A 288358-nucleotide genomic window follows, 5' to 3' on the forward strand; every position below is an offset into this window, starting at 1 on the left:
AAATTCTTCCTCATCTCTGTTTTAAATGATTTGCCCGCTATTTTTAGACTGTGGCCCCTGGTTCTGTGCTCCCCTGCCATTGGAAACATTCTCTCTGAATTCAGCCTGTCCAGGCCTGCCATAATTTTATATGTTTCGATGAGATCCCCTCTCAACCTTCTAAACTCCAGTGAGTACAAGCCCAAACTATTCAATCTCTCCTCGTAGGTCATTCCCGCCATTCCAGGTATCAGCCTGGTGAATCGCCGCTGCACTCTTTCCATGGCAAGAACATCCTTCCGCAGATGGGGCGACCAAAACTGTACACAATACTCCAGATGCGGTCTCACCAGCACCTTGTACAGCTGTAGTAAGGTATCCCTATTCCTATACTCGAACCCCCTTGATATGAAGGCCAACATACCATTTGCCTTCTTAATCGCCTGTTGCACCTGCATGCTCTCCTTCAGTGACTGGTGCACAAGAACACCCAGGTCCCTCTGCACCTCCCCATCTCCCAATCTATTGCCATTTAGATAATAATCCACCCTCCTGTTTTTACCCCCAAAGTGGATAACCTCGCATTTATCCACATTATAGTGCATCTGCCACGTATCCGCCCATTCCCCCAACCTGTCCAAATCGCACTGTAGCCTCCTGACATCCTCATCAGAGCCCACCCCTCCTCCTAGTTTAGTGTCGTCAGCGAATTTGGAAATATTGCATCCAATTCCCTGATCCAGATCATTTATATATATTGTGAACAGCTGGGGTCCCAGGACAGATCCTTGCGGCACCCCGCTGGTCACTGCCTGCCACTCCGAAAACGAGCCGTTTATTCCAACTCTCTGTTTTCTATCCGCCAGCCAGTTCTCTATCCACGTTAATACTTTGCCCCCAATCCCATGAGCCTTAATTTTGCATGATAATCTTTTGTGTGGAACCTTATCGAAGGCTTTCTGGAAGTCAAGGTACACCACATCCACTGGCTCTCCCCCATCTATTTTACCAGTTACTTCCTCAAAAAATTCCAGCAGATTAGTCAAACACGATTTACCCTTTGTAAATCCATGTTGACTCTGTCCGATCCTTTCCCCATTTGTCAAGTGCTCCGGCCAATGCCCAGTCTGGATAGGAGTGAGGGGCAATGCCCAATCCGGGTAGGAGTGAGGGGCAATGCCCAATCTGGATAGGAGTGAGGGGCAATGCCCAATCCGGATAGGAGTGAGGGGCAATGCCCAATCCGGGTAGGAGTGAGGGGCAATGCCCAATCTGGATAGGAGTGAGGGGCAATGCCCAATCTGGATAGGAGTGAGGGGCAATGCCCAATCTGGATAGGAGTGAGGGGCAATGCCCAATCCGGATAGGAGTGAGGGGCAATGCCCAATCTGGATAGGAGTGAGGGGCAATGCCCAGTCTGCATCAGAGTGAGGGGCAATGCCCAATCCGGATAGGAGTGAGGGGCAATGCCCAGTCTGCATAGGAGTGAGGGGCAATGCCCAATCTGGATAGGAGTGAGGGGCAATGCCCAATCCGGATAGGAGTCAGGGGCAATGCCCAATCTGGATAGGAGTGAGGGGCAATGCCCAATCCGGATAGGAGTCAGGGGCAATGCCCAATCCGGATAGGAGTGAGGGGCAATGCCCAATCTGGATAGGAGTGAGGGGCAATGCCCAATCCGGATAGGAGTGAGGGGCAATGCCCAATCCGGATAGGAGTGAGGGGCAATGCCCAATCTGGATAGGAGTCAGGGGCAATGCCCAATCCGGATAGGAGTGAGGGGCAATGCCCAATCCGGATAGGAGTTAGGGGCAATGCCCAATCTGGATAGGAGTCAGGGGCAATGCCCAATCCGGATAGGAGTCAGGGGCAATGCCCAATCTGGATAGGAGTCAGGGGCAATGCCCAATCCGGATAGGAGTGAGGGGCAATGCCCAATCTGGATAGGAGTCAGGGGCAATGCCCAATCCGGATAGGAGTGAGGGGCAATGCCCAATCCGGATAGGAGTGAGGGGCAATGCCCAATCTGGTTAGGAGTGAGGGGCAATGCCCAATCTGGTTAGGAGTGAGGGGCAATGCCCAATCTGGTTAGGAGTGAGGGGCAATGCCCAATCTGGTTAGGAGTGAGGGGCAATGCCCAATCTGGTTAGGAGTGAGGGGCAATGCCCAATCCGGATAGGAGTGAGGGGCAATGCCCAATCTGGTTAGGAGTGAGGGGCAATGCCCAATCTGGTTAGGAGTGAGGGGCAATGCCCAATCCGGATAGGAGTGAGGGGCAATGCCCAATCCGGATAGGAGTGAGGGGCAATGCCCAATCCGGATAGGAGTGAGGGGCAATGCCCAATCCGGATAGGAGTCAGGTGCGATGCCCAGTCTGGATAGGAGTGAGGGGCAATGCCCAATCCGGGTAGGAGTGAGGGGCAATGCCAATCCGGATAGGAGTGGGGGGCAATGCCAATCCGGATAGGAGTGAGGGGCAATGCCAATCCGGATAGGAGTGGGGGGCAATGCCAATCCGGATAGGAGTGGGGGGCAATGCCAATCCCGATTGGAGTGGGGGGCAATGCCAATCCGGATAGGAGTGGGGGGCAATGCCAATCCGGATAGGAGTTAGGGGCAATGCCCAGTCTGGATAGGAGTCAGGGGCAATGCCCAATCCAGATAGGAGTGAGGGGCAATGCCAATCCGGATAGGAGTGGGGGGCAATGCCAATCCGGATAGGAGTGAGGGGCAATGCCAATCCGGATAGGAGTGGGGGGCAATGCCAATCCGGATAGGAGTCAGGGGCAATGCCCAATCCGGATAGGAGTGAGGGGCAATGCCCAATCCAGATAGGAGTGAGGGGCAATGCCAATCCGGATAGGAGTGGGGGGCAATGCCAATCCGGATAGGAGTGAGGGGCAATGCCCAATCTGGATAGGAGTGAGGGGCAATGCCCAATCTGGATAGGAGTGAGGGGCAATGCCCAATCTGGATAGGAGTGAGGGGCAATGCCCAATCCGGATAGGAGTGAGGGGCAATGCCCAATCTGGATAGGAGTGAGGGGCAATGCCAATCCGGATAGGAGTGGGGGGCAATGCCCAATCTGGATAGGAGTGAGGGGCAATGCCAATCCGGATAGGAGTGAGGGGCAATGCCCAATCCGGAGAGGAGTGAGGGGCAATGCCCAATCTGGATAGGAGTGAGGGGCAATGCCCAGTCTGCATAGGAGTGAGGGGCAATGCCCAATTCGGATAGGAGTGAGGGGCAATGCCCAATCTGGAAAGGAGTGAGGGGCGATGCCCAATCTGGATAGGAGTGAGGGGCAATGCCCAATCTGGAAAGGAGTGAGGGGCGATGCCCAATCCGGATAGGAGTCAGGGGCAATGCCCAATCCGGATAGGAGTGAGGGGTAATGCCCAATCCGGATAGGAGTCAGGGGCAATGCCAATCCGGATAGGAGTCAGGGGCAATGCCCAATCTGCATAGATGTGAGCGGCAATGCCCAATCCGGATAGGAGTCAGGGGCAATGCCCAATCCGGATAGGAGTGAGGGGCAATGCCCAATCCGGATAGGAGTCAGGGGCAATGCCCAATCTGCATAGATGTGAGCGGCAATGCCCAATCCGGATAGGAGTCAGGGGCAATGCCCAATCCGGATAGGAGTGAGGGGCAATGCCCAATATCGAGCGTGTATTAACCCAATATCGAGCGTGTATTAACTCAATATCGAGTGTGCATTAACGCAATATCGAGTGTGTATTAACCCAATATCGAGTGTGTATTAACCCAATATCGAGTGTGTATTAACCCAATATCGAGTGTGTATTAACCCAATATCGAGTGTGTAGTAACCCAATATCGAGTGTGTATTAACCCAATATCGAGCGTGTATTAACCCAATATCGAGTGTGTATTAACCCAATATCGAGCGTGTAGTAACCCAATATCGAGCGTGTATTAACCCAATATCGAGCGTGTATTAACCCAATATCGAGCGTGTATTAACCCAATATCGAGCGTGTATTAACCCAATATCGAGCGTGTATTAACCCAATATCGAGCGTGTATTAACCCAATATCGAGCGTGTATTAACCCAATATCGAGCGTGTAGTAACCCAATATCGAGCGTGTATGAATCCAATATCGAGCATGTATTAACCCAAGATCGAGCGTGTATTAACCCAATATCGAGTGTGTATTAACCCAATTTCAAGCGTGTATTAACCCAATATCGAGTGTGTATTAACCCAATATCGAGTGTGTAGTAACCCAATATCGAGTGTGTATTAACCCAATATCAAGCGTGTATTAACCCAATATCGAGCGTGTATTAACCCAATATCGAGCGTGTATTAACCCAATATCGAATGTGTATTAACCCAATATCGAGCGTGTATTAACCCAATATCGAGCGTGTATTAACCCAATATCGAATGTGTATTAACCTAATATCGAGCATGTATTAACCCAATATCGAGTGTATTAACCCAATATCGAGCATGTATTAACCCAATATCGAGCGTGTATTAACCCAATATCGAGCGTGTATTAACCCAATATCGAGCGTGTATTAACCCAATATCGAGCGTGTATTAACCCAATATCGAGCGTGTATTAACCCAATATCGAGCGTGTATTAACCCAATATCGAGTGTGTATTAACCCAATATCGAGCGTGTATTAACCCAATATCGAGCGTGTATTAGCCAAATATCGAGCGTGTATTAACCCAATATCGAGTGTATTAACCCAATATCGAGCGTGTATTAACCCAATATCGAGCGTGTATTAACCCAATATCGAGCGTGTATTAACCCAATATCGAGTGTGTATTAACCCAATATCTAGCGTGTATTAACCCAATATCGAGTGTGTATTAACCCAATATCTAGCGTGTATTAACCCAATATCGAGCGTGTATTTACCCAATATCGAGCATGTATTAACCCAATATCGAGTGTATTAACCCAATATCGAGCGTGTATTAACCCAATATCGAGCGTGTATTAACCCAATATCGAGCGTGTATTAACCCAATATCGAGCGTGTATTAACCCAATATCGAGCGTGTATCAACCCAATATCGGGTGTGCATTAATCCAATATCGAGCGTGTATTAACCCAATATCGAGTGTGTATTAACCCAATATAGAGCGTGTATTAACCCAATATCGAGTGTGTATTAACCCAATATCGAGCGTGTATTAACCCAATATTACAGGTTATCAAACGACATGGAGCAGTAATGTTGTCAGTCTATTTGTGTTCACCTGTGATGTTGGCTGTCACTGAGAGGATTATAATTTCCAGTAACGTGTCATGTGACAAGGCCAGAAGATTTTGCAGAAACATAATACATTGTGTCTTTCTATGTCTGGTTTCGATCACAAAGAGAATAATGAGTTCTTCGGAATTATTACGTAAGCAGTTCTCAATATATACTTTCAAATTCTTTCATTTGATAATGGGGAGTTGTTGAATGGTAGTGTAGGGGTCAATGCTGGGATCATTGTTGTTTCTGAGTTAAATGAAACCTAGAAGTAGAATTAATTGCCAGCTTTTAAAATATTCTGACAGCATTAAAATAGGGAGCACTGTAGACATGAAGGATGCAGTTAAAGTTTCGCACAATGAATCTGTTATGCAATTGGGCAGATAGATGACAACTTAGATATAGTACTAACAAATGTAAGGTACTAACAAAAGTAAGAATGAATGAACAATATATATCTGTATACACATATAATAGAACAAAGGGAATTGAATTCGCATACACAATTTTAGAAGAGGACCTGGGAATGACAGTAGGCTCTCGTTGTCAGTGCCAGGACACTGGGGAGAATCAATTCAATTGGGTTACAAAAAGGAACATAAGGAACATAAGAAGTAGGAGCAGGAGTAGGCCATACGGCCCCTCGGGCCTGCTCCGCCATTCAATAGGATCATGGCTGATCTGAATCTAGACTCACGTCCACTTCCCTGCCCTCTCCCCGTAACCCCTAATTCCCTTATCTGCTAGGAAAATGTCTATCTCCATTTTAAATTTATTTAATGTTGCAGCTTCCACAGCTCTCTGGGGTAGCAAATTCCATAGATTTACCACCCTCTGAGTGAAGAAGTTTCTCCTCATCTCAGTTTTGAAAGGGCAGCCCCTTATTCTAAGATTATGTCCCCTAGCTCTAGTCTCGCCCATCAGTGGAAACATCCTCACCGCATCCACCCGATCAATCCCCCTCACAATCTTATATGTTTCGATAAGATCGCCTCTCATTCTTCTGAACTCCAATGAGTAGAGTCCCAACCTACTCAACCTTTCCTCATACGTCAACCCCCTCATCTCCGGAATCAACCGAGTGAACCTTCTCTGAACCGCCTCGAGAGCAAGTATATCTTTTCTTAAATATGGAAACCAAAACTGCACGCAGTATTCCAGGTGTGGCCTCACCAGTACCCTGTATAACTGCAGCAAGACTTCCCTGTTTTTATACTATATCCCCCTTGCAATAAAAGCCAAGATTCCATTGGCCTTCCTGATCACCTGCTGCACCTGTATACTAACTTTTTGTGTTTCATGCTCAGTGGAGTACAAGTCTGCCGAGGTTATATTGAGTCTTTAGCATGCACTGGTCAGGCCTCACCTGGAATATGTGTATAATTCGCGTTGCCACACTTCAAAGGGACATTAATGTACTGGGGAGAGTGCAGAGATGAGCGCCGAGGAAAGATTACAGAAGCGTAAGTTCTACAGTTTAGTCAGTTAAGGGCAAATCTCAGTGAGATACAAAATATTAAATGGGATGGATGAGGGGAATCCAAAAGGTCAGTAGTCCAAGGGAATAAAGAGTATACTTAAAACAGATCCTGGAAAAAAATTCTTTACTCAACGTGTCAGAAGTGTTTGTTCGTGGAATCAAAGCTGTTGGGGGAGTTCAGGATGGCGTTGGATGTTGGGATGGGCGGTTGGAGTCCGAGAGGGTTGAGCTCAATGGGCCGAATGGTCTATTCTCATCCGTGACAATTTTCTTCTGTTCACGTGACATCGTAATGCAGGAGTGTCCAAACGATGGCCCGCAGACCAATTCCAGCCTCGGAGCCATGGCAGTCTGGGTTGGAAAGGCCAGCCTTAGTGCTGGTGCCTCATTGATAGATAAATCCCAAATCAGAACGCCAAGATCTTTAGTAGCAGTAGCTTGAGATATAAGCAAATTATTGGGACAATTCATTTAAATTGGCCCCATGGTATTCACAGAACTGGTCCATGAAGACAAGAAGTGTGGGTATTCCTACTATAGCACAAAGCAGGACCATGCGAACACACATATAATAAAACTAGGACCAAAAGACATTCCTATTGTATTAGCTTGAACATACAGGAGTTGGTATAAAGTCACCTGGAGGGTGTTTCGTTTCAAGGACATGTTATGGTTTCTTGGCATGATGTGCTTTCGCTGGGAGCAAGGCATGTTAAAGACCGAAGCGATTTGGTTCTTAGCCTGAGCAGCTCAGATAGCTTGGAGAACGAGAGGTCCTGTCTCCTAGTGCTCCTGTTGGTTGGACTTGCTATTTCGGAATGGGCCACTGTGATCGTTCTGCATCCTCCTCCTGGGAGGTGGCCCGAGAGGATCTCCAGGAACAGGGCCAAAAGGGATTGGTAGTTCTTCAATTCCAGGCAGAGGGTAAGCATCACTTGTTCGGAAGTGAATACATCTCAAGGTGGTTGTGGGGAGTGCTGAACTTTGCCCCATTGGGGAGGGGCAACACAGCTAGTAGCAAGAGTCCCAAGCCCCAGGGAGGGGCAACACAGCTAATAGCAAGAGTCTCAAGTCCCAGGGAGGGGCAACACAGCTAGTAGCAAGAGTCCCAAGTCCCAGGGAGGGGCAACACAGCTAGTAGCAAGAGCCCCAAGCCCCAGGGAGGGGCAACACAGCTAGTAGCAAGAGTCCCAAGCCCCAGGGAGGGGCAACACAGCTAGTAGCAAGAGTCCCAAGCCCCAGGGAGGGGCAACACAGCTAGTAGCAAGAGTCCCAAGCCCCAGGGAGGGGCAACACAGCTAGTAGCAAGAGTCCCAAGTCCCAGGGAGGGGCGACACAGCTATTAGCAAGAGTCCCAAGTCCCAGGGAGGGGCAACACAGCTAGTAGCAAGAGGTTTGAGCCCCAGGGAGGGGCAACACAGCTAGTAGCAAGAGGTCTGAGCCCCAAGGAGGGGCAACACAGCTAGTAGCAAGAGTCCTGAGCCTAACAATGGTGGGTGGAACTTCACTCTTCAATGAATAAAGTCAGCATGCCATGGACTGGTACCTCCAGAATTGGGAATGCAGTCATAGTCCTCATGGTTGTATTGATTTCTTTGTGGGTTCAATGATGAGACATTTATGAAAGAGAATGAGTTTTAATCTAAAGTCTGTTCAACTCTTTTATACAGCTTTTACAGGAGACACGATGCTGTGATGCATCTAGAACAAAACCGAAACTAAACTAACTGCCTTGCTTCTCTCGGTCACATGCCCTCTGCTGGTCAGGCACAAGCAATCAATACATGCAATCATGCTATTAAGGCATCATAATCGAACAGGCAAATACCATCTCTATTTGCTGATATCATTACATCTCCTTTTCTTAAAACAAAAGTATTTTACTTTTAACTAACAACATGTTTTCTTTGTATTAATCTGCATTTTAACTGTAACACTTAATGAACTTACATCATCATTATCATGATCAAGGTTTTTTAACCTTGCATTGTGTGTTCACATGAAATATGTCAATACACTAGAACTTGAAGAAAGAATAAGATAACATTACTTCCTTCTATAACAATATTCCTTAAATTTGCTCAATGAGTCTCTCAGGATGCTTCACGTGTCTTGAGGATTTTCTGATTGATTGTCCTTGAATCTGAGTTGTTGCCTCAGATGATGTGTTCTCAGCTGTGTGATCAGGTTGTTCAACAGTATCAGTCTCTTGACCTGCTGTGGCTGGTCCCATGAGAAGATCTCGACGATTTCTTCTCAGAACAGCACCCTCATCTGTCTGAATGGTGTATGATCTTGGTTGAACTTCACTCAGGACAGCTCCCTTCTGAGTCCATGTGTTTGTTTTGTCTTTCAACCTTACTTGGTCACCAGTGTGGAGTTCAGGTAGGTTTTGTGTTCCTCTGTCATAGTAGTACTTTTGCTTTCCTTTCTGTTGTTCTTTGAACGTCCTCACTTTCTCCCCCTCTTTTGTTTCCAGGAGGTTCTCCGGGATGGGTAGGTTTGACCTTAGCCGACGTCCCATCAGGAGTTGGGCTGGTGACATACCACACTCGAGCGGCGTTGTGCGGTATACAAGCATGCTCTGGTAGAAGTCAGTTCCACTGCCTTTTGCCTTGTACATCAGTCTTTTCACTGTCTGGACCGATGTTTCCACTAGTCCATTGGACTGTGGAAAGTGAGGACTTGACGTTGTGTGGACAAAGTCCCACTCTTTGGCAAAGTGTCGGAAACTTGCATTGTAAAACTGAGGTCCGTTGTCTGTGAAGACCTCGCTTGCCACGCCATGTCTGGAGAATATGGCTTTCATACATGTTATCACAGCATCTGCAGTGGTGGTGTGCAGTCTACAAACCTCTGGATACAGGGAGTAGTAGTCTGTGACTACAAGATAGTCCTTCCCTTGACATACGAATAGGTCAGCGCCTACCTTCTGGTAAGGTCTGTTTGGTGCTGGGTGTAGCTTTAGTGGTTCTACCGGATTGCTTGCTCGATATTTCAGGCATATTGTGCAGTTTGACACCTCATTTGTCACATCTTGGTTGATTCGTGGCCAGTACATCACCTCTCGTGCTCTTTTCTTACACTTTTCGATTCCCAGATGTCCTCCATGGATCTTTTTTAGCATCTCTCTTCTCAGACTCTTTGGGATAACTATTTTACTTCCTTTGTAGATGATGTCTTCGACCACTGATAGTTCCGCCCTGCAGTTCCAGTACTCTGCTATATCAGGTGAGCAGTCTTGCTTCATGTTGGGCCATCCATCCAAGATGCTTTTTCTCAGTCGTCTCATTGTTTCATCTTTGTTTGTCTCAGTCTTTATGAGCTCCATTTTTGCATCTGCTATGGGCAGTGCACTTGTGATCATGTCCACATAGGCGTTCACTTTGTCATCCATTGTGGTGTTTGCGGGCTCACTTGGGTCTACAGCTCTGGACAACGTGTCTGCTGTATACATCAGCTTGCCCGGTGTGTACGCAACATTCAGTGTATAGCGTTGCAGCCTGATCATCATTCTTTGTATTCTAAGCGGACAGCTATTTAGTGGCTTTTGGAACAATGCAATCAAGGGCTTATGGTCAGTCTCTACACTGATTGCTTGTCCTGCCACAAACTGGTGAAATCTTTCACAGGCGTATGTGATGCTGAGCAGCTCCTTTTCTATTTGAGCATATCGCGTCTCCGCGTCTGTCATTGAGCGCGATGCATATGCAATAGGTTGCCAGTAGTCATATTGTTGCAGAAGAACGGCACCGAGCCCACTCTGTGATGCATCTGATGATATCTTGATGGGTCTCGCTGGGTCATAAAACCTCAGAACTGGTTCCTCCATGAGCAGTTTCTTTAGATCGCTCCATGACTTCTCACGCTCATGATTCCATTCCCATTCTATGTTCTTTTCAGTTAGTCTTCTCAGTGGCGCCATCTTTTCTGAGAGGTTAGATAGGAATTTCCCCATGTAGTTGATCATTCCATTAAACCTCTGCACGTCCTTTTTGCATTGTGGCTTTGGCATATTCTCAATGGCGGACACCTTTCTGGGATCTGGTCTGATGCCCTCACTGCTAAGGATATCTCCCACGAATGTCAGTTCTGTCACCCCGAGCTGGCATTTCTCTCTATTCAGCTTCAGGTTTGTTTTCCTTGTTGCTTCCAGCACTTTTTTCAGTCTCTCGTCATGCTCAGTTCTCGTGGTTCCCCATACTATGATGTCATCCATTGATGTATCAACTCCCTCCAGGTGCTCATAGATCATATGGATAGTCTTGTGATACACTTCAGAAGCTGAGGCAATGCCAAATGGTAACCTTAGGAATCTGTATCTGCCAAATGGACTGTTGAACGTGCACAGTCTTGAACTTGCTTCGTCCAGCTTCACCTGCCAAAATCCTGATGATGCATCCAACTTGCTGAAATATTTTGCATTTGCAAACTGTGCCATGATTTCCTCACGTGTAGGAAGCTTGAAGTGCTCTCTCTTTATTGCTCTGTTTAGATCTCTTGGATCCAGGCAAATTCTGAGCTTTCCATTCTTTTTGTCCACTACGACGAGGGAACTCACCCACTCAGTTGGCTCATCTATCTTCTGAATCATGTTCAGGCTTTCCACCCTGTCCAACTCTGCCTTCAGTTGCTTTTGAAGAGCAAACGGAACTTTTCTGCATGGATGTATGACCGGTGTCATACTTTTATCCACTCTGATCGTGTGTTCTCCTGGAATGCAGCCTAGACCCTTAAATAGGTCGTTGTACTCTTTCATGAGTTCATCATAGACTGTCTCTCCTTCGCTTTCCACAACGAGGACTCTCTTTACCAGGTTTAGTCTCTCACAGGCTTTTAAACCTAGTATGGCTTGCACATCCTTTGGCACCACGATTAATGCTAACGTGTGCTCTCTGTCCTTGTGTGTTACTTTGACAATGCATCTTCCTTTCACTGGTATATCAGTACCTGAGTATCTTGTCAATTTCACTTTGATTCCATGTATCTTTGGTCTGGGTCTAATTTTCTTAAAATCAGTCTCTGATATCACATTAACTTGTGCTCCAGTATCCAATTTAAATGGAATGTATATGTCATTCACTTTTAGTGTCAACATCCAGTCTCTTTCTTCTTTTTTGTTTTCAGACACAACATCTACATAGAACTCCTCTATCTCGCTCTCATCTACTGTATGGACCTTGCTTTGTTGCGCTTGGTTCTTGCAGCAACGGGCATAATGGTTGTTTTTGTTGCAACTATTGCATTTTTTACCATATGCTGGACACTTTTTTGGTGGATGCTGTGTACCGCATCGACTACATGACTTTCGATTGTCCCTTTCATTTACGTTCGCTGGCCACGCCTCTTTTTTCACATTGGCGCTCTTTTTGTTAAACGGTTTGTATCCGTTCTTTCTCACTGCATCCACGTTGCAGCTTTTGTCACTGAACAGCTCCTTTGCCTGCAACTTCACAGTCTCTGTAGCCCTACACAGTGCTATGGCTTTTCCCAGGTCTAGATCTTGCTCTCTTAGCAGTCTTTCCCTTGGACCATTATCTGGAATACCACACACCAGTCTGTCTTTTATCAGCGAGTCTGTCAGTCCCCCAAATTCACATGATTTGCTTCTGTTTCTCAGTTCAGTCACATACTGATCAATAGTCTCACCCGTTTTCTGAACACATGTGAAAAATCTGTGCCTCTCAAACGTCACGTTACATTTAGGTATGCAGTAGGCCTCAAACTGTTCCATTATTTTATCTAGCTTCATTTTGACTCCATTAGCAGCGAATGTGAAGTTATTATACACCTCCAGCGCTTCATCACCCACAACATGTAAGAACAGTGACGATTTATTTTTATTACTTTTCTCGTCAGCTCCGATTGCCGCTAAATACAACCCCACACGTTGTTTGAACCTCCTCCAATTTTCAGCCACATTACCTGTCAACTGAAGCGTCGCCGGTGGGTGTAAACCTTCCATTTTTTCACTTCGTTAGCTATTCTCCAATGGTAAGCAACGATGTTCTCTTTTGGCTTGCTAATTTGTGGAGAGCTGATTTAACTTCAGATGTTTGCTCTTCATCTCTTTCAATCACTTCTGACACCATGTATTGATTTCTTTGTGGGTTCAATGATGAGACATTTATGAAAGAGAATGAGTTTTAATCTAAAGTCTGTTCAACTCTTTTATACAGCTTTTACAGGAGACATGATGCTGTGATGCATCTAGAACGAAACCGAAACTAAACTAACTGCCTTGCTTCTCTCGGTCACATGCCCTCTGCTGGTCAGGCACAAGCAATCAATACATGCAATCATGCTATTAAGGCATCATAATCGAACAGGCAAATACCATCTCTATTTGCTGATATCATTACAATGGTCTCCTGGGTTGCAGTCCACAGTGGCTGAGTGTGGGGGGTGCAGCCCCTGCATCAATCAGTTGATATGAAGGTTGGAGATTCTGTGGGTGTTGTACATACGGTGGGTGATGGTGTTAAAGATTGTTAAATGTGGAATCAGACCGGTGGTGCCCTCCAGCGTTAACCCCACCGGAGTTTAGGGCTCAGTAGGAGGGCACCTGATTTGCACGAGGACAAAGGACACATCACCCAAGCACCTGCAAATGGGCCAATGAAGAATGTTCTTCCCTCCCAGGTCTGGTGCAGCATCCGGGCCATGCTACCCATGCAATTGCTCGGGCCTCCCAGCCAGTCAGGGGCCCCGAGCGGATCCAGGGCGATTTCATTGAATAACAAGTAGCCAATATATGAATGTAATCTATAGCAAGCTGTAAACATAGAAACATAGAAACATAGAAGATAGGAGCAGGAGTAGGCCATTCGGCCCTTCGAGCCTGCTCCGCCATTCAATGAGATCATGGCTGATCATCCAAATTCAGTACCCTGTCCCTGCCTTCTCCCCATATCCTTTGATCCCTTTAGCCTCAAGAAATATATCCAATTCTTTCTTGAATATATTTAATGAACTGGCCTCCACCGCCCTCTGTGGCAGAGAATTCCACAGGTTCACCACTCTCTGGGTGAAGAAATTCCTCCTCATTTCAGTCCTAAATGGCTTACCCCTTATCCTTAGACTATGACCCCTGGTTCTGGACTCCCCGCCCATCAGAAACATCCTTCCTGCATCTAGTCTGTCCAGACCTGACAGAATTTTATAGGTTTCGATGAGATCCCCTCTCAATCTTCTAAACTCCAGTGAGTATAAGCCCAATCGACACAATCTCTCCTCATACGTCATTCCTGCCATCCCAGGTATCAGCCTGGTGAATCTTCGTTGCACTCCTTCCATGGCAAGAACGTCCTTCCTCAGGTAAGGCGACCAAAACTGCACACAATACTCAAGGTGTGGTCTCACCAAGGCCCTGTAGTGGATGATTTACTGATTTTTAAAAGGAGTCAATTCTGCAGCTAAATGATAAATAAATGGCACTCATTACACATCACAATAACTGCAAACGTAAAGTAAGATCATTGCAGAAAGCCAAACTGGAGGAGACTCAGTCAGGAGGAATCGGGCAGCCAGCGGCCACCTGCACATATCTCCTCCTTGTGAGTGCAGGGACCTCGCTCTGCCCCAGTCCACACAACACTCAGCGGCTCGACCCGCTTTGACGCCATCTCAATTTCTTTGCTCCCCTCACTCACTCCAACCTACCTCCTTCTGAACTTGCAGCACTCCGTTCTCTCCGATCCAACCCTAACATTATCATTAAACCTGCTGACAAGGGTGGTGCTGTTGTTGTTTGGCGAACTGACCTCTACCATGCAGAGGCTGAACGCCAACTCTCCGACACCTCCTCCTACCTCCCCCTGGACCATGACCCCACTACCGAACATCTAGCCATTGTTTCCAAGACTGTCACTGACCTCATCTCCTCTGGAGATCTTCCCTCCATGTCTGTCAACCTCATAGACCCCAATCCTGCAAAGCCCGCTTCTACCTCCTTCCCAAGATCCACAAAACAGGGTTTCCCTGGCAGACATATCGGCCCAGAAATTCCAGAACGGGGCTTGCAGCGCGTGCAAGCCCCGTATTTGCACTTACCCCGCGCTCGTGCCGATCAGCTTCTGGGACGCCTGAAAGCACATTCCCGGGCAGCGTATGACGTCACGCCGCCCAGGAGTGCAGCCAGCGCGAAGCCAGGAGCGTGCAGTGTAAGTGAGACACGCCCCTTGAGGTCTCAGTTTCACTGGACACACCCCCAATGTTTCTGTCAAGCTGCTAAGGATTTTTACATGCAAAGCAGCAGTTTAAATAGGTTTTTGGAAGTTTTTTGAAGATTTTGGTAACTTTTATAAACTTTTTAAAATGTTTACATTATTTTGAGTAATCTGAAGTAGTTTTAAAGAGAATTAAAGCAATTTAAAGACTTTTAAAAGCCCTAAAAGAATTTTTTTAATTCCATTTATTTATTTAGCAATGTCGTCGTCATACGTGTCTTCACACTGTTCCCTTTGGGGAACTGTATGAAGTCGTGGAAGGATTTATGGCCATGATTAACGCTCATTCCGTGACCGTAACCATCTTTGAACCAGCCATTAGGGCGGTTAGTCCTATGGCGGGAGGGTTTTACGGGCTCCCACAAGCTATACAAGGAGGGGGGGCCACCCACACCCACGGACGCAAATATCCCACTGGATGTCAACCCAGAATTTAGAGCCGGAGCTCCGACTCCACTTGCCGGGACTGTCTGGAGCGGGGTTCGAAACCCTACCCTGATCTGGCCCAGCGGCGGGGATCCTACCGCTATGACAAAGGCCCAATCCAATTAGCAACGTGAAATGGCAGCATAGGGCTCCAGTCACGGGGAGGGAAAAGGCGCAGGAAACGTATGGGTGTCACCTTTTGTGCGGAGTGGGCCTTTTGCGTAGCAGTAAGCATCCCCGCCGCTGGGCCAGAAGGAGTAGGGTTTTGAACCCCACTCCAGACAGTCCCGGCAAGTGGAGTCGGAGCTCCAACTTTAAATTCTGGGTGGACATCCAGCGGGATACTTGCGTCCGTGGGTGTTGGTGGCCCCCCCCCCTCAGATGGGTTGTGGGAGCCCGTAAAACCCTCCCGCCATAGGACTAACCACCCTAATGGCTGGTTCAAAGATGGTTACGGTCACGGAATGAGCGTTAATCACGGCCATAAATCCTTCCACCACTTCATACAGTTCCCCAAAGGGAACAGTGTGAGGATACGTACGATGATGACCTCTTGCGCAATGCACCTCCTTGGGCCCTCAGTCGCAGATGCGAGGGGGCAAGTCGTGCAATTGTTAAATTTTTTATTTTATTGACATGTAAAATGTTGGCCCAGTAATTCCCTTCCAAATGCGCTAGTACGGTCGGGGTACTTACGCATCTGGCCGGATGAAATGCCGGTTTTCAGCATTCACAGTGCATGTGGGGAAAACCGGCATTTCCTGTCCTCTGAACGAAGGGGTTCAGAGGCAGAACGCGTGCGACTGCACAGGCAGCGCGTGCGCAGTATAATTCGCCGCTTTCATTAATGATTTCAGTGAGGTCCAGTCGTTACAACTTACACATGAAAAAAGCATGGGTACAGTTGCTCCACAGGCTGCGGAGGAAGATATTTCTTATTGTGCAGCTTCTGAAAGTATGTATGTCTGTATATATTCCTTTGCGTGTTATGTATATATTCCTTTATTTATGTGTATGAATGTATTATTTAATTATGACTTTCAGAGAAAGTAACTTATTGGAAAATCATAATTAAAAACATACATTCATACACATTAGTAAAGGAATATAAAACATACATACATATACGTAAAGGAATATATGTGGACATACATACATAACTCATTCTCACATTCCATTCACACAGCCACAATTGCTCCTTCTACCTACCGTTCTGAAAACCCTTTTAAAAAAAAAATTTAAACTTTAAAACTTACTTAAAATTTCTTAAAATAACTTCCCTCCCTTTCCCAAACAAAAATATTGCATTTCAAAAGCTCCACGATAAAATATATCTTCCTCCGCAGCCAATGAACAACTTTACACTTGCTTTTTTCACGTGTAACTTCTAAGGACTTACCCTCACGGATTTCATGAATGAAATCCACGAAGTTCACTGCGCAAGCGCTGCCTGTGCAGTCGCACGAGCTCGAGGTCTGGAAATGCCGGCGTTCCCCGCATGCGCTGTTCATGCTGAACGCTGGCATTTCCAACGGCCAGAAGCGTGAGTAAGCCAACCGCACTCACGCTTCTGGCCTGGAATTTCTGGCCCATCATTTCAGCCTGTTCTTGCCCCACGCAACTGATATCTTCCTAGCTCGATGCTATTTCTTCTCCCCTTGTCAAGTCTCTTCCCACCTACATTTGTGACTCTTCCGCCGCCCTCCGCCACTTTAACAGTTTTCAATTTCCTGGCCCCAACCGTCTCCTTTTCACCATGGACGTATAATCCCTCTACACCTCCGTCCCCCACCAGGATGGCCTGAGGGCGCTCCGCTTCTTCCTTGAACAGAGGCCCAACCAGTCCCCATCCACCACCACCCTCCTCCACCTGGCTGAACTTGTTCTCACATTGAACAACTTCTCCTTTGACTCCACTCACTTCCTCCAAATTAAAGGTGTTGCCATGGGAACCTGCATGGGCCCTAGCTATGCCTGCCTTTTCGTGCGATATGTGGAACACTCTTTGTTCCAGTCCTACTCATGTCTCCTCCCTCACCTCTTTTTCCGATACATTGCTGACTTTAATGCTGACGTTTCCTGCTCTCGCCCTGAATGAGAAAATTTCATTCACTTTGCTTCCAATTTCCACCCTTCCCTCACCTTCACATGGTCCATCTCCGACTGTTCCCTTCCCTTCCTCGACTTCTCTGTCTCCATCTCTGGGGATAGGCTATCAACAAACATCCACTACAAGCCCACTGACTCCCACAGCTACCTGGACTACACTTCCTCCCACCCCGCTTCCTGTAAGGACTGTATTGCATTCTCCCAGTTTCTCCATCGCCGCCGCATCTGTTCTGACAATGCCACCTTCCATACCAGTGCTTCCGACATGTCTTCCTTTTTCCTCAACCGAGGATTCCCCTCTACCGTTGTTGACATGGCCCTCAACCTTGTCCATTCCATTTCCCACACTTCTGCCCTCACCCCTTCCCCTCCCTCCCAGAACCATGATAGGGTTCCCCTTGTCCTCACCTTTCACCCCACCAGCCTCCACATTCAACGGATCATCCTCCACCATTTCCACCACCTCCAGCGTGATCCCACCGCCAAACACGTTTTCCCCTCCCCTCCACTTTCAGCATTCCGAAGGGACCGCTCCCTCCACGACACCCTGGTCCACTCCTCTATCACCCCCAACGCACCTTCCCCTTCCCACGGCACCTTCCCGTGCAAGCACAGGAGATGCCCTTGTAACACCTCCCTTCCCACTGTCCAGGGCCCCAAACACTCCTTCCAGGTGAAACAGCGATTCACTTGTACTTCTAGCAATTTAGTATACTGTATTCGCTGCTCACGATGTGGTCTCCTCTACAACTGGGGAGACCAAACACAGTGTGGGTGATCACTTTGCGGAACACCTCCGTTCAGTCCGTAAGCGTTACCCCGAGCTTCCGGTCGCCTGTCACTTTAATTCACTGCTCCACTCCCACTCTGATCTCTCTGTCCTCGGCCTCTTACACTGTTCCAACGAAGCTCAACATAAGCTCGAGGAAAAGCACCTCATCTTTCGATTAGGCACTTTACAGCCTTCTGGACTCAACATCGAGTTCAACAATTTCAGACCATAACCTCGGCCCCTATGTTTTCTTTTTACACTCACCTGTTGATGATTCTGCCATTTCCATTTACACCCCACCTAGACTCATCTTTTGTTTCTTAACTTGTCCCATTACCATCGCCTTTTGCCTTGCACCATCATCCCTTTTGTCATTCAATCTCTCCTGCCTTCCATCCTATCACAGACCTTCCCTTTTGTTATTTCCTCCCCTCCCCCCTCCCCCTGCCCCACACTTGCTTAAATATCTGTTACATCTCTAACTTTTTCCATTTCTGATGAAGGGTCATCGACCTGAAACGTTAACTCTGTTTCTCTCTCCACAATGCTGCCTGACCTGCTGAGTGTTTCCAGCATTTTCTGTTGTTGTTTTGATGCTTCTCTTGGCTTTCATTGAGAGCTGTGAGGCTGCAAACGGCACGGAGCCCCGGGGTCCTCAGTCCTGCAGTGTTTAGTAAAACATTCAATGCTCGACTGAGCAATCACAAGGGGGCTGTCGATGGGGTCCACCCTGTACAATGAGACAGCCCCTAATATAACCTGTCAGCCCTGGCTCAGTGGGCAGCACTCTCACCACTGAGTCAGAAGGTTGTGGGTTCAAGTCCCACTCCAGAGACTTGAGCAGAAAATCTAGGCTAACACTCCAGTGCAGTTATGAGGGAGAGCTTTGAAGAAGAGCTGGGGAGTTCTCCCAGGTGTCCTGGCCAATATTTATCTCTCAGTTAACATCACTAAAAAGCAGATTATCTGGTCATTATCACATTGCTGTTTGTGAGAGCTTGCTGTGTGCAAATTTGCTGCCACATTTCCTACATTACAACAGTGACTACACTTCAAAAGTATTTAATTGGCTGTAAAGCGTTTGGGATGCCCTGAGGTTGTGACAAAACGCAAGTCTTTCTTCTATCTATAAGAATGGCACAGAATGAATTTTGTTTGGCCCAGTGGAGAAGAATAGCAGATGTAGGTTTGCTGCTCAGAAGGAATTTAAGGCTGTTTTCAAACTGCGATCAAAAGTTGATTCTCCAGCGCCTGGACTTTCATTCTGACCTGTTGGTCAAGTTTTGAAAAATATGCAATGGTATTGCAACTAAAATAATAAATCCTATGAAAAGCATTTCACAGAATCTTTGTAAATTGCAAGTGAGTTAATGGGCCGGATTTTCCGACCGGAGGCCTCCGATCTGGAAAAATCTACGAACTTACCTGAGAGCTCCCGAGGCACCTATACTTCCGTTCCTGGGCCTCTCCAAACTCCAAGTGCGCAGGGCCCAAGTATCCCAGGGGCGCAAGCAGTTCGCAAGCGTCCCTGGGATCACGTGGACCATGGGGAGCCAATAGAAGAAGGGAATCTCCCTTCATACACTTGACAGATAGACCTGTCAAATATAGGAATGGAGATCACCCCAATACATAGTAAAACTTTAAATACATTAAAAAAAAATCACCTTTTTAAAATTAGTTGAAATTACAATAAATTAAATATTTTAAACAAAAATTTAATTTTTTGAAAAAAATAATTAAAGTTTTTTACAGGGCTAAAAATAAACTTACCTTTGTTAAATGATAAATGAGTGAAAAAATGTTTTAAAAACTTTTTACAACTCTTATCCTGGTAAAAGCAGGCCTTACGCATGCTTTTACCAGGCGTAATAATTCTAAGGGTTTTCTGCGGGCGGTGGTGCTCCAGAAAGCGGAACTCTCTGCCCGCGGAGGTCCTTCTCCAGGGCAGGTGTTCGATCTATCAAGAGCATTCTTGATAGATCGGAGATGCCGGTTTTCAGCGCAAGCGCTGTGCATGCCTGAAACCGGCATTTCCGATGTCCCTACGGGTGTGTACACAGCTCGTACACACCCGTAGGCATCGGAATATACAGCCCATTTTATATTTGTGGTGCATACGTGAGTGGATTTGACACCAGATTGAGCAGGTGGGATTTGGTATCATTGTCTGGTAAAATGGAGTGGCCTCAAACCTGAACCTTTGCATGCCTTCGGCCCCCCCCACCCCCCGACCCGACCCCCCCACTCCACCATCCCCTCCCGCAGGGCAAATAGTGCCAGTCTGGCTCAGTGGCAGCATGCTTGCCTCTGAGTTAGGAGGCGGTGGGTTCAAGCCCCACTCCAGGGTTTGAGCCCATAATCTGGATTGACGCTGCAGTATTGAGGGAGTGCTGCAGTGCTGGATGTGCTGTTTATCGGATGAGAAGTTAAACTGCGGCCCCCGACTGCCTATTCAGTGGACATAAACGATCCTCTGGCTCTATCCAAAGAGTAGAGGGCAGAGAGGCCAACGTTTACCCCTCAACCACCACCTACAAATCAGATTAACGGGTTGTTTATCTCATTTGCTGTTTGTGGGCCCTTGGGAAGTATGAATTGGCTGCTGCAGTCGGCTTACAACAAAGTCACTGCACTTCAGAAGTAATTCATTGGTTGTGAGCCACTGTAAGAGGTCCCGATGGTGAGCTGAATACAAGTTGTTACTTTCCTAAATAGTAAGAACATAAGAAATAGGAGCAGGAGTCGGCCATACAGCCCCTCGAGCCTGCTGTGCCATTCAATAGGATCATGGCTGATCTTTGACCTCAAATCCACTTTTCCGCCTGATCCCCATATCCCTTGATTCCCTTAGTATCCAAAAATCTATCGATTTCTGTCTTGAATATACTCAACGACTGAGCCTCCACAGCCCTCTGGGGTAGAGAATTCCAAAGATTCACAACCCTCTGAGTGAAGAAATTTCTCCTCATCTCAGTCCTAAATGGCCGACCCCTTATTCTGAGACTGTGACCCCCCTAGTTCTAGACTCTCCAGCCAGGGGAAACATCCTCCTAGCATCTATTAAAACATAAGGTTCTCCGCACAGCAGATCTGCTCAGCTTTTCAAATAGCCTATTTTATTTAATCCGCTCCGTCTGGCCCCAATAAGGCTCAGACTTCTCTCCACTGCATTTTATTAACCAACTCTTACACCGATTGCCTCTTTGTTGCTGTAATTGGAAACATAAATAATTTATCAGGATCAATTAGACATTTTGGGTTTGTAAAGTTCCTGCATTGTCTGGGAATCAAAGCCAGGTCTCCCACACAGTAGACACACCTGGGCCAGAAATTCGGGTCCCCACAGGTGGGTACGCGCTGTGTACTCACGCGTAGGGCCAACGAAAGTGCCAGTTTCGTGCATGCACTGTGCATGTGCGGGAAACCGGAACTTCCGTTCCCTTGAAGGAAGGGGTTCACAGGTCGAATGCGTGCGCCGGAGAGGCAGCGCGTACGCCTGGAACTTCCGATTTTTTTACAGGTTTCTCCGGGAGGGTAAGTCTCCAGCAGCTAGTCGCAAGGCCTGCTTTTAACAAAGTAAGTGGTGAATTAAGTAAAATTAAAGCATTTTTTCCACAGGTTTATTATTTTTAAATACTTTAAAGAAAGGTAAAATATTTTTAGCCCCATTAAAAACTGTAATTAATTTTTCAAAAATTTAAATTATTGTTTAAAATAGTTATTTTATGTAATTTATAGTTATTTTAAAAATGTGATTTAAAAAAAAAAATTATTTTAAGTTTTAGTTAGGTTTTGGGGCCGATCTCCATTCATAGATTTGACAGCTCTTCCTGTCAAATCTATGAATAGAGATTCCCTGCTACGATTGGCTCTCCATGGCCCATGTGATCCCAGGGGACGCATCGAACTAACTGCGCCCCTGGGATACGCAAGCACTGTGCGCCGGCAGTTGGAGGAGGCCCAGGATCGGAATCCCACGGGGGCCCACAGCACAACGGCCGGCGCGCTAGGTAAGTGCAGGTCGGGGGCTTGCACCCGCGGGAAGCCTCCGACCCGAATTTCTGGCCCAGGAAGTCTACCACTGATCCACCAATACTCACTTTAAAGAGCAGCACAAAATCAGCATCACACCCAGATTTGGACTCAGATCATTGGCTTCAGAGTCCAGAGTGCTCAACATTACACCATGGAATAGTATTTGGGGAAAATTATTTTTTAAAAGAAAATGGTGGTTACCTCACATCATCACTATCAAATAATTCTCCAAAATTCCATGAAAATGGCATTCGACTGGCAGTGGTATCAATTGACTGTCAGAATGATACCGGGGCTTAGAGGGTTAGATTATGAGGACAGGTTGCATTAACTTGGCTTGTATCCCCTTGAGTAGAGGAGATTGAGGGGTGATCTGATCGAGGTGTTTAAAATTTTAAAAGGGTTTGATAAGGTCGATGCAGAGAAGCTATTTCCTCTGATGGGGCAATCCAGAACTAGGGGGCATAATCTTAAAATTGGAGCCAGGCCTTTCAGGAGTGATGTCAGGAAGCACTTTTTCACACAAAGGGTAGTGGAAATCTGAAACTCTCTCCCCCAAAAGGCTGGGGGTCAATTGGAGCGTTCAAGACTGAGATGGATAGCTGTTTGTTGGGTACGGGTATCATGGGACATGGAGCTAAGGCAGGTAATGGAGCTGAGGTACAGATCAGCCATGATCTCATTGAATGGTGGAGCAGGCCCAAGGGGCTGAATGTCCTGATGTGCCTCAATGAATCCGAGACTCGACGTTAATGGAGCAAAGCAAGGCTTTTATTAACTCGGAAAGTAATACACATTGGAGAAGTGTCTCTCATCCAGAGATCTGCTGTACTGCTGTGAGACACGCTGGGGCTTGCTTAAGTAGGGGCCAGGTATGGGCGGAGCCCTACACACAATACAATACAGGTAAGGAAATGAAACTGAAACTAAACTAAACACAGGGAATACAGTGCCTGATGAATGGCATATTTCATCACATGTCCTCCTGCTGTTCGTTTTGTTCCCATGACTGTGAGACACTTGGAAGTGTGGGGAATGAATCTGTCCATAAAAGGCGGCCTCTTCCAGAACAGCACTGCCCGGTGGCCACCATGATCCTGGACAATCCGAGTCAGGGTCCCAACATGGGTCTAACCAAACCGAACTGGATTTAAAACTAGAAACAAATTCTGAATTGAAATATTGTAACTTTCTTCTAGATGGTTATCCCAGATGGAATCCTATCTTTGGGAATGTTAATTACTGTGGGTTTGAAAGATGTAAATTGGATTGGGGTGGGGGGTGAGGGGGGTGTTGTGGTATTAATTCTTGTGAATGAGACAGATGTGTCTATATCTTGTGATCTGGGGCACAAATCACATGCAGGGGCTGTAGTGTATGTAACCTGTACTACCTTAAGAGGATACCTTAAGGTGATGGACTACTTTTTAACGGCTCCTGTACATTGTAGTACCGGTGGTGACCACACCGGTATATAAACCCTGCGGAGCAAAGTGTACCTCAGTTCAGCCCTGACCCTCAATCACTAAAGACCTGTTTACAAACTTCTGTTGTCTGTGTCCTGTTATTCATTATAACTGCACTTGTAAACACAGACTCAACAGTGGCGACGAGTCTGATCGTACCTAGCGGCAGTTTTGCATCACCTCCCCCAGTACTGATTCTGGGGCCCATTCCAAGGAAGCTTCGTCCTCAGAAACGGGCGTCGGAAAAGGGCATCCGCCCTCAACATCCTGCTGAGCACTGCATCGCACGGGAGGCCATCGGGAACCCAGGTTGGTTTTCTGGCCACGAAGTCCAACATCAGCAACAGGCAGTGATCATCCCTTCTACGACAGCGGCGGGTAAGCCCGATCGAGCGGCACGGGGGGGGGAAGTCGGCCGAGTTGTCAGTGGGAGAAGGGGAGGGAAAACGAAGAAAAAGGGCGGAGAACACGACCGCAGCCGGTGTCAGGGGCCGGACTGCAATCGGGGCAGAGACGCGCAGCAGCCAGAAAAGCGCTTTATTGCCACAAGGACCACGGGAGCGGCGGGGCAACAAGAGCAGCAGCGCAAGGAAGCGTATACACGGGAAAATAAAGGCAGGAAGGACCGCTGGGAGGCGTGGACAGCAACAGCGTGGGAATCGCCATCTTGAGTCGGCGGGGGAAGAAGACAAGCGCGGGAAAAGCCGCCAAGCGCGGGAAAAGCCGCCATCTTAAACAAAAAAAAAGTCATCATATTAAATAATATCCGAAGGGAAAGGAGAAACTCAGCAAGGATGCCGAAAATGGGTAACATCACTGCCTTCGACAACGATGTGGAAGATTGGGCCACTTATGTGGAACGCATCAAAGTTTACTGTAGAACGAATGATGTACCGGATGATAAGAAAGCACTAACCCTATTAAACTCGATGGGTGCGAAGACGTACGGGTTATTAAGGAACCTGGTAACCCCAGACAAACCGGTAGGGAAGAGTTTCGTGGATATTGTTACTATCCTGCAAGAGCATTTAAACCCCACACCGCTGCTGATAGCGGAACGATTTAAATTCTACAAAAGAATTCAACTTAAAGAAGAAAGCAACGCTGAATTCCTAACAGAACTGCACAAGTTATCAAAGTACTGCCAGTTCGGAACAGGACTAGCAGACGCACTGAGAGATAAGTTTGTGTGTGGGCTCCTAAGGGAAGGAACCCAGAAGCGACTGCTAGAGGAAAAGGACCTTACGCTGGACAAAGCTTTCAGCATTGCAGCATCCCACGAGGCAGCAGCACGGGGCGCTGCAGAGATACAGCAAAGGCCACTGGAATTCAGCACCAATGAAATGGCATTGGGCGCAGTAAAGTGTTATCGTTGCGGAAGGACAACGCATGACCAGAACCAGTGCTGGTTCAAAGACAAAGAATGCAGGCAATGTGGCAAACTTGGTCACATAGCGAGAGTATGCCGGTCAGGAAAGAAGACCAGCAGCAAAAAGTTACCGCAGGAGAAGTACAAAAAAGTACACAAGGTGACAGAGAACAGTTCGGATGAACAGAAGATGGATTCAGACTCCAGCAGTAAGGAACTGGGTTGTCTGAAAATACATAATGTGGGTAACACAGCAGACCACCAAACTATCTGGGTCATGCTCCGGATAGCAGGAGTCCAAGTGAAGATGGAATTGGACACAGGGTCGGCATTAACGGTCATGAATAAGCAAGATTACAAAAGGTTATTCTCGCACATTCCCCTGAGGGATACGGAGATTGTATTGAAAACATACACGGGGCAAATAGTATACCCCAAAGGAAAGATAAAAGTAAATGTGGTCTACAATGGTAAAGAAAGTCAGAAAATGGACTTGTACGTGTTACCTGATGGAGGTCCGCCACTACTGGGACGGGAATGGATCCGGAGAATAAATTTGGACTGGCATTCCATACAAGCACTGACTGTGGATGCCTGTAAGGAGGACAACGTCAAACCTAAATGACTGTCCAAAATCTTAGACGATGCTAAGGAGGTGTTCCAACAGGGACTTGGAACACTGAAAGGAATTACGCCAACCATCAAGGTTGAAGAACATGCAAACCCAACATTTTTCAAAGCCAGACCAGTGCCTTATGCGATACGACCTGCTGTGGAAGCAGAGCTGGAAGGGCTAGAAAGTTCAGGGGTACTGTCCAAGGTGGACTGGAGCGAATGGGCTACACCCATTGTTCCTGTCATGAAGCGTTCGTTGAGCAACAAGCCGGGGGAACCTGGGAAGGTTCGCATCTGTGGCGATTTCAAGATCACTGTTAATCCAGTTCTTCACACGGTGCAATATCCGCTTCCGCGGATTGAAGATATCTTCGCTTTGCTGTCTGGCGGAAAGCACTTCACCAAGATAGACCTGGCGCAGGCGTACCTACAGATGGAAGTTGATGAAGCGTCACGACAGTATCTCACGATCAACACACATAAGGGCTTATATCGGTATAATAGGCTGGTTTTTGGAGTGGCATCGGCTCCAGCGATTTGGCAAAGGGCCATGGAGCAGGTATTGCAGGGAATCCCAGGCACACAATGCTACCTGGATGACATCCTGATTACAGGAGATAACGATAATGATCACCTCGCGAATTTGGAGCAGGTGCTCATCAGATTGAAAGAATATGGGCTAAGAGCTAATCGCCAGAAATGCGAGTTCTTTCAAAAGCGAATCTCGTACTGCGGCCACGCCATTGACCAGGAGGGGCTCCATAAGTCACCTGACAAGATCGAAGCTGTTGTCAAAGCTCCAGCACCGGAAAATGTATCCCAGTTGAGGTCGTTCCTCGGGTTGGTTAACTACTACCACAAGTTTCTTCCAAATTTATCCACGGTGTTACACCCGCTAAACACTCTTTTGCAAACGGGAATACCATGGAAGTGGAGCGATGATTGTAAGCGGGCTTTTCAAAAGAGCAAGGCACTGATCACCTCTAAGGAAGTGTTGGCTCACTTTAACCCAACGCTGCCTATTCGCTTAGCTTGTGATGCTTCTCCATATGGTATCGGGGCAGTGCTCTCACATAAGTTTCCAGATGGCTCGGAAAGGCCAGTCGCTTTCGCATCCAGATCATTGACCTCCGCTGAGCGCAACTATGCTCAGATAGATAGGGAGGCTCTCAGCCTCGTGTGGGGAGTTCAGAAATTTAACCATTACCTGCAAGGCCAAAAGTTTACGCTGCTGACAGATCACCAGCCGTTGGTTTCCATTTTCAACCCTAAGAAGGGTGTTCCGGTAATGACGGCGCAGAGGCTTCAGAGATGGTCCCTTTTCCTAGGGGCACATCAATATGATATTGAGTTCAAAGGTACAAAGCAACATGGTAATGCTGATGGGCTGTCGCGCCTGCCACTACCTACAGCGGAAGAGGCACCGGCAGTTGACTCTGTCGAGATATTTCACTCGACCATCATCGAATGCTTACCAGTCACCAATGCAGGTATTGAGAGAGAGACCCGAAATGACCCGACACTGTCTCGGGTCTACGACTTGACAGTGAAGGGATGGCCAGCACATGGCGAACCACTGTTACCAGCATTCTCAGCCAGACGAGAACAGCTGTCCGTATGTCAAGGAACATTGATGTATGGAACAAGGGTGATTATTCCTCCTAAATTAAGGGAAAGAGTTCTAAAAGAATTGCACGAAGGTCATCTGGGGGGAGTCAAGACGAAAAGCCTTGCTAGGGCTTATGTGTGGTGGCCAGGTATCGACAAACAAATAGAGGATCTGACTAAAAGCTGCTCAGGGTGCCAAAAAGTTCAGAACGCACCTTCAATTGCACCGCTGCATCCGTGGGAATGGCCTTCAGCCCCATGGCAACGTGTGCATATCAACTTTGCAGGTCCATTCATGGATTCCATGTTTTTGATAGCAGTAGACGCACATTCTAAATGGCCAGAAGTGATTAAGATGTCGACCACTACCTCTGAGAAGACGATTGCAGTTCTAAGAACCATATTTGCAAGGAATGGATTGCCGGAACAAATATGTTCAGACAACGGACCACAGTTCGTGTCAGAAGAATTCCAGAAATTCATGAAAAAGAATGGGGTGAAACACTATGGCCTAGGAATTCGGTGGGGTTAGCGCCCAATTAGAGGCGTTAGAGGGCCTTGCGCCGGAATTATAGCCACGATCGAAATTGCGTTGGGCCCTACCATCGGCGTTAGCCGGTAGCGCTGCGCCGGCACCGATGACATCATCGGTGTGCGCAGCGTCCCGGTTGCTGTGGTAACGCGGCCGGACGCCCAAATTCAGTTGCGGCCGCCTCGCCCGTGGCAGCCGCAACCAACGATTGTTCAACAGGATGTTGCAGCACGTAGCGCCGGCGCATTAAGGTGGAGCGGCGGCCGGCCGCTTTCCCGGCGGCCGCCTGCCCGCACCTCCCTCCCCGGACTCCTCCACCACCCCCCCGCGGCACTGATGTGTGTGGCCCGCGAGCCCGGCACTTCTCCGAGGTGCCGGGCTCATTTGTCGGGTGAATCGACCGGTCAGCGGTCGGCTGCAGGCAGCTCCTCCTTAACAGAAGGAGGAGGCCTGCAGTACCCCAGCCTGCCGCACCGCATCGGGTGCCGCAGCAGGGGATTAGCGCCGCAAACCTGCATTCAGCGCCCATAGCGAGGCGCTGAAACCCTCCATTAGTGCCCGCAGCCGTCTGGGCGCGGGGCAGCTGAATTTTTGGCGGGCGCAGCAATTATCGCGGGCGCAAAATTTCGGGCGCAAAAGCCCTGGCGGAGGCAAACCTAATTTCTAGGCCTATACACCTGCCCCATATCATCCGGCTACAAATGGGTTGGCCGAGAGATTTGTACAAACGTTCAAAAAGGCAATAAAGGCCATGAGTGAAGATCATATTCCACTACAACACAAGGTGGACAATTTCCTAATGGCGTATCGAAACGCCACGCATGCAGTGACAAATCAAAGCCCTGCCATAATGTTCTATAACAGAAGGTTGCGGTCCCGGTTGGATTTGTTAAAACCCAATGTGCGACGGGAAGTCGAACACAAGCAATTCCAGCAGGTAAATAAAAAGGCCACTCGTAGTTTTGAAATAGGACAACCAGTGTTGGCCAGGGACTATAGGGATGATAAATGGCAACCTGGGACAATTTGTGCATGACAGGGACCCTTGATGTACACGGTAGACGTTGGAGAGAACGTAATACGACGTCATGCTGACCAACTTGTGGAATCGAGAACAAGGGTCGACCCCATGTCTACGGCAAAGACACCAGTTGAAGAACTTATTGAGCCTGTAGCATCTACCTCAGACTCGAACGTATTGGATGATGTTGAATCCATAGGAGATCAAGTGGATGAGTCACCTCAGCAACGGGAACCAGAGATCCCTGAAAGGTGTTATCCGGGCTGGATCAGGAGGCCTCCTCAGAGACTGAATCTTTGAACAGTTCTTGTGTGTAAATTGTATATATATTATCCATGTAGTGTATTAATTGGGGGTGTCCACTGTTAAGCTAAAAGGGGAGGAATTGTAGCGTATGTAACCTGTACTGCCTTAAGAGGATACCTTAAGGTGATGGACTACTTTTTAACGGCTCCTGTACATTGTAGTACCGGTGGTGACCACACCAGTATATAAACCCTGCGGAGCAAAGTGTACCTCAGTTCCGCCCTGACCCTCAATCACTAAAGACCTGTTTACTTACTTCTGTTGTCTGTGTCCTGTTATTCATTATAACTGCACTTGTAAACACAGACTCAACAGGGGCGTTGTACACCATCGAAAGATTGTTGGCAAACAGCTTCCGATCGGAGCGAAAGCTCACTCAACATACTTGGAATAACAGGGAGACACACCTCTCTCTGCAGAGCAGTTACTGCATTATCTTGAAACACAGTCCACTCCACATCACTCAAAGTCGTTTCTCTGCACTAAAAAAAGTTGAAATTGCCCATAATTTGAATTAAGAAATATAAATAACACAAAAAAGTGGCGTTAGTGCAAAAAAAATTGAATTATCAGATTATTTGCAGAAGAGGAGGGGAGTTCTCCCCAGTGTCCTGGCCAGTATTTATCCCTTAATTCAACATCACGAAAACAGATTATCTGGTCATTTATCACATTGCTGCTTGTGGTTGCTGCATTTCCTACATTACAAAAGTAATTACTTTCAAAAATACTTCACTCCTGTGAGGCATTTGAGATGTCCTCAGGTTGTGAAAAGCAATTCTACATTTTTTATAATTTGAAGTTTGATTGATTTAAGAGCCTCCTGCAGGCTAAGGAGACCTTGTTCAAATCTAAGTGTGTCAGCAAGTTACAGGACTAGTTACAGAGCATGTCAGTGAGTTACAGGACTAGTTACAGGGATGGTCAGTGAGTTGCATGACTAGTTACAGAGCATGTCAGTGAGTTACAGGACTAGTTACAGGGATGGTCAGTGAGTTACAGGACTACTTACAGAGCATATCAGTGAGTTACAGGGCTAGTTACAGAGCATGTCAGTGAGTTACAGGACTAGTTACAGAGCCTGTCAATGAGTTACAGGACTAGTTACAGAGCCTGTCAGTGAGTTACAGGACTAGTTACAAAGCCTGTCAGTGAGTTACAGGACTAGTTACAGAGCCTGTCAGTGAGTTACAGGACTAGTTACAAAGCCAGTCAGTGAGTTACAGGACTAGTTACAGAGCCTGTCAGTGAGTGACAGGACTAATTACAGAGCCTGTCAATGAGTTACAGGACTAGTTACTGAGCATGTCAGTGAGTTACAGGACTAGTTACAAAGCCAGTCAGCGAGTTACAGGACTAGTTACAGAGCCTGTCAGTGAGTGACAGGACTAGTTACAGAGCCTGTCAGTGAGTGACAGGACTAATTACAGAATGTCAGTGAGTTACAGGACTAGTTACTGAGCATGTCAGTGAGTTACAGGACTAGTTACAGAGCCAGTCAGTGAGTTACAGGACTAGTTACAGAGCCTGTCAGTGAGTGACAGGACTAATTACAGAATGTCAGTGAGTTACAGGACTAGTTACTGAGCATGTCAGTGAGTTACAGGACTAGTTACAGAGCCTGTCAGTGAGTTACAGGACTAGTTATAGAACATGTCAGTGAGTTACAGGACTAGTTACAAAGCATATCAGTGAGTTACAGGACTAGTTACAGGGACGGTCAGTAAGTTACAGGACTAGTTACAAAGCATATCAGTGAGTTACAGGTCTAGTTACAGAGCAGGTCGGTGAGTTACAGGACTAGTTACAGAGCATGTCAGTGAGTTACAGGACTAGTTACAGAGCCTGTCAGTGAGTTACAGGACTAGTTACAGAGCCTGTCAGTGAGCTACAGGACTAGTTACAAAACCTGTCAGTGAGTTACAGGACTAGTTACAGAGCATGTCAGTGAGTTAAAGGACTAGTTACAGAGCCTGTCAGTGAGTTACTGGACTAGTTATAGAGCATGTCAGTGAGTTACAGGAATGGTTACAGAGCCTGCCAGTGAGTTACAGGACTAGTTATAAAGCATGTGAGTGAGTTACAGGACTAGTTACAGAGCCTGTCAGTGAGTTACAGGACTAGCTACAGAGCCTGTCAGTGAGTTACAAGATTAGTTACAGAGACTGTCAATAACTTACTGGACTAGTTACAGAAACTGTCAGTAAATTACTGATCTAGATACAGAGACTGTCAGTAAGTTGCAGCACTAGTTACAGAGACTGTCAGTAAGTTACAGGACTAGTTACAGAGACTGTCAACAAGTTACAGGACTAGTTACAGAGCCTGTCAGTAAGTTACAGGACTAGATACAGAGCCTGTCAGTGAGTTACAGGACTAGCTACATAGCCTGTCAGTGAGTTACAAGATTAGTTACAGAGACTGTCAATAACTTACTGGACTAGTTACAGAAACTGTCAGTAAATTACTGATCTAGATACAGAGACTGTCAGTAAGTTGCAGCACTAGTTACAGAGACTGTCAGTAAGTTACAGGACTAGTTACAGAGACTGTCAGTAAGTTACAGGACTAGTTACAGAGACTGTCAACAAGTTACAGGACTAGATACAGAGCCTGTCAGTGAGTTACAGGACTAGTTACAGAGCCTGTCAGTGAGTTACAGGACTAGTTACAGCGCCTGTCAGTGAGTTACAGGACTAGTTACAGAGCCTGTCACTAAGTTACAGGACTAGATACAGAGACTGTCAGTAAGTTACAGGACTAGATACAGAGCCTGTCAGTGAGTTACAGGACTAGTTACAGAGCCTGTCACTAAGTTACAGGACTAGATACAGAGCCTGTCAGTAAGTTACAGGACTAGATACAGAGCCTGTCAGTGAGTTACAGGACTAGTTACAGAGCCTGTCACTAAGTTACAGGACTAGATACAGAGCCTGTCACTAAGTTACAGGACTAGATACAGAGCCTGTCAGTAAGTTACAGGACTAGATACAGAGCCTGTCAGTAAGTTACAGGACTAGATACAGAGCCTGTCAGTGAGTTACAGGACTAGTTACAGAGCCTGTCACTAAGTTACAGGACTAGATACAGAGCCTGTCAGTAAGTTACAGGACTAGATACAGAGCCTGTCAGTGAGTTACAGGACTAGTTACAGAGCCTGTCACTAAGTTACAGGACTAGATACAGAGCCTGTCAGTAAGTTACAGGACTAGATACAGAGCCTGTCAGTGAGTTACAGGACTAGTTACAGAGCCTGTCACTAAGTTACAGGACTAGATACAGAGCCTGTCAGTAAGTTACAGGACTAGATACAGAGCCTGTCAGTGAGTTACAGGACTAGTTACAGAGCCTGTCAGTGAGTTACAGGACTAGTTACAGAGACTGTCAGTGAGTTACCGGACTAGTTACAGACAGGAATACAGGGCTATCAGCAAAGTCTGGAAGATATGTGATTTGAGTGAAGCCCTATCCATTCGGTCTCTTGGCCAGTCTTAGGTGAAGGGAATAGTTGAGCCCAGATCCTGCGTGGCCCCAGTATGACTATCGCAGAGAGATACAATTACTGATGTCAGCTGCAACGGCCATTCAGGTGAGCAGATGCACTATGGTTGGCTGTCACTGCGAAGCTCACACACGTTGGTAGTAGATTCCACCATTGTCTCTGACCTTGTAGAAAGTTTCTGACAGGGAGTCAAATGCACAAGCAATTGCTCGTGCACAGAAAGCACCTCTTTTTTTAAATGCTGGGTCTTTGAAGTCTGCATCTCTGTCCTGTTCTTCAGAGCTAGGACATCAGCCAGCCCTCTGTAAAACTCTTTGCTGCACCTTTCTTTCCACCTCTACCTACTCCTGTTCTCTTGTGCTTGGCGAATTCCCCAGTGCAGTTCCCTCAAACTCACTACCTAAATCATGCAGGTTGCCGATTTCTGTCCTGGTGCCTAGCAGGGTAAGAACAAGTGATGGTGCACCGTCCTCTGGGTTGTCCTCATCAATCTGCTTGACAGCAGTGACTGAGTTTTCTGACTGACCTAGAAAAAAAGGAAAATGGACAAGGGTTGGGATGTAGTGGCAGGGGTAAGCAAGAGCAGATGCTGCCTGACCTGCTGAGTATCTCCAGCATTTTCTGTTTTTATTGCAGATCAGTAGCAGCACAATTCATTACCAGTTTCTCATTCTCAGTGTGTGACTGTGTGAATGCAGGACTGAAAGAGTTAAATAAAGAATGGGAAGGGACGAGGCCAACTCTCTCTTCTAATAGCCAGCTCTCCAGCCTCGCTATCTCTGAGGCTGACTGCTGTGCAACTTCCAGTGATGTTGCTGTGGCCGCTTTCACTTGTGTCAGTATTTGATGGCTGGCTGATTCTCTCCCTCCTGTTGTGCGTTTGCTTCTTCTACAAGAAGAGTGAAAGTGGGTTATTATGTGCTTCTGGGCAAGGATTTTCACCATGTCACGCGCCAGCTTACCATTGGAAGGAGCAGCGAGTGAGGGCAAGAGGGGGCAGAAGTTACTGCGAGGGCAGTAGCAGGTTTCGAGGGTGTGAGTAAATGCAGAAAGGAGGGCCAGTGAAGTATTCTCTACTGACTTCTAGCGAGCCACAGGAAGGAGGGAATGGAAGAATTGAGAGTGCTGAGTGCATTGAGCCTGGGGTTCCCACTCATCGTCCATCAAAGTCATGCCGGCCGATTGGGAGGGAATTCCCGGTGTAAGATTGCAACACCCAAAGTAGCAGCAGAGATTTTTTTAAACAGAGGAAAAGGCTGGATCCATTTGAACAGCAAGGGGATGGGGAGAAGGAAGGTAGGAGTCTCTTGGAAAGATAGGCCAGTCATCCAGACTGTTATCGAATCAAGACAAACAGGTGAGCTGTTAACACAGTCAGGCCATTCCAACATGGTGTGCTGTAAACTCTGGGCTGTCAGGTAGAAGTTGAATCTGGAGTGGGCAGTGCCACTTTAATTGGCAGCCCCACTGACCAATCACTGAACAAGGGAGGGGTCAGTAAGACACGTTTCCCCTCCCCAATTTCCTGTGGACACAGGAGCAAATGAAAACAAGAAATTCATAGATCAGTCAGTACAGTTAACATAGAAACATAGAAAAATAGGAGCAGGAGTAGGCCATTCGGCCCTTCGAGCCTGCTCCGCCATTCAATATGATCATGGCTGATCCTCTATCTCAATACTATATTCCCACTCTCTCCCCATACCCCTTGATGCCTTTTATGTTTAGAAATCTATCTATCTCCTTCTTAAATATATTCAGTGACTTGTCCTCCACAGCCTTCTGTGGTAGAGAATTCCACAGGTTCACCACCCTCTGAGTGAAGAAATTTCTCCTCATCTCATTCCTAAATGTCCTACCCCATATCCTGAGACTGCGACCCCTCGTTCTCGACCCCCCAGCCAGGGGAAACATCCTCCCTGCATCCAGTCTGTCGAGCCCTGTCTGAATTTTATATGTTTCAATGAGATCCCTTCTCATTCTTCTAAACTCCAGTGAATACAGGCCTAGTCGACCCAATCTCTCCTCATATGACAGTCCTGCCATCCCAGGAATCAGTCTGGTGAACCTTCGCTGCACTCCCTCTATGGCAAGTATATCCTTTCTTAGGTAAGGAGACCAAAACTGCACACAGTACTACAGGTGTGGCCTCACCAAGGCCCTGTACAACTGTAGTAAGACACCCTTGCTCCTGTACTCAAATCCTCTTGCAATGAAGGCCAACATACCATTTGCCTTCCTAACTGCTTGCTGCACCTGCATGTTTGCTTTCAGTGACTGGTGTACAAGGACACCCAGGTCCCTTTGTACATCAGCATTTCCCAATCTATCACCATTTAAATAATACTCTACCTTTCTGTTTTTCCTACCGAAGTGGATAACTTCACATTTATCCATGTTATATTGCATCTGCCATGTATTTGCCCACTCACTCAACTTGTCTAAATCGCCTTGAAGCCTCTTTGCGTTCTCCTCACAACTCACAATCCCACCTAGTTTTGTGTCATCAGCAAACTTGGAAATATTACATTTGGTTCCCTCATCCAAATCATTGATACATATTGTGAATAGCTGGGGCCCAAGCACTGATCCCTGCGGTACCCCACTAGTCACCGCCTGCCACCCTGAAAAAGACCCACCATTTATTCCTACTCTCTGTTTCCTGTCTGTTAACCAATTTTCAATCCATGCCAGAATATTACCCCCAATCCCATGTGCTTTAATTTTGTACACTAACCTCTTATGTAGGACTTTATCAAAGGGCTTCTGAAAATCTAAATACACCACATCCACTGGTTCTCCCTTATCTATTCTACCAGTTACATCCTCAAAAAACTCCAGTAGGTTTGTCAAACACGATTTCCCTTTCATAAATCCATGTTGACTTTGTCTAATCCCGTTGATATTTTCTAAGTGTCCTGTTATCACATCCTTTATAATAGACCTTAACAATGGTTTTAAGTGAGGGAAGGGAGCCTGGTCTAGCAAGGGAGCCTCTCTCAACATTAACTCAGAGTGAATTTGATTATTACTGGCACTCTGTACATTCACACAATGTCCACCAATACACCGTGATTCAAGAAAGGAGTGAGAGGGAAAACAGGGAACTACAGTCCAGTTAGCCTGACATCAGTAGTAGGGAAAATGCTGGAATCCATTGTTAAGGACGTGGTATCAGGGCACTTAGAAAATCATAACATGGTTAGGCAGAGTCAACATGGTTTTATGAAAAGGAAATCGTGTTGGACAAATTTATTAGAGTTTTTTGAGGATGCAACTAGCAGGGTAGATAACGGCGAACCAGTGGATGTAGTATATTTGGATTTCCAAAAGGCATTTGATAAACTGCCACATAAAAGGTTATTACACAAGATAAGGGCTGATGGGGCTGGGGGTAATATAGTAGCGTGGATAGAGGATTGGTTAATGGACAGAAAACAGAGGGTAGGAATAAACAGGTCATTTTCAGGTTGACAGGCTATAACTAGTGGGATGCCGCAAGGATCAGTGCTTGGATCTCAGCTATTTACAATCTATATTAATGACTTGGATGAGTGCATGTATCCAAGTTTGCTGATGATACAAAGCTAGGTGGAACAGTAAGCTGTGAGGAGAACACAAAGGGCTGGATTTTGTCATGGGGCGGGCTGGGGTTGTGTCAACTGCTTTTCGTGTTATCCACCCGATTCCAAATCAATGTGGGAGACTGATGCGATTTTCACACAATTGGGCAATTGAGTCCCAGCGTGTGGGAACCCATGGCCCAATTAGTTTTTTCAGTCTGAAACTCGCCTCCGATGACATCATCATTGCTGCTGCATTTAAGGTCTGCAAGAAGCCTTGCTTCTTCTGCAGACTGCCAACCTTTTTCGCCTTTGCTGCAAGAGGGACCTGGAGGCAGAATGAGCAGCAGGAGACTTAAGTCTGCTCCCAGATTTGATGACGTCGCCCTGCAAGCTATGGTGGAGGGAGTAAGAGCTCGTAAGGAGGTGCTGTTCCCTTCTTCAGGGAGGAAGAAGCCTCCCCAGCAGACAAAGGCTGTGTGAATCCAGGTGGCCCAGGAGGTCACCTCGTTGTCGATGATCTGCAGAACCTGGTTTCAGTGCAGGAAGAGGTTTCATGACCTTCTGCGCACTGGAAAAGTGAGTATGACTTTCCCATCACCCTCAATCTGATCCCCATTGCCTCTCCTCACCAGCACTCAGCTTTAGCAATCTCTTCCTCCACATCCCACTTGACACTGACATCCCTGCACCCTTACCCATTCCCTCTCTCTGTATGGTCACATTCACTATTCGACTATGCAGCCCTCACACTCCCTATCACTGTGATGCTATGAAAACAACTTACAAAACACAGGGAGGGCCCTTGGTCTTGCCAACTCACTCCATCTTTGTCTCCTTCCAACCATCAATGATATGGATTCTCTACACTCACGCCTTCATTCTCACTCAAACTTCACTTGTCTCCCTCATTGCAGGAAAAGAGAGCTCACAATAAGAGGGAAAGAGCGAGGACAGGAGGAGGGCCACCCTCAGTAGCCCACCTCGCCCCTTGGGAGGAGGCGATCCTGGAGATCGTGGGACTCGAGGATAACGCGCAAGTGGGGGACGGACAGACGGGTGCATCAGAGAAAGCTGGTGACAGAATAGTTTTTCATCTCTCTCATTGACATTGCATGAGTCGCTGATAATGATTCTGAAGCTCTAACAGATGGACTTTTGATCATCTGCAATATGCAATGTGTATGTAACCTTGGCCTCACATCTCTGACTCTTTCCTTTACTCCCCCACAGGACCATCGGGAGCCCCCGTCCCCACTGTCCAGGAGGAACAGCCTGAGCCTCAAGACTCCTCAGAGGAAGCTGCATCTCTGAGGACGCAGCGTCAGCAGAATTCAGCGCACCCAGCACCAGCGCAGACACTCACACCTCGGTGGGACCTTCGGGACATAGAGTAGTGTTGGCACCTGGTGTATCACAGCTCACAAGTGAGCATCAGCAGATTGTGGAGACAGGGACAGCAGTGGAGAGCCCTAGTTGGAGGGCGCAGGACTCTGCCAGCTCGGCTCAGCTGCATGTCGACCCTCTGCCTCTGGGTCCATCCAGAAGAACAGCGGTGCTGGAACTCCAGGAACAGGTGCAGGAGTCTCTGGCAGGTTTTGTCTCCAGGGTCGCTGCGAGTGTGGAGCGAATGGAGGAGTCCATCGTGAACATGAGCAGAGCCTTTGTGGAGTCATTGGCACACGAACGCAGCACCATGGAAAGGATGGCAACCTCCGTGGAAAGGATGGCTACAGTATACAAGAGGATGGCTACGACCATGGAGGAGCTAAGTCGCCAGAGTGTAGAAAACATCGTGAATGTTCAGAATAGACTGACATCTCTGGAGGAGCGATGGTCAGCTATTGAACAGAGAAACCAGACCTTTATGGAAGTCCTTCTGAGTAGGACTGCCAGTGCAGATACGGGTCCTCATGGCCCCCCAGATGTACAGCAAGGTGCTCTCAAGCCACTTGCAAGCGCTGAGGTGGACCTGACCCATGAGAGGGATGTTGGTGGCAGAGAACAAGGCAGTGGGGGCTTCTCTCCAAGCTCACACTTCCATGCCACTGCCAAGTCCTCGTTCAGAGCCCCACCAGAGTCCCCACCCAACTGAGATCGGCATCTCAGCCCCTGCACAGCCATAGGAGCAGTAGACTGTTGCCGAGCCCTCACAGGTTCGCAACCCCAGAGGACGCCCGCCAAAGGTGTCGAGATAGGAGCAGCAAGAAAGTGAGCAAGGGGCCTCCACATCTGCTGAAGCCACAGGGGAAGCACCACATAGGAGCATGCGTAAGAGAAAGATACTGCACAAATAGTCACAAGGGTAGTCACTTGTCTGTGTGGAGTTTGCACATTCTCCCCGTGTTTGCGTGGGTTTTCTCCGGGTGCTCCGGTTTCCTCCCACAGTCCAAAGATGTGTGGGTTAGGTTGATTGGCTATGATAAATTGACCCTTAGTGTTAGGGGGATTAAATACGTGGGGTTACGGGGATAGGGTGGGATATGTGTTGGTGTAGGGGTTGCGGGGATCGGGTGGGATATGTGTCGGTGCAGGCTCAATGGGCCGAAATGGCCTCTATCTGCACTGTGGGGTTTCTGTGATTTCTGTGATTTCTGTGTGATTTCTGTGACTTGGGTGAAATGTTGTGTTTATTTTTCAATCAGTTGGTTACTGTAAATAAAAATTCTGATGGCAATTGTCAGTATGGTGGTCAGAATGCTAAGAATCCACTGGTTCTTGGCCATTGTTGATGCTCTGGTAAGAAGCTGCGAGGCAAAAGTGCTTGTTTGGCTAGGCTAAGCAAATCTGGCCAAGATGAGTGCGTTCCTTGCATCCCGGGCAGCAATGTTCTCGCGTACTGCTGCCGCTGGTTGATGGGCCTTTGCAGGATGTTCGTTTTCGCACTCCTCCTCCTCCTCCTCCTTTTCATCTGAGGAGGATATGTGAGGAGCCACTTGGTCCTCAGGAATCTGCAAGCCACGATGCTGTGCCATGTTGTGAAGTGCACAGCAAACCACGACGATTCTGGAGACCCTGGCTGCTGAGTACTGCAGGGCTCCACCTGATCTATCCAGGCATAGAAACATAGAAACATAGAAGATAGGAGCAGGAGTAGGCCATTCGGCCCTTCGAGCCTGCTCCGCCATTCAATGAGATCATGGCTGATCATCCAAATTCAGTACCCTGTCCCTGCCTTCTCCCCATATCCCTTGATCCCTTTAGCCTTAAGAAATATATCCAACTCCTCCGTGAATATATTTAATGAACTGGCCTCCACCGCCCTCTGTGGCAGAGAATTCCACAGGTTCACCACTCTCTGGGTGAAGAAATTCCTCCTCATTTCAGTCCTAAATGGCTTACCCCTTATCCTTAGACTATGACCCCTGGTTCTGGACTCCCCGGCCATCATAAACATCCTTCCTGCATCTAGTCTGTCTAGGCCTGACAGAATTTTATAGGTTTCAATGAGATCCCCTCTCAATCTTCTAAACTCCAGTGAGTATAATCCCAATCGACACAATCTCTCCTTATACGTCATTCCGGCCATCCCAGGTGTCAGCCTGGTGAATCTTCGCTGCACTCCTTCCATGGCAAGAACGTCCTTCCTCAGGTAAGGCGACCAAAACTGCACACAATACTCAAGGTGCGGTCTCACCAAGGCCCTGTACAACTGTAGCAAGACATCCTTGTTCCTGTACTCGAACTCTCTTGCTATGAAGGCCAACAAACCATTTGCCTTCTTAACCGCCTGCTGCACCTGCATGCTTACCTTCAGCGACTGTTGCACAAGAACACCCAGGTCTCTTTGCACTTCCCATTCTCCCAATCTATTGCCATTCAAGTAATAATCTGCCTTCCTCTTTTTGCCACCAAAGTGGATAACCTCACATTTATCCACATTATAGTGCATTTGCCATGTTTCTGCCCAATCACCCAATCTGTCCAAATCATACTGGAGGTTCACGACACCCTCCTCACAGCTTACCCTCCCACCCAGCTTTGTGTCGTCTGCAAATTTGGAGATATTACATCCAATTCCCTCGTCCAGATCATTAATATATATTGTGAACAGCTGGGGTCCTAGGACTGATCCTTGCGGTACCCCACTAGTCACTGCCTGCCACTCAGAAAATGACCCGTTTATTCCAACTCTTTGCTTTCTGTCCGCCAACCAGTTCTCTATCCAAGTCAATACCTTGCCCCCAATCCCATGTGCCTTAATTTTGCACGCTAATCTCTTATGTGGGACCTTATCGAAAGCCTTCTGAAAGTCCAAATACACCACATCCACTGGTTCTCCCTTATCTATTTTACCAGTTACATCCTCAAAAAATTCCAGTAGATTAGTCAAGCATGAATTACCTTTTGTAAATCCATGTTGACTTTGTCCGATCCTGTCACTGCTTTCCAAGTGCTCTGCTATTACATCTTTTATAATAGATTCTAGCATTTTCCCCACTACCGATGTCAGGCTTACCGGTCTATAATTCCCCGCTTTTTCTCAACCACCTTTTTTGAATAGTGGGGTAACATTAGCTACCCTCCAATCCATGGGTACTGTTCCAGAGTCTATCGAGTTCTGGAAGATGACCAGCAATGCATCTACTATTTCTGGGGCCACTTCCTTAAGTACCCTGGGATGTAGATTATCAGGCCCTGGGGATTTATCGGCCTTTAGTCCCATCAATTTTCCTAACACCATTTCCCTACAAATACTGATTTCTTTCAGTTCCACCCTTTCATCAGGCCCTATGTTCCCCGGCATCTCTGGGAGGTTATTTGTGTCCTCCTTTGTGAAGACAGAACCAAAGTATGAATTTAGTTGGTCTGCCATTTCTTTGTTTCCCATTATAAATTCCCCTGATTCTGACTGTAAGGGACCTATGCTTGACTTCGCCAATCTTTTTCTCTTCACATATCTATAAAAGCTTTTACAGTCAGTTTTTATTTTACCTGCTAGCTTACTCTCATATTCTATTTTCCCTTTCTTAATTAATCCCTTTGTCCTCCTTTGTTGAATCCTAAACTGCTCCCAATCCTCAGGATTATTGCTTTTTCTGGCCAATTTATATGTCGTCTCCTTGGATCTTATGCTATCCCTAATTTCCCTTGTTAGCCACGGTTGAGTCACCTTTTTTCTTTTATTTTTATGCCAAACTGGGATGAACAAATTCTGTAGCTCATCCATTCGGTCTTTGAATGTTTGCCATTGCCTATCCACCGTCAACCCTTTGAGTGCCATTCCCCAATCAATCCTACCCAACTCGCTCCTCAGACCATCGTAGTTTCCTTTATTGAAATTGAGGACCCTAGTCTCTGAGTTAACTACTTCATTCTCCATCTTAATGAAGAATTCTACCATATTATGATCGCTCAGACCCAAGGGGCCTCGTACAACAAGATTGCTAATTAATCCTTTCTCGTTACATAATACCCAGTCTAAGATGGCCTGATCTCTGGTTGGTTCCTCGACATATTGGTCCAGGAAACCATCCCGTACACACTCCAGGAATTCCTCCTCCACAGTGTTGTTACTAATTTGGTTGGCCCAATCTATATGTAGATTAAAGTCACCCATGATGACTGCTGTGCCCTTATTGCACGCTTCTTTAATTTCCCTTTTAATGCCATCCCCAACCTCCGCCTTACTGTTGGGAGGTCTATATACCACTCCCACTAATGTTTTTTTCCCCTTAGTCTTCCTCAATTCTACCCATACAGATTCCACATCATCAGAGCTAATATCCTTCATTACAATTGTATTAATCCCTTCTGTAATGTATGTACCTTTAAGGGGGGAACTACTTTCTACAGCTCATGTATACTCTAGTACCGGCAGTGACCACACCTGTATATAATGCTGAGTGGTAATCTGTTGTTTCAGTTGCAGTCTGAGCCACGTTGAGTAAACACCGTTGTACCGTTCTCCGCAGTCTGTGTCTGATTATTACACGGACGTAACATTGGCGACGAGGCAGGTTCAAACCTACCTGCAACTCTGCATCACCTCCCGGGGATTCGTTCCTGGAGGTCAGTGGATTGGAGGGCAAGGCCAGAGACTCGGGCGTCGACCATGGGCAACCGCCCAGTCATCCAGCAAAGACTCGAGAATTGCGGGGGAGGCTGTCGAGAGCCAGGCTTGGCTTTCCAGTCGAGGTGGTCCAGTGAAACGGGCTGACAACAGGTAGTGTGCAGACCCTTCCCGGACAGTGGCGGGCTAGAGCCCGACCGAGCGGCACAGCAAAGGGCCGAGCAGCGTCGACGGGGGAGAGAGAGAGAGAGGGCAGAGCGCACAGGGCGCAGCCGGTGTTCAGGGGCCAAGCAGCGTCGGAGAGAGGGAGAGAGAGAAGCGCGCGAAACCTACAGGGCGCCGCCATTGCCACGAGAACCGCCGGGAGCGGCGTCAGCAGCAGCGGGGGAGGAAGAAACGCGCGGGAGACGCCATTTTAAGCCATTGGGAGATGCCATTTTAAACCACACCCAAAATGCCGAAGAGTGGCAGTATCACCGCATTTGACAATGAAGTCGAAGATTGGACTACATATGTCGAACGAATAGAGGTGTACTGCAAGGCAAATGGGGTGTCAAATGACAAGAAAGCGTCGGTATTGTTAAATTTAATGGGTGCAAAGACGTATGGTTTATTACGAAATCTAGTAACCCCAACGAAGCCAATGGAAAAGAGTTTTGAAGACATAGTAACGATACAAAAGGAACATTTAAACCCCACACCGCTGCTGATAGCAGAAAGATTCAAGTTTCACAAACGGAACCAGCATAAGGATGAAAGCAATGCTGATTATTTAACAGAACTGCGCAAACTATCGAAACACTGCCAGTTTGGAGCGGGCCTGACAGATGCCTTAAGGGACAAGTTTGTGTGTGGGCTTCAAAGTGAAGGAACCCAGAAACGGCTTTTATCTGAAAAGGACCTTATGCTAGAAAAGGCTTTCAGCATTGCGGTATCATATGAAGCAGCAGCACGGGGCGCTGCAGAGATACAACAGAGACCGCAAGAATATGGCACAAACGAAATGTCATATGGAACAGAGAAGTGCTATCGCTGCGGCAGAACAACACACGACCAGAATGATTGCTGGTTCAAAGACAAAGTGTGCAGACAGTGTGGAAAAGTAGGACACATAGCACGAGTCTGCAGGTCGGGAAAGAAAACCAGCAATAAGAAACCTACCAAAGGAAAGTACCAGAAGGTACATAAGATGACGGAGAATAGTTCAGACGAACAAAAGAGTGATAACGACTCCGAAAGCAGGGAACTGAGTTGTCTGAAACTACATAATGTGATCACAACGGAGGATCACCGAACCATTTGGGTCACTCTCAAGATAGCCGGAGTCCAGGTAAAGATGGAATTGGACACAGGATCAGCCCTAACAGTCATAAACCGACGGGACTACGAGCGGCTATTCTCACACATACCCTTGAGAGACACAAAAATTATTTTGAAGACGTACACGGGGCAAAAAGTCTACCCCAAAGGAAAAATAAGGGTGACCGTTATATATAACGGTAAGGAAACACCAAAACTGGACCTGTATGTATTGCAAGATGGAGGACCACCATTACTGGGACGTGAATGGATCCGGAAAATACAACTGGATTGGCATTCCATACAGACACTGACTGTGGCTGACAAAAAGGATGACGACGTCACACCTGGGCGACTGTCAAAGATCCTAACTGACGCGAAAGAAGTGTTCCAGCAAGGACTCGGAACACTAAAAGGCATGACAGCGACGATTAAAATTGAAGAAAACGCAAGCCCAAAATGTTTTAAGGCCAGACTGGTACCTTATGCGATCTGCCCAGCCGTCGAAGCAGAGCTGGAGAGTCTGGAATGTTCAGGTGTACTGTCCAAGGTAGACTGGAGCGAGTGGGCTACACCCATCATCCCTGTGATGAAAAAGTCGTTGAGCAGCACGCCTGGGGAACCAAAGAAGGTTTGCATCTGTGGGGACTTTAAGGTAACAGTGAACCCGATCCTTCACACCGTACAATATCCACTTCCGCGGATTGAAGATATTTTCGCCTCGCTATCTGGAGGGAAACGCTTCACTAAGATTGATCTGGCCCAGGCGTATCTGCAAATGGAGGTAGAAGAAGCATCAAAAAAATACCTCACAATCAACACCCACAAAGGTCTCTACCAATACAACCGGCTGGTATTCGGGGTAGCATCAGCTCCGGCTATTTGGCAGAGGGCAATGGAACAAGTCCTGCAAGGGATCCCAGGGACCCAGTGTTATTTGGACGACATCCTGGTCACGGGCGAAAATGACAGTGATCACCTTGCCAACCTGGAGCAGGTTATCACTAGATTGCAGGAATATGGGCTCCGAGCTAACCGCCCCAAATGCGAGTTTTTTAGAAAACAAATCTCGTATTGTGGCCTCGTTATCGATAAAGAGGGGTTACATAAGTCCCCAGAGAAGATTGAGGCAGTAGTCAAGGCTCCAGCACCGGAAAATGTGTCACAACTGAGGTCGTTCCTCGGGCTGGTAAACTACTACCATAAGTTCTTGCCAAATTTGTCTACAATACTACACCCACTGAACACCCTACTGCAAACTGGGGTGCCATGGAAGTGGAGTGACGAATGTAGACGAGCTTTCCAGAAGAGCAAAACACTAATCACATCGAAAGAGGTATTGGCCCATTACAACCCAGCATTACCAATTCGGTTGGCATGTGATGCGTCACCCTACGGCATTGGAGCAGTGCTGTCGCACAAATTCTCAGACGGCTCAGAGAGGCCAATAGCCTTTGCGCCACGATCACTAACCTCAGCCGAGCGTAACTACGCCCAGATTGACAGGGAGGCCCTCAGCCTAGTGTGGGGAGTGAAAAAGTTCAATCACTATCTGCACGGGCAGAAATTCACCTTGCTGACTGATCACCAGCCTCTTGTCTCCATTTTTAATCCGAAGAAGGGCGTTCCGGTGATGACTGCGCAACGACTACAAAGATGGTCACTTTTTCTAGGGGCGCACCACTATGAGATTGAATATAAGGGCACGAAACAGCATGGAAATGCTGATGGGCTATCACGCCTGCCACTGCCTACTGCGGAGGAAGCACCAGCAGTGGATCCTGTCGAAATATTCCATTCGACTATAGTTGAATACCTACCGGTAACTAACGCTTGTATCGAAAAGGAAACCCGAAATGACCCGACACTGTCTCGGGTATATGATTTGACGGTGAAGGGATGGCCAGCACATGGCGACTCACTGTTGCCAGCATTCTCGACAAGGAGAGAACAGCTGTCAGTGTGCCGGGTGACCTTGATGTGTGGATCCCGAGTGGTAATTCCACCCAAGTTAAGGGTTAGAGTGCTCAATGAACTTCATGAGGGTCATCTGGGAGGGGTAAAAATGAAAAGCCTAGCCAGGGCTTATGTGTGGTGGCCGGGAATCGATAAACAAATCGAGGACCTGACCAAGAGCTGCTCAGGATGCCAGAAAGTCCAAAATGCACCACCACAGGCCCCTCTACACCCATGGGAGTGGCCCTCATCTCCATGGCAACGGGTGCCTATTGATTTTGCTGGTCCATTCATGGACTCAATGTTTTTAATAGCCGTGGATGCGCACTCGAAATGGCCTGAGGTCATCAAAATGTCCTCCACCACCACGGAGAAAACTATTGCAGTCCTACGGACCATTTTTGCCAGGAATGGCTTGCCAGAACAGATTTGCTCCGACAACGGACCACAGTTTGTGTCCGAAGAGTTCCGGAGGTTCTTGAAAAAGAATGGGGTAAGGCATTACACATCTGCCCCGTATCATCCAGCCACAAATGGATTGGCTGAGAGGTTCGTACAAACCTTTAAGAAGGCAATAAAGGCTATGTACAATGACAACATTCCGCTGCAGCACAAGGTGGACAATTTCCTGTTCGCCTACCGGAATGCGACACATGCAGTCACCAGCCAGGCCCCAGCCATGATGTTCTTTAACCGAAGGTTAAGATCTTGCCTGGATTTGCTCAGACCAAACGTACGAAGAGATGTTGAGAGTAAGCAATTCCAGCACATCAATGAGAAGCCAACAAGGAGCTTCAATGTAGGGCAACCAGTCTTGGCCCGCGACTACCGAACAGAAAAATGGCAGCCAGGAACGATATGCACACGGCAGGGCCCACTAATGTACACAGTGGACGTTGGGGAGAGCATCGTGAGACGCCATGCTGACCAGATCCTAGAGTCACAGGAACAAGTCAACCCCATGCCTCGCCCATACGTACCTGGTGATGAACCCGACATACAGGTAGCATCTACCCCAGAAACAGTAGCATCGGAAGCTGATGAACCAACCGACAACAGGGGGCCAGAATCGCCTCCGCACCAAGAGCAAGACAGTCGGGAAAGGTGCTATCCAGAAAGGATCAGGAAGCCTCCCCAAAGACTGAATATATAAATAGACTATTTTCAGCTAATGTTGCATGTTAAAAGTATTAATTGTAATTAGTTTGATATTTAATTGTTAAATGAGTGTTATGGTACTGTTAATCTAAAAGGGGAGGAATTGTAATGTATGTACCTTTAAGGGGGGAACTACTTTCTACAGCTCATGTATACTGTAGTACCAGCAGTGACCACACCTGTATATAACGCTGAGTAGTAATCTGTTGTTTCAGTTGCAGTCTGAGCCATGTTGAGTAAACACCGTTGTACCGTTCTCCGCAGTCTGTGTCTGATTATTACACGGACGTAACACCTTCTTTAACCAGTAATGCTACCCCACCTCCCTTTCCTTTTTGCCTATCTTTCCTGAATATCGAATACCCCTGGATGTTGAGTTCCTAGTCTTGGCCATCCTTGAGCCACGTTTCCGTAATCCCAACCAAATCATATTTGTTTACCTCTATTTGCGCAGCCAATTTGTCCACCTTATTACAAATGCTCCTCGCATTAAGACACAATTTAAAGCCTTCAGGCTTGTTTTTTTAACGCTCTTAGACCTATTAGAATTATTATTTACTGTGGCCACGTTTGATTTAAACCGTTGATTTCTCTGACTGCCACTTTTGTTTTTCTCCTTCCTATCTTTTGCTTTTATCCCTGTTTCCCTTTCCTCTGTCTCCCTACTCAGGTTCCCAAACCCCTGCCATTTTAGTTTAAACCCCCCCGAACAGTGCTAGCAAACCTCCCTGCAAGGATATTTGTCCCGCTCTGGTTCAGGTGCAACCCGTCCGACTTGTACAACTCCCACCTTCCCCAGAAGCAGGCCCAGTGATCCAGGAAACTAAAGCCCTCCCTCCTGCACCAACTCTTTAGCCACGCATTCATCTGCTCTATCCTCCTATTCCTATATTCACTAGCACGTAGCACCGGGAGTAATCCAGAGATTACAACCTTTGAAGTCCTGCTGTTTAATCTGCTACCTAGCTCCCTAAATTCTTGCTGCAGCACCTCATCCCTCTTCCTACCCATGTCATTGGTCCTAATGTGAACCACGACCTCTGACTGTTCACCCTCCCCCTTCAGAATGCCCTGCAGCCGTTCAGTGACGTCCTTGACCCTGGCACCAGGGAGGCAACAAACCATCCTGGAGTCACATCTATGGCCACAGAAACACCTGTCTGTTCCCCTTACGATAGAATCCCCTACCACTATTGCTCTCCTACTCTTTTTCCTCCCTTCCTGAGCAGCAGAAGCACCCCTGGTGCCGGGAAGTTGGCTGCTGCTGCCTTCCTCTGGTAAGTCATCCCCCTCAACAGTATCCAAATCGGTATACCTGTTTGAGAGGGGGATGACCACAGGGGTCCCCTGCACTACCTGCCTGCCTCTACTGCTCTGCCTGATGGTCACCCATTTCCCTTCTGCCTGTGCAGCCCTTACCTGCGGTGTGACCACCTCATCAAACGTGTTATCCACGACCCTCTCAGCATCGTGAATGCTCCAAAGCCCATCCATCCGCAGCTCCAGCACCGCAATGCGGTCTGCTAGTAGCCGCAGCTGAAAGCATTTCTGGCACACGTGGTCATCAGGGACACCGGCAGTGTCCCTGAATTCCCACATAGAGCAAGAGGAGCATAACACAGGGCTGGGCTCTCCTGGCATGACTTACCCTTTAATTAATTTAAATTAATTCACTATTACCAATTAAAGATAAACTCTAAGGCGCTTGTATGGTTTACCAACAGTCCCCGCTACACCAGAAAGACCTTAGCAACTATAAACCACAGAGTTAAAGTTTAAGAAAGAGAAATACTCACCAACCAATCACTTACCTGCTCCCTGGTGACGTCACACTCTGATTACTTTTTACCTCTCTCCCCGCTGCTGAGTTGGTAAGCCTCGCTGCTCCCTGGAACTGGTTGGGCCTCAGTGCTTGCACCGGTTTTTATACTGGGCTCCGCCTCACCTCGCTCCCTGGTCTGAACTGGTCGGGCCTCGGTGCTCGCGTCGGTTTTTATACCGGGCTCCGCCTCACCTCACTCCCTGGTCCGAACTGGTCGAGCCTCGGTGCTCGCACCGGTTTTTATACCAGGCTCCGCCTCACCTCGCTCCCTGGTCCGAACTGGTCGGGCCTCGGTGCTTGCGCCGGTTTTTATACCGGGCTCCGCCTCGCTGCTCCCTGGAACTGGTCGGGCCTCAGTGCTCGCGCCGGTTTTTATACCGGGCTCCGCCTCACCTCGCTCCCTGGTCCGAACTGGTCGGGCCTCGGTGCTCGCGCCGGTTTTTATACCGGGCTCCGCCTCACCTCGCTCCCTGGTCCGAACTGGTCGGGCCTCGGTGCTCGCGCCGGTTTTTATACCGGGCTCCGCCTCACCTCGCTCCCTGGTCCGAACTGGTCGGGCCTCGGTGCTCGCGCCGGTTTTTATACCGGGCTCCGCCTCACCTCGCTCCCTGGTCCGAACTGGTCGGGCCTCGGTGCTCGCGCCGGTTTTTATACCGGGCTCCGCCTCACCTCGCTCCCTGGAACTGGTCGGGCCTCAGTGCTCGCGCCGGTTTTTATACCGGGCTCCGCCTCACCTCGCTCCCTGGTCCGAACTGGTCAGGCCTCGGTGCTCGCGCCAGTTTTTATACCGGGCTCCGCCTCACCTTGCTCCCTGGTCCGAACGCATCTTCAGCATGCCGATGGTTTGCTTGATTATGGATCTGGTGGAAATGTGGCTGTAGTTGTAGCTCTCCTCAGCTTCGTTGGATGGGCTCCTCAACGGTATCATTAGCCACGTCCTCAGGGGATAGCCCTTGTCTCCAAGTAGCCATCCGTTAAGTTGGTCTGGTGGACTGAACAGCGGAGGCGCACTAAACTGGCGCAGCATGAAGGAGTCATGGCAACTGCCAGGGTACTTGGCACAAACATGCAAAATTTCCTTCTTCTGGTCACACACCAGCTGCACGTTGAGGGAGTGGAAGCCCTTGCGGTTGACAAAAATACCTGGATTATGATGGGGTGCCTTAAGGGCCACATGTGTGCAGTCAACGACGCCCTGCACCCTTGGAAAGACTGCCAGATTAGCTAATCCAACCGCATGCGCCGTGACACTTGCTTGATCCTTGGAGAAATGGATGTGATTGTGCGCGATGGCAAAGAGGGCATCGGTTACCTGCGTGATGCAAGTGTGATGGCCGCCTGGGAGATGCCGCTGATGTCTGCTGCTGATCCCTGGAATGAGCCTGAAGCAAAAAAGTTGAGTGCGGTGGTGACTTTGACGGCCACTGGTAAGGGGTGTCCACCTGCTCCTCTGGGCTCCAGGTCTTGCTGTACCATTGCGCAGATGTCACCCACTACCTCTCGCGAAAGTCAGAGCCGCCTTTGGCACTGCTGCTCACTCATGTTGAGGTAGCTGATCCTCTGTCTGTAGACCCTGTTTGGGGGTATCTCCTGCGCCAACGGGCTTCCATGGGCTGGCACCTTCTGGCCTGTGCAGCTTCGGCTGGGTGAGCAGCAACTTGGCGCTCCTGTTGTTGCTGCTGCTGTTGGTGCTGCTGTTGTTCATGGTTCTGCTGCTGCCACGGCTGGTCTTTGTCCTCATCTGATGTCCAGGAGGAAAGGAAATAAATGGTTCCCATGCTTCTGGTAGATGCCTCAGTCGATGAAGTGCTCAGTCAAGGTGGCGAGAGGGGTTTCCCAGTAGGTCACACTGGAGATGGGTGTCAGGCTCCAAACTTCCACAGCTGTGGTTATGCCTTCTAAAAGTTCCCCAGACCTCAGACAACAAAGTCCTGCCACCTGCAAATGATGACTGATCAAATCTCCTATTTAATGGTTGAACGTCAGCAATCCAATTGTGCTACCGCCAGGTTTCACCGTCGTGTTTCAGAGGAGACGGGAATCATGTGGGAAACATGTTAAAATCGGAAAGGCCTCTCAAAATGGGATTATAGAGGCAATTTAGTGGTTGTTAAGGGCCTTGAGGGCCTAGCCTGTCTCTTGGAGGCGGGACGGAGACGGGATCAGAAACCACGCATTTGGGAAAATTGCTTGGAGGCGGGGTCGGGCCCGCCCGCTACTTTTTGCAATTTTAACACCCCACACGCCTCCATTCCCGCCTCCTCGGGCCTGGCAAAATCCAGCCCAAAGAGTCTGCAATGGGATATAGATAGACTGAGTGAGTGGGCAGTAAGGTGGCAGATGGAGTATAATGTAGGGAAATGTGAGGTTACTCACTTTGGTAGGAAGAATAGAAAAACAGAATATTTTTTAAATGGTGAGAAACTTTCAAATGATTGTGTACAGAGAGATTTGGGTGTCCTCGTGCAAGGAACACAGAAAGCTAGCATGCAGGTACAGCAAGCAATAAGGGAGGCAAATGGCATGTTGGCCTTTATTGCAAGGGGGTTGGAGTTTAAGAGTAAGGAAGTCTTACTACAATTGTACAGGGCCTTGGTGAGACCACACCTGGGCCTAGAAATTCACTAGCCTTAGCGCCGCTTTTGAGGCGCTAGAGGGACTAGCGCCAGAGTTATGGCCAGTTGAAAAATTCCCTGGGGCCCTAAAGCGGCGTTGCACCGGTAGCGCTGCGCCGGCACCGATGACGTCATCGGTGTGCGCAGCGTCCCGGTTGCCATGCCGACGGGCCCCAGCGCCGAAATTCAGTTGCGGCCGCCTCGCCCGTGGCAGCCGCAACTAAGACTCTGGCAACCGAGTCTTACACAAGTTAGCGCCGGCGCATTAAGGTCGCGCGGCGGCCGGCCGCTTTCCCGCCGGCCGCCTGCCCGCACCTCCCTCCCCGGACTCCTCCACCCCCCCCCATGGAACAGATGCGTCTGGCCTGCAAGCCCGGCACTTGTCCGAGGTGCCGGGCTCATTTTTGAAAAAATCAAACGGCCAGCGATCGGGTGAAGGCAGCGCCTCCTTAACGGGAGGAGGAGGCCTGCACTTCCCCAGCCTGCCGCACCGCATCGGGTGCCGCAGCGCCGGATTAGCACCGCAATTCGGCACTCAGCGCCCATTGGGAGGCACTCACGCCCGCCAGTAGCGCCGGCAGCCGTCTGGGCGCGGCGCTACTGAATTTTTGGCGCGCGCAAGGGAATTAGCGCCGGCGCTAAATTTCCGGCGCTAAAGCCCTGGCGCGGCGTCAACTCAATTTCTGGGCCATGGAGTACTGTGCACAGTTCTGGTCTCCTTATCTGAGGAAGGATATACTTGCCTTGGAGGCGGTGCAACAAACGTTCACTAGATTTTTTAAAATTTGTTTATGGGATGTGGGCGTCACTAGCAAGGCTGTGGCAAAGCCACCAAGAGACTCTTGCAGTAATGTATATAATTGCCTTTAACAGGGGCTTGTTACCTTTAAGTGTTTGCTCTGTATAAACAGCGCGGGTTCGGTAAAATGGCGATCCAGCGCGATGACGTCATCACGCAGGTCACATGACGTTCCCAACGGTGGGAAACGTGATGACGTCATGACGTCAGAGGGGAGAGGCGTTCCCCCTCAGTCCTCGTGGAAACAGTTGGTGTACAGACCTGTATAGAGTTTCTCCTGCGTTTTTGTTTGTAACTTTTACTAGTGCATTAAACAACGTTTGGTTAACTGCTAGTTTCAGTCTCAGTACTTCCGTTAGGAGTTCAAGCACTCCTACATTGGTGACCCCGAATCCTCGCGGACGTTCTTCGCGGCCGAAACGGAACGCAGGGCCATGATGGAAGCCAACGCAGTGGCTTTGAAGCTCCCCCAATTTTGGGAACAACAGGCGGCCTCCTGGTTCGTACAAGCGGAGGTGCAGTTCGAGCTCCGCAATATCGTACAGGATCAGACCTGTTATCTTTACGTGGTCTCCGCACTCGACGGCGTCGAGGATCATCAGCCTACTGGAGAACCACCCGGCCACCGACAAGTATGTCGCCATTAAGGCACAGCTAATGCAGGTATTCGGCCTTACGCAGGTATTCGGCCTTACGCGCACGCCGCCTACTCACGCTGCCCGGGTTAGGAGACTCCAAACCTTCGGAGTTGATGAGCCAGATGCTCACACTCCTAGGGTCTGAACTGCAATGTTTCCTGTTCTGCGAACTGTTCCTCAGTCAACTGCCCGAACAGGTGCAGGCGGCCCTCGCCAGATCGGACGCCGGGGATTGCATAGCGCTCGCCGAAGAGGTGGATAAAATATACACGGTCCGACAACAAACTGCGCCGTCGCGAGATGCCCCGCACCAAAGGGCCCTGCCTCGACGCCTCCAACAACCGGTTTCTGTTATTACCACGCTCGGTTTGGCATGAAGGCCAGAAGCTGCCGTCCGCCTTGCAGTTTTGTGCCCAAAACACCGAACAAGCAACTGTGCGTCAAGAACACCGACTCCGGGGCGTGTCCCGCGGCCACGATGGCGATCGGCGATTCCGGGAATTTAGGAGTCGTTCAAACAGGCTTGTCCGACCTCCTCTGCGATTGACTTTCCTTATTAAAGACAATTCTGGGGGGGCGTATGTGGCAAAGCCACCAAGAGACTCTTGCAGTAATGTATATAATTGCCTTTAACAGGGGCTTGTTACCTTTAAGTGTTTGCTCTGTATAAACAGCGCGGGTTCGGTAAAATGGCGATCCAGCGCGATGATGTCATCACGCAGGTCACGTGATGTTCCCAACGGTGGGAAACATGATGACGTCATGACGTCAGAGGGGAGAGGCGTTCCCCCTCTGTCCTCATAGAACCAGTTGGTGTACAGACCTGTATAGAGTTTCTCCTGCGGTTTTGTTTGTAACGTTTACTAGTGCATTAAACCACGTTTGGTTAACTGCTAGTTTCAGTCTCAATACTTTCGTTAGGAGTTCAAGCACTCCTACAAGGCCAGCATTTATTGCCCATCCCTAATTGCCATTGAGAAGGTGGTGGTGAGCCGCCTTCTTGAACCGCTGCAGTCTGTGTGGTGAAGGTACTCCCACAGTGCTGTTGGGCAGGGAGTTCCAGGATTTTGACCCAGAGACGATGAAGGATCGGCGATATAATTCAAAGTCACCTGGTCCAAATGGCTTGCATCCTAGGTTGCTAAGGGAATTGGGAGAGGAGATAGCTGAAGGGCTTGCCATAACTTTCCAATCTTCCCTAGATGCGGGGGAGGTGTCTGAGGATTGGAAAGTGGGAACTGTGACACCATTATTCAAGAAAGGGTGTAAGGACAATCCTAGTAACTACAGGCTGGTCAGTTTAATATCAGTGGTGGGTAAAATTTTAGAAATAATAATCAAGGAAAAAATTAACGGGCACTTGGAGGTTTTAGCTAATTAAAGAGAGCCAACACGGATTTCTAAAAGGCAGATCGTGTTTGACTAATCTAATTGAATTTTTTGATGAAGTAACAGAGAGGATTGATGAAGGGAATGCAATGGATGTTGTCTACATGGATTTTCGGAAGGCAAAGTACCACATAGAAGGCTGGTTAACAAAATTGAGGCTCATGGAATAGGTGGGTCAGTGGCAACTTGGATAAGGAATTGGATTAAGGACAGAAAACAGCGAGTTGTGGTAAATGGTTGTTTTTCAGACTGGAGGATGGTAGACAGTGGTGTTCCCCAAGGGTCAGTGCTGGGGCCACTGCTTTTTTGATATATATAAATGACATGGACATTGGAATGCAGAGTAGAATTTCTAAATTTGCCGATGACACCAAACTTGGGGGTGTGGCAAACAGTGGTGATGATATCAGTCGACTGCAACAGGACATAGAAAGGCTAGCAGAATGGGCAGACAAGTGGCAGATGGAATTTAATACAGAGAAGTGTGAGGTGATGCATTTTGGCAGAAGGAACAGGGAGAGGCAATATACACTTAATGGCACAGTTTTAAAGAGTGTGCAGACACAGAGGGACCTGGGAGTTAACGTGCATAGGTCCCTGAAGGTGGCAGGACATATTGAGAAAGTGGTTAACAAAGCATATGGGATCTTGGGCTTCATAAATAGAGGTATTGAGTACAAAAGTAGAGAAGTTATGCTGAACCTTTATAAAGTGCTGGTTAGGCCACAACTGGAGTATTGCGTCCAGTTCTGGTCACCACACTTTAGGAAGGATGTGAAGGCCCTTGAGAGGGTGCGGAGGAGATTTACCAGAATGGTTCTGGGAATGGGGGATCTTAGCTACAAGGACAGGTTGGAGAAGCTGGATTTGTTTTCATTAGAGCAAAGGAGGTTGAGGGGTGATTTGATAGAGGTGTACAAGATTATGACGGGTTTTGATAGGCTAAACGGGGAAAGGCTATTCCCACTAGTTCATGGTACAAGGACTAGGGGACACAGACTTAAGGTTTTGGGCAAGAGATACAGGGGGGGCATGAGAAAAAACTTTTTACGCAGTAAGTGGTGAGAACCTGGATCTCGCTGCCAATGGAAGTGGTGGAAGTGGAGACACTCAATGTTTTCAAGGGGAGACTGGATAGGCACTTGAGGGAAATAACCTTGCAGGGCTACGGGGATAGAGTGGGGGAATGGGACTGACTCGATTGCTCTACAGAGAGCCGGCACGGACTCGATGGGCCGAATGGACTCCTCCTGTGCTGTTATAATTCTATAACTCTATGACTAAGCGAGAATGTTGTGTGACTTGGAGGGGAACTTGGAAGTGGTGGTGTTCCCATGCGCCTGCTGCCCTTGTCCTTCTAGGTGGAAGAGGTCGTGGGTTTGGGAGGTGCTGCCGAAGAAGCCTTGGCAAGTTGCTGCAGTGCATCTTGTAGATGGTACACATTATAGCCACTGTATGCCGGTGGTGAAGGGAGTTAATATTGGCCCAGAAATTCGGGTCAGAGGCTTCCCGCGGGTGCAAGCCCCCGACCTGCACTTACCTAGCGCGCCTGCTGTTGTGTTGTGGGTCCGCATGGGAGTCCGATTCTGCGCCTCCTCCAACTGCCGGCGTGTAGTGCTCGTGTATCCCAGGGGCACAGTTAGTTCAAAGCATCCCCTGGGATCACGTGGGCCATGGAGAGCCAATCGTAGCAGGGAATCTCCATTCATAAATTTGACAGGAAGGCCTGTCAAATCTATGAATAGAGATCGGGCCCAAAATCTAACTAAAACTTCAAATAATTTTTTTTTTAAATCACATTTTTAAAATAACTATAAATTACATAAAATAACTATTTTAAACATTAATTTAAATTTTTGAAAAAATTAAATACAGTTTTCAACGGGGCTAAAAATAAACTTACCTTTCTTTAAAGTATTTAAAAATAATAAACCTGTGGAAAAAATGTTTTAATTTTACTTAATTCACCACTTACCTTGTTAAAAGCAGGCCTTGCCCCTGCTTTTTTAATGCGCAGCTCCTGGAGACTTACCCTCCCAGAGAAACCTGTAAAAAAAACGGAAGTTCCAGGTCTACGCGCTGCCTCTCCGGCGCACGCGTTTGACCTGTGAACCCCTTCCTTCAAGGGAATGGAAGTTCCGGTTTCCAGCGCATGCGCAATGCGTGTACGAAACCGGCACTTTCGTTGGCCCTACACGCGTACTCAGCGTAGGGCCAATGAAAGTGCCGGTTTCGTGTACGCGCGTACTCAGCCGTGGGGACCCGAATTTCTGTTTAGGGTGGCGGATGTGGCGCAAATCAAGTGGTCAGGTTTGTCCTAGATGGTGTTGAGCTTTTTGAGTGTTGTTGGAGCTGCGTGGAGAGTATTCCATCACACTCCTTATTTATGCCTTGTAGATGATGGAAAGGCTTTGGGGAGTCAGGAGGTGAGACACTCACCACAGAATACCTAGCCTGTGACCTGCTCTTGTAGCCACGGTATTTATGTGGCTGGTCCAGTTAAGTTTCTGGTCAATGGTGACCCCCAGGATGTTGATGGTGGGGGATTCGGTGATGTTAATGCCGTTGAATGTCAAGGGGAGGTGGTTAGACTCTCGCTTGTTGGAGATAGTCATTGCCTGGCACTTCTGTGGCGCGAATGTTACCTGCCACTTATCAGCCCAAGCCTGAACGTCGTCCAGGTCTTGTTGCATGCGGGCATGGACTGCTTCATTATCTGAGGAGTTGTGAATGGCACTGAATATTGTGCAGTCATCAGTGAACATGCCCATTTCTGACCTTATGTTGGAGGGAAGGTCATTGATGATGCAGCTGCAGATGGTTGGGCCTAGGACTCTGCCCTGAGGAATTCCAGCAGCAATGTCCTGGGGCTTTGATGATTGACCTTCAACCACCACAACCATCTTCCTTTGTGCCAGGTATGACTCCAGCCAGTGGGGAGTTTTCCCCCCGATTCCCATTCACTTCAGTTTTACTAGGGCTCCTTGATGCCACACTCAGTCAAATGCTGTCTTGATGTCAAGCACAGTCACTCTCACCTCAACCCTGGAATTCAGCTCCTTTGTCCATGTTTGGACCAAGGCTGTAATGAGGTCGGGAGCTGAGTGGTCTTGGCAGTACCCAAACTGGGCATCAGTGAGCAGGTTATTGGTGAGTAAGTGCTGCTTCCTAGTACTGTTGATGACGCCATCCACCACTTTGCTGATGATTGAGAGTAGACTGATGGGGCGGTAATTGGTCGGATTGGATTTGTCCTGCTTTTTGTGGACAGGACATGCCTGGGCAGTTTGCCACATTGTTGGATAGATGTCAGTGTTGTAGCTGTACTAGAATAGCTTGGCTAGAGGCGCGGCTAGTTCTGGAGTGCATGTCTTCAGCACGATAGCCGGGATGTTTCAGGGCCCATAGCCTTTGCTGTATCCAGTGCGCTCAGCCGTTTCTTGATATCACATGGAGTGAATCGAATTGGCTGAAGACTGGCTTCTGCGATGGTGGGGACCTCAGGAGGAGGCCGATATGAATCATTCACTCGGCACTTCTGGCTGAAGATAGTTGCAAACGCTTCAGCCTTGTCTTTTGCACTCATGTGCTGGATTCCACCGTCATTGAGGATGGGGATATTCATGGAGGCCCCTCCTCCCGTTAGTTGTTTAATGGTCAACCACTATTCACGACTGAATGTGGTAGGACTGCAGAGCTTTGATCTGATTCATTGATTGTGGGTTTGCTTAGCCCTGTCTATAGCATGCTGCTTCCACTTTTTAGAATGCATGTAGTCCTATGCTGCAGCTTCCCCAGGTTGGCACCTCAGTTTTAGGTATGCCTGGTGCTGCTCTTGGCATGCTCTTCTACACTCCTTATTGAACCAGGGTTGGTCCCCTGGCTTGATGGTAATGGTAGAGTGAGGGATATGCCAGGCCATGAGGTTACAGATTGTGGTGGAATACAATTCTGCTGCTGCTGATGGCCCACAGCGCCTCATGGATGCCCAGTTTTGAGCTGCTAAATTTGTTCTGAATCTATCCCATTTAGCACGGTGGTAGTGCCACACCACACAATGGAGGGTGTCGTCAGTGTGAAGATGGGACTTCGCCTCCACAAAGACTTTGCGGTGGTCACTACTGCCAATACTGTCATGGACAGATGCATCTGCCACAGGTAGATTGGTAAGGACGAGGTCAAGTAGATTTTTCCCTTGTGTTGGTTCTCTCACCACCTGGCCCAGACTGGCAGATATGTCCTTCAGGACTTGGCCAGCTTGGTCAGTAGTGGTGCTGTAAAGGAATAGCCATATTTCAGAAAGATACACCATCCTATGAATGGAATTTTTGACTTTATTAAAACATGAAAATTGGGTTTAAAAATCTAAAAAGTTTCAAAGACACAGGCTGTAAACAGAATACAGGCTTCTGAGATAAGATGAAGGGTTGTTGACACAAAGCTGTAAACACCATACAAGCTTTTGAAATGGGAATTGATTGTTGACACTGAGACAATGGCCCTATTGAAGCAAAGGGTTGGCGTTTCCAAGAAGTCTGCAGTTTGGAAAAAACACAATACCAATACCCAGTTTAAAGTGTTAAAAACTAACACTTCGAACAGAAACACAGAACATTAAAAAACCATGTGCCTTTGATAAATATCACATTAAATGAAACAAGCAGACATGACGTCTGTGATATAACCATTGAAGTAGCTAAGAAATGCATAGAACACCCTAGTTGAAGTGTTTTTGATTTACATATTGTAAAAGGTACAAACAGAAGACTTTGTAAATATGACTTCAATAGATGCACCAAGCAATCACATTGTGTTTGTGTTGAAAATGGAACAGTTAGGAGACACGATGTCTGCTTATAAACAGCTAAGGTGATTAAAAAATTGAATAGAAGTCCTTCGTAAGAATGGCATCAAATAGATACATGAGTCATAACCATTTTTTATGATAAAATTTGAACACCTAAAGGTAGAGACAGGATTCTGCAAGTTAACAGCTGAACTGACCATAAGATTAGAAAGAAGTCAACAGAACGACTGACTAGAGATAATTAGCTTACATCAGCAGAAAACTTCAAAGGATATACCATCGCATAAAGGGTATAAAATATGGAACTTTCAGATAGAAAGTCAGAAGTCACTGGAAGGGGCAAGCGATTCTCAACTTCAGAGGCAGGCTCTGTAAGTTTTTAACTCTTTGGGGGAAAAATTCAGTTGTTTGCGCCTCCCATTAGTGCCTTAAGAGGGTGCTAATGGGGCGCAAAGCAACTAGCACCTGGGCGCGGCGACATTTGCGCCGCTCACGAAATTAACTAGACATTTTGCGGCGGCGCTAAACACTACCACCACGATCTCCTGCGCCGGCAGATCGTGACGTCAGTCGAGTGCGCAATGCCCCGGTAGCGCCTGGGACCGGATATTGAGTGGCGCCCCCTACCTTACCGCCTGCCGCTAGCAACAACAGGTTGAGGGGAGCGTTTTGCTGTCAGAAAGGGACCGGGGGAGCGCTATTTAAAGGTGACCACTTCCTGCCTTTTTTTTGTTGGTGCCACATTTTGAGAGAGAGAGAGAGAGAGAGACTTCTGGAGAGAATCAATGCTGTGTGAAGGAGTTTTGGGTACTAAGCAGCACTTTGCAGGTTCATTTTGATTTGCCCTTTCTTGCTTCGCCAGCGCTCTGAGTTAGCGCCTCGCTGCTCGGCCTTTGCGCCTTAAGACAGGTGTGAAGCATCTGATTTAGTGCTCCAATCACCTCCAGGGGCGATAAAAGCAAAGTTTGCAGTCAGAGGCGATAATTAGCGCCAGGCACTAAACTTTGCGCATGGCCGATAATGGCGCCCCAAACGGGGCGATACTGAATTTTTCCCCCTTTGAGTCTCGGGGATCAAAAAGGTGCTTTTATTTGATTTTGGTGGATATCCTGGATTAGAAATAATAAGAAATGTAAAAATGTAACAAAGTTAAGATTTGAGAATAAGGATCTCTGAGAATAAGAAATGTAAGCTATTTGTATTTTGAACTGTTAATGTTGTGATTGAAATCACCAGCTGTTAACTACATGTCAGTTCTTTAATAAATCTATATATTTTTAGAATTGTCTCACAGGGTACTTCTGTATCAAACTCGCAAACTCAATCTCTGTACACTCTTTGGTGAGGAGTTGCAGAGTTCTGGGAGGGGGGGTTTCTGGACCCTCATAATATCCAGAAGGTTACAGTCTAGTTAAACTTATTAAAAGTGCTATGTGGAGGATGGTAGCATCTTCAAGTCGTTCCTTTCCTTTAGGGAGAGATAGCCTGGACCTTTAGACCCAATTAAGCGTCTTATAGAATTCGGCTATCTCTAACTTTAGTTGAAGGTGAACGTCTGGGGAATACGCCTGATCTGGGGTAGCCCGAAAAGGGCTAGGACTGGTAATTATCCCTTCAGTGCTACCAAGCCACTCTTGGTAATGGACAGTTAAGTCCCCCACCCAGAGTACATTCGGTGCCCTTGCTACTCTCAATGCTTCTTCCAAGTGGTGTTCAACATGGAGGAGTACAGATTCATCAGCTGAGGAAGGGCAATAGGTGGTAATCCGCAGGAGGTTTCCTTGCCCATGCTTGGCCTGAAGCCATGAGATATCTTGGGTCCGGAGTCAATGTTGAGGACTCCCAGGTCCTCTCCTTCCCGACTGTATACCACTGTGCCGCCAAGCTGGTGGGTCTGTCCTGCCAGTGGGACAGGACATACCCAGGGATGGTGATGGAGGGGTTTGGGACATTGGCTGAAAGGTATGATTCTGTGAGTTTGACTATGTCAGGCTGTTGCTAGGCTAGTCTGTGGGACAGCTCTCCCAATTTTGGCACAATTCCCCAGATGTTGGTGAGGAGGACTTTGCAGGATCGACTGGGCTGGGTGTGCCGTTGCCATGCCCGTAACCGGTGCCGAGGTCGATGCCAGGTGGTCCGTCTGGTTTCATTCTTATTATTGTGTTTTGTAGCAGTTTGTTACACCTGAGTGGCTCGCTCGGCCATTTCAGAGGGAAGTTAAGGGTCAACCACATTGCTGTGGGTCTGGAGTCACATATAGGCCAGACCAGGTAAGGGCGGCAGATTTCCTTCCCTAAAGGACATTAGTGAACCAGATGGGATTGTTTTCTTGAATGAGAGGGCTGTCCTATGATGGGAGATTGTGTAGAATGGGCCTATACTCTCTGGAGTTTAGAAGAATGAGAGGTGATCTCATTGAAACATACCAGATTCTGAAAGGGATTAACAGGGTAGATGCTGAGAGGTTGTTTCCCCTGGCTGGAGAGTCTAGAACTAAGGAGCATAGTCTCAGGATAAGGGATCGGCCATTTAAGACTGAGATCACAGAAATCACAGAAATCACAGAAACCCCACAGTGCAGATAAAGGCCATTTCGGCCCATCGAGCCTGCACCGACACATATCCCACCCGATCCCCGTAACCCCTGCACCAACACATATCCCACCCTATCCCCGTAACCCCACGTATTTAATCCCCCTAACACTAAGGGTCAATTTATCATAGCCAATCAACCTAACCCGCACATCTTTGGACTGTGGGAGGAAACCGGAGCACCCGGAGGAAACCCACGCAAACACGGGGAGAATGTGCAAACTCCACACAGACAGTCGCCCGAGGCCGGATTCGAACCCGGGTCCCTGGTGCTGTGAGGCAACAGTGCTAACCACGATGCCACCATGATGAGGAGGAATTTCTTCACTCTGAGGGTTGTGAATTTTTGGAATTCTCTGCCCCCAAGGGCTGTGAATGCTGAGTCTTTGAGCATATTCAGGGCTGAGATCGATAGATTTTTGGACTCCAGGGGAATCAAAGGATACGGGCATCGGGGTGGGGGGGAAAGTGGAGTTGTGGTAGAAGATGAACCATGATCTTATTGAATGGCGAAGCAGGCTCAAGGGACTGTATGGTCTACTCCTGCTCCTATTTCTTATGTTCTTATATCTTAATAAAGCAGCTTAAAAATCCATATCTGGCTTTATCTCACAAATGTGTTTTCAGTCCATCTTTGGGAGGATTGTTGATGTGCATGTGGGGGCGCGTGTGAAAGACACGATATCCAGTGCCGATCACAAGGGGGTACATTTGTTACACCCCAGGTATTGTATAATATATTGTGAAGTAATGGCACACTCCTGAACATAAGACACCAAGACCACTTATGGGAATGACCAGCGCCGCACAACCCAAGAAAATATCTACCCCAAAATTTGTAACAGTGAGAAATCACTAATGTGAAAAAATTCATGCTAACACTAGGGGTGTGTTACAGACCACCAGGCCGACATAAGGAAGAGCAGTTGTTCAATGAAGAGATAAGGAGGTATGTAAGAACCAATGTTCCCGCTAAGGTGCGCGCGCGCCGTGACTGCGCAATAATCTGAAAGCTCCCACACAGGCTGCTCACTCAGTTCATTTAAATAATAAACTGAGTAATTGCCTTGGGCCTTGCAACAAAAGTGTAATCCGTTGGGGTAAGTGTACTAATAGTGAACTGTGCACTAGCAAAGATGTACGATGTCTTGCAACAGGAAGATTAACAAGCAGGAAAAGCCTTGGAGGTAATTGGAGTCACAACCTCCGTATTCTAGTCATAAACTAGCACTAGTAAAAACGTAGTGTACCACCAGACATTCATCCAATTAACTGACGTCTGGTAAACTTATAAAGTGTATTACAGCTATTAGTTAATAGTTTATGTCTCTGAATCAAGATGCAGTAACAGTGTACAGTAAAGCACGATAGCAGCCTGCCTACTCAAAGGAAGAGCTTGTGTGCTTTATATTCCTATTCTCAAGCAATAGCTGGTATTGAATTTGTCGGTGACACATTCACCACTAACTGTTAAACCTAACAGCAGTCCTGCACATTGATTATTGCATAGAAATACATGGAATGTACAGCTCAGAAACAGGCCATTCAGCCCAACAGGTCTGTGCCAGTGTTTATGCTCCCACCAGCCTCCTCCCACCTTACTTAATCTCACCCTATTCATTTATCCTAATAGATTATAACTCTGTAATTCTTAGCTGCAAAACCAGCAAAGGCTGAGGTACACTTACAGTTGAGGGACATTTAAGAAACAAGTGCTCATTGTAAATCTCAATGCTGAACCCTGTATTAGTTGTGTTCAAAGAGATGTTAAATCAAGCAGTGCTAGTTGATGTGTCGCTGCTTCCCCCTATATCTGGGAGGCCTGATGATTCGAGGTAATGCACTCAGTGCTGTACCGTGCCCCGGTTGTGATTGGTTTGGCTTGTGTAACATAGAAACATAGAAGATAGGAGCAGGAGTAGGCCATTAGGCCCTTCGAGCCTGCTCCGCCATTCAATGAGATCATGGCTGATCATCCAAATTCAGTACCCTGTTCCTGCTTTCTCTCCATATCCCTTGATCCCTTTAGCCTTAAGAAATATATCTAACTCCTTCTTGAATATATTTAATGAACTGGCCTCCACCGCCCTCTGTGGCAGAGAATACCACAGGTTCACCACTCTCTGGGTGAAGAAATTCCACCTCATTTCAGTCCTAAATGGCTTACCCCTTATCCTTAGACTATGACCCCTGGTTCTGGACTCCCCGGCCATCAGAAACATCCTTCCTGCATCTAGTCTGTCCAGGCCTGACAGAATTTTATAGGTTTCAATGAGGCCCCTCTCAATCTTCTAAACTCCAGTGAGTATAAGCCCAATCGACACAATCTCTCCTCATATGTCATTCCTGCCATCCCAGGTATCAGCCTGGTGAATCTTCGCTGAACTCCTTCCATGGCAAGAACGTCCTTCCTCAGATAAGGCGACCAAAACTGCACACAATACTCAAGGTGCGGTCTCACCAAGGCCCTGTACAACTGCAGCAAGACATCCTTGCTCCTGTACTCGAACCCTCTTGCTACGAAGGCCAACATACCATTTGCCTTCTTAACCGCCTGCTGCACCTGCATGCTTACCTTAAGCGACTGGTGTACAAGAACACCCAGGTCTCTTTGCACTTCCCCTTCTCCCAATCTATTGCCATTCAAAAATTAATCTGCCTTCCTGTTTTGCCACCAAAGTGGATAACCTCACATTTATCCACATTATAGTGCATTTGCCATGTTTCTGCTCAATCACCCAACCTGTCCAAATCGTACTGGAGTTTCACGACATCCTCCTCACAGCATACCCTCCCACCCAGCTTTGTGTCGTCTGCAAATTTGGAGATATTACATCCAATTCCCTCGTCCAGATCATTAATATATATTGTGAACAGCTGGGATCCTAGAACCGATCCTTGCGGTACCCCACTAGTCACTGCCTGCCACTCGGAAAACGATCCGTTTATTCCAACTCTTTGCTTTCTGTCCGCCAACCAGTTCTCTATCCAAGTCAATACCTTGCCCCCAATCCCATGTGCCTTAATTTTGCACGCTAATCTCTTATGCGGGACCTTATCGAAAGCCTTCTGAATGTCCAAATACACCACATCCACTGGTTCTCCCTTATCTATTTTACCAGTTACATCCTCAAAAAATTCCAGTAGATTAGTCAAGCATGATTTACCTTTTGTAAATCCATGTTGACTTTGTCCTATCCTGTCACTGCTTTCCAAGTGCTCTGCTATTACATCTTTTATAATGGACTCTAGCATTTTCCCCACTACCGATGTCAGGCTTACCGGTCTATAATTCCCCGCTTTTTCTCTACCACCTTTTTTGAACAGTGGGGTAACATTAGCTACCCTCCATCCATGGGTACTGTTCCAGAGTCTATTGAGTTCTGGAAGATGACCAGAATTGCATCTACTATTTCTACGGCCACTTCCTTAAGTACCCTAGGATGTAGATTATCAGGCCCTGGGGATTTATCGGCCTTCAGTCCCATCAATTTTCCTAACACCATTTCCCTACAAATACTGATTTCTTTCAGTTCCACCCTTTCATTAGACCCTATGTTCCCCAGCATCTCTGGGAGGTTATTTGTGTCCTCCTTTGTGAAGACAGAACCAAAATATGTATTTAGTTGGTCTGCCATTTCTTTGTTCCTCATTATAAATTCCCCTGATTCTGACTGCAAGGGACCTATGCTTGACTTCACCAATCTTTTTCTCTTCACATATCTATAAAAGCTTTTACAGCCAGTTTTTATGTTCCCTGCAAGCTTACTCTCATAATTTATTTTCCCTTTCTTAATTAATCCCTTTGTCCTCCTTTGTTGAATCCTAAACTGCTCCCAATCCTCAGGATTATTGCTTTTTCTGGCCAATTTATATGTCCTCTCCTTGGATCTTATGCTATCCCTAATTTCCCTTGTTAGCCACGGTTGAGTCACCTTTTTTGTTTTATTTTTATGCCAAACTGGGATGAACAAATTCTGTAGTTCATCCATTCGGTCTTTGAATGTTTGCCATTGCCTATCCACCAACAACCCTTTGAGTGACATTCCCCAATCAATCCTACCCAACTCGCGCCTCAGACCATCGTAGTTTCCTTTATTTATGAGGACCCTAGTCTCTGAGTCAACTACTTCATTCTCCATCTTAATGAAGAATTCAATCATATTATGATCACTCTGACCCAAGGGGCCTCGTACAACAAGATTGCTAATTAACTATTAATACAGTTTGGACTGGGTCGTATCCGATGATCCAAAGCTGGCAACTTAAAATCTTAGAAATTAGTGGGAAATCTCCAGCCTAATTCACTGATGTGAAAATATAGAAAAGGGGAAAAGACACGTCAAAGAGTGTCAACTTTGGTTCAGTGGTCCCCACTCAAGGGGTTAATTTTAACTTTAGGCGATAGTATAAAATGGGCGATATCGAATGAGCCGTCCACTATACAACATGCCTGATTTTCCATTCTATAGAAGTCAACAGAAGGGAAAGTCAGGCAGGATGTGTAATTGGCAGTCAATTCGATATTGCCCATTTTACACCATCACCCATTTTAAAATTAGCCCCATGCACTTAATCTAGCTGAAACTTTAGTGCAGTATTGATAGAAAACTGTATTGTTGGAGATACTGTCTTGTGGATGAGATGTTAGACCAAAGCCCTGTCTACCTGTTCAGATGGATGTAATGGATCATGGTCAGATACTGTTAAATCATCACTGTACTCCAACACAGCACTATCACATTACAGTTACTGTTAAATCAGCACCATACCCCAACAACAACAACTTGCATTCATATAGCGCATTTAGTTAAACATCCCAAGGCACTTCACAGGAGTGTTATTAAACAAAATTTGACACCGAGACACTGAGCCACAGAAGGAGATATTAGGGCAGATGGCCAAAAGCTTGGTCAAAGAGGTCGGTTTTAAGGAAAGTCTTAAAGGAGGAGAGAGAGGTAGAGAGGCGGAGAGATTTTGGGAGGGAATTCCAGAACTTCGGGCCTAGGCAGCTGAAGGCATGGTCGCCAAAGGTGGAGCGATTAAAATCAGGGATGCACAAGAGGGCAGAATTGGAGGAGCGCAGAGATCTCGGAGGATTGTAGGGCTGGAGGAAGTTACAGAGAAAGTGAGGGGCAAGTCCATGGAGCGATTTGAAAACGAGGATGAGAATTTTGAAACTGAGGCATTGCTGGACCGGGAGCCAGTGTAGGTCAGTGAGCAGAGGGGTGATGGGTGGATGGGACTAGGTGCGAGTTAGGACACGGGCAGCAGAGTTCTGGATGAATTCAAGTTTATGGAGGGTGGAAGATGAGAGGCCGGCCCGGAGAGCATTGCAATAGTCAAATCTAGAGGTAACAAAGGCGGGGATGAGGGTTTCAGCAGCAGATGAGCTGAGGCAGGGGCAGAGATGGGCAATGTTACGGAGGTGGAAGTAGGCGGTCTCTGTGATGGAGCGGTTATGTAGTCGGAAGCTCATCTCGTCGTCAAATATGACACCTAGATTGCGAACGGTCTGGTTCAGCCTCAGACAGTTGCCAGGGAGAGGGATGGAGTCGGTGGCTAGGGAGCGGAGTTTGTGGTGGGGACCGAAGACAATGGCTTCGATCTTCCTAATACTTAGTTGGAGGAAATTTCAACTCATTCAGCATGAACCTCGGACAAGCAGTCGGATAATTTAGGGACAGTGGAGGGGTTGAGAGAGGTGGTGCTGAGGTATCGCTGGGTGTCATCGGAGGAAATGTGGATCCTGATGCTTTTCAGATGATGTTGCCGAGGGGCAGCATGTAGATGAGAAATAGGAGGGGGCTAAGGATAGGTCCTTGGGGGACACCAGAAGTAACGATCCGGGAGCGGGAAGAGAAGCCGTTGTAGGTGATTCTCTAGCTACGACTGGATGGATAAGAATGGAGCCAGGCGAGGGCAGTCCCACCCAGCTGGACGATGGAGGAGAGGCGTTGGAGGAGGATGGTGTGGTCAACTGTGTCAAAGGTTGCAGACAGGCCGAGAAGGATGAGGAGGCATAGTTTATCACGGTCACAGTTACTTAGGATGTCATTTGTGACTTTGATAAGGGCCGTTTCAGTCCTGTGGCGGGGCGGAACCTGATTGGAGGGTATCAAGCATGGAGTTGTGGGAAAGATGGGCACAGACTCGGGAGGTGACAACACCTTCAAGGACTTTGGAGGGGAAAGGGAGGTTGGAGTCGGGGCAGTAGTTTGCAAGGGCTATTACCTCATCACCGTATTCTAACACAATAATGTGACATTAGAGCATCACACTATTACAGGATAACTGCATGACGTTGCACTCCGGGTACCATTGTGGGATGGATTAGCCATAGCAACCAGCCATGAAGGGGTGAGATTGGAGATTGGGAAGCCGGGACCAATAATACAGGGGGCGGATCGGGGGCTGCAAGTTTTAGAGCCAATGATAACACAGGCACTGCAACATCAGCACCAATCATACGGGAGCTGGATACAGCATTGCAGCAAGCTTGGGAGCCAGGGATAAAGGGAGCATCCATCCTTCAGCCGGCAACCGGGGCAAGCAGACAACTACAGCGGTCCGAGCCAAGGGCGGGGGGGGGCACGGAGCATCGCTGACAGACCGAGGCTCGGAGCCTGTTTCCCGGTGCGGGGAGCGGAGCGGAGCGAGGGTGGGAGGAAGCCCGGCTCCGGGAACCCCGGACAGCCGCAGGATGCAGCGCCTCTTCCCGTTGCTTTTGGCCGTCGCCCTCCTCCCGGTGGAATCCGACACGGTTCCCAAAGTGGTGAACATCGGCGCGGTCCTGAGCACCAAGAAGACGGAGAATACCTTCAGGGAGGCGGTGGCCCAGGCTAACCGTAAACACGGCACCTTCAAAATCCAACTCAATGCCACGGCTGTCACTCACAAACCCAACGCCATCCAAATGGCCCTGGCAGTGTGCGAGGACCTGATCAGCAACCAGGTAAACCTGCAATGTGCTGTCATGCTATTAACTCCTAACACTGAGTACTAACCGGGACCATTAACTAGCATTAACCAGCAGCATTTACTAATCTTGAGTACTGACAACAACAGCAACTTGCATTTATGTAGCGCCTTTAATGTCGCATAACGTCACAAGGCGCTTCGCACGAGTGTTATCAGACAAAATTTGACACCGAGCCACATAAGGAGACATTAGGGCAGGTGCTTGGTCAGAGAGGTAGGCTGTAAGGAGCATCTTAAAGGAGGGGCGAGTGGCAGAGAGGTTTAGGGAAGGAATTCCAGAGCTTGGGGCCTAGGCAGCTGAAGGGACGGCTGCCAATGGTAGGCGAAGGGAGTGGGGATACACTTCTTTCCACCTTCACAACATTGCCCACTTCCACCCACTCAGCCACTGAAACTCTCATCCTAGAGGCCAGAATTGGAGGAGCGCAGAGATCTCGGAGGGTTGCAGGGCTGGAGGAGGTTACAGAGACAGGTGAGGCCATGGAGGGATTTGAACACAAGGATGAGAATTTTAAAAATCGAGGCGTTGCTGGGACGGAAGCCAATGTAGGCCAGCGAGCACAGGGGTGACGGGCGAAGTGGTTTGAAAATGAGGTTACAGCTGACGTGGGACATTACTGGGTTGCAGAGTGGCGAGAGTGTGATGCAGCTAGACCCTGGCGGGACACTGTGTGTGGGTAAAACACCATAGAATAGAATCGCCAGTCAGTCAGCACAGTGCAGGGGTCAGTAAACCACATGTCTAGCTGGCAATGCACAAAGTATCATACCTTTTCAGGGTTTACACCTTAAACCTACAGCAGGCGCTCAGACAGAGGATCAGGGATCTGCACACATCTAAAAATTATGGGCTGGAATTTGCGATGGGTAATAACGGCAAACTAACAGTGCTCGCCATTATTACCCCCATTTGAAACTGACCGCAACCTCAGGATGCAGCGCATGCACATCTAAACGTGGAAACCCTGAAGGAGTGGCCAGTCATTCACTGCTCCGACACTGGCTGCGCTGTGATCCCCACCCATAGCCGACAATCAGTGTAATCAGTGAAATCAGTGAAACTGATGAAAACTCGGGCTTTTCTGCAGTAATATCGCTGTTAAATACCCCATTAAATGTTAAGCTGTGTTGGATTAACTGGGGTTTTAACAGCGTAGTGACTGCTAAACAAATGTTATGGCCCTGAAAAATTGATTTTAATTTTGTGGAGTGTCAAATTTTTCCATTATGATAAAAATTATAATTTTTAAGAAACTTAAAATATTTTTTATATATTTTTAAAAGTTTGTTCATGATTATTTTAGGTTCTACCTTATCCCCATGTGAGAGCCCCAATCTATGCTTTGCCCTCTGTAGCATTTTTATAAAGTTGGGATAAAAGCAGGTTCTCATTTCCTGCTTCCCTGTCTGTGAAAATTCTGCATTGTGATTGGCTGCTTAGACAGCTTGTTGATGTCACAGCAGCTCGCAGTAGGAAATCCCCACTATAGAGCGCTGCAATCTCTTACACCTCGAAAAAGGCAAACTTCTCACCACAGAGGTCTCTGCGGGCAGCTTTCTTTGGGGCCAGTGACGAGCGCCTTTGCTTCGCCGCTGGCCGCAAATTCTGGGCCTATATGTTTTATTTCCCTTCCCTGTGGCTGTGCCAGCCCTGGCTCAGTGGGCAGCACCCTCGCCCCTGGGTCAGACAGTTGTGGGTTCGACTCAAACTCCAGGAACTTGAGCACAAAAATCTGGGCTGACACTCCAGTGTACTGAGGGAGTGCTGCACTGTCGGAGGTGCCATCTTTCGGATGAGACATTAAACCGAGGCTCCGTCTGCTCTCTCAGGTGGACATAAAAGATCCCACAGCACTATTTCAAAGGAGGGTAGGGGAGTTATCCCCGGTGTCCTGGCCAATATTTATTCCTCAATCAACATCACTAAAACAGATTATCTGGTCATTATCACATTGCTGTTTGTTGGGAGCTTGCTGTGCGCAATTTGGCTACTGCGTTTCCTACATTACAACAGTGACTGCTCTTCAAGAAATACTTCATTGGCTGTAAATCGCTTTGGGACATCAGGTCTTTCTTTCATGCTTTCTTTCCCACTTTCGTGATGTGGATATTTTGGGTAGGTGTTGTTCATTTTTCATAATTGTATCCCGTGTAACCAGGTGTCAGGCAGCAGCCAGGCAGGACTCTCCCCTCTGACCTTCCCTTCCCGTGCCGGGTGAGTCTCTGCAGCTACAGCCCGGCACCTCACTGCTCAGTGTGGCTTAGTCAGGTACCGAGCGAATCAGATGCAGCCCTGGGTCCACCCGCACTCTGTCGCACGGAGCACTGGTGCTGTGTGCAGTCAGACACTCATTGCCAAGCCCCTCTCTAACCGCCAAACCCCAGCTCTCTGTGCTGTTGGATGTTAAAGATTTCGTGGTACAAAGGAGGGCAGGGATGTCCTCCCAGTGTCTCGGCCAACATTTCAATGACTGGGTCAATAAATAATAATAATAATAATAATTCAACTTTATTGTCATTGTACAATGCACAAGTACATGAATAACGAAATGTGATCTTGCAAGCTCCCATGAGTCCAGTACAAATAACATTAACATTAAACGTAAATAGCACCGTCCTGGGAGAAGCAAAGCCGCTGCGTCTGTGCGCGCCGCCATTCCATTTCCACCATTCCTCCTGTCCGACAATCTTCAGCCCAACGCCCAGGCCTGCTCACCAGCCGCCCCTCCCGGGGCTCCTTCCGTGACCTTCTCACCAACCGCCCCTCCTCGGGGCTCCTTCCATGACCTTCTGCACCTGGTCTTCCCTGATGGTCACCCCTCCAGGTACTAACCAGGCCTGGCTCTGCTTAGCTTCCAAGCCTTGCCAGTAGTCCCAGGAACAGGGGGCATAGATTTAAAGTAATTGGTTGGAGGTTTGGAGGGGATTTGAGCAGAAATGTTTTCACCCAGAGGGTGGTGGGGGTCTGGAACTCACTGCCTGAAAGGGTGGTAGAGGCAGAAACCCTCATCACATTTTAAAAGTACTTGGATGTGCACTTCAAGTGCCGTAACCTACAGGGCTACGGACCAAGTGCTGGAGAGTGGGATTAGGGTGGAGAGCTCTTTGTCGGTCGGCACGGACAAGATGGGCTGAATGGCCTCCTTCTGTGCTGTAAATTTCTATGATTCTATGATTTCTCCCACAAACAGCACCACCATAAGAGAGAGCCTGCATTCATATAGCGCTTCTCACCATCTCAGGGCGCAGTAAAGTGCTTGACAGCTAATGACGTACTATTGAAGAGTGGTCACTGTTATAATGTAGGCAATGCAGCAGCCAATTTGCACACAGCAAGGTCTCACAAACAGCAATGTGATAACGACCAGTTAATCTGTTTTAGGGATGGTGTTTGAGGGATAAATATTGGCCAGGACACCGGGGAGAACTCCCCTGCACTTTCAATCGTGTCATGGGATATTTTACGTCCATCTGAGAGGGCAGACGGGGCCTCGGTTTAATGTCTCGTCCGAAAGACGGCACCTCCGACAGTGCAGCACTCCCTCTGCACTGGGAGTGTCAGCCTGGAGTTTGTGCTCAGGCCTCTGGAGTTGGGGTTGAACCCAGAACCTTCTGACTGAGAGGCGAGTGTGCTACCACTGCTGACACGGACAAGAGAGAGAGAGAGAGAGAACTTGCATTTCCATAGCGCCGTTCACGATCTTAGAACGTCCCAAAAACTTTATGGCATTGATAAACGGTTTCTTTGTTAATAGTTTAATTTGTGCTTGTGGTACTGGGCTCCTTGGTAGGAGAGAGAGGAAAGGAGTCTTGTTTTCTTCCAGGACATTGTCAGGCTTGGCTATAAATAACCGTAGAGCTGCACTATCGCTCTGAGAGATGGCAGGAGGTAATTAGTGTCAGTATGTGTGTTGTGTGAGGGGAGGGCGTCAGGACAGCTTCCACGCCTGCTTCACGTAGATACAGATGGGAAGTGTGTGCCCTTCCTGGAGCCAAACTGTCCTTCCACTTGGACACAGGGCCACAAGCTGTCATTAATCTCAGTGCGTATAGAATCAGTACTGCAGAGTGATCCTCTTTTGACCCCCCATGTCCCATGTTTTACACCAGACCCTTCCAGCTCGGTCCATACCTGAAGGTCCCACTCCACAGTTTATAGCAGACCTGGCTAGCTCAGTTCAGTTGTTGATGGTATTTCCGGATTATCCCCCACACACTCGGATCTGCTCATGTTCTGTGGAATCTTCGTTGAGTAAATGCCCTTCCAGAGTCTGACACAGTTGCTATGTGATGAGTTTGATCTAATGATATATTATCAGCTATTACACACACACAGACTGAACACAATCACCTGCTACCTTCTACAGGCACTCACACATGTACATGCATTCTTATGCACCAACACATGTGTACATATACACAGATAGCGCAGTCAATGCACACACAAGAGTGTAACTGCAGGATGTGTGATCTGATCCCCTATCACCAGCGAGGGTTAAATCCTACAATGATTATTGACACACTTTATCCGTGTAGTCATAACTGTGTCAGTTACTGACTGATGAACTCCGATAAAACGAATATTGTGAAAAATGAAATAAAAACAGGAAATGCTGGAAATACCCCAGCAATCCAGCCAGCAGCTGAGAGAGAAATGGCTGGGTAAGGTTACCGCTCGGACTTTTCAGATTCTGACAGACCAGCTGTTCATTTCCAGCTGTTTCTGTGTTACTTGAGATGCGCTGGTTCACTCTTTGAACTTGCCCCCTCCCTCTGAGACAACCTAATGAGGCTCTGAGTGGAATAACCACCCGATATTAAACGCTGCTTTAAGCAAATCATATTACAAAGCGTTTTAATGCAATCTTCTAAAACGTATGAAATCTGAGCCATATTATCACGGTATAACTTAGTTAGTGCTGCTGATACAGAGCAGACCTCCCCATCCAGATTTATGGATCTACAGGAACACAGACACGAACACAAGGAAAGTCAAGGCCAAGAAAAGGCCATTTCGACTCATTGGAAATCACCTCTGGTATCCTAACTCTCCCATCACAGCCCATCCCTCTGGTACCCTAACTCCCCCATCACAACCCATCCCTCTGGTACCCTAACTCTCCCATCACACCCCATCCCTCTGGTACCCTAACTCCCCCATCACAACCCATCCCTCTGGTACCCTAACTCTCCCATCACACCCCATCCCTCTGGTACCCTAACTCCCCCATGACAGCCCATCCCTCTGGTACCCTAACTCCCCCATCACAGCCCATCCCTCTGGTACCCAAACTCTCCCATCACAGCCCATCCCTCTGGTACCCTAACTCTCACATCACAGCCCATCCCTCTGGTACCCTAACTCTCCCATCACAACCCATCCCTCTGGTACCCTAACTCTCCCATCACAGCCCATTCCTCTGGTACCCTAACTCTCCCATCACAGCCCATCCCTCTGGTACCCTAACTCTCCCATCACAGCCCATCCCTCTGGTACCCTAACTCTCCCATCACAACCCATCCCTCTGGTACCCTAACTCTCCCATCACAGCCCATCCCTCTGGTACCCTAACTCTCCCATCACAGCCCATCCCTCTGGTACCCTAACTCTCCCATCACAACCCATCCCTCTGGTACCCTAACTCTCCCATCACAGCCCATCCCTCTGTTACCCTAACTCTCTCATCACAGCCCATCCCTCTGGTATCCTAACTCTCCCATCACAGCCCATCCCTCTGGTATCCTAACTCTCCCATCACAGCCCATCCCTCTGGTACCCTAACTCTCTCATCACAGCCCATCCCTCTGGTACCCTAACTCCCCATCACAGCCCATCCCTCTGGTACCCTAACTCTCCCATCACAACCCATCCCTCTGGTACCCTAACTCTCTCATCACAGCCCATTCCTCTGGTACCCTAACTCTCCCATCACAGCCCATCCCTCTGGTACCCTAACTCTCTCATCACAGCCCATCCCTCTGGTACCCTAACTCCCCATCACAGCCCATCCCTCTGGTACCCTAACTCTCCCATCACAGCCCATCCCTCTGGTACCCTAACTCTCTCATCACAGCCCATTCCTCTGGTACCCTAACTCTCCCATCACAGCCCATCCCTCTGGTACCCTAACTCTCTCATCACAGCCCATCCCTCTGGTACCCTAACTCCCCATCACAGCCCATCCCTCTGGTACCCTAACTCTCCCATCACAGCCCATTCCTCTGGTACCCTAACTCCCCCATCACAGCCCATCCCTCTGGTACCCAAACTCTCCCATCACAACCCATCCCCCTGGTACCCTAACTCTCCCATCACAGCCCATCCCTCTGGTACCCAAACTCTCCCATCACACCCCATCCCTCTGGTACCCTAACTCTCCCATCACAACCCATCCCTCTGGTACCCTAACTCCCCCATCACAGCCCATCCCTCTGTTACCCTAACTCTCCCATCACAGCCCATTCCTCTGGTACCCTAACTCTCCCATCACAACCCATCCCTCTGGTACCCTAACTCTCCCATCACAGCCCATCCCTCTGGTACCCTAACTCTCCCATCACAGCCCATCCCTCTGGTACCCTAACTCTCCCATCACAGCCCATCCCTCTGGTACCCTAACTCTCCCATCACAGCCCATTCCTCTGGTACCCAAACTCTCCCATCACAGCCCATCCCTCTGTTACCCTAACTCTCCCATCACAGCCCATTCCTCTGGTACCCTAACTCTCCCATCACAGCCCATCCCTCTGTTACCCTAACTCTCCCATCACAGCCCATTCCTCTGGTACCCTAACTCCCCCATCACAGCCCATCCCTCTGTTACCCTAACTCTCCCATCACAGCCCATCCCTCTGGTACCCAAACTCTCCCATCACACCCCATCCCTCTGGTACCCTAACTCTCCCATCACAACCCATCCCTCTGGTACCCTAACTCTCCCATCACAGCCCATCCCTCTGGTACCCTAACTCTCCCATCACAGCCCATTCCTCTGGTACCCTAACTCTCCCATCACAACCCATCCCTCTGGTACCCTAACTCTCTCATCACAGCCCATCCCTCTGGTATCCTAACTCTCCCATCACAGCCCATCCCTCTGGTACCCTAACTCTCTCATCACAGCCCATCCCTCTGGTACCCTAACTCTCCCATTAAAAACCATTTCAAACATAGAATTACACTGAAGTTATGAGGAGTTTCTCCAATAAAAGTTGTTGCCCTTTTGGCACTCAAGTACTGGGTTTGCTGTTTCCAGTCCAACCGAACCTTTGCAGCACCCAATGACACCACCTTAACAACAGTCCGTGTTGGCACTTATGCTCCACGTGAGCAAACAGTCCCGCTCACATTCACCCTGTTGCCAGATCCCTTCATCCTCCTGTCCAGTCTGATCTTCAATGTTGACGCCGTTTCTGCCTCAACCACTAACCCTGGAAGTGAATTCCACAACTTCACTACTCTCTGTGTGAAGTTTCTCCTGCTCTCTGTTCTAAATCTCTTACATTTAATCTTGTATCTATGGCCCCTCGTTCTTAACCCCTCAACTACTGGGCACAATCTGCTTCTATCTGTTCCAGCCTTTCATAATTTTAAACACTTCCAGCAAAGCACCCTGTAATCTGCGTTTTTTTGAAGAAAAACGATGCAATGTTTTGAGTCTTTCATTGTATTTGTATTTCCTCATACCAGGTAGCATTCTGGTGAATCTGTGTTGTACCCTCTCTAATCCCTCAATGTCTTGTTATAGTGTGGTGCCCAATACTGCACACATTATTCGAAGAGTTGTTTATTAAGGTTTAACACCGGCTCATCATTACCTCGTCTTTTCTATTCTATACCGCGTGTGATGAAACCTAGAATTTCATTAGCTTTTTTACAACCTTATCAACGTATTTAATGTCCTGTGAACCTGTCCCCCCAATCCCTCTGCTCTCCCACAGCCCCGAGCCTACTTCCCCAACTCCCTCTGCTCCCCACAGCCCCGAGTCTACTTCCCCAAATCCCTCTGCTCCCACAGCCCCGAGCCTACTTCCCCAAATCCCTCTGCTCTCCACAGCCCCGAGCCTACTTCCCCAAATCCCTCTGCTCTCCCCCACAGCCCCGAGCCTACTTCCCCAAATCCGTCTGATCCCCACAGCCCCGAGCCTACTTCCCCAAATCCCTCTGCTCCCCACAGCCCCGAGCCTACTTCCCCAAATCCCTCTGCTCCCACAGCCCCGAGTCTACTTCCCCAAATCCCTCTGCTCCCCACAGCCCCGAACCTACTTCCCCAAATCCCTCTGATCCCCACAGCCCCGAGCCCACTTCCCCAACTCCCTCTGCTCCCCCACAGCCCCGAGCCTACTTCCCCAAATCCCTCTGCTCCCCACAGCCCCGAGCCTACTTCCCCAACTCCCTCTGCTCCCCCACAGCCCCGAGCCTACTTCCCCAACTCCCTCTGCTCTCCCCCACAGCCCCGAGCCTACTTCCCCAAATCCGTCTGATCCCCACAGCCCCGAGCCTACTTCCCCAAATCCCTCTGCTCCCCACAGCCCCGAGCCTACTTCCCCAAATCCCTCTGATCCCCACAGCCCCGAGCCTACTTCCCCAACTCCCTCTGCTCCCCCACAGCCCCGAGCCTACTTCCCCAAATCCCTCTGATCCCCACAGCCCCGAGCCTACTTCCCCAACTCCCTCTGCTCCCCCACAGCCCCGAGCCTACTTCCCCAAATCCCTCTGCTCCCCCACAGCCCCGAGCCTACTTCCCCAACTCCCTCTGCTCCCCCACAGCCCCGAGCCTACTTCCCCAAATCCCTCTGCTCCCCCACAGCCCCGAGCCTACTTCCCCAAATCCCTCTGCTCCCCCACAGCCCCGAGCCTACTTCCCCAAATCCCTCTGCTCCCCCACAGCCCCGAGCCTACTTCCCCAACTCCCTCTGCTCCCCCACAGCCCCGAGCCTACTTCCCCAACTCCCTCTGCTCCCCCACAGCCCCGAGCCTACTTCCCCAAATCCCTCTGCTCCCCACAGCCCCGAGCCTACTTCCCCAAATCCGTCTGATCCCCACAGCCCCGAGCCTACTTCCCCAAATCCCTCTGCTCCCCCACAGCCCCGAGCCTACTTCCCCAAATCCCTCTGATCCCCACAGCCCCGAGCCTACTTCCCCAACTCCCTCTGCTCCCCCACAGCCCCGAGCCTACTTCCCCAAATCCCTCTGCTCTCCCACAGCCCCGAGCCTACTTCCCCAAATCCCTCTGCTCCCCCACAGCCCCGAGCCTACTTCCCCAAATCCCTCTGCTCCCCCACAGCCCCGAGCCTACTTCCCCAAATCCCTCTGCTCTCCACAGCCCCGAGCCTACTTCCCCAAATCCCTCTGCTCCCCCACAGCCCCGAGCCTACTTCCCCAAATCCCTCTGCTCTCCACAGCCCCGAGCCTACTTCCCCAAATCCCTCTGCTCCCCCACAGCCCCGAGCCTACTTCCCCAAATCCCTCTGCTCGCCACAGCCCCGAGCCTACTTCCCCAAATCCCCCTGCTCTCCCACAGCCCCGAGCCTACTTCCCCAAATCCCTCTGCTCTCCACAGCCCCGAGCCTACTTCCCCAAATCCCTCTGCTCCCCACAGCCCCGAGCCTACTTCCCCAAATCCCTCTGCTCTCCACAGCCCCGAGCCTACTTCCCCAAATCCCTCTGCTCTCCCACAGCCCCGAGCCCACTTCCCCAACTCCCTCTGATCCCACAGCCCCGAGCCTACTTCCCCAAATCCCTGTGCTTCCCACAGCCCCGAGCCTACTTCCCCAAATCCCTCTGCTCCCCCACAGCCCCGAGCCTACTTCCCCAAATCCCTGTGCTTCCCACAGCCCCGAGCCTACTTCCCCAAATCCCTCTGCTCCCACAGCCCCGAGCCTACTTCCCCAAATCCCTCTGCTCCCCCACAGCCCCGAGCCGACTTCCCCAAATCCCTCTGCTCCCCCACAGCCCCGAGCCTACTTCCCCAAATCCCTCTGCTCCCCCACAGCCCCGAGCCTACTTCCCCAAATCCCTCTGCTCCCACAGCCCCGAGCCTACTTCCCCAAATCCCTCTGCTCCCCCACAGCCCCGAGCCTACTTCCCCAAATCCCTCTGCTCTCCACAGCCCCGAGCCTACTTCCCCAAATCCCTCTGCTCCCCCACAGCCCCGAGCCTACTTCCCCAAATCCCTCTGCTCCCCCACAGCCCCGAGCCAACTTCCCCAAATCCCTGTGCTTCCCACAGCCCCGAGCCTACTTCCCCAAATCCCTCTGCTCCCACAGCCCCGAGCCTACTTCCCCAAATCCCTCTGCTCCCCCACAGCCCCGAGCCTACTTCCCCAAATCCCTCTGCTCCCCCACAGCCCCGAGCCTACTTCCCCAAATCCCTCTGCTCTCCACAGCCCCGAGCCTACTTCCCCAAATCCCTCTGCTCCCCCACAGCCCCGCGCCTACTTCCCCAAATCCCTCTGCTCCCCCACAGCCCCGAGCCTACTTCCCCAAATCCCTCTGCTCCCCCACAGCCCCGCGCCTACTTCCCCAACTCCCTCTGCTCCCCCACAGCCCCGAGCCTACTTCCCCAAATCCCTCTGCTCTCCCACAGCCCCGAGCCTACTTCCCCAAATCCCTCTGCTCTCCCACAGCCCCGAGCCCACTTCCCCAAATCCCTCTGCTCCCCCACAGCCCCGAGCCTACTTCCCCAAATCCCTCTGCTCCCCCACAGCCCCGAGCCAACTTCCCCAAATCCCTGTGCTTCCCACAGCCCCGAGCCTACTTCCCCAAATCCCTCTGCTCCCACAGCCCCGAGCCTACTTCCCCAAATCCCTCTGCTCCCCCACAGCCCCGAGCCTACTTCCCCAAATCCCTCTGCTCCCCCACAGCCCCGAGCCTACTTCCCCAAATCCCTCTGCTCTCCACAGCCCCGAGCCTACTTCCCCAAATCCCTCTGCTCCCCCACAGCCCCGCGCCTACTTCCCCAAATCCCTCTGCTCCCCCACAGCCCCGCGCCTACTTCCCCAACTCCCTCTGCTCCCCCACAGCCCCGAGCCTACTTCCCCAAATCCCTCTGCTCTCCCACAGCCCCGAGCCTACTTCCCCAAATCCCTCTGCTCCCCCACAGCCCCGAGCCTACTTCCCCAACTCCCTCTGCTCCCCCACAGCCCCGCGCCTACTTCCCCAAATCCCTCTGCTCCCCCACAGCCCCGCGCCTACTTCCCCAACTCCCTCTGCTCCCCCACAGCCCCGAGCCTACTTCCCCAAATCCCTCTGCTCTCCCACAGCCCCGAGCCTACTTCCCCAAATCCCTCTGCTCCCCCACAGCCCCGCGCCTACTTCCCCAAATCCCTCTGCTCCCCCACAGCCCCGAGCCTACTTCCCCAAATCCCTCTGCTCCCCCACAGCCCCGCGCCTACTTCCCCAACTCCCTCTGCTCCCCCACAGCCCCGAGCCTACTTCCCCAAATCCCTCTGCTCCCCCACAGCCCCGAGCCTACTTCCCCAAATCCCTGTGCTTCCCACAGCCCCGAGCCTACTTCCCCAAATCCCTCTGCTCCCACAGCCCCGAGCCTACTTCCCCAAATCCCTCTGCTCCCCCACAGCCCCAAGCCGACTTCCCCAAATCCCTCTGCTCCCCCACAGCCCCGAGCCTACTTCCCCAAATCCCTCTGCTCCCCCACAGCCCCGAGCCTACTTCCCCAAATCCCTCTGCTCCCACAGCCCCGAGCCTACTTCCCCAAATCCCTCTGCTCCCCCACAGCCCCGAGCCTACTTCCCCAACTCCCTCTGCTCCCCCACAGCCCCGAGCCTACTTCCCCAAATCCCTCTGCTCCCCCACAGCCCCGAGCCTACTTCCCCAAATCCCTCTGCTCTCCACAGCCCCGAGCCTACTTCCCCAAATCCCTCTGCTCTCCACAGCCCCGAGCCTACTTCCCCAAATCCCTGTGCTTCCCACAGCCCCGAGCCTACTTCCCCAAATCCCTCTGCTCCCACAGCCCCGAGCCTACTTCCCCAAATCCCTCTGCTCCCCCACAGCCCCGAGCCTACTTCCAGTCACAGTATAATTACTGCTGGTATTTTTTTAACCAAAATACATCACCTCACAATTACTGATATTGAATTCCATCTCCACTTTTTTGCACATTTCCCATCTTATCAACAGCCTCTGAGACTTCTTTTGGTCTTCTAAAGAATTAACTATTCCTCCTATTTTGGTATCATCTGCAAATTTTGAAACCACTCCCTCTATTACATGGAATTACAGCACAGAAACAGGCCATTCGGCCCAACCAGTCTGTTGAGTCTGTGTTTCCAAATGTAGTTATGCTGAATAACTGGACACAGACTACAGAAATAATTAAACAGGTCTTTAGTAATTGAGGGTCAGGGCTGAACTGGAATACCCTTTGCTCCACAGGGTTTATATACCGGTGTGGTCACCACCGGTACTACAATGTACAGGAGCCATCAAAAAGTAGTCCATCACCTTAAGGTATCCTATTAAGGTGGTACAGGTTACATACACTACAATTCCTCCCCTTTTAGCTTAGCAGTGTACACCCCAATTTAAACATTACATGGATACCATATATACAACTTTCACACAAAACTGTTCAAAGATTCAGTCTCTGAGGAGGCCTCCTGATCCGGGCCGGATAACGCCTTTCAGGGGTCTCTGGTTCTCGTTGCTGGGGTGACTCATCCATTTGATCTCCTATGGATTGAACATCATCATGTACGTTTGAGTCTGAGGTAGATGCTACAGGCTCAATAACTTCTTCAACTGGTGTCTCTGCCGTAGACATGGGGTCGACCCTTGTTCTCGATTCCACAAGTTGGTCAGCATGACGTCGTATTACGTTCTCTCCAACGTCTACCGTGTATATCAAGGGTCCTTGTCGGGCACGAATTGTTCTGGATTGCCATTTATCATTCCTAGAGTCCCTGGCCAACACTGGTTGTCCTATTTCGAAACTCCGAGTGGCCTTGTTATTTACGTGCTGGAATTGCTTGTTTTCGACTTCCCTACGCACATTGGGTTTTAACAAATCCAACCGGGACCGCAACCTCCTGTTATAGAACATTATGGCAGGGCTTTGATTTGTCACTGCATGCGTGGCGTTTCGATATGCCATCAGGAAATTGTCCACCTTGTGTTGTAGTGGAATATGGTCTTCGCTCATGGCCTTTATCGCCTTTTTGAACGTTTGTACAAATCTCTCGGCCAACCCATTTGTAGCCGGATGATATGGGGCAGATGTATAGTGTTTCACCCCATTCTTTTTCATGAATTTCTGGAATTCTTCTGACACAAACTGTGGTCCGTTGTCTGAACATATTTGTTCCGGCAACCCATTCCTTGCAAATATGGTTCTTAGAACTGCGATCGTCTTTTCAGAGGTAGTGGTCGACATCTTAATCACTTCTGGCCATTTAGAATGTGCGTCTACTGCTATCAAAAACATGGAATCCATGAATGGACCTGCAAAGTCGATATGCACACGTTGCCATGGGGTTGAAGGCCATTCCCACGGATGAGGCGGTGCAATTGGAGGTGCGTTTTGAACTTTTTGGCACCCTGAGCAGCTTTTAGTCAGATCCTCTATTTGTTTGTCGATACCTGGCCACCACACATAAGCCCTAGCAAGGCTTTTCATCTTGACTCCCCCCAGATGACCTTCATGCAATTCCTTCAGAACTCTCTCCCTTAATTTAGGAGGAATAATCACCCTTGTTCCATACATCAATGTTCCTTGACAGACAGACAGCTGTTCTCGTCTGGCTGAGAATGCTGGTAACAGTGGGTCGCCATGTGCTGGCTATCCCTTCACTGTCAAATCGTAGACCCGAGACAGTGTCGGGTCGTTTCGGGTCTCTCTCTCAATACCCGCATTGGTGACTGGTAAGCATTAGATGATGGTCGAGTGAAATATCTCGACAGGGTCAACTGCCGGTGCCTCTTCCGCTGTAGGTAGTGGCAGGCGCGACAGCCCATCAGCATTACCATGTTGCTTTGTACCTTTGAATTCGATATCATATTGATGTGCCCCCAGGAAAAGGGACCATCTCTGAAGCCTCTGCGCCGTCATAACCGGAGCATCCTTCTTAGGGCTAAAAATGGAAACCAACGGCTGGTGATCTGTCAGCAGCGTAAACTTTTGGCCTTGCAGGTAATGGTTAAATTTCTTAACTCCCCACACGAGGCTGAGAGCCTCCCTATCTATCTGAGCATAGTTGCGCTCTGCGGAGGTCAATGATCTGGATGCGTTCGCAACTGGTCTTTCCGAGCCATTTGGAAACTTATGCGAGAGCACTGCCCCGATACCATATGGAGAAGCATCACAAGCTAAGCGAATAGGCAGCGTTGGGTTAAAGTGAGCCAACACTTCCTTAGAGGTGATCAGTGCCTTGCTTTTTTGAAAAGCCCGCTTACAATCATCGCCCCACTTCCATGGTATTCCCATTTGCAAAAGAGTGTTCAGCGGGTGTAACACCGTGGATAAATTTGGAAGAAACTTGTGGTAATAGTTAACCAACCCAAGGAACGACCTCAACTGGGATACATTTTCCGGAGCGGGAGCTTTCACAACAGCTTCGATCTTGTCAGGTGACTTATGGAGCCCCTCCTGGTCAATGACGTGGCCGCAGTACGAGATTCGCTTTTGAAAGAATTCACATTTCTGGCGATTAACTCTGAGCCCATATTCTTTCAATCTGGTGAGCACCTGCTCCAAATTCGCGAGGTGATCCTTATCATCATCTCCTGTAATCAGAATGTCGTCCAGGTAGCATTGTGTGCCTGGAATTCCCTGCAATACCTGCTCCATGGCCCTTTGCCAAATCGCTGGAGCCGATGCCACTCCAAAAACCAGTCTATTATACCGATATAAGCCCTTATGTGTGTTGATCGTGAGATACTGGCGTGACGCTTCATCAACTTCCATCTGTAGGTACGCCTGCGCCAGGTCTATCTTGGTGAAGTGTTTCCCGCCAGACAGCGAAGCGAAGATATCTTCAATCCGCGGAAGTGGATATTGCACCATGTGAAGAACCGGATTAACAGTAATCTTGAAATCGCCACAGATGCGAACCTTCCCAGGTTCCCCCGGCTTGTTGCTCAACGAACGCTTCATGACAGGAACAATGGGTGTGGCCCATTTGCTCCAGTCCACCTTTGACAGTACTCCTGAACGTTCTAGCCCTTCCAGCTCTGCTTCCACAGCAGGTCGTATCGCATTGAAAAATTTCTCCGGATCCATTCCCGTCCCAGTAGTGGCGGACCTCCATCAGGTAACACGTACAAGTCCATTTCCTGACTTTCTTTACCATTGTAGACCACATTTACTTTTATCTTTCCGATGGGGTATACTATTTGCCCCGTGTATGTTTTCAATACAATCTCCGTATCCCTCAGGGGAATGTGCGAGAATAACCTTTTGTAATCTTGCTTATTCATGACCGTCAATGCCGATCCAGTGTCCAATTCCATCTTCACTTGGACTCCTGCTATCCGAAGCATGACCCAGATAGTTTGGTGGTCTGCTGTGTTACCCACATTATGTATTTTTAGACAACCCAGTTCCTTACTGCTGGAGTCTGAATCCATCTTCTGTTCATCCGAACTGTTCTCTGTCACCTTGTGTACTTTTTTGTACTTCTCCTGCGGCGACTTTTTGCTGCTGGTCTTCTTTCCTGACCGGCATACTCTCGCTATGTGACCAAGTTTGCCACATTGCCTGCATTCTTTATCTTTGAACCAGCACTGGTTCTGGTCATGCGTTGTCCTTCCGCAACGATAGCACTTTACTGCGCCCAATGCCATTTCATTGGTGCTGAATTCCAATGGCCTTTGCTGTATCTCTGCAGCGCCTCGTGCTGCTGCCTCGTGCGATGCTGCAATGCTGAAAGCTTTGTCCAGCGTAAGATCCTTTTCCTCTAGCAGTCGCTTCTGGGTTCGATTGAGAATTCAGCGTTGCTTTCCTCTTTAAGTTGAATTCTTTTGTAGAATTTAAATCGTTCCGCTATCAGCAGCGGCGTGGGGTTTAAATGCTCTTGCAGGATAGTAACAATATCCGCGAAACTCTTTCCTACCGGTTTATCTGGTGTTACAAGGTTCCTTAATAACCCGTACGTCTTCGCACCCATCGAGTTTAATAGGGTTAGTGCTTTCTTATCCTCCGGTACCTCATTCGTTGTACAGTAAACTTCGACGCGTTCCACATAAGTAGCCCAATCTTCCACATCGCTATCAAAAGCAGTGATGTTACCCGTTTTTGGCATCCTTGTTGAGTTTCCTTTCCTTCGGATATGATTATTATTTTATTTTATTTTTTTCAAAATGGCGGCTTCCCGCGCTTGGCGGCTTTTCCCGCGCTTGTCTTCTTCCCCCGCCGACTCAAAATGGCGATTACCGCGCTGTTGCCGTTCTCGCCTCCCAGCGGTCCTTTATTTTCCCCTACGCTGCTGCTCTTGTTTTCCGCCGCTCCCGCGGTCCTTGTGGACATAAACGCTTTTCTGGCTGCTGCGCGTCTCTGCCCCGATTGCAGTCCGGCCCCTGACACCGGCTGCGGTCGTGTTCTCCGCCCTTTTCGTCGTTTCCCTCCCCTTCTCTCACTGGCAACTCGGCCGACTTCCCCCCCGTGCCGCTCGATCGGGCTTACCCGCCGCTGTCGTCGAAGGGATGTTCACTGATGTTTGACTTCGTGGCCAGAAACCAACCCGGGTTCCCGATTGCCTCCCGTGCTATGCAGTGCCCAGCAGGATGTTGAGGGTGGATGTCCTTGATCGACGCCCGTTTCAGAGGCGAAGCTTCCTTTGATGCAACTGCCGCTAGGTAAGATCAGACTCGTCGCCACTGTTGAGTCTGTGTTTCCAAATGTAGTTATGCTGAATAACTGGACACAGACTACAGAAATAATTAAACAGGCCTTTAGTAATTGAGGGTCAGGGCTGAACTGGAATACACTTTGCTCCACAGGGTTTATATACCCGTGTGGTCACCACCGGTACTACAATGTACAGGAGCCATCAAAAAGTAGTCCATCACCTTAAGGTATCCTCTTAAGGTGGTACAGGTTACATACACTACACAGTCCATGCCGGCATTTATGCTCCACTCGATTTAGATTCTTCATCTAAATCTATCAGCATAAGCCTCTATTCCCTCCTCCCTCATTTGGACTGTCTGTTTAATAGTTCGAAGCTGACTCTATATTGGTAACAGTTATGATTTTATTTAGCAAGAAAAAGCAAGACTTGCATTTCTATAGCGCCTTTCATGACCACCGGATGTCCCAAAGCGCTTTACAGCCAATGAAGTACTTTTTTTTGAAGTGTAGTCACTGTTGTAATGTAGGAAACGCGGCAGCCAATTTGCGCACAAAATCCCCTAGATTCTAGAATGTTCCCAGCAGATTGGAGGGTAGCAAATGTAACCCAGCTATTCAAGAAAGGAGGGAGAGAGAAAACCGGGAACGACAGGTCAGTGAGCCTGACATCAGTCGTCGGGAAAATGCTGGAATCCATTGTTCAGGAAGTGGTAACAGGGCACTTAGAAAATCATAACATGATTAGGCAGAGTCAACATGGTTTTATGAAAGGGGAATCGTGTTTAACAAATTTATTAGAGTTTTTGAGGATGTAACTAGCAGGGGGAACCAGTGGATGCAGCATAATTGATTTCCAAAAGGCATTCGATAAGGTGCCACAAAAAAGGTTGTTATGCAAGATAAGGGCTCATAGAGTTGCGGCTAATATATTAGAATGGATAGAACAGAAGAACAGAAGAATTAGGAGCAGGAGTGGGCCATACGGCCCCTCGAGCCTGCTCCGCCATTCAGTAAGATCATGGCTGATCATCGACCTCAACTCAACTTTCCCGCCCGATCTCTATATCTCTTGATTCCCCACGAGTCCAAAAATCTATCGATCTCAGCCCTGAATCTACTCAACGATTCAGCATCCACAGCCCTTTGGGGTAGAGAATTCCAAAAATTCATAACCCTCCGAGTGAAGAAACTCTTCCTCATCTCAGTCTTAAATGGCCGACCCCTTATGTGAGCAGGGCACAAAGAGCCTCCAAAGGGATATAGACATGTTAAGTGAATAGGCAATAATGTGGCAGATGGGGTATAATGTGGAAAAATGTGAGGTTATTCACTTTGGTAGGAAGAATAGAAAAACAGAATTTTTTTAAATGGTAAGAAACTATTGTTGGTGTTCAGAGAGATTTAGGTGTCCTCGAACAGGAAACACAGAGTGTTAGCATGCAGGTACAGCAAGCAATTAGGAAGGCAAATGGCATGTTGGCCTTTATTGCAAGGGGTTGGAGTATAAGAGTAAGGAAGTCTTGCTACCATTGTACAGGGCCTTGGTGAGACCACATCGGGAGTACTGTGCACAGTTTTGGTCTCCTTATCTGAGGAAGGATGTACTTGCCTTAGATGCGGTGCAGCGAAGGGTCACTAGATTGATTCCTGGGATGAGAGAGTTGTCCTATGAGGAGAGATTGACTAGATTGGGCATATACTCTTTGGAGGTTAGAAGAATGAGAGGTGATCTCATTGAAACATACAAGATTCTGAGGGGGATTGACAGGGTAGATGCTGAGAGGTTGTTTCCCCTGGCTGGAGAGTCTAGAACTAGGGGGCATAGTCTCAGGATAAGGGGTCGGTCATTTAAGACTGAGATGAGGAGGAGTTTTTTCACCCAGAAGGTTGTAAATCTTTGGAATTCTCCACCCCAAAGGGCTGTGGATGCTGAATCATTGAGTATAGATAGATTTTTGGACTCTAGGGAAATCAAGGGATATGGGGATCAGGCGGGAAATTGGAGTTGAGGTCAAAGATCAGCCATGATCTTATTGAATCTCGGAGCAGGCTCGAGGGGCCGTATGGCCTCCTACTGTTCTTAATTCTTATGTTCTTATACATGTCCACACCTGTCTGGTGCCCTTCCTGGCCCTTCTACACTGAGAATGTCCCAAACCTACTAGGATGTATCCCAAAAAATGGAACTTTGGAAAAGTCCATCCAATCATAGGCACCACAAGTTCTGTGTTCAGGCACAAGCCTTGGGCCCGCCTTGTCTGCTTCACAGCCTTAGCACAAGCTTTCCTTGTGCCTGTTGTTTGTCGATGATGCAACCTTGAGGACAACAAGAGTTCTAACTGCAAATACATACTTTCCCCTAATTCTAACAGATGAGAAATAAATCTAAACTAATAAACCTATGGATTAGCAACCTTAATGTGAAACTGCAATCTAGCAAAGCTGTATGCTGAAAAATAGTAAAAAGGGAATTATGTTTGAATTATATTTCAACAACTTACAAAAGTTTGTGCATTCCCACAGACATAGAAAGAGATAAGGCTGTAGACAGCTCGAAGTCTCACCCTGTTCTTTTCCTCTCTCTTGTAGCAGTAACAATTAGTTTTAGCAATAACAAGGCCACTTGTGATACTGCACCTGCCTGAAGCCAGCAGACAGTCCAAAACAGTGTATTTTTGCAGAGCAGTAGCTTTAGAGAAAAGCTTAGGGTCATATAATTCTTGCAGTGCTTAACCCCTCAAAATACACTTTTAAACCCATATTCTTACATTCCCATTAAATGCATCCATGCTATTCACCTCAACTACCCCCTGTGGTAGCGAGTTCCACATTCTCACCACTCTCTGAGTAAAGAAGTTTCTCCTGAATTCCATATTTGATTTCTTGGTGACTATCTTATATTGATGGCCTCTAGTTTTGCTCTTCCCCACAAGTGGAAACACTCTCTCTGTGCCCACTCTATCAAAACATTTCAGAATTTTAAAGATCTCTCTTAGGTCACCCCTCAGCCTTCTCTTTTCAGGAGAAAAGAGACCCAGCCTGTTCATCCTTTCCTGATGGGTATAACCTTGCAGTTCTGGTATCATCCTAGTAAACCTTTTTTGCACCCTCTCCAGTGCCTCTTTATCCTTTTTATAATACGTCGACCAGAATTGTACACAGTACACCAAGTGTGGTCGATACAGGTTTAGCATAACTTCACTACTTTTAAATTCTATCCCTCTAGACATAAACCCTAGTGCTTGGTTTGCTTTTTTATGGCCTTATTGACCTGTGTTGCAACTTTTTGTGATTTGTGTATTTGTACTCCCAGATCCCTTTGCTCCTCTACACCATTCAGATTTTTTTTTCAAAGTAATATGTCACCTCCTGGTTTTTCTTATCAAAATGTAATACCTCACACTTATCTATGTTGAAATTCATTTGCCAATTATATGTCCATTCTGCAAGTTTATTAATGTCCTCCTGTAATTTGTTGCAGTCCTCCTCGGTGTTGACTAGCCCCTCCAATTTGGTGTCATCTGCAAATTTAGAAATTGTGTTTTTGATTCCAAAATCTAAATCGTTAATGTAAATTGTGAACAACAGTGGTCCCAGCACTGATCCTTGTGGGGCCCTACTTCCCACCTTCTGCCACTGTGAATAGCTACCCTACTCTCCGCTTTCTGTCTTACAGCTAGCTAACAATTCATTCTGCTACTTGTCCCCTGACTCCGCATGCTCTGACCTTATTCATTAGTTTATTATGTGGTACCTTATCGAAGGCCTTTTGGAAGTTTAGATATATTACATCTACTACATTACCCTTGTAGTGTATGTACCTTTAAGGGGAGAACTACTTTTTACAGCTCCTGTATACAGTAGTACCGGCAGTGACCACACCTGTATATAACCCTGAGTTGGGATCTGTACAGTTAGTCTTAGAGTAACCCTCATCCAGTAAACACCTGTTGATTGTTCCCTGCAGTCTCTTGTCACATTATTGAAGGACACACAACATCAAGATACACGGATTTAACAACCCTTGTCGATTCTTTCTGCTATATACTCTCTCTAGGCCTATATCCAAAATATTGATTTCTGTGGGACTCCTCTACCCACTTCCAAACACTCAGAAAATCTGCCCTTAACTCCTACTCTCTGTTTTCTCCTTTCTAACCATTTTAAAATCTGGTTTGCTAACCTTCCTCTAACTCTATACCCTTTAATCTTCGCTGGTAATCGACCATGTGGTAAATTGTCAAAGGTTTTCCTAAATCCAGGGGCTCCTTGGATGATGAGGGAGATAGAGAAGATGATGAAACAAAAAAAGAGGGTGTATAATGCACGTCAGGTGAATTCTTCAAGGGAGAACCAGACCAAATACAATAAGTTGAGCGGGGATGTGAAGGTGAAAATAAGATGGAAAAAGAGAGAATATGAGAGTAGAATGGCGGTTAACATAAAAGGGAACCCAAAAATCTTCTACCGGCATGTAAACAGTAAGAGGTAGTAAGAGGTAGGGTGGGACCTATTAAAGACAAAGCAGGTGATATATGCTTAGTAGCGCAGGGCAAGGCTAGAATACTCAATGAGTACTTTGTATCGGTGTTTACTAAGGAGGTGGATGCTGACAAAATATCGGTAGAAGTGGGAAAGGTAGAAGCAATGGAAGGGGTGAAAATTGATAGACAGGATGTACTAGAAAGGCTGGGTATGCTTAGAGTGGACAAGTCGCCTGGTCCAGATGGCTTGCATTCCAGGTTGCTAAGGGAATTGGGGGAGGAGATAGCGGAAGGGCTTGCCATAATTTTCCAATCTTCCCTAGATGCGGGGGAGGTGTCTGAGGATTGGAAAGTGGCAAATGTGACACCATTGTTCAAGAAAGGGTGTAAGGACAATCCTAGTAACTACAGGCCGGTCAGTTTAACATCAGTGGTGGGTAAAGTTTTAGAAACAATAATCAAGGAAAAAATTAACTGGCATTTGGAGAGGTTTAAGCTAATTAAGGAGAGCCAACATGGGTTTATAAAAGGCAGATCGTGTTTGACTAATCTAATTGAATTTTTTGATGAAGTAACAGAGAGGATTGATGAAGGGAATGCAATGGATGTTGTCTACATGGATTTTCGGAAGGCGTTTGACAAAGTACCACATAGAAGGCTGGTTAACAAAATTGAGGCTCATGGAATAGGTGGGTCAGTGGCAGCTTGGATAAGAAATTGGCTTAAGGACAGAAAACAGAGAGTTGTGGTAAATGGCTGTTTTTCAGGCTGGAGGATGGTAGACAGTGGTGTTCCCCAAGGGTCAGTGCTGGGCCCACTGCTTCTTTTGATATATATAAATGACCTGGATATTGGAATACAGAGTAGAATTTCTAAATTTGCCAATGACACCAAACTTGGGGGTGTAGCAAACAGTGATGATGATATCAATCGACTGCAACAGGACATAGAAAGACTAGCAGAATGGGCAGACAATTGGCAGATGGAATTTAATAGAGAAGTGTGAGGTGATGCATTTTGGCAGAAGGAACAGGGAAAGGCAATATACACTTAATGGCACAGTTTTAAAGAGTGTGCAGGGACAGAGGGACCTGGGAGTTAATGTGCATAGGTCCCTGAAGGTGGCAGGACATATTGAGAGAGTGGTTAACAAAGCATATGGGATCTTGGGCTTCATAAATAGAGGTATTGAGTACAAAAGTAGAGAAGTTATGCTGAACCTTTATAAAGCACTGGTTAGGCCACAACTGGAGCATTGCATCCAGTTCTGGTCACCACACTTTAGGAAGGATGTGAAAGCCCTTGAGAGGGTGCAGAGGAGATTTACCAGAATCATTCCGGGGATGAGGGATCTTAGCTACAAGGATAGGTTGGAGAAGCTGGATTTGTTTTCATTAGAACAAAGGAGGTTGAGGGGTGATTTGATAGAGCTGGAGAAGATTAGGACGGGTTTGGATAGGCTGGATGGGGAAAGGCTGTTCCCACTAGTTGATGGTACAAGGACTAGGGATTTAAGGTTTTGGGCAAAAGATACAAGGGGAACGTGAGGAAAAACTTTTTTACGCAGTGAGTGGTGAGGACCTGGAACTCGCTGCCAATGGAAGTGGTGGAAAACATAGAAACATAGAAGATAGGAACAGGAGTAGGCCATTCGGCCCCTCGAGCCTGCTCCGCCATTCAATGCGATCATGGCTGATCATCCAAATTCAGCACCCTGTCCCTGCTTTCTCCCCATATCCTTTGATCCCCTTAGCCTTAAGAAATATATCTAACTCCTTCTTGAATATATTTATTGAATTGGCCTCAACTGTCTTCTGTGGTAGAGAATGCCACAGGTTCACCACTCTCTGGGTGAAGAAATTCCTCCTCATCTCAGTCCTAAATGGCTTATCCCTTATCCTTAGACTGTGACCCCTGGTTCTGGACTCCCCCGACCATCAGAAACATCCTTCCTGCATCTAGTCTGTCTAGTCCTGTTAGAATTTTATAAGTTTCAATGAGATCCCCTCTCATTCTTCTAAACTCTAGTGAATATAAGCCTAAACGACCCAATCTCTCTTCATACGTCATTCCTGCCATCCCAGGTATCAGTCTGGTATCCCAGGAAGCGGAGACACTCAATGTTTTCAAGGGGAGACAGGATAGGCACTTGAGGGAAATAAACTTGCGGGGCAATGGGACTGACTGGATTGCTCTACAGAGAGCCGGCACGGACTCGATGGGCCAAATGACCTCCTTCTGTGCCGTTATGACTCTATGGGGGAGAAATTCAGTATCGCCCCATTGGGGGCGCAATTATTGGCCGGGTGCTAATTATCGCCTCCGACTGCAAACTTGGCTTTTATTGCCCCTGGAGGTGATTGGAGCGCTAAATCAGGCGCTTCACACCTGTCTTAAGGCGCAAAGGCCGAGGAGCGAGGCGCTACCTCAGAGCGCTGGCGAAGCTCAGGTGATGTCAGTCAGCAATGGAACACAGACACACTGGCGCCGGCCAGTTCTTAAAGGGGAGGGTTGATCTTGCTCTCCATCCACACCCTGTTCGTTGCAGCCTTGAATCTCGGCCTGGAGAGACCTGTACATCAAATCTGCTGGAAAGAACAATGGAGAGGCCCAGGGAAAGAGCTCAGAGTGCAGCCCCCACAGTCTCTTCTAAATAAATACAAGGAAGGGCAAATCAAAATGAACCTGCAAAGTGCTGCTCAGTACCCAGAACCCCTTCACACAGCGTTGAATCTCTCCAGAAGTCTCCCCCTCTCTCTCTCAGAATGCGTGGTGCAAAAATGTCACCAACAAAAAAGGCAGGAAGCGGTCACCTTTAAATAGCGCTCCCCCAGTCCCTTCCTGACTGCAAAACGCTCCCCTCAACCTGTCGTTGCTTGCGGCAGGCGGTAAGGCAGTGGGTGCCACTCAATACCCGGTCCGGGGCGCTACCGGGGCATTGCACACTCGACTGATCTCACGATCTGCCAGCGCAGGAGATCATGGCGGTAGTGTTCAGGCGAACTACTTCATTCACAAATAAAATTATTTACAGTAATATTGGTGAGAGATTGAACAGGACAATAAAATAGGAGTCTTGTGACAAAATCCAAGGCGCTAATCAAAACAAACTCATCAGACGAGAACCTCTTGTCAATCTATTTTATATACTTTGAATAAAAAGAACTCACCCCTAGACTTTCCCTCCTCTAAGGTATTCCTTTCCTGTATTGTAATATCTTGGAGGAAGGAAAATCTGGGGTGGGTGGGGGAGAGTTCTTTGGGTGGCTGTTCTCCCCCAGCTGCTTAAATATAGCTTCCTTTATTTTACCTGTTATTTACAAGATAGTTATGGATAAGGAAGGCCATTCGGCCCATCTTAATTCATCTATCAAGTAGGTTCTGAAGTCCTGCCCATTTCAGCATCTGATTGTTTCTTAAATGATTCCAGGGTTGCCTCTCCACCTCCCTTCCTGAAAGTTTATTCCTCACATTGACTTCTCTTTGTGTAAAGAAGACTTTTGCTGACACCAGTCCTTTTATTAGTTTGATTCTATGTCCCCTTGTCCTACTCCTGGAATTTAACTTTAAGTAATATTCCCATACTGTTTATTACCTGATCTTCCTCTATAAGATCATCTTTCAGATGCCTCTTCGAGGTTGAAAAGCCCAAATGTCTCTAGTCTCTCCTCATTGCTCGGTCCTTTGACAGTTGGGACCAGCTTGTGGCTCTTCTCTCAACTATCTCCAGTGTTTGACTGCCCCCTTTGTGTGTTGGCGACCAGAACTGGACACAGCACTCAAGGTGCGGTCTGACCAGAGCCATGTACAGTTTGGGTACAACTTTCTCGACTTATATTCTACTGTTTTGACTATAGTTCAACAATCTGTTGGCTTTGTTGATTACTGCTTGGCATTGGTTTGGTATGGTCAGTGTTGAGTTAACTAAGACTCTTAGATCTCTTTTGACTTCATCTTCAGCTATTTCAACACCATTCATGGTGTATGTGTATCACTTATTTTTTTCTCCAATGGGCAGTACTATAAACTTGTATGCATTAAATGTCATCTGCCATTGTTCTAACCATTTACATATTTTAATCTAACTCATTATGTAATTTCTGAGCTGCCTTCTTTAATCCCACTCCCCCTCCTGGTTTGGTATCATTTGTAAATTTGACCAATTTGCATGAGTTTCTGAATCCAGGTCACTTATGTAAGTTAGACACCAGTGATCCCAACGCCGAGCCCTGGGGCACCTTCCTTGGTATTCCTCCCTACCTGGACATGTCTCCTCTGAAGAGTAATCATTGTTTTCTAGCCTTCAGCCAATTTGTTATCCATACCTAGGGTCCACCCTGAATCCTTACAGCTTTGAGTTTAACTAAAAGCCTTTCATGTGGAACTTTGTCAAAAGCCTTGTGGAAGTTTCACCGTCCACTCGGGCTTGACTTCCTTGATGGTTGGTCAGGCTGGGCCTTCCAGTCCATGCTGACTGCTGTTTGTGCAGTTATTATTGTACCGATAATCCTCCAGTTTACTCCCGATAATCGATTCCATTATTTTACATGGAATGTTTGTAAGTCTATTGGGTCTGTGGTTGCTTGTCTCTGCTTTATTTCCCTTTTGAAGATGGGCACCATGACAGCCTTGTTGATGCTAGGCTAATGTGTACTTTCCCGGATCAAAGTTGTTGCCCATTTTATACTTAAGTGGTGGGTTTGTTGCTTCCAGTCCGACTGAACCTTTCCGATACCCAATGACTCCTTCCTAACCACAACATATAAGCCAACCATCAACAGTTCACACTGACAGTCAGTGCTTTGAACCTGCTGCTGACTTGTGAGACGGACAATGGGTTCAGGAGGAAAGTTGGAACTGGAGAAGTTTGCAGAGTAAGGGCAGGGCAAGGGCGTGGAGAGGTTTGAAGTTGAGGATGAAGATCTTGGAATTTAATCCGTTGGGGGATGGGGAATGTAGTTCAGCTGGGATGGGAGTGATCGGCAGACAGGACTTAATGCGGGACAGGATGCAGGCAGCAGAGTTTTGGACAAGTTGTATTTACGCAATTTAGAGGAACGGCAGCCAGCAGTGGTTGGGGTGCGTCGGGGCAAAGGTGGAACTAAGTGATCTTGGTGATGGGTAGGGTGTGGTGTTAAAATCCCTGCTCAGGTTGAATAGGACACCAAGGCTGCAATTAGTTCATGAGGGAGTGGCCAGGGAGGGGGTTGGAAGCAGTGACAAGAGAGAAGAGCTTGTAGTAGGACTGACAATGCTGGATACTGTCGTCCCGATGCTGAGCAGAAAGAAGTTGTAACTCACCCAATACTTGATGTCAAACATGCAGTCTGACGATGTGGAGGAAGCGGAGGAGAATGGCATGGTCAACTATGTCGACTGCTGTGGAAAGGTCAAGGAGGATGAAGAGAGATAATGCAGCCACAGGGCTAGTGCCCATTCAGTGCTATTAGAAGATTAGAAGTTGGACTGAAGGCATTCGAATAGTGAGTATTGGATGAAATGCCCAATGAGCTGGGAGACAATGATGCACTTGAGGACCTTAGGAAATAAAAGGAGGTTGGAGATGAGACAGAATGAGCAGGGGACCACTACGAGGAGTTGAGTGATCAGGAGCTGATTGGGAAGGGGGTCAGTGGAGCAGGAGGTGGGTCTCAAGGATAAGATGAGCTTGTAGAGGGCTGGGTTGGTTAGGGTTGGGGGTGAGTGAGAAACTGAATGCCACTGAAGAGTTGGTGGCAGTCTAGGGGGAGGTTGGTGGCAGGAGAAAGGGTTAGAGGCAGCTGCATGGATGGTCTCTGTTTTGGAGATGAAGAAACCCATGAGCTCCTCATGCTTTGTGTTTGAAGTGAGGGTGGACGGACAGGGAGAGAGGGTTAAGGTGGCTTTTGGTCATGGAGAAACGGAGCCTGGGCTTGGCCTTGCTCTGGAATGATGGGCAGGTTTGGCTGACGAGAGGGAAGCACGGTAATGCTTGACGCAGTCAAGCTGGGTCTGGCGAGTGATGATGAAGGCAGCTGTGCTGCAGTTACACTCGGGTTTGCACCCCTCTGACTTGAGGGAGTGAAGATGAGGATTGTACCATGGGTGCGACAGGATGGGAAACGGTAATCGATTTGCTGAGAACAAGGGCATTCAAGGCAGCGGCGAGGGAACTGTTAAGCAGGTTGACTGGAACAAACGTGTATCAGAGAAACTATTTCCTCTGTTGGGGGAATCCAGTACAAGGGGACATAACCTTAAAATTAGAGCCAGGCCATTCAGAAGAAAAATCAGGAAACACCTTTTCACACAAAGGGTAGTGGAAGTCAGTGCCTGGCCGGGGCGGGCGGAAGCGGGAATTCGGGCGGCAGGAGGACCCAGCAGTCAGGTAAATGTTGAGGAGCGGGGGTCCAGAGATGATCACGATCAGGGGAGCAGGGTGAATACGGGGCAAGGGGAGACCCAAGGATTCCTTGTGAGGCCCCGGAGGAGCACCGCTGACCCTCAAGGAAACCTAGAAAATTAAAACGTACCTTCCGGGCTTCTTTTGACCCAGGATCTGGGTCCTGGCAGGTTTGGCCTGATGGAGAAACCACCACTGCTCCCCTGCTCATGCCCCAGGCTAAAATTGCAGATCGGGCCCCCATGACGTCATCGAAGCCCACTCTACATATTTAAAGAGGACCTCTCCGGCTTTAGACAGGTGTTCTTGCCGCCTGTAATTTAAAATTGCAGCTGGTCAGACCGGGGCAGGAAAGGAGTGAGCAATTCCCACGTAACTGCCCCTCCGTTTGGTTTCCACCAGGTGGGGGAATTGAAATCCAGGCCAGAGAATATAATAAAAAATACTCAGCATGGATTTCTACAAGGACAGAAATGTTTAACTGACCTTACTGAATTCTTTGAAGAAGTAAGAGAAAGAGTAGACGAGGGTAATGCGGTGGATGTGATGTACGTGGACTTTCGGAAGGCCTTCGATAAGGTGCCACATAAGAGACTCCTGACAAAGGTCAGGGCCTGTGGAGACAGGGGTCAGGAAGCAGAATGGATTGAACGGTGTCTACACACAGAAAACAGAGGGTCGGAGTTAAGGGAAGTTTCTTGGACTGACAGGAAGTGGGAAGTGATGTCCTGCAGGGATCTGCGCTGAAACCATTGCTGCTCACCTTACAGTATATAGAAAAGATTTGGACTTGGGAATTGGAGGTATGGCGTCGCAATTTGCAGATGATACAAAATTAGGGAGCAGAGCTGATAATGTGGAGGATTGCACTAAAATACAGGAGGACATAAATAGGATGGCAGATTGGGCAGATAAATGGATAAAAAAATCAACATCGAGAAGTGTGAGATGGTCTATTTGATCAGAGGAATAAGGAGGCCACTTATTACTTAGAAGATAAGAAACTAAATGGGGTAGAGGGTAGAGGAGCAAAGAAATCTGGAAATAAAGAGATATAAATCGCTAAAAGCAGCATCGCTAGTTGGTAAGGCCATAAAGAGTCAAACAAAGTATTGGCGTTAGTGCCCAGAGGAGTAGAGTACAAAAGCAAGGAGGCAATGTTGAATTTATATAGCACCTTGGTTGGACTACACTTGGAGTGATGTGCACAGCCCTCGACTCCATACTACACAAAGGATGTCGAAGCACTGGAGAAAGTGCAGAAAGGACTTACAAGGATGATCCCAGAATTGAGGGGATGCAACTGTCAGGAAAGATTGAGTAGACTGAGGCTGCGTCCTCTGGGTAAGAGAAGACTAAGAGGAGACCTGATACAGGTCTTTACAATTGTGAAGGGGTTCGATCGGGTGGATGTGGAGAAACCGTTTCCACTTGTCGGGGAGTCGAGAACAAGGGGGCATAAATATAAGTTAGTGACTAACCGATCAAATAAAGAGTTTAGGAGGAATTTCTTTACACCAGTGAGTGGTGGAAATGTGGAACTCTTGACCACATGGAGTGGTTGAAACAGATAGCATTGATACATTTAAAGGGAGGCTTGATGCAAACATGAGGGAGAAGGGAATAGAGGGATCTGGGAGCAGGTGGGAAGAGGGAAGTAGGGTGGGAGGAGGCTCGTGTGGACTATGAACACTGGCATAGATCACTTGGGCCGAATGGCCTGTTTCTGTAGATTCTATGTAATTCTAGCCTTCAGTGAGGGGAGTGGGGGGAGGAGTGTAATTTCTTGACTGGGGAGGAGAAAGAGTGCCCGCACTGAATGGGGAAAGGAAGGGGAGAGAGACTGCCAGTATGGGCAAGGGTGGGGCGGGAGGGCGCGGGGGAAGAGTGTTGGTATTAACTGGGAGGATGGAAACATCCCTGTGAAAGGGTGGGGTGCTGGATGGGAAACAATGGGCCTGAACACATGATTGCTATTCCGACTCCTTGCCCATTCGGGTCTGGGCCCTCCAGGTTAATAGTGCTGTGATGTTGGAGGAGGCTCGGTTCCTGTGTGTTTTCACAGCTCTTTGTGTGGTTTCTTTCCCAGGTGTATGCGATACTGGTGAGCCACCCACCTGGTCCAAGTGACCACCTCACTCCAACTCCTGTATCTTACACCGCCGGCTTCTACCGAATCCCTGTGATTGGCTTGACGACACGCATGTCAATATATTCCGACAAGGTAAGGAATACCCAGTCAATCTGGGCGACTCGGCCTGTCATTCAATACCTTGAAGTGGCGATAGTCGCTTTATTTTTTACCTCAGTTCTTTTCACCCCGTTGAAACGAGTGGGCAGAAATCACAGGCAGACGAACAGAGAATCAAAGAAATAACAGCAGAAAATGCTGGAAAAACTCAGCAGGCCAGGCAACATCCGTGGAGAGAAATTAGAGTCGACGTTTCGGGTCGAAACCCTTTTTCAAAACTGGAAAGGAAATGAAATAGATCGAAAGGCAGGGCTGGGAGAGAACAAAAGAGAAGAGACATTAAGAGGTATTCAAAACCAGACGAGATGGTGATAGGACTAGTGGAGACAAAAGACGGCTCTAGATTAGGTGTGAAATGTTCTGGCAGAATGAGAGACAGCGGCCATGTGGGAGAGAGAAAAAAAGGAAAGGTGGGGGGGGGAGGGAAGGGAAAAACCAGAACAAAGGGGTGGATAAAAAATATAAGTAAAAATGTAATAGGGGCCGAGGTTCTGATCTGAAATTGTTGAACTCGATATTGAGTCCGGAAGGCTGCAAAGTGCCAAAATCAGAGAATCCTGCCTTGTTTGTTTTTAATCTCCATTGTAAGTTTCCGTTGCTCGCTGAACATCAAATGAACGTTGCATGCATTACACATTGGTAGGTGACTGATTCTCAGAACCATCTGCACATGGTTGAAGAGACACTCCAAACTGGGTATCACCATGTTACATACAGGACTGACAAAGCTTCCTAAACTGCCACTTCAGTCTCCATTACTCTCAGTTCACATTCTGGGGAGTTACTTCAAGTACCACTCACAATCTGAGACAGGAGAAAGCTACCATTCGCTAGGTAATCCTTCCCTCACCTCGACCTTCAAGCTCTCTCTTTGTGTGACAGCCTTTCTTGTCCCTCTCTGTTCCATGATCTAACTGAATGGCAGAACAGGGTTGAGGAACTCCTGTTCCTACGTTCCTCCTATGTACAGGTAATTACCAGAACAAACCATTTCCTTTCTCCCTGTCTGACTCCACTGAGGTGTGTCTGTGTGTCTAACCGTAGTTAGTTCAAAAATCATTCACGTCTCCCGATATATAATCAACATTATACAAGAACGTGGTTCGAATGTGGAACTCGCTACCATATGGAAAAGTTGAGGGGATTAGGACATAGAAACATGGAAATAGAACAGCAGTGGGAAACATTGAATACAGCAAGTCCAGGAGAAATATATCCCACTAAAAAACAAGAACAAACTAGCCAGCACTGACACACTGTGGATGAATGAGGAAATAAGGACAACATTGAAACGAAAGAAAAAGTCACGCACTGAGTACAGAGACAACAAAGGAGGGGGTGACAGAAGGGAATATGAAGAGGTTGGGAAAGAAGTCAAAAAAAACAATTAGGAAGGCAAAGAGAAACTACAAAATTAAATGATCAAGGAATAAAAAAAGAAATAATAAAGTATTCTACAGACACATAAATAACAGAAGAGAAATCAGAATAGGCCACTGAGGGATACGCACAATAAACTCACAGGTAATGACGGCAAAATAGCAGAAACATTAAATAATTACTTTGCCTCGGTATTTACCAGGGAGACTAACAGGGTAACCATACCACTAGAAGAATAAATCAAAAAAGATATAAAGATATTTAAGATAGAAATGGGGAGATCATTGATAAACTAATCAAACTTACGAGAGGATAAAACCGCTGGTCCTGCTGGATTGTATCCGCACATAGTAAAATAAGTTAGGGAAGAGATAGCAGAGGCATTATTACAGATATATAAAAATTCATCAGAAAAGGGAATAGTGCCAGAGGACTGGCAGTCAGCGAATGTGATTCTTATATTTAAAAAGAACAAGTCCAGGGAACTATAGACCAATTGGCTTAACATCTGTGGTAGGAAAGATAATGGAATCCTTACTCAAAGATGTAATAGAAAAACATCTAGAAACTGAAAATATAATAAACAGTAGTCAGCATGGACTCCAAAAGGGAATCATAGAATCATAGAATAGTACAGCACAGAAAAAGGCCATTCGGCCCATCGAGTCAGTGCCGGCTCTTTCGAAGAGCAATCCAGTTAGTCCCACTCTCCCGCTCTTTCCCCATATCCCAGCAATTTTTCTCCTTCAAGTATTTATCCAATTCCCTTTTGAAGGCGACTATTGAATCAGTATCTGTAACTCACTCCCGGCTATCTGTTATTCTATATATAGATCGTGGGGTGGGGGGAGGGGGAGGGGTGTGTTTGGTGTGCTAACTCGGCCTCTATTGTGCCTCGCTTAGTGATGAAATATATATTAGCTCGGGGGCTGTGGGAGCAGGGCATCCACTTGTGTACCACATGTCCCTAGGAAACTAGGCATGAGGACATAAAATAGATAAACTTTGTTAATAATAATAAATTCAGAAGGTGACTGGTGAGCTGTCTTAAGTAGACTTTAATGAAATGTTTCTTTACTGGGGGGGATTTTTCCTCTTGATTTACTTCCTCTTGAATGAATCTGTGTGTTACCCAACGATTGATCGGCTCGTAGGTAGGACCTGCTCTTCTGGTTCCTGCTAGCAGCCACCCTCAGGGTGTAGCTCACTGCTGACTGCTTCAGAACCAGCTTTAACTCCAGTCAGCAGTACGTGCGTGACCTCACTGCAGTCGTGCAGTACGTGCGCGACCTCACTGCAGTCGTGCAGTAGGTGCATGACCGCACAGCAGACATGCAGTACGTGTGTAACCTCACTCCAGTCGTGCAGTATGTGAGTGACCTCACTCCAGTCGTGCAGTACGTGTGTGACCTCACTGCAGTCGTGCAGTATGTGAGTGACCTCACTCCAGTCGTGCAGTACGTGTGTGACCTCACTGCAGTCGTGCAGTATGTGAGTGACCTCACTCCAGTCGTGCAATACGTGCGTGACTTAATGCAGTCGTGCAGTACGTGAGTGACCTCACTGCAGTCGTGCAGTATGTGAGTGACCTCACTCCAGTCGTGCAGTACGTGTGTGACCTCACTGCAGTCATGCAGTACGTGAGTGACCTCACTCCAGTCGTGCAGTACGTGAGTGACCTCACTGCAGTCATGCCGTACGTGAGTGACCTCACTGCAGTCGTGCAGTACGTGTGTGACCTCACTGCAGTCATGCAGTATGTGAGTGACCTCACTGCAGTCGTGCAGTATGTGAGTGACCTCACTCCAGTCGTGCAATACGTGCGTGACTTAATGCAGTCGTGCAGTACGTGAGTGACCTCACTCCAGTCGTGCAGTACGTGTGATCTCACTCCAGTCGTGCAGTACGTGCGTGATCTCACTCCAGTCGTGCAGTACGTGTGTGATCTCACTCCAGTCGTGCAGTAAGTGTGTGATCTCACTCCAGTCGTGCAGTACCTACGTGACCTCACTCCAGTCGTGCAATACGTGAGTGACCTCACTCCAGTCGTGCAGTACGTGAGTGACCTCACTCCAGTCGTGCAGTACGTGAGTGACCTCACTCCAGTCGTGCAGTACGTGAGTGACCTCACTCCAGTCGTGCAGTACGTGAGTGACCTCACTCCAGTCGTGCAGTACGTGAGTGACCTCACTCCAGTCGTGCAGTACGTGAGTGACCTCACTCCAGTCGTGCAGTACGTGAGTGACCTCACTCCAGTCGTGCAGTACGTGAGTGACCTCACTCCAGTCGTGCAGTACGTGAGTGACCTCACTCCAGTCGTGCAGTACGTGAGTGACCTCACTCCAGTCGTGCGGTACGTGAGTGACCTCACTCCAGTCGTGCAGTACGTGACTGACCTCACTCCAGTCGTGCAGTACGTGAGTGACCTCACTCCAGTCGTGCGGTATGTGAGTGACCTCACTCTAGTCGTGCAGTACATGCGCGACCTCACTGCAGTCGTGCAGTACGTGCATGACCTCACTCCAGTCGGCAGTACGTGTGTGATCTCACTGTAATCATGCAGTACATGAGTGACCTCACTCCAGTCATGCAATACATGTGTTATCTCACTCCAGTCGTGCAGTACGTGAGTGACCTCACTCCAATCATGCAGGACGTACGTGACCTCACTGCAGTTGTGCAGTACGTGAGTGACCTCACTCCAGTCATGCAGTACGTGCGTGACCTCACTCCAGTCGTGCAATACGTGCGTGACCTCACTGCAGTGGTGCAGTATGTGAGTGACCTCACTCCAGTCATGCAATACATGTGTGCTCTCACTCCAATCGTGCAGTACATGAGTGACCTCACTCCAATCATGCAGGACGTACGTGACCTCACTGCAGTCGTGCAGTACGTGCGCGACCACACTGCAGTCATGCAGTATGTGAGTGATCTCACTCCAGTCGTGCAATACGTGCGTGACCTCACTGCAGTCATGCAGTATGTGAGTGACATCACAGCAGTCGTGCAGTACGTGAGTGACCTCACTCCAGTCGTGCAGTATGTGCGTGATCTCACTCTAGTCGTGCAGTACATGTGTGATCTCACTCCAGTCGTGCAGTAAGTGAGTGACCTCACTCCAATCATGCAGTACGTGCGTGATCTCACTGCAATCGTGCAGTACATGAGTGACCTCACTCCAGCCGTGCAGTATGTGCGTGATCTCACTGCAATCGTGCAGTACGTGAGTGACCTCACTCCAGTCGGCAGTACGTGCGTGACCTCACTGCAGTCGTGCAGTACGTGTTTGACCTCACTCAGTCGGCAGTACGTGCGTGATCTCACTGCAATCGTGCAGTACACGAGTGACCTCCCTCCAGTCATGCAGTATGCGCGTGATCTCACTGCAGTCGTACAGTACGTGCGTGACCTCACTCCAGTCATGCAGTACTTCCGTGACCTCACTCCAGTCGTGTAGTATGTGCGTGATCTCACTGCAGTCGTGCAGTACGTGAGTGATCTCACTGCAGTCATGCAGTACGTGAGTGATCTCACTGCAGTCATGCAGTACATGAGTGATCTCACTGCAGTCATGCAGTACATGCATGATCTCACTCCAGTCATGTAGTATGTGCGTGATCTCACTGCAATTGTGCAGTACGTGCATGATCTCACTGCAGTCATGCAGTACGTGAGTGACCACACTCCAGCCGTGCAGTACTTGTGTGACCTCACTCCAGTAGCGCAGTATGTGAGTGACCTCACTGCAGTCGTGCAGTATGTGCGTGATCTCACTGCAATCGTACAGTACGTGCGTGACCTCACTCCAGTCATGCAGTACGTCCGTGACCTCACTCCAGTCATGCAGTACGTGCGTTATCTCACTGCAGTCGTGCAGTATGAGCATGATCTCACTGCAGTCATGTAGTATGTGCGTGATCTCACTGCAATCGTGCAGTACGTGCGTGATCTCACTGCAGTCATGCAGTACGTGAGTGACCTCACTGCAGTCATGCAGTACGTGAGTGAACACACTCCAGCCGTGCAGTCGTGTGTGACCTCACTCCAGTAGCGCAGTACGTGAGTGACCTCACTGCAGTCATGCAGTACGTGCGTGACCTCACTGCAGTCGTTCAGTACGTGAGTGACCTCACAGCAGTTGTGCAATACGTGCGTGACCTCACTGCAGTGGTGCAGTACTTGAGTGACATCACAGCAGTCGTGCAGTATGTAAGTGACCTCACTCCAGTCGTGCAGTACGTGCGTGATCTCACTGCAATCATGCAGTATGTGAGTGACCTCACTCCAGTCATGCAGTATGTGTGTGACCTCACTGCAGTCGTACAGTACGTGCGTGACCTCACTCCAGTCGTGCAGTACGTGCGTGATCTCACTGCAGTCGTGCAGTACATGAGTGATCTCACTGCAGTCATGCAGTATGTGCATGATCTCACTGCAGTCGTGCAGTACGTGATTGACCTCACTGTAGTCGTGCAGTACGTGCGTGACCTCACTCCAGTCATGCAGTACGTGAGTGACCTCACTCCAGCCGTGCAGTACGTGTGTGATCTCACTCCAGTCATGCAGTATGTGAGTGACCTCACTCCAGTCATGCAGTACATGCATGACCTCACTCTAGTCATGCAGTATGTGCATGACCTTACTCCAGTCGTGCAGTACGTGAGTGTCCTCACTGCAGTCATGCAGTACGTGCGTGACCTCACTGCAGTCATTCAGTATGTGAGTGACCTCACAGCAGTCGTGCAATACGTGCGTGACCTCACTGCAGTCGTGCAGTACGTGAGTGACATCACAGCAGTCGTGCAGTATGTGAGTAACATCACAACAGTCGTGCAGTACGTGAGTGACCTCACTCCAGTCGTGCAGTATGTGCGTGATCTCACTCCAGTCATGCAGTACGTGTGTGATCTCACTCCAGTCGTGCAGTACATGAGTGACCTCACTCCAATCATGCAGTATGTGCGTGATCTCACTGCAATCGTGCAGTACATGAGTGACCTCACTCGTCGGCAGTACGTGCGTGACCTCACTGCAGTCGTGCAGTACGTGCTTGACCTCACTCAGTCGACAGTACGTGCGTGATCTCACTGCAATCGTGCAGTACGCGAGTGACCTCACTCCAGTCATGCAGTATGCGCGTGATCTCACTGCAATCGTGCAGTACGTGAGTGACCTCACTCCAGTCGGCAGTATGTGTGTGACCACACTGCAGTCGTACAGTACGTGCGTGACCTCACTCCAGTCATGCAGTATGTCCGTGACCTCACTCCAGTCGTGCAGTACGTGAGTGATCTCACTGCAATTATGCAGTACGTGAGTGACCACACTCCAGCCGTGCAGTACGTGTGTGACCTCACTCCAGTAGTGCAGTACGTGAGTGACCTCACTTCAGTCGTGCAGTACGTGCGTGCCCTCACTGCAGTCATGCAGTACGTGTGTGACCTCACTCCAGTCGGCAGTATGCGCGTGATCTCACTGCAGTCGGGCAGTACGCGAGTGACCTCACTGCAGTCGTGCAGTATGTGAGTGATCTCACTGCAGTCATGCAGTACGTGCATGATCTCACTCCAGTCATGTTGTATGTACGTGACCTCACTGCAGTCATGCAGTACGTGAGTGACCTCACTCCAGTCGGCAGTATGTGCGTGAACTCACTGCAGTCATGCAGTACGTGAGTGACCACACTCCAGCCGTGCAGTACGTGTGTGACCTTACTCCAGTAGCGCAGTACGTGAGTGACCTCACTACAGTCGTGCAATACGTGCGTGACCTCATTTCAGTCATGCAGTACGTGTGTGACCTCACTCCAGTCGTGCAGTACGTGTGTGGCCTCACTCCAGTCGTGCAGTACGTGTGTGGCCTCACTCCAGTCGTGCAGTATGTGAGAGACCTCACTCCAGCCGTGCAGTATGTGTGTGATCTCACTCCAGTCGTGCAGTATGTGAGTGACCTCATTCCAGTCATGCAGTACGTGTGTGACCTTACTCCAGTAGTGCAGTACGTGAGTGACATCACAGCAGTCATGCAGTACGCGAGTGACCTCACTCCAGTCATGCAGTATGTGCGTGATCTCACTGCAATCGTGCAGTACGTGAGTGACCTCACTCCAGTCGTGCAGTACATGCGTGACCTCACTCCAGTCGTGTAGTACGTGTGTGATCTCACTGAAATCGTGCATTACGTGCGTGATCTCACGACAGTCATGCAGTACGTGAGTGACCTCACTCCAGCCGTGCAGTACGTGTGTGACCTCACTCCAGTAGTGCAGTACGTGAGTTACCTCACTGCAGTCGTGCAGTACGTGCGTGACCTCACTCCAGTCGTGCAGTACGTGAGTGACCTCACTCCAGTCGTGCAGTACGTGAGTGACCTCACTCCAGTCGTGCAGTACGTGAGTGACCTCACTCCAGCTGTGCAGTATGTGCGTGACCTCACTCCAGTCATGCAGTACGTGTGACCTCACTCCAGTCGTGCAGTACGTGAGTGACCTCACTCCAGCTGTGCAGTACGTGAGTGACCTCACTGCAGTCATGCAGTATGTGAGTGACCTCACTGCAGTCGCTCAGTATGTGAGTGACCTCACAGCAGTCGTGCAGTATGTGAGTAACATCACAGCAGTCGTGCAGTACATGAGTGACCTCACTCCAGTCATGCAGTATGTGCGTGATCTCACTCCAGTCATGCAGTACATGTGTGATCTCACTCCAGTCGTGCAGTACACGAGTGACCTCACTCCAATCATGCAGTACGTGCGTGATCTCACTGCAATCGTGCAGTACGTGAGTGACCTCACTCGTCCGCAGTACGTGCGTGACCTCACTGCAGTCATGCAGTATGCGCGTGATCTCACTGCAATCGTGCAGTACGTGAGTGACCTCACTCCAGTCGGCAGTATGTGTGTGACCACACTGCAGTCGTACAGTACGTGAGTGATCTCACTGCAATCATGCAGTACGTGAGTGACCACACTCCAGCCGTGCAGTACATGTCTGACCTCACTCCAGTAGCGCAGTACGTGAGTGACCTCACTACAGTCGTGCAATACGTGCGTGACCTCATTTCAGTCATGCAGTACGTGTGTGACCTCACTCCAGTCGTGCAGTACGTGCGTGACCTCACTCCAGTCGTGCAGTACGTGTGTGACCTCACTCCAGTCGTGCAGTATGCGAGAGACCTCACTCCAGCCGTGCAGTATGTGTGTGATCTCACTCCAGTCGTGCAGTATGTGAGTGACCTCACTCCAGTCATGCAGTACGTGTGTGACCTTACTCCAGTAGTGCAGTACGTGAGTGACCTCAATGCAGTACGTGCGTGACCTCACTGCAGTCATTCAGTATGTGAGTGACCTCACAGCAGTCGAGCAATACGTGCGTGACCTCGCTGCAGTCGTGCAGTACGTGAGTGATCTCACTGCAGTCATGCAGTACGTGAGTGACCTCACTCCAGCCGTGCAGTACGTGTGTGACCTCACTCCAGTAGTGCAGTACGTGAGTGACCTCACTGCAGTCGTGCAGTACGTGCGTGACCTCACTCCAGTCGTGCAGTACGTGAGTGACCTCACTCCAGTCATGCAGTACATGAGTGACCTCACTCCAGCTGTGCAGTATGTGCGTGACCTCACTCCAGTCATGCAGTACGTGAGTGACCTCACTCCAGTCGTGCAGTACGTGAGTGACCTCACTCCAGCTGTGAAGTATGTGTGTGACCTTACTCCAGTAGTGCAGTACGTGAGTGACCTCACTGCAGTCATGCAGTATGTGAGTGACCTCACTGTAGTCGTTCAGTATGTGAGTGACCTCACAGCAGTCGTGCAGTATGTGAGTAACATCACAGCAGTCGTGCAGTACGTGAGTGACCTCACTCCAGTCGTGCAGTATGTGCGTGATCTCACTCCAGTCGTGCAGTACATGAGTGACCTCACTCCAATCATGCAGTACGTGCGTGATCTCACTGCAATCATGCAGTACGTGAGTGACCTCACTCGTCGGCAGTACGTGCGTGATCTCACTGCAATCGTGCAGTACGCGAGTGACCTCACTCCAGTCATGCAGTATGCGCGTGATCTCACTGCAATCGTGCAGTACGTGAGTGACCTCACTCCAGTCGGCAGTATGTGTGTGACCACACTGCAGTCGTACAGTACGTGCGTGACCTCACTCCAGTCATGCAGTATGTCTGTGACCTCACTCCAGTCGTGCAGTACGTGAGTGATCTCACTGCAATCATGCAGTACGTGAGTGACCACACTCCGGCCGTGCAGCACGTGTCTGACCTCACTCCAGAAGCGCAGTACGTGAGTGACCTCACTTCAGTCATGCAGTATGTGCGTGCCCTCACTGCAGTCATGCAGTACGTGTGTGACCTCACTCCAGTCGGCAGTATGTGCGTGACCTCACTGCAGTCGGGCAGTACGCGAATGACCTCACTCCAGTCATGGAGTATGCGCGTGATCTCACTGCAGTCGTGCAGTACGTGAGTGATCTCACTGCAGTCGTGCAGTATGTGCTTGATCTCACTGCAGTCATGCAGTACGTGAGTGACCACACTCCAGCCGTGCAGTACGTGTGTGACCTCACTCCAGTAGCGCAGTACGTGAGTGACCTCACTACAGTCGTGTAATACGTGCGTGACCTAATTTCAGTCATGCAGTACGTGTGTGACCTCACTCCAGTCGTGCAGTACGTGCGTGACCTCACTCCAGTCGTGCAGTACGTGTGTGACCTCACTCCAGTCGTGCAGTATGTGAGAGACCTCACTCCAGCCGTGCAGTATGTGTGTGATCTCACTCCAGCCGTGCAGTATGTGTGTGATCTCACTCCAGTCGTGCAGTATGTGAGTGACCTCACTCCAGTAGTGCAGTACGTGAGTGACCTCAATGCAGTACGTGCGTGACCTCACTGCAGTCATTCAGTATGTGAGTGACCTCACAGCAGTCGAGCAATATGTGCGTGACCTCGCTGCAGTCGTGCAGTACGTGAGTGACATCACAGCAGTCATGCAGTACGCGAGTGACCTCACTCCAGTCATGCAGTATGTGCGTGATCTCACTGCAATGGTGCAGTACGTGAGTGACCTCACTCCAGTCATGCAGTACATGCGTGACCTCACTCCAGTCGTGCAGTACATGCGTGACCTCACTCCAGTCGTGTAGTACATGCGTGATCTCACTGAAATCGTGCATTACGTGCGTGATCTCACTGCAGTCATGCAGTACGTGAGTGATCTCACTGCAGTCATGCAGTACATGGGTGACCTCACTCCAGCCATGCAGTACGTGTGTGCCCTCACTTCAGTAGCGCAGTACGTGAGTGACCTCACTCCAGCTGTGCAGTACGTGTGTGACCTTACTCCAGTAGTGCAGTACGTGAGTGACCTCACTGCAGTCATGCAGTATGTGAGTGACCTCACTGCAGTCGTTCAGTATGTGAGTGACCTCACAGCAGTCATGCAGTATGTGAGTGACCTCACTCCAGTCGTGCAGTATGTGCGTGATCTCACTCCAGTCGTGCAGTACATGAGTGACCTCACTCCAGTCGGGCAGTATGTGCGTGATCTCACTCCAGTCGTGCAGTACGTGAGTGACCTCACTCCAGTCGTGCAGTATGTGCGTGATCTCACTCCAGTCGTGCAGTACATGAGTGACCTCACTCCAGTCATGCAGTACGTGTGTGATCTCACTCCAGTCGTGCAGTATGTGAGTGACCTCACTCCAGTCATGCAGTACGTGTGTGACCTTACTCCAGTAGTGCAGTACGTGAGTGACCTCAATGTAGTACGTGCGTGACCTCACTGCAGTCATTCAGTATGTGAGTGACCTCACAGCAGTCGAGCAATACGTGCGTGACCTCGCTGCAGTCGTGCAGTACGTGAGTGATCTCACTGCAGTCATGCAGTACGTGAGTGACCTCACTCCAGCCGTGCAGTACGTGTGTGACCTCACTCCAGTAGTGCAGTACGTGAGTGACCTCACTGCAGTCGTGCAGTACGTGCGTGACCTCACTCCAGTCGTGCAGTACGTGAGTGACCTCACTCCAGTCGTGCAGTACGTGAGTGACCTCACTCCAGCTGTGCAGTATGTGCGTGACCTCACTCCAGTCATGCAGTACGTGAGTGACCTCACTCCAGTCGTGCAGTACGTGAGTGACCTCACTCCAGCTGTGCAGTACGTGTATGACCTTACTCCAGTAGTGCAGTACGTGAGTGACCTCACTGCAGTCATTCAGTATGTGAGTGACCTCACTGCAGTTGTTCAGTATGTGAGTGACCTCACAGCAGTCGTGCAGTATGTGAGTAACATCACAGCAGTCGTGCAGTACGTGAGCGACCTCACTCCAGTCGTGCAGTATGTGCGTGATCTCACTCCAGTCATGCAGTACATGTGTGATCTCACTCCAGTCGTGCAGTACATGAGTGGCCTCACTCCAATCATGCAGTACGTGCGTGATCTCACTGCAATCGTGCAGTACGTGAGTGACCTCACTCGTCGGCAGTACATGCGTGACCTCACTGCAGTCGTGCAGTACGTGCTTGACCTCACTCAGTCGACAGTACATGCGTGATCTCACTGCAATCGTGCAGTACGCGAGTGACCTCACTCCAGTCATGCAGTATGCGCGTGATCTCACTGCAATCGTGCAGTATGTGAGTGACCTCACTCCAGTCGGCAGTATGTGTGTGACCACACTGCAGTCGTACAGTACGTGCGTGACCTCTCTCCAGTCATGCAGTATGTCCGTGACCTCACTCCAGTCGTGCAGTACGTGAGTGATCTCACTGCAATCATGCAGTACGTGAGTGACCACACTCCAGCCGTGCAGTACGTGTCTGACCTCACTCCAGTAGCGCAGTACGTGAGTGACCTCACTTCAGTCATGCAGTATGTGCGTGCCCTCACTGCAGTCATGCAGTACGTGTGTGACTTCACTCCAGTCGGCAGTATGTGCGTGACCTCACTGCAGTTGGTCAGTACGCGAGTGACCTCACTCCAGTCATGGAGTATGCGCGTGATCTCACTGCAGTCGTGCAGCACGTGAGTGATCTCACTGCAGTCGTGCAGCACGTGAGTGATCTCACTGCAGTCGTGCAGTATGTGAGTGATCTCACTGCAGTCATGCAGTACGTGCATGATCTCACTCCAGTCATGTTGTATGCACGTGACCTCACTGCAGTCATGCAGTACGTGTGTGACCTCACTCCAGTCGGCAGTATATGCGTGACCTCACTGCAATCGTGCAGTACGTGCGTGATCTCACTGCAGTCATGCAGTACGTGAGTGACTACACTCCAGCCGTGCAGTACGTGTGTGACATCACTCCAGTAGCGCAGTATGTGTGTGACCTCACTCCAGTCGGCAGTATGTGCGTGATCTCACTCCAGTCGGCAGTACGTGTGTGACCTCACTCCAGTCGTGCAGTACGTGCGTGACCTCACTCCAGTCGTGCAGTGCGTGTGTGACCTCACTCCAGTCGTGCAGTATGTGAGAGACCTCACTCCAGCCATGCAGTATGTGTGTGATCTCACTCCAGTCGTGCAGTATGTGAGTGACCTCACTCCGATCATGCAGTACGTGTGTGACCTTACTCCAGTAGTGCAGTACGTGAGTGACCTCAATGCAGTACGTGCGCGACCTCACTGCAGTCATTCAGTATGTTAGTGACCTCACAGCAGTCGAGCAATACGTGCGTGACCTCGCTGCAGTCATGCAGTACGTGAGTGACATCACAGCAGTCATGCAGTACGTGAGTGACCTCACTCCAGTCGAACAGTACGTGCGTGATCTCACTCAATCATGCAGTACGCGAGTGACCTCACTCCAGTCATGCAGTATGTGCGTGATCTCACTGAAATCGTGCAGTACGTGAGTGACCTCACTCCAGTCGTGCAGTACATGCGTGACCTCACTCCAGTCGTGTAGTACGTGCGTGATCTCACTGAAATCGTGCATTCCGTGCGTGATCTCACTGCAGTCATGCAGTACGTGAGTGATCTCACTGCAGTCATGCAGTACGTGAGTGACCTCACTCCAGCCGTGCAGTACATGTGTGACCTCACTCCAGTAGTGCAGTACGTGAGTGACCTCACTGCAGTCGTGCAGTACGTGTGTGACCTCACTCCAGTCGTGCAGTACGTGAGTGACCTCACTCCAGTCGTGCAGTACGTGAGTGACCTCACTCCAGCTGTGCAGTATGTGCGTGACCTCACTCCAGTCATGCAGTACGTGAGTGACCTCACTCCAGTCGTGCAGTACGTGAGTGACCTCACTCCAGCTGTGCAGTACGTGTGTGATCTCACTCCAGTCGTGCAGTATGTGAGTGACCTCACTCCAGTCGTGCAGTATGTGCGTGACCTCACTCCAGTCATGCAGTACGTGTGTGACCTTACTCCAGTAGTGCAGTACGTGAGTGACCTCACTGCAGTAATGCAGTATGTGAGTGACCTCACTGCAGTCGTTCAGTATGTGAGTGACCTCACAGCAGTCGTGCAATACATGCGTGACTTCACTGCAGACGTGCAGTACATGAGTGACATCACAGCAGTCGTGCAGTACGTGAGTGACCTCACTCCAGTCGTGCAGTATGTGCGTGATCTCACTCCAGTCGTGCAGTACCTGAGTGACCTCACTCCAATCATGCAGTACGTGCGTGATCTCACTGCAATCATGCAGTATACGAGTGACCTCACTCCAGCTGTGCAGTACGTGCGTGATCTCACTGCAATCGTGCAGTACGTGAGTGACCTCACTCCAGTCAGCAGTACGTGTGTGACCTCACTCCAGTCGTACAGTACGTGCGTGACCTCACTCCAGTCGTGCTGTATGTCCGTGACCTCACTCCAGTCGTGCAGTACATGCGTGATCTCACTGCAGTCGTGCAGTACATGAGAGATCTCACTGCAGTCATGCAGTACGTGTGTGATCTCACTCCAGTCGTGTAGTGCTTGCGTGATCTCACTGCAGTCATGCAGTACGTGAGTGATCTCACTGCAGTCATGCAGTACGTGAGTGACCTCACTCCAGCCATGCAGTACGTGTGTGCCCTCACTTCAGTAGCGCAGTACGTGAGTGACCTCACTCCAGCTGTGCAGTACGTGTGTGACCTTACTCCAGTAGTGCAGTACGTGAGTGACCTCACTGCAGTCATGCAGTATGTGAGTGACCTCACTGCAGTCGTTCAGTATGTGAGTGACCTCACAGCAGTCATGCAGTACGTGTGTGACCTCACTCCAGTCGTGCAGTATGTGCGTGATCTCACTCCAGTCGTGCAGTACGTGTGTGACCTCACTCCAGTCGGGCAGTATGTGCGTGATCTCACTCCAGTCGTGCAGTACGTGTGTGATCTCACTCCAGTCGTGCAGTATGTGAGTGACCTCACTCCAGTCATGCAGTACGTGTGTGACCTTACTCCAGTAGTGCAGTACGTGAGTGACCTCAATGTAGTACGTGCGTGACCTCACTGCAGTCATTCAGTATGTGAGTGACCTCACAGCAGTCGAGCAATACGTGTGTGACCTCACTCCAGTCGTGCAGTACGTGAGTGATCTCACTGCAGTCATGCAGTACGTGAGTGACCTCACTCCAGCCGTGCAGTACGTGTGTGACCTCACTCCAGTAGTGCAGTACGTGAGTGACCTCACTGCAGTCGTGCAGTACGTGCGTGACCTCACTCCAGTCGTGCAGTACGTGAGTGACCTCACTCCAGTCGTGCAGTACGTGAGTGACCTCACTCCAGCTGTGCAGTATGTGCGTGACCTCACTCCAGTCATGCAGTACGTGAGTGACCTCACTCCAGTCGTGCAGTACGTGAGTGACCTCACTCCAGCTGTGCAGTACGTGTATGACCTTACTCCAGTAGTGCAGTACGTGAGTGACCTCACTGCAGTCATTCAGTATGTGAGTGACCTCACTGCAGTTGTTCAGTATGTGAGTGACCTCACAGCAGTCGTGCAGTATGTGAGTAACATCACAGCAGTCGTGCAGTACGTGAGTGACCTCACTCCAGTCGTGCAGTATGTGCGTGATCTCACTCCAGTCATGCAGTACATGTGTGATCTCACTCCAGTCGTGCAGTACATGAGTGGCCTCACTCCAATCATGCAGTACGTGCGTGATCTCACTGCAATCGTGCAGTACGTGAGTGACCTCACTCGTCGGCAGTACATGCGTGACCTCACTGCAGTCGTGCAGTACGTGCTTGACCTCACTCAGTCGACAGTACATGCGTGATCTCACTGCAATCGTGCAGTACGCGAGTGACCTCACTCCAGTCATGCAGTATGCGCGTGATCTCACTGCAATCGTGCAGTATGTGAGTGACCTCACTCCAGTCGGCAGTATGTGTGTGACCACACTGCAGTCGTACAGTACGCGAGTGACCTCACTCCAGTCATGGAGTATGCGCGTGATCTCACTGCAGTCGTGCAGTATGTGAGTGATCTCACTGCAGTCATGCAGTACGTGCATGATCTCACTCCAGTCATGTTGTATGTACGTGACCTCACTGCAGTCATGCAGTACGTGTGTGACCTCACTCCAGTCGGCAGTATGTGCGTGAACACACTGCAATCGTGCAGTACGTGCGTGATCTCACTGCAGTCATGCAGTACGTGAGTGACTACACTCCAGCCGTGCAGTACGTGTGTGACATCACTCCAGTAGCGCAGTATGTGTGTGACCTCACTCCAGTCGTGCAGTACGTGCGTGACCTCACTCCAGTCGTGCAGTGCGTGTGTGACCTCACTCCAGTCGTGCAGTATGTGAGAGACCTCACTCCAGCCATGCAGTATGTGTGTGATCTCACTCCAGTCGTGCAGTATGTGAGTGACCTCACTCCGATCATGCAGTACGTGTGTGACCTTACTCCAGTAGTGCAGTACGTGAGTGACCTCAATGCAGTACGTGCGCGACCTCACTGCAGTCATTCAGTATGTTAGTGACCTCACAGCAGTCGAGCAATACGTGCGTGACCTCGCTGCAGTCATGCAGTACGTGAGTGACATCACAGCAGTCATGCAGTACGTGAGTGACCTCACTCCAGTCGAACAGTACGTGCGTGATCTCACTCAATCATGCAGTACGCGAGTGACCTCACTCCAGTCATGCAGTATGTGCGTGATCTCACTGCAATCGTGCAGTACGTGAGTGACCTCACTCCAGTCGTGCAGTACATGCGTGACCTCACTCCAGTCGTGTAGTACGTGCGTGATCTCACTGAAATCGTGCATTCCGTGCGTGATCTCACTGCAGTCATGCAGTACGTGAGTGATCTCACTGCAGTCATGCAGTACGTGAGTGACCTCACTCCAGCCGTGCAGTACATGTGTGACCTCACTCCAGTAGTGCAGTACGTGAGTGACCTCACTGCAGTCGTGCAGTACGTGCGTGACCTCACTCCAGTCGTGCAGTACGTGAGTGACCTCACTCCAGTCGTGCAGTACGTGAGTGACCTCATTCCAGCTGTGCAGTATGTGCGTGACCTCACTCCAGTCATGCAGTACGTGAGTGACCTCACTCCAGTCGTGCAGTACGTGAGTGACCTCACTCCAGCTGTGCAGTACGTGTGTGATCTCACTCCAGTCGTGCAGTATGTGAGTGACCTCACTCCAGTCGTGCAGTATGTGCGTGACCTCACTCCAGTCATGCAGTACGTGTGTGACCTTACTCCAGTAGTGCAGTACGTGAGTGACCTCACTGCAGTCATGCAGTATGTGAGTGACCTCACTGCAGTCGTTCAGTATGTGAGTGACCTCACAGCAGTCGTGCAATACATGCGTGACTTCACTGCAGACGTGCAGTACATGAGTGACATCACAGCAGTCGTGCAGTACGTGAGTGACCTCCAGTCGTGCAGTATGTGCGTGATCTCACTCCAGTCGTGCAGTACCTGAGTGACCTCACTCCAATCATGCAGTACGTGCGTGATCTCACTGCAATCATGCAGTATACGAGTGACCTCACTCCAGCTGTGCAGTACGTGCGTGATCTCACTGCAATCGTGCAGTACGTGAGTGACCTCACTCCAGTCGGCAGTACGTGTGTGACCTCACTCCAGTCGTACAGTACGTGCGTGACCTCACTCCAGTCGTGCTGTATGTCCGTGACCTCACTGCAGTCGTGCAGTACATGCGTGATCTCACTGCAGTCGTGCAGTACATGAGAGATCTCACTGCAGTCATGCAGTACGTGTGTGATCTCACTCCAGTCGTGTAGTACGTGTGTGATCTCACTGCAATCGTGCAGTGCTTGCGTGATCTCACTGCAGTCGTGCAGTACGTGTGTGATCTCACTCCAGTCGTGTAGTACGTGTGTGATCTCACTGCAATCGTGCAGTGCTTGCGTGATCTCACTGCAGTCGTGCAGTACGTGAGTGATCTCACTGCAGTCATGCAGTACGTGAGTGACCTCACTCCAGCCGTGCAGTACATGTGTGATCACACTCCAGTCGTGCAGTATGAGTGACCTCACTCCAGTCATGCAGTACGTGCATGACCTCACTCCAATCATGCAGTATGTGCATGACCTTACTCCAGTCTTGCAGTACATGAGTGATGTCACTCCAGTCGTACAGTATGTGAGTGACTTCAATCCAGTCATGCAGTACGTGTGTGACCTTTTTCCAGTAGTGCAGTACGTGAGTGACCTCACTGCAGTCATGCAGTACGTGCATGACCTCACTGCAGTCATGCAGTACATGAGTGACATCACAGCAGTCATGCAGTACGTGAGTGATCTCACTGCAGTCGTGCAGTACGTGAGTGATCTCACTGCAGTCATGCAGTACGCGAGTGACCTCACTCCAGCCGTGCAGTACGTGTGTGATCACACTCCAGTCGTGCAGTATGAGTGACCTCACTCCAGTCATGCAGTACGTGCATGACCTCACTCCAATCATGCAGTATATGCATGACCTTTCTCCAGTCGTGCAGTATGTGCGTGACCTCACTCCAGTAGTGCAGTACATGTGTGCTGTCACTCCAGTCATGCAGTACGTGAGTGACCTTACTCCAGTAGTGCAGTACGTGAGTGACCTCACTGCAGTCATGCAGTATGTGAGTGACCTCACTGCAGTCGTTCAGTATGTGAGTGACCTCACAGCAGTCGTGCAATACATGCGTGACTTCACTGCAGACGTGCAGTACATGAGTGACATCACAGCAATCGTGCAGTACGTGAGTGACCTCACTCCAGTCGGCAGTATGTGTGTGACCACACTGCAGTCGTACAGTACGTGAGTGACCTCACTCCAGTCGGCAGTATGTGTGTGACCACACTGCAATCGTGCAGTACGTGAGTGACCTCACTCCAGTCGGCAGTATGTGTGTGACCACACTGCAGTCATACAGTACGTGCGTGACCTCACTCCAGTCGTGCTGTACGTCCGTGACCTCACTCCAGTCGTGCAGTACGTGCATGATCTCACTGCAGTCATGCAGTACATGAGTGATCTCATTGCAGTCGTGCAGTACGTGAGTGACCTCACTGCAGTCATGCAGTACGTGCGTGATCTCACTCCAGTCGTGTAGTACGTGCGTGATCTCACTGCAATCGTGCAGTGCTTGCGTGATCTCACTGCAGTCATGCAGTACGTGAGTGACCTCACTCCAGCCATGCAGTACGTGCGTGAACTCACTCCAGTTGTGCAGTATGTGAGTGACCTCAATCCAGCCGTGCAGTACATGAGTGATGTCACTCCTGTCATGCAGTATGTGAGTGACGTCAATCCAGTCATGCAGTACGTGTGTGACCTTTTTCCAGTAGTGCAGTACATGAGTGACCTCACTGCAGTCATGCAGTACATGCATGACCTCACTGCAGCCGTGCAGTACGTGCGTGATCTCACTGCAATCATGCAGTACGCGAATGATCTCACTGCAGTCATGCAGTACGTGAGTGATCTCACTGCAGTCGTGCAGTACGTGCGTGATCTCACTGCAGTCATGCAGTATGTGAGTGATCTCACTGCAGTCATGCAGTACGTGAGTGATCTCACTGCAGTCATGCAGTATGTGCGTGATCTCACTCCAGTCGTGTAGTACGTGTGTGATCTCACTGCAATCGTGCAGTACCTGCGTGATCTCACTGCATCTGTGCAGTACGTGAGTGAACTCACTGCAGTCATGCAGTACGTGAGTGACCTCACTCCAGCCATGCAGTACGTGCGTGAACTCACTCCAGTCGTGCAGTACGTGAGTGACCTCAATCCAGCCGTGCAGTACGTGTGTGACCTCACTCCAGTCGTGCAGTACGTGTGTGACCTCACTCCAGTCGTGCAGTACGTGAGTGACCTCACTGCAGTCATGCAGTACGTGCGTGACCTCACTCCAGTCGTGCGTGATCTCACTGCAATCGTGCTGTATGTGAGTGACCTCACTCCAGCTGTGCAGTACGTGCGTGATCTCACTGCAATCGTGCAGTACGTGAGTGACCTCACTCCAGTCGGCAGTACATGCGTGACCTCACTCCAGTCATGCAGTACGTGCATGAACTCACTCCAATCATGCAGTATGTGCATGACCTTACTCCAGTCGTGCAGTATGTGCGTGACCTCACTCCAGTTGTGCAGTACGTGAGTGACCTCACTCCAGTCGTGCAGTATGTGCGTGACCTCACTCCAGTCCTGCAGTACATGAGTGATGTCACTCCAGTCGTGCAGTACGTGTGTGACCTCACTCCAGTCGTGCAGTACATGCGTGACCTCACTCCAGTCGTGCAGCACGTGAGTGACCTCACTCCAGCCGTGCAGTACGTGTGTGATTTCACTCCAGTCGTGCAGTATGTGAGTGACCTCACTCCAGTCATGCAGTACGTGCATGACCTCACTCCAATCATGCAGTATGTGCATGACCTTACTCCAGTCGTGCAGTATGTGCGTGACCTCATTGCAGTCGTGCAGTACATGAGTGAACTCACTCCAGTCGTGCAGTACGTGTGTGACCTTACTCCAGTAGTGCAGTACGTGAGTGACCTCACTGCCGTCATGCAGTACGTGCGTGACCTCACTGCAGTCATTCAGTATGTGAGTGACCTCACTGCAGTCGTGCAATATGTACGTGACCTCACTGCAGTCATGCAGTACGTGAGTGACATTAAAGCAATCGTGCAGTACGTGAGTGACCTCACTCCAGTCGTGCAGTATGTGCGTGATCTCACTCCAGTCATGCAGTACATGTGTGATCACACTCCAGTCGTGCAGTACGTGAGTGACCTCACGCCAATCATGCAGTACGTGCGTGATCTCACTGCAATCGTGCATTTTGCGAGTGACCTCACTCCAGCCGTGCAGTACGTGCGTGACCTCACTGCAATCGTGCAGTATGTGAGTGACCTCACTCCAATCGGCAGTATGTGTGTGACCACGCTGCAGTCGTACAGTACGTGCGTGACCTCACTCCAGTCGTGCTGTACGTCCGTGACCTCACTCCAGTTGTGCAGTACGTGCGTGATCTCACTGCAGTCGTGCAGTACATGAGTGATCTCATTGCAGTTGTGCAGTACGTGAGTGATCTCACTGCAGTCATGCAGTACGTGCGTGATCTCACTCCAGTCGTGTAGTACGTGCGTGATCTTACTGCAATCATGCAGTACTTGCGTGATCTCACTGCAGTCGTGCAGTACGTGAGTGATCTCACTGCAGTCATGCAGTACGTGAGTGACCTCACTCCAGCCGTGCAGTACGTGTGTGATCTCACTCCAGTCTTGCAGTATGTGCGTGACCTCACTCCAATCATGCAGTACATGAGTGATGTCACTCCAGTCGTGCAGTATGTGAGTGACCTTACTCCAGCAGTGCAGTATGTGAGTGACCTCACTGCAGTCATGCAGTACGTGCATGACCTCACTGCAGTCATTCAGTATGTGAGTGACCTCACAGCAGTCGTGCAATACATGCGTGACCTCATTGCAGTCGTGCAGTACGTGAGTGACATCACAGCAACCGTGCAGTACGTGAGTGGCCTCACTCCAGTCATGCAGTACGTGCGTGATCTCACTGCAATCATGCAGTACGCGAGTGATCTCACTGCAGTCGTGCAGTACGTGCGTGATCTCACTGCAGTTGTGCAGTACGTGCGTGATCTCACTGCAGTCGTGCAGTACGTGAGTGATCTCACTGCAGTCATGCAGTACGTGAGTGACCTCACTCCAGTCATGCAGTATGTGAGTGACCTCACTCCAGCTGTGCAGTACGTGCGTGACCTCACTCCAGTCATGCAGTATGTGAGTGACCTCACTCCAGTCATGCAGTACGTCCACGACCTCACTCCAATCATGCAGTATGTGCGTGACCTTACTCCAGTAGTGCAGTATGTGCGTGACCTCACTGTAGTCGTTCAGTATGTGAGTGACCTCACAGCAGTCGTGCAATACGTGCGTGACCTCACTGCAGTCATGCAGTACGTGTGTGACCTTACTCCAGTAGTGCAGTATGTGCGTGACCTCACTGCAGTCGTTCAGTATGTGAGTGACCTCACAGCAGTCGTGCAATACGTGCGTGACCTCACTGCAGTCATGCAGTACGTGAGTTACATCACAGCGGTCGTGTAGTACGTGAATGACCTCACTCCAGTCGTGCAGTATGTGCGTGATCTCACTCCAGTCGTGCAGTACATGTGTGATCACACTCCAGTCGTGCAGTACGTGAGTGACCTCACTCCAATCATGCAGTACTTGCGTGATCTCACTGCAATCGTGCAGTATGCGAGTGACCTCACTCCAGCCGTGCAGTACGTGCGTGATCTCACTGCAATCGTGCAGTACGTGTGTGACCTCACTCCAGTCGGCAGTACGTGTGTGATCTCACTGCAATCGTGCAGTACGCGAGTGACCTCACTCCAGTCATGCAGTATGTGCGTGATCTCACTGCAATCGTGCAGTACGTGAGTGACCTCACTCCAGTCGGCAGTATGTGTGTGACCACACTGCAGACATACAGTACGTGCATGACCTCCAGTCGTGCAGTACGTCCGTGACCTCCAGTCGTGCAGTACGTGCATGATCTCACTGTAGTCGTGCAGTATGTGAGTGATCTCATTGCAGTCGTGCAGTACGTGAGTGATCTCACTGCAATCATGCAGTATGTGCGTGATCTCACTCCAGTCGTGTAGTACGTGCATGATCTCACTGCAATCGTGCAGTACGTGCGTGATCTCACTGCAGTCGTGCAGTACGTGAGTGATCTCACAGCAGTCATGCAGTACGTGAGTGACCTCACTCCAGCCGTGCAGTACGCGTGTGACCTCACTCCAGTAGTGCAGTACGTGAGTGACCTCACTGCAGTCATGCAGTATGTGCATGACCTCACTGCAGTCATGCAGTACGTGTGTGACTTCACTCCAGTCGGCAGTATGTGCGTGATCTCACTCCAGTCGTGCAGTACGTGCGTGACCTCACTCCAGTCGTGCAGTACATGTGTGACCTCACTCCAGTCGTGCAGTACGTGTGTGACCTCACTCCAGTCGTGCAGTACGTGAGTGACCTCACTCCAGTCGTGCAGTACGTGAGTGACCTCACTCCAGTCGTGCAATACGTGTGATCCCACTCCAGTCATGCATTACCTGAGTGATGTCACTCCAGTCGTGCAGTAATGAGTGACCTCACTCCAGTCGTGCAGTAATGAGTGACCTCACTCCAATCGTGCAGTACGTGCGTGACCTCTTAGGAACATAAGATTATAGGAACAGGTGTAGGCCATTCAGCTTCTTGAGCTTGTTCCACCATTTAATGAGATAATGGCTGATCTGTGACCTAACTCCATATACCCGCCTTTGCCCCATATCCCTTAATACCTTTGGTTAACAAAATCTATCAATCTCAGATTTAAAATTAACAATTGACTTAGCAACAACTGCCATTTGTGGAGGAGAGTTCTAAACTTCTGTCACCCTTTGTGTGTAGAAGTGTTTCCTAACTACAATTTTGAAAGGTCTGGCTCTAACGTTTAGGCTATGTCCCCTAGTCCTAGAATCCCCAACCAGGGGAAATAGTTTCTCTCTCGCTACCCTATCTGTTCCCCTTAATATCTTGAAAACTCCGATCAAATCACGCTTAACCTTCTAAATTCCAGGGAATACAACCCTAGTTTGTGTAATCTCTCCTCGTAACTTAACCCTTGGAGTCCAGCTATCATTCTGGCAAACCTACGCTGCACTCCCTCCAAGGCCAATATCTCCTTCCTAAGGTGTGGTGCCCAGAACTGCTCACAGTACTCCAGGTGTGGTCTAACCAGGGTTTTGTACAGCTGCAGTATAACTTCTACCCCCTCGTATTCTAGTCCTCTAGATATAAAGGCCAGCATTCCATGAGCCTTTCTAATTATTTTCTGTACCTGTCCATGACATTTTAACGATCTACATACATGGGCCCCTGAGTCTCTCTGGACCTCCACTGTTTCTACCTTTTCTCCATTTAGAATGTACTCTGATCTATCCTTTTTAGGTCCGAAGTGGATGAACTCACACATTCCTATATTGAAATCCATTTGCCACAGTTTTGCCCATTCACTCAATCTATTAATATCTCTTTGTAGTGTTATGCTTCCATGTATACTGCTTAAAATGTCGCATACCTTTGGGGTATCGGCACCTTGGATATGCGGCTCTCTATCTCGTCATCTAAGTCATTAATAAATATTGTGAATAGTTGAGGCCCCAACACAGATCCCAGCAGGACACCACTAGTCACATTCTGCCAATTTGAGTACCTACCCATTATCCCTACTCTCTGTCTCCTGCCGCTCAGCCAATTTCCTAACCTGGTCAATAATTTGCCTTCAACTCTATGAGCTTCAACTTTAGCTAACAGTCTCTTATGTGGGACTTTATTAAATGCCTTCTGGAAGTCCATATAAATAACATCTATAGACATTCCCCTGTCCACTACTTTAATCATCTCTTCAAAAAATTCAATCAGGTTGTCAGGGATGACCTACCTTTCACAAATCCTGGCTTTCTCTGATCAACTGAAAAGTTTCGAGGTGTTCAGTCATCCTATCCTTAATTATAGACTAGCAATTTAGGCTAACTGGTCTATAATCCCCTGGTTTCCCCCTCACCTTTCTTAACAGAGTGACATGTGCAATTTTCCCAATCTAAAAGGGACAGTCCCTGAATCTAGAGAACTTTGAAAGATTATAGTTAGGGCATCTGCAATGTGCTCACCTACTTCCTTTCTTTAATCCCTGTGATGGAAACCATCTGGTCCTGGGGGTTTGTCACTCATAGTGCCATTATTTACTTCATTACTGTTATTTTGCTTACATTAATTTTCGTGAGTCCATGTCCCCGATTCAGTATTAGTTTCCTTGGGTGACCTCACTCCAGTCATGCAGTACATGGGTGACCTCACTCCAGTCGTGCAGTACGCGAGCGACCTCACTCCAGTCGTGCAATACGTGCGTGACCTCACTGCAATCGTGCAGTACGCGAGTGACCTCACTCCAGTCGGCAGTATGTGTGTGACCACACTGCAGACATACAGTACGTGCATGACCTCCAGTCGTGCAGTACGTCCGTGACCTCCAGTCGTGCAGTACGTGCATGATCTCACTGTAGTCGTGCAGTATGTGAGTGATCTCATTGCAGTCGTGCAGTACGTGAGTGATCTCACTGCAATCATGCAGTATGTGCGTGATCTCACTCCAGTCGTGTAGTACGTGCATGATCTCACTGCAATCGTGCAGTACGTGCGTGATCTCACTGCAGTCGTGCAGTACGTGAGTGATCTCACAGCAGTCATGCAGTACGTGAGTGACCTCACTCCAGCCGTGCAGTACGCGTGTGACCTCACTCCAGTAGTGCAGTACGTGAGTGACCTCACTGCAGTCATGCAGTATGTGCATGACCTCACTGCAGTCATGCAGTACGTGTGTGACTTCACTCCAGTCGGCAGTATGTGCGTGATCTCACTCCAGTCGTGCAGTACGTGCGTGACCTCACTCCAGTCGTGCAGTACATGTGTGACCTCACTCCAGTCGTGCAGTACGTGTGTGACCTCACTCCAGTCGTGCAGTACGTGAGTGACCTCACTCCAGTCGTGCAGTACGTGTATGATCCCACTCCAGTCATGCATTACCTGAGTGATGTCACTCCAGTCATGCTGTACTTGAGTGACCTTACTCCAGCCGTGCAGTACGTGTGTGACCTCACTCCAGTCGTGCAGTATGTGCGTGACCTCACTCCAGTCGTGCAGTACATGAGTGATGTCACTCCAGTCGTGCAGTAATGAGTGACCTCACTCCAGTCGTGCAGTATGTGCGTGACCTCACTCCAGTCGTGCAGTAATGAGTGACCTCACTCCAGTCGTGCAGTAATGAGTGACCTCACTCCAATCGTGCAGTACGTGCGTGACCTCTTAGGAACATAAGATTATAGGAACAGGTGTAGGCCATTCAGCTTCTTGAGCTTGTTCCACCATTTAATGAGATAATGGCTGATCTGTGACCTAACTCCATATACCCGCCTTTGCCCCATATCCCTTAATACCTTTGGTTAACAAAATCTATCAATCTCAGATTTAAAATTAACAATTGACTTAGCAACAACTGCCATTTGTGGAGGAGAGTTCTAAACTTCTGTCACCCTTTGTGTGTAGAAGTGTTTCCTAACTACAATTTTGAAAGGTCTGGCTCTAACGTTTAGGCTATGTCCCCTAGTCCTAGAATCCCCAACCAGGGGAAATAGTTTCTCTCTCGCTACCCTATCTGTTCCCCTTAATATCTTGAAAACTCCGATCAAATCACGCTTAACCTTCTAAATTCCAGGGAATACAACCCTAGTTTGTGTAATCTCTCCTCGTAACTTAACCCTTGGAGTCCAGCTATCATTCTGGCAAACCTACGCTGCACTCCCTCCAAGGCCAATATCTCCTTCCTAAGGTGTGGTGCCCAGAACTGCTCACAGTACTCCAGGTGTGGTCTAACCAGGGTTTTGTACAGCTGCAGCATAACTTCTACCCCCTCGTATTCTAGTCCTCTAGATATAAAGGCCAGCATTCCATGAGCCTTTCTAATTATTTTCTGTACCTGTCCATGACATTTTAACGATCTACATACATGGGCCCCTGAGTCTCTCTGGACCTCCACTGTTTCTACCTTTTCTCCATTTAGAATGTACTCTGATCTATCCTTTTTAGGTCCGAAGTGGATGAACTCACACATTCCTATATTGAAATCCATTTGCCACAGTTTTGCCCATTCACTCAATCTATTAATATCTCTTTGTAGTGTTATGCTTCCATGTATACTGCTTAAAATGTCGCATACCTTTGGGGTATCGGCACCTTGGATATGCGGCTCTCTATCTCGTCATCTAAGTCATTAATAAATATTGTGAATAGTTGAGGCCCCAACACAGATCCCAGCAGGACACCACTAGTCACATTCTGCCAATTTGAGTACCTACCCATTATCCCTACTCTCTGTCTCCTGCCGCTCAGCCAATTTCCTAACCTGGTCAATAATTTGCCTTCAACTCTATGAGCTTCAACTTTAGCTAACAGTCTCTTATGTGGGACTTTATTAAATGCCTTCTGGAAGTCCATATAAATAACATCTATAGACATTCCCCTGTCCACTACTTTAATCATCTCTTCAAAAAATTCAATCAGGTTGTCAGGGATGACCTACCTTTCACAAATCCTGGCTCTCTCTGATCAACTGAAAAGTTTCGAGGTGTTCAGTCACCCTATCCTTAATTATAGACTAGCAATTTAGGCTAACTGGTCTATAATCCCCTGGTTTCCCCCTCACCTTTCTTAACAGAGTGACATGTGCAATTTTCCCAATCTAAAAGGGACAGTCCCTGAATCTAGAGAACTTTGAAAGATTATAGTTAGGGCATCTGCAATGTGCTCACCTACTTCCTTTCTTTAATCCCTGTGATGGAAACCATCTGGTCCTGGGGGTTTGTCACTCATAGTGCCATTATTTACTTCATTACTGTTATTTTGCTTACATTAATTTTCGTGAGTCCATGTCCCCGATTCAGTATTAGTTTCCTTGGGTGACCTCACTCCAGTCATGCAGTACATGGGTGACCTCACTCCAGTCGTGCAGTACGCGAGCGACCTCACTCCAGTCGTGCAATACGTGCGTGACCTCACTGCAATCGTGCAGTACGCGAGTGACCTCACTCCAGTCGTGCAGTACGTGAGTGACCTCACTCCAGTCATGCAGCACGCGAGTGACCTCACTCCAGTCGTGCAGTACGTGAGTGACCTCACTGCAGTCGTGCAGTACGTGAGTGACCTCACTCCAGTCGTGCAGTGCGTGAGTGACCTCACTCCAGTCGTGCAGTACGTGTGTGACCTCACTGCAATTGTGCAGTATGTGGGTGACCTCACTCCAGTCGTGCAGTACGTGAGTGACCTCACTCCAGCCGTGCAGTACGTGAGTGACCTCACTGCAGTCGTGCAGTACGTGGGTGACCTCACTGCAGTCGTGCAGTACATGAGTGACCTCACTGCAGTTTGAACACATGCACTTTTCAGCAGGGGTCACTGGATAGTGACCAGGAGGCCTGGCTGGGTTTTTTCCCCTCCATAGCAGAGGGTGCTGAGGCCAACTTTTGTGCCCCAATTGCTAACTGAGCAGAGACATATCAAGAAACAGCTGAGCGCACTGGATACAGCAAAGGCTATTGGTATTGACAACATCCCGGCTATTGTGCTGAAGACTTGTGCTCCAGAACTAGCCGCGCCTCTAGCCAAGCTGTTCCAGTACAGCTACAACACTGGCATCTGACAATATGGAAAACTGCCCAGGTGTGTCCTGTCCACAAAAAAGCAGGACAAATCCAATCCGGCCAATTACCGTCCCATCAGTTTACTCTCAATCATCAGCAAAGTGATGGAAGGTGTCATCGACAGTGCTATCAAGTGGCACTTACTCACCAATAACCTGCTCACTGAGGCCCAGTTTGGGTTCCGCCAAGACCATTCGGCTGCCGACCTCATTACAGCCTTGGTCCAAACATGGACAAAGGAGCTGAATTCCAGCGGTCAGGTGAAAGTGACTGCCCTTGACATCAAGGAGACCTAGTAAAACTGAAGTCAATGAGAATCGGGGGGAAAACGCTCCACTGGCTGGAGTCATACCTAGCACAAAGGAAGATGGTTGTGGTGATTGAAGGTCAATCATCACAGCCCCAGGACATCGCTGCAGGAGTTCCTCAGGGCAGTATCCTAGGCCCAACCATCTTCAGCTGCTTCATCAATGACCTTCCCACCAACATAAGGTCAGAAATGGGGATGTTTGCTGATGACTGCACAATGTTCAGTGCCATTCACAACTCCTCAGATAATGAAGCAGTCCATGCCTGCATGCAACAAGACCTGGACGACGTTCAGGCTTGGGCTGATAAGTGGCAGGTAACATTCGCCAAGGCTTCTTTGGCAGCATCTCCCAAACCCGTGACCTCTTCCACCTGGAAGGACAAGGGCAGCAGGTGTGTGGGAACACCACCACCTCCACATTCCCCTCCAAGTCACACACCATCCTGACTTAGAAGTGTATCGACATTCTTTCATCATCGCTGGGTCAAAATCCTTGAACTTCCTACCTAACAGCACTGTGGGAGTACCTTGACCACACGGACTGCAGCGGTTCAAGAAGGTGGCTCACCACCACCTTCTCAAGGGCAATTAGGGATGGGCAATAAATGCTGGCTATTCCAACGACGCCCACCTCCCATAAAAAAAATCAAATTGGCAAATGTAATCTGGAGGACGAGTTCATGGAATGCATTCAGGACAGTTTCCTAGAACAATATGTCATGGAATCAACCAGGGGACAGGCTATTTTAGATCTTGTATTGTGTAATGAGACAGGGTTAATTAGCAATCTCATAGTAAAGGATCCTCTGGGGCAGAGTGATCATAATATGATAGAATTTCACGTTTATTTTGAGAGTGACTTGCCTAAGTCCGAAACTAGAGTCTTAAACTTAAATAAAGCCAATTACATAGGTATGAGGGGAAAGTTGGCTAAGTTAGATTGGAAAAATAGATTAAAAGGTATGGCGGTAGATAAACAGTGGCTAGCATTTAAAGAAATATTTCATAATTCTCAACAAAAATACATTCCATTGAGAAACAAAAATTCCATTGGAAAAGTGATCCAACCGTGGCTAACTAAAGAAGTTAAGGATAGCATTAGATTGAAAGAAAAAGCTTATAATTTTGCAAAGAATAATAGTAAGCCCGAGGATTGGGAGAGTTTCAGAAACCAGCAAAGGTTGACCAAAAAATTGATTAAAAGGGAAAAAATACAATATGAGAGAAAACTAGCAAGAAATATAAAAGCAGCTTACATAAGAACATAAGAATTAGGAGCAGGAGTAGGCCATACGGCCCCTCGAGCCTGCTCCGCTATTCAATAAGATCATGGCTGATCATTGACCTCAACTCCACTTTCCCGCCCGATCCCCATATCCCTTGATTCCCCTAGAGTCCAAAAATCTATCGATCTCAGCCTTGAATATACTCAACGACTCAGCATCCACAGCCCTCTGGGGCAGAGAATTCCAAAGATTCACAACCCTATGAGTGAAGAAATTCCTTCTCATCTCGGTCTTAAATGGCCGACCCCTTATCCTGAGTCTATGCCCCGAGTTCTAGACTCTCCAGCCAGGGGAAACAACCTCTCAGCATCTACCCTGTCAATCCCCTTCAGAATCTTGTATGTTTCAATGAGATCACCTCTCATTCTTCTAAACTCCAGAGAGTATTGGCCCAATCTACACAATCTCTCATCATAGGACAGCCCTCTCATCCCAGGAATCAATCTGGGGGCCGTGACTGGGGATCGTGACTGGGAGCAGTGACTGGGGGCCGTGACTGGGGGCCGTGACTGGGCCCAGTGACTGGGGGTTGTGACTGGGCCCAGTGATATAGAAACATAGGGGGAGAAATTCGGTATCGCCCCATATGGGGCGCCATTACTGGCGGTGCGCAAAGTTTAGCGCCTGGCGCTAATTATCGCCTCCGACAGCAAACTTGGCTTTTATCACCCCTGGAGGTGATTGGAGCACTAAATCAGGCGCTACACACCTCTCCTAAGGCGCTAAGCCCGAGGAGTGAGGCGCTACCTCAGAGGGCGGGCGCAGCTCAGGTGCTGTCAGTTAGCGATTGAACACAGACACACTGGCGCCGGTCAGTTCTTAAAGGGGAGGGAAGATCTTGCTCTGCAGCCACACCCTGCTCATTGGAGCCTTGAATCTCGGCCTGGGCAGACCTGTGGCTAAATCTAGCAGCCAGACACTATAGAAAGGGCCAGGGAGTGAGCACAGTGCTTCCGCGAGCGGGCTTTGGAGGCTCTGGTTCGTGGGGTGGAGCGCAGAAGATCCATTTTGTACCCAGAGAGTGGCAGGAGGACTTTGCCACGCGAGTACAGAAGAGTGTGGAGGGAGGTGGCTGAGAGATGTCCTCAAGCAGCATGGTGCCTAGGACCCATCTGCAATGAAGGAAGAAGTTCAACGACCTCACTCGGGTCGTCAGGGTGAGTGCCATTTATTCAAAACCTCTTCATCCCTCCATCTCAACCTCACTTTATGGCCAGGGGGTCTTGAAAACCCCAATGCCCAACACCTATGGTCCTTTCATCAAACACACATGCACATTCCACACTTTGCATACAGTAAGGGCTATTCAACCATGGGAGGCATTTCAGACAAGATAATGGCTGCATATTTACTCAGACGCCGTCCTTTTTCGTGCAGGCCAAGCTGTCTCATAATAGGAGACAGCAGCAACGGACCAGTGGAGGGCGGCCTCAGCTGCAACCCCTCAGCGATCTTGAGGAACGCGTCCACAGGATTGTGGGGCAAGCCATGTGATTGGTCCCGTCGCCACTGGAGACACCGACCCTGTTCTGGACAGCAATGGTAAGGTCATCACCTTTTTGTCCTCTCTCATTCCACTAGTTCCTCACAACAGCAGCCTTTGACACTTTCAATCCAAATCACTAAATCGCTGCACTCATGCCTCCCTTGCTGCCACCCTGTCCTCACGCTAAAGCCACTCTTGTACCTCCCTGCTTTCAGATGGTGATTCACCAGGTGAGGAGACGGGCCCTCAAGCCGCCAATGAGAGTGAAGCTGAAGGCAAGGAGGAAGAGGAAGACGGACCATCAGCGCCACCCTCTACCGAGGCAGCCCATGCCCACATTGGGGGGACACCTTCCCTGGAGGGGAGCAGGGGGGAATGGTCTGATGAGGGTGAAGCTCCAGGACCCAGCGGGCTGCAGCAACGCGATGGGGGTAGGGAAGCTCGGGGGCCTTCTCCCCAGAGGGAGAGTATGGCTTCGAGTCCTGCTGCACTGGACACAGACGAGGAGCGGGTCCTCGCTGAAGTGAGCGCCCAGGCGGAGCAAAGGCACACTGAGCTCATGGCTGCAGTGGCAAGGTTGCCCGAATCCATTGAATCACTGGCAAGGAGTGTGCAGCATTTCGCTGTAGCACAGGCGGCTGCCACGCAAATGCTAAGTGCTGCAATGCAGTCAGTGGCTGGTCTCATGCAGACGCAGATTGAGGCCACGCGAGCACTGACTGCTGCCACCCTCGCTGGATCGGGCAGATTTCCCCGGGTCTCTCACCGCGCCGCAGCAGGCCAGAAATCTGTGCTCCATCAGATTGCTCCGGATGCTGAAGTGCTGCCCCGTGGGAGTGCCAGTGTGTCGGTTGAGCAGGGAGTTGCTGTCCTCTCTCAAGATGACAGCATTCCTGCTGCCACCACTGGCACTTCTCCACTGCAGTTGCCACCACCTGTAGGACAGACTGCTGCCGCCCATGCAGAGTTGGTGCAGTCAGCAGCCGGGCCCTCCAGGCCCAGAGCTGGTCCAGGCCATCCCTCAACAGCATCTGCAGTCTCAGTTTCTGACACTCAGCAGCCTTCCCGCAGCCTTGCTCCAGCCACTGGGGTCCCATTACGGAGGAGCTGCAGGGTGGGAAGGGGGCAATTTCGCAAGGGAAGCAGATGACCCTCGAAGGGCAAAAAGTAGGAGGTGTGGCAAAATGTTTTTCATTGTTTTATTGAAGGCCGAGGTTCGTGGTCAAATTTTTGTAACTGTTTTGGACATTGTCTCCAGGTTGTGAGAGCCAGTTATGTGAATGACTGCTTTTTTTTGTGTTTCTTTCTATTACTTTGTCATGCGGAAATGAGACACACGGGGTAGATTTTGCCGAACCTGTCGGGAAGAAGGCGGGACTTCCCCTTTCGGGTTGTTGACCCGCCTACTTCGAATTCCGGCCAATCCACGCGATTTTCCCTTGATTGACCTTGTTGAGCCCGCCCAGCGGGCTCAGCAGGCCAATTAAGGGCCACCCGGCAACAGGTGACGTCACAGACTGAAATTTCATCTGTCAAGAGTTCTTGTCAGATGAAATATCAGTGTTTCACAGCTGTTTGAGGCTGTGAAACACTGACAGTCTGAGTTCGAAGTTGAGTCCTTCTCCACAGACTCAGTTAGAACTCTTACCGGCACTCAAAGCTGAAGGCTGTCACTTTTGACAGATCGCAGCCGTTCAGCTTTCAGTTCCGGGTGAGTGATGCGCTCCCAATGGCTACAAGAAGAAAGGCTGTTAAGGTAAGTACAGGTAAGTAAAAGTTCTTTACACACTTTAGACACACCAAACACACTTACCTTTGCACTCATGCACCCATCACTCACCTGAACACCGACATTGCGACCCCTCCAACTCCTTCAACCCGACGGCCCGCCTGCTCTAACCTGGCGTGGTTTGGAGCCGTCGGGAAACCCACACGAAACCCCTCAAAATAGGGATTAGGCTAAAAACTGCCTGTTAACTACCTATTAACAGGTAGTTAATTGGCACTAATCCCTTCCCGCCTGGTTTTGGCGGGTCCCAGTGCGGGGCGGGTACCCGCCGCCCCTGAAACTTACGTGGGGCGGGGTTTGGGCGGGATGGTGTCGGGACCCCCGAATTCGGGATTTTCCACCCCCACACGCCTGAAACCCCGCCTGACAGCTCCCCGAAAATCTAGCCCACAGAGCTTGTGAAATAAAGAAGTGTCTATATTCAAAATGTACATGTTTGGTCTTTGCACTCATTGTTGCCTTGACCGGCTTAGGGGTTGCGGGATGCTTTCATTCAGGTTGTTTGAATGGCAGAAGCCATTCCCTCAGAGGGGGCGCAGAAGCGACTTGCTATGAGCCTTTGATGGACGGCCCTTCCACTTTGTGCCTCCCTCCCGCCTTGGTGCTGCTGATGATCATCCTCCTCATCTTCCTCCCCCTCCTCCTCCTCTGCTGGTGCTCCAATGCCTGGTGGCATTGGCTGGGTCCTGAGGATTGCAAGGTTATGTAGCATGCAGCACACAACAACGAAGTGGGAGACTTGCTCAGGCGAGTACTGCAGGGCTCCTCCAGAATGGTCCAGACAGCGGAACCGTTGCTTGAGCACGCCGATTGTGTGCTCATTGATGTTTCTGGTAGCTTGATGGCTCTCGTTGTATCATAGCTCAGCAGGGATGCTGGGCGAACGGAGCAGTGTCATCAGCCAGGTGCACAGAGGATATCCCTTGTCCCCGAGAAGCCAACCTCCTGGGTGATGCGGTGCCTGGAAAAGGTCTGCCACAGAAGTCTGGCGCAGGTTGAAGGCATCGTGGCTGCTGCCTGGAAAGTGGGCATTGACAGCGAGTATCAGCTGTCTGTGGCCACAGACCAACTGGACGTTTAAGGAATGGAAGCCCTTTCGGTTGTGGAAGTCCTCGGCATTCTCTTGCGGCGCCCGCAAAGCCACATGCATGCAGTCAATGGCGCCCTGCACCATGGGGAAGCCCGCTATCATCGCAAAGCCCGTTGCGCGTTCTTCCTGCTTGTCCGGGGTCATGGGGAAAGAGATGTACTCTCGTCTCCTTTTAAAGAGGGCATTTGTTACCTGACGGATGCAGCAATGCACCGCGAACTGGGAGATATTGGCGATGTCCCCAGTAGCTGATTGAAATGAGCCGGTGGCATAAAAGTTGAGACCCACTGTTATCTTCACTGTCACTGACAGAGATGTCGTGCTCCTCGGTTGAGGCTGCAGATCTGGCTGAAGCAGGTGGCAGAGCTCAGTGACCACCTCCTTGCTGAATCGCAGCCTTCGGAAACAGTGCTCCTCAGACATAGTGATGTAGGAGAACTGTTGTCGCAAAACCCTGGGAGGGTAAGGTCTTCTGTACCGAGGCCTGTTGGCCCTCCTCCGTCTGGCCATGATTGCCACTCTCTCTCTGCGTCTCTGTGCCCTCTCAATGTGATGGAGAAGGATGACGTTCCCATCCATTGCAGCTCCCATTGTATCTGGGCAACCAAAGTTATGAAGGTCAAAAAGCAAAGTACCTGCAAAGTAATGGTCAGAAGCCAAAACTACCTCAGACAGCGTTGACTCAATGCAGAAGTCTCTTTGTCTCTCTCCAAATCTCTCTCTCTCTCTCAGAACGAGTGTTGCAAAAATGTCTACCACACAATAGCCAGGAAGAGGCCCCCTTTGAATAGCACCCTCCCAGCCCCACAGCGACTGGGAAGCATTCCAGTCAACATGTCGTTGGTAGCGCCAGGCGGAAAGGAGGGGGGTGCCACTCAATTTCCAGTCCGGGGCGTCACAAGGGCGTTGCGCTCTTGAATGACGTCAAGATCTGCGTGTGCAGGAGATCGGGCGGTATTGTTTAGCGCCGCCGCAAAATGTCTGGTCAATTTCACGAGAGGCGCAGATATCGCCGCGCCCGGGCGCTAGTTGCTGTGCGCCCTACTTAGCGCCCTCTTAAGGCGCTAACGGGTGGCGCTACCAACTGAATTTCTCCCCCATAGAAACATAGAAGATAGGAGCAGGAGTCGGCCATTCGGCCCCTCGAGCCTGCTCCGCCATTCAATGAGATCATGGCTGATCATCCAAATTCAGTACCCTGTCCCTGCCTTCTCCCCATATCCCTTGATCCCTTTAGCCTTAAGAAATATATCCAACTCCTTCTTGAATATATTTAATGAATTGGCCTCAACTGCCTTCTGTGTTAGAGAATTCCACAGGTTCACCACTCTCTGGGTGAAGAAATTCCTCCTCATCTCTGTCCTAAATGGCTTACCCCTTATCCTTAGACTGTGACCCCTGGTTCTGGACTCCCCGACCATCGGGAACATCCTTCCTGCATCTAGTCTGTCGAGCCCTGTTAGAATTTTATAAGTTTCAATGAGATCCCCTCTCATTCTTCTAAACTCCAGCGAGTATAAGCCCAATCGACCCAATCTCTCCTCATACGTCATTCCTGCCACCCCAGGTATCAGTCTGGTGAATCTTCGCTGCACTCCCTCCATGGCAAGAACATCCTTCCTCAGATAAGGCGACCAAAACTGCACACAATACTCAAGGTGTGGTCTCACCAAGGCCCTGTACAACTGCAGCAAGACATCCTTGCTCCTGTACTCGAACCCTCTTGCTACGAAGGCCAACATACTGTGATAAAAATGCTAACTTCCGGGAAGTTATGTCATCACTTCCTGTGAACTATGAACTGTGAACTATGAACTGTGTACATACCTCACTTCCTGTCATATGTCACTTCCTGTTGGACTGGTATAAATACTGGTCTGTTCAGTATTGTAAGAGGCTTCTACCAGAGGCATGGTAAAGACCTCTCTTGTATATAGTGTGTTTATAAGTTACTTAAAGCTTACTTTAAAGTTACTTGATGGTAAGTCTCCTTTTTCTTACATCAATTTAAGTAACTTAGTATTTACACTGACAAATACTAGACCTTCAGACAAACTCGGAAGTTAAGGATCCAGGGAACCACCCATCATGGAGAAAATCCTTAGACCTATTCGTCTGGACTTGGACCCGAATACACCAGCAGCTGGCAGGGTATGGAAGCATTGGTATCGTACTTTTGAGAATTTTCTGGATGAATGTAAAGTGGATGCTCCTGCTAAATTGAAGATACTTGTCAATTATGTGACCCCAAAAGTGTTCGAATATGTTGATGACTGGGATAATTACGAAGAGGTGATTCGGGCACTTAAGAAACTGTATGCGAAGACCCCAAATGAGGTCTATGCTAGACATCTACTGGCCACAGCCCGACAAGGGCCAGGGGAATCAATTGACGAATTCCTGCAAGAACTTCGCAGGCTCAGCGTAGATTGTAACTTTCAGGCAGCCTCAGCTGAGCTGTACCGCCAAGAAATGATTCGTGATGCTTTCATCTGCGGGATTGCCTCTCCATTTATACGCCAGCGTCTACTAGAAAGTAAAACACTTGAGCTACAAAAAGCTTTTGACCTAGCTTGTTCACTGGATTTGGCAAAGAGAAATGCAGACCTCTATCAGCTGCCCAGATCTCGATCTGCTGCTGTAGCTGCAACCAGACAATTCAAGCGGTCTCAGGTGAACCCTATCATGGGGGAATCTAATTCTGATAATTCTGATGAAGAAGAGGAGGACGACCCCACTTTAGCAGCCTCTTGGCAATCTAGGAAGGAATGCTTCTTTTGTGGAGATGCTTTTCACCCTAGGAAAACCTGCCCTGCTCGCAATGCAATCTGCAGTTATTGCGGGAAAAAAGGACACTTTGCTAAAGTTTGCCTATCAAGGGCCTCTACGAGGGCCAATCCAGCTAAGACCTACCGAACTGCCCCAATTAGGGCCTATCAAGATGCTCCAGCTAGGACCTATCAAGCTTCCTCTCGAGCTCTCTCCCGAAGAAGCACACCGAGAGTTTTAGCCACTCTCTGTGCAACGACACCAATTACAGCTGCTTGCCCACAGAACCTGTCTCAGGCAGCCACAAAAATTTCAATTAAAGGGCATACCTTAGATGCCTTAATTGACTCAGGAAGTACTGATAGTTTCATTAAGGAACAGATTGTTGCGAAATTGAAACTACATGTCTTCCCATCGGACCAGGCAATTGCGATGGCCCAGTCATCACTTAATACCAGAATCTCCGGCTTTTGTGTTGTTGATATGACACTTCATGGTCGTATGTATCCCTCCACCCGACTTTCGGTGCTCAAAGACTTATGTAGTGATCTCCTCTTAGGGCTGGACTTCCAAAAACAGCATAAGAAACTCACCATTGAGTTTGGTGGATCCAAACCCGGACTTACTATTTCTAATATACCATCTAAATTACCTTTTTGTGCATTATCAGCAGCTTCACTTGATGAACCCTCATTATTTGCCAGTATTCCGCCTCAATGCCAACCGATAATAACGAAATCGCGGCGCTTTAATCAGGAAGACCAATCTTTTATTGCGGCTGAAATCTCTCGACTTCTAGCAGAGGATATCATTGAACCATGTTCGTCGCCCTGGCGGGCTCAAGTCGTCATTGTCAAGAACCCTCTAAAACCTCACAAACAGCGACTATGCATCGATTATTCGCAAACCATCAATCAATATACCGACTTGGACGCCTACCCATTGCCACGCATTGATGATATGGTTAATAAACTGGCCGAATACAAAGTGTTCTCAACTTACGATTTAAAAAGTGCCTATCATCAGTTACCCTTGAAGGTCTCAGATAAGCAGTACACAGCCTTTGAGGCTAATGGACGGCTGTACCAATTTCGTCGCCTCCCATTCGGGGTTACTAATGGAGTGGCTGCCTTTCAACGGGCAATGGATGGCCTGGTTAAGCAGGAAAACCTAAGGGACACTTTTCCCTATCTTGATAACATTACCATTGCAGGTCACGATCAACAGGAACACGACTCCAACCTCCAAAAATTTCAGGATGCCCTCCATCGCCGTAATTTGACCCTGAATGAATCCAAATCTGTTGAGTCGCAACCGACCATCAACATCCTTGGCTACTGCGTAGGCAATGGTATCATTAAGCCAGACCCAGAAAGACTTCGCCCGCTCCAAGAGCTCCCGTCACCTAAGAATCCGGCTTCTTTACGTCGGGCTCTCGGTCTGTTTGCATACTACGCTAAATGGATTCCTCATTTTTCGGACAAAATCCAACCCTTGCTGCATGCTAGATCATTTCCACTGGGAACAGCGGCTGTTGCAGCCTTTAACCTTCTCAAAAAACAGTTGGAGAAAGCGGCTCTTCACTCCATCGATGAGAATCTCCCTTTCGTGGTTGAATGTGATGCCTCGGAGGTGGCGATCTCGGCTACTCTGAATCAGGAAGGTCGTCCTGTAGCATTTATGTCCAGGACCTTACAAGGTGCCGAGCTACATTATCCTCCGGTTGAGAAAGAAGCCACAGCCATCATAGAGGCAGTACGGAAGTGGAACCATTTTCTAGCTCGCCAGCACTTTACATTGATCACGGACCAACGATCAGTCGCCTTCATGCTCGATAATCGAAAACGAACCAAAATTAAGAATAATAAAATACAACTTTGGAGGATGGAACTGGCCTCTTTTGGTTATACCATTCTCTATCGGCCTGGCAAGGAGAATGTGGCCCCGGACACCCTCACACGGGCATTCTGCTCCACTATGTCATCCTCCACTCTCATGGATGTCCACAATGGTTTGTGTCATCCTGGCGTTACGCGCATGCTACATTTCGTACGATCACGGAATCTCCCTTTTTCCACTGGAGATGTAAAGAAAATATGCTCAGAATGCCGGCTTTGTGCGGAATTAAAACCTCAGTTCTTCCGCCCCTCAGATGGTATACTCATACATGCAACCCAACCGATGCAACGACTTAGCATCGATTTTAAGGGCCCAGTGCCCTCTTCAACTCGGAACACATATTTGCTCACCATGATCGACGAATATTCACGTTTTCCGTTTGCCTTCCCCTGCTCCAATATGCTGGCGTCCACAGTAATCTGCTGCCTTGAGCAGGTATTTTCTCTCTGTGGCATGCCGGCTTATATTCACTCAGATCGGGGTCCATCCTTTATGTCAAGGGAACTCAAGGACTACCTCTCAGAACGGGGAATTGCTACAAGCAAAACAACACCATACCATCCCATCGGAAATGGGCAGGTAGAGAGGTATAACGGTATCATCTGGAATTCCGTACGTCTCGCTTTAAGATCTCGGGGCCTACCAGACCAGCAATGGGAAACAGTGCTTCCGGATGCATTGCACTCTATACGGTCCCTGCTTTCTACAGCCACAAATACTACACCTCATGAGCGGTTCTTTGGATTCCAGCGTCGCTCATCTCATGGGACATCACTCCCGTCATGGCTAACTACTCCTGGACCTGTATTACTCCGAAGATACGTTCGGACGTCTAAAAATGACCCTCTCGTAGACGAGGTCGAACTAACCGATGCCAACCCCACCTATGCAAACATACGATATTCCGACGGCCGAGAATCTACCGTATCATTACGGGATCTGGCTCCCTGCCCACCAGGACCTAGTGGGACATCGGGTGATGGCATTTCTCCAGGAAACTCTTGGGACCTATCGGGTACCCCTCTCCAGGATCCTGATCGGACACCAACTAGCTTGGTGCCGGTAGAACCCCGTGCTCAAGGTTGCGACCCTCCCAGTACCGCGCATGAAAGTACTGATCTGCCACAGACCAGCTCTGCACCTCCCTCTGAACAGAGGCAGTCCGACTTTGAACCTATTGGGGCTCGTACTCGAAGCCATGATCTCCCCGACCCTTCACAGGGCAATCCAGGCCACACAGACTCTGACCAATGGCCAACCGCATGTAAGCGGACCAGCGACCCTCTACGACGGGAATCCAAACGGGTGCGACTCTTCCTTGTTCGGCGGCTGCGGACCAAAAGGTAGACCACAGCCTTCTAATCCTGCAGGAGGGAAGAATGTGATAAAAATGCTAACTTCCGGGAAGTTATGTCATCACTTCCTGTGAACTATGAACTGTGAACTATGAACTGTGTACATACCTCACTTCCTGTCATATGTCACTTCCTGTTGGACTGGTATAAATACTGGTCTGTTCAGTATTGTAAGAGGCTTCTACCAGAGGCATGGTAAAGACCTCTCTTGTATATAGTGTGTTTATAAGTTACTTAAAGCTTACTTTAAAGTTACTTGATGGTAAGTCTCCTTTTTCTTACATCACATACCATTTGCCTTCTTAACTGCCTGCTGCACCTGCATGCTTACCTTCAGCGACTGGTGCACAAGGACACTCAGGTCTCGTTGCACTTCCCCTTCTCCCAATCTATTACCGTTCAGATAATAATCTGCCTTACTGTTTTTGCCACCAAAGTGGATAACATTGCATTTATCCACATTATACTGCATCTGCCATGCATCTGCCCAATCACCTAACCTGTCGAAATCTTACTGGAGTTTCTCGGCATCCTCCTCACAGCACACACGCCCACCCAGCTTTGTGTCATCTGCAAACTTGGAGATATTACATCTAGTTCCCTCGTCTAGATCATTAATATATATTGTGAATAGCTGGGGTCCTAGCACCAATCCCTGCAGTACCCCACTAGTCACTGCCTGCCACTCGGAAAAAGACCCGTTTATTCCAACTCTTTGCTTCCTGTCTGCCAACCAGTTCTCTATCCAAGACAGTACCTTGCCCCCAATCTCATGTGCCTTAACTTTACATGCTAATCTCTTATGCGGGACCTTATCGAAAGCCTTCTGAAAGTCCAAATACACTACATCCACTGGTTCTCCCTTATCTATTCTACCAGTTACATCCTCAAAAAATTCCAGTAGATTAGTCAAGCACGATTTACCTTTTGTAAATCCATGTTGACTTTGTCCGATCCTGTCACTGTTTTCCAAGTGCTCTGCTATTACATCTTTTATAATGGACTCTAGCATTTTCCCCACTACCGATGTCAGGCTTACTGGTCTATAATTCCCCATTTTCTCTCTACCACCTTTTTTGAATAGTGGGGTAACATTTGCTACCCTCCAATCCATGAAAACTGTTCCAGAGTCTATAGAATTTTGGAAGATGACCAGCAATGCATCTACTATTTCCAGGGCCACTTCCTTAAGTACCCTAGGATGTAGATTATCAGGCCCTGGGGATTTATCGGCCTTCAATCCCATCAATTTCCCTAACACCATTTCCCTACAAATACTGATTTCATTCAGTTCCTCCCTCTCATTAGACCCTATGCTCTCCAACATCTCTGGGAGGTTATTTGTGTCCTCCTTTGTGAAGACAGAGCCAAAGTATGATTTAATTGGTCTGCCATTTCTTTGTTCCCCATTATAAATTCCCCTGATTCTGACTGCAAGGGACCTACGTTTGACTTCACCAATCTTTTTCTCTTCACAAATTTATAGAAGCTTTTACAGTCTGTTTTTATGTTCCCTGTAAGCTTACTCTCATATTCTATTTTCCCCCTCTTAATTAATCCCTTTGTCCTCCTTTGCTGAATCCTAAACTGCTCCCAATCCTCAGGTTTGCTGCTTTTTCTGGCCAATTTATATGTCCTCTCCTTGGATCTTATGCTATCCCTAATTTCCCTTGTTAGCCACGGTTGAGTCACCCTTTTTGTTTTATTTTTATGCCAAACAGGGACGAACAAATTCTATAGTTCATCCATGCGATCTTTAAGTGTTTGCCATTGCCTATCCACCGTCAACCCTTTGAATAACATTCCCCAATCAATCCTACCCAACTCGCGCCTCATACCATTGTAGTTTCCTTTATTTAAATTCAGGACCCTAGTCTCTGAGTCAAATACTTCACTCTCCATCTTAATGAAGAATTCGATCATATTATGATCGCTCCGCCCCAAGGGGCCTCGCACAACAAGATTGCTAATTATTCCTTTCTCATTACATAATACCCAGTCTAAGATGGCTTGATCTCTAGTTGGTTCCTCGACATAGTGGTCCAGGAAACCATTCCGTATACACTCCAGGAATTCCTCCTCCACAATATTGTTATTAATTTGGTTAGCCCAATCTATATGTAGATTAAAGTCACCCATGATAACTGCTGTGCCCTTATTGCACGCATCTCTAATTTCCCGTTTAATGCCATCCCCAACCTCTGCATTACTGTTTGGGGGTCTGTATACAACTCCCACTAACGTTTTCTGCCCCATGGTATTTCTCAGCTCTACCCATACAGATTCCACATCCTCAGAGCTAATACCCTTCCTTACAATTGTGTTAATCTCCTCTTTAACCAGCAATGTTACCACTCCTCCTTTTCCTTTTTGCCTGTCTTTCCTGAATATTGAATATCCCTGGATGTTGAGTTCCCAGCCTTGGTCACCCTGGAGCCATGTTTCCGTAATCCCAATCATATCATATCCGTTTACTTCTATTTGCGCAGCTAATTCATCCACCTTATTACGAATGCTCCTCACATTAAGACACAAAGGGGGAAAAATTCAGTTGGTAGCGCCACCTGTTAGCGCCTTAAGAGGGTGCTAAGTGGGGCGCAAAGCAACTAGCGCCTGGGTGCGGCGATATCTGTGCCTCTCGCGAAATTGACCGGACATTTTGCAGCGGCGCTAAACAATACCGACCGATCTCCTGCGCACGCAGATCTTGACATCATTCAAGAGTGCAACGCCCTTATGATGCCCCGGACCGGAAATTGAGTGGCGCCCCCCTCCTTTCCGCCTGGCGCTACCAACGACAGGTTGACTGGAACGCTTCCCAGTCGCTGTGGGGCTGGGGGGGCGCTATTTAAAGGGGGCCTCTTCCTGGCTTTTGTGTGGTAGCCATTTTTGCACCACTCGTTCTGAGAGAGAGAGCGAGAGATTTGGAGAGAGACAAAGAGAGACTTCTGCATTGAGTCAACGCTGTCTGAGGTAGTTTTGGCTTCTGACCATAACTTTGCAGGTACTTTGCTTTTTGACCTTCATAACTTTGATTGTCCAGATACTATGGGGGATGCAATGAATGAGAAGGTTGTCCTTCTCCATCACATTCGGAGGGCACAGAGACGCAGGGAGAGAGTGGCAACCATGGCCAGACGGAGGAGAGCCAATAGGCCTCGGCACAGGAGACCTTACCCTCCCAGGGTTTTTCGCTAACAGTTCTCCTACATCAATATGTCTGAGGAGCACTGTTTGCGAAGGCTGCGCTTCAGCAAGGAGGGTGGTCACTGTGCTCTGCCACCTGCTGCAGCCAGACCTGCAGCCTCAACTGAGGAGCAGGACGTCTGTCAGTGGCAGTGAAGATAACAGTGGCTCTCAACTTTTATGCCACCGGCTCATTTCAATCAGCTACTGGGGACATCGCCAATATCTCCCAGTTCGCGGTGCATTGCTGCATCCGTCAGGTAACAAATGCCCTCTTTAAAAGGAGACGAGAGTACATCTCTTTCCCCATGACCCCGGACAAGCAGGAAGAACGCGCAACGGGCTTTGCGATGATAGCGGGTTTCCCCATGGTGCAGGGCGCCATTGACTGCACCCATGTGGCTTTGCGGGCGCCGCAAGAGGATGCCGAGGATTTCCGCAACTGAAAGGGCTTCCATTCCTTAAACGTCCAGTTGGTCTGTGACCACAGACAGCTGATACTCGCTGTCAATGCCCACTTTCCAGGCAGCAGCCACGATGCCTTCATCCTGCGCCAGACTTCTGTGGCAGACCTTTTCCAGGCACCGCATCACCCAGGAGGTTGGCTTCTTGGGGACAAGGGATATCCTCTGTGCACCCGGCTGATGACACCGCTCCGTTCGCCCAGCATCCCTGCTGAGCTACGATACAATGAGAGCCATCAAGCTACCAGGAACATTGTTGAGCACACAATTGGTGTGCTCAAGCAACGGTTCCGCTGTCTGGACCATTCTGGAGGAGCCCTGCAGTACTCGCCTGAGTGAGTCTCCCACTTCGTTGTTGTGTGCTGCATGCTGCATAACCTTGCAATCCTCAGGACCCAGCCAATGCCACCAGGCATTGGAGCACCAGCAGAGAAGGAGGAGGAGGAGGAAGATGAGGAGGATGATCATCAGCAGCACCAAGGCGGGAGGGAGGCACAAAGTGGAAGGGCCGTCCATCAAAGGCTCATAGCAAGTCGCTTCTACGCCCCCTCTGAATGAATGGCTACTGCCATTCGAACAACCTGAATGAAAGCATCCCGCAACCCCTAAGCCGGTCAAGGCAACAATGAGTGCAAAGACCAAACATGTACATTTTGAATACAGACACTTCTTTATTTCACAAACCCTGTGTGTCTCATTTCCGCATGACAAAGTAATAGAAAGAAACACAATAAAAGCAGTCATTCACATAACTGGCTCTCACAACCTGGAGACAATGTCCAAAACAGTTACAAAAATTTGACCACGAACCTCGGCCTTCAATAAAACAATGAAAAACATTTTGCCACACCTCCTACTTTTTGCCCTTCGAGGGTGATCTGCTTCCCTTGCGAAATTGCCCCCTTCCCACCCTGCAGCTCCTCCGTAATCGGACCCCAGTGGCTGGAGCAAGGCTGGGGGAAGGCTGCTGAGTGTCAGAAACTGAGATTGCAGATGCCCTTGAGGGACAGCCTGGACCAGCTCTGGGTCTGGAGGGCCCGGCTGCTGACTGCACCAACTCTGCATGGGCGGCAGCAGTCTGTCCTACAGGTGGTGGCAACTGCAGTGGAGAAGTGCCAGTGGTGGCAGCAGGAATGCTGTCATCTTGAGAGAGGACAGCAACTCCCTGCTCAACCGACACACTGGCACTCCCATGGGGCAGCACTTCAGCATCCGGAGCAATCTGATGGAGCACAGATTGCTGGCCTGCTGCGGCGCAGTGAGAGCCCCGGGGAAATCTGCCCGATCCAGCGAGGGTGGCAACAGTCAGTGTTCGTGTGGCCTCAATCTGCGTCTGCATGAGACCAGCCACTGACTGCATTGCAGCACTTAGCATTTACGTGGCAGCCGCCTGTGCTACAGCGAAGTGCTCCACACTCCTTGCCAGTGATTCAATGGATTCGGGCAACCTTGCCACTGCAGCCATGAGCTCAGTGTGCCTTTGCTCCGCCTGGGCGCTCATTTCAGTGAGGACCTGCTCCTCGTCTGCGTCCAGTGCAGCAGGACTCAAGGCCACACTCTTCGTCCGGGGAGAAGGCCCCCGAGCTTCCCTACCCCCATCGCGTTGTTGCAGCCCGCTGGGTCCTGGAGCTTCACCCTCATCAGACCATTCCCCCCTGCTCCCCTCCAGGGAAGGCGTGTCCCCAGTGTGGGCACTGTCTCGGTAGAGGGTGGCGCTGATGCTCTGGCTTCCTCTTCCTCCTCTGTGGTAAACCACTGTCATACCTGTCTGTGTCTGTATGTGTATTCCACTAGGTACAGGTCTGGACATGCCTCGGCTGACTCCTCCCACTATTCCAGGTATATAAGTGACTACCTCCCAGTCCCTTAATATTCTGGACGGGTCGACCACTCGAGACAAGACCTTCATTCTTTAGTTAATAAAAGCCTGATTGTTACTCGCTCAACCTCAGTCTTTTGAGTAATTGATGGTGCATCATCCTCGCCTTCAGCTTCACTCTCACTGGCAGCTTGAGGGCCCGTCTCCTCACCTGGTGAATCACCATCTGAAAGCAGGGAGGTACAAGAGTAGCTTTAGCGTGAGGACTGGGTAGCAGCAAGGGAAGCATGAGTGCAGCGATTTAGTGATTTGGATTGAAAGTGTCAAAGGCTGCTGTTGTGAGGAACAAGTGGAAGGAGAGAGGACAAAAAGGTGATGACCTTACCATTGCTGTCCAGAACGGGGTCGGCATCTCCAGTGGTGACGGGACCAATTACCCGGCTTGCCCCACAATCCTGTGGATGCGCTCCTCAAGATCGCTGAGGGGTTGCAGCTGAGGCTGCCCTCCACCGGTCCGTTGCTGCTGTCTCCTGTTATGAGACAGCTTGGGCGGCAAAAAGGACGGTGTCTGAGTAAATATACAGCCATGGTCTTGCCTGAAATGCCTCCCATGGTTGAATAGCCCTTACTGTATGCAGCCATGATCTTGCCTGAAATGCCTCCCATGGTTGAATAGCCTTTACTGTATGCAGCCATGATCTTGCCTGAAATGCCTCCCATGGTTGAATAGCCTTTACTGTATGCAGCCATGATCTTGCCTGAAATGCCTCCCATGGTTGAATAGCCCTTACTGTATGCAAAGTGTGGAATGTGTGTGTGTGTTTCATGAAAGGGCCATAGGTGTTGGATGAGTGTTGGGCACTGGGGCTTTTAAGACCCTCTGGCCATAAAGTGAGGTTGAGATGGAGGGATGGAGAGGTTTTGAAAAAACGACACTCACCCTGACGACCCGAGTGAAGTCGTTGAACTTTTTCCTACATTGCACATGGGTCCTAGGCACCACGCTGCTGAGGACACTCTCTGAGCCACCTCCCTCCACACTCTTCTGTACTCGCGTGGCAAAGACCTCCTGCCACTCTCTGGGTACAGAATGGATCTTCTGCGCTCCACCCCGCAAACCAGAGCCTCCAAAGCCCGCTCGCGGAAGCGCTGTGCTCGCTCCCTGGCCCTTTCCATAGTGTCTGGCTGCTAGATTTAGCCACAGGTCTGCTCAGGCCGAGATTCAAGGCTCCAGTGAGCAGGGTGTGGCTGCAGAGCAAGATCGACCCTCCCCTTTAAGAACTGACCGGCGCCAGTGTGTCTGTGTTCAATCGCTAACTGACAGCACCTGCGCTGTGCCCGCCCTCTGAGGTAGTGCCTCGCTCCTCGGCCTTAGCGCCTTAAGAGAGGTGTGTAGCGCCTGATTTAGCGCTCCAATCACCTCCAGGGGCGATAAAAGCCAAGTTTGCTGTCGGAGGCGATAATTAGCGCCAGGCGCTAAACTTTACACACCACCAGTAATGGCGCCCCATTGGGGCGATACCGAATTTCTCCCCTAAAGCCTTCAGGCTTGTTTTTTAACACTCTTAGATCTTTTAGAATTATTATTTACTGTGGCCATGTTTGATTTAAACCCTTGATTTCTCTGACTGCCACTTCTGCTTTTCTCCTTCCTGTCTTTTGCTTCTATCCTTGTTTCCCTTTCCTCTGTCTCCCTGCACAGGTTCCCAACCCCCTGCCATTTTAGTTTAAACCCGCCCTCACAGCACTAGCAAACACTCCCCCTAGGACATCGGTCCCACTCCTGCCCAGGTGCAAACCATCCGTTTTGCACTGGTCACACCTCCCCCAGAACTGGTTCCAATGTCCCAGGAATTTGAATCCCTCCTCCTTGCACCATTCCTCTAGCCACGTATTCATCTGAAATATCCTTCTATTTCTACTCTGACTAGCACGTGGCACTGGTAGCAATCCTGAGATTACTACCTTTGAGGTTCTATTTTTTAATTTACCTCCTGACTCCCTATATTCAGCTTTTAGGACCTCATCCCGGTTTTTACCTATATCGTTGGTACCTATATGCACCACGACAACTGGCTGTTCACCCTCCCCTTCCAACATGCTCTGTAGCCACTCCGAGACATCCTTGACCCTTGCACTAGGGAGGCAACATACCATCCTGGAGTCTCGTTTGCAGCCGCAGAAACGCCTATCTATTCCCCTTACAATAGAATCCCCTATTACTATAGCTCTCCCCCTCTTTTTCCTCCCGTCCTGTGCAGCAGAACCATCCATGGTGCCAGGAAGTTGGCTGCTGCTGCCTTCCCCCGATACGCCATCTCCCTCAACAATATCCAAAGTGGTATATCTGTTTGAGAGGGGTATGGTCACAGGGGACCTCTGCACACCTGCCTGCGCCTACTACTCTGCCTGGCGGTCACCCATTCCCTTCCTGCCTGTGCAGCCTTTACCTGCGGTGTGAGCAACTGATTAAAAGTGATATCCACGACTTCCTCAGCATTGCGAATGCTCCAGTATGTATCCGTTCGCAGCTCCAGCGCCGCAATGCGGTCTGCCAGTAGCTGCAGCTGGATACACTTCCCGCACACATTGTCGTCAGGGACACAGGAAGTGTGCCTGATTTCCCACATAGCGCAGGAGGAGCATACTACGGGGCCGAGCTGTGCTGCCATGACTTACCCTTTAATTAATTCAAATTAAATTAAATCAAATGAATCCCACCAATTACACTACAGTTAAATGATATACTCAAGGGCCCTTGTTTACCAGCAATTCCCGCTACACAACAGAGACCCTAGAAACTATAAACCACAAAATTTAAGTTTGGAAAAAATGAGAAAGAGAGAAATACTCACCAACCAATCACTTACCTGCTTTCTGGTGACGTCACACTTTGATTACTTGTTACTTCTCTCTCCTGCTCTCGGAGCCCTGAGATTGGTAAACCTCTGCAAGGAAAGCCTGCGAAAGTGAGTTTAAATATTCACTGGGTCTCCGGTCTCACTGCTCCCGACACCAACCTCAGCTGTGACTGGGCCCTGTGACTGGGGACTGTGACTGGGGACTGTGACTGGGGACTGTGACTGGGGACTGTGACTGGGGACTGTGACTGGGGACTGTGACTGGGCCCTGTGACTGGGCCCTGTGACTGGGGGCTGTGAGTGGGGGCCATTACTGGGAGCCGCGACTGGGCCCAGTGACTGGGGGCGGTGACTGGGGGCGGTGACTGGGGGCGGTGACTGGGAGCCGCGACTGGGGGCCGCGACTGGGGGCCGCGACTGGGGGCCGCGACTGGGGGCCGCGACTGGGGGCCGCGACTGGGGGCCGCGACTGGGAGCCGCGACTGGGCGCCGCGACAGGGGGCCGCGACTGGGGGGCCGTGACTGGGGGGCCGTGACAGGGGGCCGTGACTGGCGGGCCGTGACTGGGGGGCCGTGACTGGGGGGCCGTGACTGGGAGCCGTGACTGGGAGTCGTGACTGGGAGCCGTGACGGGGGGCCGTGACGGGGGGCCGCGGCCGTGACTGGGGGCCGTGACTGGGGGCCGCGACTGGGGGCCGCGACTGGGAGCCGTGACTGGGCCCAATGACTGGGGGCCGCGACTGGGAGCCGTGACTGGGGGGCCGTGACTGGGGGGCCGCGACTGGGGGCCGCGACTGGGGACCGCGACTGGGGGGCCGCGACTGGGGGGCCGCGACTGGGGGCCGCGACTGGGGGCCGCGACTGGGCCCAGTGACTGGGGGCTGTGACTGGGGGCTGTGACTGGGGGCCGTGACTGGGGGCCGTGACTGGGGGCCGTGACTGCGGACCGTGAATGGGGCCTGTGACTGGGGGCTGTGAAACATAGAAACATAGAAGATAGGAGCAGGAGTAGGCCACTCGGCCCCTGTAGCCTGCTCCGCCATTCAATGCGATCATGGCTGATCATCCAAATTCAGTACCCTGTCCCTGCCTTCTCCCCATACCCCTTGATCCCTTTAGCCTTAAGAAATATATCCAACTCCTTCTTGAATATATTTAATGAATTGGCCTCTACTGCCTTCTGTGGTAGAGAATTTCAAAGGTTCACCACTCTCTGGGTGAAGAAATTCCTCCTCATTTCTGTCCTAAATGGCTTACCCCTTATCCTTAGACTGTGACCCCTGGTTCTGGACTCCCCGATCATCGGGAACATCCTTCCTACATCTAGCCTGTCCAGTCCTGTCAGAATTTTATAAGTTTCAATGAGATCCCCTCTCATTCTTCTAAACTCCAGTGAGTATAAGCCCAATCGACCTAATCTCTCCTCATACGTCATTCCTGCCATCCCAGGTATCAGCCTGGTGAATCTTCGCTGAACTCCCTCCATGGCAAGAACATCCTTCCTTAGATAAGGCGACCAAAACTGCACACAATACTCAAGATGTGGTCTCACCAAGGCCCTGTACAACTGCAGCAAGACATCCTTGTTTCTGTACTCAAACCCTCTTGCTATGATGGCCAACATACCATTTGCCTTCTTAACCGCCTGCTGCACCTGCATGCTTACCTTCAGCGACTGGTGCATAAGGACAGCCAGGTCTCGTTGCACTTCCCCTTCTCCCAATCTATTGCCATTCCGATAATAATCTGCCTTCCTGTTTTTGACACCAAAGTGCATAACCTCGCATTTATCCACGTTATATTGCATCTGCCATGCTTCTGCCCAATCACCTAACCTGTCCAAATCATCCTGGAGTTTCTCGGCATCCTCCTCACAGCACACAGCTTTGTGTCGTCTGCAAACTTGGAGATATTACATCTAGTTCCCTTGTCTAGATCATTAATATATATTGTGAATAGCTGGGGTCCAAGGACCGATCCCTGCGGTACCCCACTAGTCACTGCCTGCCACTCGGAAAAAGACCCGTTTATTCCAACTCTTTGCTTTCTGTCTGCCAGCCAGTTCTCTATCCAAGTCAATACCTTGCCCCCAATCCCATGTGCCTTAACTTTACACGCTAATCTCTTATGTGGGACCTTCTCGAAAGCCTTTTGAAAGTCCAAATACACCACATCCACTGGTTCTCCCTTATCTATTTTACCAGTTACATCCTCAAAAAATTCCAGTAGATTAGTCAAGCACGATTTACCTTTTGTAACTCCATGTTGACTTTGTCCGATCCTGTCACTGTTTTCCAAGGGCTCTGCTATTACATCTTTTATAATGGAATCTAGCATTTTCCCCATTACCGACGTCAGGCTTACCGGTCTGTAATTCCCCGTTTTCTCTCTACCACCTTTTTTGAAAAGTGGGGTTACATTAGCTACCCTCCAATCCATGGGTACTCTTCCAGATTCCATCGAATGTTGGAAGATGACCAGCAATGCATCTACTATTTCTAGGGCCACTTCCTTAAGTACCCTAGGATGTAGATTATCAGGCCCTGGGGATTTATCGGCCTTGAATCCCATCAATTTCCCTAACACCATTTCCCTACAAATACTGATTTCTTTCAGTTCCTCCCTTTCATCAGACCCTATGTTCCCCGACATCTCTGGGAGGTTATTTGTGTCCTCCTTTGTGAAGACAGAACCAAAATATGTATGTAATTGGTCTTCCATTTCTTTGTTCCCCATTATAAATTCCCCTGATTCTGACTGCAAGGGACCTATACTTGACTTCACCAATATTTTTCTCTTCACATATCTATAAAAGCTTTTACAGTCAGTTTTTATGTTCCCTGCAAGCTTATTCTCATATTCTATTTTCCCTTTCTTAATTAATCCCTTTGTCCTCCTTTGTTGAATCCTAAACTGCTCCCAATCCTCAGGTTTACTGCTTTTTCTGGCCAATTTATATGTCCTCTCCTTGGATCTTATGCTATCCCTAATTTTCCTTGTTAGCCACGGTTGAGTCACCTTTTTTGTTTTATTTTTATGCCAAACTGGGATGAACAAATTCTGTAGTTCACCCATACCGTCTTTGAATGTTTGCCATTGCATATCCACCGTCAACGCTTAGAGTGACATTCCCCAAATCAATCCTACCCAACTCGCGCCTCATACCATCGTAGTTTCCTTTATTTAAATTCAGGACCCTAGTCCCTGAGTCAACTACTTCACTCTCCATCTTAATGAAGAATTCTATCATATTATGATCGCTCCGACCCAAGGGGCCTCGTACAACAAGATTGCTAATTAATCCTTTCTCATTACTTAATACCCAGTCTAGGATGGCCTGATCTCTAGTTGGTTCCTCAACATATTGGTCCAGGAAACCATCCTGTAAACACTCCAGGAATTCCTCCTCCACAGTATTGTTACTAATTTGGTTCGCCCAATCTATATGTAGATTAAAGTCACCCATGATGACTGCTGTGCCCTTATTGGACACTTCTCTAATTTCCCTTTTACTGCCATCCCCAACCTCCGCATTACTGTTTGGAGGTCTATTTACCACTCCCACTAACGTTTTCTGCCCCTTGGTATTTCTCAGTTCTACCCATACAGATTCCACATCATCAGAGCTAATATCCTTCCTTACAATTGTGTTAACCCCCTCTTAAACCAGCAATGCTACCCCACCTCATTTTCCTTTTTGCCTATCTTTCCTGAATATTGAATACCCCTGGATGTTGAGTTCCCAGCCTTGGCCACCCTGGAGCCATGTTTCCGTAATCCCAATCAAATCATATTCATTTACCTCTATTTGCGCAGCTAATTCATCCACCTTATTACGAATGCTCCTCTCATTAAGACACAAAGCCTTCAGGCTTGTTTTTTTAATGCTCTTAGACCTATTAGAATTATTATTTACGGTGGCCATGTTTGATTTAAACCATTGATTTCTCTGACTGCCACTTTTGTTTTTCTCCTTCCTATCTTTTGCTTTTATCCTTGTTTCCCTTTGCTCTGTCTCCCTGCTCAGGTTCCCAACCCCCTGCCATTTTAGTTTAAACCCTCCCCCAGAGCACTAGCAAACACTCCCCCTAGGACATCGGTCCCGGCCCTGCCCAGGTGCAAACCGTCTGGTTTGAACTGGTCCCACCTCCCCCAGAACCGGTTCCAATGTCCCAGGAATTTGAATCCCTCCCCCTTGCACTATTCCTCTAGCCACGTATTCATCTGAAATATTCTTCTATTTCTACTCTGACCAGCACGTGGCACTGGTAGCAATCCTGAGATTACTACCTTTGAGGTCCTATTTTTTAATTTACCTCCTAACTCCCTATATTCAGCTTTTAGGACCTCTTCCCGTTTTTTACCTATATCGTTGGTACCTATATGCACCACGACAACTGGCTGTTCACCCTCCCCTTCCAAAATGTTCTGCAGCCACTCTGAGACATCCTTGACCCTTGCACCAGGGAGGCAACACACCATCCTGGAGTCTTATTTGCGGCCGCAGAAACGCCTATCTATTCCCCTTACAATAGAATCCCCTATAGCTCTACCCCTCTTTTTCCTCCCGTCCTGTGCAGCAGAACCACCCCTGGTGCCAGGAAGTTGGCTGCTGCTGCTTTCCCCTGATAAGCCATCCCCCTCTACAGTATTCAAAGTGGTATATCTGTTTGAGAGGGGGTTGTCCACAGGGGACTCCTGCACTACCTGCCTGCGCCTACTACTCTGCCTGTTGGTCACCCATCCCCTTTCTGCCTGTGCAACCTTTACCTGCGGTGTGACCAACTGCTTAAACATGATATCCACAACATCCTCAGCATCGTGAATGGTCCAGCATGTATGCAATCGCAGCTTCAGCGCCGCAATGCGGTCTGCCAGTAGCTGCAACTGGACACACTTCCTGCACACGTAGTTGTCCCTGAGTTCCCACATAGCGCAGGAGGAGCATACCATGGGGCCGAGCTCTCCTGCCATGACTTACCCTTAATTAATTCAAATTATATTAAATCAAATCAATCCCACCAATTACAGTACAGTTAAATGATATACTTAAGGGCCCTGGTTTACCAACAGTCCCCGCTACGCCACAGAGAGCTTATAAACCACAGAGTTTAAGTTTAAAAAAGAGAGAAATACTCACCAACCAATGACTTACCTGCTTTCTGGTGACGTCACACTTCGATTACTTTTTACTTCTCTCCCTCCCTCTGAGCTCTGAGCTCTGAGATTGGTAGGCTTACCTGAGCCTCGCCGCTGCTTTTAACACCGCCGCTGCCTCGTTCCTTGCAGGTCCGCCACCGCCGCCGCTCTTCGGCCTACCTGAGCCTTGCTGCTGCTTTTAACGCCGCCGCCGCCGCTCTGTGTCTGGGGGCTGTGTCTGGGGGCCGTGTCTGGGGGCCGTGACTGGGGGCCGTGACTGGGGGCTGTGACTGGGCCCAGTGACTGGGGGCCGCGACTGGGGGCCGTGACTGGGGGCCGTGACTGGGGGCCGTGACTGGGGGCCCAGTGACTGGGGGCCGCGACTGGGGGCCGCTACTGGGGGCCGCGACTGGGGGCCGCGACTGGGAGCTGTGACTGGGAGCTGTCGACCTCTTGACGCTATGCAACCATTCGCTGACTGACGCTGTGTTCTTCCTGCAGAGTATCCATCTCTCTTTTCTCCGCACCGTTCCACCCTATTCGCACCAAGCTCAGGTCTGGTTTGAAATGATGAGGCGTTTCCGTTGGGGACACATCATTTTGGTGGTTAGCAATGACCATGAAGGCCGGGCTGCACAGAAGAAGCTGGAAACCCTCTTGGAAGAAAAGGAGTCGAAGGTTAGTGTATTGCCTTTGTGTCACCTCTCGAGTGTTCTGTGTATGTAGATATCTGTACGTGAACACATTTTCTCTCCATTTTGAACATGGCTAACATTATGCTTTAAGCATCTACGGTGTCTTGAGTGGTACCTGACAAAACTTGTATTTATCATTCCACGTGCTTCATCATAGTCAAAATCTGCTACGTGTAATCAGCGGCAGGATGAGAGCCGTACACTGGAGCTCTGCAAACAAAAGCAATCTGCCTCTCTTAACGTCAGACCAAGTCCTTCTCTCAACGGACCGTAAACGATCGCCGGGCACCGCACTCCACTGCCGGTGCCGAGCAGCCCGGGCGGCGACACCCGCTGTCGGCCCATTCTCTGCCAATTCACACCATGCCACTCACCGCAGTACATTACCCCGGGGACTCCACCGTCACACTCCGCCATTCCCATTCCCATTCCCGGTCCCGTTGATGGGATGGATGTGGGTGAATGAGAACGGCTCGTCACTTTAACTAACCCCGTCCCCCTCACACGAACCTCGCACTTTCACTCTCAGGACATTAGGAGGGAGCGGGACTCGTGGGAAGAGAATTAATTCACCATTCCGAAAACATCGTGAATTGGCTCGCCACCGAATCCCGGTCCATTTTAACCCTGAGTGGGGCAGTGACAGCCACAGGAGAGCTGGTCAAACCCAGGAAACTCAATCCAACATCAAGCATCTGATGCATAAATTAAATCATTAAACACGCCGGAGTGACTATTTGCACAGTCTTCTGCGTCCTTCTGTGCGGGCGCACTGTTTGGGGCGGGGCCGAAACACCGTCCCGCTCCCACCGGAACCGCGCAGGTGCACTCGATGTTGCGGCTCTGCATGCGCACTGGAGGTTCCAAACACGCCGAGCCTCCCTGCGGGGTAGGGCGGGGGGAGAAGAGGGAATCGGAGGGGGGAGAGAGAGAGGAGATTGGAGGGGAGATTGGAGGGGGAAGGGAGGAGAGGGGATCGAAGGGGGAGAGAGGGAATCGGAGGAGGGAGAGAGAGAGGAGATTGGAGGGGGGATTGGAGGGGGAAGGGAGGAAAGGGGATCGAAGGGGGAGAGAGGGAATCGGAGGGGGAGAGAGAGAGGAGATCGGAGGGGGGATTGGAGGGGGGAGAGAGGAGAGGGGATCAAAGGGGGAGAGAGGGGGAGAGAGAGGGAAACGGAGGAGGGAGAGAGAGAATCAGAGGAGAGAGAGAGGGAATAGGAGGGGGGAGAGACAAAGGAGGTCGGAGTGTGGGGAGAAGGTCAGGAACTCAGGGGAAGGCCAGGAACATGGGGGAGGGGGTTGGTGTTAGAGCATGTAGAGAACAGTGGGGATGGGGAAAGAGCGTGATCCAGATCTAGGGGGGCGGGGGTGGATGAGAGCGGACTCCACACACACAGACTCCACACACACAGACTCCACACACACGGACCCCACACACACATGCAGCCCACACATACGCACCCCACACACACGGACTCCACACACACATGCAGCCCACACATACGCACCCCACACACACGGACTCCACACACATGCACCCCACACACACACACACCCCACACACACATGGACCCCACACAGACGGACCCAACACAGACTGACCCCACACGGACTGACCCCACACACACAGACCCCACACACACGGACCCCACACACACGGACCCCACACACGGACCCCACACACATGGACTCCACACACACAGACTCCACACGCACAGACTCCACACGCACGGACTCCACACGCACGGACTCCACACACACAAGGACTCCACACACACACGGACCCCACACACACGGACCCCACACACACAAGGACTCCACACACACACGGACTCCACACGCACAGACTCCACACACACACGGACCCCACACACACACACAGACCCCACACACACGGACCCCACACACACACGGACCCCACACACACGGACCCCACACACACACGGACTCCACACGCACGGACTCCACACACACAGACTCCACACACATGGACCCCACACACGCACACGGACCCCACACACAAGGACCCCACGCACACACGGACTCCACACACACGGACCCCACACACACGGACTCCACGCGCACAGACTCCACACGCACAGACTCCACACGCACAGACTCCACACACACGGACCCCACACATGCACACGGACCCCACACACATGGACCCCACACACACACCCCAGACACACAGACCCCACACACACGCACCCCTCACACACGCACCCCACACACACGCACCCCACACATACGCACCCCACACACACGGACCCCACACACACTCACCCCACCACACACGCACCCCACCACACACGCACCCCACACACACGCACCCCACACACACGCACCCCACACACACGCACCCCACACACACGGACCCCACACACACTCACCCCACCACACACGCACCCCACACACACGCACCCCACACACACGCACCCTACACACACGGACCCCACACACACACCCCAGACACACGGACTCCACACACTGGACCCCACATGCCGGCATCCGTTGGTTTATTGACTGGCAAATCCTTACTAGCTTCCTGCTATAGTAGCACCACCTGAGATCTGGAGGCCATTGAGTTTTTGCACTTCTTGTTTTCCATTTCCTATTTTAATAAGCGTTTCTTAAAGTTGTAGTCTTGACCTTGGTCCCTTCATTCTGAATTAAAGAATTTTTATCACTTCCAGGAGGGAAAAAAACACAAAACACCAAAGACGTAACGAACCCACTAATGAGAGTATAACGGGGCAAAAATTGGCTCGCGCCCCCATTGGGGCGATAACTTCGCCGGGGCGCTACTTTCAGTGCCCCGAAAACGTTAGCACCCCCGCGCCCGAAATTGAGTGGTAGCACCCCAAGCAGGAGGCGGGGCTACTGGAAGCGCTCCCCCTCTCTCTTGGGGCGCTCCCATTCAATGTCGCGGCGCTACATGCAGCAGCGTCACACAGCGCCGCGGTACTGCAGGCCTTCCTCCCCTGATTAAAGGGGAGGGGCCTAGCGCAGTGCGCACCGGGACCCAGCTGGACCACTGGGGAGCGGGGTGCCGGCACTCAAGAGGAGTGCCAGACTGACCGATTGCGGACGGCACCCCGCAGGAGGAGGCGAGAGGGAGCAGGTGCTGGCTGGTGGCCCAAAAAAAATGGCCGCCCGGCACCTGCCCTTAAATTTACATCGCAAAACGCCACCCTGACCCTGTCGGACATAGCGTCCGGTGGTAGGCCAGGGAGCGAGAGCCAAGTTTGCAAGCGGGGCGCTGCGCACGGTGATGACGTCATCGTCAGAGGCGCAGCGCCGCAGGGCGCTACCAGCTACCGCCGCCGCTAACTTCCTGCTGAATTTCACAGGAGGCATCAGCAGCGCCACACCTGGGTGCTGGGTGCTTTGCCCTAAGAGGCGCTAACAGGTGGCACAAAGCAACTGAATTTTTCCCCCAAAGTCTTTCATTTTACCAGCCAAGCAGAACTATAATTACAATTGCAGAACACTAGGGCCTAGAAATTGGGTTTTGGCTTAGCCAGGGCTTTAGCGCCGGAAGTTAGTGCCGGCGCTAAGTCCCCCTGCGCGCGCCAAAAATTCAGCAGGGCCGCGCCCAAACGGCTGCCGGCGCTACTGAAGGGTCTTTGCGGCGGTAAATCGGCGCTAACTGCCATTTCGCGCCGCAATTCCGGCGCTGCGGCACCCGATGCGGTGCGGCAGGCTCGGGAAGTGCAGGCCTCCTCCTTCCGTTAAGGAGGAGCTGCCTGCACCCGGCCGCGGCCCGCGCAAATCTGTCTAAAAATGAGCCCGGCACCTCGGACAAGTGCCGGGCTTGCATCTGTTCCGGGGGGTGGGGGGGAGAAGTCCGGGGAGGGAGCTGCGGGCAGGCGGCCGGTGGGAAAGCGGCCGGCCGCCGCGGGGCCTTTAATGCGCCGGCGCAAACTCATGCAAGACTCTGTTGCCAGAGTCTTAGTTGCGGCTGCCACGGGCGAGGCGGCCGCAACTGAATTTCGGCGCTAGGGCCCGTCGGCATGGCAACCGGGACGCTGCGCACACCGATGACGTCATTGGTGCCGGCGCAGCGCTACCGGTGCAACGCCGATTTAGGGCCCCAGGGAATTTTTAAACTGGCCATAACTCTGGCGCTAGTCCCTCTAGCGCCTCAAAAGCGGCGCTAAGGCAACTGAATTTCTAGGCCGAGGTAACAGGATCTTCACAAAGTTAACAATACTTCCACTTTCTGTAGGGTGCCTGACAAGACTGGATCAAATTACACATTGATGGTTTATTTACACCAGGCAGGATCAAATTACACATTCCAGACAAACTCCAGGGGACCAATAAGAAATCTGGTCCAAACCACTGGAGTTGCAAATAATCACAGCCTAAACATTCCCGCTTGAGAATCTCTCCCACCCTCCCTGTACCTCCCACATTATCCGTGCCTCCCACCCTCCCATAACTCCCACCCTCCCCTTACCACCAAACCTCTCCCTCCCTCTCCTTACCGTCCACCCTCTCCGTACTGCCCACCCTCTCCTTACCGCCGGCCCTCCTCACCGCCGATCCTCTCGCCATGTTTGTCTTTTTCAGATCGGGCAGAGTTCATTTGATTGGGCTTGTGCTCCTGTCCACCTTCAACTGACTGTCCCACTGCCTCCATGGGGCAGACCATCACATTAACTCAACCAAGGGCAATAAAGACCAGCTGGCCGAAGGGTTAGTGTCGGCTGGGTGAAGCGTTAGTGTCGGCTGGGTGAAGGGTTAGTGTCGGCTGGGTGAAAGGTTAATGTCGGCTGGGTGAAGCATTAGTGTCGGCTGGGTGAAGGGTTAGTGTCGGCTGGGTGAAGGGTTAGTGTCGGCTGGGTGAAGGGTTAGTGTCGGCTGGGTGAAGCGTTAGTGTCGGCTGGGTGAAGCGTTAGTGTCGGCTGGGTGAAGCGTTAGTGTCGGCTGGGTGAAGGGTTAGTGTCGGCTGGGTGAAGGGTTAGTGTCGGCTGGGTGAAGCGTTAGTGTCGGCTGGGTGAAGCGTTAGTGTCGGCTGGGTGAAGGGTTAGTGTCGGCTGGGTGAAAGGTTAATGTCGGCTGGGTGAAAGGTTAGTGTCGGCTGGGTGAAGGGTTAGTGTCGGCTGGGTGAAGGGTTAGTGTCGGCTGGGTGAAGGGTTAGTGTCGGCTGGGTGAAGGGTTAGTGTCGGCTGGGTGAAGGGTTAGTGTCGGCTGGGTGAAGGGTTAGTGTCGGCTGGGTGAAGGGTTAGTGTCGGCTGGGTGAAGGGTTAGTGTCGGCTGGGTGAAAGGTTAATGTCGGCTGGGTGAAAGGTTAGTGTCGGCTGGGTGAAGGGTTAGTGTCGGCTGGGTGAAGGGTTAGTGTCGGCTGGGTGAAGGGTTAGTGTCGGCTGGGTGAAGGGTTAGTGTCGGCTGGGTGAAGGGTTAGTGTCGGCTGGGTGAAAGGTTAATGTCGGCTGGGTGAAGCGTTAGTGTCGGCTGGGTGAAGCGTTAGTGTCGGCTGGGTGAAGGGTTAGTGTCGGCTGGGTGAAGGGTTAGTGTCGGCTGGGTGAAAGGTTAATGTCGGCTGGGTTAAGCGTTAGTGTCGGCTGGGTGAAGGGTTAGTGTCGGCTGGGTGAAGGGTTAGTGTCGGCTGGGTGAAAGGTTAATGTCGGCTGGGTGAAGGGTTAGTGTCGGCTGGGTGAAAGGTTAATGTCGGCTGGGTGAAGGGTTAGTGTCGGCTGGGTGAAGCGTTAGTGTCGGCTGGGTGAAAGGTTAATGTCGGCTGGGTTAAGCGTTAGTGTCGGCTGGGTGAAGGGTTAGTGTCGGCTGGGTGAAGGGTTAGTGTCGGCTGGGTGAAGCGTTAGTGTCGGCTGGGTGAAAGGTTAATGTCGGCTGGGTTAAGCGTTAGTGTCGGCTGGGTGAAGGGTTAGTGTCGGCTGGGTGAAGGGTTAGTGTCGGCTGGGTGAAGCGTTAGTGTCGGCTGAGTGAAGCGTTAGTGTCGGCTGGGTGAAAGGTTAGTGTCGGCTGGGTGAAGGGTTAGTGTCGGCTGGGTGAAGCGTTAGTGTCGGCTGGGTGAAGCGTTAGTGTCGGCTGGGTGAAGGGTTAGTGTCGGCTGGGTGAAGGGTTAGTGTCGGCTGGGTGAAGCGTTAGTGTCGGCTGAGTGAAGCGTTAGTGTCGGCTGAGTGAAGCGTTAGTGTCGGCTGGGTGAAAGGTTAGTGTCGGCTGGGTGAAGCGTTAGTGTCGGCTGGGTGAAGGGTTAGTGTCGGCTGGGTGAAGGGTTAGTGTCGGCTGGGTGAAGCGTTAGTGTCGGCTGGGTGAAGCGTTAGTGTCGGCTGGGTGAAGGGTTAGTGTCGGCTGGGTGAAGGGTTAGTGTCGGCTGGGTGAAGGGTTAGTGTCGGCTGGGTGAAGGGTTAGTGTCGGCTGGGTGAAGGGTTAGTGTCGGCTGGGTGAAGCGTTAGTGTCGGCTGGGTGAAGCGTTAGTGTCGGCTGGGTGAAGCGTTAGTGTCGGCTGGGTGAAGCGTTAGTGTCGGCTGGGTGAAGGGTTAGTGTCGGCTGGGTGAAGGGTTAGTGTCGGCTGGGTGAAGCGTTCGTGTCGGCTGGGTGAAGCGTCAGTGTCGGCTGGGTGAAGGGTTAGTGTCGGCTGGGTGAAGCGTTAGTGTCGGCTGGGTGAAGGGTTAGTGTCGGCTGGGTGAAGGGTTAGTGTCGGCTGGGTGAAGGGTTAGTGTCGGCTGGGTGAAGGGTTAGTGTCGGCTGGGTGAAGCGTTAGTGTCGGCTGGGTGAAGGGTTAGTGTCGGCTGGGTGAAGGGTTAGTGTCGGCTGGGTGAAGCGTCAGTGTCGGCTGGGTGAAGCGTTAGTGTCGGCTGGGTGAAGGGTTAGTGTCGGCTGGGTGAAGGGTTAGTGTCGGCTGGGTGAAGGGTTAGTGTCGGCTGGGTGAAGGGTTAGTGTCGGCTGGGTGAAGGGTTAGTGTCGGCTGGGTGAAGGGTTAGTGTCGGCTGGGTGAAGGGTTAGTGTCGGCTGGGTGAAGCGTTCGTGTCGGCTGGGTGAAGCGTCAGTGTCGGCTGGGTGAAGCGTTAGTGTCGGCTGGGTGAAGCGTTAGTGTCGGCTGGGTGAAGGGTTAGTGTCGGCTGGGTGAAGGGTTAGTGTCGGCTGGGTGAAGTGTTAGTGTCGGCTGGGTGAAGGGTTAGTGTCGGCTGGGTGAAGGGTTAGTGTCGGCTGGGTGGAGGGTTAGTGTCGGCTGGGTGGAGGGTTAGTGTCGGCTGGGTGAAGGGTTAGTGTCGGCTGGGTGAAGGGTTAGTGTCGGCTGGGTGAAGCGTTAGTGTCGGCTGGGTGAAGGGTTAGTGTCGGCTGGGTGAAGGGTTAGTGTCGGCTGGGTGAAGGGTTAGTGTCGGCTGGGTGAAGGGTTAGTGTCGGCTGGGTGAAGGGTTAGTGTCGGCTGGGTGAAGCGTTAGTGTCGGCTGGGTGAAGGGTTAGTGTCGGCTGGGTGAAGGGTTAGTGTCGGCTGGGTGAAGGGTTAGTGTCGGCTGGGTGAAGGGTTAGTGTCGGCTGGGTGAAGGGTTAGTGTCGGCTGGGTGAAGCGTTAGTGTCGGCTGGGTGAAGGGTTAGTGTCGGCTGGGTGAAGGGTTAGTGTCGGCTGGGTGAAGGGTTAGTGTCGGCTGGGTGAAGGGTTAGTGTCGGCTGGGTGAAGGGTTAGTGTCGGCTGGGTGAAGGGTTAGTGTCGGCTGGGTGAAGGGTTAGTGTCGGCTGGGTGAAGGGTTAGTGTCGGCTGGGTGAAGGGTTAGTGTCGGCTGGGTGAAGGGTTAGTGTCGGCTGGGTGAAGGGTTAGTGTCGGCTGGGTGAAGGGTTAGTGTCGGCTGGGTGAAGGGTTAGTGTCGGCTGGGTGAAGGGTTAGTGTCGGCTGGGTGAAGGGTTAGTGTCGGCTGGGTGAAGGGTTAGTGTCGGCTGGGTGAAGGGTTAGTGTCGGCTGGGTGAAGGGTTAGTGTCGGCTGGGTGAAGGGTTAGTGTCGGCTGGGTGAAGGGTTAGTGTCGGCTGGGTGAAGGGTTAGTGTCGGCTGGGTGAAGGGTTAGTGTCGGCTGGGTGAAGGGTTAGTGTCGGCTGGGTGAAGGGTTAGTGTCGGCTGGGTGAAGGGTTAGTGTCGGCTGGGTGAAGGGTTAGTGTCGGCTGGGTGAAGGGTTAGTGTCGGCTGGGTGAAGGGTTAGTGTCGGCTGGGTGAGGGAGTGACTGGACCAGGCTGTTTCCTATTGAATGGTGTGTGAGAACTAAGGCGTGTGTTCTGTCTGTGTTGCGGTTTGTTAAGAGTTAGTTCTCTGGCTGAGTGAGAGGCCAGTTGTCCAGCTAGTTTCGGAGTTAATGGCCTGGCATGGTTAGGGCTAGTGTTTCAGTTGGATTAGGGGTTAGTTAGCTGGCTGGGTTAGGAAACCAGCTGCCTGATGGATCAGCTGAGTGTCAGCTGTGACTCTGTGGGTCGCACTCTCGCCTCTGAATCAAAAGGTTGTGGGTTCAAGTCCCACCCCAGAGACCTGAGCATGAAATCTAGGCTGGCACTCTGGAGCAGTGCTGAGGGAGCGCTGCACTGTCGGAGGTGCTGTCTTTTGGATGAGACACTAAAATGAGGCCCAATCTGCCCTCTTAGGTGGAAGATCCCATGGCATTATTGGAAGAAGAGCAGGGGAGTTCTCCCCGGTGTCCTGGCCAATGTTTATCACTCAATCAACATCACTAAAACAGATTATCTGGTCATTATCACATTGCTGTTTGTGGGAGCTTGCTGTGCGCAAATTGGTTGCCATGTTACCCACATTACAACAGTGACTACACTTCAAAAGTACTTCATTGGCTGTAAAGCACTTTGAGATATCCTAAGTTCGAGAAAGGCATGAAAGAAATGCAAGTCTTTCTTTCTATTCTTTCTTTCTAGTTGCATTTCTGGTTTAGTGATTACTAGTCTGGCTGGGCAAGAAGTTAGTTGTTCAACACGGTTAGGAGGAAGTGGTTAACTGAATTAGGGATTTTCTGTCAGGCTCTTCAGTGATCTAGCTGGGGTAAGGGGTTAGTGATCTGGATGGAGTGAGGGGTTAGTGATCCGGATGGAGTGAGGGGTTAGTGATCCGGATGGAGTGAGGGATTCATGATCCGGATGGAGTGAGGGGTTAATGATCCGGATGGAGTGAGGGGTTAGTGATCCGGATTGAGTGTGGGGTTAGTGATCCGGATGGAGTGTGGGTTTAGTGATCCGGATGGAGTGAGGGGTTAGTGATCCGGATGGAGTGAGGTGTTAGTGATCCGGATGGAGTGAGGTGTTAGTGATCCGGATGGAGTGAGGTGTTAGTGATCTGGATGGAGTGAGGGGTTACTGATCCGGATGGAGTGAGGGGTTAGTGATCCGGATGGAGTGATGGGTTAGTGATCCGGATGGAGTGAGGGGTTAGTGATCCGGATGGAGTGTGGGGTTAGTGATCCGGATGGAGTGAGGGGTTAGTGATCCGGATGGAGTGTGGGGTTAGTGATCCGGATGGAGTGAGGGATTAGTGATCCGGATGGAGTGAGGGGTTACTGATCCGGAGGGAGTGAGGGGTTAGTGATCCAGATGGAGTGAGGGGTTAGTGATACGGATGGAGTGAGGGATTCATGATCCGGATGAAGTGAGGGATTCATGATCCGGATGGAGTGAGGGGTTAGTGATCCAGATGGAGTGAGGGATTCATGATCCGGATGGAGTGAGTGGTTAGTGATCCGGATGGAGTGAGGGATTCATGATCCGGATGGAGTGAGGGGCTAGTGATCCGGATGGAGTGAGGGGTTAGTGATCCGGATGGAGTGAGGGTTAGTGATCCGGATGGAGTGAGGGGTTAGTGATCCGGATGGAGTGAGGGGTTAGTGTTCCGGATGGAGTGAGGGGTTAGTGATCCGGATGATCCGGATGGAGTGAGGGGTTAGTGATCCGGATGGAGTGAGGGGTTAGTGATCCGGATGGAGTGAGGGGTTACTGATCCGGAAGGAGTGAGGGGTTAGTGATCCGGATGGAGTGAGGGGTTAGTGATCCAGATGGAGTGTGGGGTTAGTGATCCAGATGATCCGGATGGAGTGAGGGGTTAATGATCCGGATGGAGTGAGGGGTTAGTGATCCGGATGGAGTGTGGGGTTAGTGATCCGGATGGAGTGAGGGGTTAGTGATCCGGATGATCCAGATGGAGTGAGGGGTTAATGATCCGGATGGAGTGAGGGATTAGTGATCCGGATGGAGTGTGGGATTAGTGATCCGGATGGAGTGTGGGTTAGTGATCCGGATGGAGTGAGGGTTAGTGATCCGGATGGAGTGAGGGGTTAGTGATGCGAATGGAGTGAGGGGTTAGTGATCCGGATGGAGTGTGGGGTTAGTGATCCGAATGGAGTGAGGGGTTAGTGATCCGAATGGAGTGAGGGGTTAGTGATCCGGATGGAGTGTGGGGTTAGTGAGCCGGATGGAGTGAGGGGTTAGTGATCGGATGGAGTGAGGGGTTAGTGATCCGGATGGAGTGTGGGGTTAGTGATCCGCATGGAGTGAGGGGTTAGTGATCCGAATGGAGTGAGGGGTTAGTGATCCGGATGGAGTGAGGGGTTAGTGATCCGAATGGAGTGAGGGGTTAGTGATCCGGATGGAGTGAGGGGTTAGTGATCCGAATGGAGTGAGGGGTTAGTGATCCGGATGGAGTGAGGGGTTAGTGATCTGGACCTGGCTCAAAAAAGGGCAGGATTGTGTACTAAATATTCCTGGATATAGGGTGTTCAGGAAAGATACGGAAGGAAAGAAAGGAGGTGGTGTTGCAGTATTGGTTAAGGAGAATGTTACAGTGCTGGAGAGAGTGGATATCCTGGAGGGGTCAAGGACAGAATCTGTTTGTTTAGAGTTAAGGAACAATAGAGGTGCCATTACACTTCTAGGTGTATTCTATAGGCTACCAACTAGTGGGAAGGATATAGAGGAGCAAATTTCCAGAGAAATTACAGAGAGATGCAAGAACTATAGAGGAGTGATAATGGGGGACATCAATTATTCTAATATAGACTGGGATAGTAATAGTTTAAAGGACAGAGAGGGGGAAGAATTTCTGAAGTGTGTTCAGGGGAACTTCCTTGATCAGTATGTTTCCAGCCCAACAAGGAAGGAGGCATTGCTGGATCTGGTTCTGGGGAATGGGGTGGGTCAAGTGTCAGTAGGTGAACATTTAGGGAACAGTGATCATAGTATTAAGGTTTAGATTAGCTATGGAAAAGGACAGGGAACAACCTAGAGTAAAAATACTTAATTGGAGGAGGGCCAATTTCAGTGGGTTGAGAACGGAGCTGGAATCAAAGATTGGCAGGCAGAACTGTCATCGAACAATGGGCTGCCTTTAAAGAGGAGATGGTTCGGGTACAGTCGAGGTACATTCCCACGAGGGGGGAAAGGTAGGGCAACCAAAGTCAGAGCTCCCTGGATGATGAAAGAGATAGAGAGTAAGATGTAGCAGAAAAAGGGGGCGCATGACAGATGTCAGGTTGAGAATACAAGTGAGAATCAGGCTGGATATAGAAAGTTTAGAGGGGAAATGAAAAAGAAAATAAGAGGGGCAAAGAGAGAGTACGAGAATAGACTGGCAGCTAACATAAAAGGGAATCCAAATGTCTTTTATAGGCATATAAATAATAAACGGGTAGTAAGAGGAGGGGTGGAGCCGATTAGGGACCAAAAAGAAGACCTACACATGGAGGCAGAGGGTATGGCTAAGGTACTAAATGAGTACTTTGTATCTGTCTTTACCAAGGAAGAAGATGCTGTCAAAGTCATAGTGAACGAGGAGGTAGTTCAGATACTGGATGGGATAAAAAAGAATAAAGAGGCGGTACTAGAAAGGCTGGCTGAATTTAAAGTAGCTAAGTCACCAGGAGCAGATGGGTTCATCCTAGGATGCTGAGGGACATAAGGGTGGAAATTTTGGAGGTACTGGCCATAATTTTCCAATCCTCCTTAGATACGGGGGTGGTGCCAGAGGACTGGAGAATTGGAAAAGTTACACCCTTGTCCAAAAAAGGGTGTAAAGATAAACCCAACAACTACAGACCAGTGAGTTTGACCTCGGTGGTGCGGAAGCTTTTAGAAACGATAATCCGGGACAAAATTAACAGTCACTTGGACAAGTGTGGATTATTTAATGAAAGCTAGCACAGATTTGTTAAAGGCAAATTGTGCTTAACTAACTTGATTGAGTTTTTTGCTGAGGTAACAGAGAGGGTTGATGAGGGCAATGCGGTTGACTTCCAAAAGACATTTGATAAAGTGCCCCATAATAGACTTACCAGCAAAGTTGAAGCCCATGGAACAAAAGGGACAGTGGCAGCATGGATACAGAATTTGCTAAGTGACAGGAAACAGAGAGTAGTGGTGTACGGTTGTTTTTCAGACTTTAAATTATTTAAATTTAAATTATTGGCCCAGAAATTCAGGTCGGGGGCTTCCCGCGGGTGCAAGCCCCCAATCTGCACTTACCTTGCGCGCCGGTAGTTGAGCTGTAGGGCCCCGTGGAATTCCGATCCGGGGCCTGGTCCAACTGCCGATGCGCAGTGCTTGCGTATCCCAGGGGCGCAGTTAGTTCGATGCGTCCCCTGGGATCACGTGGGCCATGGGCAGCCAATCGGAGGAGGGAAAAGCCCATTCATAAGATTGACAGGAAGAGCTGTCAAAACTTATAAATACTACGGCCCCAAAATAGCAGTAAACCTTCAAATAATTTTTTTTTTTAAATCATACTTTTTAAATAAACTATAAATTATATTAAATAACTACGTATTTTAAACAATAATTTAAATTTTTGAAAAAAATAATTTTATATTCTAACAGGGCTAAAAATAAGCTTGCCTTGCTTTAAAGTATTTAAAAATAATAAACCTGTGGAAAAAATGTTTTAATTTTAATTAATTGACTTCTTACCTTGTAAAAAGCAGGCCTTACGCCTGCTTTTTAAAAGTCTAACTCCTGGAGACTTACCCTCCAGGGAAAACCTGCAATAAAAACGTAAGTTCGATGCGCACGCGCAGCCTCTCCGGCGCACACGTTCAAACTCTGAACCCCTTCTTTCAGGGGAATGGAAGTGCCGGTTTCCCGCGCATGTGCAGTGCATGCAGGAAACTGACACTTCCATTGGGCCTATGGGTGAGTACCCCGTGCGTACTCACCCGTGGAGGCCCGAATTTCTGGGCCTATAGAGTACAAAAGCAAGGAAGTTATGATGAACCTTTATAAAACACTGGTTTGGTCTGAGCTGGAGTATTGTGTCCAATTCTGGGCACCGCACTTTAGGAAGGATGTGAAGGCCTTAGAGAGGGTGCAGAAAAGATTTACAAGAATGGTTCCAGGGATGAGGGGCTTCAGTTATGTGGATAGACTGGAGAAGCTGGGGTTGTTCTCCTTAGAGCAGAGATGGTTGAGTGGAGATTTGATAGAGATGATCAAAATAATGAGGGGTCTGGACAGAGTAGATAGAGAGAAACTGTTCCCATTGGTGGAAGGGTCGAGAACCAGAGGACACAGATTTAAAGTGATTAGCAGAAGAGCCAAAGGCGACATGAGGAAAACCTTTTTTAGGAAGCCAAGGTTATGATCTGGAATGCACTGCCTGAAAGGGTGGTGGAGGCAGATTCAATTGTGGCTTTCAAAAGGGAATTGGATAAGTATCTGAAGGAAAAAAAATTGCAGGACTATGGGGAAAGGGCGGGGGAGTGGGACTAGCTGAAGTGCTCTTACAGAGAGCCGGCACGGGCTCGACAAGTCGAATGGCCTCCTTTTGTGCTGTAACCATTCTATGATTTTATGAGTGAGAGGTTAGTGATCTGGAGTGATGGTTGAGTGATCTGGATGAGTGAGGGGTTTGTGATCTGGATGAGTGAGGAGTTTGTGATCCGGATGAGTGAGGGGTTTGTGATCTGGAGTGATGGTTGAGTGATCTGGATGAGTGAGGGGTTTGTGATCTGGATGAGTGAGGGGTTTGTGATCTGGATGAGTGAGGGGTTTGTGATCCGGAGTGATGGTTGAGTGATCTGGATGGAGTAATGGGTTTGTGATCTGGATGGAGTGAGGGATTAGTGATCTGGATGAGTGAGGAGTTTGTGATCCGGATGAGTGAGGGGTTTGGGATCTGGACGAGTGAGGGGTTTGGGATCTGGATGAGTGAGGGGTTTGTGATCTGGATGAGTGAGGGGTTTGTGATCTGGATGAGTGAGGGGTTTGTGATCTGGATGAGTGAGGGGCTTGTGATCCGGATGAGTGAGGGGTTTGTGATCTGGATGAGTGAGGGGTTTGTGATCTGGATGAGTGAGGGGTTTGTGATCTGGATGAGTGAGGGGTTTGTGATCCGGATGAGTGAGGGGTTTGTGATCCGGATGAGTGAGGGGTTTGTGATCCGGATGAGTGAGGGGTTTGTGATCCGGATGAGTGAGGGGTTTGTGATCTGGATGGAGTGAGGGGTTTGTGATTTGGATGAGTGAGGGGTTTGTGATCCGGATGAGTGAGGGGTTTGTGATCTGGATGAGTGAGGGGCTTGTGATCCGGATGAGTGAGGGGTTTGTGATCTGGATGGAGTGAGGGGTTTGTGATTTGGATGAGTGAGGGGTTTGTGATCTGGATGGAGTGAGGGGTTTGTGATCCGGATGAGTGAGGGGTTTGTGATCTGGATGGAGTGAGGGGTTTGTGATCCGGATGGAGTGAGGGGTTTGTGATCTGGATGGAGTGAGGGGTTTGTGATCCGGATGAGTGAGGGGTTTGTGATCTGGATGGAGTGAGGGGTTTGTGATCCGGATGAGTGAGGGGTTTGTGATCTGGATGGAGTGAGGGGTTTGTGATCTGGATGGAGTGAGGGGTTTGTGATCTGGATGAGTGAGGGGTTTGTGATCCGGATGGGTGAGGGGTTTGTGATCTGGATGGAGTGAGGGGTTTGTGATCCGGATGGAGTGAGGGGTTTGTGATCTGGATGGAGTGAGGGGTTTGTGATCTGGATGAGTGAGGGGTTTGTGATCTGGATGGAGTGAGGGGTTTGTGATCCGGATGAGTGAGGGGTTTGTGATCTGGATGGAGTGAGGGGTTTGTGATCTGGATGAGTGAGGGGTTTGTGATCTGGATGGAGTGAGGGGTTTGTGATCTGGATGAGTGAGGGGTTTGTGATCTGGATGAGTGAGGGGTTTGTGATCTGGATGGAGTGAGGGGTTTGTGATCTGGATGGAGTGAGGGGTTTGTGATCTGGATGAGTGAGGGGTTTGTGATCCGGATGGAGTGAGGGGTTTGTGATCTGGATGGAGTGAGGGGTTTGTGATCCGGATGAGTGAGGGGTTTGTGATCTGGATGGAGTGAGGGGTTTGTGATCCGGATGAGTGAGGGGTTTGTGATCTGGATGGAGTGAGGGGTTTGTGATCTGGATGAGTGAGGGGTTTGTGATCCGGATGGGTGAGGGGTTTGTGATCTGGATGGAGTGAGGGGTTTGTGATCTGGATGGGGTGAGGGTTCAATAAATTCAATAAATCTGGTAATTATTGCCTGGCAACTGAGAAAAGTACTTTGAAAGGAGCCGGATTGTTGTAAAAACAAATGTTTCACTGATATCCTCCCTGGTCTGGCCTACACAGGAAGAGGCCATTCAGCCCCTCCTTCCTGTTCCACCATTCTATTAGATCATGGATGATCTGTACCCTAACCCCATTTACCCGTCTTTGCTCCATATGTCTTGATACCCCTACCGTACAAAAATCTATTGATCCGAATTGAAAGCTCCAATTGTCCCCCCAGCATTCACAGCTTTTTGGGGGGAGAAAGTTCCAGATTTCAACTACCCTTTGTGTGGAAAAGTGTTTCCTGATGTCACTCCTAAATGACCTGACTCTAATTGTAAGATTGTGCCCCCTTGTTCTGGGTTCCCCCGCCGGAGGAAATAACTTTTCTTTATTGACCCTATCAAATCCTTTAATCATTTTAAGCACCTAGATTAGATCAATACAAAAGCAAAATACTGCGGATGCTGGAAATCTGAAATAAAAACAGAAAATGCTAGAAATACTCAGGAGTTCTGACGAAGGGTCATCGGCCTGAAGGGTTAACTCTGTTTCTCGCTCCACAGATGCTGCCTGACCTGCTGAGTATTTCCAGCATTTTCTGTTTAGATTAGATCAATCCTCAACCTTCTATACTGATGGGAATACAAGTCTAATCTATGCAACCTGCCCCTCACAATTTAACCCTGTAAGCCCTGATATCGTTCTGGTGAATCTGCTCTGCACCCCCTCCAAGGCCAGTATATCCTTCCTCAGGTGCAGTGCCCAAACCTGAACCTAGTACTGCAGGTGGGGTCCAACCAGAGTTTATACAACTGTAGCACATGTCCCATCCCCTTGTATTCCAGCCCCATGGAGATAAAGGCCAACATTAGCCTTTTTGATTACGTTTTATACCTTCATCCAAGTCATTGATAAATATGGTGAAAAGCTGAGGCCCCAGTACAGATCCCTGGGGAACACCACTTGTCACATCCCGCCAATCAGAGCTGCTACCCTTTATCCCCACTCCCGCCTCCTGTATCCCAAACAATTTCCGACCCATGTCATAGGTTGCCTCCAATTCCGTGTGCTTTCATTTTTGCTAATAATCTCCTGTGCAGAACCTTATGAAATGCTTCTGGAAGTCCATATAGATAATATCCATAACACTCCCTAATCCACCATGTTAGTAACCTCCTCAAAAAACTCAACTAAATTAGTCAGACATAACTTACCTTTCACAAATCCATAAAGACTCTCTGATCAGCTCACATTTGTCCAAGTGCTCAGTCAATCTGTTGCTAATGGCAGATTCTAATAACTTCCCCACAGCAAACGTTAGACTCACAGGCCTGTAGTTACCTGGCTTCTCTCTCCCACCCTTCTTAAACAATGGAGCAACATTTACAATTTTCCAATCAAACGGGACAATTCCCAAAGCAAGAGAGGGCAAGAGGAGATTACAGAGATAGGGAGGGGCGAGGAGATTAGAGAGATGGGGAGGGGGCGAGGAGATTAGAGAGATGGGGAGGGGCGAGGAGATTAGAGAGATGGGGAGGGGCGAGGAGATTAGAGAGATGGGGAGGGGGCGAGGAGATTAGAGAGATGGGGAGGGGCGAGGAGATTAGAGAGATAGGGAGGGGCGAGGAGATTAGAGAGATAGGGAGGGGGCGAGGAGATTAGAGAGATGGGGAGGGGGCGAGGAGATTAGAGAGATGGGGAGGGGCGAGGAGATTAGAGAGATGGGGAGGGGCGAGGAGATTAGAGAGATAGGGAGGGGCGAGGAGATTAGAGAGATGGGGAGGGGCGAGGAGATTAGAGAGATGGGGAGGGGCGAGGAGATTAGAGAGATGGGGAGGGGGCGAGGAGATTAGAGAGATGGGGAGAGGAGATTAGAGAGATGGGGAGGGGGCGAGGAGATTAGAGAGATGGGGAGGGGGCGAGGAGATTAGAGAGATGGGGAGGGGCGAGGAGATTACAGAGCTAGGGAGGGGCGAGGAGATTAGAGAGATAGGGAGGGGGCGAGGAGATTACAGAGCTAGGGAGGGGCGAGGAGATTAGAGAGATGGGGAGGGGCGAGGAGATTAGAGAGATGGGGAGGGGGCGAGGAGATTAGAGAGATAGGGAGGGGCGAGGAGATTAGAGAGATGGGGAGGGGGCGAGGAGATTACAGAGCTAGGGAGGGGCGAGGAGATTAGAGAGATGGGGAGGGGCGAGGAGATTAGAGAGATGGGGAGGGGGCGAGGAGATTAGAGAGATAGGGAGGGGCGAGGAGATTAGAGAGATGGGGAGGGGGCGAGGAGATTAGCGAGATGGGGAGGGGCGAGGAGATTAGAGAGATGGGGAGGGGGCGAGGAGATTAGAGAGATGGGGAGGGGCGAGGAGATTAGAGAGATGGGGAGGGGCGAGGAGATTAGAGAGATAGGGAGGGGCGAGGAGATTAGAGAGATGGTGAGGGGCGAGGAGATTAGAGAGATGGGGAGGGGGCGAGGAGATTAGAGAGATGGGGAGGGGGCGAGGAGATTAGAGAGATAGGGAGGGGCGAGGAGATTAGAGAGATGGGGAGGGGCGAGGAGATTAGAGAGATGGGGAGGGGGGCGAGGAGATTAGAGAGATAGGGAGGGGCGAGGAGATTAGAGAGATGGGGAGGGGCGAGGAGATTAGAGAGATGGGAAGGGGGCGAGGAAATTAGAGAGATGGGGAGGGGGCGAGGAGATTAGAGAGATGGGGAGGGGGCGAGGAGATTAGAGAGATAGGGAGGGGGCGAGGAGATTAGAGAGATGGGGAGGGGGCGAGGAGATTAGAGAGATGGGGAGGGGGCGAGGAGATTAGAGAGATAGGGAGGGGGCGAGGAGATTAGAGAGATAGGGAGGGGCGAGGAGATTAGAGAGATGGGGAGGGGGCGAGGAGATTAGAGAGATAGGGAGGGGCGAGGAGATTAGAGAGATGGGGAGGGGGCGAGGAGATTAGAGAGATAGGGAGGGGGCGAGGAGATTAGAGAGATAGGGAGGGGCGAGGAGATTAGAGAGATGGGGAGGGGCGAGGAGATTAGAGAGATGGGGAGGGGCGAGGAGATTAGAGAGATGGGGAGGGGGCGAGGAGATTAGAGAGATGGGGAGGGGCGAGGAGATTAGAGAGATGGGGAGGGGCGAGGAGATTAGAGAGATGGGGAGGGGCGAGGAGATTAGAGAGATGGGGAGGTGGCGAGGAGATTAGAGAGATGGGAAGGGGGCGAGGAGATTAGAGAGATGGGGAGGGGGCGAGGAGATTAGAGAGATGGGGAGGGGGCGAGGAGATTAGAGAGATGGGGAGGGGGCGAGGAGATTAGAGAGATGGGGAGGGGGGCGAGGAGATTAGAGAGATGGGAAGGGGGCGAGGAGATTAGAGAGATGGGGAGGGGGCGAGGAGATTAGAGAGATAGGGAGGGGCGAGGAGATTAGAGAGATGGGGAGGGGCGAGGAGATTAGAGAGATGGGGAGGGGCGAGGAGATTAGAGAGATGGGGAGGGGGCGAGGAGATTAGAGAGATGGGGAGGGGGCGAGGAGATTAGAGAGATGGGGAGGGGCGAGGAGATTAGAGAGATGGGGAGGGGGCGAGGAGATTAGAGAGATAGGGAGGGGCGAGGAGATTAGAGAGATGGGGAGGGGGCGAGGAGATTAGAGAGATGGGGAGGGGGCGAGGAGATTAGAGAGATGGGGAGGGGGGCGAGGAGATTAGAGAGATGGGGAGGGGCGAGGAGATTAGAGAGATAGGGAGGGGCGAGGAGATTAGAGAGATGGGGAGGGGCGAGGAGATTAGAGAGATGGGGAGGGGGCGAGGAGATTAGAGAGATGGGGAGGGGGCGAGGAGATTAGAGAGATAGGGAGGGGCGAGGAGATTAGAGAGATGGGGAGGGGGGCGAGGAGATTAGAGAGATGGGGAGGGGGCGAGGAGATTAGAGAGATGGGGAGGGGGCGAGAAGATTAGAGAGATGGGGAGGGGGGCGAGGAGATTAGAGAGATGGGAAGGGGGCGAGGAGATTAGAGAGATGGGGAGGGGGCGAGGAGATTAGAGAGATAGGGAGGGGCGAGGAGATTAGAGAGATGGGGAGGGGGGCGAGGAGATTAGAGAGATGGGGAGGGGCGAGGAGATTAGAGAGATAGGGAGGGGCGAGGAGATTAGAGAGATGGGGAGGGGCGAGGAGATTAGAGAGATGGGGAGGGGGCGAGGAGATTAGAGAGATAGGGAGGGGGCGAGGAGATTAGAGAGATAGGGAGGGGGCGAGGAGATTACAGAGCTAGGGAGGGGCGAGGAGATTTGAGAGATAGGGAGGGGGCGAGGAGATTACAGAGCTAGGGAGGGGCGAGGAGATTAGAGAGATGGGGAGGGGCGAGGAGATTAGAGAGATGGGGAGGGGCGAGGAGATTAGAGAGATGGGGAGGGGCGAGGAGATTAGAGAGATGGGGAGGGGCGAGGAGATTAGAGAGATGGGGAGGGGGCGAGGAGATTTGAGAGATAGGGAGGGGGCGAGGAGATTACAGAGCTAGGGAGGGGCGAGGAGATTAGAGAGATGGGGAGGGGCGAGGAGATTAGAGAGATGGGGAGGGGGCGAGGAGATTAGAGAGATGGGGAGGGGGCGAGGAGATTAGCGAGATGGGGAGGGGCGAGGAGATTAGAGAGATGGGGAGGGGGCGAGGAGATTAGAGAGATGGGGAGGGGGCGAGGAGATTAGCGAGATGGGGAGGGGCGAGGAGATTAGCGAGATGGGGAGGGGCGAGGAGATTAGAGAGATGGGGAGGGGGCGAGGAGATTAGAGAGATGGGAAGGGGGCGAGGAGATTAGAGAGATAGGGAGGGGCGAGGAGATTAGAGAGATGGGGAGGGGGCGAGGAGATTAGAGAGATAGGGAGGGGCGAGGAGATTAGAGAGATGGGAAGGGGGCGAGGAGATTAGAGAGATAGGGAGGGGCGAGGAGATTAGAGAGATGGGAAGGGGGCGAGGAGATTAGAGAGATAGGGAGGGGCGAGGAGATTAGAGAGATGGGGAGGGGGCGAGGAGATTAGAGAGATGGGGAGGGGCGAGGAGATTAGAGAGATAGGGAGGGGCGAGGAGATTAGAGAGATGGGGAGGGGGCGAGGAGATTAGAGAGATAGGGAGGGGCGAGGAGATTAGAGAGATGGGGAGGGGCGAGGAGATTAGAGAGATGGGGAGGGGGCGAGGAGATTAGAGAGATGGGGAGGGGCGAGGAGATTAGAGAGATGGGGAGGGGGGCGAGGAGATTAGAGAGATGGGGAGGGGGCGAGGAGATTAGAGAGATAGGGAGGGGCGAGGAGATTAGAGAGATGGGGAGGGGCGAGGAGATTAGAGAGATGGGGAGGGGGCGAGGAGATTAGAGAGATGGGAAGGGGGCGAGGAGATTAGAGAGATAGGGAGGGGGCGAGGAGATTAGCGAGATGGGGAGGGGCGAGGAGATTAGAGAGATGGGGAGGGGCGAGGAGATTAGAGAGATGGGGAGGGGGCGAGGAGATTAGAGAGATGGGAAGGGGGCGAGGAGATTAGAGAGATAGGGAGGGGCGAGGAGATTAGAGAGATGGGGAGGGGCGAGACCATAGTGGAATTTGAAAACAAGGATGAGCATTTAAAAAATGAGGCGTTGCTTAACCAGGAGCCATTGTAGGTCAGCGAGCACTGGGGTGATGGGTGAACTGGACTTGGTGCGAGTTAGGACACAGGCAGCAGGGTTTTGGATGGCCTCAAGTTTATGGGAGGTTGACCAGGATTACTTTGGAATAGTCAAGTCTAGATGTAACAAAGGCATGGATGAGATGTTCAACAGCAGATGAGCTGAGACAGAGGTGGAGTCAGGTGATGTTATAGAGGTGGAAATAGGTGGGTTTACTGATGGCACAGATAAGTGGTCGGAACCTTATCTCGGGGTCCAGTATGACACCAAGGTCTGGTTCTGCCTCAGACAGTTGCCAGGGAGAGGGATGGAGTCAGTGGCTAGGAAGCGGAGTTTATGGCAGGTACCGAAGACAATGGCTTCAGTCTTTCCAGTATTTAGTTGGAGGAACTTTCTGCTCATCCAGTACTGCAGTCTGACAATGTAGAGATAGTGGAGGGTTCGAGAGAGGTGGTGGTGAGGTAGAGCTGGGTATTGTCAGCGTACATGTGGAACCTGATGTTGTGTTTTTGGATGATGTTGCCAAGGGGCAGCATGTAGATGAGGAATCGGAGGGGGCCAAGGATAGATCCTTGGGGGCACCAGAGCTAATGGTGCAGGAGCGGGAAGAGAAGCCACTGCAGGTGATTCTCTGACTACGACTGGATAGATAAGAATGGAACCAGGCGAGTGTAGCCCCACTCAGCTGGATGACGTTGGAGGAGGATGCTGTGGTCAACCATGTCAAAGGCTGCAGACAGGTCAACAAGGACAAGGAGGAATAGTTTACCACGGTCACAGTCATAACCCTTCGAGATATCTGCACTCCTCCAATTCTGGCCTCTTGTGCATCCCCGATTTTAATGGCTCCACCATTGGCAGCCGTGCCTTCAGCTGCCAAGGCCCAAAGCTCTGGAATTTCCCCCCCTAAACCACTCCACCTCTCTCCCTCTTTTTCCTCCTTTAAGATGCTCCTTAAGACCTACCTCTTTGACCAAGCTTTAGGTCATCTGTCCTAATACCTCCTTATGTGGCTCGGTGTCAAAACATGTTGACAACGATCCTGTGAATCACCTTGGGACGTTTTACTATGTTAAAGGCGCTATATAAATATATAAGTTGTTGTTGTTGCAGCAAGTCGGGTGGAGAGGTAACTAGATACACTTCTACAGAATGAACGGATATTGGGACATGAGCCTTGAATTACAGTCGGCAGAAGGGACTACACTGCAGTAAATCAGGGAGGACAGTTCCCTGTCACTGGTCACTACTGTTCATCCAGCTGGCAGCAGGATATAGAACATAGGAATAGGAGTAGGACATTCAGCCCCTTTTGCATGTTCCGCTAGGGACAGGACGGTGTGACTACGAGTGAGGCAGGTACGGGGATCCAGGAGGTAGAGCTGGAGGAGCCGCAGCCCTTGCTCTTGACCAACAGGTTCGAGGTTCTTACTCCCTGTGGGGACAGGAGCAGGGACTGCAGGGAGGATGAGCAACCTGGCCACAGCACCGTGGAACGGGGGGCCATTCAAGAGGGGGGAGTAAATAGAAATGTTGTAGTGGTAGGGGATAGTATTATTAGGGGGATAGATAAAGTTCTCTGCAGCCGAGAGCGAGAGTCCCGAAGGCTGTGTTGCCTACCCGGTGCCAGGGTTAAGGACATCTCCTCTGGGCTGGAAAGAAACTTGCAGTGGGAGGGGGTGGATCCAGTTGTCATGGTCCATGTTGGTACAAACGACGTAGATAGGACTAGGAAGCCGGTTCTGTTAAAGGAGTATGAGCAGCTGGGGTTCAAATTAAAAAACAGAACCTCAAGGGTAATAATCTCTGGATTATTACCTGAGCCACGAGCGAATTTGGCTAGGACAAATAAAATTAGAGAGTTAAATGCGTGGCTCAAAGACTAGTGTGGGAGAAATGGGTTTTGCTTCCTGGGACACTGGCACCAGTACTGGAGCAGGAGGGAGCTGTTCCGTTGGGACGGGCTTCACTTGGCCAGTGCTGGGACTAGAGTCCTGGCGGATAATATAACTAGGGCTGTAGAGAGGGCTTTAAACTAACTAGTGGGGGGGAGGTTCCTAGAGAGCAAATAATAAAAATGACAACAGAGAAGGTCATAGACTTAGGTAGCAGTGGGGAAATTAAAAACCAGAGCGGAAGGGGCAGAAGGTATGGAGTAAAAGGTAAAGTAATAAAAAGGGCAAAAGCAGGAACTAAGTGTCACAAAACATATTTGAAAGTTCTCTATCTGAATGCACGTAGCATTCGTAACAAAATAGACGAGTTAATAGCACAAATAACTACATATGGGTATGATCTTGTGGCCATTACAGAAACATGGCTGCAGGGTGACAATGCCTGGGAATTAAACATACCAGGTTATTTAACGATCAGGAAGGACAGGCAGGAAGGAAGGGGAGGTGGGGTGGCTATGTTAATAAAGGAAGGAATCACTGTAATACAGAGAAATGATATTGGGTCAAAAGATCAGTGTTAAGTATGTGTATTGTATTGAACAATTAACACAAAGACTTAAACGTATAACTCAAACAGGTCTTTACTGGTTGGAGGTAGGGACTATACATAGGTCTTTACTTCATGCCCACAGGCGGGAACTGAGGGGGATCAGTACCCACAGTACTATTTATACCCCTATGGCCAGGAGTGGTACTGCGTATCACTACGCCCAACAAGTAGTGCAGTCCTGTCCATAGGTTCAAAGTAGCACACATATTACATACACAACATTCCTCCCTTCCTAGCTTTACAGTCATCTCCCCATTTAACATAACGTAATAACATATATACATATATAACTTCAGGTTTACATAACAGAATAACATAGATAACTTCATGTCAAAACAGATCACAGATTCAGTCTCTGCGGAAAACAGTTCACAGATTCAATCTCTGTGGTGGAGTCGGTTCACGTTGCTGGAGTGACTCATTCAATAGTCCTTCCATGGATTTAACAGTTTGAACTTCCGAACTGAATTGGCTCCGTTCGGAGGGACCACGTGTGTGATCTGGTAGAGGTAATAATGGTTCAGATGGGTCATCTTCTGTTTCGACTTTTCCTTTTCTGCTTCTTGGAGACTCTCTGGGCTCCACTGTCAGCTGCCAGCTGCATGCGCAGTTCCTCCTTCTCTCCCTCCTTTTTCCGTAGTAGAGCCACCTTCTCCCGATGTTCTGTAGACTTTCGGTGCTCCTCCATGATTTCTGTATGGTGGGAGTCGAAGTTACAAGTTGGGCAGGACAGGACATAGTAATATTCGGTGTCGTCCTGATCTAGGCCAGCGAGAGGGTCTTCTATTTCCTCCACACCCAGCTGGGCGTTAGCCAGCTTTTGTTCCAAGTCCAGACATCTTTCCTGAAGAGACTTCTTCATGCGTACCTCTTCATCCAGCTTTTTCTGGGCTTTCAGCAAGTCGTTTACTAATGACCTCATTTGAGATTTTACTACTTCAACTTCTTTTGGAGATTGATTGATCGGACTATTCAATCCCTCTACCGGAGCAGCTGTTTCAGCGGTCTGTTGTTCTACGTTGACGTGAGTCAGCGTACTTTTGGCATCCAAGGGCTGCTCTGTTGCAGTCATCTCAGTCTGTGTTGCCACCTCAGCTCTTCCAATAACCTTTGATAGCTCCGAACCCCTTTCCTTTGAATATTGAAGTTCGTGTTCAAGTTTTTCCCATTTCAGAGTCCTGTCCTTCAGCATATGCAGGAGTTGGCTGACCGTTAACTCCTCTGACATCAGACGTTTTGTGTGCTCCTGCTCCATTTTCTCCATCAGCTGCTTCTGTTGTCTTTCCAGATTCTCCAACTCTATATCAAAGAACTCTTTCGTTGCATTCAACTCTTGCTCACAACGGCGAAGCATTTGTTCTAATTGCTGTTGTAGTTTGAAATGGAGTTGAGTTCGAGCCCGGTGTCCCTCAGAAATGGGCACATCAGTAGACTTGCCAGACTCAGAATCCACAGTTAAACTATGTTGTTGTTGCTCAGTGGAATTCTGTGCTGAAACTTTGTCTTTTGCACCTGAGTTGGGCTTACCATCATCCGTTCCAGAGTCTGGGCCGACTATCTTCACCGAGTTCTCACTCGTTATTGTTTGTAGGAAATGCCAGTCCATATTCATTTTCCTAATCCACTCCCGTCCTAGTAGTGGAGAACCTCCTTCAGATATCACATATAAGTCCATTATTTGACTGTCTTCGCCCTTGTGGACCACTGCAACCTCTATTTTCCCGATGGGGTACACTCTTTGCCCCGTGTATGTTTTCAATATAATCCCCGTATCCTGTAGGGGAACATGTTGGAATAACTTTCCGTAATCTTTCTTATTTATGACCGTCAATGCCGATCCAGTGTCCAATTCCAGTTTTACTTGGACTCCTTCTATCTGAAGAGTGACCCAAATTGTCTGGAGGTCTGCACCCTTACCAGCGTTGAGTACTCTTAAGCTAGCCAGTTCATTACTGCTAGCGTCTGAATCGGACTCCTGTTCGGTCACCTTGTGTACCTTTGCGTATTTTCCTTGCGGTGACTTCTTGTTGCTGGTCTTCTTCCCTGACCTGCATACTCTAGCTATATGTCCAAGCCTACCACAAGTTCTACATTCTTGGTTTTTAAACCAACACTGGTTCTGATCATGCGTTGTCTTTCCACAACGATAACATTTGCCAGAACTCACACCCAATTTGTGTGCACTGAGCTCCGGTGACCGTAGCTGCATTACTGCCGTGCCTCTCGCTGCGGCTTCGTGTGCTGCTGCCATAGTGACCGCCTTCTCAAGCGTCAGCTCATTCTCCTCGAGCAGTCGCTTTTGTGTATCCTGTTTAAATAAACCACACACAAATTTGTCTCGAAGTGCCTCTGTCAGTCCCGTTCCAAACTGGCAATATTTCGCTAATTTACGCAATTCCAGCAAATAATCAGCATTGCTTTCATGCTGTAGCTGCCTTCTGTCGTAAAATTTAAATCGTTCCACTAGCATCAGCGGCGTGGGGTTTAGATGATCTTTCAGGACAGTAACAATCTCATCGAACGTCTTATCCGCCGGTTCATCTGGTGATAACAGGTGTTTCAATTGCCCGTATGTCTTCGCACCCATTAAATTTAATAATGTTAGAGCTTTATCTTGGTCATGAATTTTATTGGCCTTACAATAATTTTTTACTCTTTCAACATATATGGCCCAATCTTCGAGGTCACTATCAAAGGTGCTAATATTCCCGTGTTTAGGCATTGTAGATTTGCAATTTCTCAGATTTTATTTTGTTTACTTGTTATCAAAGATGGCGGCTTCCCGCTCTTGCCGTCGTCCTCCGCCCACAAAATGGCGGTTTTCCCGCTTCTGCCTTCTTCCCCAGCGGTTTTCCCGCGAAAAATGGCGGCTTTCCCGCGCTTCTCGCTCTCCCCACCCACTTCAATGGCGGTTTTCCCGCGCTTCTCGTCGCTGACTTTCAGCCCGACTGCGGCTCTTATCTCCTGTGCGATCGCTGGTGCGCCGCCCGCCCGAAACGGTTCTCAGCCCTTATCACCGGTGCGATCGCTGGCCCGCTAAGCACCTCCCGCTTGAAGCGGCTCCCGGCCTCTGGCTCACCCACTCGGCGGCTCTTGCTCGCTCCCTCCCGGTCTCTGGCTTACCCGCTCGCGCCCTCCCGGGCTCTGGCTTACCCACGAGGTTATGGAGGCTTCAGGGTCCTAATGCCTGTCGCTTCCAGTCGCTGGAAGCTGTCAGGATTTCTGCTGCCCTTCAGTTTTCAGTGGGGTGTTGAGGATTGGAACCTCTCTTCAACGTCCTGTCTTTGGACAAAGCCGCTGTGGAATAACTGCCGCAGGGTTCGAACCGACTCGTCGCCAGTGTTAAGTATGTGTATTGTATTGAACAATTAACACAAAGACTTAAACGTATAACTCAAACAGGTCTTTACTGGTTGGAGGTAGGGACTATACATAGGTCTTTACTTCATGCCCACAGGCGGGAACTGAGGGGGATCAGTACCCACAGTACTATTTATACCCCTATGGCCAGGAGTGGTACTGCGTATCACTACGCCCAACAAGTAGTGCAGTCCTGTCCATAGGTTCAAAGTAGCACACATATTACATACACAACAATCAGGATAATGAAACAGTTTGGGTGGAGGTAAGGAATAATAAGGGGAAAAAAACACTAGTGGGCGTAGTCTATAGGCCTCCGAACAGTTGCAACTCTGTTGGACAGAGTATCAATCAGGAAATAGTTGAGGCTTGTAATAAGGGAGCATCTATAATTATGGGGGATTTTAACTATCATATTAATTGGACAAATCAAATTGGGCAGGTATGCCTTGAGGATGAGTTCATTGAGTGTATTAGGGATGGGTTTCTTGAGCAGTATGTAACTGAACCGACCAGGGGGCAAGCAACCTTAGATCTGGTCCTGTGTAATGAGACAGGATTAATTAAAAATGTCCTAGTAAAGGATCCCCTTGGAATGAGTGACCATAACATGGTTGAATTCCATATTCAATTAGAGGGCGAGAAGGTTGGATCTCAAACAAGCGTGCTAAGCTTGAATAAAGGAGACTATGAAGGTATGAGAGCGGAATTGAGTAGAGTGGATTGGGAAAATAGATTAAAGGGTAAGACGATACATGATCAGTGGTGTACATTTAAGGAGTTATTTTACCACTTCCAAAAAAGATATATTCCACTGAGAAGAAAAGGGTGTAAAAGAAAAGACAGCCATCCGTGGCTAAGTAAAGAAATTAAGGATAGTATTCGACTAAAAACAAGGGCATATAAGGTAGCCAAATCTAGTGGGAGGATAGAGGATTGGGAAAACTTTAAAAGACAGCAAAAAATAACAAAAAGATTGATTAAGAAAGGGAAGATAGATTATGAAAGTAAATTAGCAAAAAATATTAAAACAGATAGTAAGAGTTTTTATAGTTATGTAAAAAGAAAAAGGGTGGCTAAAGTAAATGTTGCTCCCTTAGAGGATGAGACCGGGAAATTAATGGTGGGAAATATGGAGATGGCAAAAACACTGAATGAATATTTTGTATCAGTCTTTATAGTAGAAGACACTAAGAATATCCCAACACTGGACAAACAGTGGGCTATAGGGGGGGAGGAGCTAAGCACGATCAAAATCACTAAGGAAGTGGTACTCGGTAAAATAATGGGACACAAGGCGGATAAATCACCTGGACCTGATGGCTTACATCCTAGGGTCTTGAGGGAAGTGGCGGTAGGGATTGTGGATACATTGGTAATAATTTTCCAAAACTCCCTGGACTCAGCAAAGGTCCCGGCAGACTGGAAAACTGCTAATGTAATGCCCTTATTTAAAAAGGGCAGTAGACAGAAGGCTGGAAACTATAGACCGGTTAGCCTAACATCTGTGGTAGGTAAAATATTGGAGTCCATTATTAAGGAGACAGTAACAGGACATTTGGATAATCATAATTTAATAGGACAAAGTCAGCATGGTTTTATGAAGGGGAAGTCATGTTTGACAAATTTGCTGGAGTTCTTTGAGGAAGTAACATATAGGGTGGATAAAGGGGAACCAGTGGACGTAGTGTATTTAGACTTCCAAAAGGCATTTGACAAGGTGCCACACAAAAGATTATTGCTTAAGATAAAAAATCACGGGATTGGGTGTAATATTCTGGCATGGATAGAGGATTGGCTATCTAACAGAAGGCAGAGAGTTGGGATAAATGGTTCATTCTCGGACTGGCAATCAGTAACTAGTGGTGTTCCACAGGGGTCAGTGCTGGGTCCCCAACTCTTTACAATCTATATTAACAATTTGGAGGAGGGGACCGAGTGTAACATATCAAAGTTTGCAGATGATACTAAGATGGGAGGGAAAGTAGTGAGTGAGGAGGACATAAAAAACCTGCAAGGGGACATAGACAGGCTAAGTAAGTGGGCAGAGATTTGGCAGATGGAATACAATACTGGAAAGTGTGAGGTTATGCACTTTGGCAGGAAAAATCGTAGAGCAAGTTATTATCTTAATGGTAAGAAACTGGAAAGTACTGAAGTACAAAGGGATCTGGGGGTCCTGGTGCACGAAACTCAAAAGGTTAGTATGCAGGTGCAGCAAGTGATTAAGAAGGCCAATGGAATGTTGGCTTTCATTGCTAGGGGGATAGAATATAAAAATAGGGAGGTATTGCTTCAGTTGTACAAGGTATTGGTGAGACGGCACCTGGAATACTGCATACAGTTTTGGTGTCCATACTTAAGAAAAGACATACTTGCTCTCGAGTCAGTACAAAGAAGGTTCACTCGGTTAATCCCGGGGTTGAGGGGATGGACATATGAGGAGAGGTTGAGTAGATTGGGACTCTACTCATTGGAGTTCAGAAGAATGAGAGGCGATCTTATTGAAACATATAAGATTGTGAAGGGGTTGGATCGGGTGGATGCGGGGAGGATGTTCCTGATGATGGGTGAAACTAGAACTAGGGGGCATAGTCTTAGAATAAGGGGCTGCTCTTTCAAAACTGAGATGAGGAGGAACTACTTCACTCAGAGGGTGGTAGGTCCATGGAATATGCTGCCCCAAAAAGCTGTAGAAGCTACATCATTACATAAATTTAAAACAGAAATAGACAGTTTCCTAGAAGTAAAGGGAATTAAGGGTTACGGGGAGCGGGCAGGAATTTGGACATGAGTCTAGGTTCGGATCGGACATGGCCCTGTGGGTAGCGGAGCGGGCCCAGGGGCCGTGTAGCCTGATCCTGCTCCTATTTCGTGTGTCTAATTCTGTTAGATTCAGGAGATGGTTCTGTGATAGTAGATTGACGGTTAGGATCAGATCAGCCATGATCTTATTGAATGGCAGAGCAGGCTCGAGGGGCCGATTGGCCTACTCCTGCTCCTATTTCTTATGTTCTTATGTTCTTATGTTCAATCAGATCATGGCTAGCTCTAGGGGCGTAGATACTTAAAATTAGATCTAGGGGTGCAGATGCATAGATCTAGATCTCAGAGTGCAGTTTGCACTGGCACAGACAAGATGGTTTGAAAACCCTCCTTCTGTGCTGTAATTTGTTATCTTATGAACCATTTTCATGTTTTGAAACCCTATCTGGCTGAAAGGGTTAAATTATGACGGTTACATAAACTTGGTTTGTATTGAGATTTTTTTGAATTTAGAAGACTGAGGGGGAAGCTACTTGGGGTGTTTAAAATGATAGAGAGATTCAATAAAGTAGATTCAGAGAAACTGGGGGAGAAGCCCTACAACCCTCCAAGATCTCTGTAACTTCCTCTAGCCCTACAACCCTCCAAGATCTCTAACGTCCTCCAGCCCTACAACCCTCCAAGATCTCTAACGTCCTCCAGCCCTACAACCCTCCAAGATCTCTTAACGTCCTCCAGCCCTACAACCCTCCAAGATCTCTAACGTCCCCTAGCCCTACAACCCTCCAAGATCTCTAACATCCTCCAGCCCTACAACCCTCCAAGATCTCTGTAACTTCCTCTAGCCCTACAACCCTCCAAGATCTCTGTAACTTCCTCCAGCCCTACAACCCTCCAAGATCTCTGTATCTTCCTCCAGCCCTACAACCCTCCAAGATCTCTGTAACCTCCTCCAGCCCTACATCCCTCCGAGATCTCTGTAACTTCCTCCAGCTCTACAATCCTCCGAGATCTCTGTAACTTCCTCCAGCCCTACAACCCTCCGAGATCTCTAACCTCCTCCAGCCCTACAACCCTCCAAGATCTCTGTAACTTCCTCCAGCCCTACATCCCTCCAAGATCTCTGTAACTTCCTCCAGCCCTACAACCCTCCAAGATCTCTAACGTCCCCTAGCCCTACAACCCTCCAAGATCTCTAACATCCTCCAGCCCTACAACCCTCCAAGATCTCTGTAACTTCCTCCAGCCCTACAACCCTCCAAGATCTCTGTAACTTCCTCCAGCCCTACATCCCTCCAAGATCTCTGTAACTTCCTCCAGCCCTACATCCCTCCGAGATCTCTGTAACTTCCTCCAGCTCTACAACCCTCCGAGATCTCTGTAACTTCCTCCAGCCCTACAACCCTCCGAGATCTCTAACCTCCTCCAGCTCTACAACCCTCCGAGATCGCTGTAACTTCCTCCAGCTCTACAACCCTCCAAGATCTCTGTAACTTCAGCCCTACATCCCGCCAAGATCTCTGTAACTTCCTCCAGCCCTACATCCCTCCAAGATCTCTGTAACTTCCTCCAGCCCTACATCCCTCCAAGATCTCTGTAACTTCCTCCAGCCCTACATCCCTCCAAGATCTCTGTAACTTCCTCCAGCCCTACAACCCTCCGAGATCTCTAACCTCCTCCAGCTCTACAACCCTCCGAGATCGCTGTAACTTCCTCCAGCTCTACAACCCTCCAAGATCTCTCTAACCTCCTCCAGCCCTACAACTCTCCGAGATCTCTGTAACTTCCTCCAGCTCTACAACCCTCCGAGATCTCTGCGCTCCTCCAATTCTGGCCTCTTGTGCACCCCGACTTTAATCACTCCACCATTGGTGGCCGTGCCTTCAGCTGCCTGGGCCCTAAGCTCTGGAATTCCCTGCCTGAACCTCTCCGCCTCTCTACCTCTCTTCCCTCCTTTAAGATGCTCCTTAAAACCTACCTCTTTGACCAAGCTTTAGGTCATCAGCCCTAATATCTCCTTCTGTGGCTCAGCATCAAATTTTGTCTGATAACGCCCCTGTGAAGTGCCTTGGGATGTTTTACTACGTTAACGGTGCTATATATATGCAAGTTGTTCTAGTTGAAATTCCACGTGGTTGCCCCAGTTCTGCAGGAGTAAAACAGACACTTAGCAGCAAGTCTGCACCCAATCTGCACACGCGTTCAGTCGACTGCTAAAATTCATCAGTGCCTTTTTTAAGTGACCCTGGTGGGAGTGTTGCCAACTCTGGTTGTACGCAGTCCTGGTGGTTTCATCACACGACCTCCTACCGCCACCTAACCCATCCAGACAAATAGCCTTTATTCCCCATCTCCAATACTTTCATAACTAATAAACAAACGTGTTCAATCAGAATGAAAGAAACACTATCTCTTTTAATGCCCCGATGATTTTTCTCCTAGGTTGCTTACATCAGTGCCCAGGTGATGAACCTTTAATTCCTGGAGACTCCAGGAACAGCCAGCACGGATTTCTTAAGGGAAGCTCGTGTCTGACTAACTTGATTGAATTTTCTGAGGAGGTAACAAGGAAGGTCGATGAGGGTAGCGCATTTGATGTAGTCTATATGGATTTTAGCAAGACTTTTGACAAGGTCCCACATGGCAGACTGGTCAGAAAAGTAAAAGTCCATGGGATCCAAGGGAAAGTGGCAAGTTGGATCCGAAATTGGCTCAGTGGCAGGAAACAAAGGGTAACGGTTGATGGGTGTTTTTGTGACTGGAAGGCTGTTTCCAGTGGGGCTCCGCAGGGCTCAGTACTGGGACCCTTGCTTTTTGTGGTATATATCAATGATTTAGACTTCAATGTAGGGGGCATGATTAAGAAGTTTGCAGATGATACAAAAATTGGCCGTGTGGTTGATAGTGAGGAAGAAAGCTGTAGACTGCAGGAAGATATCAATGAACTGGTCAGGTGGGCAGAATACTGGCAAATGGAATTCAATCTGGAGAAGTGTGAGGTAATGCATTTGGGGAGGGCTAACACGGCAAGGGAATACACATTAAATGGTAGGACACTGAGAAGTGTAGAGGAACAGAGGGACCTTGGAGTGCAGGTCCACAGATCCCTGAAGGTAGCAGGACAGGTAGATAAGGTGGTTAAGAAGGCATACGGGAGACTTTCCTTTATTAGTTGAGGCATAGAATACAAGAGCAGCGAGGTTATTCTCGAACTGTATAAAACACTAGTTAGGCCTCAGCCAGAATACTGTGTACAGTTCTGGTCAGCGCATTACAGGAAAGATGTGATTGCATTAAAGAGGGTACAGAGGAGATTTACGAGGATGTTGCCTTGGCTGGGGAATTTTAGCTATGAGGAAAGATTGGATAGGCTGGAATTGTTTTCTTCGGAACAGAGGAGGCTGAGGGAAGATTTAATTGAGGTGTGTAAAACCATGAGGGGCCTAGATAGAGTGGATAGGAAGGACCTATTTCGCTTAGCAGAAGGGTCAATAGCCAGGGGGCACAGATTTGAAGTAATTGGTCGGAGGATTAGAGGGGAGTTGAGGAGAACTTCTTTCACCCAATGGGTGGTGGGGGTCTGGAACTCACTGCCTGAAAGGGTGGGAGAGGCAGAAACCCTCATCACATTTAAAAAGTACTTGGATATGCACTTGAACTGCCGTAACCTACAGGGCTACGGGCCAAGAGCTGGGAAGTGGGATTAGGCTGGAGAGCTCTTTGTTGGCTGGTGCGGACATGATGGGCCGAATGGCCTCCTTCTGTACTGTAAATTTCTATGATGATTCTATGCATCTATGAATCCTGGCAGGTTGGCAACCCTACTCAGCAGCTGCCTAAAACAGGCGTTGGGCCCCTTGAAATGTTAATGTGGGCCTAACGGCTGTCCCCTGGGACAAAGCTGCCAGTGCTGAGGTTTTCAGGAGCTTGCTGTGATCTAACCCACTCCCCCATCTCCTTCTCCTCCCCCTCGGTCTTAACCTGAGGGTCGCTGCCAGAGAGGCTTGCATTCCCTCTGGCCACACGGTGAACTGCCTCCAGAGGTGCGACAGGCACCCGATTATTACACTGAGGCCCGAGGCCCAAATTCTGTTCAGTCTCAGGCCTCTCCGGAAACAACCAAAACAGATTTAGTCCTTCAAAAAAATGGGGCACAATCTTAAAATGAGAGCGAGGCCGTTCAGGAGCGAAATCAGGAAGCACTTTTTTACACAAAGGGTAGTGGAAATCTGGAACTCTTTCCCTCAAAAGGCTGTGGATGCTGGGCGACAATTGGAGCTTTCAAGATCGATCCATTTTTGCCAGCCAAGGGTATCGGGGGATATGAAGCTATGGTGGGTAAATGGAGTTGAGGTACAGAACAGCTATGATCTAATTGAATCGCAGAAGAGGCCCGAGCGGCTGAACGGCCTCCTCCTGTTCCTATGTTCCTACTGGTGATGTTTCTGTTATTCGAATGAATTGTACAGCGCTACACCTATAGGACTGTGCTGGTAGTGCAGTCGCTGTGTTCTTGACCCTATTGACGTTGCATGACAATCATTTAAATAAGCATTACATCAGGAAAAGGAAGAGCTGTGTAACATTAACATGGCCACAGATACCAGTGATGTGAAGATGTTTTTCAGTTCAATGCACACCATTACACTGTGTTTTAAGCCAATAGTAAATGGTTTGCCAGACACTTTTTCATGAGAACAGTGCCCCTTTAATGAACATTTTATTAAAGGAACACAGTGAGCATAGCAATGATAGCAGAATAATGCAGTTATGTCACAACAGGAAGGAGGTCTGGGAACAATGCAGAGAGCAGGTAGTGTAGACGGCATGGGTATGGGCGGAGAGGGCGGGGGGGTGAATCACCTCCTGACTTCCCAAAGCCTTTCCACCATCTACAAGGCACAACTCAGGAGTGTGATGGAATAATCTCCACTTGCCTAGATGAGTGCAGCTCCATCAACACTCAAGAGGTTCGACACCATCCAGGACAAAGCAGCCCACTTGATTGGCAGCCCATCCACCACCTTAAACATTCACTCCCTCCACCGCCAATGCAATTGGCTGCAGTGTGTACCATGTCCTCTACCAGCTAGAAGGACATGGGCAACAGGTGCTTGGGAACACCGCCACCTCCAGGTTCCCCTCCTAGTCACACACCATCCGGACTTGGAAATATATCACCGTTCCTTCATCGTCACTGGGTCAAAATCCTGGAACTCCCTCCCTAACAGCACTGTGGGAGTACCTTCACCACACGGACTGCAGCGGTTCAAGAAGGAGGCTCACCACCACCATCTCAAGAGCAAATAGGGATGGGCAATAAATGCTGGCCTTGCCAGCAACACCCACAGGCCGTGAATGAATTTTAAAAAACTATATCATCATGAATGAGAGACCCCTCCCACTACATCAGTAGGAATGAGAGATCCATCCCACTAAATCAGTAGGCAGTATAGATCCCTTTCACTAGATCAGCAGGGATGAGAGATCCCTCCCACTAGATCAGTAAGAATGAGAGATCCCTCCCACTAAATCAGTAGGAATCAGAGATCCCTCCCACTTAGGAATGACAGATCCCTTTCACTAAATCAGAGGAATGAGAGATCCCTCCCACCAGATCAGTAGGAATGAGAGATCCCTCCCACTAGATCAGTAGGCAGTATAGATCCCTTTCCCTAGATCAGCAGGGATGAGAGATCCCTCCCACTAGATCAGTAAGAATGAGAGATCCCTCCCACTAAATCAGTAGGCAGTATAGATCCCTTTCCCTAGATCAGCAGGGATGAGAGATCCCTCCCACTAGATCAGTAAGAATGAGAGACCCCTCCCACTAGATCAGTAGGAATCAGAGATCCCTCCCACTAGATCAGTAAGAATGAGATATCCCTCCCACTAGATCAGTAGGAGTGAGAGATCCCTTTCAGGAGATCAGTAGGAATGAGAGATCCCTCTCACTAGATCAGTAGGAATGAGAGATCCTTCCCACTAGATCAGTAGGAATGAGAGATCCCACTCACGAGATCAGTAGGAATGAGAGATCCCTCTCACTAGGTCAGTAGGAATGAGAGATCCCTCCCGCTAGATCAGTAGGAATGAGAGATCCCTCTCACTAGATCAGTAGGAATGAGAGATCACTCTCACTAGATCAGTAGGAATGAGAGATCCCTCTCACTAGATCAGTAGGAATGAGAGATCCCTCTCACTTGATCAGTAGGAATGAGAGATCCCTTTCAGTAGATCAGTAGTTATGAGAAATCCTTTCACTAGATCATCAGGAATGAGAGATCCTCCCACTAGATCAGTAGGAATGAGAGATCCCTTTCACTAGATCAGTAGGAATGAAGTTCCCTCCCACTAGATCAGTAGGAATGTGAGATCCCTCTTACTAGATCAGTAGGAATGAGAGATCCCTCTCAGGAGTTCAGTAAGAATGAGAGATCCCTCTCACTAGATCAGTAGGAATGAGAGATCCCTCTCACAAGATCAGTAGGAATGAGAGATTCCTCTCACTAGATCAGTAGGAATGAGAGATCCCTCTCACTAGATCAGTAAGAATGAGAGATCCCTCTCACTAGATCAGTAGGAATGAGAGATCCCTCTCACAAGATCAGTAGGAATGAGAGATTCCTCTCACTAGATCAGTAGGAATGAGAGATCCCTCTCATGAGATCAGTTGTAATGAGAGATCCCTCTCACTAGATCAGTAGGAATGAGAGATCCCTCTCACAAGATCAGTAGGACTGAGAGATTCCTCCCACAAGATCAGTAGGAATGAGAGATCCCTCTCACAAGATCAGTAGGAATGAAAGCTCCTCTCACTGGATCATTAGGAATGAGAGGTCCCTCCCACTAGATCAGTAGGAATGAAGAACCCTCCCACTAGATCGGTAGGAATGAGAGATCCCTCCCACTGGATCAGTAGGAATGAGAGATCACTAGGTCAGTAGGAATGAGAGTCCCCTCCCACTAGATCAGTAGTAATGGGAGACCAATAGATCAGTAGGAATGAGAGGTTCTCTCACTAGATCACTAGGAATGAGATATCCCTCCCACTAGATCAATAGGAATGTGAGATCCCTCTCATGAGATCAGTAGGAATGAGAGGTCCCTCTCACGAGATCAGTAGAAATGAGAGCTCCCTCCCACAAGATCACTAAGAATCAGAGATCCCTCCCACTAGATCAGTAGGAATGAGAGATCCCTCCCACTGGATCAGTAGGAATGAGGGATCCCTTTCACTAGTTCAGTAAGAATGAGAGATCTTTCTCACTGCAAATCATTGTCGTAAACCCCTCTCCCCTGCCTCCTCCACCCTCACCTCCAACAACAAGTGCAAGGAACTCATGGACATCTTTGCCACAAAGATTGAGACCATGCGATCAGCTGCCTCTGCCGCTACCCACCCTTCCCTTAGACCATCAGGCCAAACTTCCTCTAAATGTTCCCCCTGCCATAGCTTTGAACTCCCCTCATGCCCTCTTCGAGCTCATCTTGTCCGTGAGACCGACTTCCTGCTCCTTCAACCCTATTCCCACTAAACTGCTGACCACCCAACTTCCCTTCCTGGCTCCCATGTTAGCTGATATTGTAAACCATTCTCTCTCCTCAGGTACTGGCCCCCTCTCCTTGACCCCTCCGAGCTTGCAAACTACCGCCCCATCTCCAACCGCCCTTTCCTCTCCAATGTCCTTGAAAGTGTTGTCATCTCTCAAATCCGATCCCTCCCACAAGATCATCAGGAATGAGTGATCCCTCCCACTAGATCAGTAGGAATGTGAGATCCCTCCCACTAGATCAGTCGGAATGAGAGATCCCTCCCACTAGACAATCAGGAATTGGAGATCCCTCCCACAAGATCTGTAGATATGAGAGATTCCTCTCACTAGATCAGTAGGAATGAGAGCTTCCTCTCACTAGATCAGTAGGAATGAGAGATTCCTCTCACTAGATCAGTAGGAATGAGAGATCCCTCCCACTAGATCATCAGGAACGAGAGATCCCTCTCATTAGATCAGTAGGAATGAGAGATCCCTCCCACTAGATCAGTAGGATTGAGAGATCCCTCCCATTAGATCAGTAGGAATGAGTGATCCCTCTCACTGGATCAGTAGGAATGAGAGATCCCCTCACTAGATCAGTAGGAATGAGAGATCACTTTCAGAAGGTCAGTGGGAATGAGAGATCCCTCTCACTAGATCAGCAGGAATGAGAGATCCCATCACTAGATCAGTAGGAATGAGAGATCCCTCTCCCTAGATCAGTAGGAATGAGAGATCCCTCTCACGATATCAGTAGGAATGAGAGATCCATCCCACGGGATCAGTAGGAATGAAAGACCGCTCTCCCAAGATCGCCTGGTATCAGACATTCCTCCCGATAGACCAGCAGGTGTGACGTTCGTTCCCAGGGATTACCTGGGATAAGAAATTTCTCCCACTAGATCACGAGAGACGAGTCAATTCTCCCACTGCAACATGAGGGATGGAACCTTCCTCCTATGAGGACATCAACAGTCAAATTATCCTCTCCTAAACAGTTATGGTTGGGAATTTCATCAGTACGCTGGGATGAGACAGTTTCTTCATCAGTTATCACATTGGATGTTATAACTGTGGGGGTGGGAGGAGGCATTTGCCGTCTCCTCTAGGAAACACCACAGGCCAGGTGAAGCTGACTGTCTAGATGACCTGGTATTCAACCGAAGCTACACAACGCTAACAGAGACCCAGACTCACAGAGCCAGTTTCACAGAACCAATCGCACAGATCCAATCTCACAGAGCCAGTCTAACAGAACCAGTCTCACAGAGCCAGTCTAACAGAACCAGTTTCACAGAACCAGACTCACAGAACCAGTCTCACAGAGCCAGTCTCACAGAACCAGTGTCTCAGAACCAGTCTCACAGAGCCAGTCTAACAGAACCAGTCTCTTAGAGAGCCAGTCTCACAGAAACCGACTCACAGACCAGTCTCACAGAACCAGTCTCGCAGAACTAGTCTCACAGAACCAGTCTCACAGAAACTGACTCACAGACCAGTCTCGCAGAACTAGTCTCACAGAACTAGTCTCACAGAACCAGTCTCACAGAACCAGTCTCGCAGAACCTGTCTCACAGAACCAGTCTCACAGAACCAGACTCACAGAGTCAGTCTCACAGAACCAGTCTCACAGAACCAGTCTCACAGAACCAGCCTCGGAGAACCAGTTTCACAGAACGAGTCTCACAGAACCAGTCTCACAGAACCAGTCTCGGAGAACCAGTTTCACAGAACGAGTCTCACAGAACCAGTCTCGGAGAACCAGTTTCATAGAACCAGTTTCACAGAGCCAGTCTGACAGAACCAGTCTCACTGAACCAGTCTCACAAAAATAGGACCTCAAAGGTAGTAATCTCAGGATTGCTACCAGTGCTACATGCTAGTCAGAGTAGAAATAGACAGATATTTCAGATGAATACGTGGCTAGAGGAATGCTGCAAGGGAGAGGGATTCAATTTCCTGGGACATTGGAAGCGGTTCTGGCGGAGGTGGGACTAGTACAAACTGGACGGTTTGCACCTGGGCGCGACCAGGACCAATGTCCTAGCAGGAGTGTTTGCTAATGCTGTTGGGGAGGGTTTAACCTAAAATGGTAGGGGGTTGGGAACCTGTGTAGCGAGACAGAGGAAAGGGAAGCAAGGATAGAAACAAAAGACAGGAAGGAGAAAAGCTAAAGCGGAAGGCAGAGAAATCAAGGGTGTAAATCAAGCAGGGCTACAGTAAATAATTATTCTAAAAGGACTAAGAGTGTTATAAAAACAAGCCTGAAGGCTTTATGTCTTAATGCAAGGAACATTTATAATAAGGTGGATGAATTAGCTGCGCAAATAGATGTAAACGGATATGGTGTAATTGGAATTACGGAGACATGGTTCCAGGGTGACCAAGGCTGGGAATTCAACATCCAGGGGTATTCAATATTCAGGAAGGACAGGCAAAAAGGAAAAGGAGGTGGGGTAGCATTGATGGTTAAAGAGGAGATTAACACAATAGTAAGGAAGGATATTAGCTCTGATGATGTGGAATCTGTATGGGTAGAGCTGAGAAATACCAAGTGGCAGAAAACATTAGTGGGAGTTGTATACAGTCCCCCAAACAGTAATGCTGAGGTTGGGGATGGCATTAAATGGAAAATTAGAGACGCGTGCAATAAGGGCACAGCAGTTATTATGGGTGACTTTAATCTACATATAGATTGGGCTAACCAAATTAGTAACAATACTGTGGAGGAGGAATTCATAGAGTGTATACGGGATGGTTTCCTGGACCAATATGTCGAGGAACCAACTGGAGATCAGGCCATCTTAGACTGGGCATTATGTAATGAGAAAGGATTAATTAGCAATGTTGTTGTGCGAGGCCCCTTGGGGAAGAGCGATCATAATATGATAGAATTCTTCATTAAGATGGAGAGTGAAGTAGTTGACTCAGAGACTAGGGTCCTGAATTTAAATAAAGGAAACTACAATGGTCTGAGGCGCGAGTTGGGTAGGATTGATTGGGGAACGTTACTTAAAGGGTTGACGGTGCATAGGCAATGGCAAACATTTAAAGATTGCATGGATGAACTACAGAATTTGTTCATCCCTGTTTGGCATAAAAATAAATCAAAAAAGGTGACTCAACCGTGACTAACAAGGGAAATTAGGGATAGCATAAGATCCAAGGAGAGGACATATAAATTGGCCCGAAAAAGCAGCAAACCTGAGGATTGGGAGCAGTTTAGGATTCAGCAAAGGAGGACAAAGGGATTAATTAAGAGGGGGAAAATAGAATATGAGAGTAAGCTTGCAAGGAACATAAAAACTGACTGTAAAAGCTTCTATAGATATATGAAGAGAAAAAGATTGGTGAAGTCAAGCGTGGGTCCCTTGCAGTGAGAATCAGGGGAATTTATAATGGGGAACAAAGAAATGGCAGACCAATTAAATACATATTTTGGTTCTGTCTTCACAAAGGAGGACACAAATAACCTCCCAGAGATGTCGGGGAACATAGGGTCTAATGAGAGGGAGGAACTGAATGAAATCAGTATTTGTAGGGAAATGGTGTTAGTGAAATTGATGGCATTGAAGGCCAATAAATCCCCAGGGCCTGATAATCTACATCCTAGGGTACTTAAGGAAGTGGCCCTTGAAATAGTAGATGCATTGCTGATCATCTTCCAAAATTCTATAGACTCTGGAACAGTACCCATGGATTGGAGGGTAGCTAATGTTACCCCACTATTTACAAAAGGTGGTAGAGAAAAAAGGGGGAATTACAGACCGGTAAGCCTGACATCGGCAGTGGGGAAAATGCTAGAGTCCATTATAAAAGATGTAATAGCAGAGCAGTTGGAAAACAGTGACAGGATCGGACAAAGTCAACATGGATTTACAGAAGGTAAATCATGCTTGACTAATCTACTGGAATTTTTGAGGATGTAACTGGTAGAATAAATAAGGGAGAACCAGTGGATGTGGTGTATTTGGACTTTCAGAAGGCTTTCGATAAGGTCCCGCATAAGAGATTGGCATGCAAAGTTAAAGCACATGGGATTGGGGGTAAGGTACTGACTTGGATAGTGAACTGGTTGGCAGACAGGAAGCAAAGAGTTGGAATAAACGGGTCTTTTTCCGAGTGGCAGGCAGTGACTAATGGGGTACCGCAGGGATCAGTGCTAGGACCCCAGCTATTCACAATATATATTAATGATCTAGACGAGGGAACTAGATGTAATATCTCCAAGTTTGCAGACAACACAAAGCTGGGTGGGCGTGTGTGCTGTGAGGAGGATGCAGAGAAACTCCAGTATGATTTGGACAGGTTGGGTGATTGGGCAGATGCATGGCAGATGCAGTATAATGTGGATACATGCGAGGTTATCCACTTTGGTGGCAGAAACAGGAAGACAGATTATTATCTGAATGGCAATAGATTGGGAAAAGGGGAAGTGCAACAAGACCTGGATGTCCTTGTGCACCAGTTGCTGAAGGTAAGCATGCAGGTGCAGCAGGCGCTTAAGAAGGCAAATGGTATGTTGGCCTTCATAGCGAGAGGATTCGAGTACAGGAGCAACAATGTCTTGCTGCAATTGTACAGGGCCTTGGTGAGACCACCCCTTGAGTATTGTATGCAGTTTTGGTTGCCTTATCTGAGGAAGGATGTTCTTGCCATGGAGGGAGTGCAGCGAAGATTCACTAGACTGCTACCTGGGATGGCAGGAATGACGTATGAAGAGAGATTGGGTCGATTAGGCTTATATTCGCTAGAGTTTAGAAGAATGAGAGGGGATCTCATTGAAACTTATAAAATTCTAACAGGACTAGGCAGACTAGATGCAGGAAGGATGTTCCCGATGGTGGGTGAGTCAAGAACCAGGGGTCACAGTCTAAGGATAAGGGGTAAGCCATTTAGGACAGAGATGAGGAGGAATTTCTTCACCCAGAGAGTGGTGAACCTGTGGAATTCTCTACCACAGAAGGCAGTTGAGGCTAATTCATTAAATATATTCAGGAAGGAGTTAGATATACTTCGTAAGGCTAAAGGGATCAAGGGATATGGGGAGAAGGCAGGGACAGGGTACTGAATTTGGATGATCAGCCATGATCTCATTAAATGGCAGAACAGGCTCGAGGGGCCGAATGGCCTACTCCTGCTCCTATCTTCTATGTTTCTATGTTTCTATGTCTTATAGAGCCAGTCTCACAAAGCCAGTTTCACAGAGGCAGTCGCACAGTAACAGACTCACAGAACCAGTCTCCCAGAGCCTGTCTCACAGAACCAGTCTAACAGAACCAGGTTCACAGAACCAGACTCACAGAACCAGTCTCACAGAACTAGTCTCACAGAACCAGAATCACAGAACCAGTCTCACAGAACCAGTCTCACAGAACCAGACTCAGAACCAGTCTCACAGAGCCTTCAAACAACTGAGGAGCTGTTTTTATTTGCAAGCTCCAGTGATACGTATTGACCCTGAGGAGCAGAGAGGGTTAAATTGCTTACTACACGTCATTTTCAACTGTTTATAATATTCTTCTGTGTCTACATATTCTCTCTGTGCACATTACTCATCAGAATAAAAAAAGGAACTTTGAGAACAACGACCAGCATTCGTTTGACAGCAGGCGAGGACCAAAGGTATATTTGCATGTAGAATGCACGAGCCCACCAATCTTAAACTAACGGAGTAGCCGAGCCGCAGTCACAGAATGACCAATGAGACTGTTCTGGTAGCACGCTGTTAGTTTCAAACAGATTCTTTTGGTTTGTCGATGAGAATGGTTAAAGAACACGAGTCGGCCCAACCTAACCAAATCTTGTCATCAGGACACGTGCATGTTCAATAAAGACTAACTTGCAAGTTACATTTTGGAATCAAGCCATGACTTTTTCCTCAGACTTCAATCCCTTTAAGACTTTTTTTTTTGAAAGACAGACCAACTCATAATCAGGTTGAGATGCTATTCCCCCCTCTATTCTACTCTATCAGATGCACGCACCCTTCTTTTGGTCTTGTTCTACCTTAGTTTGCATGCCCAGTACAGAGAACCCTGTAGCTCACCTTGGCTCCAGATGGGCCTAGTTATTTGATCGCCTTTAAGCTGATCTTTGCTGGAGATCAAAGGTGTCGTTGATGGAAAGAAGCTGAAAAGGATGATTTCGGACAATCGTGTAGTAATTCTGAATCCCTGCACCAACTACAGGCTGAGAAGGTCCTGCAGTTTGAACCAGGCACCACAAACATGACATCAATGCTGCTGGAAGCCAAGGAGTTGGAGGCAAGAGTCATCATTCTGTCAGCCAAGTAAGTGACAAGCAAACACATATAATACACAAGCCAGTCACAATGTTCTGTGCATCTGTCTCATTCCAAGTCCTGTCCCTGAGGAGTCTGTTTGGATCCTGCCCTCCCCACTGGGATTCTGCCAACACACGGCTCCATTCCCCAGTCTGTCTGTACCCAGCTCCATTCCCCAGAGTCTGTCTGTACCCAGCGCCATTCCCAGAGTCTGTCTGTACCCAGCTCCATTCCACAGTCTGTCTTTCCCAGCTCCATTCCCAGAATCTGTCTGTACACAGTTCCATTCCCACAGTCCGTCTCTACCCAGCTCCATTCCCAGAGTCTGTCTGTACCCAGCTCCATTCCACAGGGTCTGTCTGTTCCCAGCTCCATTCCACAGAGTCTGTCTGTACCCAGCTCTATTCCCCCGAGTCTGTCTGTACCCAGCTCTATTCCCCAGAGTCTGTCTGTACCCAGCTCCAATCCCAGAGTCTGTCTGTACCCAGCGCCATTCCCAGAGTCTGTCTGTACCCAGCTCCATTCCACAGTCTGTCTTTCCCAGCTCCATTCCCAGAATCTGTCTGTACACAGTTCCATTCCCACAGTCCGTCTCTACCCAGCTCCATTCCCAGAGTCTGTCTGTACCCAGCTCCATTCCACAGGGTCTGTCTGTTCCCAGCTCCATTCCACAGAGTCTGTCTGTACCCAGCTCTATTCCCCCGAGTCTGTCTGTACCCAGCTCTATTCCCCAGAGTCTGTCTGTACCCAGCTCCAATCCCAGAGACCGTCTGTACTCAGCTCCATTCCACAGAGTCTGTCTGTACCCAGTTCCATTCCCCAGAGTCTGTCTGTACCCAGTTCCATTCCCCAGTCTGTCTGTACCCAGCTCCTTTCCCCAGAGTCTGTCTGTACCCAGCTCCTTTCCCCAGAGTCTGTCTGTACCCAGTTCCATTGCCCAGAATCTGTCTGTACACAGTTCCATTCCGCAGAGTCGGTCTGTACCCAGCTCCAATCCCAGAGACCGCCTGTACTCAGCTCCATTCCCAGAGTCTGTCTGTACCCAACTCCATTCCCAGAGCCTGTCTATAACCAGCACCATTCCCCAGTCTGTCTGTACCCAGTTCCATTCCCCAGGTTACGTGTAGCCAGTTCCATTCCCCAGAGTCTGTCTGTACCCAGCTTCATTCCCAGAGTCTGTCTGTACCCAGCTCCATTCCACAGAGACTGTCTGTACCCAGCTCCATTCCCCAGAGTCTGTCTGTACCCAGCTTCATTCCCAGAGTCTGTCTGTACCCAGCTCCTTTCCACAGAGTCTGTCTGTACCCAGCTCCTTTCCACAGAGGCTGTCTGTACCCAGCCCCATTCCCAGAGACAGTCTGTACCCAGCTCCATTCCCAGAGACCAGCTGTACCCAGCTCCATTCCCAGAATCTGTCTGTACCCAACCCCATTCCCAGAGACCATCTGTACCCAGCTCCATTCCCAGAATCTGTCTGTACCCAGTTCCATTCCCAGAGACTGTCTGTACGAATCCAGTTGCATTCCCCAGTGTCTGTCTGCACCCAGCTGCATTCCGCAGTCTGCCTGTACCCAGCTCCATTCCTGAGAGTCTGTCTGTACCCAGCTCCATTCCTGAGAGTCTGTCTGTATCCAATTCCATTCCCAGAGTCTGTCTGTACCCAGCATCATTCCCCAGAGTCGGTCTGTACCCAGCTCCATTCCCCAGAGTCTGTCTATACCCAGCTCCATTCCCCAGTCTGTCTGTACCCAGTTGCATTCCCCAGAGTCTGACTGTACCCAGCTCCATTCCCAGAATGTGTCTGTAACCAGCTACTTTCCCCAGAGCCTGTCTGCACCCAGCTCCATTCCGCAGAGTCTGTCTGTACCCAGTTCCATTCCCCAGTGTCTGTCTGTACACAGCTCGATTCCCCAGTCTGCCTGTACCCAGCTCCACTCCCCAGTGTCTGTCTGTACCCAGCTGCATTCCACAAAGTCTGTGTGTACCCAGCTCCATTCCCCGGAATCTGTCTGTACACGGCTCCATTCCCCAGCGTCTGTCTGTACCCAGCTCCATTCCCAGAGACTATACCAAGATCCATTCCCAGAGTCTGCCTGTACCCAGATCCATTCCCAGAGTCTGTCTGTAACCAGCTCCATTCCCCAGAATCTGTCTGTACCCAGCTCCATTCCGCAGAGTCAGTCTTAACCAGTTCCATTCCCCAGAGCCTGTCTGTACCCAGCTTCATTCCCCAGAGTCTGTCTGTACCCAGATCCATTCCCAGAGTCTGTCTGTAACCAGCTGCATTCCCCAGAGTCTGTACCCAGCTCCATTCCCCAATCTTTCTGTACCCAGCTCCATATAAGATTATGAAGGGGTTGGATCGGGTGGATGCAGGGAGGATGTTCCCGATGATGGGTGAAACTAGAACTAGGGGGCATAGTCTTAGAATAAGGGGCTGCTCTTTCAAAACTGAGATGAGGAGGAACTACTTCACTCAGAGGGTGGTAGGTCCATGGAATATGCTGCCCCAAAAAGCTGTCGAAGCTACATCATTAAATAAATTTAAAACAGAAACAGACAGTTTCCTAGTAGAAAAGGGAATTAAGGGTTACGGGGAGCGGGCAGGAATTTGGACATGAGTCTAGGTTCGGATAGGTCATGGCCCTGTGGGTAGCGGAGCGGGCCCAGGGACCGTGTAGCCTGATCCTGCTCCTGTTTTCGTGTGTCTAATGCTGTTAGATTCAGGAGATAGTCCTGTCATAGTGGATTGGCGGTTAGGATCAGATCAGCCATGATCTTATTGAATGGCGGAGCAGGCTCGAGGGGCCAATTGGCCTACTCCTGCTCCTATTTCTTATGTTCTTATTCCCAGAGTCTGTCTGTACCCATCTCCATTTCCGAGTCTGTCTGTACCCAGCTCCATTCGCAGAGTCCGTCTGTACCCAGCTCCATTCCCAGAATCTGTCAGGACCCAACTCCATTCCCAGAGTCTGTCTGTACCCAGCTCCATTCCCCAATCTGTCTGTACCCATCTCCTTTCCCCAGAGTCTGCCTGTACCTAGCTCCATTCCCAGAGTCTGTCTATACCCAGCTCCATTCCCGAGTCTGTCTGTACCCAGCACCATTCCCAGAGGCTTTCTGCACCCAGTTCAATTCCTAGAGACCGTCTGTACCCAGCCCCATTTCCCAGTCTGTCTGTACCCAGCAGCATTCCCCAGAGTCTGTCTGTCCCCAGCTCCATTCCCAGAGTCTGTCTGTACACAGCTCCATTCCCAGAGTCTGTCTCTACCCAGCTCCATTCCCAGAGTCTGTCTGTACCCAGCTCCATTCCCAGAGTCTGTCTGTACCCAGCTCCATTCCCAGAGTCTGTCTGTACCCAGCTCCATCCAGAGTCTGTCTGTACCTAGCTCCATTCCCAGAATCTGTCTGTACCCAGTTCAATTCCCAGAGACCGTCTGTACTCAGCTCCATTCCCCAGTGTCTGTCTGTACACAGCTCCATTCCCAGAGTCAGTCTGAACCCAGCTCCATTACCGAGTCGGTCTGTACCAGCTCCATTCCCAGAGTCTGTCTGTACCCAGCTCCAAGCCAGAGACTGTCTGTACCCAGCTCCATTCCACAGAGTCTGTCTGTACCCAGTTCCATTCCCCAGAGTCTGTCTGTACCCAGTTCCATTCCACAATCTGTCTGTACCCAGCTTCTTTCCCCAGAGTCTGTCTGTACCCAGTTCCATTCCTGAGAGTCTGTCTGTATCCTATTCCATTCCCAGAATCTGTCTGTACCCAGCATCATTCCCAGAATCTGTCTGTACCCAAGTCCATTCCCCAGATTCTGTCTGTACCCAGCTCCATTCCCCAGTTTGTCTGTACCCAGTTCCATTCCCCAGAGTCTGACTGTACCCAGCTCCATTCCCAGAGTCTGTCTGTACCCAGCTCCATTCCCAAAGCCTGTCAGTACCCAGGTCCTTTCCCCAGAGTCTGTCTGTACCCAGCTCCATTCCCCGGAGTCTGTCTGTACCCAGCTTCATTCCACAGAGGCTGTCTGTACCCAGTTCCATTACCCAGTGTCTGTCTGTACACATCTCCATTCCCCACTATGCCTGTACCCAGCTCCATTCCCCAGTGTCTGTCTGTACCCAGCTCCATTCCCAGAGTCTGTCTGTACCCAGATCCATTCCCAGAGTCTGTCTGTACCCAGATCCATTCCCAGTGTCTGCCTGTACCCAGCTCCATTCCCAGAGTCTGTCTGTACCCAGCTGCATTCCACAAAGTCTGTGTGTACCCAGCTCCATTCCCCGGAATCTGTCTGTACACGGCTCCATTCCCCAGCGTCTGTCTGTACCCAGCTCCATTCCCAGAGACTATACCCAGATCCATTCCCAGAGTCTGTCTGTACCCAGATCCATTCCCAGAGTCTGCCTGTAACCAGCTCCATTCCCCAGAATCTGTCTGTAACCAGCTCCATTCCCCAGTCTGTCTGTACCCAGCTTCATTCCCCAGAGTCTGTCTGTACCCAGATCCATTCCCAGAGTCTGTCTGTACCCAGCTCCATTCCCCAATCTTTCTGTACCCAGCTCCATTCCCAGAGTCTGTCTGTACCCATCTCCATTTCCGAGTCTGTCTGTACCCAGCTCCATTCGCAGAGTCCGTCTGAACCCAGCTCCATTCCCAGAATTTGTCAGTACCCAACTCCATTCCCAGAGTCTGTCTGTACCCAGCTCCATTCCCCAATCTGTCTGTACCCATCTCCTTTCCCCAGAGTCTGCCTGTACCGAGCTCCATTCCCAGAGTCTGTCTATCCCCAGCTCCATTCCCGAGTCTGTCTGTACCCAGCACCATTCCCAGAGGCTGTCTGTACCCAGTTCAATTCCTAGAGACCGTCTGTACCCAGCCCCTTCCCAGTCTGTCTGTACCCAGCAGCATTCCCCAGACTTTGTCTGTACCCAGCTCCATTCCCAGAGTCTGTCTGTACACAGCTCCATTCCCAGAGTCTGTCTGTACCCAGCTCCATTCCCAGAGTCTGTCTGTACCCAGCTGCATTCCCAGAGTCTGTCTGTACCCAGCTCCATTCCCAGAGTCTGTCTGCACCCAGCTCCATCCACAGTCTGTCTGTACCTAGCTCCATTCCCAGAATCTGTCTGCACCCAGTTCCATTCCCAGAGACCGTCTGTACTCAGCTCCATTCCCCAGTGTCTGTCTGTACACAGCTCCATTCCCAGAGTCAGTCTGAACCCAGCTCCATTACCGAGTCTGTCTGTACCAGCTCCATTCCCAGAGTCTGTCTGTACCCAGCTCCAACCCAGAGACTGTCTGTACCCAGCTCCATTCCACAGAGTCTGTCTGTACCCAGTTCCATTGCCCAGAGTCTGTCTGTACCCAGTTCCATTCCCCAATCTGTCTGTACCCAGCTCCTTTCCCCAGAGCCTGTCTGTACCCAGTTCCATTCCTGAGACTCTGTCTGTATCCAATTCCATTCCCAGAATCGGTCTGTACCCAGCATCATTCCCAGAATCTGTCTGTACCCAGGTCCATTCCCCAGATTCTGTCTGTACCCAGCTCCATTCCCCAGTTTGTCTGTACCCAGTTCCATTCCCCAGAGTCTGACTGTACCCAGCTCCATTCCCAGAGTCTGTCTGTACCCAGCTCCATTCCCAAAGCCTGTCAGTACCCAGGTCCTTTCCGCAGAGTCTGTCTGTACCCAGCTCCATTCCCCGGAGTCTGTCTGTACCCAGCTTCATTCCACAGAGGCTGTCTGTACCCAGTTCCATTCCCCAGTGTCTGTCTGTACACAGCTCCATTCCCCAGTATGCCTGTACCCAGCTCCATTCCCCAGTGTCTGTCTGTACCCAGCTCCATTCCCAGAGTCTGTCTGTACCCAGATCCATTCCCAGAGTCTGTCTGTACCCAGATCCATTCCCAGAGTCTGCCTGCACCCAGCTCCATTCCCAGAGTCTGTCTGTACCCAGCTCCTTTCCCCAGAGTCTGTCTGTACCCAGGTCCATTCCCCAGAGTCTGTCAGTACACAGCTGCATTACCAGAGACAGTCTGTACCCAGCCCCATTCCCAGAGACCATCTGTACCCAGCTCCATTCCCAGAATCTGTCTGTCCACAATTCCATTCCCAGAGACTGTCTGTACGAATCCAGTTGCATTCCCCAGTGTCTGTCTGTCCCAGCTCCATACCACAGTCTGCCTGTACCCAACTCCATTCCTGAGAGCCTGTCTGTACCCAGCTCCATTCCTGAGAGTCTGTCTGTATCCAATTCCATTCCCAGAGTCTGTCTGTACCCAGCATCATTCCCCAGAGTCGGTCTGTACCCAGCTCCATTCCCCAGAGTCTGTCTGTACCCAACTCCATTCCCAGAGTCTGTCTGTACCCAGCTCCATTCCCCAGAATCTGTCTGTACCCAGCTCCATTCCCCAGTCTGTCTGTACCCAGTTTCATTCCCCAGCGTCTGACTGTACCCTGCTCCATTCCCAGAGTCTGTCTGTACCCAGCTCCTTTCCCCAGAGTCTGTCTGTACCCAGCTCCATTCCCCAGAGTCTGTCTGTACCCAGCTCCATTCCACAGAGTCTGTCTGTACCCAGTTCCATTCCCCAGTGTCTGTCTGTACACAGCTCCATTCCCCAGTCTGCCTGTACCCAGCTCCATTCCCCAGAGTCTGTCTGTACCCAACTCCATTCCACAGAGTCTGTCTGTACCCAGCTCCATTCCCAGGGTCTGTCTGTACCCAGATCCATTCCCAGAGTCTGTCTGTACCCAGATCCATTCCCAGAGTCTTTCTGTAACAAGCTCCATTCCCCAGAGTCTGTCTGTAACCAGCTCCATTCCCCAGAGTCTGTCTGTACCCAGCTCCATTCCCAGAATCTGTCTGTACCCAGATCCATTCACAGAGTCTGTCTGTAACCAGCTCCATTCCCCAGAGTCTGTCTGTAAACAGCTCCATTCCCCAATCTGTCTGTACCCAGCTCCATTCCCAGAGTCTGTCTGTACCCATCTCCATTCCCAGAGACCGTCTGTACCCAGTTCCATTCACCAGTGTCTGTCTGTACCCAGCTCCATTCCCCAGTCTGTCTGTACCCAGGTCCATTCCCCAGAGTCTGCCTGTACCCAGCTCCATTCCCAGAGTCTGTCTGTACCCAGTTCCATTCCCCAGTCTGTCTGTACCCATCTCCTTTCCCCAGAGTCTGCCTGTACCGAGCTCCATTCCCAGAGTCTGTCTATACCCAGCTCCATTCCCGAGTCTGTCTGTACCCAGCACCATTCCCAGAGGCTGTCTGTACCCAGTTCAATTCCTAGAGACCGTCTGTACCCAGCCCCTTTCCCAGTCTGTCTGTACCCAGCAGCATTCCCCAGAGCCTGTCTGTACCCAGCTCCATTCCCAGAGTCTGTCTGTACACAGCTCCATTCCCAGAGTCTGTCTGTACCCAGCTCCATTCCCAGAGTCTGTCTGTACCCAGCTGCATTCCCAGAGTCTGTCTGTACCCAGCTCCATTCCCAGAGTCTGTCTGCACCCAGCTCCATCCACAGTCTGTCTGTACCTAGCTCCATTCCCAGAATCTGTCTGTACCCAGTTCCATTCCCAGAGACTGTCTGTACTCAGCTCCATTCCCCAGTGTCTGTCTGTACACAGCTCCATTCCCAGAGTCAGTCTGAACCCAGCTCCATTACCGAGTCTGTCTGTACCAGCTCCATTCCCAGAGTCTGTCTGTACCCAGCTCCAACCCAGAGACTGTCTGTACCCAGCTCCATTCCACAGAGTCTGTCTGTACCCAGTTCCATTGCCCAGAGTCTGTCTGTACCCAGTTCCATTCCCCAATCTGTCTGCACCCAGCTCCTTTTCCCCAGAGCCTGTCTGTACCCAGTTCCATTCCTGAGACTCTGTCTGTATCCAATTCCATTCCCAGAATCGGTCTGTACCCAGCATCATTCCCAGAATCTGTCTGTACCCAGGTCCATTCCCCAGATTCTGTCTGTACCCAGCTCCATTCCCCAGTTTGTCTGTACCCAGTTCCATTCCCCAGAGTCTGACTGTACCCAGCTCCATTCCCAGAGTCTGTCTGTACCCAGCTCCATTCCCAAAGCCTGTCAGTACCCAGGTCCTTTCCCCAGAGTCTGTCTGTACCCAGCTCCATTCCCCGGAGTCTGTCTGTACCCAGCTTCATTCCACAGAGGCTGTCTGTACCCAGTTCCATTCCCCAGTGTCTGTCTGTACACAGCTCCATTCCCCAGTATGCCTGTACCCAGCTCCATTCCCCAGTGTCTGTCTGTACCCAGCTCCATTCCCAGAGTCTGTCTGTACCCAGATCCATTCCCAAAGTCTGTCTGTACCCAGATCCATTCCCAGAGTCTGCCTGCACCCAGCTCCATTCCCAGAGTCTGTCTGTACCCAGCTCCTTTCCCCAGAGTCTGTCTGTACCCAGGTCCATTCCCCAGAGACAGTCTGTACCCAGCCCCATTCCCAGAGACCATCTGTACCCAGCTCCATTCCCAGAATCTGTCTGTCCCCAATTCCATTCCCAGAGACTGTCTGTACAAATCCAGTTGCATTCCCCAGTGTCTGTCTGTCCCAGCTCCATACCACAGTCTGCCTGTACCCAACTCCATTCCTGAGAGCCTGTCTGTACCCAGCTCCATTCCTGAGAGTCTGTCTGTATCCAATTCCATTCCCAGAGTCTGTCTGTACCCAGCATCATTCCCCAGAGTCGGTCTGTACCCAGCTCCATTCCCCAGAGTGTGTCTGTACCCAACTCCATTCCCAGAGTCTGTCTGTACCCAGCTCCATTCCCCAGAATCTGTCTGTACCCAGCTCCATTCCCCAGTCTGTCTGTACCCAGTTGCATTCCCCAGCGTCTGACTGTACCCTGCTCCATTCCCAGAGTCTGTCTGTACCCAGCTCCTTTCCCCAGAGTCTGTCTGTACCCAGCTCCATTCCCCAGAGTCTGTCTGTCTACCCAGCTCCATTCCACAGAGTCTGTCTGTACCCAGCTCCATTCCCCAGAGTCTGTCTGTACCCAGCTCCATTCCACAGAGTCTGTCTGTACCCAGTTCCATTCCCCAGTGTCTGTCTGTACACAGCTCCATTCCCCAGTCTGCCTGTACCCAGCTCCATTCCCCAGAGTCTGTCTGTACCCAACTCCATTCCACAGAGTCTGTCTGTACCCAGCTCCATTCCCAGGGTCTGTCTGTACCCAGATCCATTCCCAGAGTCTGTCTGTACCCAGATCCATTCCCAGAGTCTTTCTGTAACAAGCTCCATTCCCCAGAGTCTGTCTGTAACCAGCTCCATTCCCCAGAGTCTGTCTGTACCCAGCTCCATTCCCCAATCTGTCTGTACCCAGCTCCATTCCCAGAGTCTGTCTGTACCCATCTCCATTCCCAGAGACCGTCTGTACCCAGTTCCATTCACCAGTGTCTGTCTGTACCCAGCTCCATTCCCCAGTCTGTCTGTACCCAGGTCCATTCCCCAGAGTCTGCCTGTACCCAGCTCCATTCCCAGAGTCTGTCTGTACCCAGTTCCATTCCCCAGTCTGTCTGTACCCATCTCCTTTCCCCAGAGTCTGCCTGTACTCAGTTCAATTCCCAGAGACCGTCTGTACCCAGCTCCATTCCCCAGTCTGTCTGTACCCAGCTGCATTCCCCAGAGTCTGTCTGTACCTAGCTCCATTCCCAGAGTCTGTCTGTGCACAGCTCCATTCCCAGAGTCTGTCTGTACCCAGCTCCATTCCCAGAGTCTGTCTGTACCCAGCGCCATTCCCAGAGTCGGTCTGTACCCAGCTCCAATCCCAGAGACCGTCTGTACTCACCTCCATTCCCAGAGTCTGTCTGTACCCAGTTCCATTCCCCAGATTATCTGTAGCCAGTTCCATTCCCCAGAGTCTGTCTGTACCCAGCTTCATTCCCAGAGTCTGTCTGTACCCAGCTCCATTCCACAGAGACTGTCTGTACCCAGCTCCATTCCCCAGAGTCTGTCTGTACCCAGCTCCATTCCCAGAGGCTGTCTATACCCAGCCCCATTCCCAGAGACAGTCTGTACCCAGCTCCATTCCCAGAGACCAGCTGTACCCAGCTCCATTCCCAGAATCTGTCTGTACCCAACCCCATTCCCAGAGACCATCTGTACCCAGCTCCATTCCCAGAATCTGTCTGTACCCAGTTCCATTCCCAGAGACTGTCTGTACGAATCCAGTTGCATTCCCCAGTGTCTGTCTGTACCCAGCTCCATTCCGAAGTCTGCCTGTACCCAGCTCCATTCCTGAGAGTCTGTCTGTACCCAGCTCCATTCCTGAGAGTCTGTCTGTATCCAATTCCATTCCCAGAGTCTGTCTGTACCCAGCATCATTCCCCAGAGTCGGTCTGCACCCAGCTCCATTCCCCAGAGACTGTCTGTACCCAGCTCCATTCCCCAGTCTGTCTGTACCCAGTTGCATTCCCCAGAGTCTGACTGTACCCAGCTCCATTCCCAGAATCTGTCTGTACCCAGCTACCTTCCCCAGAGTCTGTCTGCACCCAGCTCCATTCCGCAGAGTCTCTCTGTACCCAGTCCCATTCCACAGAGTCTGTCTGTACCCAGTTCCATTCCCCAGTGTCTGTCTGTACACAGCTCGATTCCCCAGTCTGCCTGTACCCAGCTCCATTCCCCAGTGTCTGTCTGTACCCAGCTGCATTCCACAAAGTCTGTGTGTACGCAGCTCCATTCCCCGGAATCTGCCTGTACACGGCTCCATTCCCCAGCGTCTGTCTGTACCCAGCTCCATTCCCAGAGACTATAACCAGATCCATTCCCAGAGTCTGTCTGTACCCAGATCCATTCCCAGAGTCTGTCTGTAACCAGCTCCATTCCCCAGAATCTGTCTGTACCCAGCTCCATTCCGCAGAGTCTGTCTTAACCAGTTTCATTCCCCAGAGTCTGTCTGTACCCAGCTTCATTCCCCAGAGTCTGTCTGTACCCAGATCCATTCCCAGAGTCTGTCTGTAACCAGCTGCATTCCCCAGAGTCTGTCTGTACCCAGCTCCATTCCCCAATCTGTCTGTACCCAGCTCCATTCCCAGAGTCTGTCTGTACCCATCTCCATTTCCGAGTCTGTCTGTACCCAGCTCCATTCGCAGAGTCCGTCTGTACCCAGCTCCATTCCCAGAATCTGCCAGTACCCAGTTCCATTCCCCAGAGTCTGACTGTACCCAGCTCCATTCCCAGAGTCTGTCTGGACCCAGCTCCATTCCCCGGAGTCTGTCTGTACCCAGCTTCATTCCACAGAGGCTGTCTGTACCCAGTTCCATTTCCCAGTGTCTGTCTGTACACAGCTCCATTCCCCAGTATGCCTGTACCCAGCTCCATTCCCCAGTGTCTGTCTGTACCCAGCTCCATTCCACAGTGTCTGTACCCAGCTCCATTCCCAGAGTCTGTCTGTACCCAGATCCATTCCCAGAGTCTGTACCCAGATCCATTCCCAGAGTCTGTCTGTACCCAGATCCATTCCCAGAGTCTGCCTGTACCCAGCTCCATTCCCAGAGTCTCTCTGTACCCAGCTCCTTTCCCCAGAGTCTGTCTGTACCCAGGTCCATTCCCCAGAGTCTGTCAGTACACAGCTGCATTACCAGAGACAGTCTGTACCCAGCCCCATTCCCAGAGACCATCTGTACCCAGCTCCATTCCCAGAATCTGTCTGTCCCCAGTTTTATTCCCAGAGACTGTCTGTACGAATCCAGTTGCATTCCCCAGTGTCTGTCTGTATCCAGCTCCATACCACAGTCTGCCTGTACCCAACTCCATTCCTGAGAGTCTGTCTGTACCCATCTCCATTCCTGAGAGTCTGTCTGTATCCAATTCCATTCCCAGAGTCTGTCTGTACCCAGCATCATTCCCCAGAGTCGGTCTGTACCCAGCTCCTTTCCCCAGAGTCTATCTGCATCCAGCTCCATTCCGCAGAGTCTGTCTGTACCCAGCTCCATTCCACAGAGTCTGTCTATACCCAGTTCCATTCCCCAGTGTCTGTCTGTACACAGCTCGATTCCCCAGTCTGCCTGTACCGAGCTCCATTCCCCAGTGTCTGTCTGTACCCAGCTCCATTCCACAAAGTCTGTGTGTACCCAGCTCCATTCCCCGGAATCTGTCTGTACACGGCTCCATTCCCCAGCGTCTGTCTGTACCCTGCTCCATTCCCTGAGACTGTACCCAGATCCATTCCCAGAGTCTGTCTGTACCCAGATCCATTCCCAGAGTCTGTCTGTAACCAGCTCCATTCCCCAGAATCTGTCTGTTCCCAGCTCCATTCTGCAGAGTCTGTCTTAACCAGTTCCATTCCCCAGAGTCTGTCCGTACCCAGATTCATTCCCCAGAGTCTGTCTGTATCCAGATCCATTCCCAGAGTCTGCCTGTAACCAGCTCCATTCCCCAGAGTCTGTCTGTACCCAGCTCCATTCCCCAATCTGTCTGTACCCAGCTCCATTCCCAGAGTCTGTCTGTACCCATCTCCATTACCGAGTCTGTCTGTACCCAGCTCCATTCGCAGAGTCCGTCTGTACCCAGCTCCATTCGCAGAGTCCGTCTGTACCCAGCTCCATTCCCAGAGACTGTCTGTACCCAGTTCCATTCCCCAGTGTCTGTCTATACCCAGCTCCAATTCCGAGTCTGTCTGTACCCAGCACCATTCCCAGAGGCTGTCTGTAGCCAGTTCAATTCCCAGAGACCGTCTGTACCCAGCTCCATTTCCCAGTCTGTCTGTACCCAGCTGCATTCCCCAGAGTCTGTCTGTACCCAGCTCCATTCCCAGAGTCTGTCTGTACACAGCTCCATTCCCAGAGTCTGTCTGTACCCAGATCCATTCCCAGAGTCTGTCTGTACCCAGCTCCATTCCCAGAGTCTGTCTGTACCCAGCTCCATTCCCAGAGTCTGTCTGTACCCAGCTCCATTCCCAGAATCTGTCTGTACCGATCTCCATTCCACAGTCTGTCTGTACCCAGCTCCATTCCCAGAAACTGTCTGTACCCAGTTCCATTCCTAGAGACCGTCTGTACCCAGCTCCATTCCCCAGTGTCTGTCTGTACACAGCTCCATTCCCAGAGTCAGTCTGAACCCAGCTCCATTCCCGAGTCTGTCTGTACCAGCTCCATTTCCAGAGTCCGTCTGTACCCAGCTCCATTCCCAGAGTCCCTCTGTACCCAGCTCCATTCCACAGAGTCTGTCTGTTCCCAGCTCCATTGCACAGAGTCTGTCTGTACCCAGCTCTATTCCCCAGAGTCTGTCTGTACCCAGCTCTATTCCCCAGAGTCTGTCTGTACCAAGCTCCAATCCCAGAGACAGTCTGTACCCAGCTCCATTCCACAGAGTCTGTCTGTACCCAGTTCCATTCCCCAGAGTCTGTCTGTACCCAGTTCCATTCCCCAATCTGTCTGTACCCAGCTCCTTTCCCCAGAGTCTGTCTGTACCCAGTTCCATTCCTGAGAGTCTGTCTGTACCAATTCCATTCCCAGAATCTGTCTGTACCCAGCATCATTCCCAGAATCTGTGTGTACCCAGTTCCATTCCACAGATTCTGTCTGTACCCAGCTCCATTCCCCAGTTTGTCTGTACCCAGTTCCATTCCCCAGAGTCTGACTGTACCCAGCTCCATTCCCAGAGTCTGTCTGTAGCCAGCTCCATTCCCAAAGCCTGTCAGTACCCAGGTCCTTTCCCCAGAGTCTGTCTATACCCAGCTCCATTCCCCGGAGTCTGTCTGTACCCAGCTTCATTCCACAGAGGCTGTCTGTACCCAGTTCCATTTCCCATTGTCTGTCTGTACACAGCTCCATTCCCCAGTATGCCTGTACCCAGCTCCATTCCCCAGTGTCTGTCTGTACCCAGCTCCATTCGACAGTGTCTGTCTGTACCCAGCTCCATTCCCAGAGTCTGTCTGTACCCAGATCCATTCCCAGAGTCTGTCTGTACGCAGATCCATTCCCAGAGTCTGTCTGTACCCAGATCCATTCCCAGAGTCTGCCTGTACCCAGCTCCATTCCCAGAGTCTGTCTGTACCCAGCTCCTTTCCCCAGAGTCTGTCTGTACCCAGGTCCATTCCCCAGAGTCTGTCAGTACACAGCTGCATTACCAGAGACAGTCTGTACCCAGCCCCATTCCCAGAGACCATCAGTACCCAGCTCCATTCCCAGAATCTGTCTGTCCCCAGTTCCATTCCCAGAGACTGTCTGTACGAATCCAGTTGCATTCCCCAGTGTCTGTCTGTATCCAGCTCCATACCACAGTCTGCCTGTACCCAACTCCATTCCTGAGAGTCTGTCTGTACCCATCTCCATTCCTGAGAGTCTGTCTGTATCCAATTCCATTCCCAGAGTCTGTCTGTACCCAGCATCATTCCCCAGATTCGGTCTGTACCCAGCTCCATTCCCCAGAGTCTGTCTGTACCCAGCTCCTTTCCCCAGAGTCTATCTGCATCCAGCTCCATTCCGCAGAGTCTGTCTGTACCCAGCTCCATTCCACAGAGTCTGTCTGTACCCAGTTCCATTCCCCAGTGTCTGTCTGTACACAGCTCGATTCCCCAGTCTGCCTGTACCGAGCTCCATTCCCCAGTGTCTGTCTGTACCCAGCTCCATTCCCAGAGTCTGTCTGTACACAGCTCCATTCCCAGAGTCTGTCTGTACCCAGATCCATTCCCAGAGTCTGTCTGTACCCAGCTCCATTCCCAGAGTCTGTCTGTACCCAGCTCCATTCCCAGAGTCTGTCTGTACCCAGCTCCATTCCCAGAATCTGTCTGTACCGATCTCCATTCCACAGTCTGTCTGTACCCAGCTCCATTCCCAGAAACTGTCTGTACCCAGTTCCATTCCTAGAGACCGTCTGTACCCAGCTCCATTCCCCAGTGTCTGTCTGTACACAGCTCCATTCCCAGAGTCAGCCTGAACCCAGCTCCATTCCCGAGTCTGTCTGTACCAGCTCCATTTCCAGAGTCCGTCTGTACCCAGCTCCATTCCCAGAGTCCCTCTGTACCCAGCTCCATTCCACAGAGTCTGTCTGTTCCCAGCTCCATTGCACAGAGCCTGTCTGTACCCAGCTCTATTCCCCAGAGTCTGTCTGTACCCAGCTCTATTCCCCAGAGTCTGTCTGTACCAAGCTCCAATCCCAGAGACAGTCTGTACCCAGCTCCATTCCACAGAGTCTGTCTGTACCCAGTTCCATTCCCCAGAGTCTGTCTGTACCCAGTTCCATTCCCCAATCTGTCTGTACCCAGCTCCTTTCCCCAGAGTCTGTCTGTACCCAGTTCCATTCCTGAGAGTCTGTCTGTACCAATTCCATTCCCAGAATCTGTCTGTACCCAGCATCATTCCCAGAATCTGTGTGTACCCAGTTCCATTCCACAGATTCTGTCTGTACCCAGCTCCATTCCCCAGTTTGTCTGTACCCAGTTCCATTCCCCAGAGTCTGACTGTACCCAGCTCCATTCCCAGAGTCTGTCTGTAGCCAGCTCCATTCCCAAAGCCTGTCAGTACCCAGGTCCTTTCCCCAGAGTCTGTCTATACCCAGCTCCATTCCCCGGAGTCTGTCTGTACCCAGCTTCATTCCACAGAGGCTGTCTGTACCCAGTTCCATTTCCCATTGTCTGTCTGTACACAGCTCCATTCCCCAGTATGCCTGTACCCAGCTCCATTCCCCAGTGTCTGTCTGTACCCAGCTCCATTCGACAGTGTCTGTCTGTACCCAGCTCCATTCCCAGAGTCTGTCTGTACCCAGATCCATTCCCAGAGTCTGTCTGTACGCAGATCCATTCCCAGAGTCTGTCTGTACCCAGATCCATTCCCAGAGTCTGCCTGTACCCAGCTCCATTCCCAGAGTCCGTCTGTACCCAGCTCCTTTCCCCAGAGTCTGTCTGTACCCAGGTCCATTCCCCAGAGTCTGTCAGTACACAGCTGCATTACCAGAGACAGTCAGTACCCAGCTCCATTCCCAGAATCTGTCTGTCCCCAGTTCCATTCCCAGAGACTGTCTGTACGAATCCAGTTGCATTCCCCAGTGTCTGTCTGTATCCAGCTCCATACCACAGTCTGCCTGTACCCAACTCCATTCCTGAGAGTCTGTCTGTACCCATCTCCATTCCTGAGAGTCTGTCTGTATCCAATTCCATTCCCAGAGTCTGTCTGTACCCAGCATCATTCCCCAGATTCGGTCTGTACCCAGCTCCATTCCCCAGAGTCTGTCTGTACCCAGCTCCTTTCCCCAGAGTCTATCTGCATCCAGCTCCATTCCGCAGAGTCTGTCTGTACCCAGCTCCATTCCACAGAGTCTGTCTGTACCCAGTTCCATTCCCCAGTGTCTGTCTGTACACAGCTCGATTCCCCAGTCTGCCTGTACCGAGCTCCATTCCCCAGTGTCTGTCTGTACCCAGCTCCATTCCACAAAGTCTGTGTGTACCCAGCTCCATTCCCCGGAATCTGTCTGTACACGGCTCCATTCCCCAGCGTCTGTCTGTACCCTGCTCCATTCCCTGAGACTGTACCCAGATCCATTCCCAGAGTCTGTCTGTACCCAGATCCATTCCCAGAGTCTGTCTGTAACCAGCTCCATTCCCCAGAATCTGTCTGTTCCCAGCTCCATTCTGCAGAGTCTGTCTTAACCAGTTCCATTCCCCAGAGTCTGTCTGTACCCAGATTCATTCCCCAGAGTCTGTCTGTATCCAGATCCATTCCCAGAGTCTGCCTGTAACCAGCTCCATTCCCCAGAGTCTGTCTGTACCCAGCTCCATTCCCCAATCTGTCTGTACCCAGCTCCATTCCCAGAGTCTGTCTGTACCCATCTCCATTACCGAGTCTGTCTGTACCCAGCTCCATTCGCAGAGTCCGTCTGTACCCAGCTCCATTCCCAGAGACTGTCTGTACCCAGTTCCATTCCCCAGTGTCTGTCTATACCCAGCTCCAATTCCGAGTCTGTCTGTACCCAGCATCATTCCCAGAGGCTGTCTGTAGCCAGTTCAATTCCCAGAGACCGTCTGTACCCAGCTCCATTTCCCAGTCTGTCTGTACCCAGCTGCATTCCCCAGAGTCTGTCTGTACCCAGCTCCATTCCCAGAGTCTGTCTGTACACAGCTCCATTCCCAGAGTCTGTCTGTACCCAGCTCCATTCCCAGAGTCTGTCTGTACCCAGCTCCATTCCCAGAGTCTGTCTGTACCCAGCTCCATTCCCAGAGTCTGTCTGTACCCAGCTCCATTCCCAGAATCTGTCTGTACCGATCTCCATTCCACAGTCTGTCTGTACCCAGCTCCATTCCCAGAATCTGTCTGTACCCAGTTCCATTCCTAGAGACCGTCTGTACCCAGCTCCATTCCCCAGTGTCTGTCTGTACACAGCTCCATTCCCAGGGTCAGTCTGAACCCAGCTCCATTACCGAGTCTGTCTGTTCCCAGCTCCATTGCACAGAGTCTGTCTGTACCCAGCTCTATTCCCCAGAGTCTGTCTGTACCCAGCTCTATTCCCCAGAGTCTGTCTGTACCAAGCTCCAATCCCAGAGACAGTCTGTACCCAGCTCCATTCCACAGAGTCTGTCTGTACCCAGTTCCATTCCCCAGAGTCTGTCTGTACCCAGTTCCATTCCCCAATCTGTCTGTACCCAGCTCCTTTCCCCAGAGTCTGTCTGTACCCAGTTCCATTCCTGAGAGTCTGTCTGTACCAATTCCATTCCCAGAATCTGTCTGTACCCAGCATCATTCCCAGAATCTGTGTGTACCCAGTTCCATTCCCCAGATTCTGTCTGTACCCAGCTCCATTCCCCAGTTTGTCTGTACCCAGTTCCATTCCCCAGAGTCTGACTGTACCCAGCTCCATTCCCATAGTCTGTCTGTACCCAGCTCCATTCCCAGAGCCTGTCAATACCCAGGTCCTTTCCCCAGAGTCTGTCTGTACCCAGCTCCATTCCCCAGAGTCTGTCTGTGCCCAGCTGCATTCCACAGAGGCTGTCTGTGCCCAGTTCCATTCCCCAGTGTCTGTCTGTACACAGCTCCATTCCCCAGTATGCCTGCACCCAGCTCCATTCCCCAGTGTCTGTCTGTACCCAGCTCCATTCCACAGAGTCTGTGTGTACCCAGCTCCATTCCCCGGAATCTGTCTGTACACGGCTCCATTCCCCAGTGTCTGTCTGTACCCAGCTCCATTCCCAGAGTCTGTCTGTACCCAGATCCATTCCCAGAGTCTGTCTGTACCCAGATCCATTCCCAGAGTCTGTCTGTACCCAGATCCATTCCCAGAGTCTGTCTGTACCCAGCTCCATTCCCAGACTCTGTCTGTACCCAGCTCCTTTCCCCAGAGTGTGGCTGTACCCAGGTCCATTCCCCAGAGTCTGTCAGTGCCCAGCTGCATTAACAGAGACAGTCTGTACCCAGCTCCATTCCCAGAGACCATCTGTACCCAGCTCCATTCACAGAATCTGTCTGTACCCAGCCCCATTCCCAGAGACCATCTGTACCCAGCTCCATTCCCAGAGTCTGTACCCAGTTCCATTCCCAGAGACTGTACGAATCCAGTTGCATTCCCCACTGTCTGTCTGTACCCAGCTCCATTCCACAGTCTGCCTGTACCCAGCTCCATTCCTGAGAGTCTGTCTGTACCCAGCTCTATTCCTGAGAGTCTGTCTGTATACAATTCCATTCCCAGAGTCTGTCTGTACCCAGCATCATTCCCCAGAGTCGGTCTGTACCCAGCCCCATTCCCCAGAGTCTGTCTGTACCCAGCTCCATTCCCCAGTATGTCTGTACCCAGTTGCATTCCCCAGAGTCTGACTGTACCCAGCTCCATTCCCAGAGCCTGTCTGTACCCAGCTCCTTTCCCCAGAGTCTGTCTGCACCCAGCTCCATTCCACAGAGTCTGTCTGTACCCAGCTCCATTCCACAGAGTCTGTACCCATTTCCATTCCGCAGTGTCTGTCTGTACACAGCTCGATTCCCCAGTCTGCCTGTACCCAGTTCCATTCCCCATTGCCTGTCTGTACCCAGCTCCATTCCACAAAGTCTGTGTGTACCCAGCTCCATTCCCCGGAATCTGTCCGTACACGGCTCCATTCCCCAGCGCCTGTCTGTACCCAGCTCCATTCCCAGAGACTGTACCCAGATCCATTCCCAGAGTCTGTCTGTACCCAGATCCATTCCCAGAGTCTGTCTGTAACCAGCTCCACTCCCCAGAATCTGTCTGTACCCAGCTCCATTCCGCAGAGTCTGTCTGTACCCAGTTCCATTCCCCAGAGTCTGTCTGTACCCAGCTTCATTCCCCAGAGTCTGTCTGTACCCAGATCCCTTCCCAGAGTCTGTCTGTAACCAGCTCCATTCCCCAGAGTCTGTCTGTACCCAGCTCCATTCCCCAATCTGTCTGTACCCAGCTCCATTCCCAGAGTCTGTCTGTACCCATCTCCATTACCGAGTCTGTCTGTACCCAGCTCCATTCGCAGAGTCCGTCTGTACCCAGCTCCATTCCCAGAGACCGTCTGTACCCAGCATCATTCCCCAGAGTCGGTCTGTACCCAGCCCCATTCCCCAGAGTCTGTCTGTACCCAGCTCCATTCCCCAGTATGTCTGTACCCAGTTGCATTCCCCAGAGTCTGTCTGTACACAGCTCCATTCCCAGAGTCTGTCTGTACCCAGCTCCATTCCCAGAGTCTGTCTGTACCCAGCTCCATTCCCAGAGTCTGTCTGTACCCAGCTCCATTCCCAGAGTCTGTACCCAGCTCCATTCCCAGAATCTGTCTGTACCGATCTCCATTCCACAGTCTGTCTGTACCCAGCTCCATTCCCAGAATCTGTCTGTACCCAGTTCCATTCCTAGAGACCGTCTGTACCCAGCTCCATTCCCCAGTGTCTGTCTGTACACAGCTCCATTCCCAGAGTCAGTCTGAACCCAGCTCCATTACCGAGTATGTCTGTACCAGTTCCATTTCCAGAGTCCGTCTGTACCCAGCTCCATTCCCAGAGTCCGTCTGTACACAGCTCCATTCCACAGAGTCTGTCTGTTCCCAGCTCCATTCCACAGAGTCTGTCTGTACCCAGCTCTATTCCCCAGAATCTGTCTGTACCCAGTTCCATTCCCCAATCTGTCTGTACCCAGCTCCTTTCCCCAGAGTCTGTCTGTACCCAGTTCCATTCCTGAGAGTCTGTACCAATTCCATTCCCAGAATCTGTCTGTACCCAGCATCATTCCCAGAATCTGTGTGTACCCAGTTCCATTCCCCAGATTCTGTCTGTACCCAGCTCCATTCCCCAGTTTGTCTGTACCCAGTTCCATTCCCCAGAGTCTGACTGTACCCAGCTCCATTCCCAGAGTCTGTCTGTACCCAGCTCCATTCCCAGAGCCTGTCAATACCCAGGTCCTTTCCCCAGAGTCTGTCTGTACCCAGCTCCATTCCCCAGAGTCTGTCTGTGCCCAGCTGCATTCCACAGAGGCTGTCTGTGCCCAGTTCCATTCCCCAGTGTCTGTCTGTACACAGCTCCATTCCCCAGTATGCCTGCACCCAGCTCCATTCCCCAGTGTCTGTCTGTACCCAGCTCCATTCCACAGAGTCTGTGTGTACCCAGCTCCATTCCCCGGAATCTGTCTGTACACGGCTCCATTCCCCAGTGTCTGTCTGTACCCAGTTGCATTCCCCAGAGTCTGTCTGTACCCAGCTCCATTCCCAGAGTCTGTCTGTACACAGCTCCATTCCCAGAGTCTGTCTGTACCCAGCTCCATTCCCAGAGTCTGTCTGTACCCAGCTCCATTCCCAGAGTCTGTCTGTACCCAGCTCCATTCCCAGAGTCTGTCTGTACCCAGCTCCATTCCACAGTCTGTCTGTACCCAGCTCCATTCCCAGAATCTGTCTGTACCCAGTTCCATTCCCAGAGACCGTCTGTTCCCAGCTCCATTCCCCAGTGTCTGTCTGTACACAGCTCCATTCCCTGAGTCAGTCTGAACCCAGCTCCATTACCAGATTCTGTCTGTATCCAATTCCATTCCCAGAATCTGTCTGTACCCAGCATCATTCCCAGAATCTGTCTGTACCCAGGTCCATTCCCCAGAGTCAGTCTGAACCCAGCTCCATTACCGAGTATGTCTGTACCAGTTCCATTTCCAGAGTCCGTCTGTACCCAGCTCCATTCCCAGAGTCCGTCTGTACCCAGCTCCATTCCACAGAGTCAGTCTGAACCCAGCTCCATTACCAGATTCTGTCTGTATCCAATTCCATTCCCAGAATCTGTCTGTACCCAGCATCATTCCCAGAATCTGTCTGTACCCAGGTCCATTCCCCAGATTCTGTCTGTACCCAGCTCCATTCCCCAGTTTGTCTGTACCCAGTTCCATTCACCAGAGTCTGAATGTACCCAGCTCCATTCCCAGAGTCTGTCTGTACCCAGCTCCATTACCAGAGCCTGTCAGTACCCAGGTCCTTTCCCCAGAGTCTGTCTGTACCCAGCTCCATTCCCCAGAGTCTGTCTGTCCCCAGCTCCATTCCACAGAGGCTGTCTGTACCCAGTTCCATTCCCCAGTGTCTGTCTGTACACAGCTCCATTCCCCAGTATGCCTGTACCCAGCTCCATTCCCCAGTGTCTGTCTGTACCCAGCTCCATTCCACAGAGTCTGTCTGTACACAGCTCCATTCCACAGAGTCTGTCTGTTCCCAGCTCCATTCCACAGAGTCTGTCTGTACCCAGCTCTATTCCCCAGAATCTGTCTGTACCCAGTTCCATTCCCCAATCTGTCTGTACCCAGCTCCTTTCCCCAGAGTCTGTCTGTACCCAGTTCCATTCCTGAGAGTCTGTACCAATTCCATTCCCAGAATCTGTCTGTACCCAGCATCATTCCCAGAATCTGTGTGTACCCAGTTCCATTCCCCAGATTCTGTCTGTACCCAGCTCCATTCCCCAGTTTGTCTGTACCCAGTTCCATTCCCCAGAGTCTGACTGTACCCAGCTCCATTCCCAGAGTCTGTCTGTACCCAGCTCCATTCCCAGAGCCTGTCAATACCCAGGTCCTTTCCCCAGAGTCTGTCTGTACCCAGCTCCATTCCCCAGAGTCTGTCTGTGCCCAGCTGCATTCCACAGAGGCTGTCTGTGCCCAGTTCCATTCCCCAGTGTCTGTCTGTACACAGCTCCATTCCCCAGTATGCCTGCACCCAGCTCCATTCCCCAGTGTCTGTCTGTACCCAGCTCCATTCCACAGAGTCTGTGTGTACCCAGCTCCATTCCCCGGAATCTGTCTGTACACGGCTCCATTCCCCAGTGTCTGTCTGTACCCAGTTGCATTCCCCAGAGTCTGTCTGTACCCAGCTCCATTCCCAGAGTCTGTCTGTACACAGCTCCATTCCCAGAGTCTGTCTGTACCCAGCTCCATTCCCAGAGTCTGTCTGTACCCAGCTCCATTCCCAGAGTCTGTCTGTACCCAGCTCCATTCCCAGAGTCTGTCTGTACCCAGCTCCATTCCACAGTCTGTCTGTACCCAGCTCCATTCCCAGAATCTGTCTGTACCCAGTTCCATTCCCAGAGACCGTCTGTTCCCAGCTCCATTCCCCAGTGTCTGTCTGTACACAGCTCCATTCCCTGAGTCAGTCTGAACCCAGCTCCATTACCAGATTCTGTCTGTATCCAATTCCATTCCCAGAATCTGTCTGTACCCAGCATCATTCCCAGAATCTGTCTGTACCCAGGTCCATTCCCCAGAGTCAGTCTGAACCCAGCTCCATTACCGAGTATGTCTGTACCAGTTCCATTTCCAGAGTCCGTCTGTACCCAGCTCCATTCCCAGAGTCCGTCTGTACCCAGCTCCATTCCACAGAGTCAGTCTGAACCCAGCTCCATTACCAGATTCTGTCTGTATCCAATTCCATTCCCAGAATCTGTCTGTACCCAGCATCATTCCCAGAATCTGTCTGTACCCAGGTCCATTCCCCAGATTCTGTCTGTACCCAGCTCCATTCCCCAGTTTGTCTGTACCCAGTTCCATTCACCAGAGTCTGAATGTACCCAGCTCCATTCCCAGAGTCTGTCTGTACCCAGCTCCATTACCAGAGCCTGTCAGTACCCAGGTCCTTTCCCCAGAGTCTGTCTGTACCCAGCTCCATTCCCCAGAGTCTGTCTGTCCCCAGCTCCATTCCACAGAGGCTGTCTGTACCCAGTTCCATTCCCCAGTGTCTGTCTGTACACAGCTCCATTCCCCAGTATGCCTGTACCCAGCTCCATTCCCCAGTGTCTGTCTGTACCCAGCTCCATTCCACAGAGTCTGTCTGTACCCAGATCCATTCCCAGAGTCTGTCTGTACCCAGATCCATTCTCAGAGTCTGTCTGTACCCAGCTCCATTCCCAGAGTCTGTCTGTACCCAGCTCCTTTCCCCAGAGTCTGTCTGTACCCAGGTCCATTCCCCAGAGTCTGTCAGTACCCAGCTGCATTACCGAATCTGTCTGTACCCAGCTCCATTCCCAGAGACCGTCTGTACCCAGCTCCATTCCCAGAATCTGTCTGAACCCAGTTCCATTCCCAGAGACCGTCTGTACCCAGCTCCATTCCACAGAGTCTGTCTGTACCCGGCTCCATTCCCAGAGTCTGTCTGTACGCAGCTCCACTCCCAGAGTCTGTCTGTACCCCACTCCCCTTCCCAGAGTCTGTCTGCACCCAGCTCCATTCCCCAGTCTGTCTGTACCCAGCTCCATTCCCCAGTGTCTGTCTGTACCCAGCTCCATTCCCCAGTGTCTGTCTGTACCCAGCTCCATTCCCCAGAGTCTGACTGTACCCAGTTCCATTCCCCAGAGTCTGTCTGTACCCAGTTCCATTCCCCAGTGTCTGTTTGTACCCAGCTCCATTCCCCAGAGTCTGACTGTACCCAGATCCATTCCCCAGTGTCTGTCTGTACCCAGCTCCATTGCCAGAGAATGACTACCCAGTTCCATTCCTCAGAGTCTGTCTATACCCAGCTCCATTCCCCAGAGTCTGTCTGTACCCAGCTCCATTCCCAGAGTCTGTCTGTACCCAGCTCCATTCCCCAGAGTCTGTCTGTACACAGCTCCATTCCCCAGAGTCTGTCTGTACCCAGCTCCATTCCCAGAGTCTGTCCGTACACAGCTCCATTCCCCAGAGTCTTTCTGTACCCAGCTCCATTCCCCAGTCTGTCTGTGCCCAGCTCCATTCCCCAGTCTGTCGGTACCCAGCTCCATTCCCCAGTGTCTGTCTGTACCCAGCTCCATTCCCCAGTGTCTGACTGTACCCAGCTCCATTCCCCAGAGTCTGTCTGTACCCAGCTCCATTCCCCAGTGTCTGTCTGTACCCGGCTCCATTCCCCAGAGTCTGACTGTACCCAGCTCCATTCCACAGAGTCTGTCTGTACCCAGCTCCATTCCCCAGTGTCTGTCTGAGCCCAGCTCCATTCCCAGAGACCATCTGTACCCAGCTCCATTCCCTGAATCTGTCTGTACCCAGTTCCATTCCCAGAGACCGTCAGTACCCAGCTCCATTTCCCAGTCTGTCTGTACCCAGCTGCATTCCCCAGAGTCTGTCTGTACCCAGCTCCATTCCCAGAGTCTGTCTGTACACAGCTCCATTCCCAGAGTCTGTCTGTACCCAGCTCCATTCCCAGAGACTGTCTGTACCCAGCTCCATTCCCAGAGTCTGTCTGTACCCAGCTCCATTCCCAGAGTCTGTCTGTACCCAGCTCCATTCCACAGTCTGTCTGTACCCAGCTCCATTCCCAGAATCTGTCTGTACCCAGCTCCATTCCCAGAGTCTGTCTCTACCCAGCTCCATTCCACAGTCTGTCTGTACCCAGCTCCATTCCCAGAATCTGTCTGTACCCAGTTCCATTCCCCAGAGTCTGACTGTACCCAGCTCCATTCCCAGAGTCTGTCTGTACCCAGCTCCATTCCCAGAGTCTGTCTGTACCCAGCTCCATTCCCAGAGCCTGTCAGTACCCAGGTCCTTTCCCCAGAGTCTGTCTGTACCCAGCTCCATTCCCCAGAGTCTCTGTACCCAGCTCCATTCCACAGAGGCTGTCTGTACCCAGTTCCATTCCCCAGTGTCTGTCTGTACACAGCTCCATTCCCCAGTATGCCTGTACCCAGCTCCATTCCCCAGTGTCTGTCTGTACCCAGCTCCATTCCACAGAGTCTGTCTGTACCCAGATCCATTCCCAGAGTCTGTCTGTACCCAGATCCATTCCCAGAGTCTGTCTGTACCCAGCTCCATTCCCAGAGTCTGTCTGTACCCAGCTCATTTCCCCAGAGTCTGTCTGTACCCAGGTCCATTCCACAGAGGCTGTCTGTACCCAGTTCCATTCCCCAGTGTCTGTCTGTACACAGCTCCATTCCCCAGTATGCCTGTACCCAGCTCCATTCCCCAGTGTCTGTCTGTACCCAGCTCCATTCCACAGAGTCTGTCTGTACCCAGATCCATTCCCAGAGTCTGTCTGTACCCAGATCCATTCCCAGAGCCTGTCTGTACCCAGCTCCTTTCCCCAGAGTCTGTCTGCACCCAGCTCCATTCCACAGAGTCTGTCTGTACCCAGCTCCATTCCACAGAGTCTGTACCCATTTCCATTCCGCAGTGTCTGTCTGTACACAGCTCGATTCCCCAGTCTGCCTGTACCCAGTTCCATTCCCCATTGCCTGTCTGTACCCAGCTCCATTCCACAAAGTCTGTGTGTACCCAGCTCCATTCCCCGGAATCTGTCCGTACACGGCTCCATTCCCCAGCGCCTGTCTGTACCCAGCTCCATTCCCAGAGACTGTACCCAGATCCATTCCCAGAGTCTGTCTGTACCCAGATCCATTCCCAGAGTCTGTCTGTAACCAGCTCCACTCCCCAGAATCTGTCTGTACCCAGCTCCATTCCGCAGAGTCTGTCTGTACCCAGTTCCATTCCCCAGAGTCTGTCTGTACCCAGCTTCATTCCCCAGAGTCTGTCTGTACCCAGATCCCTTCCCAGAGTCTGTCTGTAACCAGCTCCATTCCCCAGAGTCTGTCTGTACCCAGCTCCATTCCCCAATCTGTCTGTACCCAGCTCCATTCCCAGAGTCTGTCTGTACCCATCTCCATTACCGAGTCTGTCTGTACCCAGCTCCATTCGCAGAGTCCGTCTGTACCCAGCTCCATTCCCAGAGACCGTCTGTACCCAGTTCCATTCCCCAGTGTCTGTCAGTACCCAACTCCATTCCCAGAGTCTGTCTGTACCCAGCTCCATTCCCCAATCTGTCTGTACCCATCTCCTTTCCCCAGAGTCTGCCTGAACCTAGCTCCATTCCCAGAGTCTGTCTATACCCAGCTGCATTGCCGAGTCTGTCTGTACCCAGCACCATTCCCAGAGGCTGTCTGTACCCAGTTCAATTCCCAGAGACCGTCTGCACCCAGCACCATTTCCCAGTCTGTCTGTACCCAGTTGCATTCCCCAGAGTCTGTCTGTACCCAGCTCCATTCCCAGAGTCTGTCTGTACACAGCTCCATTCCCAGAGTCTGTCTGTACCCAGCTCCATTCCCAGAGTCTGTCTGTACCCAGCTCCATTCCCAGAGTCTGTCTGTACCCAGCTCCATTCCCAGAGTCTGTCTGTACCCAGCTCCATTCCACAGTCTGTCTGTACCCAGCTCCATTCCCAGAATCTGTCTGTACCCAGTTCCATTCCCAGAGACCGTCTGTTCCCAGCTCCATTCCCCAGTGTCTGTCTGTACACAGCTCCATTCCCAGAGTCAGTCTGAACCCAGCTCCATTACCAGATTCTGTCTGTATCCAATTCCATTCCCAGAATCTGTCTGTACCCAGCATCATTCCCAGAATCTGTCTGTACCCAGGTCCATTCCCCAGATTCTGTCTGTACCCAGCTCCATTCCCCAGTTTGTCTGTACCCAGTTCCATTCCCCAGAGTCTGAATGTACCCAGCTCCATTCCCAGAGTCTGTCTGTACCCAGCTCCATTACCAGAGCCTGTCAGTACCCAGGTCCTTTCCCCAGAGTCTGTCTGTACCCAGCTCCATTCCCCAGAGTCTGTCTGTACCCAGCTCCATTCCACAGAGGCTGTCTGTACCCAGTTCCGTTCCCCAGTGTCTGTCTGTACACAGCTCCATTCCCCAGTATGCCTGTACCCAGCTCCATTCCCCAGTGTCTGTCTGTACCCAGCTCCATTCCACAGAGTCTGTCTGTACCCAGATCCATTCCCAGAGTCTGTCTGTACCCAGATCCATTCTCAGAGTCTGTCTGTACCCAGCTCCATTCCCAGAGTCTGTCTGTACCCAGCTCCTTTCCCCAGAGTCTGTCTGTACCCAGGTCCATTCCCCAGAGTCTGTCAGTACCCAGCTGCATTACCGAATCTGTCTGTACCCAGCTCCATTCCCAGAGACCGTCTGTACCCAGCTCCATTCCCAGAATCTGTCTGAACCCAGTTCCATTCCCAGAGACCGTCTGTACCCAGCTCCATACCACAGAGTCTGTCTGTACCCAGCTCCATTCCCAGAGTCTGTCTGTACGCAGCTCCACTCCCAGAGTCTGTCTGTACCCCACTCCCCTTCCCAGAGTCTGTCTGCACCCAGCTCCATTCCCCGGAGTCTGTCTGTACCCAGCTCCATTCCCCAGTGTCTGTCTGTACCCAGCTCCATTCCCCAGTGTCTGTCTGTACCCAGCTCCATTCCCCAGAGTCTGACTGTACCCAGTTCCATTCCCCAGAGTCTGTCTGTACCCAGTTCCATTCCCCAGTGTCTGTTTGTACCCAGCTCCATTCCCCAGAGTCTGACTGTACCCAGATCCATTCCCCAGTGTCTGTCTGTACCCAGCTCCATTGCCAGAGAATGACTACCCAGTTCCATTCCTCAGAGTCTGTCTATACCCAGCTCCATTCCCCAGAGTCTGTCTGTACCCAGCTCCATTCCCAGAGTCTGTCTGTACCCAGCTCCATTCCCCAGAGTCTGTCTGTACACAGCTCCATTCCCCAGAGTCTGTCTGTACCCAGCTCCATTCCCAGAGTCTGTCCGTACACAGCTCCATTCCCCAGAGTCTTTCTGTACCCAGCTCCATTCCCCAGTCTGTCTGTGCCCAGCTCCATTCCCCAGTCTGTCGGTACCCAGCTCCATTCCCCAGTGTCTGTCTGTACCCAGCTCCATTCCCCAGTGTCTGACTGTACCCAGCTCCATTCCCCAGAGTCTGTCTGTACCCAGCTCCATTCCCCAGTGTCTGTCTGTACCCGGCTCCATTCCCCAGAGTCTGACTGTACCCAGCTCCATTCCACAGAGTCTGTCTGTACCCAGCTCCATTCCCCAGTGTCTGTCTGAGCCCAGCTCCATTCCCAGAGACCATCTGTACCCAGCTCCATTCCCTGAATCTGTCTGTACCCAGTTCCATTCCCAGAGACCGTCAGTACCCAGCTCCATTTCCCAGTCTGTCTGTACCCAGCTGCATTCCCCAGAGTCTGTCTGTACCCAGCTCCATTCCCAGAGTCTGTCTGTACACAGCTCCATTCCCAGAGTCTGTCTATACCCAGCTCCATTCCCAGAGACTGTCTGTACCCAGCTCCATTCCCAGAGTCTGTCTGTACCCAGCTCCATTCCCAGAGTCTGTCTGTACCCAGCTCCATTCCACAGTCTGTCTGTACCCAGCTCCATTCCCAGAATCTGTCTGTACCCAGCTCCATTCCCAGAGTCTGTCTGTACCCAGCACCATTCCACAGTCTGTCTGTACCCAGCTCCATTCCCAGAATCTGTCTGTACCCAGTTCCATTCCCCAGAGTCTGACTGTACCCAGCTCCATTCCCAGAGTCTGTCTGTACCCAGCTCGATTCCCAGAGTCTGTCTGTACCCAGCTCCATTCCCAGAGCCTGTCAGTACCCAGGTCCTTTCCCCAGAGTCTGTCTGTACCCAGCTCCATTCCCCAGAGTCTCTCTACCCAGCTCCATTCCACAGAGGCTGTCTGTACCCAGTTCCATTCCCCAGTGTCTGTCTGTACACAGCTCCATTCCCCAGTATGCCTGTACCCAGCTCCATTCCCCAGTGTCTGTCTGTACCCAGCTCCATTCCACAGAGTCTGTCTGTACCCAGATCCATTCCCAGAGTCTGTCTGTACCCAGATCCATTCCCAGAGTCTGTCTGTACCCAGCTCCATTCCCAGAGTCTGTCTGTACCCAGCTCATTTCCCCAGAGTCTGTCTGTACCCAGGTCCATTTCCAGAGTCTGTCTGTACCCAGCTCCATTCCCAGAGACCGTGTGTCCCCAGCTCCATTCCCAGAATCTGTCTGTACCAAGTTGCATTCCCAGAGACCGTCTGTGCCCAGCTACATTCCACAGAGTCTGTCTGTACCCAGTTCCATTCCCCAGTGTCTGTCTGTACACAGCTCCATTTCCAGAGTCAGTCTGAACCCAGCTCCATTACCGAGTATGTCTGTACCCAGCTCCATTCCCAGAGTCCGTCTGTAACCAGCTCCATTCCCAGAGTCTGTCTGTACCCAGCTCCATTCCCAGAGTCTGTCTGTACGCAGCTCCACTCCCAGAGTCTGTCTGTACCCCACTCCCCTTCCCAGAGTCTGTCTGTACCCAGCTCCATTCCCCAGTCTGTCTGTACCCAGCTCCATTCCCCAGTCTGTCTGTACCCAGCTCCATTCCCCAGTGTCTGTCTGTACCCAGCTCCATTCCCCAGTGTCTGTCTGTACCGAGCTCCATTCCCCAGAGTCTGACTGTACCCAGTTCCATTCCCCAGAGTCTGTCTGTACCCAGTTCCATTCCCCAGAGTCTGTCTGTACCCAGTTCCATTCCCCAGTGTCTGTTTGTACCCAGTTCCATTCCTCAGAGTCTGTCTATACCCAGCTCCATTCCCCAGAGTCTGTCTGTACCCAGCTCCATTCCCAGAGTCTGTCTGTACCCAGCTCCATTCCCCAGAGTCTGTCTGTACACAGCTCCATTCCCCAGAGTCTGTCTGTACCCAGCTCCATTCCCAGAGTCTGTCCGTACACAGCTCCATTCCCCAGAGTCTTTCTGTACCCAGCTCCATTCCCCAGTCTGTCTGTGCCCAGCTCCATTCCCCAGTGTCTGTCTGTACCCAGCTCCATTCCCTAGTGTCTGACTGTACCCAGCTCCATTCCCCAGAGTCTGTCTGTACCCAGCTCCATTCCCCAGTGTCTGTCTGTACCCGGCTCCATTCCCCAGAGTCTGACTGTACCCAGCTCCATTCCACAGAGTCTGTCTGTACCCAGCTCCATTCCCCAGTGTCTGTCTGAGCCCAGCTCCATTCCCAGAGACCATCTGTACCCAGCTCCATTCCCTGAATCTGTCTGTACCCAGTTCCATTCCCAGAGACCGTCAGTACCCAGCTCCATTCCCCAGCGTCTGTCTGTACCCAGCTCCATCCCCAGTGTGCCTGTACCCAGATTCATTCCCCAGAGTCTGACTGTACATGGCTCCATTCCCAATGTCCATCTGTACCCAGCTCCATTCCCTGAATCTGCCTGTACCCAGTTCCATTCCCCAGAGTCTGACTGTACTCAGTTCCATTCCCCAGAGTCTGTCTGTACCCAGTTCCATTCCCCAGAGTCTGTCTGTACCCAGCTCCATTCCTGAGAGTCTGTCTGTATCCAATTCCATTCCCCAGTCTGTACACAATTCCATTCCAGATTCTGTCTGTACCCAGTTCCATTCCCAGAGACCGTCTGCACCCAGCTGCAATCCCCAGAGTCTGACTAACCAGCTCCATTCCCCAGAGTCTGTCTGTACCCAGCTCCATTCCCCAAGTGTCTGTCTGTACCCAGTTCCATTACCCAGTCTGTCTGTACCCAGCTCCATTTCCATAGTCTGTCTGTACCCAGCTCCATTCCTAGAGTCTGTCTGTACCCGGCTCCATTCCCCAGTGTCTGCCTGTACCCAGTTCCATTCCCCAGAGTCAGTCTGTATCCAGCTCCATTCCAGAGTCTGTCTGTACCCAGCTCCATTCCCCAGTGTCTGCCTGTACCCAGCTCCATTCCCCAGTGTCTGTCTGTACCCAGCTCCATTCTCCAGTCTGTCTGTACCCAGTTCCATTCCACAGAGTCTGCCTGTACGCAGCTCCATTCCTGAGAGTCTGTCTGTATCCAATTCCAATCCCCAGAGTCTGTACTCAATTCCATTTCAGATTCTGTCTCTACCCAGCTCCATTCCCCAGAGTCTGACTGTACCCAGCTCCATTCCACTGAGTCTGTCTGTACCCAGCTCCATTCCCCAGTGTCTGCCTGTACCCAGCTCCATTCCGCAGTGTCTGTCTGTACCCAGCTCCATTCGCAGAGTTGGTCTGTACCCAGCTCCATTCCACAGTCTGTCTGTACCCAGTTCCATTCCCCAGAGTATGTCTGTACCCAGTTCCATGCCCAGAGACTGTCAGTACCCAGCAACTTTCCCCAGAGTCTGTCTGTAACCAGCTCCATTCCCCAGAGTCTGTTTGTACCCAGTTCCATTACCCAGTCTGCCTGTACCCAGCTCCATTCCGCAGAGTCTGACTGTACCCAGTTCCATTCCCCAGAGTCTGTCTGTACCCAGCTCCATTCCCCAGTCTGCCTGTACCCAGCTCCATTCCCCAGAGTCTGACTGTACCCAGTTCCAATCCCCAGAGCCTGTCTGTACCCAGCTCCATTCCCTGGAGTCTGTCTGTACCCAGCTCCATTCCCCAGTGTCTGCCAGTACCCAGCTCCATTCCCCAGAGTCTGACTGTACGCAGTTCCATTCCCCAGTCTGCCTGTACCCAGCTCCATTCCCCAGAGTCTGACTGTACCCAGTTCCATTCCCCAGAGTCTGTCTGTACCCAGCTCCATTCCCCAGAGTCTGTCTGTACCCAGTTCCTTTCGCAGAGCCTGTCAGTACCCAGCTCCATTCCGCAGAATCTGTCTGTACCCAGTTCCACTCCCCAGAGTCTGTCTGTACCCAGTTCCATTCCCAGAGTCTGACTGTACCCAAGACCATTCCCCAGAGTCTGTCTGTACCCAGCTCCATTCCCCGGAGTCTGTCTGTACCCAGCTCCATTCCCCAGTGTCTGCCTGTACCCAGCTCCATTCCCCAGAGTCTGACTGTACCCAGTTCCATTCCGCAGTCTGCTTGTACCCAGCTCCATTCCCCAGAGTCTTACTGTACCCAGTTCCATTCCCCAGAGTCTGTCTGTACCCAGCTCCATTCCCCAGAGTCTGTCTCTACCCAGTTCCTTTCCGAGAGCCTGTCAGTACCCAGCTCCTTTCCGCAGAGTCTGCCTGTACCCTGTTCCATTCCCCAGAGTCTGTCTGTACCCAGCTCCATTCCTGAGAGTCTTTCTGTATCCAATTCCATTCCCCAGAGTATGTCTGTACCCAGTTCTATTCCCCAGAGTCTGTCTGGACCCAGTTCCATTCCCCAGAGTCTGTTTGTTCCCAGTTCCATTCCCCAGAGCCTGTCTGTACCCAGTTCCATTCCCCAGAATCTGTCTCTACCCAGCTCCAGTTCCATGGTCTGTCTGTACGCAGCATCATTCCCAGAGGCTGTCTGTACCCAGCTCCATTCCCAGAGACGGTCTGTACCCAGCTCCAAAACCAGAATCTGTCTGTAACCAGTTCCATTCCCCAGAGTCTGTCTGTAGCCAGCTCCATTCCCCAGTCTGCCTGTACCCAGCTCCATTTCCCAGAGTCTGACTCTACCCAGCCCCATTCCCCAGTCTGTCTTTACCCAGCTCCATTCCACAGAGTCTGTCTGTGCCCAGCTCCATTCCCCAGTGTCTGTCTTTACCGAGCTCCATTCCACAGTCTGTGTGTACCCAGTTCCATTCCCTGGAGTCTCTCTGTTCCCAGTTCCATGCCCAGAGCCTTTCAGTACCCAGCTCCTTTCCCCAGAGTGTGTCTGTACCCAGCTCCATTCCTGAGAGTCTGTCTGTATCCAATTCCATTCCCCAGAGTCTGTACACAATTACATTTCAGATTCTGTCTGTACCCAGCTCCATTCCCCAGAGTCTGTCTGTACCCAGCTCCATGCCCCGGAGTCCGTCTGTACCCAGTTCCATTCCCCAGTCTGTCTGTAACCAGTTCCATTCCCCAGAGTCTGTCTGTACCCAGCTCCATTCCCCAGTCTGTCTGTACCCAGTTCCATTCCACAGAGTCTGTCTGTACCCAGCTCCATTCCCCGCAGTCTGTCTGTACCCTGCTCCATTTCGCAGTGTCTGTCTGTACCCAGTTCCATTCGCAGAGTCGGTCTGTACCCAGCTCCATTCCACAGTCTGTCTGTACCCAGTTCCATTCCCCAGAGTCTGTCTGTACCCAGTTCCATTCCCAGAGACTGTCAGTACCCAGCTCCTGTCCCCAGAGTCTGTCTGTACCCCGTTCCACTCCCCAGAGTCTGTCTTTACCCAGATCCATTCCCAGAGTCTGTCTGTACGCAGCTCCATTTCCCGGAATCTGTCTGTACCCAGCTCCATTCCCCAGTCTGTCTGTACCCAGCTCCATTCCCCAGAGTCTGTTTGTACCCAGTTCCATTCCCCAGAGTCTATCTGTACCCAGCTCCATTCCCCAGTGTCTGCCTGTACCCAGCTCCATTCCCCAGAGTCTGACTGTACGCAGTTCCATTCCCCAGTCTGCCTGTACCCAGCTCCATTCCCCGGAGTCTGTCTGTACCCAGCTCCATTCCCCAGTGTCTGTCTGTACCCAGCTCCATTCCCCAGTGTCTGTCTGTACCCAGCTCCATTCCCCAGAGTCTGACTGTACCCAGTTCCATTCCCCAGAGTCTGTCTGTACCCAGTTCCATTCCCCAGTGTCTGTTTGTACCCAGCTCCATTCCCCAGAGTCTGACTGTACCCAGATCCATTCCCCAGTGTCTGTCTGTACCCAGCTCCATTGCCAGAGAATGACTACCCAGTTCCATTCCTCAGAGTCTGTCTATACCCAGCTCCATTCCCCAGAGTCTGTCTGTACCCAGCTCCATTCCCAGAGTCTGTCTGTACCCAGCTCCATTCCCCAGAGTCTGTCTGTACACAGCTCCATTCCCCAGAGTCTGTCTGTACCCAGCTCCATTCCCAGAGTCTGTCCGTACACAGCTCCATTCCCCAGAGTCTTTCTGTACCCAGCTCCATTCCCCAGTCTGTCTGTGCCCAGCTCCATTCCCCAGTCTGTCGGTACCCAGCTCCATTCCCCAGTGTCTGTCTGTACCCAGCTCCATTCCCCAGTGTCTGACTGTACCCAGCTCCATTCCCCAGAGTCTGTCTGTACCCAGCTCCATTCCCCAGTGTCTGTCTGTACCCGGCTCCATTCCCCAGAGTCTGACTGTACCCAGCTCCATTCCACAGAGTCTGTCTGTACCCAGCTCCATTCCCCAGTGTCTGTCTGAGCCCAGCTCCATTCCCAGAGACCATCTGTACCCAGCTCCATTCCCTGAATCTGTCTGTACCCAGTTCCATTCCCAGAGACCGTCAGTACCCAGCTCCATTTCCCAGTCTGTCTGTACCCAGCTGCATTCCCCAGAGTCTGTCTGTACCCAGCTCCATTCCCAGAGTCTGTCTGTACACAGCTCCATTCCCAGAGTCTGTCTATACCCAGCTCCATTCCCAGAGACTGTCTGTACCCAGCTCCATTCCCAGAGTCTGTCTGTACCCAGCTCCATTCCCAGAGTCTGTCTGTACCCAGCTCCATTCCACAGTCTGTCTGTACCCAGCTCCATTCCCAGAATCTGTCTGTACCCAGCTCCATTCCCAGAGTCTGTCTGTACCCAGCACCATTCCACAGTCTGTCTGTACCCAGCTCCATTCCCAGAGTCTGTCTGTACCCAGCTCGATTCCCAGAGTCTGTCTGTACCCAGCTCCATTCCCAGAGCCTGTCAGTACCCAGGTCCTTTCCCCAGAGTCTGTCTGTACCCAGCTCCATTCCCCAGAGTCTCTCTACCAAGCTCCATTCCACAGAGGCTGTCTGTACCCAGTTCCATTCCCCAGTGTCTGTCTGTACACAGCTCCATTCCCCAGTATGCCTGTACCCAGCTCCATTCCCCAGTGTCTGTCTGTACCCAGCTCCATTCCACAGAGTCTGTCTGTACCCAGATCCATTCCCAGAGTCTGTCTGTACCCAGATCCATTCCCAGAGTCTGTCTGTACCCAGCTCCATTCCCAGAGTCTGTCTGTACCCAGCTCATTTCCCCAGAGTCTGTCTGTACCCAGGTCCATTTCCAGAGTCTGTCTGTACCCAGCTCCATTCCCAGAGACCGTGTGTCCCCAGCTCCATTCCCAGAATCTGTCTGTACCAAGTTGCATTCCCAGAGACCGTCTGTGCCCAGCTACATTCCACAGAGTCTGTCTGTACCCAGTTCCATTCCCCAGTGTCTGTCTGTACACAGCTCCATTTCCAGAGTCAGTCTGAACCCAGCTCCATTACCGAGTATGTCTGTACCCAGCTCCATTCCCAGAGTCCGTCTGTAACCAGCTCCATTCCCAGAGTCTGTCTGTACCCAGCTCCATTCCCAGAGTCTGTCTGTACGCAGCTCCACTCCCAGAGTCTGTCTGTACCCCACTCCCCTTCCCAGAGTCTGTCTGTACCCAGCTCCATTCCCCAGTCTGTCTGTACCCAGCTCCATTCCCCAGTCTGTCTGTACCCAGCTCCATTCCCCAGTGTCTGTCTGTACCCAGCTCCATTCCCCAGTGTCTGTCTGTACCGAGCTCCATTCCCCAGAGTCTGACTGTACCCAGTTCCATTCCCCAGAGTCTGTCTGTACCCAGTTCCATTCCCCAGAGTCTGTCTGTACCCAGTTCCATTCCCCAGTGTCTGTTTGTACCCAGTTCCATTCCTCAGAGTCTGTCTATACCCAGCTCCATTCCCCAGAGTCTGTCTGTACCCAGCTCCATTCCCAGAGTCTGTCTGTACCCAGCTCCATTCCCCAGAGTCTGTCTGTACACAGCTCCATTCCCCAGAGTCTGTCTGTACCCAGCTCCATTCCCAGAGTCTGTCCGTACACAGCTCCATTCCCCAGAGTCTTTCTGTACCCAGCTCCATTCCCCAGTCTGTCTGTGCCCAGCTCCATTCCCCAGTGTCTGTCTGTACCCAGCTCCATTCCCTAGTGTCTGACTGTACCCAGCTCCATTCCCCAGAGTCTGTCTGTACCCAGCTCCATTCCCCAGTGTCTGTCTGTACCCGGCTCCATTCCCCAGAGTCTGACTGTACCCAGCTCCATTCCACAGAGTCTGTCTGTACCCAGCTCCATTCCCCAGTGTCTGTCTGAGCCCAACTCCATTCCCAGAGACCATCTGTACCCAGCTCCATTCCCTGAATCTGTCTGTACCCAGTTCCATTCCCAGAGACCGTCAGTACCCAGCTCCATTCCCCAGCGTCTGTCTGTACCCAGCTCCATCCCCAGTGTGCCTGTACCCAGATTCATTCCCCAGAGTCTGACTGTACATGGCTCCATTCCCAATGTCCATCTGTACCCAGCTCCATTCCCTGAATCTGCCTGTACCCAGTTCCATTCCCCAGAGTCTGACTGTACTCAGTTCCATTCCCCAGAGTCTGTCTGTACCCAGTTCCATTCCCCAGAGTCTGTCTGTACCCAGCTCCATTCCTGAGAGTCTGTCTGTATCCAATTCCATTCCCCAGTCTGTACACAATTCCATTCCAGATTCTGTCTGTACCCAGTTCCATTCCCAGAGACCGTCTGCACCCAGCTGCAATCCCCAGAGTCTGACTAACCAGCTCCATTCCCCAGAGTCTGTCTGTACCCAGCTCCATTCCCCAAGTGTCTGTCTGTACCCAGTTCCATTACCCAGTCTGTCTGTACCCAGCTCCATTTCCATAGTCTGTCTGTACCCAGCTCCATTCCTAGAGTCTGTCTGTACCCGGCTCCATTCCCCAGTGTCTGCCTGTACCCAGTTCCATTCCCCAGAGTCAGTCTGTATCCAGCTCCATTCCAGAGTCTGTCTGTACCCAGCTCCATTCCCCAGTGTCTGCCTGTACCCAGCTCCATTCCCCAGTGTCTGTCTGTACCCAGCTCCATTCTCCAGTCTGTCTGTACCCAGTTCCATTCCACAGAGTCTGCCTGTACGCAGCTCCATTCCTGAGAGTCTGTCTGTATCCAATTCCAATCCCCAGAGTCTGTACTCAATTCCATTTCAGATTCTGTCTCTACCCAGCTCCATTCCCCAGAGTCTGACTGTACCCAGCTCCATTCCACTGAGTCTGTCTGTACCCAGCTCCATTCCCCAGTGTCTGCCTGTACCCAGCTCCATTCCGCAGTGTCTGTCTGTACCCAGCTCCATTCGCAGAGTTGGTCTGTACCCAGCTCCATTCCACAGTCTGTCTGTACCCAGTTCCATTCCCCAGAGTATGTCTGTACCCAGTTCCATGCCCAGAGACTGTCAGTACCCAGCAACTTTCCCCAGAGTCTGTCTGTAACCAGCTCCATTCCCCAGAGTCTGTTTGTACCCAGTTCCATTACCCAGTCTGCCTGTACCCAGCTCCATTCCGCAGAGTCTGACTGTACCCAGTTCCATTCCCCAGAGTCTGTCTGTACCCAGCTCCATTCCCCAGTCTGCCTGTACCCAGCTCCATTCCCCAGAGTCTGACTGTACCCAGTTCCAATCCCCAGAGCCTGTCTGTACCCAGCTCCATTCCCTGGAGTCTGTCTGTACCCAGCTCCATTCCCCAGTGTCTGCCAGTACCCAGCTCCATTCCCCAGAGTCTGACTGTACGCAGTTCCATTCCCCAGTCTGCCTGTACCCAGCTCCATTCCCCAGAGTCTGACTGTACCCAGTTCCATTCCCCAGAGTCTGTCTGTACCCAGCTCCATTCCCCAGAGTCTGTCTGTACCCAGTTCCTTTCGCAGAGCCTGTCAGTACCCAGCTCCATTCCGCAGAATCTGTCTGTACCCAGTTCCACTCCCCAGAGTCTGTCTGTACCCAGTTCCATTCCCAGAGTCTGACTGTACCCAAGACCATTCCCCAGAGTCTGTCTGTACCCAGCTCCATTCCCCGGAGTCTGTCTGTACCCAGCTCCATTCCCCAGTGTCTGCCTGTACCCAGCTCCATTCCCCAGAGTCTGACTGTACCCAGTTCCATTCCGCAGTCTGCTTGTACCCAGCTCCATTCCCCAGAGTCTTACTGTACCCAGTTCCATTCCCCAGAGTCTGTCTGTACCCAGCTCCATTCCCCAGAGTCTGTCTCTACCCAGTTCCTTTCCGAGAGCCTGTCAGTACCCAGCTCCTTTCCGCAGAGTCTGCCTGTACCCTGTTCCATTCCCCAGAGTCTGTCTGTACCCAGCTCCATTCCTGAGAGTCTTTCTGTATCCAATTCCATTCCCCAGAGTATGTCTGTACCCAGTTCTATTCCCCAGAGTCTGTCTGGACCCAGTTCCATTCCCCAGAGTCTGTTTGTTCCCAGTTCCATTCCCCAGAGCCTGTCTGTACCCAGTTCCATTCCCCAGAATCTGTCTCTACCCAGCTCCAGTTCCATGGTCTGTCTGTACGCAGCATCATTCCCAGAGGCTGTCTGTACCCAGCTCCATTCCCAGAGACGGTCTGTACCCAGCTCCAAAACCAGAATCTGTCTGTAACCAGTTCCATTCCCCAGAGTCTGTCTGTAGCCAGCTCCATTCCCCAGTCTGCCTGTACCCAGCTCCATTTCCCAGAGTCTGACTCTACCCAGCCCCATTCCCCAGTCTGTCTTTACCCAGCTCCATTCCACAGAGTCTGTCTGTGCCCAGCTCCATTCCCCAGTGTCTGTCTTTACCGAGCTCCATTCCACAGTCTGTGTGTACCCAGTTCCATTCCCTGGAGTCTCTCTGTTCCCAGTTCCATGCCCAGAGCCTTTCAGTACCCAGCTCCTTTCCCCAGAGTGTGTCTGTACCCAGCTCCATTCCTGAGAGTCTGTCTGTATCCAATTCCATTCCCCAGAGTCTGTACACAATTACATTTCAGATTCTGTCTGTACCCAGCTCCATTCCCCAGAGTCTGTCTGTACCCAGCTCCATGCCCCGGAGTCCGTCTGTACCCAGTTCCATTCCCCAGTCTGTCTGTAACCAGTTCCATTCCCCAGAGTCTGTCTGTACCCAGCTCCATTCCCCAGTCTGTCTGTACCCAGTTCCATTCCACAGAGTCTGTCTGTACCCAGCTCCATTCCCCGCAGTCTGTCTGTACCCTGCTCCATTTCGCAGTGTCTGTCTGTACCCAGTTCCATTCGCAGAGTCGGTCTGTACCCAGCTCCATTCCACAGTCTGTCTGTACCCAGTTCCATTCCCCAGAGTCTGTCTGTACCCAGTTCCATTCCCAGAGACTGTCAGTACCCAGCTCCTGTCCCCAGAGTCTGTCTGTACCCCGTTCCACTCCCCAGAGTCTGTCTTTACCCAGATCCATTCCCAGAGTCTGTCTGTACGCAGCTCCATTTCCCGGAATCTGTCTGTACCCAGCTCCATTCCCCAGTCTGTCTGTACCCAGCTCCATTCCCCAGAGTCTGTTTGTACCCAGTTCCATTCCCCAGAGTCTATCTGTACCCAGCTCCATTCCCCAGTGTCTGCCTGTACCCAGCTCCATTCCCCAGAGTCTGACTGTACGCAGTTCCATTCCCCAGTCTGCCTGTACCCAGCTCCATTCCCCAGAGTCTGACTGTACCCAGTTCCATTCCCCAGAGACTGTCTGTACCCAGCTCCATTCCCCAGAGTCTGTCTGTACCCAGTTCCTTTCGCAGTGCCTGTCAGTACCCAGCTCCTTTCCGCAGAGTCTGTCTGTATGCAGTTCCATTCCCCAGAGTCTGCCTGTACCCAGCTCCGTTCCCCAGTGTATGTCTGTACCCAGTTCCATTCCCAGAGTCTGTCTGTACCCAGGTCCATTCCCCAGTCTGTCTGTACCCAGCTCCATTCCCCAGAGCCAGTCTGTACCCAGCTCCATTCCCCAGTCTGTCTGTACCCAGTTCCATTCCACAGAGTCTGTCTGTACCCAGCTCCATTCCCCGGAGTCTGTCTGTACCCTGCTCCATTCCGCAGTGTCTGTCTGTACCCAGTTCCATTCGCAGAGTCGTTCTGTACCCAGCTCCGTTCCACAGTCTGTCTGTACCCAGTTCCATTCCCCAGAGTCTGTCTGTACCCAGTTCCATTCCCAGAGACTGTCAGTACCCAGCTCCTGTCCCCAGAGTCTGTCTGTACCCCGTTCCACTCCCCAGAGTCTGTCTTTACCCAGATCCATTCCCAGAGTCTGTCTGTACGCAGCTCCATTTCCCGGAATCTGTCTGTACCCAGCTCCATTCCCCAGTCTGTCTGTACCCAGCTCCATTCCCCAGAGTCTGTTTGTACCCAGTTCCATTCCCCAGAGTCTATCTGTACCCAGCTCCATTCCCCAGTCTGCCTGTACCCAGCTCCCTTCCCCAGAGTCTGACTGTACCCAGTTCCAATCCCCAGAGCTTGTCTGTACCCAGTTCCATTCCCTGGAGTCTGTCTGTACCCAGCTCCATTCCCCATTGTCTGCCTGTACCCAGCTCCATTCCCCATAGTCTGACTGTACGCAGTTCCACTCCCCGGTCTGCCTGTACCCAGCTCCTTTCCGCAGAGCCTGTCTGGAGCCAGTTCCATTCCCCAGAGTCTGTCTGTACCCAGCTCCATTCCCCAGAGTCTGTCTGTACCCAGCTCCATTCCCCAGTGTATGTCTGTACCCAGTTCCATTCCCAGAGTCTGTCTGTACCCAGCTCCATTCCCCAGTCTGTCTGTACCCAGCTCCATTCCCCAGAGTCTGTTTGTACCCAGTTCCATTCCCCAGAGTCTGTCTGTACCCAGCATCATTCTCCAGTCTGCCTGTAACCAGCTCCATTCCCCAGAGTCTGACTGTACCCAGTTCCATTCCCCAGAGTCTATCTGTACCCAGCTCCATTCCCCAGTCTGCCTGTACCCAGCTCCCTTCCCCAGAGTCTGACTGTACCCAGTTTCAATCCCCAGAGCCTGTCTGTACCCAGCTCCATTCCGCAGTGTCTGCATGTACCCAGCTCCATTCCCCAGAGTCTGACTGTACCAGTTCCATTCCCCAGTCTGCCTGTACCCAGCTCCATTCCCCAGAGTCTGACTGTACCCAGTTCCATTCCCCAGAGTCTGAATGTACCCCGCGCCATTCCCCAGTCTGTACCCAGTTCCATTCCCCAGAGTCTGTCTGTACCCAGCTCCATTCCTGACAGTCTGTCTGTATCCAATTCCATTCCCCAGAGTCTGTACACAATTCCATTTCAGATTCTGTCTGTACCCAGCTCCATTCCCCAGAGTCTGACCATACCCAGCTCCATTCCACAGAGTCTGTCTGTACCCAGCTCCATTCCCCGGAGTCTGTCTGTACCCAGCTCCATTCCGCAGTGTCTGCCTGTACCCAGCTCCATTCCGCATTGTCTGTCTGTACCCAGTTCCATTCGCAGAGTCGGTCTGTACCCAGCTCCATTCCCCGGAGTCTGTCTGTACCCAGCTCCATTCCCCAGAGTCTGACTGTACCCAGTTCCATTCCCCAGAGTCTGACTGTACCCTGCTCCATTCCGCAGTCTGTCTGTACCCAGTTCCATTCCCCAGAGTCTGTCTGTACCCAGCTCCATTCCTGAGAGTCTGTCTGTATCCAATTCCATTCCCAGAGTCTGTACACAATTCCATTTCAGATTCTGTCTGTACCCAGCTCCAATCCCCAGAGTCTGACCCTACCCAGCTCCATTCCACAGAGTCTGTCTGTACCCAGCTCCATTCCCCGGAGTCTGTCTGTACCCAGCTCCATTCCCCGGTGTCTGCCTGTACCCAGCTCCATTCCAAAGTGTCTGTCTGTACCCAGTTCCATTCGCAGAGTCGGTCTGTACCCAGCTCCATTCCACAGTCTGTACCCTGTTCCATTCCCCAGAATCTGCCTGTACCCAGTTCCATTCCCAGAGCCTGTCAGTACCCAGGTCCTTTCCCCAGAATCTGTCTGTACCCAGTCCCACACCCCAGAGTCTGTACCCAGTTCCATTCCCAGAGTCTGTCTGTACCCAGCTCCATTTCCCAGAATCTGTCTGTACGCAGCTCCATTCCCCAGTCTGTCTGTACCCAGCTCCATTCCCCAGAGTCTGTTTGTACCCAGCTCCATTCCCCAGCCTGCCTGTACCCAGCTCCATTCCCCAGAGTCTGACTGTACCCAGTTCCATACCCCAGAGTCTGTCAGTACCCAGCTCCATACCCCAGTCTGCGTGTACCCAGCTACATTCCCCAGGGTCTGACTGTACCCAGTTCCAATCCCCAGAGCCTGTCTGTACCCAGCTCCATTCCCTGGAGTCTGTCTGTACCCAGCTCCATTCCCCAGTGTCAGCCTGTACCCAGCTCCATTCCCCAGAGTCTGACTGTACCCAGTTCCATTCCCCCGAGTCTGTCTGTACCCAGCTCCATTCCCCAGAGCCTGTCTGTACAGACTTCCTTTCGCAGAGCCTGTCAGTACCCAGCTACTTTCCGCAGAGTCCGTCTGTACCCAGCTTCATTTCCCGGAATCTGTCTGTACCCAGCTCCATTCCCCAGTGTCTGTCTGTACCCGGCTCCATTCCCCAGTGTCCGACTGGACCCAGCTCCGTCCCCAGAGTCGATCTGAACCCAGATCCATTCCGCAGAGTCTGACTGTACCCAGCTCCATTCCACAGAGTCTGTCTGTACCCAGCTCCATTCCCCGGAGTCTGTCTGTACCCAGCTCCATTCCCCAGAGTCTGACTGTACCCAGCTCCATTGCACAGAGTCTGTCTGTACCCAGCTCCATTCCCCAGAGTCTGTCTGTACCCAGCTCCATTCCCCAGTGTCTGCCTGTACCCAGCTCCGTTCCCCAGTGTATGTCTGTACCCAGTTCCATTCCCAGAGTCTGTCTGTACCCAGCTCCATTTCCCGGAATCTGTCTGTACCCTGCTCCATTCCCCAGTCTGTCTGTACCCAGCTCCATTCCTGAGAGTCTGTCTGTATCCAATTCCATTCCCCAGAGTCTGTACACAATTCCATTCCAGAGTCTGTCTGTACCCAGCTCCATTCCCCGGTGTCTGTCTGTACCCAGCTCCATTCCCAGGGTCTGTCTGTACCCAGCTCCATTCCCCGTAGTCTGTCTGCACCCAGCTCCATTCCCCAGTGTCTGTCTGTACACGGCTCCATTCCCCAGTCTCTGTCTGTACCCGGCTCCATTCCCAGAGACTGTCTGTACCCAGTTCTATTCCACAGTCTGTCTGCACCCAGTTCCATTCCCCAGTTTCTGTCTGTACCCAGCTCCATTCCCAGAGTGTGTCTGTACACAGCTCCAATCCCAGAGTCCGTCTGTGCCCAGCTCCATTTCCCGGAGTCTGTCTGTACCCAGCTCCATTCCCCAGTCTGTCTGTACCAGCTCCATTCCCCAGTGTCTGCCTGTACCCAGCACCATTCCCAGAATCTGTCTGAATTCAGTTGTATTCCGCAGAATCGGTCTGTACACAATTCCATTCCAGATTCTGTCTGTACCCAGCTCCATTCCCCAATCTGTCTTTACCCAGCTCCATTCCCCACAGTCTGACTGTACCCAGCTCCATTCCACAGAGTCTGTCTGTACCCAGCTCCATTCCCCGGAGTCGGTCTGTACCCAGCTCCATTCCCCAGTGTCTGCCTGTACCCAGCTCCGTTCCCCAGTGTATGTCTGTACCCAGTTCCATTCCCAGAGTCTGTCTGTACCCAGCTCCATTTCCCGGAATCTGTCTGTACCCAGCTCCATTCCCCAGTCTGTCTGTACCCAGCTCCATTCCTGAGAGTCTGCCTGTATCCAATTCCATTCCCCAGAGTCTGTACACAATTCCATTCCAGAGTCTGTCTGTTCCCAGCTCCATTCCCTGGTGTCTGTCTGTACCCAGCTCCATTCCCAGGGTCTGTCTGTACCCAGCTCCATTCCCCGTAGTCTGTCTGCACCCAGCTCCATTCCCCAGTGTCTGTCTGTACACGGCTCCATTCCCCAGTGTCTGTCTGTACCCAGCTCCATTCCCAGAGACAGTCTGTACACAGCTCCAATCCCAGAGTCCGTCTGTACCCAGCTCCATTTCCCGGAGTCTGTCTGTACCCACCTCCATTCCCGAATCTGTCTGTACCCAGCTCCATTCCCCAGTGTCTGCCTGTACCCAGCACCATTCCCAGAATCTGTCTGAATCCAGTTGTATTCCGCAGAATCGGTCTGTACACAATTCCATTCCAGATTCTGTCTGTACCAAGCTCCATTCCCCAGTCTGTCTTTACCCAGCTCCATTCCCCAGAGTCTGTACCCTGCTCCATTCCCCAGAGTCTGTCTGTACCCTGCTCCATTACCCAGTGTCTGCCTGTATCCAACTTCATTTCCAGAGCCTGTCTGTACCCAGCTCCATTCCCAGATTCTGTCTATACCCAGCTCCATTCCCCAGAGTCTGACTGTACCCAGTTCCATTACCGAGTCTGTCAGAACCCAGCTCCATTTCCAGAGTCTGTCTGTACCCAGCTCCATTCCCAGTGACCGTGTGTACCCAGCTCCATTCCCAGAATTTGTCTGTACCCAGTTGCATTCCCAGAGACCAGCTGTACCCAGCTCCATTCCACAGAATCTGTCTGTACCCAGTTCCATTCCTCAGTGTCTGTCTGTTCCCAGTTCCATTCCCCAGTCTCTCTGTACCCAACTCCATTACTGAGTCTGTCTGTACCCAGCTCCATTACCCAGAGTCTGTCTGTACCCAGTTCCATTCCCCAGAGTCTGTCTGTACCCAGTTCCATTCTCCAGAGTCTGTCTGTACCCAGTTCCATGCCTCAGAGTCTGTCTGTACCCAGCTCCATTCCTGAGAGTCTGTCTGTACCCAGTTCCATTCCCCACTGTCTGTCTGTACCAGCTCCATTTCCAGAGTCCGTCTGGACACAGCTCCCATCCCAGAGTCCGTCTGTACCCAGCTCCATTCCTCAGAGTCTGTCTGCACCCAGCTGCATTCCTGAGAGTCTGTCTGTACACAGCTCCGTTCCCCAGTGTCTGTCTGTACCCAGCTCCATTTCCAGATTCTGTCTGTACCCAGCTCCATTCCCAGAGACCGACTGTACCCAGCTCCATTCCACAGAATCTGTCTGTACCCAGCTCCATTTCCAGAGTCTGTCTGTACCCAGCTCCATTCCCCAGAGTCTGTCTGTACCCAGCTCCAATCCCAGAGACAGTCTGTACCCAGCTCCATTCCACAGATTCTGTCTGTACCCAGCTCCATTCCCAGAGACCGTCTGTACCTAGCTCCATTCCCCAGAGTCTGTCTGTACCCAGCTCCATTCCCCAGAATCTGTCTGTACCCAGTTCCATTCCCAGAAACCGTCTGTACCCAGCTCCAATCCCAGAGTCCGTCTGTACCCAGCTCCATTCCCCGGAGTCTGTCTGTACCCAGCTCCAATCCCAGAGACAGTCTGTATCCAGCTCCATTCCACAGATTCTGTCTGTACCCAGCTCCATTCCCAGAGACTGTCTGTACACGGCTCCATTCCCCAGAGTCTGTCTGTACCCAGTTCCACTCCCCAGAGTCTGTCTGTACCCAGTTTCTTTCCCAGAGTCTGTCTGTACGTAGCTCCATTTCCCAGAATCTGTCTGTACCCAGCTCCATTCCCCAGTCTGTCTGTACCCAGCTCTATTCCCCAGAGCCTGTTTGTACCCAGTTCCATTCCCCAGAGTCTGTCTGTACCCAGCTCCATTCCCCAGTCTGCCTGTACCCAGCTCCATTCCCCAGAGTCTGACTGTACCCAGTTCCATTCCCCACAGTCTGTCTGTACCCAGCTCCATTCCCCAGTCTGCCTGTACCCAGCTCCATTCCCCAGAGTCTGACTGTTCCCAGTTCCAATCCCCAGAGCCTGTCTGTACCCAGCTCCATTCCCTGGAGTCTGTCTGTACCCAGCTCCATTCCCCAGTGTCTGCCTGTACCCAATTCCATTCCCCAGTCTGCCTATATCCAGCTCCATTCCCCAGAGTCTGACTGTACCCAGTTCCATTCCCCAGAGTCTGTCTGTACCCAGCTCCATTCCCCAGAGTCTGTCTGTACCCAGTTCCTTTCGCAGAGCCTGTCAGTACCCAGCTCCTTTCCGCAGGTCTGTCTGTACCCAGTTCCTTTCCCCAGAGTCTGTCCGTACCCAGCTCCATTCCTGAGAGTCTGTCTGTATCCAATTCCATTCCCCAGAGTCTGTACACAATTCCATTCCAGAGTCTGTCTGTACCCAGCTCCATTCCCCGGTGTCTGTCTGTACCCAGCTCCATTCCCAGGGTATGTCTGTACCCAGCTCCATTCCCTGTAGTCTGTCTGCACCCAGCTCCATTCCCCAGTGTCTGTCTGTACACGGCTCCATTCCCCAGTGTCTGTCTGTACCCAGCTCCATTCCCAGAGACTGTACCCAGTTCGATTCCACAGTCTGTCTGTACCCAGTTCCATTCCCCAGTTTCTGTCTGTACCCAGCTCCATTCCCAGAGTCTGTCTGTACACAGCTCCAATCCCAGAGTCCGTCTGTACCCAGCTCCATTTCCCGGAGTCTGTCTGTACACAGCTCCATTCCCCAGTCTGTCTGTACCAGCTCCATTCCCCAGTGTCTGCCTGTACCCAGCACCATTCCCAGAATCTGTCTGAATCCAGTTGTATTCCGCAGAATCGGTCTGCACACAATTCCATTCCAGATTTTGTCTGTACCCAGCTCCATTCCCCAGTCTGTCTTTACCCAGCTCCATTCCCCAGAGTCTAACTGTACCCAGCTCCATTCCACAGAGTCTGTCTGTACCCAGCTCCATTCCCCGGAGTCGGTCTGTACCCAGCTCCATTCCCCAGTGTCTGCCTGTACCCAGCTCCGTTCCCCAGTGTATGTCTGTACCCAGTTCCATTCCCAGAGTCTGTCTGTACCCAGCTCCATTTCCCGGAATCTGTCTGTACCCAGCTCCATTCCCCAGTCTGTCTGTACCCAGCTCCATTCCTGAGAGTCTGCCTGTATCCAATTCCATTCCCCAGAGTCTGTACACAATTCCATTCCAGAGTCTGTCTGTTCCCAGCTCCATTCCCTGGTGTCTGTCTGTACCCAGCTCCATTCCCAGGGTCTGTCTGTACCCAGCTCCATTCCGAAGTGTCTGTCTGTACCCAGTTCCATTCGCAGAGATGGTCTGTACCCAGCTCCATTCCACAGTCTGTACCCTGTTCCATTCCCCAGAATCTGTCTGTACCCAGTCCCACACCCCAGAGTCTGTACCCAGTTCCATTCCCAGAGTCTGTCTGTACCCAGCTCCATTTCCCAGAATCTGTCTGTACCCAGCTCCATTCCCCAGTCTGTCTGTACACAGCTCCATTCCCCAGAGTCTGTTTGTACCCAGCTCCATTCCCCAGCCTGCCTGTACCCAGCTCCATTCCCCAGAGTCTGACTGTACCCAGTTCCATACCCCAGAGTCTGTCAGTACCCAGCTCCATACCCCAGTCTGCCTGTACCCAGCTACATTCCCCAGGGTCTGACTGTACCCAGTTCCAATCCCCAGAGCCTGTCTGTACCCAGCTCCATTCCCTGGAGTCTGTCTGTACCCAGCTCCATTCCCCAGTGTCAGCCTGTACCCAGCTCCATTCCCCAGAGTCTGACTGTACCCAGTTCCATTCCCCCGAGTCTGTCTGTACCCAGCTCCATTCCCCAGAGCCTGTCTGTACACAGTTCCTTTCGCAGAGCCTGTCAGTACCCAGCTCCATTCCACAGAGTCTGTCTGTACCCAGCTCCATTCCCCGGAGTCTGTCTGTACCCAGCTCCATTCCCCAGAGTCTGACTGTACCCAGCTCCATTGCACAGAGTCTGTCTGTACCCAGCTCCATTTCCCAGAGTCTGTCTGTACCCAGCTCCATTCCCCAGTGTCTGCCTGTACCCAGCTCCGTTCCCCAGTGTATGTCTGTACCCAGTTCCATTCCCAGAGTCTGTCTGTACCCAGCTCCATTTCCCGGAATCTGTCTGTACCCTGCTCCATTCCCCAGTCTGTCTGTACCCAGCTCCATTCCTGAGAGTCTGTCTGTATCCAATTCCATTCCCCAGAGTCTGTACACAATTCCATTCCAGAGTCTGTCTGTACCCAGCTCCATTCCCCGGTGTCTGTCTGTACCCAGCTCCATTCCCAGGGTCTGTCTGTACCCAGCTCCATTCCCCGTAGTCTGTCTGCACCCAGCTCCATTCCCCAGTGTCTGTCTGTACACGGCTCCATTCCCCAGTCTCTGTCTGTACCCGGCTCCATTCCCAGAGACTGTCTGTACCCAGTTCTATTCCACAGTCTGTCTGCACCCAGTTCCATTCCCCAGTTTCTGTCTGTACCCAGCTCCATTCCCAGAGTGTGTCTGTACACAGCTCCAATCCCAGAGTCCGTCTGTGCCCAGCTCCATTTCCCGGAGTCTGTCTGTACCCAGCTCCATTCCCCAGTCTGTCTGTACCAGCTCCATTCCCCAGTGTCTGCCTGTACCCAGCACCATTCCCAGAATCTGTCTGAATTCAGTTGTATTCCGCAGAATCGGTCTGTACACAATTCCATTCCAGATTCTGTCTGTACCCAGCTCCATTCCCCAATCTGTCTTTACCCAGCTCCATTCCCCACAGTCTGACTGTACCCAGCTCCATTCCACAGAGTCTGTCTGTACCCAGCTCCATTCCCCGGAGTCGGTCTGTACCCAGCTCCATTCCCCAGTGTCTGCCTGTACCCAGCTCCGTTCCCCAGTGTATGTCTGTACCCAGTTCCATTCCCAGAGTCTGTCTGTACCCAGCTCCATTTCCCGGAATCTGTCTGTACCCAGCTCCATTCCCCAGTCTGTCTGTACCCAGCTCCATTCCTGAGAGTCTGCCTGTATCCAATTCCATTCCCCAGAGTCTGTACACAATTCCATTCCAGAGTCTGTCTGTTCCCAGCTCCATTCCCTGGTGTCTGTCTGTACCCAGCTCCATTCCCAGGGTCTGTCTGTACCCAGCTCCATTCCCCGTAGTCTGTCTGCACCCAGCTCCATTCCCCAGTGTCTGTCTGTACACGGCTCCATTCCCCAGTGTCTGTCTGTACCCAGCTCCATTCCCAGAGACAGTCTGTACACAGCTCCAATCCCAGAGTCCGTCTGTACCCAGCTCCATTTCCCGGAGTCTGTCTGTACCCACCTCCATTCCCGAATCTGTCTGTACCCAGCTCCATTCCCCAGTGTCTGCCTGTACCCAGCACCATTCCCAGAATCTGTCTGAATCCAGTTGTATTCCGCAGAATCGGTCTGTACACAATTCCATTCCAGATTCTGTCTGTACCAAGCTCCATTCCCCAGTCTGTCTTTACCCAGCTCCATTCCCCAGAGTCTGTACCCTGCTCCATTCCCCAGAGTCTGTCTGTACCCTGCTCCATTACCCAGTGTCTGCCTGTATCCAACTTCATTTCCAGAGCCTGTCTGTACCCAGCTCCATTCCCAGATTCTGTCTATACCCAGCTCCATTCCCCAGAGTCTGACTGTACCCAGTTCCATTACCGAGTCTGTCAGAACCCAGCTCCATTTCCAGAGTCTGTCTGTACCCAGCTCCATTCCCAGTGACCGTGTGTACCCAGCTCCATTCCCAGAATTTGTCTGTACCCAGTTGCATTCCCAGAGACCAGCTGTACCCAGCTCCATTCCACAGAATCTGTCTGTACCCAGTTCCATTCCTCAGTGTCTGTCTGTTCCCAGTTCCATTCCCCAGTCTCTCTGTACCCAACTCCATTACTGAGTCTGTCTGTACCCAGCTCCATTACCCAGAGTCTGTCTGTACCCAGTTCCATTCCCCAGAGTCTGTCTGTACCCAGTTCCATTCTCCAGAGTCTGTCTGTACCCAGTTCCATGCCTCAGAGTCTGTCTGTACCCAGCTCCATTCCTGAGAGTCTGTCTGTACCCAGTTCCATTCCCCACTGTCTGTCTGTACCAGCTCCATTTCCAGAGTCCGTCTGGACACAGCTCCCATCCCAGAGTCCGTCTGTACCCAGCTCCATTCCTCAGAGTCTGTCTGCACCCAGCTGCATTCCTGAGAGTCTGTCTGTACACAGCTCCGTTCCCCAGTGTCTGTCTGTACCCAGCTCCATTTCCAGATTCTGTCTGTACCCAGCTCCATTCCCAGAGACCGACTGTACCCAGCTCCATTCCACAGAATCTGTCTGTACCCAGCTCCATTTCCAGAGTCTGTCTGTACCCAGCTCCATTCCCCAGAGTCTGTCTGTACCCAGCTCCAATCCCAGAGACAGTCTGTACCCAGCTCCATTCCACAGATTCTGTCTGTACCCAGCTCCATTCCCAGAGACCGTCTGTACCTAGCTCCATTCCCCAGAGTCTGTCTGTACCCAGCTCCATTCCCCAGAATCTGTCTGTACCCAGTTCCATTCCCAGAAACCGTCTGTACCCAGCTCCAATCCCAGAGTCCGTCTGTACCCAGCTCCATTCCCCGGAGTCTGTCTGTACCCAGCTCCAATCCCAGAGACAGTCTGTATCCAGCTCCATTCCACAGATTCTGTCTGTACCCAGCTCCATTCCCAGAGACTGTCTGTACACGGCTCCATTCCCCAGAGTCTGTCTGTACCCAGTTCCACTCCCCAGAGTCTGTCTGTACCCAGTTTCTTTCCCAGAGTCTGTCTGTACGTAGCTCCATTTCCCAGAATCTGTCTGTACCCAGCTCCATTCCCCAGTCTGTCTGTACCCAGCTCTATTCCCCAGAGCCTGTTTGTACCCAGTTCCATTCCCCAGAGTCTGTCTGTACCCAGCTCCATTCCCCAGTCTGCCTGTACCCAGCTCCATTCCCCAGAGTCTGACTGTACCCAGTTCCATTCCCCACAGTCTGTCTGTACCCAGCTCCATTCCCCAGTCTGCCTGTACCCAGCTCCATTCCCCAGAGTCTGACTGTTCCCAGTTCCAATCCCCAGAGCCTGTCTGTACCCAGCTCCATTCCCTGGAGTCTGTCTGTACCCAGCTCCATTCCCCAGTGTCTGCCTGTACCCAGTTCCATTCCCCAGTCTGCCTGTATCCAGCTCCATTCCCCAGAGTCTGACTGTACCCAGTTCCATTCCCCAGAGTCTGTCTGTACCCAGCTCCATTCCCCAGAGTCTGTCTGTACCCAGTTCCTTTCGCAGAGCCTGTCAGTACCCAGCTCCTTTCCGCAGGTCTGTCTGTACCCAGTTCCTTTCCCCAGAGTCTGTCCGTACCCAGCTCCATTCCTGAGAGTCTGTCTGTATCCAATTCCATTCCCCAGAGTCTGTACACAATTCCATTCCAGAGTCTGTCTGTACCCAGCTCCATTCCCCGGTGTCTGTCTGTACCCAGCTCCATTCCCAGGGTATGTCTGTACCCAGCTCCATTCCCTGTAGTCTGTCTGCACCCAGCTCCATTCCCCAGTGTCTGTCTGTACACGGCTCCATTCCCCAGTGTCTGTCTGTACCCAGCTCCATTCCCAGAGACTGTACCCAGTTCGATTCCACAGTCTGTCTGTACCCAGTTCCATTCCCCAGTTTCTGTCTGTACCCAGCTCCATTCCCAGAGTCTGTCTGTACACAGCTCCAATCCCAGAGTCCGTCTGTACCCAGCTCCATTTCCCGGAGTCTGTCTGTACACAGCTCCATTCCCCAGTCTGTCTGTACCAGCTCCATTCCCCAGTGTCTGCCTGTACCCAGCACCATTCCCAGAATCTGTCTGAATCCAGTTGTATTCCGCAGAATCGGTCTGCACACAATTCCATTCCAGATTTTGTCTGTACCCAGCTCCATTCCCCAGTCTGTCTTTACCCAGCTCCATTCCCCAGAGTCTAACTGTACCCAGCTCCATTCCACAGAGTCTGTCTGTACCCAGCTCCATTCCCCGGAGTCGGTCTGTACCCAGCTCCATTCCCCAGTGTCTGCCTGTACCCAGCTCCGTTCCCCAGTGTATGTCTGTACCCAGTTCCATTCCCAGAGTCTGTCTGTACCCAGCTCCATTTCCCGGAATCTGTCTGTACCCAGCTCCATTCCCCAGTCTGTCTGTACCCAGCTCCATTCCTGAGAGTCTGCCTGTATCCAATTCCATTCCCCAGAGTCTGTACACAATTCCATTCCAGAGTCTGTCTGTTCCCAGCTCCATTCCCTGGTGTCTGTCTGTACCCAGCTCCATTCCCAGGGTCTGTCTGTACCCAGCTCCATTCCGAAGTGTCTGTCTGTACCCAGTTCCATTCGCAGAGACGGTCTGTACCCAGCTCCATTCCACAGTCTGTACCCTGTTCCATTCCCCAGAATCTGTCTGTACCCAGTCCCACACCCCAGAGTCTGTACCCAGTTCCATTCCCAGAGTCTGTCTGTACCCAGCTCCATTTCCCAGAATCTGTCTGTACCCAGCTCCATTCCCCAGTCTGTCTGTACACAGCTCCATTCCCCAGAGTCTGTTTGTACCCAGCTCCATTCCCCAGCCTGCCTGTACCCAGCTCCATTCCCCAGAGTCTGACTGTACCCAGTTCCATACCCCAGAGTCTGTCAGTACCCAGCTCCATACCCCAGTCTGCCTGTACCCAGCTACATTCCCCAGGGTCTGACTGTACCCAGTTCCAATCCCCAGAGCCTGTCTGTACCCAGCTCCATTCCCTGGAGTCTGTCTGTACCCAGCTCCATTCCCCAGTGTCAGCCTGTACCCAGCTCCATTCCCCAGAGTCTGACTGTACCCAGTTCCATTCCCCCGAGTCTGTCTGTACCCAGCTCCATTCCCCAGAGCCTGTCTGTACACAGTTCCTTTCGCAGAGCCTGTCAGTACCCAGCTCCTTTCCGCAGAGTCCGTCTGTACCCAGCTCCATTTCCCGGAATCTGTCTGTACCCAGCTCCATTCCCCAGTGTCTGTCTGTACCCGGCTCCATTCCCCAGTGTCCGACTGTACCCAGCTCCGTCCCCAGAGTCGATCTGAACCCAGATCCATTCCGCAGAGTCTGACTGTACCCAGCTCCATTCCACAGAGTCTGTCTGTACCCAGCTCCATTCCCCGGAGTCTGTCTGTACCCAGCTCCATTCCCCAGAGTCTGACTGTACCCAGCTCCATTGCACAGAGTCTGTCTGTACCCAGCTCCATTCCCCGGAGTCTGTCTGTACCCAGCTCCATTCCCCAGTGTCTGCCTGTACCCAGCTCCGTTCCCCAGTGTATGTCTGTACCCAGTTCCATTCCCAGAGTCTGTCTGTACCCAGCTCCATTTCCCGGAATCTGTCTGTACCCTGCTCCATTCCCCAGTCTGTCTGTACCCAGCTCCATTCCTGAGAGTCTGTCTGTATCCAATTCCATTCCCCAGAGTCTGTACACAATTCCATTCCAGAGTCTGTCTGTACCCAGCTCCATTCCCCGGTGTCTGTCTGTACCCAGCTCCATTCCCAGGGTCTGTCTGTACCCAGCTCCATTCCCCGTAGTCTGTCTGCACCCAGCTCCATTCCCCAGTGTCTGTCTGTACACGGCTCCATTCCCCAGTCTCTGTCTGTACCCGGCTCCATTCCCAGAGACTGTCTGTACCCAGTTCTATTCCACAGTCTGTCTGTACCCAGTTCCATTCCCCAGTTTCTGTCTGTACCCAGCTCCATTCCCAGAGTCTGTCTGTACACAGCTCCAATCCCAGAGTCCGTCTGTGCCCAGCTCCATTTCCCGGAGTCTGTCTGTACCCAGCTCCATTCCCAAGTCTGTCTGTACCAGCTCCATTCCCCAGTGTCTGCCTGTACCCAGCACCATTCCCAGAATCTGTCTGAATTCAGTTGTATTCCGCAGAATCGGTCTGTACACAATTCCATTCCAGATTCTGTCTGTACCCAGCTCCATTCCCCAGTCTGTCTTTACCCAGCTCCATTCCCCAGAGTCTGACTGTACCCAGCTCCATTCCACAGAGTCTGTCTGTACCCAGCTCCCTTCCCCGGAGTCGGTCTGTACCCAGCTCCATTCCCCAGTGTCTGTCTGTACACGGCTCCATTCCCCAGTGTCTGTCTGTACCCAGCTCCATTCCCAGAGACTGTCTGTACACAGCTCCAATCCCAGAGTCCGTCTGTACCCAGCTCCATTTCCCGGAGTCTGTCTGTACCCAGCTCCATTCCCGAATCTGTCTGTACCCAGCTCCATTCCCCAGTGTCTGCCTGTACCCAGCACCATTCCCAGAATCTGTCTGAATCCAGTTGTATTCCGCAGAATCGGTCTGTACACAATTCCATTCCAGATTCTGTCTGTACCAAGCTCCATTCCCCAGTCTGTCTTTACCCAGCTCCATTCCCCAGAGTCTGTACCCTGCTCCATTCCCCAGAGTCTGTCTGTACCCTGCTCCATTACCCAGTGTCTGCCTGTATCCAACTTCATTTCCAGAGCCTGTCTGTACCCAGCTCCATTCCCAGATTCTGTCTATACCCAGCTCCATTCCCCAGAGTCTGACTGTACCCAGTTCCATTACCCTGAGTCTGTCAGAACCCAGCTCCATTTCCAGAGTCTGTCTGTACCCAGCTCCATTCCCAGTGACCGTGTGTACCCAGCTCCATTCCCAGAATTTGTCTGTACCCAGTTGCATTCCCAGAGACCATCTGTACCCAGCTCCATTCCACAGAATCTGTCTGTACCCAGTTCCATTCCTCAGTGTCTGTCTGTTCCCAGTTCCATTCCCCAGTCTCTCTGTACCCAACTCCATTACTGAGTCTGTCTGTACCCAGCTCCATTACCCAGAGTCTGTCTGTACCCAGTTCCATTCCCCAGAGTCTGTCTGTACCCAGTTCCATTCTCCAGAGTCTGTCTGTACCCAGTTCCATGCCTCAGAGTCTGTCTGTACCCAGCTCCATTCCTGAGAGTCTGTCTGTACCCAGTTCCATTCCCCACTGTCTGTCTGTACCAGCTCCATTTCCAGAGTCCGTCTGGACACAGCTCCCATCCCAGAGTCCGTCTGTACCCAGCTCCATTCCTCAGAGTCTGTCTGCACCCAGCTGCATTCCTGAGAGTCTGTCTGTACACAGCTCCGTTCCCCAGTGTCTGTCTGTACCCAGCTCCATTTCCAGATTCTGTCTGTACCCAGCTCCATTCCCAGAGACCGACTGTACCCAGCTCCATTCCACAGAATCTGTCTGTACTCAGCTCCATTTCCAGAGTCTGTCTGTACCCAGCTCCATTCCCCAGAGTCTGTCTGTACCCAGCTCCAATCCCAGAGACAGTCTGTACCCAGCTCCATTCCACAGATTCTGTCTGTACCCAGCTCCATTCCCAGAGACCGTCTGTACCTAGCTCCATTCCCCAGAGTCTGTCTGTACTGAGCTCCATTCCCTGAAATCTGTCTGTACACGGCTCCATTCCCCAGTGTCTGTCTGTACCCAGCTCCGTTCCCCAGTCTGTCTGAACCCAGCTCCATTCCCCAGTGTCTGTCTGTACCCAGCTCCATTCCCCAGAATCTGTCTGTACCCAGTTCCATTCCCAGAAACCGTCTGTACCCAGCTCCAATCCCAGAGTCCGTCTGTACCCAGCTCCATTCCCCGGAGTCTGTCTGTACCCAGCTCCAATCCCAGAGACAGTCTGTATCCAGCTCCATTCCCCAGTGTCTGTCTGTACCCAGCTCCATTTCCAGAGTCTGTCTGTACCAAGCTCCATTCCCAGAGACCGACTGTGCCCAGCTGCATTCCACAGATTCTGTCTGTACCCAGCTCCATTCCCAGAGACTGTCTGTACACGGCTCCATTCCCCAGAGTCTGTCTGTACCCAGTTCCACTCCCCAGAGTCTGTCTGTACCCAGTTTCTTTCCCAGAGTCTGTCTGTACGTAGCTCCATTTCCCAGAATCTGTCTGTACCCAGCTCCATTCCCCAGTCTGTCTGTACCCAGCTCTATTCCCCAGAGCCTGTTTGTACCCAGTTCCATTCCCCAGAGTCTGTCTGTACCCAGCTCCATTCCCCAGTCTGCCTGTACCCAGCTCCATTCCCCAGAGTCTGACTGTACCCAGTTCCATTCCCCACAGTCTGTCTGTACCCAGCTCCATTCCCCAGTCTGCCTGTACCCAGCTCCATTCCCCAGAGTCTGACTGTTCCCAGTTCCAATCCCCAGAGCCTGTCTGTACCCAGCTCCATTCCCTGGAGTCTGTCTGTACCCAGCTCCATTCCCCAGTGTCTGCCTGTACCCAGTTCCATTCCCCAGTCTGCCTGTATCCAGCTCCATTCCCCAGAGTCTGACTGTACCCAGTTCCTTTCCCCAGAGTCTGTCTGTACCCAGCTCCATTCCCCAGAGTCTGTCTGTACCCAGTTCCTTTCGCAGAGCCTGTCAGTACCCAGCTCCTTTCCGCAGGTCTGTCTGTACCCAGTTCCTTTCCCCAGAGTCTGTCTTTACCCAGCTCCATTCCTGAGAGTCTGTCTGTATCCAATTCCATTCCCCAGAGTCTGTACACAATTCCATTCCAGAGTCTGTCTGTACCCAGCTCCATTCCCCGGTGTCTGTCTGTACCCAGCTCCATTCCCAGGGTATGTCTGTACCCAGCTCCATTCCCTGTAGTCTGTCTGCACCCAGCTCCATTCCCCAGTGTCTGTCTGTACACGGCTCCATTCCCCAGTGTCTGTCTGTACCCAGCTCCATTCCCAGAGACTGTACCCAGTTCGATTCCACAGTCTGTCTGTACCCAGTTCCATTCCCCAGTTTCTGTCTGTACCCAGCTCCATTCCCAGAGTCTGTCTGTACACAGCTCCAATCCCAGAGTCCGTCTGTACCCAGCTCCATTTCCCGGAGTCTGTCTGTACACAGCTCCATTCCCCAGTCTGTCTGTACCAGCTCCATTCCCCAGTGTCTGCCTGTACCCAGCACCATTCCCAGAATCTGTCTGAATCCAGTTGTATTCCGCAGAATCAGTCTGTACACAATTCCATTCCAGATTTTGTCTGTACCCAGCTCCATTCCCCAGTCTGTCTTTACCCAGCTCCATTCCCCAGAGTCTGACTGTACCCAGCTCCATTCCACAGAGTCTGTCTGTACCCAGCTCCATTCCCCGGAGTCGGTCTGTACCCAGCTCCATTCCCCAGTGTCTGCCTGTACCCAGCTCCGTTCCCCAGTGTATGTCTGTACCCAGTTCCATTCCCAGAGTCTGTCTGTACCCAGCTCCATTTCCCGGAATCTGTCTGTACCCAGCTCCATTCCCCAGTCTGTCTGTACCCAGCTCCATTCCTGAGAGTCTGCCTGTATCCAATTCCATTCCCCAGAGTCTGTACACAATTCCATTCCAGAGACTGTCTGTACCCAGGTCCATTCCCTGGTGTCTGTCTGTACCCAGCTCCATTCCCAGGGTCTGTCTGTACCCAGCTCCATTCCCAGTGACCGTGTGTACCCAGCTCCATTCCCAGAATTTGTCTGTAACCAGTTGCATTCCCAGAGACCATCTGTACCCAGCTCCATTCCACAGAATCTGTCTGTACCCAGTTCCATTCCTCAGTGTCTGTCTGTTCCCAGTTCCATTCCCCAGTCTCTCTGTACCCAACTCCATTAGTGAGTCTGTCTGTACCCAGCTCCATTACCCAGAGTCTGTCTGTACCCAGTATCCATTCCCCAGAGTCTGTCTGTACCCAGTTCCATTCTCCAGAGTCTGTCTGTACCCAATTCCATGCCTCAGAGTCTGTCTGTACCCAGCTCCATTCCTGAGAGTCTGTCTGTACCCAGTTCCATTCCCCACTGTCTGTCTGTACCAGCTCCATTTCCAGAGTCCGTCTGGACACAGCTCCAATCCCAGAGTCCGTCTGTACCCAGCTCCATTCCCCAGAGTCTGTCTGCACCCAGCTGCATTCCTGAGAGTCTGTCTGTACACAGCTCCATTCCCCAGTGTCTGTCTGTACCCAGCTCCATTTCCAGATTCTGTCTGTACCCAGCTCCATTCCCAGAGACCGACTGTACCCAGCTCCATTCCACAGAATCTGTCTGTACCCAGCTTCATTTCCAGAGTCTGTCTGTACCCAGCTCCATTCCCTAGAGTCTGTCTGTACCCAGCTCCAATCCCAGAGACAGTCTGTACCCAGCTCCATTCCACAGATTCTGTCTGTACCCAGCTCCATTCCCAGAGACCGTCTGTACCTAGCTCCATTCCCCAGAGTCTGTCTGTACCGAGCTCCATTCCCTGAAATCTGTCTGTACACGGCTCCATTCCCCAGTGTCTGTCTGTACCCAGCTCCGTTCCCCAGTCTGTCTGAACCCAGCTCCATTCCCCAGTGTCTGTCTGTACCCAGCTCCATTCCCCAGAATCTGTCTGTACCCAGTTCCATTCCCAGAAACCGTCTGTACCCAGCTCCAATCCCAGAGTCCGTCTGTACACAGCTCCATTCCCCGGAGTCTGTCTGTACCCAGCTCCAATCCCAGAGACAGTCTGTATCCAGCTCCATTCCCCAGTGTCTGTCTGTACCAAGCTCCATTCCCAGAGACCGACTGTACCCAGCTGCATTCCACAGATTCTGTCTGTACCCAGCTCCATTCCCAGAGACTGTCTGTACACGGCTCCATTCCCCAGAGTCTGTCTGTACCCAGTTCCACTCCCCAGAGTCTGTCTGTACCCAGTTCCTTTCCCAGAGTCTGTCTGTACGTAGCTCCATTTCCCAGAATCTGTCTGTACCCAGCTCCATTCCCCAGTCTGTCTGTACCCAGCTCTATTCCCCAGAGCCTGTTTGTACCCACTTCCATTCCCCAGAGTCTGTCTGTACCCAGCTCCATTCCCCAGTCTGCCTGTACCCAGCTCCATTCCCCAGAGTCTGACTGTACCCAGTTCCATTCCCCAGAGTCTGTCTGTACCCAGCTCCATTCCCCAGTCTGCCTGTACCCAGCTCCATTCCCCAGAGTCTGACTGTACCCAGTTCCAATCCCCAGAGCCTGTCTGTACCCAGCTCCATTCCCTGGAGTCTGTCTGTACCCAGCTCCATTCCCCAGTGTCTGCCTGTACCCAGTTCCATTCCCCAGTCTGCCTGTATCCAGCTCCATTCCCCAGAGTCTGACTGTACCCAGTTCCATTCCCCAGAGTCTGTCTGTACCCAGCTCCATTCCCCAGAGTCTGTCTGTATCCAGTTCCTTTCGCAGAGCCTGTCAGTACCCAGCTCCTTTCCGCAGGTCTGTCTGTACCCAGTTCCTTTCCCCAGAGTCTGTCTGTACCCAGCTCCATTCCTGAGAGTCTGTCTGTATCCAATTCCATTCCCCAGAGTCTGTACACAATTCCATTCCAGAGTCTGTCTGTACCCAGCTCCATTCCCCGGTGTCTGTCTGTACCCAGCTCCATTCCCAGGGTATGTCTGTACCCAGCTCCATTCCCTGTAGTCTGTCTGCACCCAGCTCCATTCCCCAGTGTCTGTCTGTACATGGCTCCATTCCCCAGTGTCTGTCTGTACCCAGCTCCATTCCCAGAGACTGTACCCAGTTCTATTCCACAGTCTGTCTGTACCCAGTTCCATTCCCCAGTTTCTGTCTGTACCCAGCTCCATTCCCAGAGTCTGTCTGTACACAGCTCCAATCCCAGAGTCCGTCTGTACCCAGCTCCATTTCCCGGAGTCTGTCTGTACCCAGCTCCATTCCCCAGTCTGTCTGTACCAGCTCCATTCCCCAGTGTCTGCCTGCACCCAGCACCATTCCCAGAATCTGTCTGAATCCAGTTGTATTCCGCAGAATCGGTCTGCACACAATTCCATTCCAGATTCTGTCTGTACCCAGCTCCATTCCCCAGTCTGTCTTTACCCAGCTCCATTCCCCAGAGTCTGACTGTACCCAGCTCCATTCCACAGAGTCTGTCTGTACCCAGCTCCATTCCCCAGAGTCGGTCTGTACCCAGCTCCATTCCCCAGTGTCTGCCTGTACCCAGCTCCGTTCCCCAGTGTATGTCTGTACCCAGTTCCATTCCCAGAGTCTGTCTGTACCCAGCTCCATTTCCCGGAATCTGTCTGTACCCAGCTCCATTCCCCAGTCTGTCTGTACCCATCTCCATTCCTGAGAGTCTGCCTGTATCCAATTCCATTCCCCAGTGTCTGTACACAATTCCATTCCAGAGTCTGTCTGTACCCAGCTCCATTCCCTGGTGTCTGTCTGTACCCAGCTCCATTCCCAGGGTCTGTCTGTACCCAGCTCCATTCCCCGTAGTCTGTCTGCACCCTGCTCCATTCCCCAGTGTCTGTACACGGCTCCATTCCCCAGTGTCTGTCTGTACCCAGCTCCATTCCCAGAGACTGTACCCAGTTCCATTCCCCAGTTTCTGTCTGTACCCAGCTCCATTCCCAGAGTCTGTCTGTACACAGCTCCAATCCCAGAGTCCGTCTGTACCCAGCTCCATTTCCCGGAGTCTGTCTGTACCCAGATCCATTCCCCAATCTGTCTGTACCCAGCTCCATTCCCCAGTGTCTGCCTGTACCCAGCACCATTCCCAGAATCTGTCTGAATCCAGTTGTATTCTGCAGAATCGGTCTGTACCCAATTCCATTCCAGATTCTGTCTGTACTAAGCTCCATTCCCCAGTCTGTCTTTACCCAGCTCCATTCCCCAGAGTCTGTACCCTGCTCCATTCCCCAGAGTCTGTCTGTACCCTGCTCCATTACCCAGTGTCTGTCTGTATCCAGCTTCATTTCAAGAGCCTGTCTGTACCCAGCTCCATTCCCAGATTCTGTCTATACCCAGCTCCATTCCCCAGAGTCTGACTGTACCCAGTTCCATTACCCTGAGTCTGTCAGAACCCAGCTCCATTTCCAGAGTCTGTCTGTACCCAGCTCCATTCCCAGTGACCGTGTGTACCCAGCTCCATTCCCAGAATCTGTCTGTACCCAGTTGCATTCCCAGAGACCATCTGTACCCAGCTCCATTCCACAGAATCTGTCTGTACCCAGTTCCATTCCCCAGTGTCTGTCTGTACACAGCTCCATTCCCCAGTGTCTAACTGTACGCAGCTCCATTCCTCAGTGTCTGTCTGTTCCCAGTTCCATTCCCCAGTCTCTCTGTACCCAGCTCCATTACTGAGTCTGTCTGTACCCAGCTCCATTACCCAGAGTCTGTCTGTACCCAGTTCCATTCCCCAGAGTCTGTCTGCACCCAGTTCCATTCTCCAGAGTCTGTCTGTACCCAGCTCCATGCCTCAGAGTCTGTCTGTACCCAGCTCCATTCCTGAGAGTCTGTCTGTACCCAGTTCCATTCCCCACTGTCTGTCTGTACCAGCTCCATTTCCAGAGTCCGTCTGGACACAGCTCCAATCCCAGAGTCCGTCTGTACCCAGCTCCATTCCCCAGAGTCTGTCTGCACCCAGCTGCATTCCTGAGAGTCTGTCTGTACACAGCTCCATTCCCCAGTGTCTGTCTGTACCCAGCTCCATTTCCAGATTCTGTCTGTACCCAGCTCCATTCCCAGAGACCGACTGTACCCAGCTCCATTCCACAGAATCTATCTGTACCCAGCTCCATTTCCAGAGTCTGTCTGTACCCAGCTCCATTCCCCAGAGTCTGTCTGTACCCAGCTCCAATCCCAGAGACAGTCTGTACCCAGCTCCATTCCACAGATTCTGTCTGTACCCAGCTCCATTCCCAGAGACCGTCTGTACCTAGCTCCATTCCCAGAGTCTGTCTGTACCGAGCTCCATTCCCTGAAATCTGTCTGTACACGGCTCCATTCCCCAGTGTCTGTCTGTCCCCAGCTCCGTTCCCCAGTCTGTCTGAACCCAGCTCCATTCCCCAGTGTCTGTCTGTACCCAGCTCCATTCCCCAGAAACCGTCTGTACCCAGCTCCAATCCCAGAGTCCGTCTGTACCCAGCTCCATTCCCCGTAGTCTGTCTGTACCCAGCTCCAATCCCAGAGACAGTCTGTACGCAGCTCCATTTCCCAGAATCTGTCTGTACCCAGCTCGATTCCCCAGTCTGTCTGTACCCAGCTCTATTCCCCAGAGTCTGTTTGTACCCAGTTCCATTCCCCAGAGTCTGTCTGTACCCAGCTCCATTACCCAGTCTGCCTGTACCCAGCTCCATTCCCCAGAGTCTGACTGTACCCAGTTCCATTCCCCAGAGTCTGTCTGTACCCAGCTCCATTCCCCAGTCTGACTGTACCCAGCTCCATTCCCCAGAGTCTGACTGTACCCAGTTCCAATCCCCAGAGCCTGTCTGTACCCAGCTCCATTCCCTGGAGTCTGTCTGTACCCAGCTCCATTCCCCAGTGTCTGCCTGTACCCAGTTCCATGCCCCAGTCTGCCTGTATCCAGCTCCATTCCCCAGGGTCTGACTGTACCCAGTTCCATTCCCCAGAGTCTGTCTGTACCCAGCTCCATTCCCCAGAGTCTGTCTGTACCCAGTTCCTTTCGCAGAGCCTGTCAGTACCCAGCTCCTTTCCGCAGGTCTGTCTGTATCCAATTCCATTCCCCAGAGTCTGTGCACAATTCCATTCTAGAGTCTGCCTGTACCCAGCTCCATTTCCCGGTATCTGTCTGTACCCAGCTCCATTCCCCAGTGCCTGTCTGTACCCGGCTCCATTCCCCAGTGTCCGTCTGTCCCCAGCTCCATTCCCAGAGTCGATCTGAACCCAGATCCATTCCCCAGAGTCTACCTGCACCCAGCTCCATTCCACAGAGTCTGTCTGTACCCAGCTCCATTCCCCGGAGTCTGTCTGTACCCAGCTCCATTCCTCAGAGTCTGACTGTACCCAGCTCCATTCTACAGAGTCTGTCTGTACCCAGCTCCATTCCCCGGAGTCTGTCTGTACCCAGCTCCATTCCCCAGAGTCTGACTGTACCCAGTTCCATTCCCCAGAGTCTGACTGTACCCCGCTCCATTCCCCAGTCTGTCTATACCCAGTTCCATTCCCCAGAGTCTGTCTGTACCCAGCTCCATTCCTGAGAGTCTGTCTATCCAATTCCATTCCCCAGAGTCTGTACACAATTCCATTTCAGATTCTGCCTGTACCCAGCTCCATTCCCCAGATTCTGACCATACCCAGCTCCATTCCACAGAGTCTGTCTGTACCCAGCTCCATTCCCCGGAGTCTGTCTGTACCCAGCTCCATTCCCCGGTGTCTGCCTGTACCCAGCTCCATTCAGCAGTGTCTGTCTGTACCCAGTTCCATTCACAGAGTCGGTCTGTACCCAGCTCCATTCCCCGGTGTCTGCCTGTATCCTGTTCCATTCCCCAGAGTCTGCCTGTACCCAGTTCCATTCCCAGAGCCTGTCAGTACCCAGGTCCTTTCCGCAGAATCTGTCTGTACCCAGTCCCACACCCCAGAGTCTGTCTGTACGCAGTTCCATTCCCAGAGTCTGTCTGTACCCAGCTCCATTTCCCAGAAACTGTCTGTACCCAGCTCCATTCCCCAGTCTGTCTGTACCCAGCTCCATTCCCCAGAGTCTGTTTGTACCCAGCTCCATTCCCCAGTCTGCCTGTACCCAGCTCCATTCCCCAGAGTCTGACTGTACCCAGTTCCATACCCCAGAGTCTGTCAGTACCCAGCTCCATTCCCCAGTCTGCCTGTACCCAGCTACATTCCCCAGGGTCTGACTGTACCCAGTTCCAATCCCCAGAGCCTGTCTGTACCCAGCTCCATTCCCTGAAGTCTGTCTGTACCCAGCTCCATTCCCCAGTGTCTGCCTGTACCCAGCTCCATTCCCCGGAGTCTGACTGTACCCGGTTCCATTCCCCCGAGTCTGTCTGTACCCAGCTCCATTCCCCAGAGTCTGTCTGTACGCAGTTCCTTTCGCAGAGCCTGTCTGTACCCAGCTCCTTTCCGCAGAGCCTGTCTGTACCCAGCTCCATTTCCCGAAATCTGTCTGTACCCAGCTCCATTCCCCAGTGTCTGTCTGTACCCGGCTCCATTCCCCAGTGTCCGTCTGTACCGAGCTCCGTTCCCAGAGTCGATCTGAACCCAGATCCATTCCAGATTCTGTCTGTACCCAGCTCCATTCCCCAGTCTGTCTTTACCCAGCTCCATTCCCCAGAGTCTGACTGTACCCAGCTCCATTCCACAGAGTCTGTCTGTACCCAGCTCCATTCCCCGGAGTCTGTCTGTACCCAGCTCCATTCCCCAGTGTCTGCCTGTACCCAGCTCCGTTCCCCAGTGTATGTCTGTACCCAGTTCCATTCCCAGAGTCTGTCTGTACCCAGCTCCATTTCCCGGAATCTGTCTGTACCCAGCTCCATTCCCCAGTCTGTCTGTACCCAGCTCCATTCCTGAGAGTCTGTCTGTATCCAATTCCATTCCCCAGAGTCTGTACACAATTCCATTCCAGAGTCTGTCTGTACCCAGCTCCGTTCCCTGGTGTCTGTCTGTACCCAGCTCCATTCCCAGGGTCTGTCTGTACCCAGCTCCATTCCCTGTAGTCTGTCTGCACCCAGCTCCATTCCCCAGTGTCTGTCTGTAGACAGCTCCATTCCCCAGTGTCTGCCTGTACCCAGCACCATTCCCAGAATCTGTCTGAATCCAGTTGTATTCCGCAGAATCGGCCTGTACATAATTCCATTCCAGATTCTGTCTGTACCCAGCTCCATTCCCCAATCTTTCTGTACCCAGCTCCATTCCCCAGAGTCTGTACCCTGCTCCATTCCCCAGAGTCTGTCTGTACCCTGCTCCATTACCCAGTGTCTGTCTGTATCCAACTTCATTTCCAGAGCCTGTCTGTACCCAGCTCCATTACCCTGAGTCTGTCAGAACCCAGCTCCATTCCACAGAGTCTGTCTGTACCCAGTTCCATTCCCCAGTGTCTGTCTGTACACAGCTCCATTCCTCAGTGTCTGTCTGTTCCCAGTTCCATTCCCCAGTCTCTCTGTATCCAGCTCCATTACTGAGTCTGTCTGTACCCAGCTCCATTACCCAGAGTCTGTCTGTACCCAGTTCCATTCCCCAGAGTCTGTCTGTACCAGCTCCATTTCCAGAGTCCATCTGGACACAGCTCCAATCGCAGAGTCCGCCTGCACCCAGCTCCATTCACCAGATTCTGTCTGCACCCAGCTGCATTCCTGAGAGTCTGTCTGTACACAGCTCCATTCCCCAGTGTCTGTCTGTACCCAGCTCCATTTCCAGATTCTGTCTGTACCCAGCTCCATTCCCAGAGACCGACTGTACCCAGCTCCATTCCACGGAATCTGTCTGTACCCAGCTCCATTTCCAGAGTCTGTCTGTACCCAGCTCCATTCTCCAGAGTCTGTCTGTACCCAGTTCCAATCCCAGAGACCGTCTGTACCTAGCTCCATTCCCCAGAGTCTGTCTGTACCGAGCTCCATTCCCTGAAATCTGTCTGTACACGGCTCCATTCCCCAGTGTCTGTCTGTACCCAGCTCCGTTCCCCAGTCTGTCTGAACCCAGCTCCATTCCCCAGTGTCTGTCTGTACCCAGCTCCATTCCCCAGAATCTGTCTGTACCCAGTTCCATTCCCAGAAACCGTCTGTACCCAGCTCCAATCCCAGAGTCCGTCTGTACCCAGCTCCATTCCCCGGAGTCTGTCTGTACTCAGCTCCAATCCCAGAGACAGTCTGTACCCAGCTCCATTCCCCAGTGTCTGTCTGTACCCAGCTCCATTTCCAGAGTCTGTCTGTACCAAGCTCCATTCCCAGAGACCGACGGTACCCAGCTGCATTCCCCAGAGTCTGTCTGTACCCAGCTCCATTCCCTGAAATCTGTCTGTACACGGCTCCATTCCCCAGTGTCTGTCTGTGCCCAGCTCCATTCCCCAGTCTGTCTGTACCCAGTTCCATTCCCCAGTGCCTGTCTGTACCCTGCTCCATTACCCAGAGTCTGTCTGTAGCCAGCATCATTCCCAGAGTCTGTCTGTACCCAGCTCCATTGCACAGAGTCTGTATGTACCCAGCTCCATTCCCCAGAATCTGTCTGTATCCAATTCCATTCCCAGAGCCTGTCAGTACCGAGCTCCTTTCCGCAGAGTCTGTCTGTACCCAGTTGCATTCCGCAGAGTCTGTCTGTACCAAGTGCCATTCCCAGAGACCGACTGTACCCAGCTCCATTCCACAGAGACTGTACCCAGTTCCATTCCCAGAAACTGTCTGTACCCAGCTCCATTCCCAGAGACCATCTGTACCCAGCTCCATTCCCAGAATCTGTCTGTACCCAGTTCCATTCCCAGAGACCGTCTGTACCTAGCTTCATTCCACAGAGTCTGTCTATGCGAATCCAGTTCCATTCCCCAGTGTCTGTCTCTACACAGCTCCATCCCCCAGTCTGCCTGTACCCAGCTCCATTCCCCAGAGTCTGACTGTACCCAGTTCCATTCCCCAGAGTCTGTCTGTACCCAGTTCTAGTCCCCAGAGTCTGTCTGTACCCAACTCCATTCCCAGAGGCTTTCTGTACCCAGCTCCATTGCTGAGAGTCTGTCTGTCCCCAGCTCCATTCCCTGGAGTCTGACTGTACCCAGCTCCATTCGCCAGTCTGTCTGTACCCAGCTCCATTCCACAGAGTCTGTCTGTACCCAGTTCCATTCCTGAGAGTCTGTCTGTACAGAATTCCATTTCTGATTCTGTCTTTACCCAGCTCCATTCCCCAGTGTCTGCCTGAACCCAGCTCCATTCCCAGTGTCTGTCTGTACCCAGAGTCATTTCCAGAGTCTGTCTGTACCCAGCACCATTCCCCAGTCTGCCTGTACCCAGCTCCATTCCCCAGAGTCTGACTGCACCCAGTTCCATTCCGCAGAGTCTGTCTGTACCCAGTTCCATTCCCAAGTCTGACTGCACCCAGCTCCATTTCCATAGTCTGTCTGTACCCAGCTCCATTCCCCAGAGTCTGTCTGTACCCAGCTCCATTCCCCAGTATCTGTCTGTACCCAGCTCCATTCCCCAGTCTGTCTTTACCCAGTTCCATTCCCCAGAGCCTGTCTGTACCCTGCTCCATTCCCCAGTCTGTCTGTACCCAGCTCCAATCCCAGAGACAGTCTGTACCCAGCTCCATTCCCCAGAGTCTGTCTGTACCCAGTTCCATTCCCAGAAACCGTCTGTACCCAGCTCCATTCCCAGAGACCATCTGTACCCAGTTCCATTCCCCAGAATCTGTCTGTACCCAGTTCCATTCCCAGAGACTGTCTGTACCCAGCTCCATTCCCCAGAGACCATATGTACCCAGCTCCATTCCCCAGTCTGTCTGTACCCAGCTCCATTCCCCAGAGTCTGACTGTACCCAGTTCCATTCCCCAGAGTCTGTCTGTACCCAGCTCCATTCCCCAGAGTCTGACTGTACGTGGCTACATTCCTCAGTGTCTGTCTGTACCCAGTTCCATTCCACAGTCTGTCTGTACCCAGCTCCTTTCCCCAGAGTCTGTGTGTACCCAGTTCCATTCCCCAGACTCTGTCTGTACCCAGCTCCATTCCTGAGAGTCTGTCTGTATCCAATTCCATTCCCAAGAGTTTGCCTGTACCCAGCTCCATTCCCCGGAGTCTGTCTGCACCCAGCTTCATTCCCCAGTGTCTGTCTGTACCCAGCTCCATTCCCAGAGACCGTCTGTACCCAGCTCTATTCCACAGTCTGTCTGTACCCAGTTCCATTCCCCAGTGTCTGTCTGAACCCAGCTCCATTCCCAGAGTTCGTCTGTACACAGCTCCAATCCCAGAGTCCGTCTGTACCCAGCTCCATTTCCCGGAGCCTGTCTTTACCCCGCTCCATTCCCCAGTCTGTCTGTACCCAGCTCCATTCCCCAGTGTCTGCCTGTACCCAGCTCCATTCCCAGGATCTGTCTGAATCCAGTTGTATTCCGCAGAATCGGTCTGTACACAATTCCATTCCAGATTCTGTCTGTACCCAGCTCCATTGCCCAGTGCCTGTCTGTACCCGCTCCATTTCCAGATTCTGTCTGTACCCAGCTCCATTCACAGAGACCGACTATACCCAGCTCCATTCCACAGAAACTGTCTGTACCCAGCTCCATTCCCCGGAGTCGGTCTGTACCCAGCTCCAATCCCAGAGACAGTCTGTACCCAGCTCCATTCATCAGTGTCTGTCTGTACCCAGCTCCATTTCCAGAGTCTGTCTGTACCAAGCTCCATTCCCAGAGACCGACTGTACCCAGCTGCATTCTGCAGATTCTGTCTGTACGCAGCTCCATTCCCTGAAATCTGTCTGTACACGTCTCCATTCCCCGGTGTCTGTCTGCACCCAGCTCCATTCCCCAGTCTGTCTGTACCCAGTTCCATTCCCCAGAGTGTGTCTGTACCCAGCTCTGTTCCCCAGTCTGTCTGAACGCAGCTCCATTCCCCAGTATCTGTCTGTACCTGCTCCATTACCCAGTGTCTGTCTGTAGCCAGCATCATTCCCAGAGTCTGTCTGTACCCAGCTCCATTGCACAGAGTCTGTATGTACCCAGCTCCATTCCCCAGAATCTGTCTGTTTCCAGTTCCATTCCCAGAGCCTGTCAGTACCCAGCTCCTTTCCGCAGCGTCTGTCTGTACCCAGTTGCATTCCGCAGAGTCTGTCTGTACCCAGTGCCATTCCCAGAGACCGACTGTACCCAGCTCCATTCCACAGAGACTGTCTGTACCCAGCTCCAATCCCAGAGACCATCTTTACCCAGTTCCATTCCCCAGAGTCTGTCTGTACCCAGTTCAATTCCCAGAAACCGTCTGTACCCAGCTCCATTCCCAGAGACCATCTGTACCCAGCTCCATTCCCAGAATCTGTCTGTACCCAGTTCCATTCCCAGAGACCGTCTGTACCTAGCTTCATTCCACAGAGTCTGTCTGTACGAATCCAGTTCCATTCCCCAGTGTCTGTCTGTACACAGCTCCATTCCTCAGTCTGCCTGTACCCAGCTCCATTCCCCAGAGTCTGACTGTACCCAGTTCCATTCCCCAGAGTCTGTCTGTACCCAGTTCTATTCCCCAGAGTCTGTCTGTACCCAGCCCCATTCCTGAGAATCTGTCTGTACCCAGCTCCATTCCCAGAGCCTGTCTGTACCCAGCTCCATTGCTGAGAGTCTGTCTGTACCCAGCTCCATTCCCCGGAGTCTGTCTGTACCCAGCTCCATTCCCCAGTCTGTCTGTACCCAGCTCCATTCCACAGAGTCTGTCTGTACCCAGTTCCATTCCTGAGAGTCTGTCTGTACACAATTCCATTTCAGATTCTGTCTTTCCCCAGCTCCATTCCCCAGTGTCTGCCTGAACCCAGCTCCATTCCCAGTGTCTGTCTGTACCCAGAGTCATTTCCAGAGTCTGTCTACCCAGCTCCATTCCCCAGTCTGCCTGTACCCAGCTCCATTCCCCAGAGTCTGACTGCACCCAGTTCCATTCCCCAGAGTCTGTCTGTACCCAGTTCCATTCCCCAGTCTGACTGCACCCAGCTCCATTTCCATAGTCTGTCTGTACCCAGCTCCATTCCCCAGAGTCTGTCTGTACCCAGCTCCATTCGCCAGTATCTGTCTGTACCCAGCTCCATTCCCCAGTTTGTCTTTACCCAGTTCCATTCCCCAGAGTCTGTCTGTACCCTGCTCCATTCCCCAGAGTCTGTCTGTACCCTGCTCCTTTACCCAGTGTCTGTCTGTACCCAGGATCATTCCCAGTGACTGTCTGTACCCAGCTCCATTCCACAGAGTCTGTCTGTACCCAACTCCATTCCCAGAGTCTGACTGTATCCAGCTTCATTTCCAGAGCCTGTCTGTACCCAGCTCCATTCCCAGATTCTGTCTATACCCAGCTCCATTCCCCAGAGTCTGACTGGGCCCCAGTTCCATTTCCCTCAGTCTGTCAGAACCCAGCTCCATTTCCAGAGTCTGTCTGTACCCAGCTCCATTCCCAGAGACCGTGTGTACCCAGCTCCATTCCCAGAATCTGTCTGTACCCAGTTGCATTCCCAGAGACCATCTGTACCCAGCTCCATTCCACAAAGTCTGTCTGTACCTAGTTCCATTCCCCAGTGTCTGTCTGTACACAGCTCCATTCCCCAGTGTCTGACTGTACGCGGCTCCATTCCTCAGAGTTTGTCTGTACACAGCTCCATTCCCCAGTGTCTGTCTGTACCCAGCTCCATTCCCCAGAGTCTGTCTGTACCCAGTTCCATTCCCAGAGACGGTCTGTACCCAGTTCCATTCCCAGAGACCATCTGTACCCAGCTCCATTCCCAGAATCTGTCTGTACCCAGTTCCATTACCCAGTGTCTGTCTGTACCCAGCTCAATTCCCCAGTCTGCCTGTACCCAGCTCCATTCCACAGTCTGTCTGTACCTAGTTCCATTCCCCAGAGTCTCACTGTACCCAGTTCTATTCCCCAGAGTCTGTCTGTACCCAGCTCCTTTCCTGAGCGTCTGTCTGTACCCAACTGCATTCCCAGAGTCTGTCTGTACCCAGCTCCATTCCTGAGTGTCTCTCTGTACCCAACTCCATTCCCAGAGTCTGTCTGTACCCAGTTCCATTCCCCAGAGTCTGTCTGTACCCAGTTCCATTCCTCAGACTCTGTCTACCCAGCTACATTCCTGAGAGTCTGTCTGTACCCAGTTCCATTCCCCAGTGTCTGTCTGTACCAGCTCCATTCCCAGAGTCCCTCTGGACACAGCTCCAATCCCAGAGTCCGTCTGTACCCAGCTCCATTCCCCAGAGTCTGTCTGTACCCAGCTCCATTCCTGAGAGTCTGTCTGTACACAGCTCCATTCCCCAGTGTCTGTCTGTACCCAGCTCCATTTCCAGATTCTGTCTGTACCCAGCTCCATTCCCAGAGACCGACTGTACCCAGCTCCATTCCATGGAATCTGTCTGTATCCAGCTCCATTTCCAGAGACCGCCTGTACCCAGCTCCATTCCCCAGAGTCTGTCTGTACTGAGCTCCATTCCCTGAAATCTGTCTGTACACGGCTCCATTCCCCAGTGTCTGTCTGTACCCAGCTCCGTTCCCCAGTCTGTCTGAACCCAGCTCCATTCCCCAGTGTCTGTCTGTACCCAGCTCCATTCCCCAGAGTCTGCCTGTACCCAGTTCCATTCCCAGAGACGGCCTGTACCCAGTTCCATTACCCAGTGTCTGTCTGTACCCAGCTCAATTCCCCAGTCTGCCTGTACCCAGCTCCATTCCACAGTCTCTCTGTACCCAGTTCCATTCCCCAGAGTCTCACTGTACCCAGTTCTATTCCCCAGACTCTGTCTGTACCCAGCTCCATTCCTGAGCGTCTGTCTGTACCCAGCTGCATTCCCAGAGTCTGTCTGTACCCAGCTCCATTCCTGAGTGTCTCTCTGTACCCAACTCCATTCCCAGAGTCTGTCTGTACCCAGCTCCATTCCCCGAAGTCTGTCTGTACCCAGCTCCATTCCCCAGTCTGTCTGTACCCAGTTCCATTCCCAGAGTCTGTCTGTACCCAGCTCCATTTCCCGGAATCTGTCTGTACCCAGCTCCATTCCCCAGTCTGTCTGTACCCAGCTCCATTCCTGAGAGTCTGTCTGTATCCAATTCCATTCCCCAGAGTCTGTACACAATTCCATTCCAGAGTCTGTCTGTACCCAGCTCCATTCCCCGGTGTCTGTCTGTACCCAGCTCCATTCCCCAGTCTGTCTGTACCCAGCTCCATTCCTGAGAGTCTGTCTGTATCCAATTCCATTCCCCAGAGTCTGTACACAATTCCATTCCAGAGTCTGTCTGTACACAGCTCCATTCCCCAGTGTCTGACTGTACGCGGCTCCATTCCTCAGAGTTTGTCTGTACACAGCTCCATTCCCCAGTGTCTGTCTGTACCCAGCTCCATTCCCCAGAGTCTGTCTGTACCCAGTTCCATTCCCAGAGACGGTCTGTACCCAGTTCCATTCCCAGAGACCATCTGTACCCAGCTCCATTCCCAGAATCTGTCTGTACCCAGTTCCATTACCCAGTGTCTGTCTGTACCCAGCTCAATTCCCCAGTCTGCCTGTACCCAGCTCCATTCCACAGTCTGTCTGTACCTAGTTCCATTCCCCAGAGTCTCACTGTACCCAGTTCTATTCCCCAGAGTCTGTCTGTACCCAGCTCCTTTCCTGAGCGTCTGTCTGTACCCAACTGCATTCCCAGAGTCTGTCTGTACCCAGCTCCATTCCTGAGTGTCTCTCTGTACCCAACTCCATTCCCAGAGTCTGTCTGTACCCAGTTCCATTCCCCAGAGTCTGTCTGTACCCAGTTCCATTCCTCAGACTCTGTCTACCCAGCTACATTCCTGAGAGTCTGTCTGTACCCAGTTCCATTCCCCAGTGTCTGTCTGTACCAGCTCCATTCCCAGAGTCCCTCTGGACACAGCTCCAATCCCAGAGTCCGTCTGTACCCAGCTCCATTCCCCAGAGTCTGTCTGTACCCAGCTCCATTCCTGAGAGTCTGTCTGTACACAGCTCCATTCCCCAGTGTCTGTCTGTACCCAGCTCCATTTCCAGATTCTGTCTGTACCCAGCTCCATTCCCAGAGACCGACTGTACCCAGCTCCATTCCATGGAATCTGTCTGTATCCAGCTCCATTTCCAGAGACCGCCTGTACCCAGCTCCATTCCCCAGAGTCTGTCTGTACTGAGCTCCATTCCCTGAAATCTGTCTGTACACGGCTCCATTCCCCAGTGTCTGTCTGTACCCAGCTCCGTTCCCCAGTCTGTCTGAACCCAGCTCCATTCCCCAGTGTCTGTCTGTACCCAGCTCCATTCCCCAGAGTCTGCCTGTACCCAGTTCCATTCCCAGAGACGGCCTGTACCCAGTTCCATTACCCAGTGTCTGTCTGTACCCAGCTCAATTCCCCAGTCTGCCTGTACCCAGCTCCATTCCACAGTCTCTCTGTACCCAGTTCCATTCCCCAGAGTCTCACTGTACCCAGTTCTATTCCCCAGACTCTGTCTGTACCCAGCTCCATTCCTGAGCGTCTGTCTGTACCCAGCTGCATTCCCAGAGTCTGTCTGTACCCAGCTCCATTCCTGAGTGTCTCTCTGTACCCAACTCCATTCCCAGAGTCTGTCTGTACCCAGCTCCATTCCCCGAAGTCTGTCTGTACCCAGCTCCATTCCCCAGTCTGTCTGTACCCAGTTCCATTCCCAGAGTCTGTCTGTACCCAGCTCCATTTCCCGGAATCTGTCTGTACCCAGCTCCATTCCCCAGTCTGTCTGTACCCAGCTCCATTCCTGAGAGTCTGTCTGTATCCAATTCCATTCCCCAGAGTCTGTACACAATTCCATTCCAGAGTCTGTCTGTACCCAGCTCCATTCCCCGGTGTCTGTCTGTACCCAGCTCCATTCCCAGCGTCTGTCTGTACCCAGCTCCATTCTCCAGTGTCTGTCTGTACGCAGCTCCATTCCCCAGTCTGTCTGTACCCAGTTCCATTCCCCAGAGTCTGTCTGTACCCAGCTCCATTCCTGAGAATCTGTCTGTGTCCAATTCCATTCCCCAGAGTCTGTACACAATTCCATTCCAGATTCTGTCTGTACCCAGCTCCATTGCACAGTCTGTCTGTACCCTGTTCCATTCCCCAGAGTCTGTCTGTACCCAGTTCCATTCCCAGAGCCTGTCAGTACCAAGCTCCTTTCCCCAGAGTCTGTCTGTACCCAGTTCCACTCCCCAGAGTCTGTCCGTACCCAGTTCCATTCCCAGAGTCTGACTGTACCCAAGACCATTCCCCAGAGTCTGTCTGTACCCAGCTCCATTCCCCGGAGTCTGTCTGTACCCAGCTCCATTCCCCAGTGTCTGCCTGTACCCAGCTCCAATCCCCAGAGTCTGACTGTACCCAGTTCCATTCCCCAGTCTGCTTGTACCCAACTCCATTCCCCAGAGTCTTACTGTACCCAGTTCCATTCCCCAGAGTCTGTCTGTACCCAGCTCCATTCCCCAGAGTCTGTCTGTACCCAGTTCCTTTCCGAGAGCCTGTCAGTACCCAGCTCCTTTCTGCAGAGTCTGTCTGTACCCAGTTCCATTCCCCAGAGTCTGTCTGTACCCAGCTCCATTCCTGAGAGTCTGTCTGTATCCAATTCCATTCCCCAGAGTCTGTCTGTACCCAGTTCTATTCCCCAGAGACTGTCTGTACCCAGTTCCATTCCCCAGAATCTGTCTCTACCCAGCTCCAGTTCCATAGTCTGTCTGTAAGCAGCATCATTCCCAGAGGCTGTCTGTACCCAGCTCCATTCCCAGAGACGGTCTGTACCCAGCTCCTCACCCAGAATCTGCCTGTAACCAGTTCCATTCCCCAGAGTCTGTCTGTAGCCAGTTCCTTTCGCACAGCCTGTCAGTACCCAGCTCCTTTCCGCAGAGTCTGTCTGTTCCCAGTTCCATTCCCCAGAGTCTATCTGTACCCAGCTCCATTCCCCAGAGTCTGCCTTTACCCAGCTCCGTTCCCCGGTGCATGTCTGTACCCAGTTCCATTCCCAGAGTCTGTCTGTACCCAGCTCCATTTGCCGGAATCTGTCTGTACCCAGCTCCGTTCCCCAGTCTGTCTGAACCCAGCTCCATTCCCCAGTGTCTGTCTGCACCCCGCTCCATTCCCCAGAGTCTGCCTGTACCCAGTTCCATTCCCAGAGACGGTCTGTACCCAGTTCCATTCCCAGAGACCATCTGTACCCAGCTCCATTCCCAGAATCTGTCTGTACCCAGTTCCATTACCCCGTGTCTGTCTGTACCCAGCTCAATTCCCCAGTCTGCCTGTACCCAGCTCCATTCCACAGTCTGTCTGTACCCAGTTCCATTCCCCAGAGTCTCACTATACCCAGTTCTATTCCCCAGAGTCTGTCTGTACCCAGCTCCATTCCTGAGCGTCTGTCTGTACCCAACTGCATTCCCAGAGTCTGTCTGTACCCAACTCCATTCCCAGAGTCTGTCTGTACCCAGCTCCATTCCCCGAAGTCTGTCTGTACCCAGCTCCATTCCCCAGTCTGTCTGTACCCAGTTCCATTCCCAGAGTCTGTCTGTACCCAGCTCCATTTCCCGGAATCTGTCTGTACCCAGCTCCATTCCCCAGTCTGTCTGTACCCAGCTCCATTCCTGAGAGTCTGTCTGTATCCAATTCCATTCCCCAGAGTCTGTACACAATTCCATTCCAGAGTCTGTCTGTACCCAGCTCCATTCCCCGGTGTCTGTCTGTACCCAGCTCCATTCCCAGCGTCTGTCTGTACCCAGCTCCATTCTCCAGTGTCTGCCTGTACCCAGCTCCAATCCCCAGAGTCTGACTGTACCCAGTTCCATTCCCCAGTCTGCTTGTACCCAACTCCATTCCCCAGAGTATTACTGTACCCAGTTCCATTCCCCAGAATCTGTCTGTACCCAGCTCCATTCCCCAGAGTCTGTCTGTACCCAGTTCCTTTCCGAGAGCCTGTCAGTACCCAGCTCCTTTCTGCAGAGTCTGTCTGTACCCAGTTCCATTCCCCAGAGTCTGTCTGTACCCAGCTCCATTCCTGAGAGTCTGTCTGTATCCAATTCCATTCCCCAGAGTCTGTCTGTACCCAGTTCTATTCCCCAGAGACTGTCTGTACCCAGTTCCATTCCCCAGAATCTGTCTCTACCCAGCTCCAGTTCCATAGTCTGTCTGTAAGCAGCATCATTCCCAGAGGCTGTCTGTACCCAGCTCCATTCCCAGAGACGGTCTGTAGCCAGTTCCTTTCGCACAGCCTGTCAGTACCCAGCTCCTTTCCGCAGAGTCTGTCTGTACCCAGTTCCATTCCCCAGAGTCTATCTGTACCCAGCTCCGTTCCCCGGTGCATGTCTGTACCCAGTTCCATTCCCAGAGTCTGTCTGTACCCAGCTCCATTTGCCGGAATCTGTCTGTACCCAGCTCCGTTCCCCAGTCTGTCTGAACCCAGCTCCATTCCCCAGTGTCTGTCTGCACCCCGCTCCATTCCCCAGAGTCTGCCTGTACCCAGTTCCATTCCCAGAGACGGTCTGTACCCAGTTCCATTCCCAGAGACCATCTGTACCCAGCTCCATTCCCAGAATCTGTCTGTACCCAGTTCCATTACCCAGTGTCTGTCTGTACCCAGCTCAATTCCCCAGTCTGCCTGTACCCAGCTCCATTCCACAGTCTGTCTGTACCCAGTTCCATTCCCCAGAGTCTCACTGTACCCAGTTCTATTCCCCAGAGTCTGTCTGTACCCAGCTCCATTCCTGAGCGTCTGTCTGTACCCAACTGCATTCCCAGAGTCTGTCTGTACCCAGCTCCATTCCTGAGTGTCTCTCTGTACCCAACTCCATTCCCAGAGTCTGTCTGTACCCAGCTCCATTCCCCGAATTCTGTCTGTACCCAGCTCCATTCCCCAGTCTGTCTGTACCCAGTTCCATTCCCAGAGTCTGTCTGTACCCAGCTCCATTTCCCGGAATCTGTCTGTACCCAGCTCCATTCCCCAGTCTGTCTGTACCCAGCTCCATTCCTGAGAGTCTGTCTGTATCCAATTCCATTCCCCAGAGTCTGTACACAATTCCATTCCAGAATCTGTCTGTACCCAGCTCCATTCCCCGGTGTCTGTCTGTACCCAGCTCCATTCCCAGGGTCTGTCTGTACCCAGCTCCTTTCTCCAGTGTCTGTCTGTACCCAGCTCCATTCCCCAGTCTGTCTGTACGCAGTTCCTTTCCCCAGATTCTTTCTGTACCCAGCTCCATTGCACAGTCTGTCTGTACCCTGTTCCATTCCCCAGACTCTGTCTGCACACAGTTCCATTCCCAGAGCCTGTCAGTACCCAGCTCCTTTCCCCAGAGTCTGTCTGCACCCAGTTCCATTCCCAGAGACGGTCTGTACCCAGTTCCATTACCCAGTGTCTGTCTGTACCCAGCTCAATTCCCCAGTCTGCCTGTACCCAGCTCCATTCCACAGTCTCTCTGTACCCAGTTCCATTCCCCAGAGTCTCACTGTACCCAGTTCTATTCCCCAGACTCTGTCTGTACCCAGCTCCATTCCTGAGCGTCTGTCTGTACCCAACTGCATTCCCAGAGTCTGTCTGTACCCAGCTCCATTCCTGAGTGTCTCTCTGTACCCAACTCCATTCCCAGAGTCTGTCTGTACCCAGCTCCATTCCCCGAAGTCTGTCTGTACCCAGCTCCATTCCCCAGTCTCTCTGTACCCAGTTCCATTCCCAGAGTCTGACTGTACCCAAGACCATTCCCCAGAGTCTGTCTGTACCCAGCTCCATTCCCCGGAGTCTGTCTGTACCCAGCTCCATTCCCCAGTGTCTGCCTGTACCCAGCTCCAATCCCCAGAGTCTGACTTTACCCAGTTGCATTCCCCAGTCTGCTTGTACCCAGCTCCATTCCCCAAAGTCTTACTGTACCCAGTTCCATTCCCCAGAGTCTGTCTGTACCCAGCTCCATTCCCCAGAGTCTGTCTGTACCCAGTTCCTTTCCGAGAGCCTGTCAGTACCCAGCTCCTTTCCGCAGAGTTTGTCTGTACCCAGTTCCATTCCCCAGTGTCTGTCTGTACCCAGCTCCATTCCTGAGAGTCTGTCTGTATCCAATTCCATTCCCCAGAGTCTGTCTGTACCCAGTTCTATTCCCCAGAGACTGTCTGTACCCAGTTCCATTCCCCAGAGTCTGTTTGTACACAGTTCAATTCCCCAGAGTCTGTCTGTACCCAGTTCCATTCCACAGAATCTGTCTCTACCCAGCTCCAGTTCCATAGTCTGCCTGTATGCAGCATCATTCCCAGAGGCTGTCTGTACGCAGCTCCATTCCCAGAGACGGCCTGTACCCAGCTCCTCACCCAGAATCTGTCTGTAACCAGTTCCATTCCCCAGAGTCTGTCTGTAGCCAGTTCCTTTCGCAGAGCCTGCCAGTACCCAGCTCCTTTACGCAGAGTCTGTCTGTACCCAGTTCCATTCCCCAGAGTCTGTCTGTACCCAGCTCCATTCCCCAGAGTCTGCCTTTACCCAGCTCCGTTCCCCAGTGCATGTCTGTACCCAGTTCCATTCCCAGAGTCTGTCTGTACCCAGCTCCATTTGCCGGAATCTGTCTGTACCCAGCACCATTCCCCAGTCTGTCTGTACCCAGCTCCATTCCTGAGAGTCTGTCTGTATCCAATTCCATTCCCCAGAGTCTGTACACAATTCCATTCCAGAGTCTGACTGTACCCAGTTCCATTCCCCAGAGTCTGTCTGTACCCAGTTCCATTCCCCAGAGTCTGTCTGTACCCAGCTCCATTCCTGAGAGTCTGTCTGTATCCAATTCCATTCCCCAGACTGTACACAATTCCATTCCAGATTCTGTCTGTACCCAGTTCCATTCCCAGAGACCGTCTGTACCCAGCTCCATTCCCCAGAGTCTAACTACCCAGCTCCATTCCTCAGAGTCTGTCTGTATCCAGCTCCATTCCCCAAGTGTCTGTCTGTACCCCGTTCCATTACCCAGTCTGTCTGTACCCAGCTCCATTTCCATAGTCTGTCTGTACCCAGCTCCATTCCCCAGTCTGTCTGTACCCAGCTCCATTCCCCAGAGTCTGACTGTACCCAGCTCCATTCCACAGAGTCTGTCTGTACCCAGCTCTATTCCCCAGAGTCTGTCTGTACCCAGCTCCATTCCCCAGTGTGTGCCTGTACCCAGCTCCATTCCGCAGTGTCTGTCTGTACCCAGTTCCATTCGCAGAGTTGGCCTGTACCCAGCTCCATTCCACAGTCTGGCTGTACCCAGTTCCATTCCCCAGAGTCTGTCTGTACCCAGTTCCATTCCCAGAGACTGTCAGTACCCAGCTCCTTTCCCCAGAGTCTGTCTGTACCCAGTTCCACGACCCAGAGTCTGTCTGTACCCAGTTCCATTCCCAGTGTTTGTCTGTACCCAGCTCCATTTCCCAGAATCTGTCTGTACCTACCTCCATTTCCCAGTCTGTCTGTACCTAGCTCCATTCCCCAGAGTCTGTACCCAGCTCCATTCCCCAGTCTGCCTGTACCCAGCTCCATTCCCCAGAGTCTGACTGTACTCAGTTCCATTCCCCAGAGTCTGTCTGTACCTAGCTCGATTCCCCAGTCTGCCTGTACCCAACTCCATTCCCCAGAGTCTGACTGTACCCAGTTCCAATCCCCAGAGTCTGCCTGTACCCAGTTCCATTCCCCAGAGTCTGTCTGTACCCAGCTCCATTTCCATAGTATGTCTGTACACAGCCCCATTCCCAGAGACCATCTGTACCCAGTGCCATTCCCAGAATCTGTCTGTACACAGGTCCATTCCCAGAGACCGTCTGTACCCAGCTCCTTTCCCCAGAGTCTGTCTGTACCCAGTTCCATTCCCCAGAGTCTGTCTGCACGCAGTTCCATTCCCAGAGACTGACTGTACCCAGCTCCATTCCACAGAGTCTGTCTGTGCCCAGCTCCATTCCCAGAGACCGACTGTACCCAGCATCATTCCCCAGAGTCTGTCTGTACACAACTCCATTCCCAGAGTCAGTCTGAACCTAGCTCCATTCCCCAGTCTGCCTGTACCCAGCTCCATTCCCAGATTCTGTCTATCCCCAACTCCATTCCCCAGAGTCTAACTGTACCCAGTTCCATTACCCTGAGTCTGTCAGTACCCAGCTCCATTTCCAGAGACTGTCTATAACCAGCTCCATTCCGCAGAGTCTGACTGTACCCAGTTCCATTACCCTGAGTCTGTCAGTACACAGCTCCATTACCAGAGTCTGACTGTACCCAGTTCCATTTCCCTGAGTCTGTCTGTATCCAGAGTCATTGCCAGAGTCTGTCTGTACCCAGCTCCATTTCCAGAATCTGTCTGTACCCAGCTCCATTCCCAGAGACCGACTGTAACCAGCTCCATTCGACAGAGGCTGTCTGTACCCAGCTCCATTCCACAGAGTCTGTCTGTACCCAGCTCCAATCCCAGAGACCGTCTGTACCCAGCTCCATTCCCCAGAGTCTGCCTGTACCCAGCTCCATTCCACTGTCTGTCTGTACCCAGCTCCATTCCCAGAATCTGTCTGTACCCAGTTCCATTCCCAGAGACCGTCTGTACCCAGTTCCATACCCCAGTCTGCCTGTACCCGGCTCCATTCCCCAGAGTCTGACTGTACCCAGCGGTTTTCCCAGAGTCTATCGATACCCAGCTCCATTCCCCAGTCTGTCTGTACCCAGCTCCATTCCACAGAGTCTGTCTGTACCCAGCTCCATTTCCATAGTCTCTCTGTATCCAGCTCCATTCCCCAGAGTCTGTCTGTACCCAGCTCCATTCCCCAGTCTGTCTGTACCCAGCTCCATTCCACAGAGTCTGTCTGTATCCAGCTCCATTTCCATAGTCTGTCTCTACCCAGCTCCATTCCCAGAATCTGTCTGTACCCAGTTCCATTCCCAGAGACCGCCTGTACCCAGATCCATTGCACAGTCTGTCTGTACCCAGTTCCATTCCCCAGTGTCTGTCTGTTCCCAGCTCCATTCCCCAGTCTGCCTGTACCCAGCTCCATTCTCCAGAGTCTTACTGTACCAAGCGGGATTCCCAGAGTCTGTCTATACCCAGCTCCATTCCCCAGTCTGTCTGTACCCAGCTCCATTCCACAGAGTCTGTCTGTACCCAGCTCCATTACCATAGTCCGTCTGTATCCAGCTCCATTCCACAGAGTCTGTCTGTATCCAGCTCCATTTCCATAGTCTGTCTGTACCCAGCGCCTTTCCCCAGACACTGTCTGTACCCTGTTCCATTCCCCAGAGTCTGTCTGTACCCAGTTCCATTCCCCAGAGACTGTCTGTACCCAGTTCCATTCCCAGAGATCGACTGTACACAGCTCCATTCCACTGAGACTGTCTGTACCCAGCTCCATTCCCAGAGACCGTCTGTACCCAGCTCCATTCCAGAGTCTGTCTGTACCCAGTTCCATTCCCCAGTGTCTGTCTGTACCCAGCTCCATTCCCCAGTCTGCCTGTACCCAGCTCCATTCCCCCGAGTCTGTCTGTACCAAGCTCCATTCCCCAGTGTCTGTCTGTACCCTGCTCCATTTCCAGTGTCTGTCTGTACCCAGCTCCATTCCCAGAGACCGACTGTACCCAGCTCCGTTTCACAGAGTCTGTCTGTACCCAGCTCCATACCCAGAGACCGACTGTACCCAGCTCCATTCCACAGAGTCTGTCTGTACCCAACTCCATTCCCCAAAGTCTGTCTGTACCCAGCTCCATTCCCCGGTGTCTGTAGCCAGCTCCATTCGCAGGGTCTGTCTGTAGCCAGCTCCATTCTCCAGTGTCTGTCTGTACCCAGCTCCATTCCCCAGTCTATCTGTACCCAGTTCCATTCCCCAGAGTCTGTCTGTACCCAGCTCCATTCCTGAGAATCTGTCTGTGTCCAATTCCATTCCCCAGAGTCTGTACACAATTCCATTTCAGATTCTGTCTGTACCCAGTTCCATTGCACAGTCTGTCTGTACCCTGTTCCATTCCCAGAGTCTGACTGTACCCAAGACCATTCCCCAGAGTCTGTCTGTACCCAGCTCCATTCCCCAGAGTCTGTCTGTACCCAGCTCCATTCCCCCGTGTCTGCCTGTACCCAGCTCCATTCGCCAGAGTCTGCCTGTACCCAGCTCCATTCCCCCGAGTCTGTCTGTACCAAGCTCCATTCCCCAGTGTCTGTCTGTACCCTGCTCCATTTCCAGTGTCTGTCTGTACCCAGCTCCATTCCCAGAGACCGTCTGTACCCAGTTCCATTCCCAGAGACCGACTGTACCCAGCTCCGTTTCACAGAGTCTGTCTGTACCCAGCTCCATACCCAGAGACCGACTGTACCCAGCTCCATTCCACAGAGTCTGTCTGTACCCAACTCCATTCCCCAAAGTCTGTCTGTACCCAGCTCCATTCCCCGGTGTCTGTAGCCAGCTCCATTCGCAGGGTCTGTCTGTACCCAGCTCCATTCTCCAGTGTCTGTCTGTACCCAGCTCCATTCCCCAGTCTATCTGTACCCAGTTCCATTCCCCAGAGTCTGTCTGTACCCAGCTCCATTCCTGAGAATCTGTCTGTGTCCAATTCCATTCCCCAGAGTCTGTACACAATTCCATTTCAGATTCTGTCTGTACCCAGTTCCATTGCACAGTCTGTCTGTACCCTGTTCCATTCCCAGAGTCTGACTGTACCCAAGACCATTCCCCAGAGTCTGTCTGTACCCAGCTCCATTCCCCAGAGTCTGTCTGTACCCAGCTCCATTCCCCCGTGTCTGCCTGTACCCAGCTCCATTCGCCAGAGTCTGCCTGTACCCAGTTCCATTCCCCAGTCTGTTTGTACCCAGCTCCATTCCCCAGAGTCTTACTGTACCCAGTTCCATTCCCCAGAGTCTGTCTGTACCCAGCTACATTCCCCAGAGTCTGTCTGTACCCAGTTCCTTTCCGAGAGCCTGTCAGTACCCAGCTGCTTTCCGCAGAGGCTGTCTGTACCCAGTTCCATTCCCCAGAGTCTGTCTGTACCCAGCTGCATTCCTGAGAGCCTGTCTGTATCCAATTCCATTCCCCAGAGTCTGTCTGTACCCAGTTCTATTCCCCAGAGTCTGTCTGTACCCAGTTCCATTCCCCAGAGTCTGTTTGTACCCAGTTCCATTCCCCAGAGTCTCTCTGTACCCAGTTCCATTCCCCAGAATCTGTCTCTACCCAGCTCCAGTTCCATAGTCTGTCTGTACGCAGCATCATTCCCAGAGGCTGTCTGTACCCAGCTCCATTCCCAGAGACGGTCTGTACCAGCTCCACACCCAGAATCTGTCTGTAACCAGTTCCATTCCCCAGAGTCTGTCTGTAGCCAGTTCCTTTCGCAGAGCCTGTCAGTACCCAGCTCCTTTCCGCAGAGTCTGTCTACCCAGTTCCATTCCCCAGAGTCTGTCTGTACCCAGCTCCATTCCCCAGAGTCTGCCTGTACCCAGCTCCGTTCCCCAGTGTATGTCTGTACCCAGTTCCATTCCCAGAGCCTGTCTGTACCCAGCTCCATTTGCCGGAATCTGTCTGTACCCAGCTCCATTCCCCAGTCTGTCTGTACCCAGCTCCATTCCCCAGAGTCTGTCTGTACCCAGTTCCATTCCCCAGAGTCTGTCTGTACCCAGTTCCATTCCCCAGAGTCTGTCTGTACCCAGCTCCATTCCTGAGAGTCTGTCTGTATCCAATTCCATTCCCCAGTCTGTACACAATTCCATTCCAGATTCTGTCTGTACCCAGTTCCATTCCCAGAGACCGTCTGTACCCAGCTCCATTCCCCAGAGTCTGGCTACCCAGCTCCATTCCCCAGAGTCTGTCTGTACCCAGCTGCATTCCCCAAGTGTCTGTCTGTACCCAGTTCCATTACCCAGTCGTCTGTACCCAGCTCCATTCCTAGAGTCTGTCTGTACCCGGCTCCATTCCCCAGTGTCTGTCTGTACCCAGTTCCATTCCCCAGAGTCAGTCTGTATCCAGCTCCATTCCAGAGTCTGTCTGTACCCAGCTCCATTCCCCAGTGTCTGCCTGTACCCAGCTCCATTCCCCAGTGTCTGTCTGTACACAGCTCCATTCCCCAGTCTGTCTGTACCAAGTTCCATTCCCCAGAGTCTGTCTGTACCCAGCTCCATTCCTGAGAGTCTGTCTGTATCCATTTCCATTCCCCAGAGTCTGTACTCAATTCCATTTTAGATTCTGTCTGTACCCAGCTCCATTCCACAGAGTCTGTCTGTACCCAGCTCCATTCCCCAGAGTCTGTCTGTACCCAGCTCCATTCCCCAGTGTGTGCCTGTACCCAGCTCCATTCCGCAGTGTCTGTCTGTACCCAGTTCCATTCGCAGAGTTGGTCTGTACCCAGCTCCATTCCACAGTCTGGCTGTACCCAGTTCCATTCCCCAGAGTCTGTCTGTACCCAGTTCCATTCCCAGAGACTGTCAGTACCCAGCTCCTTTCCCCAAAGTCTGTCTGTACCCATTTCCACTACCCAGAGTTTGTCTGTACCCAGTTCCATTCCCAGAGTTTGTCTGTACCCTGCTCCATTTTCCGGAATCTGTCTGTACCTAGCTCCATTTCCCAGTCTGTCTGTACCTAGCTCCATTCCCCAGAGTCTGTACCCAGCTCCATTCCCCAGTCTGCCTGTACCCAGCTCCATTCCCCAGAGTCTGACTGTACTCAGTTCCATTCCCCAGAGTCTGTCTGTACCCAGCTCCATTCCCCAGTCTGCCTGTACCCAGCTCCATTCCCCAGAGTCTGACTGTACCCAGTTCCAATCCCTAGAGTCTGCCTGTACCCAGTTCCATTCCCCAGAGTCTGTCTTTACCCAGCTCCATTTCCATAGTCTGTCTGCACCCAGCTCCATTCCACAGAGTCTGTCTGTACCCAGGTCCATTCCCAGAGACTGTCTGTACCCAGCTCCTTTCCCCAGAGTCTGTCTGTACCCAGTTCCATTCCCCAGAGTCTGTCTGCACGCAGTTGCATTCCCAGAGACTGACTGTACCCAGCTCCATTCCACAGGGTCTGTTTGTGCCCAGCTCCATTCCCAGAGACCGACTGTACCCAGCATCATTCCCCAGAGTCTGTCTGTACACAACTCCATTCCCAGAGTCAGTCTGAACCAAGCTCCATTCCCCAGTCTGCCTGTACCCAGCTCCATTCCCAGATTCTGTCTATCCCCATCTCCATTCCCCAGAGTCTGACTGTACCCAGTTCCATTACCCTGAGTCTGTCAGTACCCAGCTCCATTTCCAGAGACTGTCTACAACCAGCTCCATTCCGCAGAGTCTGACTGTACCCAGTTCCATTACCCTGAGTCTGTCAGTACACAGCTCCATTACCAGAGTCTGACTGTACCCAGTTCCATTTCCCTGAGTCTGTCTGTATCCAGAGTCATTGCCAGAGTTTGTCTGTACCCAGCTCCATTTCCAGAATCTGTCTGTACCCAGCTCCATTCCCAGAGACCGACTGTAACCAGCTCCATTCGACAGAGGCTGTCTGTACCCAGCTCCATTCCACAGAGTCTGTCTGTACCCAGCTCCAATCCCCAGAGTCTGTCTGTACCCAGCTCCATTTCCATAGTATGTCTGTACACAGCCCCATTCCCAGAGACCATCTGTACCCAGTGCCATTCCCAGAATCTGTCTGTACACAGGTCCATTCCCAGAGACCGTCTGTACCCAGTTCCATTCCCCAGAGTCTGTCTGTGCCCAGCTCCATTCCACAGAGTCTGACTGTACCCAGCTCCATTCCACAGAGTCTGTCTGTGCCCAGCTCCATTCCCAGAGACCGACTGTACCCAGCATCATTCCCCAGAGTCTGTCTGTACACAACTCCATTCCCAGAGTCAGTCTGAACCTAGCTCCATTCCCCAGTCTGCCTGTACCCAGCTCCATTCCCAGATTCTGTCTATCCCCAACTCCATTCCCCAGAGTCTAACTGTACCCAGTTCCATTACCCTGAGTCTGTCAGTACCCAGCTCCATTACCAGAGTCTGTCTATAACCAGCTCCATTCCCAGAGACTGACTGTACCCAGCTCCATTTCCAGAGACTGTCCATAACCAGCTCCATTCCGCAGAGTCTGACTGTACCCAGTTCCATTACCCTGAGTCTGTCAGTACACAGCTCCATTACCAGAGTCTGACTGTACCCAGTTCCATTTCCCTGAGTCTGTCTGTATCCAGAGTCATTGCCAGAGTCTGTCTGTACCCAGCTCCATTTCCCGGAATCTGTCTGTACCCAGCTCCATTCCCCAGTCTGTCTGTACCCAGCTCCATTCCTGAGAGTCTGTCTGTATCCAATTCCATTCCCCAGAGTCTGTACACAATTCCATTCCAGAGTCTGTCTGTACCCAGCTCCATTCCCCGGTGTCTGTCTGTACCCAGCTCCATTCCCAGCGTCTGTCTGTACCCAGCTCCATTCTCCAGTGTCTGCCTGTACCCAGCTCCAATCCCCAGAGTCTGACTGTACCCAGTTCCATTCCCCAGTCTGCTTGTACCCAACTCCATTCCCCAGAGTATTACTGTACCCAGTTCCATTCCCCAGAGTCTGTCTGTACCCAGCTCCATTCCCCAGAGTCTGTCTGTACCCAGTTCCTTTCCGAGAGCCTGTCAGTACCCAGCTCCTTTCTGCAGAGTCTGTCTGTACCCAGTTCCATTCCCCAGAGTCTGTCTGTACCCAGCTCCATTCCTGAGAGTCTGTCTGTATCCAATTCCATTCCCCAGAGTCTGTCTGTACCCAGTTCTATTCCCCAGAGACTGTCTGTACCCAGTTCCATTCCCCAGAATCTGTCTCTACCCAGCTCCAGTTCCATAGTCTGTCTGTAAGCAGCATCATTCCCAGAGGCTGTCTGTACCCAGCTCCATTCCCAGAGACGGTCTGTACCCAGCTCCTCACCCAGAATACGTCTGTAACCAGTTCCATTCCCCAGAGTCTGTCTGTAGCCAGTTCCTTTCGCACAGCCTGTCAGTACCCAGCTCCTTTCCGCAGAGTCTGTCTGTACCCAGTTCCATTCCCCAGAGTCTATCTGTACCCAGCTCCGTTCCCCGGTGCATGTCTGTACCCAGTTCCATTCCCAGAGTCTGTCTGTACCCAGCTCCATTTGCCGGAATCTGTCTGTACCCAGCTCCGTTCCCCAGTCTGTCTGAACCCAGCTCCATTCCCCAGTGTCTGTCTGCACCCCGCTCCATTCCCCAGAGTCTGCCTGTACCCAGTTCCATTCCCAGAGACGGTCTGTACCCAGTTCCATTCCCAGAGACCATCTGTACCCAGCTCCATTCCCAGAATCTGTCTGTACCCAGTTCCATTACCCAGTGTCTGTCTGTACCCAGCTCAATTCCCCAGTCTGCCTGTACCCAGCTCCATTCCACAGTCTGTCTGTACCCAGTTCCATTCCCCAGAGTCTCACTGTACCCAGTTCTATTCCCCAGCGTCTGTCTGTACCCAGCTCCATTCCTGAGCGTCTGTCTGTACCCAACTGCATTCCCAGAGTCTGTCTGTACCCAGCTCCATTCCTGAGTGTCTCTCTGTACCCAACTCCATTCCCAGAGTCTGTCTGTACCCAGCTCCATTCCCCGAATTCTGTCTGTACCCAGCTCCATTCCCCAGTCTGTCTGTACCCAGTTCCATTCCCAGAGTCTGTCTGTACCCAGCTCCATTTCCCGGAATCTGTCTGTACCCAGCTCCATTCCCCAGTCTGTCTGTACCCAGCTCCATTCCTGAGAGTCTGTCTGTATCCAATTCCATTCCCCAGAGTCTGTACACAATTCCATTCCAGAATCTGTCTGTACCCAGCTCCATTCCCCGGTGTCTGTCTGTACCCAGCTCCATTCCCAGGGTCTGTCTGTACCCAGCTCCTTTCTCCAGTGTCTGTCTGTACCCAGCTCCATTCCCCAGTCTGTCTGTACGCAGTTCCTTTCCCCAGATTCTTTCTGTACCCAGCTCCATTGCACAGTCTGTCTGTACCCTGTTCCATTCCCCAGACTCTGTCTGCACCCAGTTCCATTCCCAGAGCCTGTCAGTACCCAGCTCCTTTCCCCAGAGTCTGTCTGTACCCAGTTCCATTCCCAGAGACGGTCTGTACCCAGTTCCATTACCCAGTGTCTGTCTGTACCCAGCTCAATTCCCCAGTCTGCCTGTACCCAGCTCTATTCCACAGTCTCTCTGTACCCAGTTCCATTCCCCAGAGTCTCACTGTACCCAGTTCTATTCCCCAGACTCTGTCTGTACCCAGCTCCATTCCTGAGCGTCTGTCTGTACCCAACTGCATTCCCAGAGTCTGTCTGTACCCAGCTCCATTCCTGAGTGTCTCTCTGTACCCAACTCCATTCCCAGAGTCTGTCTGTACCCAGCTCCATTCCCCGAAGTCTGTCTGTACCTAGCTCCATTCCCCAGTCTGTCTGTACCCAGTTCCATTCCCAGAGTCTGACTGTACCCAAGACCATTCCCCAGAGTCTGTCTGTACCCAGCTCCATTCCCCGGAGTCTGTCTGTACCCAGCTCCATTCCCCAGTGTCTGCCTGTACCCAGCTCCAATCCCCAGAGTCTGACTTTACCCAGTTGCATTCCCCAGTCTGCTTGTACCCAGCTCCATTCCCCAAAGTCTTACTGTACCCAGTTCCATTCCCCAGAGTCTGTCTGTACCCAGCTCCATTCCCCAGAGTCTGTCTGTACCCAGTTCCTTTCCGAGAGCCTGTCAGTACCCAGCTCCTTTCCGCAGAGTTTGTCTGTACCCAGTTCCATTCCCCAGTGTCTGTCTGTACCCAGCTCCATTCCTGAGAGTCTGTCTGTATCCAATTCCATTCCCCAGAGTCTGTCTGTACCCAGTTCTATTCCCCAGAGACTGTCTGTACCCAGTTCCATTCCCCAGAGTCTGTTTGTACACAGTTCAATTCCCCAGAGTCTGTCTGTACCCAGTTCCATTCCACAGAATCTGTCTCTACCCAGCTCCAGTTCCATAGTCTGCCTGTATGCAGCATCATTCCCAGAGGCTGTCTGTACGCAGCTCCATTCCCAGAGACGGCCTGTACCCAGCTCCTCACCCAGAATCTGTCTGTAACCAGTTCCATTCCCCAGAGTCTGTCTGTAGCCAGTTCCTTTCGCAGAGCCTGCCAGTACCCAGCTCCTTTACGCAGAGTCTGTCTGTACCCAGTTCCATTCCCCAGAGTCTGTCTGTACCCAGCTCCATTCCCCAGAGTCTGCCTTTACCCAGCTCCGTTCCCCAGTGCATGTCTGTACCCAGTTCCATTCCCAGAGTCTGTCTGTACCCAGCTCCATTTGCCGGAATCTGTCTGTACCCAGCTCCATTCCCCAGTCTGTCTGTACCCAGCTCCATTCCTGAGAGTCTGTCTGTATCCAATTCCATTCCCCAGAGTCTGTACACAATTCCATTCCAGAGTCTGACTGTACCCAGTTCCATTCCCCAGAGTCTGTCTGTACCCAGTTCCATTCCCCAGAGTCTGTCTGTACCCAGCTCCATTCCTGAGAGTCTGTCTGTATCCAATTCCATTCCCCAGACTGTACACAATTCCATTCCAGATTCTGTCTGTACCCAGTTCCATTCCCAGAGACCGTCTGTACCCAGCTCCATTCCCCAGAGTCTAACTACCCAGCTCCATTCCTCAGAGTCTGTCTGTATCCAGCTCCATTCCCCAAGTGTCTGTCTGTACCCCGTTCCATTACCCAGTCTGTCTGTACCCAGCTCCATTTCCATAGTCTGTCTGTACCCAGCTCCATTCCCCAGTCTGTCTGTACCCAGTTCCATTCCCCAGAGTCTGTCTGTACCCAGCTCAATTCCTGAGAGTCTGTCTGTATCCATTTCCATTCCCCAGAGTCTGTACTCAATTCCATTTTAGATTCTGTCTGTACCCAGCTCCATTCCCCAGAGTCTGACTGTACCCAGCTCCATTCCACAGAGTCTGTCTGTACCCAGCTCTATTCCCCAGAGTCTGTCTGTACCCAGCTCCATTCCCCAGTGTGTGCCTGTACCCAGCTCCATTCCGCAGTGTCTGTCTGTACCCAGTTCCATTCGCAGAGTTGGCCTGTACCCAGCTCCATTCCACAGTCTGGCTGTACCCAGTTCCATTCCCCAGAGTCTGTCTGTACCCAGTTCCATTCCCAGAGACTGTCAGTACCCAGCTCCTTTCCCCAGAGTCTGTCTGTACCCAGTTCCACGACCCAGAGTCTGTCTGTACCCAGTTCCATTCCCAGTGTTTGTCTGTACCCAGCTCCATTTCCCAGAATCTGTCTGTACCTACCTCCATTTCCCAGTCTGTCTGTACCTAGCTCCATTCCCCAGAGTCTGTACCCAGCTCCATTCCCCAGTCTGCCTGTACCCAGCTCCATTCCCCAGAGTCTGACTGTACTCAGTTCCATTCCCCAGAGTCTGTCTGTACCTAGCTCGATTCCCCAGTCTGCCTGTACCCAACTCCATTCCCCAGAGTCTGACTGTACCCAGTTCCAATCCCCAGAGTCTGCCTGTACCCAGTTCCATTCCCCAGAGTCTGTCTGTACCCAGCTCCATTTCCATAGTATGTCTGTACACAGCCCCATTCCCAGAGACCATCTGTACCCAGTGCCATTCCCAGAATCTGTCTGTACACAGGTCCATTCCCAGAGACCGTCTGTACCCAGCTCCTTTCCCCAGAGTCTGTCTGTACCCAGTTCCATTCCCCAGAGTCTGTCTGCACGCAGTTCCATTCCCAGAGACTGACTGTACCCAGCTCCATTCCACAGAGTCTGTCTGTGCCCAGCTCCATTCCCAGAGACCGACTGTACCCAGCATCATTCCCCAGAGTCTGTCTGTACACAACTCCATTCCCAGAGTCAGTCTGAACCTAGCTCCATTCCCCAGTCTGCCTGTACCCAGCTCCATTCCCAGATTCTGTCTATCCCCAACTCCATTCCCCAGAGTCTAACTGTACCCAGTTCCATTACCCTGAGTCTGTCAGTACCCAGCTCCATTTCCAGAGACTGTCTATAACCAGCTCCATTCCGCAGAGTCTGACTGTACCCAGTTCCATTACCCTGAGTCTGTCAGTACACAGCTCCATTACCAGAGTCTGACTGTACCCAGTTCCATTTCCCTGAGTCTGTCTGTATCCAGAGTCATTGCCAGAGTCTGTCTGTACCCAGCTCCATTTCCAGAATCTGTCTGGACCCAGCTCCATTCCCAGAGACCGACTGTAACCAGCTCCATTCGACAGAGGCTGTCTGTACCCAGCTCCATTCCACAGAGTCTGTCTGTACCCAGCTCCAATCCCAGAGACCGTCTGTACCCAGCTCCATTCCCCAGAGTCTGCCTGTACCCAGCTCCATTCCACTGTCTGTCTGTACCCAGCTCCATTCCCAGAATCTGTCTGTACCCAGTTCCATTCCCAGAGACCGTCTGTACCCAGTTCCATACCCCAGTCTGCCTGTACCCGGCTCCATTCCCCAGAGTCTGACTGTACCCAGCGGTTTTCCCAGAGTCTATCGATACCCAGCTCCATTCCCCAGTCTGTCTGTACCCAGCTCCATTCCACAGAGTCTGTCTGTACCCAGCTCCATTTCCATAGTCTCTCTGTATCCAGCTCCATTCCCCAGAGTCTGTCTGTACCCAGCTCCATTCCCCAGTCTGTCTGTACCCAGCTCCATTCCACAGAGTCTGTCTGTATCCAGCTCCATTTCCATAGTCTGTCTCTACCCAGCTCCATTCCCAGAATCTGTCTGTACCCAGTTCCATTCCCAGAGACCGCCTGTACCCAGATCCATTGCACAGTCTGTCTGTACCCAGTTCCATTCCCCAGTGTCTGTCTGTTCCCAGCTCCATTCCCCAGTCTGCCTGTACCCAGCTCCATTCTCCAGAGTCTTACTGTACCAAGCGGGATTCCCAGAGTCTGTCTATACCCAGCTCCATTCCCCAGTCTGTCTGTACCCAGCTCCATTCCACAGAGTCTGTCTGTACCCAGCTCCATTACCATAGTCCGTCTGTATCCAGCTCCATTCCACAGAGTCTGTCTGTATCCAGCTCCATTTCCATAGTCTGTCTGTACCCAGCGCCTTTCCCCAGACACTGTCTGTACCCTGTTCCATTCCCCAGAGTCTGTCTGTACCCAGTTCCATTCCCCAGAGACTGTCTGTACCCAGTTCCATTCCCAGAGATCGACTGTACACAGCTCCATTCCACTGAGACTGTCTGTACCCAGCTCCATTCCCAGAGACCGTCTGTACCCAGCTCCATTCCAGAGTCTGTCTGTACCCAGTTCCATTCCCCAGTGTCTGTCTGTACCCAGCTCCATTCCCCAGTCTGCCTGTACCCAGCTCCATTCCCCCGAGTCTGTCTGTACCAAGCTCCATTCCCCAGTGTCTGTCTGTACCCTGCTCCATTTCCAGTGTCTGTCTGTACCCAGCTCCATTCCCAGAGACCGACTGTACCCAGCTCCGTTTCACAGAGTCTGTTTGTACCCAGCTCCATACCCAGAGACCGACTGTACCCAGCTCCATTCCACAGAGTCTGTCTGTACCCAACTCCATTCCCCAAAGTCTGTCTGTACCCAGCTCCATTCCCCGGTGTCTGTAGCCAGCTCCATTCGCAGGGTCTGTCTGTACCCAGCTCCATTCTCCAGTGTCTGTCTGTACCCAGCTCCATTCCCCAGTCTATCTGTACCCAGTTCCATTCCCCAGAGTCTGTCTGTACCCAGCTCCATTCCTGAGAATCTGTCTGTGTCCAATTCCATTCCCCAGAGTCTGTACACAATTCCATTTCAGATTCTGTCTGTACCCAGTTCCATTGCACAGTCTGTCTGTACCCTGTTCCATTCCCAGAGTCTGACTGTACCCAAGACCATTCCCCAGAGTCTGTCTGTACCCAGCTCCATTCCCCAGAGTCTGTCTGTACCCAGCTCCATTCCCCCGTGTCTGCCTGTACCCAGCTCCATTCGCCAGAGTCTGCCTGTACCCAGCTCCATTCCCCCGAGTCTGTCTGTACCAAGCTCCATTCCCCAGTGTCTGTCTGTACCCTGCTCCATTTCCAGTGTCTGTCTGTACCCAGCTCCATTCCCAGAGACCGTCTGTACCCAGTTCCATTCCCAGAGACCGACTGTACCCAGCTCCGTTTCACAGAGTCTGTCTGTACCCAGCTCCATACCCAGAGACCGACTGTACCCAGCTCCATTCCACAGAGTCTGTCTGTACCCAACTCCATTCCCCAAAGTCTGTCTGTACCCAGCTCCATTCCCCGGTGTC

General features: G+C 50.8%; 1 protein-coding gene across 1 annotated transcript; it reads left to right on the forward strand.

Moving 5' to 3' along the window:
- Positions 1 to 67900: 67900 nt before the first annotated feature.
- On the forward strand, positions 67901 to 196239 carry LOC147101900 (glutamate receptor ionotropic, NMDA 1-like). Its single transcript, XM_085965922.1, has 5 exons — positions 67901 to 68312; positions 98101 to 98235; positions 152330 to 152506; positions 195415 to 195477; positions 196044 to 196239. The coding sequence occupies exons 1-5, from the start codon at positions 68061 to 68063 to the stop codon at positions 196146 to 196148; spliced, it is 732 nt and encodes a 243-aa protein (XP_085822048.1). The 5' UTR covers positions 67901 to 68060; the 3' UTR covers positions 196149 to 196239.
- The last annotated feature ends 92119 nt before the right edge of the window (positions 196240 to 288358 follow it).

This window comes from Somniosus microcephalus, chromosome 23, assembly GCF_052327205.1.
Source record: "Somniosus microcephalus isolate GS21.2 chromosome 23, FLI_Smic_1.0, whole genome shotgun sequence".
Taxonomy (NCBI): Eukaryota; Metazoa; Chordata; class Chondrichthyes; order Squaliformes; family Somniosidae; genus Somniosus; species Somniosus microcephalus.

What these genes read in the sequence shown, in the direction of transcription:
- LOC147101900 (XM_085965922.1), top strand. Translation starts at nt 68,061, where the DNA reads ATGCAGCGCCTCTTCCCGTTGCTTTTGGCCGTCGCCCTCCTCCCGGTG. An exon ending in TGTCAATATATTCCGACAAG is followed by an intron (nt 98,236 to 152,329) that starts GTAAGGAATACC and finishes TTCTTCCTGCAG; the next exon opens with AGTATCCATCTCTCTTTTCT. An exon ending in TGGAAGAAAAGGAGTCGAAG is followed by an intron (nt 152,507 to 195,414) that starts GTTAGTGTATTG and finishes ATTACTCATCAG; the next exon opens with AATAAAAAAAGGAACTTTGA.